This window comes from Diplotaxodon limnothrissa, linkage group LG23, assembly GCF_057381915.1.
Source record: "Diplotaxodon limnothrissa isolate DT_005_m linkage group LG23, D_limnothrissa_male_GT1.1, whole genome shotgun sequence".
NCBI classification, from domain to species: Eukaryota; Metazoa; Chordata; class Actinopteri; order Cichliformes; family Cichlidae; genus Diplotaxodon; species Diplotaxodon limnothrissa.
This window is the reverse complement of record NC_140617.1, coordinates 34581643-34847558: the sequence shown is the minus strand read 5'-3', so window position 1 is coordinate 34847558 and position 265916 is coordinate 34581643. Positions and strand designations below refer to the sequence as shown.

Sequence of the window (265916 nt, the reverse complement as noted above, 5' to 3'; positions counted from 1 at the left end):
TGAGAATACCCTTAACGAGAGTAAGCGAGACCTTTCGTGTACTGCGAGGGAGCAGATGTCTCTCATGAAGCGTGTTAAGCTAAAGGTTTATTAAAAGAAAAGCAGCACAAGGACTTAAGGACCTCTTTTCAGGACAAACAGTCAGTGAGGTAGTTGTCATTTGAGAAATGTTTTTATTTGTGTTTGGACTTAATATGTGTACTGTGAAGTTGCTAAATGGTTTGTACTGTTCACTCGTGACCAGTTCTCATGGCGTATTGGCGTACTGGTGTACTGGTGATGGTGAAGCTGAGGAGGAGAGAAAGCCCAAGTAATAAACGCCTGTTTCAAAGAACCGACCAGTGTCTGTGTCGTGAAGAGAGCTACAACATGCAGCTTCAGGAGCATGGAGTATCTGGCTTGTTGCTACTAGCCATTCAGCCCCCGCTCAACCGCAGTGATAGTTTGGTCCACATTGCCAACAATAAGTCAGAGTCATTGTAGTAAAGCTATTTATTTTGCTATAATTAAAGCCTCATAGAGGATTTTGAGATTGTATTGATATTATATCTCAATCCTGAGCTTTCAGTTAGAGTCCAGTCAGAACACTCCCTCTTTTTAGATTCACTGAGACGTCAATCAGAGAATTACACACCAGATGACCTGGTTTTATCCCTGACTTTTATGTTTTATCCCCAGGCACTGTGCCAGACTGTGGGGCTGTAAATGCTTGTTTTCTTTGCATTATGCATGCCCCAGTAAAATGGATCCACATCTTTACTTTGGTCCAAACACCCATAATGTAAAGTGCTACAAGAACACACTTGTTTTACTTCCAACACAAAGACATGATTATAAGTCATAAGACCTGAAACTAAAATAATTTCATTAAAAGGAAGCTTAGTAACTGATTGACCACATACATTTTCAGGCTAAAATGTTAATTTTCAATGAGTCCAGGTTCTCAAATGTGAAAATGAATGCCACAGTGTCTAAGTGGTAGTTAATATTCAGGATTAAAATAATTAAAACCTCCTCTCTAGATTTGCATGTCTTTTCAGCATGTGAGAAACTAATAAACACACGAAAACACAAAAAGGTCTGTAAATCAGGCTTAATAACAGGATTAATCTAAAGCCTTCACAGCGGTCTCCTAGTCGTCAGAGAGGTCTCCTCCTATTGCATTCATCAGTGCTACTGTATAGCTCTTAATCATACGCTGTATGCTGAAAGAAAAACTTGAGATTAGGTCCCAAACTTTGAGCTGTCTGAAGGATCCCTGGCTTTGCCTGCAGTAAAATCTGTTTTTAGGTCTGAGAGGAGAAGGCAGGAGTGCAGGGATTATATACAAAGGCTCCCTGTTATAACTGGGGGGATGGAGAGGTTTCAATCAGCACCAACCAACTCCTTCGGGTCCCGGTTAAAAGGCTGTAGAAGGCTAAAAGAATCTGAAGGAGAGTCCGTCAAGACAACAGGGGATGAAGTTCAGAGATAGTGTAAACTGTAGATTGTTACCTGCTTAGTTACACATCTGGATGCATCCACACATTACAAAAAAACTAATGTGATGCAGATATATGGGCTAAATTGAAAGAAATGGCTCGGAGTTTAAGATGAATCTTATGAATATATATTACTTGACATGCACTAATGAAAAAAGCGACAGACCTAAACTGTCTTATGGACATCATGAAGTTCATAATTAGAATTATTTGCACTTCATTTTTGGCATAAAAGAAAGTAATGTGCAGAAACATGTGCAACTTGTTACATCTTAGAAGAGAAGATGTGGAGGCAAATATAATGAAAGACTAATTAGTGACAGAACACAACTGGAAACTACAATATGTCACATAAAAAAGTTCAAAACAAAAAAGAGCAAAACATTAATTGATCTAATAATAATGGCGGCTCCAGTGGTTCCAAACCATTTCAGTTAACTATACCTCCACAGCCACAGCTATGTCAAATAAACTCAAATATCACCTCACTGATGATGAGATCATTTCAGTGTAATTTAACCTGATTTTTTTTTTTAAATTGAACAATGTTTAATTTTGCTGTGATATTTACAATACAATTGAACTTGAATGCAGGGTTAGTTAAATTATGTACTTTTGTAGTACAACCATTTCAACATCATCATAATTTATCTGTGTGGTCACTGTATTAGCTTTTTACATATATCATTTGGCCATTATTTTGAACAATTTTATTTAACCACCTGCCCCCTAACGCTATGTAGCTAGCTTAAATGTTAAATGTTAATCCAGTAATGTTAGCTTGATACTAGATATTCATTATACACAGATTTTTTTATTAATATTTTCCACTACTATTTCAACTACTACGTTTAGACATGAACTAATAGTATATAATAGTGTAACCCATATATAAATATAAATTGTTTATTTTAACCATTATCTGTGCTGATGGCTAATTATTAGCCATTATGGCAACCATTATCCAGTGCCAAACTATCATAATGAAATGTATATTAAGTTTTTATTGCAATTTTTAGCAAATAACTACAACCTTCTTTACCAAAATCATAATGTTCTAGTGTTGCACTTGACTCAGAATGTCTTCATTTCCTTTAGTTTACACCCAGGCAAACTCAGTTGTTGAGCTAATAGATCTAATTTAGTAAAATCCACTAACTCACTCTGCAGTCTGACCTGACAAAAATAGCTGGCTTATTGCTCCAAATTGGTCATGTGTTTCAAAAGAATACTTGATCAACATTTAGACCACCAGGGTTGACTTTGAAGATCAGCAGCTCAGCTCTATTGACCAGACACATATGGCAGGGGCTTAACTTCTTTCATTCCACTGATTTTCTCCCTATCTATCACGTCAGAGATAATTGACTGCATTCACAAAATTCTTGTTTCTCTTGTATAATTAGGTGGTTGAAATGTCATAAATATAAAGTCCCCTTCCCAAGCATTGCCATCTGGATTTACTGACACACTACATCACTGCGTGATTTTTGTGAGGTTTTTGCTTAGCTCATAAAGCATCTGACATTTTAACATTGTTTAACATGACCAAAAAGGTCACAGTTGGCCAGACACTCTAAATGAATGTAGTCTCCTTACTGCCTATTTGTATTAGCTGATTCATTATGATACATAAATCAAGATAATATGACAAGCAGACATTCCTTAGAAGTACATGTGACCTGTGCTATATAACATTTATAATTGGATTATTATCTCTTGTTATCTCTAAAGCTGCTCCAACTTTAAACTGTAACCTATTGTGACCAAACTACAAAACTTGGCTTTAAAACCACAAAGCAGTCGTGCTGAGAGGTCAAGTCTAAAGAACTGGACTTTGTGTGTATTTAAAATTTTTATCAACATTTGGGTAGCATAGCTTCCACACTATAAGGAGGGATTTAATTGAGTCCAATACAATATTTTTGCAATGTAGCTGCTCATATTTATATGTAAAATAGGGGTGTGAGACATGTAGGTCAGGACCAGAACTGACCCAAAAACTCCAGGTTTTGTTCATTGGCACATCTACTTTGAAGGACATGCAATGAAACATGTAGTATAAACTGTACTTTTTGAAAAGAAAGGCAGATTAAATATAGCTTTACTGGTTTGGCAACACTTCAGAATAAACTGGGTTATATGCGGCCCATGAACTAAAATGTAATGTTCTTATAGCTGTCAAAATTATTCAATCATTAAGCAGAATATAATGTATGTAGATAATACTTTACGGACTGTAGCACTTCACACAAAGTCTACCACATTAAAAGCACCATGGAAACTTGTGTAATCACAGTAAATTTACAACTTTTAACAAGGTACAAAGATTTACTGGGTTCCCACATAGTTCAGTTTAAGATCATATGCTGTCTCCACAACTATATTTGCTCTTCACTGAAATGGTGAATATGAACTAAATCTCACGATCAAAAACATGACAGCATTTCATGAAATATCATATCTTCAATTCATCTAAACGTAACGCTTCTCAATTGCACTGGTGCGCACGGAATTGATTTAAAATTACATGTGTTAGTACAGCTTGACTCTACGACTTTATCGCAACACTATTTTAATAAGAACTTACCAGCTTTAAATGCTCGATAGGACGCTCTCCATTCGGCGCGGATGAAGCTCAGAAACTAGTGAAGTGCAGCTCGGCGCGGCTGAGGAGGGGAGGGGGAGGCTGCAACGTCACAGACATCGGCACTCCCACAAATAGAAATGGATCATAAAAAAAAACAATGTTTTTTAATTCACCTTTTTTTCATGGCGGGGATTTATATATTATATATAGCAATGCACTGATATACAAAAATTTCCCTTTATGATTTTTTTAAAATATGCATTTTGTTAGTTATCAAAATGTCTTACTTTCATAAACGAATTAATAAGTATATGTACGCTATTTTTCTTTTTTTTCCCTTTTTTTTCTTAATTTGATAAAATACTTTTTACAGTGTTGCTGAAGTTTAAGTGAATGTGTTATTTTTGCCAGTTTTAGCCGCTACATCAGGTGTTTGTGAGTGGGAGGGGCAGCGTCCAGCCTCCTCAGTGGAATTGCCCTCCTGGCCAAGAGGGAACAGAATGCCAGTAGAGGTGCCTCATTCCCACTGATGCCAAAGAGAGAAAGCAGGGGTCCAGGTGGCAGCATCACACTGAGAATCCTGGACAAGGTATGGAAAACCTTTGTCCAGAACTGGTCAAGTTGGGACAAGACCAGTATATATGGATCAGTGAGGCTTCAGCAGTTTTGCATCTATCACAATATGGAGTGATTTCAGAATAGATCTGAGATAATCTGGATTTTGAGAAGTGGGCTCTATGCACCACTTTAAACTGGATTAAACAGTGGCAGGCACATAATGATGTTGTGTTGACATCTTAGCAGGGACATAATTTCCAGGGGGGTTTGGGGGGCTATGACCCCCCCCCCCCCCCCCCCCCCCCAATAAAACTATGAATTACCTTGCATAAATAGGCTGTTGATTTTCTTTACTCATTTCAGTTATTACCAGCAAAATAGTTGCATGTTTAATCATCTGGGAATTTACCCAATTTATTTATTTAGACAGAGATCTTGACCCCCCCCCCCCATTTTCAGCACAAAGTTACACCGATGCATGTTAGCTTATGGAGGCCCATGTTTTGTCATGTCTAAGTCTTCTGCCCATAATGTTCTGAGTTTGGATGAAGGGGTTTGTGTCAAGTTTAATATTTTATCGTAAAGCAGGGAGATCGGCCCTCTATTGGTCGGATTGAGTTGTAGGATAGTTTCTAATAGTGTAGCTCTGGTAGAGGGCTTGAGCCTGAAATCTGGGAATGAATAAAGTGCCTGACTTGCAAGTAACTGAAAAAGTGTGTTGGTGGTAGATTGTATTTATTAGCAAGTTGTTCAAATGATGCTAGTTTGTTGGCTATGAACAGGTCTTTAAAGCAAGTTATTCCACTTCTGTGCCACTCCACAAACCCACTGTCCTGTGTAGAAGGTTTAAAGAAATGGTTAGATGCAGTGGGGCTGAGAGGGGAGAAGTCACAGAGATGAAAGTATTTCTTATACTGGCCCCATATTTTCAGTAAGTGTTCAGAAGGTTCAGTTTATACCCAAAAGCTGACCAAATTGACCAAGCAGATTTAATGTAGATGGTAATGAAGTTGAAGGCTTAGAAATAAAAAGCAGGCGATCATCTGCATAAAGCGAGACCTTGTGTTCGATGGTATTTCTCCAAATGCCGTGTACTTCTTTGCAACTGTGAAACGCAATGACAAGGGGTTCTACGGCCAGATTAAAATCCAGGGGGCTGGGAGGACATCCCTGGCGTGTGCCCCTGTGAAGTTTGAATGGTTTTGACAATTGGACGTTAGTCTGTTTTGTAGCAGATAGCTGAGAGTAGAGCAGTTTATTCCATCCATAATTTTGCTCCAAAACCAAATCTGTGAACGACTGCAAAGAGATTGTCGAAGTCAACTCGATCAAAGGCTTCTTCAGTGTCCAGAGAGACAACATATTCATCAGCATCTGTAGAGCTGAAATAAACTATGCTAAATAGCCTTCTTACATTAAAACGGTGACCTTTAATGAAGCCTGTTTGGGCTTTTGAAATAATTGTTGGGAGAACCAATTGTAGTCTACGGGCAAGAATCTTGGCTAATATTGTAGCATCTGTGTTCAAGAGAAATTTGTCTAAAAGAGTCACATTCCATCGGATCTTTTCCTTTCTTTGCAATAAGTGTGGTACAGGCTTCATAAAATGACTGAGGAAGAGATCCTTGTTTAATGCAGTCGGTGAGGGTTATACTAAGCTGCGCAGACAGTAATGTAGTGCTCTGATTAAAAATTCTGATGGGAAACCATCCGGACCTGGACACTTGCCAGATTGCATTGAGGCTGTAGCTAAGGAAACTTCTGACTGAGAGGTAGAGTCATCCAGCCTTGTTTTAAGTTCTGGTGGAATTTCAGGAATGTTAAGTTTAGGTAGAAAGTCATTAATTGCATTGCAGCCAGTTTGTGACTCTGAGGTGTTAAAGTTCTGAGTAAAAATCCCTGAATACTTCAGTAATGTTTCATGATCTGTAACCATGTTGCCATCTTGTGGTCGAGCTTCAAGAATACTTTGCCTTGCCCTAGAACTGTTGAGAAGGCTTGCCAGTAATTGGTGGGGTCTGTCACCATGCATGTAGAATTTTGATTTGTCAAGCAAGAGCAAACGTTCAGTTGATTAAGTTGTGAGTGGGTCAAGTCTTGTTTTGAGTTCAACATGCTTTTTAAACATTTCGTGACTCTGTTTGAGAGCATACTGGTCATCAGCCGCCTTAATTTGTTGCATTGACTTATTTCGCTCATAAATGGACTGTTTTTCAATTTTTGCTGAATAAGCAATAATCTGGCCTCTGATATAGGCCTTAAAGACATGTGATACAACAAGGCTGCAAGTATTAAGGGAGGAGCTAGTGGCAAAATAAAAGCATATCTCATCTTGGCGAAACTTTACAAAACTGTCATCTGACGGAAGGGTTGAATTGAAATCCTATTGTGCAGTTTTTATAGGAAGATGTGGAAGAGGCAGAGACAGAGTAAGTGGGGCATGATCTGAAATAACTATGCTATGGTAGGCACAGGAGTGGACCTGCTGCAGACAGTTAGTGTCAGTGATAAAGTAATTATTTCTTGAATATGGTGCACATGTGGGAAGTAGTAGTCTCTCTTGTGAAGATTTAAGAAATGCCAGACATGACACATTCTATATTCAGTTGATTTATAGAACAAAGACAAAGTGCACATTCACCTTAAATGATAAGAACAGAATAACTATACAGTAGGTGGAAATTAGTCCAGAACAGGTTAAAAAAAGAGCGAATACATGAGGTTCATAGCAGTGACCCTCACCCTCGACAAACCCTCCCCCAGACAGAAAATAGCTGCCTCATCCATAGAGCTCCGACATAATGTCCTTGTACTGCGCCTGCTGATTAAGGACCTCGGGATTGCAGTCCTCCACAATACCTCTTAAATGTGGACAAGCATCGTTAGTCAAAGTATAATTGTTCTGAAAGATCAATTGTGATAATATAGTCCTGAGTATAGGGGTAAATACATACAGTGTGAGGGGCGACAGAAGGATCTGGGCCTGTGGAGGTTTTTGGGCTGACATGTTAAACATCGCAATTTACAAAACACCAAACAAAGCAATAATTTTGGAGGAATGGTGTTCTGGTAAGTGCTGGTCCAATGCCTTGCATTTCCTTTATTGTTTCATGAGTCTGTACTACCAAAGCATGCATGAATGTGTTTCTTTCAGATTACGTTTCAGAGTCAAAGATGGAAATTTCAGGGCTTGCATTTTTCTTGAGGAAATTACTGAGATACAAGCCGCACTAACTGCTTGTTCATTCGCATTCCTTGACTCAAACACATGGTATGCTGCGACAGATAGATAAGCTCATCACTGACAGGCAGCAGCCCTCTGACCTGACTGGTTATGTGATCCGTTGTAGAAAGAGCACAGAGTGAGATAGCAGCCCTTCAGATCCTTGGCACATAGAGGAATTTATGTAGTAGGCACACAGATATGCTATAATATGCTATAAAGTCTGGACAGATGGCTACTGCTGAAAGAGCACCTCACAAATATGCACACTATTCAAATGACAAAAAGTAAGAGCAGGAGAGACACGCAGAAAATTCCTAAAACTGTGGTTCCTATTGCACCAACTGTGATGAATCTGAATCAGTGAGTATAAAGCATATGTTGGATACGGCTCATATTTCATGAGCCGTATGAGCATTTTAAAAGCAACTGTGCAGACCGGAGGTCAAAACAACATAAGCTTGTCACACCGTAAGGTAGAGATCCTACAATACGACAGCAATGATACGATGATCCACTAGAAGTGAGCACATGGCAACATTGGGGAGGATGAACTCCCTTTTAATAGGAAGAGACCACTTGACTAAACTAGGCTCAGGGTGGGGAAGACACCTGCTGCAAATCGGGGGACATAAAGACTTTAACTTTTTTTTTTTTTTTAAGTCAGTAGGAGTCAGTGTGCTCTAAAATATGGACTGGTACTGACTGATCAATGGAAAATGCATCTGTAGAGATACAGACTTTGAACTGTAGACTCATTCAATGCATTGTGCACATTTACAAGCTACACAGAAGGATCTTACTTAAACCCTACATGGAATAGAATATGAAATGCAACATCCATCCATTTTCTTCCGCTTATCCTCGCGGGGGCAGCAGCCCAAGCAGAGAATCCCAGACCTCCCTCCACCCAGCCACCTGCCCCGGGGCCTCCTCCCGGTGGGACATGCCCAGAAAACCTCGCCCAGGAGGCGCCCAGGGGGCATCCTTGTCAGATGCCCGAACCACCTCAACAGGCTCCTTTTGATGTGGAGGAGCAGCGGCTCTACTCTGAGCCCCTCCCGAATGGCCAAACTTCTCACCCTATCTCTAAGGGAGAGGCCAGCCACCCTTCGGAGGAAGCCCATTTCCGCCGCTTGTATTCGCGATCTCGTTCTTTCGGTCACTACCCACAGCTCGTGACCATAGGTGAGGGTAGGGGCGTAGATCCACCGGTAAATTGAGAGCTTCGCTTTTACACTCAGCTCCCTCTTCACCACAACAGACCGGTACAGCGTCCACATCGCTGCAGCCGCTGCACCAATCCATCTGTCGATCTCCTGCTCCCTTCTCCCATCACTCGTGAACAAGACCCCGAGATACTTAAACTCCTCTACTTGGGGCAGGGTCTCGTCCCTGACCCGGAGTGGGCACTCCACACTTTTTTCCGCAAATCGCTACCTTATCGTGGTGGAGGGGTTTGTGTGTCCCAGGGATCCCAGGAGCTATATTGTCTGGGGGTTTTTGCCCCCTGGTAGGGTCTCCCATGGCAAATTGGTCCTGGGTGTGGGACCAGACAAAGAGGGATTCAGAAGACCCCTATGAAAAGACCATCGAGGGAACAGTTCACCCTGCCAGGGCCTGCCATGGACTAAGGCCCGGCCAGGCACAGCCCGAAAAAGGGACATGAGCCCATCTTTCTGCTAGCCCGCCACCCGCAGGAGGCACCATAGGGGTCAGGTGGCATGTGAGTCGGGCAGCGGCCAGGAGCGGAGGTCCTGGCAGACCGATTCCCAGCTACCAAGACTGGCAATTGAAATGCAACATTTACTTTAGAAATGAGTGGAACTTCACTTCTGTAGCAAAGACCAAACCTTCTTAAATTCAGTATTATTAACAAAATTGGACTAGATGTTTAACAGGAAAAATATTTTCCTGAAACAAACCATTGATTTATCTGATACAAGACAGCAGAGTCCTGGACAGGAAGTGATCAACATTTCCTTTGGAAACCAACTGGGACTAAAGCAGAAAATTCTTCTTGGGATTAAGCGTTTAATCATGACCACTTTTGTACATATTTCAGAACAGCTGCATTAAGAATAGATGAGTCTGAAAAATAACGCATAAAATAATTGTACAAATTTTATACATTTAGTGTGTAAAAACTTTTAATAAAAATGTTTTTATAAAATTGCGCTTTACTATTATTTTTGTTTGTTGTATGAAATTCATGGTCAACAACAATAATTAGATTTTAGCATTAAAAATATCATATTAATTAAAAAGCTCATGGTTAATCCACTTGTTAATTAACCAAAAACATACAAAAAAGATTTTGTTACCAACACTGTGCCAATATGAAGCAGCTGCAGCATAAACCTCACACTGGGTGCTGATTTATATTAAGCCCTGTACAGATTTTCACACTTGTTCTAAATATATCCAATTAGCGCTCATCAGTGATGTACAGTTGCATTTTTTTCCGCGTTAAATGTCGGTGCAGTAGACCCCTTTACTGCCTACGTCATCACTGTTTACAACCTGTCAAATGGTCTATATTCTCTGTGATGGCTGCAGTTACAGTTGCATATATTGGGTAATAGTTATCAAACATCACAGTGCTACAATAGACTTATACATAACACTACAATTACATTTTTCTTTCTTTAAATATGGGGTAATAAAGAATTGGTTTAGGCTTAGAATTCATTTACATATACAATCACATAAAACGGTCTTCTAAAATAAGTGCTCATATTTTAGTTTTCACTGTTATGTGTATGATTTAATCTCAGCAGCAGCTGCTCCCAGTTCTTTGGTTGAGGAATAAAGAAGTGGAAAAGGGGCGGAGAAAGTCCATATGGAGACCTGCAAATTGATCATGGGGGGGCAAATGGAATCTGTTATGTTAGTTTCAGTTAGGTTTTTTTTTGTATGATACCGCTTTTGTGTCTTTGTGGGCTGATCAGCCACTATGTAAGGGTAGGGCAGTTTGTTTGAGTTAGTAGTTTTTTTTGTTGCCAGCTTTTGAGTGGAGTTCTGTTACTTTGACCTCTTTTATGGGCCCAAGATTTAGATTATTTGCATAATTAAACCAAGTTTGTTTTTTGGGTTTCCTTTCCTTTACTGCTCAGTCCATCAGTCTCGCTTCTTAAGCGTCCCTCTTGATCGGTTAGTCTCAGCTGGGTCTGCTGCCTTTTTAGCAGCTCCGATAAAGCCTCCGTTTTTTGCAGCCTCTCCTCATTTTCCAGGATTCTGGCTTCCGCCTCATCCTGCCTTGTGTTGGTTTTCGCTGTTTCTCCTTTAATATCGTCGACTTATGCTTTGACATCTTGCCTGAAGTTGCGTATTTCTGTGAGAATCATGGATAAATCCACCAGATCCTCCCCTCTGCTGGTGCTGCCTAAAACCAAGTTTGCTGTGTGGCGGCTATCATTAGGTTCTTCAGGGGGTTGTATTTCGTTGAGTTTATCGACAGGTAGAACAGATTTCTTACTCTCAGAGGTGGTTGTCATCTTCACCCCTTTCTAAAAGTTAAGGCACTGTGGTTTTTACCTCTGTTTTTATTGGCTTCGGAATGGTTTTTGTTGACTTTCGTCTGGAGGTTGTTTACTATGCTGCCATCTCTCACCTGTCCAATTCTGTTCTTTTAATGATTTCTTTGAACTGTTCTTTTTCCAGGGTACCATACATGTGTAATAACTTAAATCAACAACAACAACAAAAACAAAAACAAGAACAGGATGCACAAATGTTAATTTATTTTTGGATTTTCTCTAATCCACAATGGATCAAAGGTAGGTAGGTAGGTAGGTAGGTAGGTAGGTAGGTAGGTAGGTAGGTAGGTAGATAGATAGATTCAAATATATTTTGTAACAGCAGTTCTATGGTGTCTTTTATAACTTGACAAGGCTAAGGCTTGTTAATGTTTCATTACTACTTATTTTTGATTACAGCTGGTAGTTTCTCTGTGCATTAAAAGGGTTCATTTGACTGGACTCATTGGATTGACCAATACTCAGAACAATGTGGAAAATCCAAAGAACAAAGTGGAAAAAGAAGGATTGTACAACTGTAGATTTAAAGTTAAAACAATTCAAAGTACAAGTTAGTTAGATGAGAGGAAAATGGTTAGGATGTTCAGGAACTATAAATGTTCAAGCCTGTCATGAACTAGAAACTACTGAAACGTCAGCATCACTGTCCACAGTGAAGCTTATTTTACCTCACCATGGACTAAGACGGTGCTGACCAAGAAAGACGCCCCTGTTCCAAAATCGACACCTTCAAACTTGACTGAAATTTGCAGCTGCCCATATTTACAAGCCAAATACCTTCTGAAGAAAGGTTTTGATGAGATGAGAGAAAGATTGAGCTGTTTCGCCACTGTGATAAAAGGTATGTTTGGAGGGGTAAAGGTGAGGCTTTCAAACATGAGAACATGCTGTCAAGCATGGTGGTGGTAGCATCATGCTCTTGGGCTGTGTTGCTGCCAGTGGTATTGGCACATTGCACAAAGTGGATAGAATGATTATGGAGGAATGAATTCTAAAAAATGTTGATGATGTGGTTCTGTTGGCTTCATCGGGTGGGGGCCTCCAGCTCGCACTGGAACGGTTCGCAGCCGAGTGTGAAGCAGCGGGAATGAGGATCAGCACCTCCAAATCTGAGGCCATGGTTCTCAGCCGGAAAAGGGTGGAGTGCCCACTCCGGGTCGGGGATGAGCTCCTGCCCCAAGTGGAGGAGTTCAAGTATCTCGGGGTCTTGTTCGCGAGTGATGGGAGAAGGGAGCCGGAGATCGACAGACGGATTGGGGCTGCAGCTGCAGTAATGCGGACGCTGCACCGGTCCGTCGTGGTGAAGAGGGAGCTGAGTGTAAAAGCGAAGCTCTCAATTTACCGGTCGATCTACGTCCCTACCCTCACCTATGGCCACGAGCTGTGGGTAGTGACCGAAAGAACGAGATCGTGGATACAAGCGGCAGAAATTAGCTTCCTCCAAAGGGTGGCTGGCCTCTCCCTTAGAGATAGGGTGAGAAGTTTGGCCATCCGGGAGGGGCTCAGAGTAGAGCAGCTGCTGCTCCACATCGAAAGGAGCCAGCTGAGGTGGTTCGGGCATCTGACAAGGATGCCCCCTGGGCGCCTCTTGGGTGAGGTGTTCCAGGCATGTCCCACTGGGAGGAGGCCCCGGGGCAGACCCAGGACACGCTGGAGAGATTATATCTCTCGGCTGGCCTGGGAACGCCTTGGTATTCCCCCGGATAAGCTGGAGGAGGTGGCTGGGGAGAGGGAGGTCTGGGCCTCTTTGCTTAGGCTGCTGCCCCCGCGACCCGGCCCTGGACAAAGCGGATGAAGATGGATGGATGGATGGATGGATGAATTCTAAAAAACTGATATAAACCCGTATTGTTTGCCTTCAGTGCATTTATTTAGTATGGAAGTACTGAGAAGCAATGGACTGTTTCTTGTGTAGTACTTTCTACTCCACCTAAGGACTCAAAGGGTGACAATACTTATTTCACCTATTCCTATACTCCGTTCTATATAATGTTAACACTCACAAGCAACTTGGGGTTAGTTTCTTGCCCAAGTATATTTGGATATTTCTCAAGCAACCAGGGATCGAACCACCAACCTTCCAATTAGTAAATGATCTGCTATACCATCTAAGCTACAGCCACCCCGAAGTATTTCTATATGGGACAGATTTAACAGAGTGGCTGAAACATTCCTCAGAGATTTTGGTCCATGGCAGATTTATCAGCTACACATCCCAAAGATGCTCTATTGGATTAAGGTCTGGTGACTGTAGAGGCCAGAGTACAGTGAACATGTTCAAGAAACCATATTGAGATGATTTAAGCTTTTTTACACTTTGTTTTATTCTGCAGTCATCAGAAGACGTATACACTGTGGTCATAAAAGGATGGAAATGGTCGGCAACAATATTCCACCATTAGCACCCTGAAGCATTGATCTAATGCGATCCTATAAGGATGGATTCATGTTTTCATGTTCTTTACACCAAATTCTGACCCTTTGATCTCAATGTTGCAGCTCAAAGCAAGACTCATCAGACCTGGTAACAATTGCCCAACCGTCTGTTGTCCAGATTTTGTGAGCCGGTGTGAATTGTAGACTCAGTTTCCTGTTCTTAGCTGACAAGAGTGATATCTGATGTAGTCTTCTCCTCTATTAAGATGCTCTTCTAGGTGCGTTGGTTGTAACAAGTTATTTTTCCCTTCATGTCGGCTCAAAGCAGTCTGACCATTCTTCTCTGACTTTTGACATTAACAAGGAATTTTCACCCAGAGAACTGCTGCTTTTAGATCATCTTATGTAAACCACAGAGATGGTTGTGTGGGGAAATCCCAACAGATCAGCAGTTTCTGAAATACTCAGACAAGCCCGTCTGACACCAACAAAAAGGAGGCATTCAAAGTCACTTAAATCGCCTTTCCTCCCAATTTTGCTTGACACGTGATTTCTGTTGAAATGATCTGTGGCTCCAAAGTTATGCGCTATCGAGTATATCACTGTCGGTATAATTGGAAAGCCTGTGAAATCAAATATGTTGTGTGACATTTATGTTTATTGGCCAGAAAGTATGCATGCGTCAATATGGATGTATATATGTCTAATACAGGGGTGGGCAATTCCAGGCCCCGAGGGCCGGTGTCCTGCAGGTTTTAGATCTCACCTTGGGTCAACACACCTGAATCACATGATTAGTTCGTTACCAGGCCTCTGGAGAACTTCAGGACATGTTGGGGACCTAATTTAGTCATTTAAATCAGCTGTGTTGGTTCAAGGACACATCTAAAACCTGCAGGGACACCAGCCCTCGAGGCCTGGAGTTGCCCACCCCTGGTCTAATATGTCTTTAACTTACCCCAGCCCAGCAGGTAATACTAAAGGAAATGTTGTTTTTCTGCAAAGAACTACCAGAGTGTGCAGGTAGATGCCCTCACAAAGCATCCAGAAGTAGTTAACTTAACTTCACTAAGGTTGTGAGCACAATAACGGGCACAGTCAAGGTAAGGATGAAGTAGAGAAAGACATTTATGTGGAGAGTTATCCCTTGGCAGCTCAGACTCCTGATGGTTATTAGAAGAGAAGACACATTAGATTTTTACTTTTGAATCACAGACTTGTCCTTAAAGTCCCACGAACTGAAACACCAATCCTATCTCCCCAGTCAAAACAGGTCAAGGCACAAAAATTTATATTTAATATATATGCTGATGACATCACATGCTAGCCTGCTGTTCCGACGAGACACTCCAGGAGAGCAACGATGAACATTACAACACAGCTGGACAATAATCATATAGATGAATGATTTAAGGATGTGAGTGTTATGACTGATTGCATAAAGAGTTTTAAAGTCTTAAAAAATGACTGCAAATGTATAACACTCATCAGCAACTGTGTGATGAATGGAAGCAGGAAGAAAAAAGTGACACAATATATAATAAATCACTGTGCATTTGGTTTTTTTTATTTTTTATTTATTTAACTAATCAGGCTGCAGAAACTGAACCAACGAGCATGAAGAGTTCAAGTTTTTAACAAAGGTGACCTCTGCTGGATATAAATAATAACTAGATAAAGTTGGCACTTCATGGGTCCTGGATTTAAGTCTATGGGATGGAAATTTATTTTTAAACATAACTAATATGTAGGACTGCTTTCTTCCATTTGCGCAACATCTCTAAAATTAGAAATATCCTGTCTCAGAGTGATGCTGAAAAACTAGTGCATGCATTTATTACTTCCAGGCTTGACTACTGTAATTCATTATTATCAGGGTGTCCTAAAAACTCCCTGAAAAGCCTTCAATTAATCCAAAATGCTGCAGCAAGAGTACTGACAGGGACTAGAAAGAGAGAGCTGATTTCTCCTGTATTGGCTTCCCTTCATTGGCTTCCTGTTAAATCCAGAATTGAATTCAAAATCCTTAAATAATCAGGCCCCATCTTGTGTTAATGACCTTGTAGTACCATATCACCCTATTAGAGCACTTCACTCTCACACTGCAGGCCTACTTGTTGTTCCTAGAGTATTTAAAAGTAGAATGGGAGGCCGAGCCTTCAGTTTTCAGGCCCCTCTTCTGTGGAACCAGCTTCCAGTTTGGATTCGGGAGACAGACACTATCTCTACTTTTAAGATTAGGCTTAAAACTTTCCTTATTGCTAAAGCACATAGATAGGGCTGGACCAGGTGACCCTGAATCCTCCCTTAGTTATGCTGCAATAGGTAAAGGCTGCTGGAGGATCCCCATGATGCACTGAGCTTTTCTTCTTCAGTCACCTTTCTCACTCACTATGTATTAATAGACCTCTCTGCACCGAATCATACTTGTTATTAATCTCTGTCTCTCTTCCACAGCATTTCTTTTATCCTGTCTTCCTTCTCTCACCCCATCGCAGCAGATGGCCCCATCCCTCCCTGAGCCTGGTTCTGCCGGAGGTTTCTTCCTGTTAAAAGGGAGTTTTTCCTTCCCACTGTCACCAAGGTGCTTGCTCATAGGGGGTCATATTGTGTCGAGCTGAGGAACCTTAACAACAAAGCACCTACACAGACATTAAGCTTGCTGTTCTACCCCAAAAGGATAGGGAGAGCTCTTTATTGTACACTTCCCTCTACTACACTGTGTTTCAGAGGGTCAATAACTACAAGCCTGAACTCACTCATGGCACTACATTCTTTACATTAACAATAACTGTCTGGGAATTTATACTGCAGCATCAACAAGAACAGTTAAGTTGATTAATTAACCTTCCTTGTTAAAACGTGTTCCATGGTGAATGAAGGTTCTGTTGAATCGTGTCCAATGAAGTTTCGGACGTCATTGGTCACGTGACTCTGTTCAGACGAACCAAGCCTCGTTTCGTAAGTGTGTTGAATGCGCCGGAGCTTCAGCTTCAAACGTGCTGTTACTAGTAACAGGGTCAGTTGCAAAAGTCTCTTCTCACAGTTCTCACTGTTTTCTACAGTAATTGGTAAATACTTCTTTACACTAAAACGAACCATCAAATCTTGTAGTGACTATGGTAACGCTTACCCGATGCGTCTGCCACAAATCTCACGAGAACTGGAAGAAAGTTGCGCACGCAGCCGTCGCCATCTTTAAAATTAGAAGGAGGCGTTTGCAGGCATTGCTGGTGTGCAGCCAGTTAATTAAACTTGGGCAAATTTCTACAAAAGTATTCCAAGCATGGCTAATCGAAATATGCAACAAGTTAACATGCAAAGCAACAATTCTCCTCAACCGGCGAGACGCGGAACCGACTCACCGGCGGCGGAGCAGACATCGGCGAACAAAGACAGCCCGGCCCCGCCGCCGAGGCAGTCCCCCGTTACTGAACAAATGGAAGGAGCTGTGGAAGGAAGCGGCGAAGGCCCGACAGAAATGACCCTAGACATTACTAGTTTCCGAAAGCCCGGTGAAAAGACGTTCACTCAGCGCTCCCGTCTTTTTGTCGGCAGTCTCCCGACGGATATTCCAGAGGAGGAGTTCAAAAACCTGTTTTCTAAATATGGGAACGTCAACGAGGTGTTCATCAACAGAGAGCGGGGCTTCGGCTTCATTCGTTTGGTATGGAAAATAGTTCTACTTGTTGGTTTTAACGTGAAGCCTCAAATATAATAAACACACACACATATAGCAAGCTTTTATGTAGCATTACTAATTAATATATATTGGAAGGTAGCGTCTTATATTTGAGAGTAAATTATTTATTTTTTTGCAATTCTACATCCTATACGTTATGTCAGGCACACTTTAACAATGTTGCGTGAAAGCAATGTTGAGGGAATGCGTCTTTATCCCTTCAGGAAACCCGAACTGTAGCAGAGATCGCTAAAGTCGAGCTGGATGGGACTATTTTGAATAATCGACCAATCAGAGTCCGCTTTGCCACACACGGTTCTGCGCTCACAGTGCGCAATCTGCTGCCTGTGGTGACAAATGAACTGCTGGAACAGGTAGAGTAGACAAGAGAAGAAAACTACTTAGTAAAATCTGCATGTATTGCTACAATGATTTATGCATTTATGGTTACCTAACTTCGCTGTATCCTCAGGCGTTTTCCCAGTTTGGACCAGTGGAACGGGCTATTGCTGTGACAGATGATCGAGGTCGTCCCACTGGGAGAGGCATTGTGGAGTTTGCAAGCAAAGTAGCAGCGCGTAAAGCTCTGGAGCGCTGCACCGAGGGAGCACTGTTGCTGACCACGTAAGGAGCAGAGGGATGAGGCTATTTAATGAGCTGAAAACATTTGAATATGTTCATTCTGGTGTTGAGTTTGTAATTACATTCGGTTCTTTAAAGTAACTTGTTTTTATTTTAAAAATGCAGCAACACCACATTAGGTCCTTGCCATTATAGAAGTGAAAAAGATGGTTTTAGGATTAATTTTGTCACCCTTCATCGGTATCCCCAGTACTTCCTGTGGCGATGTTTCATAGGATTAATACAGTAAGTCTGAGTGTACAGATACATGAGTCTGCACAAATTGGACATGCTTTCAGAACTTATTTCCATAATCACTTTGTCACAAATATGTGAGCAATATAATCAAATCATTCTCCGGTGAGAGTTGTCACACAAATGAAATCCTAACTAAATCTCCTGGGACTTCAGCTGGTGACAGTAGTAGTAGCTTAGCATCACATGAAGCAGTTTTCCTCCTACTGAACATTCTAACAGACCCTACAGCATGGAGGAGATGTCAAGAAGCTGCAGTCCAAGATAATGGAGCTGGAGTCCATCTGGAGAAGCAGCTGAAGGGTACTGAGAAATGCTCGAATAGCAGCATGGACAGTGAGCCAGCAGTTGTGCAAAAAATGCAGGCCAGGAAGGGCTGGGGATAGCTGGTGAGAAGTGACTGAATTTTTAAAATAAGAGGAGATTGTCCAGTGGAAAATTAACTGTCCTCATGGCATTTGGCAAAACAGGTTGCCAAATGCATATATGCGGATCTCCCAAATTTTATTAACCAATAGAATAGAATAGAATAGAATTCAACTTTATTGTCAATGCACATGCACAGGTACAGGGCAACGAAATGCAGTTTGCATCCATCCAGAAGTGCTTTAGTGATATAGATATATTACAATATATATTAGCAATAATATAGATATGTAAGTATATTACAGAAATGGGTCTATTATGGTATGTTACAATGTACACGGTATGAAGTATGTTGTGAATATTCTATAACTATAAGTATGTACAGGCTGTAGTGAGTACAAGCTATGTACAGGCTATGAACAGGATATAAATATGAAATAAAAAAAACTATACAGAAATATGAGATATACAGTTATACAGAAATGTGAACTATGCAAGTTATAAACGGTTGTAGGATTAAAAAATTTTCGTATGTACAGAATGATTATTTACACAGAACTATAGTTCTGTGTAAATAATCATTCTGTACATACGATAATATCTGCTAATGTTAGAATTAACAGTTTCTTCACTTTTTTCAGAACACCCTGTCCTGCCATTGTGGAACCTGCAGAACACTTTGATGATGAGGATGGTCTTTCTGAAAAACTGCTCCAAAAGACTCCGAAGTACTATAAGTAAGCAATGAGTCATTTTGCAGTCACATCGTAATTCAGTGGATTTGTTTCCTTCCTTTGATACTGTTGTAGACAACTGAAGGTCCGTATCAGAGGAATGCTATAATTCGGATTTATTGACAGTACTTGCATTTTCTCCTCAGGGAACGAGAACAGAAGCCACGTTTTGCTCAGCCCGGGACGTTTGAGTTTGAGTTCTCATCTCGTTGGAAAGCTCTTGATGAGATGGAGAAACAGCAGAGGGACCAGGTGGACAGGAACATTAAAGAGGCTAAAGAGAAACTGGAGGCCGAGCTGGAGTCAGCCAAGCATGAACATCAGCTCATGTTAATGAGACAAGGTGTGATCTGTGACCTTTATTGCTCATTTTTACATATGGAGTTTAATACCAGCCTGCTAATGTGGATAATATCTAGTAATGTTTTGGAGATGCTAATCAGCTTTTCGCATATATTTAGATGGAAGAAAAGTATATGGACCTTTCCGAAATGAACTGGTTAATAATACTGTTAGTGTTTTCTCTGATTTAAAAAATTAAAGAAAGAAAAATTGTTATTTCACAGAACTTGGTGAAAATAAATATCATGCAATATAATGTAGCCTTACAATCAGTTGCCTTTCCAGTGAGTCTCTCATTTCTTGGATGAACTTTTTTACGTTTACTGTCATTGATCTAGACCTAATGAGACGTCAGGAGGAGCTGAGGAGACTTGAGGAGCTTCGCAACCAAGAGCTACAGAGACGAAAGCAGATAGAGATGAGGTGTGCTTCTTTATTTAAGCGGTTAATGTGATTAGTATTTACTGTAAAGGGCCAAATGATATTGTTTTGCTTCTCTCGAGGCACAGATCTGTTAGGTTAAAAGTCGTGGTTCATTTTTACCCCACTTGTCCCATTTATTTTGGTTGTTTACATATTAAAAATAAATGAAAATTACTGGACTAGAATCAATCTGACGATAAGATGCTTTCTTTTAAAGCTCATTGAGGTTTGTGTTAATCGATCTGCAATTGTTCACACATTGTTCACTCTTTGCTTTGTAGGCACGAGGAGGAGAGGAGGAGGAGGGAGGAGGAGCTGATGAGGCACAGAGAGCAGGAGGACCTGAGACGCCAACCAGATGGCTTCAAACCAAACTACATGGAAAACGTGAGTACAGATGGAGCACATACATCCACCTGCCTGGTTACTTTCTATACTGATGTGAGGGTACACAGCCACCTAAAATTAATAGCATCTGCCAGTAATGTAACCTAAAGGCTGGTGTTTTTTTAATACTTTCTTACTTAATACTTACATACACAACCTGTATATTTATGCATGTCACATCGCACCATAGATTTTGTTTTGTTTTATAGTTCATTTTCAAAGGTCTAAATGTAGGAATATAAAGAGATTGACTTATTGACTTTGATGAAACTACCTAAGTAGTGTGATACACCCTGTATAGCCATCAATACAGAGCTGTACCTTTACATCTTACTTCATAACCTTCAGTTGTTGGACTTTGTTACTAGTAGTGTGTCTTATCTGTTGCAATCACTTTTATTCCTTTCTTGAGGAAGTAGTTTTAATATGACGATGTATCCTGTACTTCATACATCAGTTCCAAAATAACCCATAATTTTAACACGCTGGGTTGGTTGAAGTTATCATTTTTGGCTTCTAAGAGCAGAAGTAGTGTGAGTATGTCAGACCACATGCACAAATGTTGGGTTTAGTTTGTGCTTCAGGTCGCTATCCTTATAGAAACATCCCCAGAACTGACATTTCTTTTATAGTCAGACTTGTGTAGAAATCTAGTTTGACAGCAAATTTGATTAGTAGGAAAAGTGCTGCATGCTCTTTTGTCAAACTAGTGAAAGAAATATTATTTTTTGGAAACTGCGAGCTTGGCATGTGGCTGTTACCGAAGTGGTTATTTGGAACAAGAAGTTACACCACTTAAAGGTCAGGTATCACAGGCTAGCTTGCTAACTTTAATAAGTGATATTATTAGGAATGATAACTGTTTCCCTTTCTCTGGTCACAGCACTTGGTCATACCAACACTATTGTGTGCATTGTAGATATATAAATAGCATTCAAATTCTTCTATTTGCCAAAACTGTAAGTTGGAATCTTTCGTTCTGTAACTGTAAAATAAGCCAACTTATGCAAAAATAAGCAGAAAACACAAATTTTCTAACAAATGACGACACTGATGAAATTTCATGATTCAAAACATTTCTGTGACTGGAGTTCACTGGTATATTAACTTTGTACCCAGTTTATACGACTAACAAGTTAATACAAATAGCTAACATGTAGCAGCCCTCAGTGATAGTGAGGGAACGTCAAGATTAGCTTCACTTCCCTGACCCGGTGGCTGTGTTTATATTTTATATACAGCCTGTGGTCTTTGCTGAGCAGAACATGTTTTTCCTGTTTGGATTCATTTTGCGTCACTTCAACTGACAAGAATCTGACTCACTATATTTTTTTTTGTAGTTTTTCTACAAGCTTTATTTGACTTCAAGCTAGAGCTGGGCGATATAAGATTTTTTCATATCACGAAATGTTTTTTTCATTTCAGGCGATAACGATATATATCACGATATAAGCCAAATGACTATATTTGTAAGATTTAAATGTGCAGTTGCTCACAAGTAAAATGTGAAATAATCAGCAGCTTGTTTTGATTTAAATATTTATTTCCCATAAGTCAACAGGGTAGATGTACTTAAGGAACATGAGGCTTTTTCAGATAAATAAAGGCAAATATTGCAAACTACACAAAAGGCAGCCGCTAAAGCGTTTAAGTTTCAAAATAGAACAAACGAAACAGACTAAATTGTCAATTCCACTTAGAAACAAAATATTAATTCTAAAAATAAATCTTAGTTTGTTTTACAGAAGAACAGACAAAATTGACTAACTTTTGTCAATATCAAATAAACTGAGAACTAAAAGGAAATTCTCAATCTCTCCTTGTTGTATAGCTTAGCTTTTCAAACAGTTTTAACAGTTACTTTAGTCTGACAAAAGCCGAATGACGAATTAGCGCTTCCAGTCAGAGACTGAGGCTACGTCCACACGTACACGGGTATTTTTGAAAACTGAGATTTTCCGTTTTCGTTTTAAAAAATAATCCCGTCCACACATAAAGGCAGAAATGAAGGGAAACGCTGCTATGAACATGCCAAAGCAGCAGGTGGCGCTAGATTCCTAACCGTGCAGAAATGTTGGCCAATCAGAAGTCTAGAAGCCTCAGTGGGAAAAAGTAAACAAAGCTGGGGCATAGAAGCAGAACCGAGTCGTATGTGTGGACGGACAGTAACTGTGTGTATATGTAAGCATTTAAACACTGCAGAGAGTAGAATTAACAGTAACAGTATTGTAGAAATTCATTTCACCGAAACAATAACGTGGCGCACAGTGTGACGTCAAAAAATGCGCACACCTTTGACGCTGCGTTTTCTCCGTTTTTCTAGTCCACACGTAAATGCAAAAACGGAGTTTTGAAAAATATCCACCCTGGCCGGAGTTTTTAAAAATCTTCGTTTTCAGTGACCAAAAACGCCGTTTACGTGTGGACGAAAGGCGCAAACGGATAGAAAAATCTGCGTTTTCAAAAATACCCGGGTGCGTGTGGACGTAGCGCATGCACCAGTTTATTGTATTTCCAGACTTGCTTTTGGCACAATTTACAGTGCACGCTACTCTGTTTTTTGTCAGACTTGAAATAGCCGAAATACCTTCACACTACGGAACTTCTATGGCTCTTCCGTTCGACAATCTCTCCGGCATTGGAACCATCATCTGTTTTCTCTTCGGTCACGCTCGGTTGATTTTTCTAGTCAGCACACTCATTTCCTCCATTACCCGGGCGGTACGGTGGCTGGCTGCTTCCCAAACAAATACACATGTGCGGCTTGGCACTTGTGCTGTACGTAACAAGTCACGTGACGTGATGCTGCGGCTGTGATTGGTTCGGCTCTGCGCTACTTAATTTGGATTGGCTGTTCTTTTTTTCTTTTTTTTTAAGAGGACAAGAGCGGCGAGGTCTATCGCAATAGTTTAATTTTTCTATCGAGAAAAAGTTATATCGCAATACATATCGTTATCGTTCTATCGCCCAGCTCTACTTCAAGCTTTATTTGACTTCATCTCCTGTTTATGAAAGCTTGTAATGCTTTATTAGTTGCAGTCAGAGCCATTGAATACTCAGAGTTGTCAGTGGGGGTTCAAAATGCATGATTATTGTGATTGATGTAGAATTCACATAGTTCCTGAAATGCTTATTAGGCATTTCAACGATGTAAATATGTATAGAGAAAACTGTTTGTTCGTAGTTAGTACTCAATAAATGGTGACCTACAATATTTTTTTTAATACCATATTAATGTATATGTAGTTTATGTATATTTATTCCTAAGTTAAATAATAAAGGATTTACAGTAAGCCTTATTTGTTGTCGTAACATAGTCAGTGATACATGTTCAGCATGTTGGTGTTAATTTGTTTCTTTCTTTCTTTTTTTCTTTTTCCTCATAAAGCAAAAATTAATTGGCTGTGCCACATTTATGTGTCTGCTAACAGTATGGAATAACATAGCCTAATCTGTCCAATGCATCATTAAATCTCTAATCACACATTACGCTGTAAACCACCAGCATGGTTTAAGAAACTGGGTTTAGATGTGTTGTTATTTAAACGTGTTATCTTTAACAAACACATCCCAAATGTATATGCAGCTATAACTGCTCCACTATTGTGAGGATTGTTAATCGACTCTTGGCGTTTTTTGATTGTTCTTATTTAGTTATTTATTTAAATAAATAAAATTGTAATGAAGGAAGAAAATATGACTGCAAGACTGGTCGTAGTTAGGACCCTCATAGAAACTACATCCGTCTCAGACTTTGTGTAGTTCAGATGCTGAGCTCAGAAGATCATGACAATGTTTTCAAAACTTTAAGCTGATTTATTTTTATCTTTTAAAAGGGGTCTATTTAATTTTTTATTTTCTTAAAGAACTACAAAAAGCTTTTATACAAAATAAAAATTAAGTATTAGCAGTATTTTTGCAGAAGTGTTGTTTTAGGTAATTAAGCTATTAATGTCTTAGTGCTCAACAGTCTTATGTGGCAATCCACCTTTTTGTAAGGATGTGCCTTAGTTTCGTTTCAGTTAGCAGGATGCACATGCACTAAACAAAATCTGAAGTCAAATAGTGTAGCTCTGTTGCACTGCCAGTTTCTAAATTAAGTTCTCATGATCTCAATACAGGTTGTGTGAATAGAGTTTTTGCTACATAGACATTTTTGCTACGATTTAAAAAGAAAATATTAGTTATGTAATAAAACATGTGACATCCACCCCAACCTGTTCTATCTTATTAAAGTGTAACATGTAGGGCTTAACTTTGAAAATATCTTTACAGAGTCTATAAATATCTCGTTTTTAAACATGCTGAGGGCTCTGTATATGATCAGCTGGTAAAAAGCAACATTTAGTGTTAACAGCAGTGACTATTTGTAATGATCTGACTATGCTGTCATGTAGGTGTGTAGCTGTTCGTATGATACTGCATTTTATTGATTTCTGTTATAACTTTTCTCTTCGTGTCCTTTGCTGTGTTTAAAGGTCCTGTTGGCGTCTCTTTACTTTCACATAGCAAATGGATGCTGAACAAATGTACTTAGACCTACCAATGTCTGCCATCTGTCTCTTATGACTTTTAGTCAGAGTAGTAATCAAAAAATACAGTACAAAAAATGGAAGTGTCAATGAACATGAATATTTTTGTAGTAGAATACCTGAGAAAGAGCAATTAGAAACCACTTTGTATTAACCAGACAACTAAGAGGGTTTCATGTTTTGTTTGTCAGGACATTTGCCACTTAATGTGGATATAGTATATATCCACATAATAGTAATATCTTGCAATGATGAGTAAAATATTTTTTTAAACTTGCTCATGTCCTTGTAATTTGTAGTACTTAGGTGTAGGTTGTAGTACAATGTTGTAGGTTTTATTGTCTCCCAAGAATCTAAATCTTGCATTTGTTGCTCTCTAGAGTTTAAAGTAGCAGTAAAATAATCACTGTTTGATAGATACTTTAGTGCAATTTTAGTCAGTTTTCTAGTGTCAGTCAGTTTTTCATAGTGACCATTTAAAAGGTAAGTACAGTAAATGGTACAGAAGTTTAGAATCACAGTATTTCCAGTAACTTGTTTCCTCTCCCACCTTCTCCAATGATATCTTTGATGTAGGCCACATTCATGATTGTTGTTGAACTGTATTATGAAAGTCTGTTGTATAGATTGTGATTTAATTGTGGAAATGTGCATATCGACCTACTCATACAAGTTTTACTTTATATTAAAATAGAACATTATTTTTTTTTTATGTTTTCTCATACTAGATTTGGTCTGTTTTGAATCTTAATTACTTTTTGTGTCTGCAGGATTATGTGTGTGTGTGTGTGTGTGTGTGTGTGTGTGTGTGTGTGTGTGAATGAAATGTCTTAGTAGGGGTGTTGTGTGTGTGTGTGTGTGTGTGTGTGTGTGTGTGTGTGTGTGTGTGTGTAAATGAAATGTCTTAGTAGGGGTGTTGTGTGTGTGTGTGTGTGTGTGTGTGTGTGTGTGTGTGTGTGTAAATGAAATGTCTTAGTAGGGGTGTTGTGTGCGTGTGGAAAAGCGAGCGTGACCATGGGGTCGGACACACCAAAATGACCTTTTAAGCGGGTATCACCAAATCCTCGCCTGTCTGCTACCATTAATGTACATGTACATAGATTTTTGACTTTGGGTAAATATGGTGACTGTGTGCGTTTTGTGCTTAGCTTCCAATGCAAACCAAAAATTACAACACTAGTTGTTATATGATATGTTTATGTAAAAAAAACAAAAAAAAAAAAACAAGGAAAGAACTTCAGAACAACATTTTTGGATTTACAAAAATTACAAACCAGTTATATTGTATTTATATATAATATTTTTAATTATTTAAAGGAGAAATGCACTTGTACATGCTGTACTCAGATATGTCCAAGTGCTTTCATTTTTATACTGACGCGGGTCTGTATTGCAAAAACTGTTGTTATTGGTCGAGAGAGAGGCAAAATGGACTCTATTTACTTTGTTCTCCATCCTTGACATTCTGTAACTTGATAAATTACTACAAATGAAGGCTCCCTTACAGTATTGTTGCAGTCACCATGCCGTCCTTGGATTCACATATGAAGAACGTGCTTTATGAAATTTGCCAACTTGGTGTGTCAGATATTAACAGTTTTATTTGATACATATTTTTACAAAAGTAATTTGTCCTTGTTTGAATAGAGTCAAAGAAGCACTAAAGCTAACACTAAATTCTAGCTTTACTACAACTGCTATTCATCCAAGTGTGAGATTGCTTGTCTGCCATTGTGTGGAAATGTAATGATTTGTGAGTGTGAGTGTTCTGCAGTTGGCTCTCCGCTGAGCGTTTGTATTTTAGCAGTGTTATTCTGAAGGCTTCTCTTCACTTCTTCCAGAGAGAACAGGAAATGAGAGTGGGTGAGCTGGGCCCTCGTGGAGCCATTAATATGGGAGGTATGGGCATCATTGTGTAAGGACTGGTTAATACAAAAACCAGATCAAGTGATTTGTTTTCATGTTTCAGGTTTATTCTTCTTGCATTCCTAGTGGCTTATTTCCAACACTGCAATTAACATATATTGGAGTGTTTTTAATGCTTTTTCAGTTGGAAATGGAGTCAGTTGGGATGCAGTACACAGCAGTAAAAATAAACTATGTTCCTCACAATAACATGGACTTGATACTAACAAGAATTTACAGTGTGCTGAATGGGTACTGTCTCTTAGGGTGGTGGGGTTGATAGTTTGAGAACTACTGGGTCTCTGAGCCTTCATCCTCAGCTCTGTGTGGGTCTGACATAATAGATAATAAATGTTAAAAACATATTCATTTATGTGATATTTTAAGTTGTACAAGTCTTGGCCTTTAGCCTTGCAGTACATGCAGACTTAATTCTTTTTCTTTCATGTTGGGAATACAAATCATGTCTTCAACAATTTGTGATCTTCTGAGTGCAGGATGAGGGGCTGGGGACTGTGGATTCTCATTATATAGACTCGACACATTAATCTTAATGTTAGCTGTTTAGCATAAAGACTATAACCTAGGATTGCACATCACCTTATAAACCATTCTGCAGTAACTCATTTAAATGTCTCATAGCAACTCAATAACTCATAGCAAAATGTCTAGCTAACTTCATTTAAAGAGAGTACTGTATCTGGTTCGTAATGTGTGCTTTTCAGTGTAACTATCTACAGTGCTTTAAAAAAATGATTTGCAGGTGTCATACATTTGACATGATTTTTTTTTCTCTATTATTTTTAAAAAGTCAAAGTATTCCTCAGTTTTTTTTTAAAGAAGCTTAATATTACAAAGCTTTTGGTACACTGTAGATTTAGGGCAAGCGTCTTGTGGTACTTTAACTCTGCCAATATAGAAGCATCTGAATACATGAATAATTCTGCAATCTGTGAACAGACTATAATGGAGCTTAACAGAAGCTTAATGGAGCTTGCAATTTTTCTGCAAAAATAAAAGCCGTTTTGTCTGTGCTTGCTCCATAACGGCCTTCTTTAGTGCCTCGAAAAAGCAAGAGTAATTAGTGTTGTAATGTATTAGATAAAACGGGCGACCCAAGCAGGGGCTTCAGTTTATAGTTGGCCTTGTATTGGGTAATGTTGGTGAGTGATTTCTGTTACAGGATGAATTTCACTTCTGGAGCTCATCAGCTGCTAAATTCATGTTCTTTGTAAAAGTAATGTCAGGTCATCAGGCATTGTTGGCACCATCAAATTCATGTAGTTTAGCTAAGTTATAGCACCATCAATTCTTGCTAACGTTATTGCTGTGTGAGTGGAAATGCTAGTTGAGTAGCTTTACAAATTACTTTATCAGCTAATGTGATCCATGATATTAACTTTAATAATAAACAGTATTGATTTTAATTAACAATCAATTATGTAACTGTACATAGCAATGGTTAATATATTTTTTTTACTTTAATAACTAAAAATTATCCAAGACACAAGTGACGATTCGTTAGCTAGCTAGTTGTAACTTGCCTGCCCTACCTTAATCTGTCTTTGGTAACTTTGTGGATTGCTGTAAGAGATCCATGACATCCAGTGCAGTGTTATAATGTATGACTAGGGATGGGTATCGTTTAGGTTTTATCCGATACCGGTGCCAAACCGGTACTTTTGAAACGGTGCCGGTGCTCAAACCGGTGCTTAAAGAATGGAGAACACAAAATTGGTCCAAAAACCTCTCATGTTCAGCTGGTTTTTTGTAAAAAGATAACAATGTTAGCCTTTTCTGCAGCTATGGGGCATATATGGTATCACTCTTGGCTGGAAGCAGTGCTTAAACAATGGAAAAAAACACAAACTTTATCCAAAAACCTCTCATGTTTAACTGTTTTCCACTTTTTCTTTGGTCATTTTAGCCTTTTTGGCCAGGGTGAAGGGAGTATCTGCCATCAAACAAGAAGACAGCCGCATGTAGCTATGATGATGTTTGCTAGTTCACCTTACATGCATTAATGTAATAACGTGGTTAGCCTACTCAACGTAAATTACACACGAACAACATTAAGCTACTCACGCAGAGAAGAACGGCTGCTGCTGCCATCATCCTTATCATTTCTGCTACACTGACAGGGCTAGGGGCCAGGACTCTCCTCTTCGTGTTTTTGGGGGATGTTGCATAACAGGCAACCCACCCGCAGTAGATGCGCTCGGTGTGAGGTCTCGCAGCAAGCTATCAAATACGGCGCATTTCTGGGCTTTTAAAAAGAAACGCTATGCGTCGCCAGGTGTTTAATCAGATTCTTGGTGTTACCTCCTTTGACAGTATCACAGTATCAGCTTAAAGCACTTGTTGCAGGCTGCTGAGTTTGCATATTTTGCTGTGAAGTACAGCCAGGCTTTTGACCGCTTCGCCTTGGGCATTTTTAATCTGTAGCTCTGCTCTAAAAAAAACATACGTACCTGGACCCGCCTACTATCCTCGGAAACGTAAAATGATTGGCTAGAAGTGTATCACAGCTCAGGGAAAAAAAGCACCGAAATAAAGCACCGAAATGTGCGCTGCTTTTCGGTCTGGTTACTACCGTTTATGTCAGAACCGGTGCCATCATGGCACCGGACACCGGTACCCATCCCTATGTATGACAGTCTTTTATGTTCCATCAAGGTTTAGCTAATGCTAAAACAGTGTGCAAGCTGTCACAGAAAACATTTTAATGCAACAAGATGGAAAAATTGGGGAACTGTTAAGGTAGATGTGTAGCATCTCCAAAATCTCACAATTAAAGTTACTACTATGTAAGTAAGAGGAAATTGAATAGTATCCTTAATCGTGTTTTCATTAGTGTAGAAACCCATGTAATTTCGTATATTTTTGTTAGCTTAGAAGAAACGCTTCTTTTGTACATGGAAACAACAGATCCACTTTCACTAGGCCTGTCATAGTGTCATTTTTCTGCAGTGTCCAATAATACCCAAACACTGAGCTCTATGTTTCTAATATATATGTACAGTCTGCTACCTGATCTCTACCAAGTCCTGCACACTGCTTCTTTAACACATGTCATTTGTTTTAATATATAAATGGTGTTAGATACACATGTCATTTGTTTTAATATATAAATGGTGTTAGATACACTTTGAACAACTTTCTTTAATTTGTTTTCTTTGATATCACTTTCGCCTGTCCCAGTGACAACTCCATAAAGTTCTTTTCTGAGTATGCTACTTTAACCAGTAAATGAAATAATATATGAATACACTGAATGTATGGCATTGTTTGTAAATAAGAGTCTGGCAGAATTATGATGTTGCTCTGAAACTATTGATGGGGGATATGTAGATGTTTGTGTTAGTTAAACTGCCTTCGCTGATCTAGTCATGTTGATTATACCTGAATGCAAAGTAAAATATGTAGTATGCGTTTTATTTGTTTATTTATTTGTATTCTGATAATAGTCAGTTTTCAAATGGTGATTAATCCTCATTCAAAATGCTTGAAAACTTGTGTACAATGCTCTTTCTATCTCCTATAATTTAGAAGTATGATTGATTTTCTTAAAGAATGATTTTCTTTATTTTTTGCTCACATCTTTTATCATGTAAAAGAAATATTGGCCTAATTCAGTAAATAGGATTATGTTGATCATTGATTCTGAATTGAGAGTAATTTTCAAGTCAAGTTGATTATTAGCTCCAGAAATGTACAGTCTTTTGAGGTGGGGGTTAAATAATGAATCATATGTTTGTAGAAGTCTTTTTTTTTGGGGGGGGGGGGGGTAGTTGACTATTACTATCTAGCTTCTCCAGCTCTGTATTTATTGTGATTATGGTGATGTGCAATCCAAGGGTTATTAGAAATCTATGGACTTTAGGAGTTGGTGTTATTTTTATTTATTTATTTTCTGTCTTTTACTTACCATGAGGCAGCCTTTATAATTCTGTCGGAACATAGTCCTTGTCCACTATTTTAACTTAACGTTGGTTTTTGGTTGTAAAATATATTTATTTATTTTATCTCAAGTATTATGGTCTTGTCGGTCATTTAGTTGGTTCATTGTTGAATTGCCATGAAATTCTGCAAAAACATTTGGGTGATGTATCCTCATTATTCTGGTGACTTTGGCTTTATCTTGTTTATGTCACTCTGAGGTTGACATCCTGGTTTTAACTGTGATGCTGATGAAGATTTGGATGGATTCCTATGAAATTTCTCAAAATAGTAATTCCCTTTTTGTTGCTCGAGTACATCTCGTAGACTCCAGGATCTTTTACCTTTTGACCAAAAACCAATGTTAACTTTTAAAATATTAACAATAGCTCTGTCTTTAAGCTACCGTTGATTTACATTAATTACACTAAACTACCAAAAGACCAACCAATGCTCCGTTGTTTTGCGTGTAGATGGCTATAACCAGGCCTCTGCGGGGCCCAGTGGTAACCAAGGTCAAATGATGGGCATGAGTGGAAGGGGAGGACCCACTGGCCCAGAGGGAACAGCAAAAATGGGGACACCATTGATGTCAGAGAATGGAGCCATGGTAATGTATATAGAGAAATAAAGAAATGTTTTTCCAGAAGAAAAGTTTCATTTGGCTTCCAAGAAATTTCTAAAAATGATTTAAAAAAGTAATTGAACATCAGCCAAGCCTTAAAAACATTATACTGGGAAAAATTAAGATTTTACGAGCTTTGTTAAAACTGGAAACCTAACTAACAGTTTCATTCCTCTCTCTCCCTTTGTCTACGTGGTTTATTTCTCTCCCGTTTACTGTTGGATGATGACACTTGGATCAAACTAAACACTGACTGAACCCATTCTTGAAAATCCTGCTCCTTGCATCATTGCTCTTCTGGCCTCTGTTCATGTCTTTGTGGGGGGAAAATTCTCTCATACTTGCAACACAACTTTTATATCAATCCTTCAATGTTCCCACCATTTCTACAACACCAACGTCATGATAACACAGCGAAATGATAGATACCCACAAGGCGGACCCATGGTGGGGCGACCCGATGCTGGCTCTCCAAAGCAGCAGCAGCCGCAGCAGCCAGCACCACTGGGCCCCCAGGCTGGACCAGCTCCAGGATTTGGGAGGGGCAGTCCTGTGGGGGGAGTCTTTGATGGACCAAATAACAAGCGTCGTAGATACTAACCTCTCTTGGTATTCATGGATCTGTGTTAATGAGCCCTAATTATTGTTTTTACAGTTTACAAGCCCGCTACCTTTCCTGGGCATTTATTTTGTAATTGATAAAATTACAGAACATGCTTTTTATTTAAACTTGTCCTCAGTGTTTACTTTTTTGTAGAATATGATTCTTCCCTCTGTGGTCCGAATGAAGCGGGGGGTTTTCATTGTGGATCCATAGTTCCATAGCATTTTAAGGGATGCTTTTAAGGGTAGGCAGGTTTGCAGTCGTAATGACTTCTATTGTGTGAGATAAACTTTTAAGTTGGTTTAAGGGAATTTTAAAATAAGGTTACAAAAACACAAAGTCAAAGTTCTCAAAAAAAATAGTGGTGTTATTCCTGCAATTTGACAGTCAGTACCAACAAATGTTACATCTCCAAAAAGTTGATTCTGTTCATCTGGACGTAGCGTTTTGTGGGAGAAACACTACGAGAAACAGCACATCTGCATCCACTGAAGGAACAGTGGTCTGTTCCTGACCTCCCAACCCATTGTTCCTTCAGTGGGCTGGTTTCAGTCATTATGCAGATGTACTGTTTATAAGATTGGGGAAACCTGCAGTCAGCTGAGACTGAGTCACTTGGATGAGTGATGAAACGTTTCTCCCACAAAACGCTACGTCCAGATAAACAGAATCAACGTTTTGGAGATTTACTTCCCTGGATGATTGAGAATGCATCAAGATGTTTTAAAACAAATGTTACAGTTTTAAATAACAAATATTAAGTGAACACAAGAATGTATGATAACATGTTGCCGTCCTCAGTGTGTGCTGACCTGTATGCAGGCACAATGAGTAAACGATGATAACTATGGGTAGGAACTGTACAGTATGTACTATAGTATGCTATGGTGATGTTTCACCTACAAAAACAGTTGAATGATGCAGTGATTCAGCAGTGATTATTATTTTTGGTTTGTTTTTATTCATTACAAGACAGTTATGATGCATCACATTTCTGTTTCTTCACTACACATTTACCTTACAGCACCAAATCAAGACATCGGTATGGGAAGCGATATATTATTATATTGATATATTGTTGGGTCCCCCACCGCACCCTTCCAGTTATGTCAGACACCCGGTAAAAATGTTTGTCTCGAGATGTTAGGAACTGCTTTCAGCTCCTGTTACGTGTTCTGCTATGTTCATTGTAACAAGCTGACGAGCTTTACCAGCATGGGATTTTGAATATCTCTCCAAGACTGGGTTATCAAGATTAACAAGTGGTAACCTTTTGAAATATTTATAATTTGGCATAGCAAACTGAAACTTAGACTTGTTACTTTAGATTTGAGTCAAATATTGAAGTACAGTATTTAGACAAAAGTACTGGGTAGATTACATCTACAGGAGCTGCTCAGCCATGGGACTACATGCCATGAAACTCCTGGCTTACAGTTTTTGTGCTGATGTTAATGGTAGAGGAGGTCTGGAACTTGGTTGTCAGCAAATATTCCACACTTTGTATCCATGCAGCCAGTGACCCCGCTCCAAAAAGAAACTGTTGCTAAGTTACAGTTTTTGCTAAATCAGTGGTCCCCAAACCCCGGGCCACAGACCGGGTGTGAAATTTATGGTCTTCAGGGTTTTTATTGGTTTTTAGTGCTATTTTCTTTTTTATCGTTAACTCTGTTTCCCTGGATCTTTTCCCGTGTGTTATGAACAAATCTTTTTTTGGTACCGGTACTGGTTTTATTTTGTTGTATTTTTCCATGACACCTTAAAGGCCGGTCCGTGAAAATATTGTCGGACATAAACCGGTCCGTGGCCCAATAAAGGTTGGGGACCTGCTAAACGCTTCCTCTTTGCAATAATACCACGTATCATTGTGGTGATATATCAGAGGCAAGATCTTTCACAGGCTGCCTTGTTGCCAGCGTTTAACCCTGTACTTCTGTCCGTGCAGTGTATCTCCATGTGACTGTCGGTTGTACTTGCTTTTTCTGACATTTTCCAACCTACAAACCATTAAAGAACACGTGCTAGCATGTTCTCTGAATTTTCACATTGACCTATAGTCAGTATTGGTTTTTGTGGCTACCTGTCAGTGCTATAATGATAAATATCCAGCAAAGGTAAATTGCTAGGAAGGTAAATTTTTATGTCCTTATAATACTTTTTTTTTCCTTTGTGTTTTGATCGTGGTGTTTCCTTTGTACATTCTTACAATTTTTGAGGAGCTGTTCAGACTAATGGAGAGTGAATGTTTCAGCAGCTTAAATCATCCTGTATTTGATGGTGAAGAGAAATAAAACATTTGTAGGAACTTGTTTCCTTTTAATCAAAAAGTTTCTTTTTTTTAAGCACTCCTTTCACTTACTGTGTAGTTAAGACTCTATCATGAGTAATGTGTACTGCTTTTAATAAAATTACAGTGGATCTACTTATCCATGAGCACAAATTATGTTGAACAGTGCTGTTGCTTCTTTTCCAGATAGTTTTTGCATAGTGAAGGTCATCTTCCTGTTGAAGGGAAGTGTGCCTCATCAAGCAGTATCCACACGGTGTGGCAATAAAACACCCAAATCTCTCTTTCCATTAGCAGAGCCCCCTCCAAACCTCTTCCACTATACCTGAAAGGGTGTCAAGCCTCTTGTCCAGCATCTTTTTGTTTCGTCATTAATTGTCATCCAATTCCCCCCCCCCCCGTTTTTGCCCAGTGTCTTTGTTTCTTTACTTTTCTTGTTCTTTTAACATTTTGGCTCAGAAGTTGTTGTTTTTTTTTTCTTTCCAATATATGTTACCACCCATCATTGTGGAGTTGCCTGTTCACTCTTTATTTCGAAAGTATTGTATTGTGGGAACCGTTTAATGAAGCCACCACTTGAAGACATGTTAAGTGCAGATCGAGCTATAGACTTCAATTCATCCTGCTGTGTCTTTGTATTCTTGTAAAGCCCAATTTAATGCAGGTCAAGTTTATAATGCAGCACTTTGCTCTATAAATACAATAGTGAAAAAATGATTTTTCTAAAGTAAAGTGTGTACTGGCTCCAATATCGGTTTCCTCATAATGCTAATTTGGCAGTATATCATTTGCAGTCATTTCCTTTATAACAGCTTTTTATTTTATTTTATTTTTTTATGTTTTTAATTTGTTTCAAGTTCCAAAATGATCTCAGCTCCATCAACATTGTTTGAAATACACAAAGAAGCAGAAGAGAGCGTAGTAACGCTCTGCTATTTAGCTGACTGCAGTTCATTTTCACTTGGACAAAAAAAAAAAGAGAGAGAGATTCAGGAATCTGGAGTACTTTGTGAACTGGTATAGCTCAGAAAAACGTAGATTCATAAATTGGCTTTTATTGTAGATTATGGACAAAAATTGAAATTTTCTTTAAAGAAAGATTGCAGTTGGTGATTCGTGTCATTGGACCAAAGGAATTAAGCCTACTAGAAAAGGACTTTTGTAAATATTAAAGACTGGGTAATCATTTATTGTTGAAATATTTCTAATTCTACATTTGCAAGAGAAAAGAGTTTTCTTTCAAAAACAAGGATATTCTAAGTGACTCAGTGTTTGAGCTGTGTTTTATACATTTATACAAATCACAACAACAGCCGCCTCAAGGCGCTTTATATTGTAAGGTAGACCCTACAATAATACATACAGAGAAAAACCCAACAATCATATGACCCCCTATGAGCAGCACTCTGGCGACAGTGGGAAGGAAAAACTCTTTTAACAGGAAGAAACCTCCAGCAGAAATAAGCTCAGGGAGGGGCGGGGCCATCTGCTGCGGCTGGTTGGGGCGAGAGAAGGAAGACCGGATAAAAGATGCTGTGGAAGAGAAATAGAGATTAATTCAAACATGGAATTAAATACATGACTGAATGTCAAAGTTCAGCTTTAGTGAAAATTGTTTCAAGTTACTATAAACAATATCAATTAAATTGTAATAATTTAAATTAAAATTTGAAAATTAGTTAAACAGATTCTTTTAACTTTTTTAAATTAGAGATTAAATATTAATATGCAGTGAACAATGACGTTCAAATTTTTGTAAATGATGCACAAACAATAATTGGTATGCTGCATTAACATTTTAAGCCCCACCCTGTGTGTGTGTGTGTGTGTGTGTGTGTGTGTGTGTGTGTGTGTGTGTACTGTTGTCACCTGTTTGCTGTTTTGGTGTGGGTGAGACCCTTCTCTTTAGATTGCTTTTTTGCGTCTTTGTGTGCCCTGTCAATTTTAAAGGGGTATGTGTTGCAATTCTGTACATAATCACGTGCTTCACTTTGTTTAAAAAAACAAAAGATGTTCCTGGTTCTGTGTCAGTGGATCTGGGAAATGTGACCGGTGCTAAAGAATAGATTACAGCAGGTAAATAACTTTTTCCTCTCTTCATGTTTGTATTCTAAATCATACATAAATGACTTGTGTGCTTTTCATAGTTTACTCTCTGTATGTATAAGTTTGCCTTTCCTTGCTCACTGGTGCAGGCTATGTGAATATATTTAACAGTGTGCATATTATTATGAAGTCACTTTGGGGTGTAAAACTGTGGACTTGATCCATTTATGTGTGTGCCGTTACCATTCTCGGTTTGCAATCATAATTGAAAGCATGATTGTCAAGTCTTTTTTTCTTTTCTTTTTTATGGGAAGCAACAGAATCAATTTGATGTTGGAGATTTGACAACCTTTTAATGTAATAAAGCTAAACCTGAGATTAGTTAATCGTAAACCTTTAGCATTACCATATGCTATGACTTCATGTCCACAATGCATTTCTACTGTGCTGACAGATATCCACTGAAGTTAGGATGGTGTTACATGAGCGTTTACACTCATGTAACACCACTTGTGAGTACAAGATGGTGCAAGTCATTAACACTTGATTCTTAAAGGGGAAAAGGAAAGACTCACAAATGGGGTAAGACTACAACATAATTAAGCACTTGGATTTTCTAATGGGCAATTTAAAAAGGACCTTTACGAAAAATACGTTTAACAAGATCACCACTGAACAGTCTTAATTTTTCTCCACTTTTAATCTGTCTTTTCATAAGAGGCTGTTGTAGATCAACGATGCATCTCAGCTCACCTCCTTTACCTAACCATCTTGGGTGTGATATAAGCCACGAATGAGGTTTCTGTCAGCAAGAAGGATTTAAGTCTCTCAGTGATTCTGTCTCACCACACTTCAGGAGCTTTGTCATTTGCATCACATGTTAACATGAGGTGGAACAAACTTATGTACGCACGGTCACGGAGCGAAAAGAAACAAAATAATGAACAAAAAACTAATTTTTTTTAAAGTAATAAATAAATAGTTGGGTTTTTTTGGTTTGGTTTGTTTTGTTTTTTTACAAACAGAATAAGTAATAAAGCAATAAAATAAATAATACGATAAGTAGAGTGCAACCATCAACAGATTACGACGTGATTGAAGCTTTATCACTTTCAGTGGCTTCCAAAAGTATTCGCCCCCTTGAACTTTTCCACATTTTGTCACATTACAGCCACAAACATGAATCAATGTTATTGGAATTCCACGTGAAAGACCAATACAAAGTGGTGTACACATGAGAAGTGGAACGAAAATCATACATGATTCCAAACATTTTTCACAAATAAATAACTGCAAAGTGGAGTGTGCGTAATTATTCAGCCCCCTGAGTCAATACTTTGTAGAACCACCTTTGCTGCAATGACAGCTGCCAGTCTTTCAGGGTATGTCTCTACCAGCTTTGCACATCTAGAGACTGAAATCTTTGCCCATTCTTCTTTGCAAAACAGCTCCAGCTCAGTCAGATTAGATGGACAGCGTTTGTGAACAGCAGTTTTCAGATCTTGCCACAGATTCTCGATTGGATTTAGATCTGGACTTTGACTGGGCCATTCTAACACATGGATATGTTTTGTTTTAAACCATTCCATTGTTGGCCTGGCTTTATGTTTAGGGTCGTTGTCCTGCTGGAAGGTGAACCTCGGCCCCAGTCTCAAGTCTTTTGCAGACTTGAGGTTTTCTTCCAAGATTGCCCTGTATTTGGCTCCATCCATCTTCCCATCAACTCTGACCAGCTTCCCTGTCCCTGCTGAAGAGAAGCAGAGCATGATGCTGTCACCACTATATTACGCACATCCCACTTTTCAGTTATTTATTTGTAAAAAATGTTTGGAATCATGTATGATTTTCGTTCCACTTCTCACGTGTACACCGCTTCGTATTGGTCTTTCACGTGGAATTCCAATAAAACTGATTCATGTTTTTGGCTGTAATGTGACAAAATGTGGGAAAGTTCAAGGGGGCCGAATACTTTTGCAAACCACTGTATATAATGAATATAATGCTATTGGATACAGTTTGCAAAGTGTGGTGGAGGTATGGTCTTTGGCTCTGCTGCAGGGAGGGGTGGTGCCGGGGAGGCTGATGGGGCAGCTGCTGCTTCCAATCTGCTCTCAGTACCCACGCGGTAACGGGCACGCTCCTGGACAGCATGGACTCCCATATCGCCACAACATGTCAGCTTCCGGCTGATGTACAGGATCAGGTGGTCGACCCCCTGTCCTGTACATAACCACCGCTCGCTCCCCTGTAGCAGAACCAAAGACCACACCTCCGCCACACAAGGCTGCTCTGTTAGTTGGTTTTGGACCCTATAATGGACCAGTTAAGGGCAGCCCAGTGGGCCCTGTGTTGTGGACACCTGCTCAAATGCAGGTCACATGACTGATCCATCAGCATGTGTGTTGTTGTTTTTTTTGTTTTTTTTCTTTGTTTTTTTTTTTGTATAACTTGTATAGTTGATTGCCCTTACCTAAATTGTATGATTTGAGATGTGTAGGATTTGGTCCAACTGATGTCTCAGAGCATCAAGAGTGAGTCTTTGCTCAGTATATCTTATCATAGTAAGATGATGATTTCACAACTTATTTGACATTTTTGTTCTATTTGCTACCAGATAAGAGATCTTCCCATAGTCTAGTAATGGTTTATTTTGTATTTTTCTTTTAAAAGACAATGTTCAAGTTGAGAAGACAAATTTTCAGTGCCAGTTGACGTGACAACCAAATTTGCTACCGAGCACTGGCTTTTTGACCCGTTTGGTTCTCTGTATTTCAAACGGAGCTTGTGTGTGAATGAGAACCAATTGTCCTGTAGTAACTGGGCGGCAGCACCAACTCTTACTTCTTACTTGCTAAAGACAGTTTGCTTTTCTAAGTAAACCTTTGAGCTGAAATTGACCACACCTCGATTCTTAACAAAGATGAGTTGGACCTTCTTAACAACCAACCCATTCATCCTCTTCATAACTGCTAGTTTAGCACGTGTCCACGTATATTGATGCACACATTCCTGTTTGATTCCAGTGCAAGTTTTGTTGAAAACAAAAATCAGTCGACTTCTCAGTTGGTCCAAAACCATCAGTTTTGAGGTAGCTTTGGCTCATTTACTTTCTGGCTTCACATCTACATTACTCCAGACTGAGTGAAAATACATTGTTTCTGCCCACTATCGTTTGCATTACACTTCGCACTTATGTTTTACAACTTTAAAGTTTCAGAGTTGTCCTTAGTCATGCTTTCAGTCTTGGAAAACATTTGCTTTATTTCCTGTATTTGTCATGTCTTACAGATCCTGCACTGATTCCAGTGATCCAGCCAAGCAACAGGTAAACTGTCTGTGTATGCTTAGTTTAAAGATTTCTATTTGATAAATAAATAAAACTTTTGAGTTACATCCACAAAGATCTTGGACGTCGACTTCATGATTTATTGGTCAAAAATGACCAAAAAAATTATAGCTTAGAAACTGTGATTATTGTCAACATATAGAACTGGAGGAAAAATATTTAAAATATCATGTCACATTCGACCTCTGACCTCTCTTTGAATGTCAATAGATTGATCTGAAGGACAAAGTGATACTAATGTTACATACAGCCTTTTAAAATGATAGTAGGTTTCCAGACTGGCAAAAACATGTTGGCCTGGGAGACTTTGAGTATCATTGATAATTACATTATGCCTTTAAGTATATTACAGTTACAGGTTATAACTGTTTTAATACATAAGAATTTGAAAACATGTAAAATGTTCCAGATTTTTGTTTTAAATAAACATGTTATCACAAATGTTTTTCCACTGATATTTATTACTAAATGAATTTTGCTTAAAACAAAAAATAAATATGCAAAAAATGATGGGAAGTATATATAAATGGGTTTCAACAGAGAAAATAGCAAAAGGCTGCACTTTGTTGTGCAGTCTTCTTAAAGTATGTTTAAAAAGAACAAGGAAAACACAGCAATTACAATTATATTCCCTTAAAAGTAAACGCTGCCTTAGCTGAGGTTTGTGCTTTGAGTACTTCTTGTTTCCGAACCCCTTATTTTTAGTCTTGTTAGTCTTAGTCATATGTCATTAATAATTTTTCCATTGAATTATGATTTAGGTGAAGCCAGCATTGTGTAGTTATAAAAGATTTTAGATATGAAAGGTGGTTCATATCAGTTGGTCGACTTGTTACAGTAAAACAAATGCATTTAAATTTCTACTCCCACTAAATGATTTACTGTAAATAAAAAGATTTGTAAAACCACAGTGCTGTTGATGACTCTGATTTCTCACTTTCTGGTTTTACTAGGGGTGGGGGGGAATCGATACTGTGTAGTATCGTGATATTTTGTTTGCTAATAATGTATTGATACAGGGACAGCAGAAATCGATACTTTGTTACAAAAAAAGTTTTTGTGGACTGGAACTCTGACTTCAGAGCATGTTGATCCTTTTTCTGAGCAAGAATCCTGACATTCCTTCACTGTCCAAATGTGTTTAACTTGTTTTTTGGCAGCAATAAACATGACAGTTTACTTATTTTAATTTAAGACATGTTTTATTTTAATTAAGTTTAAAACTTTTTTATTTAATGTAAAATTATATTTTGTTTTAATTTAATGGTAAATAATTTACTTTCAAATTCTTCAGTTGCTGAATGGGCTGCATAGTTTTCATAAATTTCATAGTTCAGAATAGCTATAATTGTACCAGATGGTTGCATTCAGTTAAGTTGGACTAGACTGTAATACAAACCGTTCAGTTTGTCAACAATAAAACTGACTGAAATGAGAGAAAGACTGAGTGTGAGACTTTGATATTAGATAAAATGAATATTGATAAAGTTTACCTTTATGTACAGAATCTGAATATCGCAAAATATTTTTAAAAATTGCAATAATATCGTATCGTGCGTTAAGTATTGTGATAATATCGTATCATGGGATGTATGGTGATTCCCACCTCTAGGTTCTACACAGTCATCCTTTAGTACTCTTTATTTTTTCTGTGTCACAGTAGCAATATGGCCTCAGCTGTATAAAATCTGAGTTTTTAATAATAGTCTTTTTGTTTTATTCTTGATACAGCATGAAGGATTACCCTGGGGTTTAAAGCCACTTTTTGTCATTAAATGTCTAACTACAAGGGAGTATTTTATCTGAATGTCTGGGCCCTGGGTCTCCTCCATCCTGTGGCTCCATGTACCTACTATTAAATACTTAAACGCTCCCACACACAGGTGTTCACATTGTCTGGATTGGCTGCTGCCTCTAAACATGTTATGTATCATCAGTACTTTATGGTGTTCTTTAACATTTAATATTTATCATTTACTGCTACTTATGCATATATTGGTTGTTGCTGTGGTTTCCCTACTGTGTTGTTTTCTTTGCTTTTTTCAACTGGTAGTCAAACAGATTTTCAGTGTGTGTGTGTGTGTGTGTTTTCTCTTTCTCTTCCTCGTCTTCTGTTAACTTTCTCCCCAACTTCTCCTTTCTTCTTTCCCATCCCCCAGTCCTGTCTGTTATGATTGTAATAACTCAAAATAAAAATGAAAAAATTCTAATAAACTACGACTATCAAGTGGACCATTTGTAGCAAAAGACGTAATGGTCCACTTGTGAAAATAAATCTGTTGGGCTTTTTGTTTGGCCTTCAGACAACAATTCTCACTGCTACACTGCCAGACAAGACAGGCAAACAAATAAATAAAAAAATAAGAGGTACGTTGACCCACTGCCCAGCCGGAGTTCAATTCTAAGTACTATCTCTTCAACAGAGGACATTTTGGTTACAGAATTGTAATCGCTATTTTTCATATTTTGTCTATACTTTTAGTCAATTTCTTTTTAAGACAGGAAGGCTTAAAAACTAACGAATTATTTAGAAAAATTTCTTTTGAACAAGAATACATATATATAGTTAAATTAGGTGGCGGCAACATGTGTCTTTGTTGGGCAAGAAAAAGCTGATAAAGTAAATGATACTGAAAAGAAAACTCTTCTGGAACATATGTGCAACTAATTAATTACGATGGGCAGGAGTTTAGCAATCTGCAAAAAAAGAGGGAAAAAAAGCCCCTACAAATTCAATAGTACTGAGAATAATATTTGTCAGTGTAAAATTGTGAAGACGTTGAATATTTCATCATCTACAGTGTCACTGAAAAATTCAGAGAAATCTCGGTGCACAGCAGAAGGCCAAAAGCTAATGTGGAATGTCTATGATCTGCAGGTCCTCGAGCAGCGTTGCGTTTAAAACGAGTATGTTTTCATTGAATATACAGCATGGGCTCAGGAACACTTCTAGAAGAAGAGAGTTTGCTGTATCATCCATAAATGCAGATCAAGCAAAGAAGCCATATTTGAACATGATCCAGAAATTCTGCTGACCTTCTTTGGGCCAAAACTCATTTAAAACAGACTGCGGCAAAGTGAAAAACTGTCCTGTGCTCATAGGAATCAAAATTTGGAATTTTGTTATGGAATACATGGTTGCTGCATCTTCTGGACAGGAGAGATGCAACGTGGCTTGTCATAAACACCAAGTTCATTCATTCATCATTTTTACTGGAAGTCGCATATACCACATCTGGAAAGACGCCATCAGTGCTGAAACGTATATACAGGTTTTAGAGCAACAAATGCTTATGATGGTTTTGTTTTTTAGAGGTTTTGATTATGTTAGTAAGACGATGCCAAACCAGATCCTGCACCTATTGCTACAGAATGGATTTGTCGTAGTAGCAACCTGCAGCCAAACCTTCCCACACATTTGCAGTCTGGATGCTACACAGTGGTAACTAAAACTCTATCCCAACTTTACTGAGATGTGTTGCTGCCACCAAATTCAAAATACATTTTCACCCCTCAACTGTTAAAAGGCTGATGGGAGGTGGTGTCATCACCCCACTGGACAGCATGGACACCTCAATTTGTGAATGCGATAACTCAAGAATGATGCGACGTAGGAGCTTCATTGGTAGCTCAATTGATACCATAGGTGCATCTGCTAAAATCTCGGATGAGTTCGAATGTCAGTCACCTCGGCCTGGAGTTCAGAAGTTATGTTTTCTGAAAACCTCGTGAATGCTATTATTTGAGAACAAAACGGCGTAGGATTTTGAAATTGACACCATATATGTGTGTAAGTAAGTAAAATTTATTTATATAGTGCTTTTCACAGATAAAAAAATCACAAAGTGCTTTACAACACAGAAAATGGGCATATAAAAACAATATAACAGTAAATAAAACAATGTAAAACAATAAACCTATAAAAACAGCATAAGAAGAAATTAATCAAATGCTTTTCTAAATAAAAATGTCTTCAGCTGTTTCTTAAAAGAATCAATGGCGTCCGTGCAGCGAAGAGACAGTGGGAGAGAATTCCACAACCGTGGTGCCACAGTCTGAAAGGCCCGATCACCACAGGTTTTAAAACGAGAGCGCGGTACCACCAGCAGTCTCTGATCTAATGACCTTAAAGCCCGAGAAGATGTATGTGGTTTCAGCAGGTCAGATAAATATCGAGGAGCCTGACCACTAAAGGTTAGAACTAAAATTTTAAAATGAAACCTAAAATTTACAGGCAACCAGTGAGGGGAGGCCAAGACTGGAGTGATATGCGATCTTCTCTTGGTGCCTGTTAAGAGACGTGCTGCAGCATTCTGCACAGTCTGAAGACGATTTAAGGCTGATTTGTTAAAGCAAGTAAAAAGGCCATTACAATAGTCTAAACGAGAAGAAATAAAAGCATGAATAATCATCTCAAGTTCAAGCTTTGATACCATTAGTCTGAGTTTAGAAATATTCCGTAAATGATAAAAACAGTTTCGGACCAGCTGCTTAGAATGCTGCTCGAGCGACATCCTAGATGTGTACTAGGATGATGAGTGGTTGGACTGGTGGTTTATGGTCTATTGTGGATTTAAAAATAGGTTTATAATATTTGCAAGTCATTGCATTCTGATTTTATTCACATTTTACACAGTGTCCCAACTTTTTCAAAATGATGTTTGTAGTGGATCAACATGAAAGTTCAAACGTGGTAAAAAAAAAAAAAAAAAGTTCTTTAAATAAAACAAAAATGAAAGATGTCCAGACGAGGGATCATTGATTATTGGGTATCATATATGTAATGATTTTGAATATGGAGCTGGCAGGTAGGAGGAAAAGAGTTTGGTGTGTCAGAGGATCCCAGGGACAGGAAATATCTTTAGCTGTCACACAAGCACGAGTCCTGGCATGTAATAGTAGCTTGTTTGTTAGTTCAACATGTATTACACAATGCCTATTCAGAACGTATTAGTTATCACATTTGACAAATGGTTCCTAAAATGATACAGTTTATTACTGATCGTCATTTTTCAGTTTACCAAAAGGCTTTTTCCCCAGTCTTGCTCAGGTCTGGCAGACTTGCAGTAAAATGTGAGTACATCTTTGACACAGTCAGAGCTGGTTGATGCTTTGAGGGTGGAAAAAGTGTGTTTGTAGCAGAAAGGTTGGGAACCGCCAAGGAGGGGCATGTTGCTTTTCTTTGTCATGCCCAAGGCTGTTCATTATCAACATGAAGGAAGGTAATCATTGAAGTGATCCAGTTTTAACGGGGCTGATCGTGGCCAATTTGGGGAATGAATACTCCTAGTCTCTGTTCGTCTTCTTCTGTGGCCTAGTTCTTCTTTAGCCCAGTTTGTGGCCCACTTCTGGTTCTAGAAGTACAACCAATTTTTGGGCTAATAGTAATTTTTCCTTTTGACTACGTGCTGCGTTGAATTAACTTAACTCCCTGCTCTGTTTCCAACAAGCACTCTGAGATTAAATCAACTTTAGCCACAATAACCTTTATTATGGTCTTATACACTGCATTATGAATGCAAGATTACATATTTATGTGAAATTCAATTGAAGGCAAATCATAATCTTTAAGCCCTGAATATACTACATTACAACCTTGTGGCCTAGATTACAGTCGGTACTATTCGTGACTGTTTCACTGTTACACGCAGGAATCTAATAATGTCTTCAGCCGAATGTGAGTGTCACACTCGCACTGTTCTGATAACTCATGTCTGTTGGATTTAAATAACATCTGTTAATGTGGCAAAAGTTCATTTTGTTTGAAACTGGAGTTACTTTCAAATACTTTGTGATACACTGCTTTCCAAAGCCTTAACAATTACTGTGAAACATGCAGCACGAATGTTCTGAAGCGGCCCCCGTTGTTCTTGCATGCAAATTTCTTAACATACTTAAATGACCCTGAAGCAATGGTTCCTGACCTGCAGGAAACGGTCCAAAAACAATACGGAGAGGTCGCCAAAGGATTAAAAGGATAAAGAGGGAAAGAAAAACACCTGTTGAGCAGAATTAAGTGTATTGTTTCGTACTCTTATCCAAGTTTGCTTTTGTTTCTTGTGAAATTCTACTTGTCGTTGTATTTTCCACTCTGTACCAAGCCCAACACGTATCAACAATCTGATGAACACTTCTTTCAGTTTAAGTGGGATTTAAAATAAATGAAAATGAAGTGTTGTATGCTATATTTCCTACTATGAAAGACTCGATAACAGGAACATAAATAGACTAATCTGGGGTTTTAAAATAAATTTCTACCTGCTGGCCTGTCAACGCTCTCACAGGAAAATTCAATTTCATGTTTTTCTACTTAAATTGTAATATGACATTACTTAAATTCTCATTTTCCCCCAGTGTGGACAAAATTAAAAAAAATGTAACCATTGACAAATTGTAAAATGTGAAAACAAAGTAGTAGTACTTGGATAGAACGTTTAAACCCATTTGCAAAAAAAACAAAAAAAACCCTATTTTAAATTAAAAAAAAAACAATAGCGTTATTGACTCAGTGTTAACCTCTAATTTTCAGTTTTGATTGGAAGTTAGGATAAAGATATATTTTTAAGAATGTTATTTTAGCCAGCTTTCTTATGTTTGTTAAAGGAGACATTATAAAATTGCCTCTTATCCAGTTGAGAGCAGAGCTATTACTGTAAGAAATGGAAGCAAATAAGTTAATCTAAAGTCCTAAACCCTTTTTAGTTTACTTTCCCCCCTTAAATCTTCTATCTATAGATGTACATTGATATTCAAAAACAATGAAAACTGTTAAATTATGATTTACTTGTATTTAGATTCATGTGGAAAAAGACTGTAGTCTTGTGAAAAACTTAGTACACCCTTAATTAATTCATCATCAAGTGTGTGCACCTCGAAACATGCAGAGGTTTTGGCAGTTTGTAGGTCTGCAGCATTCAGATGCCTCTTAACACAAAAGCAAGGATGAAAAACATCAGAAATGATGAACTGTTGCTGCCCATTAATCTGGGAAGGTTTATGAGGCCATATCCAAACTTTCCGCAGTAAGATTATTCATAAGTGGAAAACATTTAACACAGTTGGCAATCTTTCCATGAGTGGATTTCCTGGGTGCTGAGTTTGGTCAGAACAGGCACAAAGTGAAAAAAGAAAAAAAAAACTTCATGGGCTTCATTTGGCATGTTAAAGTTCAATTTTCACAATACAACCAGGAAAAGACTGAACACTTATGGCTTGTTTGGAAGGGTTCCTAGGAGAAAGCCTCTTCTTTCTAAAAAGAACATGACAGCAAAGTCTGAACAAACTTTAACAATTCTACAACAATGTCTTTTTGACCGACTGCACTAAAGTGGAGATGTTTGGTAATGATGCACAGCACCATGTTTGGTGAAGACCATACACAGCATATCAGCAAAAATGGCTCATACCAATCAAGCAAGGCGGGGTGAGGATTTGGGGTTGTTTTGCAGCCACAGGTCTTGGGCACCTTGTGGTCATTGAGTCAATCATGAACTCTGTAAACCAGAGTATTTTAGAGTCAAATATGAAATTGGGTCATGAAATAGAAGAAATCTATAACACAATGGCTGAAAAATAAAAGAATCGAGGTGTTAAAATGATGCAAAGTTCTGACCTCAACCCTATCCGGTTGTTCAGTGATGATGCAACGAATCCTACTTCCAGGCCTAAAGTAGTCTGTGTTTAATATGGCTTTTGTGTTGTTAACATGTTCAATGTTATGTATTTTCTTATATTTGATCTGAAAAAGCTCCTAAAACAGACAGTGATCACTGTTGACCTCCCTCGGCTTTTATTACCGCTAATCATTTATTTAAGCTCAGTTTTTAAAACCTTAGGATGTAACTACAGCCCAGCCCATGCAGCAGTATATGAATGACTAACCTCGTATTGTGGATGGATTATCTCAGTTGTTCTCCTGGCTGAAGTTTGGTCCTTTTACAGCATCTTGCCATGCGATTACATTTGTTCCTGACCACCAAGAACACTCACGGTAACTTTTATTGAGTGGAAAAAAAGTTAGCTTGTTTATATTATGCTAACATAGCTGACTGTTTTCTTACCCCTGACTGTCTTCACTACTAGAGCAGTGCGATATGGCCAAAAATATTTATCACGATATATATTTGAAAATTTGCGATAACGATATAACTGACGATATAATTGATGCCAGACAAAATACAACTCCACAACATTACTAGCACAAAAAGACAACCTTCCATTTATTTTCACTTAAACAAGAAGCTGGTTTTTATGTACATTAAAGCTTTATAAAAATGTAACAGTGCAAATGCAAATTCCTTGCTGAAAGTTTAACCAAAAGGCATTTCCAGTAGAAATGGGCTGACATATCCTGAGCATAACCATGTATAATATCCACTGAAGTTAAAAAGAGGTGCTTTGCAACATTAAACTGCAGTGTGCAGTACCTATTTTTCGGACCATAAGGTGCACAGGATTATAAGGCACATTAAGCGAAACAAAGCAGTCAGATAAATCAAACTTTATTAAACTCATTCTTCTTGCTTCCTCCACTTCTGTACCATTGATTCGTTAATGCTGTATTCTATCACAGCTGCTCTATTCCCATGTTGTTGCAGTATATTAATGACTAACCTCGTATTGTGGATGGATTATCTCAGTTGTTCTCCTGACTGAAGTTTGGTCCGTTTACAGCATCCTGCCATGCGATTGCATTTGTCTCTAACTATCAGGAACCTTAACGTTAACTTTTATAAGTGGAAAAGTGTTAGTGTTCGTCCTCCAGCTTCACTGTTTATGTTATGCTAACATAGCTGTGTCACTAGCGATCACGTAGCACATCATTATATACCAGCTAGCCCAACTTCAGTAACCCTACAAACGTCACTGCTGTTTAGTTTTCTGTCTTCATTTATGCTGGAAGTGATAGCAGAGCTGTATGTTTTAATTTGTTTCCAAAACCCCGCAGTCAGGACATGCTATATTGTATTTAGATAGAAGCTAGCGAGCTAACTCCCTGCTAACTTCTAACTCCGTTAAATGTTATAAATTCCGTTTTCATGGATGCCTGGATGTTAAACTCAATTGTTACACCTGGTAGAGCAGAACGCTGATCATTTTATTAAAGATGAAAGACTGTTTTTCAACTCTCAGTAATGCCATACTTTGTTTGATATATGGACCTGCAGCGGAGTTTAGGTCCAGACACGGTTAGTGACGTCAGACTGAACAATCGGATTGAAATCCTGCAGCAAGACCTTAAGAGAATTATGTATAAACAGATGTCCACAAACCTCAGTGAACTGAAGCAATGTTGTACACAACAGTGGACCAAAATTAGCTAACTAGATATAGTCATGTGACCTTTGATGTGACCCGATAATGAAGTGAGAGACTGATAAAGTCATACTGAAAATTATTATTTTAAGTCATTAAAGGGTTCTGTGAAAACTTTCTTTTCCATATGACTGACAAAAAGTGGGATAATTCATACCAACATACCTAGTCAACATAGAAAAGCTCCCAAATGTGCCTGAGTAGCCTCCTGTTTTCATGTTTTTATATCAGTTTAGTTCTCGGGACATTGCAACAAAAGAAACTTATCTCATATTCATAACATGAGGTGATGACTGATAACCAATGTTTTTAACAGCTAGCATTATAAAAATGGCATCTCAAGATTGGGATATGCGTAAAAGTTTAACATTTTGGCCTTACAAAGGTGTCACTGACTGGGTTTTGGATGTTTTTGAAAAGATGCACGTTAGGTCTTCAGACTGTTACACTCTGATTTAACTTCAGATTAGATAATGAGGTAATTGTGTCACTTGATTTAACAAGAGACCAATCTAACACATAAACTCATTTACAGAGATCTCATTCAGCACACAGTAATGAGCTGACAGTAAAAATAACGGGACTTTTTTCTAATGTTGTTTGCTTGAGTAATGAAACTTCATTGGCCCACTTGCTGAATCCCCTAAGCAAACAGCTTATCATACCTTTAGCATTGTTTGTTTTCGGGTAAATCTGATTGTTCGCTGAGTGAATGAAACAGTTTGGTTAAAAATAGGTGGACCTATTTTTTGCAGCGTTATGGCGCCGCCTCCGTTCTATGCGTAAAGACGCCTTAAGAAGTGGCAAAGCAACTGATAATCTAGACAGGAGACGCATGAGCACGGCTATTCGTTGATGGCAAAGAGATAGACGAAACCTGAGCTAGTTTTCCTCCCGACCTTTTTTCCTTCTTTATTTCTTTTTTTAATATTAAATTTCCTTCGTGTAGTTTTTCCTTCACGCGATCTAATCGCAAACAAGTTTTTAGCTTGTGGTGAAATGGTTCGTATCTCCGGGAGTCGGAGTTTATTAATGGGATTTCTTTCACTCCTGCATCACCCGAGGACAGCTGGACAGTGAGCCGGAGGGCGTCTGGAGGCTGGATGGACAACATGTCTCCACAGCAGCAACAGGACAGCCTCAGTCGAGGCGGCGCGCAGCAGGAACACAAACGGGTACGTTTGCGCGTAAGAGTCTCTGTTTTCACTCACCTTAGCAGACAGTTCTGCTCTTTTGAAAGTAAAGACAGACTTCCTTCTAATTCATTTCTGTCTAATTACATCGCGTGAAAAGGGACAGCCTACTCACTTTATGAATGAGTGTGTCGGTTGGGAGGTTAGATCAGTGTGACAGGTGTTCAAACAGCCGAAGCAGCTTTTGGGAAATTTTGTCAGTGATAGTTTTGCAGTTCTACAGGAGGTCAACTTATAAGATTAAAAAATAAATCAAGGTTGTAAACTAATGAGTGTCTTCAAGCTCCAGTAAAACACTGATCTAAACAAAGTGTGTCATCAGACTGTTTTAATAACCTACTGATTATTAACGTTGGTAGCCTGTGATGTCATTATTACATCATCTCAAGATATTCTGCCCCTTTTCTGATTTTAATTTTCTTTTTAACTCATGGGTCATAAGAAGAGTAAAATAACTTTTTAAGTTATTTTAATCAATTTATTTTACTTATTAAGAAATAAAAACTTCTTAATGCAGACATTAATACATGAACTTATAGAATGAATAGATTTATAGACGTAAATTTTAGTCATGGCCTTGTCGACAAAATAAACACTTAAAATGTCATAAATTCCTGTATTTGTTTAGATAATTGTGGCATTTAAACGGTACGTGTGAGTTAAAGAGGTGTTCAAATGTGGTGTGTCTTGTATACACTTCACATTTACTCTTTCTGCAGGCTAACTACTTCATACATGTGTTCAAATGCTAATCAGATTTAAAGGGTTTTATTGTTATCGATTATCATCCCCAGGCTGTTTAGTCAAAGCATGCGTTTCAGTTTTACTGGTATTAACTATTCTCTGTGTACCGAAACCATTTCTATGATAAATGCAGTGTCTTCTGTATTGGAAACAGTAGCTGTCAGTCCACAGCTAATCTATTCTGATCATCAGGTAGTCATTCAAGTTTATTTTGGAGTAAAAAGCATCAAATGTTTGTTTGTTTCAGTTTGTAAAGATAGAAACTGTGAAGAATTGTAGCTTTATGTGGTGCAGACAGAATTTGACTCTGTTTGTTATGCCAGTGTCGCAAATCAATTGTTTTTGTGTTTGTTTGTATTTCATGATGGTCTAAAACTATCCCGCTGACAATTAGACTCAGAAGTGTCACTACTTTGTGACTCTTTGTGGTGGTAATTATCCGATAAATGAGTGGAGGTTTACTTGCAGAAAATAAGACAAAAGGCAGATGGCGAGAGAATTCATATCACAGATTAACACGTTTTTAAAAGTTAATAATGATGATATTATACACACACCAAATATAGTGTTCTGCTTTTTTCAGAGCTATTTCCTTAGGCACACTGTCCTGTACAGGTTGCCCTGTAATACATCAAACATCACTTCATTTATTTAAAGCTTTTTTAATCCTTTACTGAAGTGAGGAGGAGACAGAAAAGTGGAAATAATTAAACTGTTACCCATCAAATATCAGACTGTTGTGTTCAATGGACCACGCAGTATTACTGCCACCACTAAAAATAACCTATCAATTAATTAGATCAGTAATAAAAATAGCTTTTAATTATTATAGGTATACATATTGTTCCATTCATTGAAAGTATTTTTTCCCAGTGATTCTTCTCTGCAGTTACTGTAAAAAGTTGTGGTACAAAGTCTTCCTTCACTGCACAGCCAGCGCTCTGTCCTTGGTTTAGTGATAACTGTTACACATCAGCTGTGCTTGATGAATGTGCTGAGTCAAAAATGCAAAAATGCAGAAACACGGTGTCAGTGTAAGGAAAACGGTTTGTGTAAATACTATAAACTCTGGTGGAAAGGGCAGAAAGCTGCATGAGCAATTGTCCTGTTACATTAGTGAGTTCATCATCACTACAGTTATTTTTTAAACTATTTTTAGGTTATGTTTATGTTAGACAAATTGGGGGTTTTTATAGTCGCTGTTTCCCACAGTAAACCCACTTTTTCACGGAAGCTAACATTGGTGTATTTTTAGGACTGAAAGGTAACATTGTAATATTGTAACTGGAGTACAAGGAATGTTTCAGCAGCCTGTGACCTAGCTAAATCAATGTTATTACATTGTGAAAAATGTGTGGACGTGCATGGTGGATGTAGGATGAAGACGGACTGAGGTTTTCCCACATTTAGAATTCTAAGGTTAGTGTTTGGACAGAGTGACATCACGAATTAACACGAAATGATACAGGCTTTCGTGGTCCCCAGAGGATGAATCCTGTCAAGCTTTGCAAGGGATTGCTACAACCCTGCCAGGAAAGGTCACATGACCAAGCTGGCACTATAGCTAGTAAGCTAATCTGCTTGATTGTCAGGGAAACAAACCATTATAAATTAACTGCTAAACTAATAATTACACTTTCTTCAAACATCCAGAAACACATTAATGCATCACAACAGAAGAACTTGCCACTGCTACTGATAGATGTCTTCTTATTTGAAATAAGCCAATGGCTCAAAAAGCCAATATCATTGATATTAGGCTAATTTAGCGGCGTTATCCCCAAAAGTTATTGCAGTTAACACAGTTGCACCATTCTTTAAAAATTTTCACAGTCACCAAAATGCAACCTGACTGCACTTTTAGCTAAATATGCTGCTCACATTTGTTCCTGAGACACATTTATATGTGAAACTGTTTATATGAAACATGATAAATACCACTAATGACAAGCTAATTATGGTCAGTGGAACCACTGTAACCTCTTTTAGCCTGCTGACATTAGCAGTAGACTTATGAAATCACAGAATGATGGAGCTGCTAGCACGATTAAGAGCTTGTTATCTTTAAAATGTGTTTTCACACTTTTCACATATCTATGACTTACATGTAATAACTACACAAAACAAAAGACTACCTTAACCCACTTAACCTGTCCAAAAACCACTGATCAATGTATTAGCTGATTGTGTTAGTCAGTGTGGTATTCTGACATCCAGTGAAAGAACTGTAGTTATGTAATGTTTGTTTGCAGCCCTGTTTCATGCTGACAAATCCTTCTACAATTAGATTCAATGAAACTTTAATTATCCTTATGTGGGAAACCTGGGTAATCAGATCCTGTAAAGAAAAACAGGATATCAACATGGTCCCAAGCAAGTGAAAGTAGGAAGGTAGCATGAAAAATGTTGTTTTTACACACACTGGACTTTTACTAACATGTGAGAAAGGTCAGAACTGTCATGGCAAAAACAAACAGAGGCTGCTGTGAAATGCTCTGGCATTCCTTTGTGTTTTAAGCTCAGTTCTGCTGTCCCTGTCCTTTTGGAGGCCATAGTCAGCCCTGATGCTGTGATGAATGTGTTGAACATTAGGACACTTGCATAACAAATGAGGAGAGTGTAAACATCACATAAGCATCGAGTCCAACTCTCAGTAAGCACTCACTAAGCAGTGTGGTCAGATATTGTGTGAGTTGCAGTACTAAACCAAAACTTTAAATGACATTATTTAGGTAGATTATCGAGGCTGACAAGCATGTCTCTTTTTTGTGGCAGACAACTTCGCAATTGTTCTTACGATACTTTTTCCACCATTGCTATTTTTTTTTTACCATTCTCATTTCTTGTGAGGTGTTATTCTCTTACCAGCCAATCAGAAACAACAAAGCTCCATATACCATACACAGTCGTAATTTTTAATTGCAAAATAGTTTCTTTGATGGATGCCATGTGGTATGAATGTCACAGTAAAAATGTGAAAAAATATTGCGTATCGAGCTTTGTAGCTTTGCATTAATAATGCAATTTTAATATTAGAAATGTTTCCCTCCCCCTTCATCAGCCATCTTTCTCTTTTGCTTTTTTAGCGCACAAAGTCTCAGAGTTACCGGCGTCAGTCCGCCCCATCTCTGGTCATCACCAAGGCTCTGACCAGGTCCAAGACTCTCTCCAGGTACTGTAAAAGACATGGTCAGGCTGACTCTGGTATCTATGTTTCATTTACTTTTCACTGTAAAGCTAGTTACTGGAGCCATCATATGATCTTAATATGCGGCACCTGTATGTCACAGTGTTTGTGATTTAAAGCAACAACCATCTGCATTGATAGTTAACAGCTTTAATTGTAAATTAAATATAAGTCTAAAATTATACTAATACAATTTAATTGTTAGCCTTGTTTTTTAAACCTTTGTAGACACCTTTTGACAAAGAACAGTAAAGACACTGGTCATCGGAAACACTTGAGGTTGAAAGTCTTTGAGCAGAGATAGATTTAGTGTCTCCAAAGTAGGGTGAATGAGTCACATACAACCCTCTCAGAAACCCTCTTGCAGCCCAGGCCACTGATGAAACCCTGAAGCCACACTCTCACACACGTGCACACACACACGCCCTAAGCGAGGTGTTGGATCTGTTAGGATAGATAATCCTCCTGTTGCCATACTTATCAGAGGATCAGGTAGCTATTAATAGCCTCTGTCTTTGAACATATGCACTGGGAAAGTGAAGAAGAAAACCTTGTTAAAACCTAATAGTAGCTGGTTCACACCTTCTTAGCATGTTTCCAAGCTTCACTGTGATTTTGTCCAACAAATTCACCACTTGTGGATGGTTTACATACACTTATCAAAGGCATAAATGTCATGGTAATTTTGGGCTTTTAATGTTTTCTTTGAACTGTTCTTTGTCCAAAATTATTTAGTTTTTTCTCTAATCCACAAATACACTGCACAAAAAAATAAAAGAACACATCAGAGTTCTGTGGGGGGAAAAATCACGCTGGACATGTGGACTGAGTAATGTGTTAGGAACGAAAGGATGGCAGATCGTTTGATGGCAATTCAAAGAAAACTCTGATAATCAAAATGAAAAAAGAAGTGGCAGGCTGTCACTGCTCATTGCAGCAACTCAAAATGATACTCAGTAGTTTGTGTGTCTCATGTGCTTGTGTGCACGCCTGACATCTGAGTTAATGAGACGACAGATGTTCCTGGGGGATCTCCTCCCAGATCGGGACCAGGACATCACTGAACTCCTGGACAGCCTGAGGTGCAATCTAGCAGCTCCAGGTGGACCAAAACATCATGTCCCAGAGTTGTTCTATTGGATTTAGCCCAAGCACGGCGACCAGTCAATGGTATGAATTCCTTCATCCTGCAGGAACTCCCTGCATACTCTTATTATATGAGGCCAGGCATTGTCATACACTAGGAGGAACCCAGCATCACTGGCCCAAAGATTTCATTCTAATACCTAATGGTAGTGAGGGTGTCGTTACCCAGCCTGCAGAGGTCCATGCATCCTTCCATGGATACACCTCTCCAGACCATCACTGACCACCACCAAACTGGTCATGCTGAACAATGTTACAGGCAGCATATCATTCTCCACAGCTTCTCCAGGACCTTTCACATCTGTCACATGTGATTTGAGTGAAACTGATTAATGGGTCTAACTGTGCAACCTCTGTAGGGTCCAGGTATTACCTCATGGTAGCAGTAGCGACACTGAATCTAGCTAAATGCAGAACTGGTTAAAAAAAAAACAGTCACATAAGATGAGGAGGAGAAAAAAGGTCAGTGGTCTCCAGCCGTAAAACCATTCCTGTTTTTGGGGTTGTGTCATTGCTCCCCCTCTGGTCCCCCTGTGGTTCATTTATTAACACCGAAACACCTGAAACTGATTAACAACCCCTCTGCTATTTAACTGACCAGAAGTTTATCCCAAAGTTTAATTGACTTGATGTTATACTCTGATTAAGAAAATATTCACTTTTTACCATTCTGCCAAGAAAATTGAAATTAATTTTAATTGGTTGGTTTCCTGGCATGGACCCAGCCCTGGCGGACTGACCCCCGGCTGCCAAGACTGGCAATAGGGACATGGAATGTCACCTCTCTGGTGGGGAAGGAGCCTGAGTTAGTGCGTGAGGTTGAGAGGTACAGGCTAGATATAGTCGGGCTCACCTCTACACATGGCTTGGGCTCTGGAACCAGTCTCCTGGAGAGGGGCTGGACTCTGTCTCAGTCTGGAGTTGCCCCTGGTGAGAGGCGGCGGGCTGGGGTGGGTATTCTAATATCCCCTCGGCTTGCTGCCGGTACGTTGGGGTTTTTCCCGGTGGACGAGAGGGTTTGTTCCCTGCGCCTTAGGGTCGGGGAACGGGTCCTGGCTGTCATCTGCGCTTATGCGCCGAGTGGCAGTTCAGAGTACCCAGCCTTCTTAGAGTCCCTGGGGGGGGGGGGGTGCTGGAGGGTGCTCCACCTGGAGACTCTGTTGTCCTCACGTGGGTAACGACAGCGAGACCTGGAGGGGCGTGATTGGGAGGAACGGCCTCCCTGATCTGAACCCGAGCGGTGCTTTGTTATTGGACTTCTGTGCTAATCACAGTTTGGCCATAACGAACACCCTGTTCGAACATAAGAGTGTCCATAAGTGCACGTGGCACCAGGACGCTCTAGGCCGTAGGTCGATGATCGATTTTGTAATCGTATCAGCAGACCTGCGACCATATGTTCTGGACACTCGGATAAAGAGAGGGGCTGAGCTGTCAACTGATCACCACCTGGTGGTGAGTTGGATCAGGTGGCGGGGGAGGACGCTGGACAGACCTGGTGCACCTAAACGCGTAGTGAGGGTGTGCTGGGAACGTCTAGCAGAGGCCCCAGTCCGCGAGATCTTCAACGCACACCTCCGGCAGAGCTTCAACAGCATTCCAAGGGAGACTGGGGACATTGAGTCCGAATGGACCATGTTCAGCGTCTCCATTGCCGAAGCTGCTGCATTGAGCTGCGGCCGCAAGGTGGTTGGTGCCTGCCGTGGTGGTAATCCCCGAACCAAATGGTGGACACCAGAGGTGAAGGGAGCCACCAGGCTGAAGAAGGAGTCCTATCAGGCTTGGTTAGCCTGTGGGACTCCAGAGGCAGCCGACAGGTATTGACAGGCCAAGCGGAATGCGGCTCGGGCAGTGGCTGAAGCAAAAACTCGGGTGTGGGAGGAGTTCGGAGAGGCCATGGAAAAAGACTTTCGGACTGCCTCGAAGAGATTCTGGCAAACCGTCAGACGTCTCAGGAGGGGAAAGCGGTGCTCTACCTGCACTGTGTATAGTGCTGGCGGAGCGCTGCTGACGTCGACTGAGAAAATTGTCAGGCGGTGGAAGGAATAATTCGAGGACCTCCTTAATCCCACTGACACGTCTTCCGAGGAGGAAGCAGAGTCTGGGGATGAGGGGAATGACCCGCCAATTTCTGGGGGCGAGGTCACTGAGGCAGTTAAACAACTCCTTGGTGGCAGAGCCCCTGGTGTTGATGAGGTCCGCCCCGAGTTCCTGAAGGCTCTGGACGTTGTAGGGCTGTCCTGGTTGACACGCCTCTGCAATGTTGCGTGGAGATCAGGGGCAGTACCTGTGGACTGGCAGACCGGGGTGGTGGTCCCCATCTTTAAGAAGGGGGACCGGAGGGTGTGTTCCAACTACAGGGGGATTACACTCCTCAGCCTCCCTGGGAAAGTCTATGCCAGGGTGCTGGAAAGGAGAGTTCGTCCGTTAGTCGAACCTCGGATACAGGAGGAACAATGCGGTTTTCGTCCTGGTCGCGGAACACTGGACCAGCTCTTTATCCTCTCCAGGATACTTGAGGGTGCATGGGAGTTTGCCCAACCAGTCTACATGTGTTTTGTGGACTTGGAGAAGGCATTCGACCGTGTCCCTCGGGGTGTCCTGTGGGAGGTGTTGCGGGAATATGGGGTGTCTGGCCCATTGCTACGGGCCATTCGATCCCTATATAACCGTTGCAAGAGCTTGGTTCGCATTGCCGGCAATAAGTCGGACTCGTTCCCGGTGGGTGATGGGCTCCGCCAGGGCTGCTCTTTGTCTCCGGTTCTGTTCATAATTTTTATGGACAGGATTTCTAGGCGCAGCCAAGTGGCGGAGGGCTTTCGCTTTGGTGGCCTCAGAATCTCATCTCTGATTTTTGCAGATGATGTGGTTCTGTTGGCTTCATCGGGTGAGGGCCTCCAGCTCGCACTGGAACGGTTCGCAGCAGAGTGTGAAGCAGCGGGAATGAGGATCAGCACCTCCAAATCTGAGGCCATGGTTCTCAGCCGGAAAAGGGTGGAGTGCCCACTCCGGGTCGGGGATGAGTTCCTGCCCCAAGTGGAGGAGTTCAAGTATCTCGGGGTCTTGTTCTCGAGTGATGGGAGAAGGGAGCCGGAGATCGACAGACGGATTGGGGCTGCAGCTGCAGTAATGCGGACGCTTCACCGGTCCGTCGTGGTGAAGAGGGAGCTGAGTGTAAAAGCGAAGCTCTCAATTTACCGGTCGATCTACGTCCCTACCCTCACCTATGGCCACGAGCTGTGGGTAGTGACCGAAAGAACGAGATCGCGGATACAAGCGGCAGAAATGAGCTTCCTCCGAAGGGTGGCTGGCCTCTCCCTTAGAGATAGGGTGAGAAGTTTGGCCATCTGGGAGGGGCTCAGAGTAGAGCAGCTGCTGCTCCACATCGAAAGGAGCCAGCTGAGGTGGTTCGGGCATCTGACAAGGATGCCCCCTGGGCGCCTCCTGGGTGAGGTGTTCCAGGCATGTCCCACCGGGAGGAGGCCCCGGGGCAGACCCAGGACACGCTGGAGAGATTATATCTCTCGGCTGGCCTGGGAACGCCTTGGTATTCCCCCGGATAAGCTGGAGGAGGTGGCTGGGGAGAGGGAGGTCTGGGCCTCTTTGCTTAGGCTGCTGCCCCCGCGACCCGGCCCCGGATAAAGCGGATGAAGATGGATGGATGGTTTCCTGGCATGGACCCAGCATTTAAGCATACTTATACATCAACAGGGTTGGGATCAGGGATTTGATAAGGCCAATTGAAATGTATGATTGCTTTATCTATTCCAAAACCAGTTTCTTTGTGTATTCAGGATGCCTTATTGTAAAACCCAGTTGTCTCCAAGTTTCAACTGTTTAGCTTCTTGGTTTGAAGTGAAGTTGAAGAAATTTTAGGTGGACTCATCCTTTTACACTATTTGATTTACTTTGTGCAATGTACCAGTACCATTTGCCGAAAAACAGCCCCAGAGCATGATGCCACTACCAACATGCTTGGCAGCTGGCACAACGCTCTTATGTTTGAAAGCATTACGTCTGTTCATCTGACCATAAAACCTTTCATCAGAGACGTTTTTCTTGCCCTAATTGGAAGCTGAAATTTTACTCAAGCTTGGAGGTGTCAACTTTGGACCAGGGGCTCCTGTCTTTGTAGGCACCCTTTCAGTCCATGGTGTTATAGAAGTCGCTTCACTGTGGACAAGGACACTGGTGTTCCAGCAGTTTCCAGTTCATGGCAGGCTTAAGCCTTGAAGTTCATGGGTTGTTGCTGAACATCTTAACCAGTGGTCCCCAACTCCAGGCCTCGAGGGCTGGTGTCCTGCAGTTTTTAGATGTGTCCTTGATCCATCACAGCTGATTTAAATGGCTAAATGACCTCTCCAGTTCTCCAGAGGCCTGGTAATGGACTAATCATTTGATTCAGGTGTGTAGACCCAGGGTGAGATCTAAAACCTGCAGGACACCGGCCCTCGAGGCCTGGAGTTGGGGACCCCTGATCTTAACCAATCTTAACCAATTTCCTCCCTTCTTCTCTCTGAGGATGACAGTTTGGGACTTGTCCCAGACTTTTGCAAAGTTTTGACAAATCATTAAATAGGTTTGCTGTGCAATCAGTGCACTCTACCGTTTAAAGAAATGATTAAAAGGCCAAAATTGTCATGACATTCATGCCCTTGGTGAGTGTATGCAAACTATAAAGCAACTGTAGCTCTACATTTTGGCACATACATTTATAGGGACTGGCACTTGTATAGCACATTTCCAGTGACCACTCAAAGCACCTTTAGACAAACCACATTTAAACATTTATTCATACAGTTTTTTATACACTTTATCCATCTCACATCAATATCCAATTTAGATTCATCAGCTACAGAGTAGGTGGGTCAATTCAGATATCAATGTATGAGCTCATATTGTATGTTGTGTGATAATAAATAAAGATAAAAAGAGAAGATGACGGGGTTATTTATTTGATTTTCAACAAAGAATTTTATAAAACTAGTCAGCAAGTTACAATGAAGACACCACCTGACTGCACTCTGTCAGAGTAGCTGTGATACTACTATGCTAAATGTGCTGCAGATAGTGCTGAACGTGTAAATCATGTACACAGTAGGTGTGGAGCTGCTCTGCTGGTGATGACACCATTTCTAAGTTACTCATAGGGTTGCTTGGCATGAAAAAAAGACTGGAAAAAGGGTAAAGCGTTTGCCTGGTCCTGTCCAAAGGTAACCAAATAGGCTCAAAGCAGTCCTGAAACCCACTAATTAACACATTATTTTTTGCTTGTTTGGTCCTTACAAAAACTCAAGAATTTAAGGTTTATCAGGACTTAAGGTACAGGACTGATTTTTGGCGGGGTGCCTTTACTACGTAGACTCTTGTTCCCATTGGAACAATAGGATTAATTAGTGGACTTCTGAGATGCTGGCACAGGTTTATGAAGAGAGATAGCAGCACCACTCGGCCTTTTTCCCAAATTGTTTGAATAACAATTTGCGGTAGGAAAGTTAGAGAAAATAAAATCCTTCTTGTCTTCTTGAGCTTTAACGTGCATTTGTGGTGTAACAACAAACCCAGTTACAGTGGGGTTCAGAACTTCAAGTGTAGATTAAATGATTTGCACATAATTGTATTCAGTGTGGGTATATAAAACCTTTCCAAGGTCTGAAAAAATTTATTTAGTTTTAAGAAGCGAATGGAAGTGCATACTAGAAACACTGTACATGTGCAGTGAGCCACACAGTTGTAAAGCAGTTTAATGGGCTCTTTAAATCTGGTATCCACTTCCTTTATACAGCAGCATCTTAAGTACATGACTGTTTATGACTTGTCTCATCATGTAATTCTGTTTTTACTCAAATACATTTTAGGAATATTAAATACTTTTCAAGTGCGTTACAAGTGTGGTTGTTAACAGGAATCCCATTTTCACTAATTAGGGTTCATGTTCCTAACTTATATTACCTACGTACTTTTGTCTCCATCCTATTTCTTTTTTTAGTTAATATTAACTGAGTAATGCTTCATATAAAATGTGAAACAATTAACAGTATAAGTGAGATGCCTGAGAATTAATTAGTAGTTAATACGAATTGGAATTTATATTGTAAAAATAGCAGAAGAAAAAGGGCTAGACCAGTGAGGGAAAAACAAAAATTTCATCAATAAAACTTTTAAAAGTTCTTCTCTGGCTTCCAGAGTACTTCACTCGCACCCTACTCACCAGTGACTCCCGTGAACTTTACATAAGGGAGAGTGCTTTGATGTACTTGCAGGCTATCTTGTGTTGGGTGATTAAGGATGCCAGAAAGAGACAGAGATCTGAAGTGAATAATCTAATAACAGAGACACTAACCTCTCGGCCTAAGAGGCAGAGGCTGACTCTTTTTTATTACCTACAGGGACGTCCAAAGATGCTTTGAGATAAACTAATGTTGTAAACCTCCAAATATCTTCTTACAAGACAGAAAAGTTTCGACCAATGAGTTAGCTGCTGCTTAGCATTATAAGTGAGTCACGCTGCTTCAAAAACAAGTTACTCTATTAAATAAGAAGTGGTAGCACAGGTCATATCAAAGTAATTATTGTAGTAGAACATTCCTGAGGCATGAAGCATTCAGGTGAAGGCTGTTTGCTCTTTTGTCTCAGGTACAATATTTATATTCAATTCAATTTTATTTATACAGCGCCAAATTACAACAGCAGTCGCCTCAAGGCCAAACCCAACAGTCATATGACCTCCTCTAGCGACTCCAGCAACAGTGGGAAGGAAAAACTCCTTTTTAACAGGAAGAAACCTCCAGCAGAGCCAGGCTCAGGGAGGTGCGGCCATCTGCTGCAACCGGTTGGGGTGAGATAATGAGGACAGGATAAGAGAACCGCTGTGGAAGAGAGCCAGAGGTTAATAACAAGTACAATTCATGGTTCCTACTCCCCTTTCCCATCAGATGACATACAGTTTATCTTAAAAATTAACATTTAATTTCAAAAGGGAAAAAAAGCAAACATTAATTACTTTTGGATTCTGTATGGGGTCGCAGTGATAGACTGTATATAAAAGAAGGATGTAGCGTCCTACAGTGTGACACTATTGTGAGAGTGCCTCGAAAGATTAACAGGTGACTTAGATCATCATGTAAATTAATGCTGTGTTTTTCATCTGATAGTATAACTCACTGATATGCTGAGATCATTTCAACTTTCAAAAATGTTATAAACCAACATATGAACTCTGAATGTTATCGTTTAAAAGTATTACAGTACAGTGCTACATAAGTTTGTTAGCATTTTGTGAAAGTGCTTAAATATGCTCTGTTTGTAAAGATCTTTAGTCATATTAAATTACTAAATGTGAGAAGAAATGAGTGGAGAGAATTTCACTGTTGTAACTGGTGTTCTTTACTTTTCTTTGAAATTCCACCCTTGATAAATGGATTGATACTTATACAATGCTTTTCTACTTCAGCTAAGCACTTCTGTTTTGCCTATAGAACCTTCACGCACCCTCACACTGTGATGCATTCAAGGCAGCTTGAGGTTTAGTGTCTTCCCCAAGTAAAACTTTCAGAGTAAAGTGATTTGGGGAGGGCCTGCCATGTAACTGAGCAGCTTCTCCTTGAAGGACATCACTTGCTTGTCATCTTTGATGTACTGCTGATGGTCTTCGACCTTGGTGCAATTACCCAAACTGCACGCTTTTGAACCACAGCAGACAATTAACACATAATATTTGATATTATTGGCTGGAATAGCAGCAGAGCAGGAAGAAGCTGCTGTTCTTCTAGTTTAAACAGAGCCAAAGCTTTTAATGTGAAGGGCTGCTGGAAAAACCACCAAACTCATAGAGAACCCCACTGATTAAGTGAAAGAGATGTATCATAAGTTGTCGCAGTGTATTGAGGTTAATCTGTTCCATTTATTCATGTTCCAGAGAAAGCTTCCTGGTTCCCATGTGTCCAGAGACGTGTCCGCTGATCCAGTCCTTCCTGACTAGTTCTGATAGGTCGTTTCTTCTCCAAGGACATGCTCAGTTAAAGACGGGGATGCAGACTCAGGACAGACACCTCTTCCTTTTTACTGACATTCTGGTGGTTGCCAAAGCTAAGTAAGCACAAGTGTGTGTGCTTGCGTGCGTGTTTGTGTGTGAGCATGTATTCATATCTTTGTGGGGACCAGAAATTAGAAGTTCACTATACTTGTGGATCAACAGCCCAAAATCCTGGTCCCCACAAGTTTGAAGGCATTTTTGAGACTCAAAGTGTTAGGCTTAGGCTAAGGGGCTAGGGAAAGCATTATGTTAATTAGATGTCCCACAAGATATGAATACCCGACGTGTGTGTGTGTGTGTATTCTTTTCTTTCTGTGAAGCAGATTAGGAACATTTTGGCTGTTCTTCCTGTCCTTCACACGGTAATTAGGTTAATGCCTGGGTGTAAGGTTTAAGTGTAAGGTGTGTGTGTGTGTGTTCTGTTCCTAGGTCAGCCAACCACTTCAAGCAGAAAGCCCAGGTGCGTGTGTGTGAGATGTGGACGGCAGGCTGCATGGACGAGGTGTGTGAGGGTAGCACAAACCCAGAGAGGAGCTTTGTAATGGGGTGGCCCACCTGCAACTGTGTCGCTACCTTTAGGTATCACACACAAAGATGCACAGCAGTACTACACACATGCTGCACTCATACGGACACAAATATTCACACACACACATACACGGTGGTGAATTGTACTTATTTTAACACATTTTCTTTTATACCAAGGTGTTTAGAAGTCCTTAACATGGGCTCATTGTGATGTGGTTGACCCAGAAACGACATTTGTACAAACTTTGTTCACGCTGACGCTGCCTCACGTCAACAGCTGTGAAGGTGTTTATGTTTCCACAGAAAATATGCTGCTGATGCTGTAAACTTGACCTTAAATGCCAAAGGAACAGAAAACAGACAGGATGAGGCAAAAGAGCTCAGTCACATCCTACCGTGCAACCATTAACACATCAGGCCTTGTTCTTATCCATTATTTTCAAAAGGAAGTTCTGATTCCTGCTTTTATGATGAGGAGTAAAAGTATTTCATCGTGAACTGAGGTTCACGATATATATATATATATATATATATATATATATATATATATATATATATATATATATATATATATATATAAGTGACAATTTAAACATTTGAATAGTGGAAGAAGAGACTTTTTTGCCTTTAGCATTCTGTTTGTTTCGAGCTTCCACGTGTCTTGGAAGAGAGAGACATGCTGATCTTTGCCACAGTTGCCAGGTGATGTTATCTATATGTCCAGGGAGCTGATGAAGTTTGAGCAGCAGAGTAAGAATAAAGGCCAAGAGGCGCTGATTGAGCTACAAAGCAGGATTTGATGCACCCTGAATCATGTCAGCTTGGTTAGGACAGAAACAAAGGGCAAGTAAATTTTCTGTTAGATATGTGACACTTTTTCTTTGTTCTTCTGTTTGTTAGCAGGGTTAGTCAAAATGTCTTGGACTTATTTGAATCTGTAGAATTTGGGGTGTGGGGTTTAAATGAGTATGTTTTGGAGTGTTGCTTTGCTCCAGGAAATCTTGGAAGAACCCATTAGCAAAGAGAAAAAGGGTAACGCCTTTATGTTTTGCATCAAATCTTCACTAAAGAAAAAGAAAATTGGGAGACATCAACTTGATGTTGTCAAGAGAAGTAACACCACATTGCCTGAAGTCATTGCAGGAATCCTACTCTGAAGGAAGACTAAGGCTGTTTTTTATGCTCACCGCTGACCCCTTGTCACCTGGAGCTGTGCGACAAATTTGACGTCACAACTGCTGGGACATGCCGCAGTTTAGGTCTTATTTCTGCACTCTGCAATGTCTTGGCTTTCAGTTTGGATTTCCTCTTTTCCTATATCGGCGGTTATGTGTTGGTATTGTCTGTGTGGTGACACCTATCGTTCAGGTGAATACTGCAGCAGCTACCTGAGCCTTAACAGCAGGCTTAGAAGTGGTTGCTGAGAACGTTAGCAACAGACTGTGAAGCAGCGGGTGTACTGTGGCTGTAAAAGTTTTATAGTCATGGATTAAGCAGTAACACCGTCTGCAGTAGTTTGCATATTTTGCGTGTGGCATGAGCACCAGCAAGACCCACAGAACAGACACATAGATCAGTGGGTTGCAAAGTGGTTTGCAGATCTGCGGCAACTGTGTGCAGACCAAAGCAACTAAATATCACACCCTACCTGCGTGAAGTGGATGTGCGAAAGGGCTGGGACTGAGATCAGCTGATCTGGTAGGCTGAGATTCTAGCTAAGCTTGACTTTGTGACCTGCAACCTGAAATTCTGCAGAATGCTGCAAGTTGCTGTACTTAAAAAAAGCAAAACAGTTAGTATTATGACCCACTCACTGACGCACATGAACGCACACACACAGTCTGCAGTGATACATGATGCTCTTTTGATGTTTGTGCTTCCCTTCAGCTCAGCAGAACAGAAGGAGAAATGGCTCGCCCTCCTTAAGAGGTACACTTCCTTCATGTGTCAACAAAGTATCGTATTTACTGTGTGTGTTAGAGAAAGAGTTATTCTTACAGGCACTATTTCCTTTCCAGTCGTATAAAAGAAGAAAAAGAGATAGAAAAACCAAAAACCATACCTGTGAGGGTGTACGGGAAAGGAATCAATACATTTGCTCTTGTAAGTTTTAAACTGTAGGGCCTACAGCTGATTTATTTGTGTATACTAGTACAACTGTAGGGTGTTGTTACAACTCGCAGTGCAGTGCGATGCTCTGTTCATCCTCCTCATCAGTATCTCCTGTGTTTCTGTGCTGCTTTTCCTGTAATTAGGCCAAAACGATCCCAGTCAGCAACTCAGATTCAACCAATGAGGTGATCCGCCTGGCCCTGCAGCAGTTTGGCATCATCGTAAGTAATAATCCAAAAACACTTTATTCATAAAGTCAATCCAACGTTTAGCCATGTGCTTGTTTGTAGTTGAGTATGAGCGGTGTTCTTTTACCTTAATACACAGCACCGCACCTCTGATTATTATTAAGTTGTCATGTTTCAATTCAAATGTCCAGTGTTTGGCTCTTTACCTATTTTATAATACTCACTTTGGCCATCTGATGAAAGAAACAGTGCCCGACCTTGCAAAAAGCCAGTGAAGCTCAGTACTGTGTTTTCTTACTTACCCCACGGTTGTGTGAACACAAACAGCATGTGAAAAGTCAAAAAGAATACGCATCTCTGCTCTGCCTGCTGTGGTTTTCTCTCAGGACTCCTTTGTGTATTTTGTTTTCCTGACTCCTTGACTCTTCATCTTTCTTTTTCTTTTCTATTTTTAGGGAAATATCAAAGACTTCCAGCTGTGGGTCCTCTCCAAAAGGGACAACGCCCCTTATCCTCTAATTGGTAGGTGAGCTTGGGGCACACTAGTTGAACAGACTGTCAGTTGTTTTTCTGTATTTAGTTTGTTTCCTGAACCAGCTGTGTGATTCTCTTCCTTTTGATCTTCATGTGCATGACACAGGGGTGAGATGGTTTTTTTTAGGCACACTAGTACCTTTCATCCCTGGAGACGAGTGTGATGTAGCTCCAGAGAGAGTGTGTGCTCACTCATAATGTGATCTTGTTTTATAGCAACAACACTGAGCCTTCAGGGAGCACTATTGTCTCTTCTTCTCTCTCTCTTAGGTCATGAGTTTCCCTTCAGCATCCACATGAGTCATGTGAGATACTCTCAGGGAGGAGGCAGGGATGCTGCTGCTCCACCTGCAGACAGACTGAAGGCAGAGCAGCTGCAGGTGTACAAGCAGTTTCAGTTCATCCTCAAGCCTCGACCTGTTGAGCCGCCACAACAGCACACAGGTAAAATCATCCATTCTGTGTTAAAGAAATTCAAAATAAAAATTAGAGCATTACAATTTCATGCTTTCTGGGCTGCTGTCATCTCTTCAGATTTCTCTGGGAAGCCATTCAAAAGGAGGCGCTCGCTCATCGCCTGGGCCTTCTGGCGAGGCTCTTCCTCGAACCTGAATGAGCTGTCCCTCAGCACTGCACGAGGCTGTTTGTTCGGCCAGCCACTCAGCTCCGTTTGTGCAGGGGACACTCTGCCAAAGCCAGTCATGGTGAGCGTGTGCACTGAGTGACAGAAAGCACACATTTCATTTGGTTCATGGACGTTTTTATTGACATCTTACAGATCAGCATGAATGTAAATATTAACCTGAAATTTTAACCTGTTGATACAATCTTTGACACTTATTTTTGGGCAGTTTTCCCATTTTTCTTTGCAGAACCTCTCAAGCTCCATCAGGTTGGATGGGTAGTGTCAGTACACAGCTATTTTCAGAGCTCTCCAGAGTTGTTCAGTTGGATTCAAGTCTGAGCTCTGGGCGCTCAAGGACATTCACAGAGTGGTCCCAAAGCCACTCCTTTGTTATGGCTGTGTGCTTAGGTTGTTGTCCTGTTGCAAGATGAAGCTTTTCCCCAGTCTAAGGTCCAGAGTGCTCTGGTTTTCTGAAGCAGGTTATCATCAAGAATGTCTCTGTGCATTGCTGCATTCATCTTTCCCTCGACCCTGCTGCTATAAACATATTCCCACAGCATGTTACTGAAACCACCGTGCTTCACTTTAGGGATGGTATTGACCTGGTGATGGGCAGTGCCTGGTTTCTTCCAGACATGACACTTGGCATTCAGGTTAAAGAGTTCATCAGACCAGAAAACTTTGTTTCTCATAGTTTGAGTGTCTCTCAGGTGCCTTTTGGCAAACTCCAGGCCAGCTATCACGTGCTTCCATCTCGCTAATCTACACTGATGGATGCAAAGGTGGTTGTTCTCCTGGATGGCTCTCCTCTCTCCACAGAGCTGGAGCTTTGTCATAGTTACCATCGAGTTCTTGGTCACCTGTCTGACTAAGGCTTTTCTACCCTTATCTCTCAGAGTGGCCAGATTTAAGAAGAGTCTTCCTGGTTCCAAACTTCTTCCATTTATGGATCATGGAGGCCTCTGTGCTTATTGGGAACTTCCCCAGATCTCGGAGGTCTAAAGACAATTCTTTGGACTTGGTTTGTGCAATAAAAGAGCTTATTTTTAAGCATTGGCTGCATATTTTCACTGGCTTTGAGTTTGGGCCTTTTTCCTCATCTTGGCAAAGTAGGTATACAGCTCAATAACTCAATAACCTCAAATTTAAAAACTTTTTTAAAAAGTGTCCTAAAAAATTATGGTTTTGCTCAGATAAACAGTTTGATTCTCACATCCTGTGAGTTTATTTGCTTTGTGTCAAAGAAATGAGCTTCACTAGCTCATCAACTTGTATTGAACTCCTTTTATGAAATTCTGCACGTTCCTTCAGAGTGAATAGAAATGAACACCAGCATATTGCTAGCTGGGGCAAACAATGGACTTATACCCTACACTCAGTACAGAACCATGGCCTGACTTGTTTGTCCCACAACAACCAGGCTGGCTGGATTATGCACTTGAATTCGGAAGGGAGAAATAACAGCTGACAGCAATCTGCAATTTACTGACATCTAGTGGTGAGATTTTACACACTGTACCTTTAAAAAAATAAACAAGGATGCCCTCTCTAATTTTTATCTCTTCTCTCTCACAGGACATGTTGACGTTTCTGTACCACGAGGGTTCGTGGACACGTGGGATTTTCCGTCGGCCGGCAGGCGCCCGAGCTGTCAGGGAGCTGCGGGATGCTCTGGATGCTGGAGAATCTCAGCTTCCTCTGACGCGAGACCACATCTTCATCATAGCTGGAGTCTTTAAGGTGGGAGATTGGTTTACAGCACCATGGTGTGCTCTTTGTGTATGTGAATCTCTGACGCTTACTGACCCACATCTGTTAAGACGGCATTAATCAGCTTCTTCTGCATCTTTGTAGTGTACGCAGCTGCAGGACAGCCTGTTCATAGCAGAGGAGCATAGTACGCTTGTTAATATAATCTAGACTATAATCTTGTTTAATCTGGAGGGATAACAGAGCCTCTGTGCATGAGTGCTTAAACTCGACAACGTCTTCACACAGCGCATTCAGTGTTAATTCGAAATAATTCTGTGTTATTCAGTGTTAATTGTTACTTCCAATTAACACTGAATAATTTCTTGTAATAATTTCTCTACTTTATGTAAGAGGACTTTTTTACTCCGACTTAAACAGACCAACCAGAACCTACTGGATTCAGGAACAAAAGTTCTTCATACATGCACTCCCATCAATTAATCTGAATGTCTTTTTCACTGTTGTGCTGTTGTACAATTTCAGACTTGGGAATATGTATCTGTTGCAACAACAACATAGCACAGGACTGAATACATTGTCACATGAGCCAACGGGCACACTCAAGATTACAATGTGGATTTGTTTCCTAAGGCGCTCAACTCACTAAAGGATGATTAATTTGCAGAATGCCCTAAACCACCTATAGGTTCTTATCTACATCTATACAATCGGTGCTCCTGTAGCCTGCGTCATCTCCACAGCACCTACAAGCTAACTGGCTAGCTTACACAGCTTGACAACAAAGCAGTCGATAGTGATTTCAATTCAAGTACATTTAGCACAAAAGAAAAACTCTCAACTACAGCTACGTTTCTATTACCCCATCACATCTTCACATCTCAACTGATAGAGACAAGTTTAATTTGAATGTGCAGTTAGATTCATCAACAGGGACACATGGGCTGTATATTCAGGGTCTGCAGCCTTAAAGTACGCAGCCTCAACGGTCCTCAAGGGCCGCGTACTCAAAGACGGAAGTGTGAGGCTTGTGAAATGGGACGGTCTAGCCTCCGTCGCGCTGCCCAGGTTGCCTAGCAACCATGATAGCTGGAAACGTGTGGTTGACAGAAATGAAGGAGAACATATTTTGTTCATTTGTTTGTTTGTTTCTACAAGAGCTTTGTGTGATTTAATAAGTATCTGAGGCTGAGACCACAGGACTGTAAAACATGATTGTTGGGCTTCATATCTGTACTGAACAATCATATAAGATTAGCTAGTAAATAACAAATAGTTAATGTTGTTCATGAGACTAAAGTCAGTGTAAATATGATATGGCCAATATTATAGTTATTATATTAATCATTATTAGTTATTGCAGCAGTGAGTTTGAACTCTCAAATCAAATCACTTCTATTGTCACATCACATGTGGAGGTACACTGGTACAGCACATGTGAGTGAAATTCATGTGAGTGAACTCTGTGTCAAATACTGAGCTTCAGTAAAGATTCAAGTTGCAGCTATTCATAAGTCCTAACACCTTAAATCTTCACTCAAAGACACTCAAGTATCTTTGACAGTGTATATATAGATGTATTATACATAAGAGACAAATGTTGTTCCTTCAGTATGTATCAGGGGTGCAAAGCCTCACAGATGATGTGCAGCAGTGGGTCCCTCAGTCTGTCCTCACTCTGGACACTTGCAGTTGTCACACATGGAAATCAAATGTGTGATAAGCTGCAGGATTCAAACACAAGTGTGACTTATAAATACATGTTCATACTTTTATTCCACAATCAGAGAGAAAGAAAAAGAGAGAGAGTGCAGGACAGACAGACAGGTGACAGTCTCAGGTGTACACACTGCTACAAACAGGAGGATTTAGTGTTTGTGTTATTACGAGTGCTAAACAAGAAGAGTTCCCAGATGGTACAGTGGACACATGTGTGACTCCTCTGATTAAAGCATCTTTCTTTCAGCTTGACGAATGAACCGTCAGCTCGTTCAAACACACATTTAAGTCCGTTTGGCTCGACACCACCGAACAGAGGCAGCAATATAACATAGCTAACATTAACAGTGCAGTGAATCGTACTTGTGCCGTGATATTCAGGACTGCAAACCGAGCAGCATCACTGACTTTCAGCTTGTTGTGTTTGTGGATATATCACTGACTTTAATTATCCACAAAATCATCACATTCTCTGTAAGATTAAGGTCAGCTATTGTATTATTATATTTTAAAGGCTTTAAAAGCAAGTAAAAGCTGAACGTACAAACATCGCTAATGGCAAATAAGTTTGCCGACATGTGGCCAACAGTAATGTTTTAATGTTCTTCATTATTAAACATTTGCACATAAATAAGTGACATAATATTCAGTACTTGGGGCGACCGTGGCTCAGGGGGTTGGGAATCGCATCTGTAACCGGAAGGTCGTCGGTTCGATCCCTGGGCTCTCTGTCCAGGTCGTTGTGTCCTTGGGCAAGACACTTTACCCTACTTGCCTACTGGTGTTGGCCAGAGGGGCCGATGGCGCGATATGGCAGCCTCGCTTCTGTCAGTCTGCCCCAGGGCAGCTGTGGCTACAACCATAGCTTGCCTCCACCAGTGTATGAATGTGAGAGTGAATGAATAGTGGCATTGTAAAGCGCTTTGGGTGCCTTGAAAAGCGCTATATAAATCCAATCCATTATTATTATTAGTACTTACTTTTCACAGTTTACTCTTCGGCCGCTCCACAAAATTATCCACACCGACTGCCGCGCTATGAATTGTGGAATATGTTGGGCCACGAAGTCTACACTGCCACAGCCTTAAAATTCAGGGAAATGAAGGACGCATTTGAGGGCCGCATTTCGAGCAGCCTTTGAACTGGGACAGCCTTCGGCGCGCCACTGTGACGTAATCGGCCTTAAAATGAGGCCTTTAAGGCTGCAGACCCTGAATTGGGATACAGCCATGGAAAAGTTGCAGGACACCAACCCTCGAGGGTTTAGGGTGATACAGGTAGATATGTATCCACAAGATCAGAATAAAATGTCATTATGGTTTTTTGCATCAGGGTGTATTGCAATTTTCTTAAATTGCCCTTCTTTTATTGATTTTTTTTTTTTAAAGGGTTTTGAAACTGTTTGCTGTGAGTTTGTTGTGTGGTAAGCTCCTTCTAAGTATATTCAGAGTGCATGGTTTTGGCCCTTGGAGATCCAAGTTTGACACTTCAGATCACTCCTCTTTTTGATCTAAAATGACCCAATTATTCGGTTGAGAAACAGGTTGTCGTGGATTGGATGTATGATCTGTATGAACTCTTCAGAACTGTAATCAGAATGTGTGATTATGTAATGTTATAAAGGCTTGAGCTCGTTAGTGCCAAATAACAACAGTCAACTTAAGAGGCTTTATGTTATAAAGACCCCACAATAATAAAGAGAAAACCCCAACAATCACAGGACCCATATGAGCAAGCACTTGGCGACAGTGGGAAGGAAGATCTCCATCTTAACAGGAAGAAACTCCGGCACAACCAGGCTCAGGGAGGAGCAAAAGGGTTTCTTATGTGGAACAAAAAATTGTTCCTTTCACGATTGATATGTTCTTTCTTCTTTTACTGTTGGTGCATGCTTGTCTTTAGGATTTCCTGCGCAGCATCCCGGGCAGCTTGTTGAGCTGTGAGCTCCATGAAGACTGGATGGAGGTGCTGGAAGAAGAGGAGGAGGAGGAGGAGCAGGTGCAAGATGTACAGAGGTAACATACAACACGCTCTGTACTGCTTGAACATTAATCACAGGAGCTAAAACACATTTTACACAATCACTGTTTTGTCTCCCTGAAGGATGATTTGCCGGCTGCCCAAAGAGAACGCACTCCTGCTACGCTACCTGCTGGCTGTTCTTCACGGTATCCAAGGCAATGCCCAGGAGAACCAAATGACTACTTTTAATCTGTCAGTGTGCATTGCTCCCAGCATGCTCTGGCCACCTGGAGTGCCGTGTAGCCCTGAGGTGGAGGGAGAAGGAACCAAGAAGGTGAGTGTGGAAGATCAACAGCATCACATCAGAATTTTTGTTAGCAAAGTTTTGCTAAATGAATGCAATTGTGCCATACTGAGTCTCTCCTCAAGGCCCTGTTCAAAAAAATTTCTCTAAGGTGAAATATCAATTTAACATCTTTGCAAATTGACCCAAACCTCAGACAGAGTTTGTCACTCCTATGATGACTTTGACTCGTAGGATCAGTGCAACATAATTAAATACATCAGTCTGGGCAGCTTCACAGTTCACTCACAAGGAAAACATTATTTTTACCTGCAGACAACAAAAACAGTGACAAAGAGCAGAGAAGTTGCCACTTCAGATCTGCTGGTCTGGGGGAAAATATCTTCCTAATGGAGACTAGGATAAATGAACCCACGTTCAAGTCTTTACTATGTTAGTTACAGAACGTATTAAGTTGATTAAACAGTCAACTGAAAGTTGTTTTTGTGTTAGTCAGAGCAGCATAACACTAAACACCTTCAAGGTTTTCTTACTGGAATGTCTGCTTCATAGAGGCTGAAAGCTCTCATTTCCAACCAGTTTGACTTCTTGTTTTTGGGACGGGAACGGAGCAAAGTCTGAGAAATGTTCCACATAGTATGAAGTTTTGTAACATCAAGTAGCTGCTCAGATAATTGGCTTACTGTAAATGCTTAAAGTGCTTTCACGCAGCCTTGAAGACTGGCATTCCGACCTATGTTACTACACTGGCTTAGTATCCACTTTTCTCTGCCTGTAGGTTTGTAAGTTGGTGAAGTTCATGATTGAACACTGTCAGGAGATTCTCAGAGAGGATCCCTCCTCCCTGTTCGGAGGGCCTCCACAGAGACTCAACAGTGAGGAGATGGGAACAGGTACCCAAACAAATGAGACAAATGTTTGCTCAAGGCTAAACTCTCACAAGTTGGAGAGCCTTTAATGAACTTTCTGTTATCTTTATGTCTAATTCATCACCCTGAATAATTGTGTTGCCACTGAATGCTTGAATGCTTGTTTAAAATGTCTACAGTCTTAATTGGTAAGAGTGCTATTATTTGACGGATAAAGTGTGTCTAATGGCATTTGAATTGATACATTTATGCATTGTATACTCATACAAGTTCCTCATGACATAGACATGGTATAAATATTTAAAGAAGGAGTGCCGAGCCCATTTGAGGGAGTGTAAACCAGGTTATTTTGATGTAGCTACAATTTACAGATGTCCACTAAATGAATCAGCTACAGACAATCATCAAGTTACTGCTAAGAGGGATGTGCTATGTTCAAAAGATTATAACCAATTGTGGCCACAAGATGACAGTATTTCAAAGGATAGATGCAAACATCCTGAGAACCGAGCAGAGTTCTGTTTGAGAAGAAAGGAGATAAACTGCTTTCACTTAGTACTTTTTAATTGAGGTCTATCTTTAGATTTCACTGGACAAGCACTAATTGCCTTGCTTGCCCAAAATAAATGCTACTTGATCAGGTAGACCAATACATTTATTCAAAGAAGAGTTACTTCATTACAAATGAGTCTGCTAATATAAACCTGAAATCTGTGTTTAAGAGCATACCTGTCAGCACACAGTGCTCTTGTGTTGGTTTTACTGCATGCCATGTGAGTCTACAGGTATTTATTAAAGTCAAAGAAAAGAAACAGACCCTAAAACCCTAAACAATGTATTGTAGCATTATCTAGCACTTTTAATCCGAATTCCATTAACAGCTGTATTTTAAAAGCTGTTTCGGTGTGTAATGTTATTTATTTTATGATCAAATACTAAAGATTTTTGTACAAAGTACATGGAAGTGCTTTGTGATGTTGCTAACCGTTGTGTGCACAGTGTTGAATAACAACATGAAGATGCTTTTGTGAGAGGCTCACAAAGGTTTTAAGTTAGGCTAGTAACGTTGTATCTTTGTGTCTTATATTCAGCAAATATTACTCTCCTCCCTCTGTAGCTCTCACGAACTTTTGTTCTGTTTCGAGAAGTATATTCCAGTTTCACTGAGGAGTGCAAGTACAGATTTGGTAAATTAAGGTGAATTAAGATAAAGGTGAACAAATGTCTTCACAGACAGTCAAGAACAAAGGACTTTGTGGTTTCTATAAAGGTCTCAGAAAACAAAAACATCACTGCATAGAGTATTTAACAATATTGTTTATGCTTCTTGTTTTCCACCCACCTACATACATCTCTTATAGTGTGTCCTCCTTCTCTTTTCTTCTTCTTATCCAATTATCCATAATTTTCCTGGGGATTATCAGAATCCTGGATTTACCCTCTGACCGATTCATCCTATGACAGTCTCGAGAATGAGTTAGACAACAGCAGTGGTGGCTCACCAGGCCTTTGCAACAGAAGGTGCCTCCAGCCTAAACCCCTACAAGGCAGCTTGGACTCCATCCTCACATTCAGTGATTACGACCAGGATACTGCACCAGAACCAGGTCTCAATCCACTGGGAAGACACAGAAGACAGGAACTAGACCTCTCCAGCCCCAGGCAGGATGCAGCAACTGTGGACACCTCTTCCACCCTGGAGTCGCTGTCCCTAGAGGGTCAGAACATGCAGCGGCGGCGTTCAGAACCAGCTATAGCATATGTGGCCAAGTTTCGGCCATGCGCATCAGCCAGCACAGATGGTGTCACTGGTGAGGATGAAGACGGTGAGGAAGAGCTTTCCAAGGAGCCTAGCAACCACACAGTCACCAGAATGTACTCCAGAGTTCAAAATAGGAGGTATGGAGGTGAGTCTGGGTTGGAAGCCAGCTCCTCCAGCCTCTCATCCACCCCCACCTCCCCTGCACCAACCCGCTCCTCCCCTGATTCTCTAGACTCCCTAAGTGGTGACCAGACCTGGGCAACCAGAAGGGGCCTTTACCCAAAAAAGACGTATCTGCCATCCAACTCCTCCTCTGGATCTCTTTCCACCTCTGTCCCTTCTACACCCCTCACCATCAGCTCTGTACTGGCCTCCACTGAACATGCAGAGCAGGAGATTTGCCCCAAAAATTCCCCACCCAAAGAACCCGTCAGCTGGGGGACATTAATGGGCTGTAGGGGTCTCCACCCAAATTCATGGCTGAAGAAAGACCGGAGACTTTCACTCACCCAACAAGACAACTTGGAGAAGCAAGAAGAGGACAAGACTGCAGTAAGTGAAGCAGTGGTATGTGATGTTTTTATGTAAAACCGCAGTTTGGGTGTAAAATCATTCAAATCCACATTTTCATCCCATATCATATTCAAAACAAAACATTTAAATGCAGTCCCATTTAAATGTTGTGTTCAATCATATGCCTTTGTTTTGAATTGCTTTTGGTCAGTGACATTTGACCTCTTCCAGTGGATTACAGTTCCTTATCCTCTTCCAGTAGTTGACCAGGGAACCTTTGTGTTCAAGTCACACACCCTTCCTTTCCTACCAGAATTTCAAAATGAATTTATGCAATCAAAAAATGTGAAGAATCAACCCGTGTGATTTAATGTCCTAAAAATCCTTCTGGACATTAAACATAGTTTAACATAAGTGGGTTTTTTTTTTTTAAACATAGTTTGTTAAAGAGGTAGTGAATGAAGTTCCGGCTGTACTTTGTACCTTTAAATGTATCCAGGCAAATCATTAAGATCTCGCTCTCTCATTTGAAATGTGGCCTCTAATTAGGAATGTTTCTTGAGGGAAAAAGATCTAAAAACATCTACGCCCACTGTTTAACTGCTACCCCAGAAGGTATTGTGTAATGCACTGCAACAACACACCACCAGAGGGCAGTATCAACCAGATGCTGTTAGTGAGCTGTGAAACATGGCAATAGCAAGTATTTTGACTTTAGTTCTGCTGTGTGGACTGCTTGCCTGTAAAAAGTTGTGATTAAGGAAGGTAACACTTTAAAAAATGGATCCTCATTTCAAGTTTCATGTCTTTATCCTGTTTTCCTTCTCTTACCCCAACCGGTCACAGCGGATGGCCCCGCCCTTCCCTGAGCCTGGTTCTGCCGGAGGTTTCTTCCTGTTAAAAGGGAGTTTTTCCTTCCCACTGTCGCCAAAGTGCTTGCTCATAGGGGGTCATATGATTGTTGGGTTTTCTCTGTTGCATTATTATAGGGTCTACCTTACAATACAAAGCACCTTGAACCAACTGTTGTTGTGATTTGGTGCTGTATAAATAAAATTTAATTGAATGGAATTGAAGTTTCGATCCAGAGAACCAAAGCCAAGTATATGCTTACCATTAGCAGCACTAGCACTAGCAGTTTAGTTATTTGTTCTGACAACCCTACAGTAGGAGTGTCAAACAATTAGGCACTTTTCCATTGTGGAGGACAAAAGGTTTAAACTTGTCCAGGCCTTAAACCTCACGTGTGTTCTCCCTAATAAATGCATAAAAATAAGGCTTTTATGAAAACACTGAATACAAAATTGCTTTCTTGAAAATGTAGAGTTCTGTACTGAATGTTATATAAAATAAACTATATGCAAAGTGTCTTTGAATGGCAGAGATGCAGAAATGTCTGCATGTAGCACAGAGCCATGGCACATCACAAGCAAGCACAAGCAGAAATCTTGGACTTATAATTTATGAACATTCATACTACACAAAGTCATTAAGCAATAAACAATTAAATGACAGAAAAGTTTCTGTTTTTCACCTTCTACTATAGAAACGTCTGGGTTTTTTTTATGACTACAGTTAAAAAAATAACAAGACAAAAAAAACTGGACAGTCTGGGCGATCAGCTAAGAGAACCTTTTCTGTAATTTTACACATTTAATTCTTACAATTTAAGTCCAAATAGTTATGCTGACAGGTCTTCCTTTCTGACAGCAGCTTTCTCTTTATGATGCAGAAAAACAGTTAAATATGTGACTTCTTTACACTGACAGAAAGCAGCGTTTCAGTTGTCCGGCCCACTTAAGATCAAAGCGGGCTGTATGTGGCCCACCATGTAAACGTCTCACACCACTGACCTACAGGCAACCATTCACTTTGTCCAAAACCTTTTTGGGGGAGCTGTTTTGTGTGACAGGTGGCAGCTTAATACAAAAATGAAGTGCTGTATTACACTGGTGACATGAATGAGACAAACTAGTGTTTCTGGTGCCAGATAGCTGGAACATTTATTTGGATAACACCTCACCTAGCCTAGACTTTATCCTCTGCTGAACTTTATCCGAACACCACTGACACCCCTGATGTGTGGACCACTTTTGAATTGTGGTTAAAGGCTATAAAACTCCACACAGCTTGATGTTCCTGTGACTAAAGTTTAACGTGCACCCTTCAAACCTGAGACCGCTGGAGCGGTTAATTTTCAGTAAACCAATATGAATTATTACTCTGGATGAATGGATACTGCTTGTGTCCTTTTCAAGTTATTGCAGTGACTGTTGTGGGTTTTTCTTTCTATAATGGAAAGTTACCAACAGTTTTGTCCACGTCAAGGTTTGCCATAATTCAGTTCAATTTTATTTATATCCCTGTTGTATTGCATTATTACGAGTATTGATAATATTAGAAACTTTTTTGGACTGTTTGACCTAAAGCTGACCAAGTAACAGATGGAAGCAATATTCCCTCAGAAACTTGCCTGAACCAGCTCCCCTTACTGTATAAAGACTGTAAGATGGAGTTAGAAGAGCCTGAATGATGAATAGATGAACCTTAGAGGTTAGATTCTCTGGACTACATTAGCTCTCAAAGCTCAAGAACTAAAACTTCCAACAGTTGTTTATGTGATCTACCTTTGTCTCCACCCAGGGAGGGCCTTCTGATAAGTCGCTCACACCTGGGAAACCAGAAAAAGGAAAAGCAGGTGAGAAAGGAGCTGCAAACCTGATCTCAGGCAGCCAAACCAAGCCATTGCCGTCTGTGTTTTACAAGCACGGGGGGCCATCACTGTCCCTATTCAAGCGACCCAAGTCTCAATCCACAGAGCAGGACCACAACGCCCAGCTATATCAGCGCCGCGGCTCCGAACCGGGACGTCAAGTTGTGGACCGAGCCGCCACCTTCACCCGGGCAAGGTTGCCCAGTGACCCGGGGTTGAAAGTGTCCGGGGTGGATTCACAAGGAGGCACATCAGAGGCCCGTTACTGCCTCTCCCCCTGTGCCACCAAAGCAGTGCGGGACTGCTTCTCCTCTCACCCCCAAAGCAATCCCCAGAGCAGCCACCAGGTGGCGCTTGCCCTGGTGGAGAGCCGCAGGGAGTGGGTGAAGAGATGCAGCGATCCCACAGCAGAGCCAGACTTTGACCAGCTCCTGTTTGCTGAAGAATCCTACGTTTGATGAGTTGGTGAAAACAAACTGAAGTACAGCATCGCTCCAACAAGTGGAACAAACAGAGCATTTCAGTTTCAGCACAGTGGTCGTATCATAACCTTAAAATGAACTCCGTCATCACACACTAAGGCTTTGGTGTCACTGGGAGCATTTTGCTATCTGGAACACCACATGAAATGTAATCTGTTGGCTAAGGTGGACATGGAGCAAAAAGTAAAAGTGTGTTTGAGTTTTTGCTTAGTGCTTAATGCCAATAAAGTAAAGTGAATCTCCCCCTAACCCTTTGCTTAAATGTCCTAAAGGCTGGGTTTACACATGCAAAAAGTGTTCTAATGTATAACCAATAAGCTCAAATAACATTCATTCTGATCAAAGCAGAAAAATTTGTCTTGATTTTTTTTTATTTTTTCCAATGTACATCAGGCCAAAGTTAAAACCTGCCAATCTAAAACACACCTGGCATTGCCTTCTTCATAATGAACAAAGACTCACTCAGAGAAATGCCTTCTGGTTAACTGCAGCTCAGAAAAACTGTGTTGTTTTGGTTCAAGTCCCACCCAAGCAGCCTAAACAGATTATGGGCAACATGCAGTATTTGGTATCACATGTTACTTCAACCACAGTTTTGCAGAAAGCAGGTGGTACAATCATGTTTATTGAAATTAATAGTCATATTATAAATAGTGTAAATGCAGCCTGGGTACACACTGTGACTTTGCCTCTACGTTTTAATAGTCTGGTTCTGAACTACAGCTCAGTCTGTGTGTTGATCGGTAGTTTGGCTTCAGCTCAGTTGTTTACAATACTCAGAAGTATCGTAAATGTGTAGGTAGACTAGTTTGTGACATGTTGGAAAGGTATAAAAGCATGACATCATTCAGTATATTTAAACAAACCGTACGTGTATATCCTGTATATGTGAAGAATGCTCCCCAGAAATCAAGCATTGCTCGGGATCATGTCGACTGTTAGCAGCTTAACTATTTTCCAGCGTTAATGCTTTTTAGTGAACAGATGTAGTGTTTGGATAAATATTAACATGGAGACGTTTCTGATTACAGTCAGCTGAGCAGTTCATTTCTAATGCTTCTTGGCATTAACACTCACATCAGCCTGCTGTGATACTGACGACTGCAGCAGCAACATTTAGAGCTTCTTGTTTTGTTTTTGTTGCCAACAATGCTGTTCACATAAGCCTGTACTGATTGAAATTAATCATGTTTTATGAGCTTTACATCTTATGCAGCTTAAAACACCGAAACAGGCCACAGGACTGTTGCTTCCTAATATTGTCTACTGCCTCCTTGTTATATATGTACATGTATTTATACGCTGTCACTATACTTTTGCATATGCAAATAAAATGAGCTGAAATTAATTGTGTGCTTACTGCTTTAATTTGGGGAGATTTCATGGGAATGGATCCCTTTGTCCTTTTTTCTTTGTACAAACAGCACATTTAACGTGACATTAAAGAACCAACAGTTCAGCACGCTGTTAGAAAGAGGAAGTTTTATTATTTTTCTTTCATTGTTTAACGCAGATGGTTGTGTGTACACAAACAAGATGAAATTGTTAAGGTTACATGAAGAATCTGATCAAAAATAAACATTTTTCAGGGGACAGCAGAAGAAATCTGTAAGGTGTTGAACTTCTTGTTGTTCAATACATGAACATTTCAGTGAGGCGTACCACCTTTTCCTTCAGCCTTGTTGAGTCGACATTTATGGAAGTCCAAAAATACCAAAATCAAAAAGTTCCGAAAAAAAAAAAAAAAGAATTCCAGTAAATGCAACAAAACTATTAAAGTGTTTAGAAAAACTGACAAAATTGGCATAATTTTTTTTTTTTTTAAATACCTGACACTTTGAACTGAAATCAGTCAAAGTGTGATATGGGAGGTTTATGATTCTACATGATTTTACATACCAAGTCACATTTCTTTTGGCAGTTTGGGTCCTCCGCCAACATGACTAACTGTTCATGTGAGGAAGTGTGTACATTTCCAGAAGGTCCAGCTCTGTGCTGAGATATAAACGTGAGCTCACATTGTAAATTTAGTCACAATTAGGAAGTTGGGCAGGAAGAAAAGGTACAACAAGTAAGTAACGTTTTTATTTTTTATTTTCCCCAGGCAGTGATTCAAATAAACAGAACAGACAGCAGTTTATATCTCATAAATATTTTGATTCCACACTAAGGGCTGCAGGTTTCTCCTGTAAGCCGAGCATTACAGCCTTGTTAGTCTAAAAAATCTTGCGTACTGCAGGTTTACATTCTATAAAAAAATTAATTTGAAAGTCAAAGTTGCATACTTGAGCTTCCTGGTTTTTGAGAGCTCACTTTAGTAGGCTATGACTTTATTATTAAAAGAAAGTGGGAAAGAGTTCTATGGCAGCCCACAGCAGTACTGACAGATTCCACCTACCATCGTCTCTGTGCGCATGTGTTGTACCCTCACTTTCTACACTCATGTTCTCAGCCACATGTTTCCTGTTAAGATGATCCATCTTTGGTCTGTCGGATGTCGGCTACACTCTCTGGAACCCTGGCTACCATTCCCTCCAGAGACTTCGTCAAGCAGATCTGGCAACCCAGACGAGATCTGCAAAGGGGAGGGGAGATGAGAAGCATGTTAAATTCAAGTCTGATGAAGGATGCTTCTCATTTTTAGACAGCCATGAATGTGCCATTTGCTTTGAAACTGAAAGCTGCTTTAACAACAGTGTCCAACATTGTTTGCAAATAAAGCTGATATCCCAAGTGAAAGAAAGCTCTCATGTTTAGTCCTTTGTCTCTCAATGATTAACTGATCAGCCCTGACAAATCCACCAGAACTGATTCTTCTGCATCAGCCAGGCTGTAGGACTACTGTGATAAAAGCTTCAGCCTCTAATCATTTATCCAATCACTTGCCTTCAATTAACACAAAAAGAAAGAATGAATCACACAAAAGCTGACATAGCCAAGATCCACGTTCTCCAAACACTATTTAAAACATGGCCTTGCAGTTATATAAGCAGAGTGTCGATAAACTATCACATCAATTAAAATCAGTGTAATGACAGTTTAGCACAGTGGCCTTGTGAGTGTTCACGTGTGCTTCCTTACGTGTCAGTCAGGCCGTAGGCTAAGTCTAGCATGTCCATTTCCTCGTCTGTGATGGGCCCCAGCTTCTTATACATCTCCTCATCAAAGATCAGATGGCATGTGGAGCACGCCAGTGTTCCCTCGCACGCTCCTACAACACACACACACCTTTAGAACTCCACACAATGGATGAGAAGTAGCTCACGCACATACATGCAGCTCTCTGATAAGTCCAGGCCTGTGAAACTCGCTCTGTGCGTACCAAAACCATCAAAGTCGAGGTCTTCATTGATGACAACGTCTAGCAGAGAATCTCCAGGCAATCCCTTCACTGTGATCTTCTCCCCGTCTCGGTTGATGAAGTTGATCGTCACCTTGTTGTCCGATCTGAGACAAAAAAAACCATGACCTTAGTTTGATTGACAGGAACACTGGAACCCAACTGTTGGACTGATAAACTTACAGGTTTTACGTATTTTACGTACGTTATCCAGTTTCCCCTACATAGCACTGCACAGTCCAACTGCCAGAGGTCACTGCCCTCTGGTGGCCACTACTGATAGTTACATTCAAGTCAAAAGATGCCTCAGTGCCCTAAAGAGAACATCTACTGTTCCTTATTTTCTGTCATATACTGTTACTGTGGTGGAGACTCATATTATGACCAACAGCTACAGATAATGAGATCCCTAAAATTTCATCTCATGTAAACTGCATCATACAAGCTCCGCCCACCTGCATCCTAAAGAATAAGAGTAAAGAAACACACAAAGAGATCATGAACTTGTTTAACCATCCATCCTTCTCTGGTTATCATTTTCAGGGTTGCGGGGTCTATCCCATGATATCCAATATTTAACTACATTTACAGCATAAGGCCACAATGAAGGAACAGCAGGGACCTAAAAATAACACGTACAAATGAATTTTCCTGTCTATCACTCTAAGAGAAAACTACAGCACAAACTTTGCCAAGTCCCAAGTTTTAGTCTAAAAACTGATACCGGATGCCAACACTGAGGTCAACCTATTATGCTAATTTCTAAACTTATAATTTCATTATTCGATAATGAGTAAATACTCATCATTTACATTATACTGGTCCATAGTGAAGCTCATTAAGTCATCCTGAAATAAGCTTGTCTAGCTCTCTTTAACCACCTTTCTTCTGCATGGTGGGGGGTATATGTGTGCTGTGCACTGAAGACTTGTGTGCATGAAATCAGCACTTTTATTCTCTGCTATTTACAATCAATTCCATTTTATTTATATATCACCAAAACACAGTAACAGTTTCCTCAAGGTTATATAGTAAAGACCCTAAAATAATACAGAAAACCCCAACAATCAGACGACCCCCTATGAGCAAGCAGTTGGTGACAGTAGGAAGTAGGAGGCTGAGGGAGGGCGGCCATCTGCTGCAACCAATCTAATTACAGTTCTGTGTAAAAGTCTTAAGCTACCCTCCATGTTTATTTTATTTTGCTTCCAAGGAGCCAGACTTGTCATTTTCACAGCAGTTCTTCAGATTTTCTGAAGGTCTTTCAAAGTTTGCTTTGGCTGCTCTCTCACTCATTTTCAGTCCAGACCTTGTAACTGACACAGGACCTGATAGATGGACCTTCATCCATCTACTGTCCAATGAAGCCTCATCACAAAAGCTCTCAGTGTAAATGTGGCTGTCACAAAGAAGCCGTTCTTAAGGAAGAGACAGGGAGAAAAGACTGGGGTACTTCAAGTTACACAAGAACCTGAGTGAAAAATCAATAAATCAGTACACCCATTTCTCATATTCCTACAATTTTTTTAAATGACAGATAGCTTAATGCTTTTATTTTGTTGCAATTAAATTCCCAACATCATACCAATTTCTCCCTTCATGCTTCTCTTCGGGAGGTGAAGTGTGGGTTAATTTAGGTTAAGATCTGGTTAAAGTCCTCTCTTAATAAAGGACTTCTCCAGATTAGCTCTCTGTAAACTGGCAAGGATGCTAAAGACATGTGCTGCTGAACTTGGGGAGCCGCTACAACGAGTCTTCAACCTCAGTCTGCGACTGGGGAGAGTGCCCGCCCTATGGAAGACATCCTGCATCGTCCCGGTCCCCAAAAAGAACCGGCCCAATGAGCTGAATGACTTCCGACCGGTGGCACTGACATCACATCTTATGAAGACTCTAGAGCGGCTCTTCCTCAACTTCCTCCGACCACAGGTACAACATGCCCAGGACCCACTACAGTTTGCATACAAGGCGGGTGTCGGAGTGGAGGATGCCATCCTGTACCTCCTACACAGAGCCCACTCACACCTGGATGGGGGAAAAGGCACGGTCAGGATACTGTTTCTTGACTTTTCCAGTGCCTTTAATACCATCCGGCCCTGTATGCTTCAGGAAAAACTGAACAGGATGGAGGTGGACCCCTGCCTGGTGGCTTGGATCTCCGACTACCTCACCGACAGACCACAGTACGTCAGGCTGAAGGACATCACGTCTGACACAGTGGTCAGCAGCACAGGAGCACCACAGGGAACTGTGCTGTCCCCTCTTCTCTTCACCCTGTACACCTCTGACTTCTGCTACAACTCTGAATTATGCCATATTCAGAAGTTTGCAGATGACACGGCCATCATGGGGTGTATCTGGGATGATCAGGAAGAGGAGTACAGAAGTCTGGTGAGGAACTTTGTCGCATGGAGTCACACAAACCACCTGCAACTCAACACCTCAAAGACTAAGGAACTGGTTGTGGACTTCGGGAGGTCCAGAGAAGGTCCACTGCCGGTTCAGATAGAGGGGGAGGAGGTGGAGGTGGTCAACAAGTACAAGTACCTCGGGCTGTGGGTGGACAATAAACTGGACTGGTCATGCAACACAGAGCACCTGTATAAAAAAGCCCAAAGCCGACTGTACTTCCTCAGGAGGCTGAGGTCTTTTAACATCTGCAGGAAGCTCCTGAGGATGTTTTACCAGTCGGTGGTTGCTGGAGTACTTTTCTATGCTGTGGTGTGCTGGGGGAGCAGCACAGCAAAGAAGGACTCATCCAGGCTGGAGAAACTGATCAGGAGGGCTAGCTCTGTGGTCGGCATGAAGCTGGACACTCTGGTGACAGTGGCAGAGAAAAGGACACTAAAGAAACTGCTGGACATTATGGACAATGCTGGGCATCCTCTGCACACGGCCATAAACAATCAGAAGAGTCTGTTCAGTGACAGGTTGCTTCTCCCCAAGACAAGAACTAACAGACTTAAAAACTCCTTTGTCCCACACGCCATCAAACTGTTTAACTCCTCTCTGGAGGGGAGAGGGAGGGGAGACAGGAGGACAAAGGAGGGGGGAACAACTAAGCTGTAGTGCCTCTGCACCTCACTGTACAATACCTTGTGCAATACTTTTTGTAAATAGTCAACAGTGCAATAGACTCAATACTTGAAATGTGCAATTCACTTGTATTTTTTATTCCTATTTATTCTATTTATCCCCTTTGTATATTTTATTTATATTTGTCTCTGTATTTATATATATGTGTGTGTGTGTGTGTGTGTGTATATATATATATACCGTAAATGTCGGGCTATAAGCCGCTACTTTTTGCACAAGCTTTGAACCCTGCGGCTTTTAGTCAGGTGCGGCTTTTCTATGGATTGTCCGTGATTTTTGTCATATCGTAAGACGATTTGTTTTGTGTGTTCCGCTGTTGTACGGCACTACGTTGCCTGGCGGAAGGATCGGGGTTCAAGAGTGGTATGTTAGTCACATGTCCGTCCGCCAGGCAACGTAGTGCCGTACGAAGTAGCGCGAAAAACAAACTTCAAAGTAGCGCTACGCATTCAGCGGGAGGCGTGGATGATGAGCGGCGATAAACTTGCAAGTTATGCCCAAAAAGCAAGTTATGCCCAACTCCACCGGTGGATTCTGACAGCGTGGAAAAGTGTGAAAACATCCACGATCACCAACGGATTTTGAAGGGCTGGACTGCTGCATGATGAAGAGGAGGACACCGCCACGGCCCTTCTGAGGGTGTTCGACTCTGACACTGACAATGAGGATTTCTTTGGTTTTGAAAGTGACAACGAAGGAGAGAAGAAGAGTGGATGACGAAGCCATCCTGAGCCTGTTTGTATCCGACACTGGAGAAGAGGACTTTGGTGGTTTTAGTGCGCAGGAAGAAGAGAAAGATGGTGGTGAATGACTGACTTTTCTTCTTGTTAAAGCTGTGTCACTGCACCTGAGCCTAAAAGGTAGGCCGAATCTATTTTTCTGGTGTGCTGTAGGCTACTGTTATGTACTACATGTGCAAATATGTACCCATAACTTGTTTTTCAAAATATTAATAAAAGTGATGTCTCCAAACAGCCATCTCTTTCCTGACAATTCCCTTTGTGCATATTCTCTTACATATGATAAGTCAACATTGAAACACCTGCGGCTTTTGGTCAGGTGCGGCTAATGTATGTACAAAACAGGATTTTCCCCTGATTTTAGCTTGTGCGGCTAATATTCAGGTGCGCTTTGTAGTCCGGGAAATACGGTAACAATTCTGTAACTGTAACTTCGGTCGTTGCTGTGCTTTTTGGAAGTCGAATTTCCCAGAGGAACCCACCCGAGGGATTAATAAAGTTCTATCTTATCTTATCTTATCTTATCTTAAACAATAACTTTTTGTAGACTTCTGCTCGTTCTGCAAATTCCATTCAGGCTTTCAGATTTTTACAGCTGATGAGTGCAAATTGCAGTATGACCTCTCGCTGTTCTCCAAGCCTTATTGTTGCCATCCTTGGACAAGCCAATCCATGTAATACATGTAGCTCAGTGCAAGAGGTTTCATTCCTTTTCAGGATGTTCTGTACTGACATAGTGGCTGTGCCCAGTGTGTCTGAAAATCCTGTGATGGACTTTCCTGCTTTTAAATGGCCCTGCTGTTTTGACACTTTTGAGGATGGATGGATGGATGGATAGATGGATATGGCACAAATATATAAAATGCAATCGATCGCTTTACTTTCTAAAATTTCCCATTTATAAGTCCTTTATGGTCTGAGATTTCAAGGAAAGTGCATGTCAGGTTACGATGTAGTTTCAGAGGGGTTTGGGGTAATGACGTACCTACGACATAGATTTAACGCACAAGCCCCCTATAATCCGCTTTAAAAACAAAACCTTGTTCATGCTCTTTCCTGAAAGGGCCCTGCACTGCACGACCTCTCAGGACAAACACACTCGCACTTGGCATCAATCACGTTAAACTGGTTAGTTAAGGGAGGGCGACGTGAGGACACAAGGACAGTGTCAGTCAGTTTAAGGCAAGCCTGGAGAAAAAAAAAAAAAACCTTCAACCTAAGCACAAGGTCAACAGTCATGGTGCGCTCCAACAGGGTGGCTGGCACTGGGAAGCCCAGCTGTGGTAAGAGCCTTGTACCTGAGTGGGAAGATGGCTCACTTTCACCTTGGGGACACGTGAGGCTTCAGCCTGCTCCTAAAAACATCAGCTGCACACGTGTGGTGTTCTTAATCACTTTGACTTCAAGCACCACTTTTTCTAGGAACTAATATTAAGACTCATCTTGCCTCATCAACCCAATTACACACTCACATATATTTTACTACACATTTCGCCCCTCAGTATTTCAACACATATTGGAATATTGGCACATTTAAGTTGCAAATTAGTTCTCCTGAGACCTAAAAGCACGTAGACTTTCCTCTCCTTTGCTTTCTCCCCGCTTGTCCATTTAAACTGACTTAAAGTAAATGGCCCACCGCTAGGCTGGAATTTAAGTGTTTCTGCTTTGTCGTTTTGAAAAACAACATGAGCCTAGTTTCAAATGTTTTGAAACAGCACGACACAAAACACCCTGCTCTGTGAAAGGGACATTCTTTTCTACATGATTTTGCATGCCAGGAATGCGCTGGAAAGAAGAGCCCCAATAAATTGCACATTTTTTGACTGGAGTTTGGCGTGCGGCTCAATCCATCACCAGGTTAGGGAGTCCTGTTAATAGTAGGTGTTTTAGTAAAATAACCTACCTGAGAGGCTGAGTGCCGATGGAAAAACTCCTTTGTTTCGTAGGCCAGGTTACTGCCGACGCCTTCCTCGAATATTCACGTAGACTATTCTGAACCAGCCGTCTTAACGTTGTTACCAAAGCCATTTGAAGCACAAAAATTAAGCTGGAAAACTAGCGGAGAGGATTTACGAGCTGCGAATGGCAGACACCTGTCGAGCGCGTAACTTCTCAGCAGAGACCTAAAGAAGTTTGACTGAACCGATCGAGCAGGCTAGTGGGGCTAGCTTGTTTTAGCTGCAAAAAGTCACTCTGTCACTGTCATTGCATAACGTGAAACATATGGCAACTGCTTGTTGTCTAAGACCCCAAATCAATCACCTGACAACGCAGTGGAGCACCAATGATACTCCACAACAAAACACAAAGTTGACAGATAACTATCAACACCGCCCAGGGTTATGCAGTCAAATCGCAAACATGACTCTCTGTGTGTAGTTCCTGACAAACAAAGATCAATCAGGCACAGTACAACTTCCTGCCATGTCGTCAAAATAAAAGTTTTAGCTACTAACATATTGTGTCCATCTATGGATAATAATTTGATACCCACAGTTTAAAATAAAATAAGACCGTTATCCTAGTGGGAGTTAATAAAAAACAAACGTCTTGGCTTCCCTTCATGATTAGAAATGTATTATTTTGCTTTTAGTTTGAAAGTCATTGGCGCTAACTTGATTCCGGTAAGAACAAACGTCCCCGTGCCCGCTTACGTGAGTGTGTAAACTAGCCAATCAAACTGTACTAACGCTCGTTTTAAATTACCGCGTCAGCCGGTAGTGCGGAGTTAGCACGTCTCCGAGTGGAGGGCTGCTTACGGAGTCACCGCCCCGCCGTGTGTGTGAGTATAGACATCTAGAAAGTTCAGTGTGTTTCCTAATAAAGGTCAAATCCTTCACGCGTTACTCTGACCAGCGAAGAAGCGCAGTGATGTCAAAAATGACCTTGAACTTTTGAACTGTTTTTTAAATCATCTTTGAAGCACCACGAGTTCACGAGAGATATTAAATCTGAGGCATTTCAGAAGAATCAAGTTAGAAGTTACTCGCTTTTTAATCATTGCTAATAAAAAGTGAATATTAACCACCATCTACACCCCATGTCCTGATGGCTACAGGGTTACAAAGTTGAACAAGCGCTCTACACCAACATCAAAGGTCTGTGAAATACCTCAGTCACCCCCAAAACAACCTTTAGTGGCCTCCAGCGTCACGTTTACCATCTGTTGTAACGTCTCTCTCTGTCCACATTCACAAATATTGATTGAGCTCCCTTGATTAAACCAAGTGCTATTCACCCTTCACATGCTTGCATGCCCTAGAAAACAGAATGCATACAGTATCATAGGATGTCAAGGAAAACTAGGTGTTTGATAACTTTGGGTCAGAGGCCAGTGGCTGACAGTGACAGCCAACATTTAGTGCTGAGTTCAAATCTTTATCAGTTTAGAGTGAAGGCAAAGGTCATCAAATATCAGTCAATAAAGAGCTACAGGAGATTTAGATTAGATTAATCAGTAATCTCTTTAAAAAGGTTTATGACCAAGAAAGACACATATTAATAGGTGGCCTTTTCTTTCTGAACTGCTGCAGCATTCCTCATTACAGCCTCAGGTAAGCAGGATACAAACGAGGTTAAAAACAACTCCGTTAAGGAGAGCCTGGATACATTTGTAGGTTGTATAGGCTTATGAAGAAGAAGTAAAACATTTTCTTCCAATTTCCTTACAGGATGTTCAAGTTAGTGCTACTGCTCCTGGCACTGTCAGGTAAGATCTCACTGCCTTCACCTTTCACTGGTGCAGTAAAACTTGCCTATTTATTTGTGGCTAGATATTTGTTTCATATCATTACTGCTCACCTAATTTTCAGATGATGTGTTTCTGAGGCAAATGTTGTTGCCAAGTCGCAACAACAGTTGCCTCAGGTGCTTTATATTGTAATGTTAAGACCCTGCAATAATAGAGAGAAACCCCAACAATTAAACAACCCCCTTTGAGTAAGCACTTCGTTATGGTGGGAAGGAAAAGCTCCCTTTTAACAGGGAGAAACCCCCTGCAGAACGAGGCTCATGTGGCGGCAGCAATTTTACGCAACCGCTTGGGGGTAATGGGAGAAAGACAGGACAAAAGATGCACTGTGGAAGAGAGGCCGAGATTAATAATGACTAATGTTTAAATGCAGAACGCTTTCTTAAGCCTAATCTTCAACATAAAGAAGGTTACAGTCTCCCGAATCCTTGGGGAAGAGGGGCCTATTTCTCTACATATCAGTTTATGATGAGTTCATGAAATAAGTGCAAAATACAGAACAGATTTTATCTTAGAATCATGCAATTCCGACACAGCAGATCTAGATATAAAAACATTTTGATATCCAAACTTCCATCCCTATATTTCAATTATCTTTAAAAACTAATACAATTATGTGAAACATCAGTAGGGTTCAGTCAATATATTAACTTTCCTGGCTGGTCAGTGTCAAATGTTTTATTTATTTTGAGGTGTCCTTGACATAATTAATGTTGGCTCTGTTGTTTCTTGCCTTGGCAGCAAAACAACTGACAGTAAACATTCTGTAGTTCCCTAATGGAAGTACAGAACGTAGACTTTGACCGTTATCATTGATTTATCACACTGTTAAAGAAAGGTCGTGGCCTATATATCAGCATTGCACAATAGTTAATAATTGACCTAAAAGGCCACACATTTATGTATCCATCAACTGGCAAGCTTAGTGCTATAATGTTAATCAAGTCGAACACCAGTGTCGAAGGCAGGGTGTGCAAATGCAGCTTCATGTATATTATAGTTATATAGTGTAACTGTAATCCTTTGCAGGCCTCCAAGCTGTCCCAATCAAAACCCCTAGAGGTTTGAAGAAGTCATCAAGTGATGTCCATCAATTCCTTCCTGATGGCTTTAGACAAGGTACAGAGCTTACTTTTACCTCCTACCTACATGATCCTACTGACACAGGCCAATTTGGCCAAGACTGAAATATCTCAACAACTTTTGGTTGGATTCAAATTACATTTTTCACATTTATTCACGTTCCCCAGTGAATGAATCCAAATGGTTAATGGTTAATGGTCATCCTCTATTAGGGAAGCCAGTAGCTGACATCTCAAGAACTAACATATTATCCTCTCAAATTTGGTAGAGCTATTGAGCCCCCTCAGGATGATTTTTTTTATTGTAATGACTCTTTGCCTTTCTATTCAGTCCCAGGACATTATTGAGGTTTAACTAAAAATAAATTGTTAGGTATTTTTTCATCATGAACAAAGAAATGAACATGATAACCTGTTTAACATGATTTTGATCACATTTAGCTTAGCGAATGTACCCTCTAAGTCACCTCTAGAGTATCGTTATGATTTTAGAAGCTTGTTTACTTCCAATGTCTTTTGTCTTTCAGCCGATGCTGATGTTCCGGTCCAAAGGAGTGGTGGTAGTTGGGTCCGTGTGGAAAATCCTTCTCATCTCCCAGATGGTTTCAGGCAGGGAACCGAACCCTCTATGAAAGTCAGAGATGGCTTCAGGCAGGGAACCGAACCCTTTATGAAACTCAGAGATGGCTTCAGGCAGGGAACCGAACCCTTTTTGAAACTCAGAGATGGCTTCAGGCAGGGAACCGAACCCTTTATGAAACTCAGAGATGGCTTCAGGCAGGGAACCGAACCCTTTATGAAACTCCAAGATGGCTTCAGGCAGGGAACCGAACCCTTTATGAAACTCAGAGATGGTTTCAGACAGGGAACCGAACCATTTCTGCCTCTCCAAAGAGGCTTCAGGCAGGGAACCGAACCCTTTATGAAACTCAGAGATGGCTTCAGGCAGGGAACCGAACCCTTTATGAAACTCAGAGATGGTTTCAGACAGGGAACCGAACCATTTCTGCCTCTCCAAAGAGGCTTCAGACAGGGAACCGAGCCCTTTTACAGCTTCATCCAAAGAGCAAAAGTGGCATGTCAGGGGGAGATTATCAACAACAAGTGCTATGAGTTCAACCCTACACCGCTGTCCTTCAAGGATGCTCAGGTTAGACTATGTACCATTCCAAAAACATATAAAAAGCTAATCCCCTGTTCATTTAAAGGATGTAAATTAAATGTTTCTCAATCTACAGGCCAAATGCAGAACTCTTGCCCCACATGCCGAGCTTGCTTCTGTAACCAGTGGTGATCTGCATTCCCATCTGATTTCCCTGGTGACCAAGGGTGGTAAGAAGAGCCCTGTGCTAACCTGGCTGGGAGCCACAGTCACGGCAAGTTTATCATGTTAATTGGCGACCTATATAGGTATATAAGGTTTTCTCAAAACATGTGGTGCTAAAACAACAGTGTGTTTTTCAGGGTGTTCTCTACTTACTTATACCACAATTTTACTCCAGTTCTTAGTGGCTGTAATGCCAGCAGTCTGGTCATGAGCTGTGTCAATGAATGGAGGCCAAGGAGAGTGTCATCAGATATCTTATCAGCAGGACTGATAGTGTTATTCTTACCTTGATGAGACATTGACCTTCAAACTTTTATCTTAAAGTATTGCAATTGTTGTGTCCTGTGACTAAGTGATGTTTTAAAACAAGTGAAGTGGTAATATGGTCATATTAGCCATACTTTTCTTCATAGAAAGGGTCTCATATGCTAACATTTTATTTTTATTGACAGTTTACAAACAATTGGGTTATTTAAGACTACATTTTGTTTTAACCTTTCATATGTATTCTGCACTCCACAGAACCAAGAGGCGTCATGGGTGGACGGGTCAGAGTGGGGTTTTAGCGACTGGATGCCAGGCCACCCCAACATTCACACTGACAAACCTGTCTGTGTGGAGATGTTTGAGCTAGGTAAGAACCACGCTACTCTCACACTAATTACTAATTTATTCCAGCATTTTCCAGAGAGTAACTTTGAAACACCTCTGCTTTAAATTCAATTCAGTTTTATTTTTATAGTGCCAGCTTGCAGCAACAGTTGCCTTGAAGGCTCTTTATGTTGTAAGATAAAGACCCCACCATAATACAGCACTTTTGTGTTGTAGCTACAGCCTCACTTAATTTGGTGTGAGTTGTTAGGTAATGGCATTGAACTTTAGACCCCGATATTGCCGTTTTATGCTTTAATAGCCTGCTTGCAAAAGTACAGTACTGTTTTATACACTGCTCAAAAAAATTAAAGCAACACTTTGGTAACACATCAGATAAGATTAGATCTATACTGATATGGACTGGTTAATGTGTTAGGAATGAAGGGATGCATGTCGTTTCATGGAATTGAAAATTACCAACCTACAGGGGGCTAAATTCAAAGCCACACCAAAATATCAAAGTAATTAATTGCAGTACCTCAGAACGGCAATCTGTAGTATGTATTGGCTTGTAAGCATACCTGACAATGCTAGGGAAATGCTCTTAATGAGATGACATTTGGGGGCTGGGTATGACTGAGCTCCTGGACAGCCTTAGGTACAACCTGGCAGCATCTAATGGATGAAAACATAAAGTCCCCACGGTGTTCTGTCGGATTTAGGTCAGGCAAGTGAGAGTATGCAGAACTGCCTGCATACTCTCATCACAGGCCAGGAGGAATCCAGGACCCAATGCACCAGTATAGATCTGACAGTGGACCCAAGTATTTCATCCTAATCTGTAATGGCAGTCAGGGTGCCTTTGCCAAGTCTGTAGAGGTCTGTGTGCCTCTCTCGACCCACCACCAAACTTGTCATTCAGAATGATGTTACAGCAACGTTCTCCAGGCGCTTTCACATATGTCACATGTGCTCAGGGTTTCATCTGTGAAAAACACAGGGCACCAGTGGCGGATCTGCCAATTCTGGCATTTTGTGGCAAATATCAATCAGGCTCCATGGTGCTGAGGAGTGACCGGGGTCCACTAAAGGACGTCAGGCCATTAGACCACCCTCATGAAGTCCGTTTGTGATTGTTTGGACAGAGACATTTACACCAGTGACCTGCTGGAGGTCATTTTGTAGCTCTAACAGTGCTCATGCCATTCCTCCTTCACAAAAGAGCAGATATCAGTCTTTCTTAAGGGGTAATGGCCTTCCCCTGCCCTGTCCAGCCCTCCTAGAGTAACTGTCTGTCTCCTGAAATCTCGTCCATGCTTCAGACTGTGCTGGGAGACACACCAAGCCTTCCGGCAATGGCGTGATTGATGGGCCATCCTGGAGGAATTGGACTGCCTGTTCAACCTCCGTAGGGTCCAAGTCTCACCTAATTCTAGCTGTAGTGACACTGAGCCTAGCTAAATGCAAAACTAGTGAAAAATAGTAAAAAAAAACATCAGTGGTCTCCAGCTGTGAAAACATTCCTTTTTTTAGCAGTTGTTTCATTGTTGCCCCTGTTGTTAAACACCAAGCAGTTGAAGCTGATTAACAAGCCCCTCTGCTACCGAACTGACCAGACCAAAAGTTTAGCTGACTTGATTAAGGAGTGTTCATTTCATTTTTTTGAGCAGCGTTTGAATTATGGATTCTACCACTGAAAGGCAGTGGTTCTATATTATAACTTTTCCCGCCTCAAATTGTAAGAGACTTAAAAATAATAATAGTTTGCCAACTAAAATGCCTGATCTTCTTATTCATCTCAGTCATGAGTGCTATATTAGACAAGGGTTCCTTTTGTGAGGCATGTGTCATAAAAGCACCTTTTAAACAAAGCTTTATAGAGTACTGTCTGTGTCACATAAAATTGATAAGACACCTAATAAAAAACTGGGATTATCTTTATCCTGCTGGACTAATCTACTATGATCCTTTTCCTATCCACACTGCAGACAACAGCCGGTGGACTACTGCCAACTGTGATCTGAAGAGAGCATCCATCTGTACGTACATGATTCCTACGTAAGAGAAATCGCAAAGAAGCAACGTGAGACGGGCTCGCGGGTATCATTTCCTACGATACCTTTGTGTTCCCTGCCACAAGCTGATTGTGCATTCTTGAATAAAAACACAGCATATTACTCATCTGTGCGTTTCTTCTTCCTATAAGTTTATTCCCTAAGAAATGAGTAAAAAGTCCTTTGAATTTAGACAAGACTTTAATGATTATTTTCCACTTGTTTATACAAAGCAGTTTTTACAGATTAGGGAGCAAAGTTAAAACAATCTGTTACAATTTAGTACCTGGAAAGTGCAAAAGTACATTTTAACGACGCCAAAATAAAAATCATGCTGTACATTATATACTGTATTCATAAATAATCACAGATATACACACATCCATTTTGGTGACAGTTACAGAGAATGTAGCTAAGACACAAAATAGTACTTTGATTTTTCTTGGAAGTCCCATATTCTTGGTTCCCGGTGCAACTGCGACGGACTAATGTGTGGAATGCTGCTTTCAAAGTTTGGGACGAAGGAGAAGGAGAAATCTACCTCTATGTGGACACCACGCTGGGATAAAAGGCACTCTGTTGCAGTCGTGGAATAACTCAAACAGTGGTCTTTGAATGAAAAATGTGAATAAACAAAAGAAAAATAAACTGCATTAATAGAACATTTTGTGCACCTTTCACAGAAATCTCTTAAAGGAGGACACAGATTGGTCTTTGCAATCCACCAAACTGACATTTAAATAAAACAAAATACAAAAATCAGAAAAAAACAAACAAAAAAAAAACGAGAGAAAACCGTTAGAGCGACTCTGTGCCCAGTGCCAAACCCACAGGGCTGCAAAAGTTCACAGAATCAGACAGGAATAAAAAAAACATTTGGCAACGGAAAATAAACTCTCACTCGCACACTCACTCGCTCAGGTATGGTGCAAAATTATGAATCACACAGCAGTTTCATACTGCGGTATATTACAGAGTAATGCAATCACATTCACATGCATGTTTGTCCCAGTTGACCCAAACATTCTTGAGGCCCCACACAAGGAAAACTCTGAAATCAGTCACTTTAAAATAAACAGGAAAACGAGCGAGAAGCACAAATAATAAAATAGAGATGGGGTTTGAGGCAATGATGAGAGCTAAAGGCATTCAGAAGGGGAAGAGAGGGAGTCCATTTACAGTCCCAGTTTAGCCATAGGAAGACTGGAAAATAGAGGATCTGACTGAGCGAGGCATGCTGGACAGAAATAGAGGAAAGGAAGCACCGACAGGCATGCGATGAAGGAGCTGTATTGCTGATAACACTGACATCTCGTAAAGCCCTTAAGGATTTCTACTTTCTCCTTCATTTCTAAACAGTTAGAATAGTTTTTAAATATGTCACTCATGAGACAATGTGTGAAAAAAACTGCTACTTTCACTTATGGATAGAAACAGATTCAAGTAACTTAAAAACATTCAATGAAGTACAGAGAAACGTGACGTTATAGTCGTTTTTCGTTGCACTGCTGTGATAAGTCTTCATGTCAAAGCTTGTTGTGATTGAGAATGTAGTGTTTTTTATTTTTATTTACAAAACTAGATCTTAAATGATATGCTAATGACAAAACATTAAAAGTACTTTTTGTAAAATCCCGTCAACAAAAATTAACTGAAGCATCCAACAGAATGTGAATGGATTTGTTTACACGAGATATCAACCAATTTTCCCACGAGGTGATGAAGCGAGTCATTATTTTATCGTTTAACCAGGCAATGCCTCTTGAGGAAACGGTGCATCATGTTAATATCAATGTTAAAATTATAATGTTTGGTAAAAACACTGCCACCTAGTGGTGAAACTGTTAGTTACACTTTGGAAAGGGGAGGGGGGACTACAAAAAGTACCTTTAAACACCTTTTCTGATGTTTCTCAACAAAAAACGTCAGCTACACCCCAAATGTAAAAACGAAAAAACAAACAAACAAAAAACTGACTTCTGCATCACTATTTCTTGTCTAATCTCAAAACCAAAATGCCATGCATATGAACAGATGCCAAGCTGCTGGGCATGCGCACGCACACAGACATACACACACATAAACCAAACTCCCAATAAAACATCACTAAAAGATCACACACACACACGGGTATATAAAAACGATAGAAAAATGCAGACAGTTTGGTCTTGTGAGTGGTGGAGCCGTCTTACTGCATAAGGCTGCGTGGTGGCAGCTTTGAGGCAACCATGAATCGTCCTGGCCTGCAGATCACAGGCCGAGTGTCTGCACCTAAGGCTAACTGAGGGGGTGGGGGAGCAAAAAGGCCACTTGAAACAATATTTTTAAATAGCACACAGCAAAACTGTGTGCAAACACACATCCATCCATCCCTGCATACATACAAGAGAACAGTTAGTTAACCGTTAAATGAGGCTGACTGTAGTAAAGATTCTGATGACGAGGGCAGCTGTGGCGTGTGCGAGAAGTGGGCAGTGGTGTGGTTTTGCTGAGGCTGGCGCTACTTCTGCATTGGAACCACGGCGCCAGCGCCATGCGATCACAATCTAAAGCAAGAGCACTCAAATGCACATGTGGGCATGCAGGCTTTGTGGTGCTCCTGCACCCCAAAACCTACCCCCTGATAAAACCGTGGGAGGTGATGGGAGAAAGAATCTGCTCGGATATGAAATGACAATGTGCGACGTGCTTGAAGGGGATGGTTTAAAGGCTCGGGGGACAGGCGGGGAACGGGTCAGTTGTGGTCTTGCTGGGTGTTGTACACCGTCTCCCCCGAGGAGATCTGAGTCAGTCTCTTGCTGGAACCCCACAGCTTCCGTGTGATCTGGCCCGAACGCATCTGGGAAGAGTGGAGGAGGAGGTGGAAGAAGTGAGGCGGAGGAAGGGGGGGGAGAGTGGGGAAAGAAAAGCGTGAAGTCAAAGGAAACAGGGGGAGGGGGGTGAGGGGGTAACATGATTCATGAGTGATCGATTAGTTCATTGGAGCTTAAATGACTAGTGAGGCAAACAAAGAAAAACAAATCAAAGCTCGAGTCACTTTGGTGCGAGTCAATTTGAATGGAAAAGATAAAAAACTGGAAGGCGCAGTGATTCCAAGGGGGACTGTCTGGATCAACCTCCTACATGTGTGCTAACACACTATTTACATGATCATATTAAGCCAGTGTGGCACAGGATTAGTGATTATTCGATTGTAGCTACACTGTAAATATGGCTTGAGTTTGCAGAATCGTTAATTAGTCTGTTTCACAGCATTTTTTGTTATAGTCCGTAGAGCACACTCAAAACAGAGAATGTAATGACACTTCAGGTAGACAGCATCGGATGGAGTTTTGCACAGATGTCGAGTATTCGAAAATACAAAACAGAAACAAAAACACAGAATGAGGTGCACACAAGAAGTCGCTTCGATTTCACAGTTGTGGTTCTAGTGGCTGAAGGAATGTGGCTCAGATGTGTTTGTGTGCCTGTGTAGTTGTTTTGTGAGGAAGCCATATGACTGTGTGAGACAGCCATCCCTGAGAAGAACAGGTGACTGTGGGTTAAAAGGTCAACGTGGGGTATATGTGCAGCAGGTCTTGTGTGTGTGTGTGTGTGTGTGTGTGTGTGTGTGTGTGTGTGTGTGTGTGTGTGTGTGTGTGTTAAATCTATAGCAATAAAAGTGTTATAGGGGATGAACAGCACTAGAGCTTGCTAAGGTTTGTGGGAGGTGGAGGTGGGGCTGAACACCAGTTGGTCACGTTGGTGGAGCAGGCGTGTTGGTGAACGAGCGCGGAGCGGGGCCAGTAGGGGGGACGCCATGAGCGGCGATCCCTCAAGGCTCTGAGCGATGTAGTTCCGCAGCGAGTTCTTTACCTCCGCCGGCTTGCCCACGGCCACGATGATCAGCTTGCCGTCCTCCAGTCCCACCAGCACATGGCTCTGCTCCTTGGTGGCTGAGACGCAGCACACTGGCACCCTCATGGCCATGGGCTCTCCGCACAGAGACAGGCTGCGGAGGAGAAACAAGCTCGAGGTTAATATCTGTAACCTTTCCATGCATGTAGGACGCGCAGCTGCCAGCGAGCAATTTTTATTTGGGACGGTGTCGCTCGTTATGCTCCGAAACAGTTAAAACGTTAAAGCACAAAGGCCTCTACTCTTCAAAGCTTTCGATGAAAGGCTTTATAAAACAGAACAACTGGTGGAAGAGCCAAATACCAACAGCTAATGTTGATTCAAAATCACCAATATTGTTTCTATAAGTTTACCTGTAGAGGTCACGGATGGACAGGTATCCCTGCTCGCTGCCGATGACTACATACTCCCCAGAAACACACATGTCTGTCACCTGCTCCATCAGAGGCTCGCTGCAGAGGTGCTTCCCATTTACAGAGTACAGGTGGAGGGCGTTTTTATCCTGGCAAGAGGGGGGAACAGAAGAACATTTAAAACTTTAACTGCAGATCAAAGGAGTTTATATATCTGAATTCAGATTTAATCTAAAAGAAGTCTGACTATAAACCAACATATAAGCACATATGCCCTTGAAACGCTGCATTTCTCACGCTCCCTTCTGCTCACCTGTGCGCATACTTACTAGTCTAGGCCCAGTTATCAATGTGATCTTTAAGTGTCTGCTGGTCAGATTAGGTCTGTTCCATGGTGGCTTGTTCTGCGTTTCACGTGCACTGTGTTGTAATTATTAGTTTATATTTATTTAAATGTAGAGGTCTGAGTCAGCTTATAGCTTTTTGGCCTGCTCTGACTGTCAAAAAAAAACAGACACGTAGAGATGTGCAGAGAGTCCTACCCACCTTTTAGATTGTGTGTTAGCCTAAAAACTTAAAATGTGCACACACCTTGAGTGTTGCTTTGCCCTCCAGACAGGTATGAACCAGCATGTGACCCTCCCAGGACACAGCCAGGTGGAGGATAGAGAGCGGCAGCGAGCTGTCGCACGGTGGATGCAAGCAGCGCATGTACTGACCCCGGCGCACAGTGTGGATGATCACCGTCCCGTCCTGTTGAACGGAGAACAAAGCTCAAAGTAATGCATGTGTTTAGTTTAGGGGGGGGGGGCTTCAAACCTTTCAGGTCTGCCCGTCTTCAAAGACTCACAATTCCAGCACTAAACCCTTTTCCAGCTCATTGACTCAGCATGTGATTAGAATAGCTTTTCACACATTCTCACGGTGGTATTAGAATTTAAATGAGCAGACAGGATGAGATGAAAAGCAGCTGCAGGCCCTCAGCAGCAGTCAGGCGTGTAGACTTACCCGTGCTCCAGATACAGCCATGTCCAGCTCTGTGCTGATGCTGACGCTCACCACCTCGTCCGTGTGTCCATACAGCACCTGAATAGGTTTGGGATGGAGACCAACAGGAGCTCCACCCTGGCATAAAGACAAGTCCACAATCAAACCAAAAGATTTTTAATCAGCATTTTCTGTTAAAAAGTGAAATCATGGAATTGTTTTCATTCTTAGGTTCAAACTGGAATTAAAACTAAATCCAACTTAGACAAGAAGTCACAAACAGTTTCTAGTTAATAGCTCCTTATTAGGATTTATTTTTGCACTTTTATTTTCTTATTTCTGCACATACTGTGTACATTTTATTCTGTACATATGGTAATTATTCACTGTGCTTGACTTGCTTTTTCCACCCATGTGGGAAAGTACTCGATTTCTGTTGTAGGATTATAAAACGTATGACTGTGCAATGACAATTCAGAGTAATAACGTGTTGTAAGTGTGTTTCTGTGCGAACCTGCTGCAGAACCTGCCACACCATGCAGGTTGTGTCTCTGGAGCCAGAGATCAGATGGATGCCACAGTGGTCTGTTGACAAGCAGGTCACGATGTCTGAAGGAGAGATGAAAAAAAAAAAGCACAGGTTAAAACAAAAAAATAAAAAAATAAAAAATCACATACAGCAATACACCTGACCAGTGGTTGTTTCTTTTTGGGTTGATAATCACTTTTTCAGGTTTTTTACCATCTTGCTATCTAGAACAACTTAGAAGCTCTCAATTTAGAAGCTATCCAATCACATGCCTGCTCCTCGACCTTACAAACCTAACCTAGTGAGGGCAGGACTGTCATATCATAGTTTTCAATGCGGTGCGAGTGAAGACTTTTCCTTCTTTACCCATGTGCCGGATGTGCTGTCCTACAGTCTTTCCCTTAACCAGTGAAGTGACCCGCAGGCTGTTGTCCCAGTGCCCACCACTGAAGAGCAACTTTCCATCATGGGAGACCACAAACAATCCAGCGGTTACCTCCACACCGGGGGCGAAGGGTCCTGAAAGGAAGCGCTGGGTTCTGTGAGGAGATAATGACAAGAAGACAGAGATCACGCTACAGGCAGAATATCCATCCATCTAGATATAAAGGGCGTTACTTGATTTGCTCACTGCTTGCTGTTGCATGGTGTTTCACCAATTACAGGTAAAGAAAAATGCAGATGTTACATTCTATTAAAATATGTATTTCATGTTATATTACCAACATTTAGTTGTTTGTTATTATACTTAAGAGTCCTGTACAAGCTGATGAAACTGGGCTAAAAGTATTAGATTATAAAATATATACAATAATTTATATTACATAAAATAAAAGTATACACAAATAAACTCCATTATTATTATCATCATCATCATCATCATCATTATTAGTGTTATACACCCTGCTGATCCATGGATAACTGCACAGTGCCCACCATGCCCACTGCCTTGCAGGACATGCAAATCTATTCTAAATGAATTGAGCACCAGAGTCAAACCCAGTAAAAGTGCTTTATAGTATAAACAGACATGCTGACTTTTGATGATATGATATGCATATGATGATGGTGCAGTGTCCTTACTTGGTGTTAGAAACTGTGGGGTCCTTAATGAAGGTGAAGTAGTTGGAGATGTTCTTGTTATAAGGCAGCCACCCATGGGTCCCCACCAAGCAGTTCTGACTCACCGTTACCTGCAGACAGCATGAACACCACAAAGGCATCACTGCCACTGATCAGTCATTCCTCTTCACCTTTCCTTGATTCTTTTCTAAAACCAGAAAAGCCAAGTACAAAATCATGGCTCACCATGGTGTCTGGGCTCCCCTGGGTGATGAAGGAATGTGACTGATTCTTTGGGACCACAACCTTAACCAGCGGCACATTGTCACTGATGCCCTTCATAAAAACACGGTAATACGTTTGGTCAAATTTTAGCTCACAGCATCTGACATGTTAGGAAAGAAACTGCAGTATTTTATTTTATTTGAGCTAATACCTCAACAAAGAAGGACTTGAGGTCACTGAGGTGCTCAAACATGCTGGTAGGACACGAGTCCAACTGAGCTTTCCTTTTCTCCACTTCCTCCTGAGACAGGCGCACTGGATGGGGCTCCTAAACACACACGCACACAAACTCAAATATCAGACTGAGAGCAGCAGATATTCACTAACAGATGCCAGAGTGAGTCTGCACCTTGAGTAACTGGCAGGGTGTCTGACCAAAGTTGCTGATCATGCCTTCCAGAGCCTTACGCTCCTTTTCATCAGTGATGGCGTCCAAGTCCACCGCCCCTGCAAACCCAGACCATTCTCTTAATACTAATAAATTACTGCACTTATAAACGCAACAGTCACGGTGAGATGTGACAGCCTGACGGCTGCTGTGGATTCGTTACCCTCATATGTGCAGTAGTAGAAGACGTTGAGGGCTTCCACCGCTGCAGGGCCCCTCTGTTTGTAACCAAAGATCAGATCAATCCACTCGTGGAGGTGGGCTGACACATACTCTGATTCCTGTAACAGAAAAAATGCGATTACAACCCAAACACTCCAAAGCAGATAGTGTCCATCTGCAGTTACAGGTTTTAGTCACAGGTAATCGAGTACTGCATCATTTCTTTCTTATACAAGAAACATATGTTTGATTTTTACCTGGAACTATTTGACTATTACTGCCTTCCTTCTGCATGCTTTCAAATGACTGATAGTTGTGTTAGATTTAAAATGTTGTGCTTCTAGGTGCATTATCACCATCTGTTTAATCTATATGATCTATTTAAAGCAGCTTTAAGAAGCATCCCGATATGTCAGCTAACTCAACTATTGTCTGGAAACAGTCAGTCTGCGATGCATCCAGACTTGCACTGTGAGAGTCTCTGCTGTGGGAATGATCCCTACGGAGTGACATCACACAGCAGTGGCAGTAAAACTGCATCTCACCAGAGCTTTGCGGTGCTTGTAGATGAAGTCTTCAGGGGACTTGGCCCATTTGGGCAGAACAACATCATTTACTCTTTCCTTGGAGATCTGCAGGCGACCCAGATCAAATCCTGCAACGAGACAACGAGAACAAAGCATGAGGATCTAATCGTATTTGTCTATGACAGCCACACAGAGCACAAAAAGGACTACATTTAAACTGGTGGTAGCTGTAATATCTGAAAAGATTTCTGCATACATACACCAAAAAGTGAAATCTCACCATTTTGGTTTTCTAAGAACTCTGGGAAGTAGAAGAACTCAGGGATGAGCTCCTTCACGTCGTTGGGGTTGTCCATGAGGGTCTGCCATGTGGCTGGGATGGAGTGGAACTGACGGTCTGCACAGTCGAACCTGGTACAGTCAGGGTGGTACAGATTAAGCTCTGCAGGCTTTCATGCTATGATTAGAGTCTACAGCCATACAGATAGATGCACATAAACAAGAGGAAAGAGGATGGGAAAATAAATCATGTATAATGAGACATTTACCGTCCACTCTGTAGCTGGATGTGCAGCGACGTGAAGGGCTCCACCCTGATCATGTAGTGCATCACGCCGGCAGCGTTAGAGTAGTGGGTGCCATAATGGAACCTGTCTATGGTTCCTGTTGGGTCTTCAAAACTTTCATACCTGACGGACACATTTAATGTGTTAGTTAATGCTCTCAATGATCAAGATGCTCGTCAGAACATTTGGATGTTAATTCAGTACGAGAGTGAAACGTACTTTTCTCTAACCGCCTTTGCGTTGCGTTCATTAAGCACAGCGACTGGTTTTGACAGGTCCCTGAATACCCGAGGATCAGAAAGGTCCAGCTCCTCTGAGGTGTAGTCCGCTAGAATCCAGGGAAACTGAACAAACGGCCACAAATGATTCAGTCAGAATGGAAATGAAATGAACCAAGAAAGCAGGCTTATGGGTTTCACAGCTGTACAGTATTGTACTGAGTGATGAACGTACCACCGGGTACTGAGCCAGGTTATTGTACGTTCTGCCGGCAATCGTGTTGAGCTGCATCAAGTAGTCAAAGTTGGAAATCTCTCGGTTCACCCATTTCTGTGACCAAACCAAGACACAAATCCTGTGAGCTCATTCTACTCAATGTTGCCCAAGAACCCTTTGTTCTCTGCAGACAGAGCTTAATATTTCAATGATTTTTTCCTCAGTGGTAAAAGACACTGTTGGTCTTTGGTCTTTTAGAAGCTGCAGAGTTTGTGTAAGAAGGCTGATACTGTTACTGAGTCCTGACCTGTGTGAGTCCGGAGGCTTTGAGGAGCTCCTGAGGAGAGCGGGTTTCATATAGGTTGAGGGATCGCAGCAGTAACATGCGGCTGTAGACTTTGTTTCTGGCCTGTAATAAAAACACAGTGTTAGTATCCTACTTTTTTCTTTCACTAATTTACTTGCTGTTCATAGAAAATAACACTTGTGTGCCAGCACCTCTTTTTTAAAGTTGAGGAAATAGTTGGTTTGGTCAATTAGGAAGATTTCCAGAGCTGAGCGCCGCAGGTTATAACGTCTAAGGTGGACCTCTCGGATTTGCGACAGAGGCCATTTGAAGTCATGACCCACTCCTTTGGGGGGGAAAAATGACACATCGAGCATTAAGTCTGTTCTGTCTTTCTCTCTTTTTGGCCTCCACCTCTCTCTCTCTCTGTGCTTCCTCACCTTCCTCCTTCTCCTGGCTGCTATCATAGAAGTAGATGTGCTGTGTGGTGAGTTCCAGGCGGCCGGGAACCACGTCCACTATCGTCACCAGCTCACAATCCTCCCACAACACCAGCTTCTCCTTCTGGCCCGCCTCATCTGCTTCAACCCTGCAGGAACCAGAGTGGGATGTTGCTTAGAAAGCCTTTCAATAACTCAGCACATCTACACGTGAATATGTTCTGTTGATCGACAGTCATTATTTGGTGACTGACTGGTTGTTGGCAGCAACAGGGTCGTCCTCTGGCAGCTCCAGGATGTCATCTTCCAGGTCGCTAACTTTGACTTGCTTCACTGCCTCCAGCAGCAGAGACTCTGGGTTTAAACGCTGCTGATGGACACCTGAGTAAAGCAAGTGAGACGGGTGGAAATTAAAAATTGAGGCGGCAAATTAATATTACGCAGCACTGCTAAAAATCAGCTTCTGTGCTCTCCTGTCAAGGGCCATCAAATGACAAAACCATACTGGGTTAGCTCAGCTCTACAGGTTTATGTACGCAATTTGTTTTTGGGGTTCCCATATAACCGTTCATATACTTTGTCTGGGCAAAATGCAAATTGGAAGGATTTATTATAAGATTAAGCCCTAGAATAACAACATCAGTGTTTTTTACTCTTAGTTCCACAAATCTGTCAAAACACGTGGTGCTTAAACTAATCCATCATCTCTGAAGAGGAACTACTCAAAGGCAGACAAAGACCAAGATGATATCTGACATTATTCAGAGACACTGTTTAAGAAGACAACATGGGCCCAGAGGAGGCTGAATAGGAATCTGCTGCCCTGCTCGTGTCCCCAAAAACAGCTGAGAAGCAAACCTCTGATGCTGCAGTGATGTATGTGCACAGCAAAGCTGCAGCTGTGTTGCTCTGGTGGGACTGAGCTGTTAATCCTATGCAAGCATGTATTCATGCACTACACTGGGACAAAGCTAAGGTTCAAAATATCTTTAAAACACATGGATTTAAAAGATGGCTGCATAAGAGACCTGCTTCTAGAAGGACTCTGACTTGTTTCTCATATCTGTTTCTGTTAATCTGTTTATCGCAAGTAGGTTGGATGAGTGTGTTCATGATATACTGTACACACACACACACACACACACACACACACTTCCCCTATCGTTACATCCACCCACTGATGCCTCTGTTAAAGCAGCGCCTGCTGCCAAACAGAGACTCTAAAGTCAAAAATATTCAAGCCTACATTTCTCTACAGAGACGACTCAAGTGGCAGGAGCTCGTCTAAACAGAGAGAGATATTTCAGAGAGAAAAAGAAATGCTATCTCACCCAGGTTGTCTCTCAGAGCACTGGCCTCTCTGTGAGCATCAAAGTTGTAGTTACGGACCAGCTTCAGTCTCATGCGGGAGTAGTTTTCAGCACTCGATACCCTCCAGTGCATCTCATCCTGGCGCCTGTTAAAAATGTTACATAGGAGACTTTAAATACCTCCAAATCACACTTAAACTTAAACCCATCTAATTCTATTCTATTTATGCACTTATATTTTTCCCTCCTCATACCAGTGTCATTCTTTCCATTTCGTCTTTCTGAGCCTGAAGCTCATATTGAGAGCATTTGTTTTTAGAAAGTGTACTTTATTTTTTTAGAAAGTGTACTTTATTGGTCCCCGTGGGGAAAATCCCTCTCTGCATTTAACCCATTCACTCAGTGAAGCAGTGGGCAGCCACTGGGCGCCCGGGGAGCAGTGTGTAGGGACGGTACCTTGCTCAGGGGTACCTCAGGGTAGCTGTTCAGGGGAATCGAACCCCCGACCTTCCGATCATGGGGCCACCACTCTACCTACTGAGCTATCCCTGCCCTTTTACAGCAACAGGAACCATACTATGGAAGAACAAGAGTTGAAATCAGTACCTGTCAGCCCAGGGCCCTCTCTCACACACCAGACCCCGCCGCGCTGCCTTCCACTGCCTCAGGGTGGCGTTATTCTGGCTGTGCTGCTGCTTCAACATGCTGTTGTAGCGGAGGTTCTCCTGGCGGCCACGGCGTGAGAAAGGCTCCACAAATTGCTCCTGAGAGACAGCAGAATTTTGATTTATTTTTATTTTTACAAAGAGGAGCTCTCTGAAGTCATCACCAATTCACGAACATGCCAGCTAACCTGGAAGCGGATCTTGCTCTCTCCTCTCTCCCGCTCTCTCTTATGCAGGCTGACCATGAAGGCCTCGTAGCACTCTTTCCAGTACAGAGCCATGGTCTCGTGGCCCTGACTGAACATCTCGATTTCATACTGCTTCATGTACGGAATAATCTGAAGACAGACAAAAGACGGGCAAAATGAGTAACTCTTTCATTTTTGTCCTGAAGCAACAGCAGCACTATATTCTAATCTCCTACATATTTATCGAGGTAGACACGCCATTCGGGTGAGTTGCAGTAAAGCTTGAAGTCGTCGAAGAAGGAGGGGCTCCCGTTGGTGTCGGGCAGCTGAGGCAGGTGCAGCTCCATGTAAAGGAGGCGGTGGACTTTGGAGAGCAGCGTTCGCAGCAGTGGAACCAGGAAAGAGTACATCTCCTCGGTCTGCTCCTGGATGGAGCGCCGCAGAATTCCCTCCACCTTCCCTAGCAGGTAGCATGCCTCGTCCTGGCTGGAAATCTCCTTGGTCTGCAGGATGCCGTTAAGCTTGGCGGTGGCCATGGCACACACCTGGGACAAAGGTTATTTATTACTGTGTGTGCATGCGATGCAGTATGACGATGGAGCACTGAACAAAAAAGGTTCACCTCTGGGTCTTCCTGAGCCATGAAGCCCAGGAGCAGTCTCAGTCCAACCTGGGAGAGCTGGAACCACTGGGAGCCAGAGGAGTACCACACCATGAGGCTGTCCATCAATGTCACCGCCTCTTCCAGCACCTTCTCTGTCCACAGTGCTGGGTTGATGAGACCCTCTGCCTGCAGGAAGTCTTGCACCATGTGAAGCAGGCGAACTGCATTCTCGGTGTGCTGCGGTAGCGTAGCAGCTGAAGCCTCTCGGTTGTCGCTCACCGCCCACTCCAACATACGCTCCATCAGACTAGAGGAGAAAGAGAGCGCACGGAGATCATTCAACACTTTTTAAGCTTCGACTTTGCCCAGCACTGTTAAAACTCAAATAGAAGGCTGACCTGAGCTTGATTTGGTCAACAGGAAGGAGCAGCTCATTGGCAGTTCCCAGTTTGGTGAGAGCAGAGAAGACCTGACCACGCTCCAACCACGCTGAATCATCGGAGCCCTCGACGCCTCGCCACATCACACACAGGATGATCTCCAGCAACATGCTGCACAGCTCCTCTTCTGCACGCTAGGGGGCGACATTAGACCAAAGAAAGAGAGAGCTGTCATTAGATCAGTAGGGTCAAACACAGGTTTACTAAAGGCCACAGCGGAAATGACAATCACAACATGAGCCAGAGATATATGTGTAGTTTACTGACACGCTAATTGTCTTTAAAGATGAATATCCCCACATAAGCTTCCAGAATTCGCCTTCAGCAAAATGTATTAAGAACACAAAATTACAGTAGATTAGATTAAATAAAGTGCCTTTTATTCATCTAATGGAGAGTGTAACAGAACGTAATGTGAACAGGAATTAAGCAGCCTTAACGTTGTGCTTCGTACGTAAAAGAGTACTTTTTATTTTACCATTTAATGTTTTCAAGCTTTACTCCAACCTTCCTACAGCTTCACTATGACCCTCCTTTGATGGCAGATTAATTAGATAGTTTCCAAATTTTATGCTGTTCAGAATAGACTGGACTTCACATAGATATATAAAGTATTTCAGCCATTAATTATATGTAAAGACTACTGGGCACTGAATTCTGGGTAAACTGAGTAGCGGTTTGTGAAACAGGCTTAAGATTAAGCAGCGACTCCTTTTCCATAAACCACTTTGAAAATGTCAAATTAGAGGTTCTAACTGACAGCATCCTGCCGTGGGAAGAGACAGGTTGTCTCTCTCTGCTCTTCCCTGCAGTGAGACACTGAAGTGATGGAAAAAAGCTTACTAGATAAAAGTCAGCGGTGGGCACCCTGAGGTGACAGTGACATTTCCCTCAGTGAGTCGGAAGCTCATGCTGTTTACTAGCATTAACATCAGAATACTGACTACCATATACCATCGGACTGCAGGTTGAGATCAGTTGTTTTGAAAACTTGCAAGTGATAATTGGATTCAATCGAATAATCAGATCCATGACTGATGGAAGGTTTTCATTTACAGTTTGCACTCAGATTCCACCGACTGACATCACTACTGCATGTTTACCTTAGAGACCATCTGTTGGCATTTACGTCATTACTATTCCTCTGCAGGAACAGACGCTTCCTGCACCGTGACTCCAGTTCTTTAATTCTGTTTTAGAGAGTTTTAGGAGGAGATGCAAGCAGCCACAGTTTGTGCTGTCACTCTGTACAAAGATGTAGATGTAAAAAGGGATACAGGGGACATGTCCCCCCAAAAATGTGCGCATTTGTGATTTTTGTGTTTTCTTCACCAGAATGAAGAAAATGCAACAAACAAAATGTACTGGACCAGACTGTGTGGCAAGACCCCCGGTTTAACATCTTCTCTTCCCGTACCTCAATATTTGAATGAATCCTAAAGCCAAGCCAACACTTTTAAAAAAAAGACAGAATAGACATAACAACAAATTAAATCTGGGCATTAAAACTGTTACTCAGGCTGACCATTAGCTCCTTACAATGAATACACACACACACACACACACACACGCGCGCACACACACACGCACACACACACACACACACACACACAGTGCTGGTTAACAGTCACTAAAGCCGCTGAACATTAGCCCCTAAAAAGGGAACCATTTTCTCCTGATTGAGTAATGTTTGCTTAAGATTTTGGAGCCTTAAAATTAAAACACAACATCTCTGAGCCAGTTTAAAAGTCTCTTATGTAATAGAGGCCAATAGGCTTGATGCTGAATGCAGAGACTGTAGGAATATCAATAAATAGTGAAAGATGGACTAATTGAGGACTTGTTGAAAATAACTATTTTTTTTATTCCTGGGCTCTGATATAGCAGCTTAACAGGATCCCCAGTTTAATATTCCTTATTGATTTTTTTTCTGGGGCTTGTTTTTTTTTATTTTATTTGAAAAATAAGCAAAAGCATAACATGTTCAATTTAAATCAAGTGCAAAGCTGTGTAGAAGATTCGAAGGATCACCTCAACATTGTTGAAAGACTCCCCCAGCGAGATGTTGTCACTAAACAGGAAGCTGTCTTCAGTGAGGGAGGAAGTTGCGTCTCGATCCCCGGAGTTCCCTGGGAAAGGCTTCGAGGTTTCCAGTGGTGAGGGTGTGCTGGGCATGCTCCCAGGTGTCTGGCTGCCGCTCTCTCCACCCTCATATGCCTGCAGATGGGACAAATCCAGCATCAAGCCCCCTGATTTTCCCACCACCCAGGGCTTGACGTGGGGCTGCGGCTCGGTGGAGGCAGAGGAAGACGGCGTATCCAACAGCGAGATGACGTCGCCATTCTCCAGGCTGTCCACAGAGCGGGTATCACTTATGCTGATCCGGTCATCCTCCACCCGGTCCAAGCGCCCGGCACTGCCCGCCTGTGCCCTCCTCTCCAACGGCAGCTCCAGACGGTTGCTACCGCCGCTGGTCCGGCTCAGCTCCAGGCTGCAGGTGCTGACAGTATCTGAGCTACGCAGCGCCAAGGACCCTTCGCCCCTTAGGTACAGCCGCATGAGGGTGTCCTGCCAACACTGCTGCTTTGAGATCTGAGCAGCAGCATCCTGTTGGGACTGAAGCAGCTGGTACACCTAAAGAGGAGGTAGTAGATTCAACTTTGAAGATGACAAAAAACAAAACAAAAATCTTCAAAGGCAAGCTGTAAGTTACAGATGGAAAGAACTTGAATTAAGGCTTTTAAACATCACCTCACTGGTATTACCTCACTAAACACTTACCTGACTGCAACATTATGATTACTATCAGTAGAGTCCAGAGCTATTGAGGAATTATGTTCCTTTGTGAATTATGACCCAATCACTGTTAAAAAAGGAGGATAAGGCAGCGAGCGAGCAAGCGCTTGGGGACAGGGGGAAGGAAAAAACTCCCTTTGAATAGGAAGAAACTTGAGCAGAACCAGTCTCGGGGTCAAGCCAGAATTAACTCCCCTAAGTGACAAGGGTGTCTGCATTTTGGCCCATCTAGACGGTTACGCTCCTGCTTGGTGCTCCAGAGAACCCAGGTTCTCTAGGGAACATTCAAAAAGCTTTCCTCTGACTGGAAACACACTCACTTTCCAGTTTGAACGCAGTTTGAACAACTGTAAAGTTTTTGGCCATGCCATGGTATCTATGATTAATGCAGTGCCACTCTGACTGTTAAGGCTAAGAGCATTATGTCTATAACTTCCTTCTGTTCCCTGAAAGAGAGGAATGAGAGACATCACCAGGTTCCCCTGCAGCACATGTGGGCTCGGTGAATGGTTAGGGGTAACCATGATGACAGGCTGTGCAGGCAGGCCCATGCATATGTCAGCACAGATCACACAGACCGTGATATTGCATACAATATATATTGTATGTCGTTCCTTTCCTTCAGGGAACAGAACATATAGACATAACAGTGTTTTTATTAATGTATTGTCAGTTAAGAAGGTGAGTTGTCTCAAAGCGCTTAAATTTTCAGGTAAAGACCCAACAGTATAACAGAGCGCCCCAACAATCAGATGATTCCCAGAATACAAGCACTTGGTGGCAGTGGGGAGGAAGAGAGCACGAACTGGAAACAAACGAGACAAAACACAAAACTACAAGAGAGAGTAGACAAACGTTAATAGTGGCATATAGATGCACACTGAAGGCTTTTCAGGGAACTTAAGACAACCTGATAATAAAATGTTTCAATAGTCCAGGCTGGAAGTCACAAATGCATGCACTTAGATTTTGCAGATGAAAGAAGGCAACGCTCGAGATTTGTTTAATGTGTGTAGTTGCTATACAGAGATCATATACCATGTTTTATCACTGCCTGTAACAGCAGGGCAACTAAAGTTATAACTGTTTCCTCTCAGCTGTTCATATGTTATTGATCTACTAATGTTCAATAATTATTTTAGACTAAATCATTCATCACTGTATTCTCTCTGCTGCTGATGTTTTCACATGGATGTGAGTATAATGCACTGATCTAAATGTGTGGAGGCGGCGAAAATAGTGGCAGTGAGTGCTGGAATTTTCCAGGCTTAAGCTGAGGACGCATTATTATTATCACTTCAATAAATAAAAAGGAAATAACGTATGAAGAGAAACAGAAAAAGGAAACAGAAAATATTGTGCAAAGGATTAGATACTGTGCACTGATTGCAGGAGTCATTTCCTGTGTGCTAATTTGCTAATAAATATGATGAATGGTGTGAGTGCAGCAGGTTTAAGTGCAGGTGTTCCCTCACCCTCTTGCAGACGATGAGTCGCACGCTGGGTCCGGCCCGGTGAGTGAGCTGGACCAAAGCCATCAGGTCCTTGTAGTTTACCACTTGATCTGCAGATTGTAGACACATATGCTTTTACATTGATCCAAGTATATTCAGTATTGGTTGGTTCATTGAAGTGCTAATGCATTATTTCCCCTCAGTGACCGAAATGTACAGCCTGTACCCCACCAATCTGTCCAAAGTATCTTTACCTGTCTCCATATAAATGCTTTTTGCCTTTAGCACCAGTGTGTTATCAGCGTGAAAGTATAATCCACAGTGCTTTTGTTTTTAAAGAATAACCAAGTTATGCATTATGCCAATCCTTTATGTTCCTATATGTGTACTTGTTTTCCTACTAAAGAAAAAAAAAAAAAAAGCACAAATTTTTAAAATGCACTGAAGCAAGCTCTGACCTGTATGGAGGACTTGGTTAAGGAGACAGCGGATCAGGGTGGGAGTGATGTGAAGTTCAGAGAAGAGCAGCGATAGACCGGAGTAACCCGCCTCCCTCAGCCGCAGTCGCTGCTTATTTTTCTCATAGAGCCGGTCGCAGCGCAACATTCGCTCAAACAACTGCACGAAGCGGAAGAGAATCACACAAATCAATGATTCTGAACATTTTTTAAAGTAACTGTGCTGAAACGGATGTAGGATATTCCTCTTCGGTAGTACTGGTGAATTCTCAGAATGTCATATTAACAAGCAGGCGGCTACATGCACAAACAGCATGTACACGCAAAAATGTGCATGAGTGTTTTCCAAGACAAAACAGAGCACAGGATCAGATCAGGAAGGCCAAGGCTAAAGTAAACCTCACAAACTCACTGATGTCAGTGCTAGCATGCATCAGCTGATGTCTGACACTGATATTAGTTTATCTTTATATATAAGATCCATTTCTCACCTTATTATTTAATATAAAACAGCAAATTTCAAAGTTTGCCTTTCTTATCACCATGGTGCATTATTTCTATTTAGAAACACCTAACTATATTAAGTTACAATCAACACTGATGACTGTGGATCTATGCTAAGACACTGAGATGGCTTTAATGACGCTTCTGTCACCTACCTTAAAGACAAGTTCTCGGAGTCGATCTGAGTGTTTGTTATTGAGGAGGAGAGCATAGCAGGAGTCAGCCGCCGCGGGTTCAAAGAGAAGCAGGAAGAGCTGGTCTTTGGCTGGGCTGCTCTGCAGAAGGCTCAGCAACAGCTCCAGCAGAGCACACAGCTGCAAAACAAACGACCACAGTTCACCCATCACATCTTCCAGTAAAGACTGTACTATACTTTCAATTTTCATATCATCTGCTGGTTTAGACACGTTTCATTTCTGCTTTAAGTGAACCTTTGCTGTTTCACATTGGTAGCAAAGCTATCTGCTATAAACTATACTACAAACCGTACATACCCAACAACACTTTTTAAGCCTGCTTTTAGCTGAGTTTTGATTTCACTGAGGACTATCTTTAGATATACTCTTTAAAAAAATCTAAATGTTCACAGAAAAAATTAATTAAGTGCGACATAAATAAGAAAGTGAGGGAGCAGATGCCTGGATCATCTGATTATGTTGACCATATGCTCACAGGAGGTGATGTAACCTTCCACATACAACTTTTTAAGTTTTCTTAAATGAAGTGGGACTCAAAAATTGGGGGAGAGGAGGAGGTTTGACGAGAACGGTAAATGGAAATCACCAAACTGTTGACAGTAAACAAGTCCAGTGAAAGGGTTATCTGCCGAGAGTCATAAAGGAAAACGGTTAATGTCAGTGTCAGCTAACAGCTGCTGATGGGTAATGCTGACTGAGAGGAAAATGTTTAAAAATAATGCAGAGAGAAAGAGAGAGGCCAGCAGAACAGCTGCCAGGTGGGAAACGAGCGTAAAGCTTCCTGTGCAGGCATCCCTGCACTTTGGTCTCATTGGGAAACACCATATCCTGCAGTGGAAGCTCCTCTCATTTCACACTGAAATCCTCTAAATGGCACATTGTTGGGATTATCCAGTTTCACAATTTATAGGTCACCTGGCAAGCAGGCGCTAATAATAACATGACCTACTCCAAATTTATTAAGATGCTGACCTGACATATTTCAGTCTTTATGATCCAACAAAACTACTGACTGGCTCACTGTAAGGCTGAGAAAGGATTAACCTTCTGTTCTTGGTGGATGCAGTACTCCCACAGTGAGGTTTCCATATTTTTGGGGGTGGGGTGGGGTATTGGTTTTTCCTGAGGACAATCCTATTAAGCTGAACGATTTAGCAAAACAACCAGGCAGAGGAAAAGAAGCAATTTCCTTAAAAAAAAAATAAAAATAATAATAATAATAATATTTTGAGATTTCAGGGAAGCAGTTCCTCTCTGCTTCCTCTGATGTTTCTCAGGTTTATGCTAAAACTGGACCTCAACTATAAAATCCTAAATCTAACCTGATCTTCGTCTCCAATGGCAGCGATGTATCCCAGAATGCTCTGCATCTCCTCCTGTGACATGCCCTTACTAATATAGTACTTGATGAGGCTGCACAGAGATGCGCGGATGGTCCGAACGTCATCCTCGCTCAAGTCACTGTCTTTGTTAGTGTTCTTCCTAAAATATGGAAGAAATGACAATCAGTTCAAAGCCTGGCAAACAGATCCCCACCCACCCCCCACTGGAGTCTTACCCATAATAGAGGCGTATGGTGTCCACCAGAAACTGAACTCCATATTTCTTCCGGAACTGCTTCCTGTTGTCTTTGATGACAGTGGACATGTACTGGATATGACCTGCATTACAAATAAAGGGCACAAGATCTGTCTCATTAAGGAGCATAAACTCTGAAGACCCGCTGTTTTACATCTTTAATGCATTTTCATCGGTATTTAACTTTCACATAAGATCTTATTTCACTGGACACTGCTGATATCATCTGTTGCTATGAGTATCAAATCTCAAACATTTTATGAGACTCAAAATATGAGTTCTGCAGAAGACAAAAAACAACCAAACAAAAATAAACAAACATACACTTTACAATTTCAACTCTAATCTGAAAGGAATATGACTGACAATTCTGTCAGAGCTTCTTTAGTCAAAACAGCCAGACCAATGAAGGCTAAACTACTGAAGATAAAGTGTGAAGCTTGTGTTCCCGATGCAAATATGGAAAGCCAAAAGGCAGACAGCAGCAGTAAGGCTACCTGACAATAATGAAGCAATATATACAGTGGGGCAAAAAAGTATTTAGTCAGCCACCGATTGTGCAAGTTCCCCCACCTAAAATGATGACAGAGGTCAGTAATTTGCACCAGAGGTACACTTCAACTGTGAGAGACAGAATGTGAAAAAAAAATCCATGAATCCACATGGTAGGATTTGTAAAGAATTTATTCGTAAATCAGGGTGGAAAATAAGTATTTGGTCAATAACAAAAATACAACTCAATACTTTGTAACATAACCTTTGTTGGCAATGACAGAGGTCAAACGTTTACTATAGGTCTTTACCAGGTTTGCACACACAGTAGCTGGTATTTTGGCCCATTCCTCCATGCAGATCTTCTCGAGAGCAGTGATGTTTTGGGGCTGTCGCCGAGCAACACGGACTTTCAACTCCCGCCACAGATTTTCTATGGGGTTGAGGTCTGGAGACTGGCTAGGCCACTCCAGGACTTTCAAATGCTTCTTACGGAGCCACTCCTTTGTTGCCCGGGCGGTGTGTTTTGGATCATTGTCATGTTGGAAGACCCAGCCTCGTTTCATCTTCAAAGTTCTCACTGATGGAAGGAGGTTTTGGCTCAAAATCTCACGATACATGGCCCCATTCATTCTGTCCTTAACACGGATCAGTCGTCCTGTCCCCTTGGCAGAAAAACAGCCCCATAGCATGATGTTTCCACCCCCATGCTTCACAGTAGGTATGGTGTTCTTGGGATGCAACTCAGTATTCTTCTTCCTCCAAACACGACGAGTTGAGTTTATACCAAAAAGTTCTACTTTGGTTTCATCTGACCACATGACATTCTCCCAATCCTCTGCTGTATCATCCATGTGCTCTCTGGCAAACTTCAGACGGGCCTGGACATGCACTGGCTTCAGCAGCGGAACACGTCTGGCACTGCGGGATTTGATTCCCTGCCGTTGTAGTGTGTTACTGATGGTGACCTTTGTTACTTTGGTCCCAGCTCTCTGCAGGTCATTCACCAGGTCCCCCCGTGTGGTTCTGGGATCTTTGCTCACCGTTCTCATGATCATTTTGACCCCACGGGATGAGATCTTGCGTGGAGCCCCAGATCGAGGGAGATTATCAGTGGTCTTGTATGTCTTCCATTTTCTGATGATTGCTCCCACAGTTGATTTTTTCACACCAAGCTGCTTGCCTATTGTAGATTCACTCTTCCCAGTCTGGTGCAGGTCTACAATACTTTTCCTGGTGTCCTTCGAAAGCTCTTTGGTCTTGGCCATGGCGGAGTTTGGAGTCTGACTGTTTGAGGCTGTGGACAGGTGTCTTTTATACAGATGATGAGTTCAAACAGGTGCCATTCATACAGGTAACGAGTGGGGGACAGAAAAGCTTCTTACAGAAGACGTTACAGGTCTGTGAGAGCCAGAGATTTTCCTTGTTTGAGGTGACCAAATACTTATTTTCCACCCTGATTTACGAATAAATTCTTTACAAATCCTACCATGTGGATTCATGGATTTTTTTTTTTCACATTCTGTCTCTCACAGTTGAAGTGTACCTCTGGTGCAAATTACTGACCTCTGTCATCATTTTAAGTGGGGGAACTTGCACAATCGGTGGCTGACTAAATACTTTTTTGCCCCACTGTATATTTGTGTCTGCCAATACAAGTAAAGTCTGTGCATGGAAAAATGTATTGATTAAGCCAGAAATGGTATGAAATGGAAAGTCTAGGGTTGAGGTGTGTTGCAAAGTAGCTTGCAGAGGCAGCAGAAACTGCATGCAAGTTAAAGTTCCTTAAATAGGAAGAATATGACAAGCAATAGCTGAATGTGCACCTAGATCAGCTCATGTGCCTGGATTGTTAGCTGAGCTTGGCTCTGCTTCCTTGGTCTGGCTCAGAGTTACAGGACATGAACAGAGCATGAATCAAATGTAGAGTAGCTGCGTTTGTGACCCTGGTATTAAATACCTTGTTGTGTAGATGAGAAACTGTAAAATCATGTGTATTGAAACAATTATCAAAGGCACACAAATACAAATGTATAGATCTAACCTATGCGTAGCGGGAAGTCCCCTTTGTTCCAGATGTTGAAATTGAACAGCAGATGAGTGTGAAGCTGCTGCAGCAGAGCTTGATTCTTCTCATATGTCACTTGTTCTATCAGGAGCTGCACAGCAACCAGCACGCTGACGCCAACATGCCCAGCTGGCAGCTAAACACACACAAACATAACTATTAACTCAAACACTAACATGTTCAGACACCCATGAAAAATGATGACACGCAGAGGAAACACAGTACAGTTGACTACACGTATGATATGAAAATGCACCTTTTAAGAAACAAAGAAAAGCTTGTTATCAGGTCACCATAAAGCCATGTGACACCCATAACTCAGTACCCATAAACAGATAAGGGAAGAAGTAAGCATATTAGTGGATTATTTGGATACCATTTAAAGGGTGTGGTTACATCGCCTAGAGCAACTGTTACCACATCTAAGACACTTTCATTTAATCTCGGTCTCTGTGGAGGCTTTTATTTTCCATTGGTGTAAATGCTGACTCAGTCTCCTCGCTAAGTAAATAAATAGAGAGGGACTTGCACATGACAAAAGACTGAGGAGGAAAAGGAGGGTTTGGATTGGAGAGCTGAAGATTAAAGAACCCGCACACGAAGGGTCAAACAAAAGGACAAAAACACAGACAAGGAACAAACACAGACGAAGCGACAGACAGGGACAAAAAGGATCGGAGGTGAAATAATTATAAAGAATACGTGGTCCTTTGTATCAGAAATCAAATGATGTCAGCCAGACAGTCTGAATTCCTCAGCTGTAAGCTCTTAGAGTCAAACTAATCCATACTGAATAGGATGAAAAACAAAAGAGGCTCATGGTCACTGGGCACAGCCTGGTTTAATTAATGTACTGCCTGAAATAAAATCTAATGGATGCTTTGCACCAAAAATACTATTAAAACATCCCTCTATACTAAAGGAAATGCTGACAGGATATGCTCAAACCTAACATAAGATGAAATGCATTTACTTTCACCAAAATCGGAAAATTTGACATTCTTTAAAGCGAGGCTATTCTGCTCATTTCAAGCTCCATATGTTTGTTTGTTTTTTTTATCTTTGGATGTTTTCTTGGACAAGAGATTCTAAATATTTCTTATTTATCTGGACCTTGGTCCAGCCCACCTGATTGGCTGCCCCTCATGAACAGGACGCTTAAACTGCAGGTGGGTGGAGCTTCTGTGCTCACTGACAGACATGCGTGCTTGAGATGACCATATTAGGCATGTCCTCTCTCTGACATCACACAGAGCCAAGTGTAGAAAAAACAAAACAAAACTGTAAATATAGAAAGTAACAATTTGCAGAATGAACTTGGTTTTATATTTAATTGTAAATATGTATCCACCCAAATTAGCCATATGCAAAATCATGCTTAAACCAAGACCTTCTGTAGCAGGGCTCCCAGTGTCCCGACGCCATGTAAGTACAGCAGATTCTCCTGGTTGATTGGGTGTCTCTGCAGAAAATGCTTCAGCACCAACAGGAATGTGGCTACCAGATTCTTCTCCAGGCGGGCCTCTGAGGTAGAAAATGTATCTCAGTTTATTTCCTTATTCTGCCCATTAACACAATTGTTTGTTTCATGACAAGGATTTGACAGTTGTATCAGAACAGACCTGAAGACCTGTTAGATGGGAGAATGACCCAATCGCCATCGGCTGGTGTGGTCACATCTGGGGTGATGAAATCAGATCCAGCTGTGGGATCATTCATCTGCTGATCAGGAGTCACGAAAGCCAACTGCTCCAGGATTGGGAAGAGAATTGGCAGGCCACCCACACAGTTGATCATGTCCTGCCAAAGATCAATATCATAGAGCTTAGTAGGGGGACGTGTGGTGCTCAGAATTGAAAAAGAAAGCTGAAAATTCAGCACCACTAAAGATGGTGGTCGTCCAACCCCTGCCTTCCCCCTAGTGGTCAAAATAAAAACTACAGATTTAAGGCACTTTACTTTTCATACCCAAAAGCTTTTTTTGTTCTCTAGATCAGCGGTCCCCAACCCCCGGGCCTCGAACCGGTACCGGTCCGTGAGTCGTTTAATACCGGGCCACGAGAGTTGAGGCTCAGGTGTGAAATGTATGGTTTTCAGGGTTTTTATTGGTTTTCAGCGTTATTTTGTTACTGTTTTTATCGTTAATTCGGTTTTCCTGGGTCTTTTCACGTGTGTTATGAATAAATCTTATTTTTTTCGGTACCGGTACTAGTTTTATTTTGTTGTATTTATCCGCGACACCTTAAAGGCCGGTCCGTGAAAATATTGTCAGGCATAAACCGGTCCGTGGCGCAAAAAGGTTGGGGACCGCTGCTCTAGAACACAGATTTGGAAGATTAATTTATTCAAGTGCTCTGTTGGGATATGTCAGAAACTGATGTCAGCATTGTGGACTGAGCCAAAGTCATAATATCCTCAGGAACGTCTGTGGACTAAAGCTTTTAAAACATTATTTTGGGACAAACTTACCAAACATTCTATATGATTTGACCAGTTTTCACACAAACTCCAGAACGTGTAAGGAGAATCATTTCAGGCACTGTCCAAAGTTACCCTCCCACAGGCAGCACATCAAACACAGCCAACCAACAAATCACAGCACTTTAAAGACCAAGCCACATTTTACATTGATTCAATTCTTCTTCCTTTTTTTTAAAAATAAACTTTAAGCATCAATGGCCTTGATTTCATTCTAAAAATAGCTGCTGAGAGGGAAGATGTGCTTCTAGAAGGACCTTCAGTTCATTTTAAAATAGTGTGTATATTACATCCATGCAGTACAAGCACAAATACTCCACTGGCCATAAAACTTTTCCATGACAGCACGAGTTTCAGTTTCCGCCCACCTTGATATCCCAGTTAACGACTTTGTTCCCTGTCAGGCGTCCGTGGAGCATGTTTGGAGACAGGTCCAGGCAGATGGGGTTTCTGCAGGCCTGTTAACAAAAGGACTTTGTTTAGTTAGCAGGTAAAGTTTCAGCTAAACACAAACAAAAGGAAGTGATGTAACCCCAGAGAATCCCATCTGCTGCTACACACAGCTGATTCTAAGAAGGCGTGGCTGAGACAGTAATCACAGTAAGCACCTTGGGTGAGTAGTGCAGCAACAATTTGGCTGAAAGGTCCCCAAGCTCTGATTCTTGGGCTTTAAATGGAGAGATGCAGTTTGGACCTGTGCAGAAAAAAACCTTAAGTTATAAAACTGATTCAAACCACATTCTTGTTCAATTTTTTCTTCTTTACATTTATTTTTAATTTTGCACCTCTTCCATAATTTCGCATCACTTACCAGCACTACAGATGGCTTTTATGTGGTTCTGCTGCAGTGGTTCATGAAACACCATGACACTTCCTAGCTGGCCCTGCAGGGACGTGGGGCTTCCCCACTCGCTATCCTGAGTGCCCGCTGAGATTAGCTTAGTCACAGACTCAGGCTTCCCTCCCAGGAGGCCTCCCCAGGTGTGAGGGGACAGGATGCCGCCCAGTGACGAGCGAGTGGTAGGGGTGGTGGCCGAGGAGAAGGGAGGGTCTGGGATCTGGGAGGGTGGAGGAGTGGTGGTGCGCTGGCCTGCTGAGCCGATGCAACAGGAGGTGAACGGCTGCAGGAAGAGTAAAGCAGAAGAATGTGGGAAACAAAGAAAGAATATAAGACAGCAAAAATATTTTAGAAACTGTAAAATTTAGGTGTTGTGACAGATAAGCTGATTGGTCCATAATAATAATAATAATAATAATAACGGAGGTTCAGGTCTCACCTCTGTCATGGTCGGGTACTTGAGGGGGGCAGAAAGTTTCTGCTGTCCGTCCACATAAATGTAGACTAGACTCTGTCCAAATGGCCTCTTTCCAGGCACATGCACCACACCGATGCTGTGCTGTGGACAGAAATTCAAACACCTCCATTAGACGTCAACTTCCTAAACTACAACTCCACAAGAGGTCCAAATGAAGTATTCATCTAAATAAATACTCTACACATATAATCTTTGTGTAGCTGGATTTATTAACTCAAGGAACAGTCAAGGGTGTTACACATCTTTCTGATTCATCTCTGATAAATACTGATGTATTCATGTGCTCTGGAGACGCATTTTTCAGTGGTACTACCCTTTCAGCAAAGAAATGACATCATTAAATCTGACTCACCCAGAGAGAGTCACAGAAGCAGTAATCAGGCAGCATGACTGTGACATACTCCTTCTTTGTGCATACGGCAACAACCAGCACACCTGCTGAGCTGATAAAGGCCTCAAAACCTGTTCCTCCTGGAGTAAAAAAGCTGTAGAGAATCAAAGAAAACCATTTGAAATATTTTGAGTGTTTAACATGCATAGCTTTTTACTGAAATTGTTGCTATAAGGTTACACTGGTTACACTGAGGTTACTACTTCAGGTACGAAGGGACTGGATTCCCTTTTTTCCTGGTAAAAACAGCGTTTCCCTTCTCAATGCAGCTTTGTTTATTTTAACTATTTAATGCAGAATAATCCAATATGCTTTGAAAGATTGAGTGCTAATTATAGAATTACAGATTACAGATGGGTTTTTACCAGATTACTGCCTACCATTGTCAAAAGCCTTTGATTTACAAAGGTTAACATTATATGTAAAATTTAAGATGATAAACATCCTTCAACACTGATTTAAATATGAAATGTGTTCCCAGTTATTCCTGCCTATATTTATGTCTTTTCTTCTGACCTGTACAGCTGTTTTCTCTTGTCTTTGCTGGATGGGCCCAGCTGGTCCTGGTCCAGTGACAACCAGGCGAGGAAGCTAAAGGCAGACCCTGGCCAGCGGTGCACTGTTGGAACTACGATGCCAGCCATGCTGGGCGACAAGTCAAAGTACTGCATGGCACTTTCCAAGCCTTGCTTGCGCACCATGGCGAGGAGGGCTTTCAGAGCAGGACCTACGTATGGATGTGCTTGGCTGGACTCTGGAAGCCGAAGGAGACGCAAGAACTCCAACAGTTCCCTGGCACTCAAAGACTGGCACCCAAGTGAGCCTACTAGCCCCAAAAGGCTTTCAGCACAAGCTCTGTGTAGTCGCTCGTGGCGCTCCAAGGCAGCTAGTGCGCGCATGACCATGGCGGCGTTGACACAGGTAGCACGGGTCTGGCGGTTGAGGCAACTAAGGCGGCGGAGCCAATCGGCTGTGAAGAGCTGCAGTTCTGAGGAGTCCAGCTCTGGGAGCCACTGGACCAGCAGCAGCAAAGGCTCCACATTACTGATGCCCAGGAGGCCCACTGAGGTGTGCTCACCCTCCACTGCCTGGATACACACACACACACACACACACACACACACACACACACACACACACACACAGAGAGAGAACTCTAGTCACCATCCATTAACGATTTAGGAAATACAGCCATTAAACACTTTGGATTATTCAGACAATTATAGAAATTTGAAAGTCAGACAATAAAAGTCTTCAGTGTTTGTCTCACCATATTCATCAGCTCTTTGAGGAGGTGTCGAGATGGCTGCCCGAGGGAGATAAGTACTTCGTACAAGTGATTGTACCCGATCCTCTCCTTAAAAACCTCCTGTACAAATCAAGAGAGCCACAAGGAATTTTGTAACAATTTGACTCCAACTAAACGTCTTTGTAATGTTTCAGAAATGTTTCAGGACGTTACAAGTTTTATTCACTTAGCATTAAATGAAAGTCTCTTTAATGAAACAATATCAATTGTTCTATCATCTGTGTGGCATAGAACAGCACACCGACAAAGATATAAGTGTCTCCAGTCACTCAGTCTTCCCAGGATATATTAGGAGGCCACCAAGTCAAACCCTGCTGACTCCGCTGATAGCCAAATGGTTGTTTAGCAGGCTCTCATATACAAGGTGTGCTATTTAAGCTCTTTTAGCCCACAGTCGCTAGCAATCTCTAAAAATCTAAAATTGCAAAATTAAAAGTAACAGACTACCAATAGTTTTACCTTTGCAGCTGGCGATTTGTGCATCACTGTTGTTAGGGCTTTGATGGTTGCTACGGCAAGGGAGTCCAACCGCCCTTGAAACACCTGAAAGAAAAAAAACTAGTCTGTCCCCGTTGCTAAAAAGTTGTTCTTTTAGTAGGAAAAGTTGGTACTGACAGATTATTGCAACACTGAAGACCAACTTCTTTCAGGGCCTAAAAACAACATGCATCACTATAAAAAAAAGATAAGAAGTAAACTTTAGTTGATGCCTTGGAGTCTGATTCATTTTGTTTGTGTAAAAAGTGAGTAAAAATCACTGATGATGGTTAGAACCCTGCAGTAGGAGCTGGCATCAAGGCTTGTACTGCAGATGTTATAGTGAAGGTAAGACTTGTTCTTCTGCTCCAGGTAAAAAGCAATCCTTTTAATAGCATCGGGACATCAAGGTTTAGTTTAAAACAAAAAGAAACACCCACTTCCACACAGACAGTCAACCACAAAGAAGTACCTCACTGTTTTTCTTTCCACAGTGGCACACACATTTAAAACAAAGCATGCAACCCAGAAAACACAAGCCATGACACATTTAACACAGATCCATCTCCATCCAGCTTTGTCCTGCTCATGCCCGACACATTCTGGGTCACTAAACCCATTATTTGATTGACATGAGAATGCTCTGCAGAGTCTCGGAGCAGCTGGAGAGGGACTGTGGCAAAAACAAAACACTTAGATCATCGTCACAGAGTCCAGATTACCTCAAACCACTGAACTCTGTGAGAACACACACCAGGCCATTGTGATAGCATTCCAGTGGAGCCCTTAGTATACCAAAGAAAACCAGGACAATGCATGAGAAGGTGGGTATAGGAGTGAAGAGGTGCTCAGGGGAGGGAGGAAATTGCTTTAACACACGAGGCATCGAAGTCACTCCACAGCAAGGCCACAAAAATCACATTGTTGAGTGGTTGTTTATCACCTTAGCTCAGTTGAAGTTTTAAAACATCAGTTTTTGTCTCCCCACTTCATCGCATTTATATTTGTGCTCTAAATTGAGCGAACGTCTGCTTTTTTCCCCTTTCCATTCTGTGTGAAGAGCGCTGACTGACAGCTGAAGTAAAAGAAGGAGCAGGAAATATTAAAACTTAGTGAACTTAGTAAAGTTTTACTTTTCACTGTTCAGCTGGTATTTGTTGACTCACTAAAGTAGACCAAATCTTTCATCTCTGTAGGTGAGATAGGTTAACTTACCTGCTGCTACATGTTACTTTCTGTTCATGCTGGAAGCTGTTTTTCTTTATTGTTTGGCGAGACATCTTTTTGGTGCATTATCGGCACAAATTACGGATCCTGATCGAGCCTAACATTTATGAACCTTTCAAATTAATTATGGGAATGATTAATGGGAATGTACCTTTATATCTGTGTAAAAAGATTCTGTAGGCAAGAGAAAAGATTTTAGGTACCAGAAGCATTTTGGTTTGGGTTTGTAGTCTGCTTGTGGTTTTAGTTCTATTGACCAATCCCATCTGAGCAGGATCTGGTTTGCTGGTGAACAGTCCCTGTGCAGAGCAAAGGTAGGAAAACATTTTCTGAATCTATGAGCTATCGCCTGATGATGCATTAGCTGCATTTGCAGTCACAAAGAATGATCAGCACCCTGACAGCAAGAGGATTCTCTGTTAATCATCTTTTGGTTGCTCCCTTTAGGGTTCGCCACAGTGAATCATCTGCCTCCATCTCACACTGTCCCCAGCATCCTCTCATCATACTCTGGCACCAAATAATATCTTTTCTCTAGATCCACAAATACACAGTGGACCTCTTTTTTGACTTCCTGTATCAACCCTCTAAAACATTGTATATGTAGTGCTCTCTCGGCATGAAGCCACACTGCTGCTTGCTGATCGTCACTTCTGCTCTTAACCTAATATCAACAACTGTTTCCCATTGTTTGACTTATCAGCTTTATCCCTCTGTGGTTACTACATCACCCGTCATCACCCTTGTTCTTAAAAACTGCTGCCGGTACACGTTTTCTCCATTCCTCAAATCTTGTCTGACTGAAAGTGTTAAAAAAAATCTCCTGGACATCTCTATACCAGCGGTCCCCAACCCCCGGGCCTCGGACCGGTACCGGTCCGTGAGTCGTTTGGTACCGGGCCATGAGAGTTGAGGCTGTGTGAAGTGTATAGTTTTCAGGGTTTTTATTGGTTTTCAGCGTTATTTTGTTATTGTTTTTATCGTTAACTCTGTTTTCCTTGGTCTTTTCACTTGTGTTATGAATAAATTTTCTTTTTTTCGGTACCAGTACTGGTTTTATTTTGTTGTATTTATCCGCGACACCTTAAAGGCCGGTCCATGAAAATATTGTCGGGCATAAACCGGTCCGTGGCGCAAAAAAGGTTGGGGACCACTGCTCTATACCTCCACAGGTATGTCATCTGGACCAGCTTCATCCTTGTCACAGCTGTCCTCACTTCCTCTTTACCAATCCTCTGTACCTTTTGATTCACTAACTTACCTCCATCAGTCCTCCTCATTCTCATTTTCTTTATTCATCTGCCTGTTAAAGTACTCCTTCCATCTTCTCAACATACTCTCCATCTCTATCTTAAATCACCCTAACCTGCTGCACATCCTTTCTAGTTCAATCTCTCTGCCCAGCCAATTGATACAAGTCTTTTTCTCCTTCCTAAGTGTCCCGCCTCAGTACTACTTACTTCATCTCCCTTACTTTCCCACTTTTTCTGTGCTAACATCTACCTTTCTTAAACTTTGCACCACAAAGTCTCCTTGTCCTCTTTCCTCTGTCATGTTGGCTTCAGCCAACAATAGCAAAGTTTCCAATGGCACTTTATTGGCAACCAGACCATGACCAGTCTGGTATGGAAATTTCATTCCTGATGATCTGCATGTTTGATTTGGCAAAGACTTTATGGCAGATGTCATTCCTGACACAACCCTCCCCTTTTATTCAGGCTTGGGACCAGCAGTAGGAAAACATCGACGTGTTCTCTATTGTGCTATTAATTCACAATCTAAGTAAAATCGTAATAATAATAATAATAATAATAATAATAATAATAATAAAGAAAGGTAAGGCAGTATGAGGGTCTTGCTGTGGAGCGGCCTCATGATTCTGGTGAGATGAAAGTGGAGGGATTTGGCAGCAGTAGCAGATGAGAATAAGGGCAGGGCAGATGAATGATGTGGAGGGGGTGAGATAATGTGGGGCTTTTCTCGGCGGTACCTGAGTGTCCCTCTCGCCTGTCAGTAACCTGTTGTTGGTTATATCTTTCTGGTCCTTGTCTGCCGCCGTGAACCTAGCATTAACCAGCTGATAGACACAACAGGCAACATGTCAACATAGCATGTGGGGAGGCTGATAGAAAGAGACAAGGGAGAGACAGAGGACAGTGCAGGGGAGGAGGAAAGATGTTATAAGTGGAGGAGAGGGTGCTAGGTTAATAGCAATGCCACCGTGTGGACGCGTTGTTTGGTGATCCAGCTGCGCTGTGCAGAGGTAAACATGCAAGGAGGGCAAAATGCTCGTTCTCACACTGAAAGTGAAATATTAAACATGACAAACAGGATTGACGAGACCTGGACAAAACTGTATTCAACTTCAAATGTGTCACCTGCAGCAGACTGACCGGAGATGTAATAATAAAACCGATTTCTAAGATGTGAACTTCAACTCCATATTAAAAAAAAAAAATACAATTTTTTCCATCAACTCATATGCTACTCAAGTGAATCAATCTGAAAAATAATTACACATTAATGTGATTCCATATGATACCATCTAGTGCAACTGTGGGCCCAGGTATGGGTGTAGTATTCAGAGGAAAAAGTCACATATTTACAAGTAAAATCCTGAATAATATCTGAGATGCAGGACAGTTTGCTGATGCTCGTCATGCACTTGAATTGTAGAACCTAATCAAGTAACTTTGGAACAAATTTAGCAATAAGGAAACACCCAACTCCAGCCTGGAAACCCCAAATTATCAGAAACCTCCAGACTTTAAAGAGACACGGCTGTGTGATGAGCCCATTTAGAGGGCAACAACATTCTTATTTGGTGGGGATGATAGCTGCTCTGCATCACGTACTACAGCAAGTGCAAGCATATTGCTGTTTACATCATATATACTGTGTTTAAATATTCATCCATCTTCTTCTGCTTATCGAATTCAGGTTCGGGGGTTAACATTATTAATCTAATCCCATGCACATCTATGGACTGTGGGAGGAAGGCGGAGGACCTGGAGAGAACATGCAAACTCCGCATAAAAAGGCTCCATCCGAGGCCTCATGCATATTCATGCAAGGTGTGCATGATTATGCATGAGCTTGCACGTCCCTGTTTAGCAACAGTATCTGGGGTATGATGAGGTAGATTCAGTCTTAGAAGCTGAAGATTTAATTCCTTAACATAAAAAAAAAAGTCTTAGTATTTTTTTGACTTTCAAATTTGCAAATGATCGTTTTTCTCTGAATATCACCCCACTTCTCACAGCTCCATGTGTTTGGCTTCCTGCTCTCTCTCTCTCTCTCTTTTTTTAATAACAAATACAATGAAAAACGACAAGATACAATACAAGCATTGCATCACAGTGCGGCCTCCTTATCAGTGTGTAAACACAAACAGCCTTAGGAGGCTGGGGTATCAGATACAAGATACTAACAAGAACAACAAAGATCCTGCACAGTTCTCGATGCCAGCTGAATCTACGGGTTATAAATAGACAAAAAAAAAAAAAGAAACAGAAAAAAAAGGAGCTGTGCTTTTACCTTGCTGTTCTGGAGCAGTCGTGTGAGATGCTCAAAACAGTTACTGTTGAGGAAGATGGCTTGTAGTACTGGCCTGTCTGAACACAGGAACATGTCCCTGATAGTGTCTGAAAGGCAGGAGAAATCAACACAGAGGGGCAAAGACGAAGAGAAGCACAGTGAGACAAATAAAAAAGGAGTAGAGAGATGAATGACAACAGAATGTAAACACTGTTAGATTAGCTCGGCTTCCATCTTTGAAAATTATCTTTAAACAAAATGTAGCAGCTGGTAACTAATTTAAAATGTCTTCAAAATGATGAAAGACACACTTTTGTGGATTAAGATCATACCTAGCATGTTTACTTGCAGGGCCACAAATCTGCTCTCCCAGTGTCGACCCAGTGTTGGCACTCGGCCCTTGGCTTGCTGCTGCTGCTGCTGGGCAGCCACGACAGCTGCTGGGTCCGAGTTGAGCAGCTTAAAGTAGTTTTCCAGCACTGAGGCAATTTCCACCTGCCGCTGGTCTGAGCTGGAGGCCAGGAGCCGCTGGACCACCTCCCGCAGGCAGCCCAACGTCAGCAGTGCTTTACGGTCCGGGGCCTCACTATCCCAGTCCTCGCCTTCCTCTGAGGAGCAGCTACCCATGGAGCAGTCAGCCAGGACCCGCATCAACACTTCCATGGTGGCTGGAGAAATTGCAAGGAGAGCGTTCCTCTGCCGGGGTTGCAGTGGTGGAGGGAGGGAAACAATGTGAGTTAGTCAAAGCAAGTCACTTGAGATCAGAGAGAATTGAAAGCGCCGTCCTAGAGTGTGGGAAAGCGGCAAGATAAACAACAATACCACTGAAAAATAAAGAATACAATAGCAACTCATGCACTGCATTCAAGATGAAGAGTGCTCATTTAAACATCAATGCTGTATTCCTTTGCTGGTGATCAACCAATCAGATAAAGCAGAGAAATAAAAGAAACCATAAACCAAAAGTCACTCCTTCATATCCACAACATAGTCTGAGACAGTTAACAAGAAGCAGTTCTACTTAGTACTACTACTACTAATAATAATGATGAATGGCATCTCAAAGCACTCTATCACCACATCTATGGCCAGCAAGCCCAGCTCATTTAAGCTGAAGCTTACCTGATCTCCAGCAACTACTGCTCCAAACAGGTGTAGCAGGCAACATTTCAGACTCTCCTTTAGATGCTCGCTCTCCTGGAAGCACTCTGTAAGGAGGGCAAACATGTAAATACACAAGTGTGGCTTTCCTCAACTTCCACCTCTCAAGTAAACACTGCATGAATTCAGATGCAGAAACAGCAAATTCTCATATTTTTTATGAAAGGAGGGTCGACGAAATCGGCAAAGCAAATAAGATAGGACCTTAACTATCACACACACACACACACACACACACACACACACACACACACACACACACACACACACGTTGTAGTAATTTTAGTTTTACAGCGGTCCCAGTCACCCATTAACTCATCTGTCAACACATCCAGCTGGGGAAAAGAAATCCGACATTTTGGCTCCGTGATGTCTACTTCCTTCATCCCATACATTTCAAAACAATTCAATTTAGTTCCCTGAATAACACTAATTACAATCCTACAAATTTAGACATAATATACAAACATGCTTAATGAAAGGAACAGTACTCTCACAGACTTGCTGCTTGCCCACAACCCAAAGCACACAAGCGGGAAAAGAAGTCTGGTTGAGCCTTGGGTGTTATCTTTTGTGATAAACCACAGCAGCCACACATTTGACACAGGACAGAAAGGAGTATTTGTTTAAAATGGCCCCCAGCAGCGCTGAAGTGGCTTGACAGATACTATTCACTATCTGCTCATCTCCACAAATGGTAAACAGAAAAAAATGCACAAAGAACGGATTCACCAGGACCCAGAGAGGAAAGAGGGGGAGGCGGTGGGAGAGAGTGATGGCGTGGGAGCTCTTAGACGAGATGATAGGGGAGGACAGAGGAGAGCAGAGCTTATGGTCTGTAATCAGAACAGTAGTGGGATGTACTGAGAACTGCTTCTACATCCTTACTTGAAGAGGACTCTGAAGAAGGACCATATACACATTTAAAAATAAGTGCACATAGTGGCACACTGTAAAGTTCAGAGCAGCTGAAAGTTCTGCACATTTGATTCATATACCTCTAAAAAACACTCTGGTACATTGAAGGGAGTGGGAGTGAGGGCTCGAGTGAAAAGCAAGACACTTACGGTAAAAGAAAGGAACAAATTCAACAGTGAGGGGAGCTGCTTTGTACTTCTGCCTGCTCCTCTCTACCGTACCCATCTGCTGCTCCCTGGAAGGAACAAACACAGCACACTGAGGAACAGCTCCTGTTCATTTTCAGTACAACTCAATTTTATTTATATAGTGCCAAAAAACACAACAGCAGTCTCGTCAGGGTGCTTTACATTGTAGGGTAAAGACTAGGGGTGGGTTTTAATTATCGATTAAAATCGATTCTGAACATGATATCGATTCCTTAAAATCCTGAATCGATTTTTAAATATAAATTTATTTTGCCCGAAACACCAGAATTTCTACAACCACAAAACAGTAAATGAGAGCAGGTACAAGGCTTCTGCACAAAAACGTGGACCCAACACATCCGAATCAGTGAGATGTCGCCTTTCTCACCCGACGGCACGTACGTGGACACGGACACGCTGTCGGGGCTGAAAGCCGACAGATCACTGATTCTGAAGTGTCGGCCAGCGCTTTGTGTTTACGTGTTTACTTATGTGTTTACTTTTTGTGCTAGATTCTGAAGCTGCAGGTTTTATCTCTCTCCAAACAATATTGACTGAACCAGCAGCCAAAGACGATCCAAACTACGCTTCACATTTCGCTTCACATAAACATCATCACAAATTTCCTCTGACTTTTGCTGTTTTGCTTCCACCACGATAAAAATCACACTTCATGTAGAGCTCTCTCTCTCTCTCTCTCTCTCTCTCTCTAAATCGATAATCAAAACCCACCCCTACTTATTACCCACCAGTCTACGGTGTCGGCCGCTGTTTTTTTTTTTGGGGGGGGGGGGGTTTTGTTACTTCCGACAAGAAAGCCTCATTTTTGCTGTTCAATACTGAACAAATTTAAACTTTTTAAAATTGTGCAAAATTGCAAAATGCTTAGCTGTGTCTCTAATCAAACCTCTGTAACTTTGCTCTGCTTCACTTCGTTTTTGATCTACTGCACAACATTTTTAAGGTCATCTGCTATAAAAACCCAGACCAGGAAAACCGCCTTCATGTTTTTCTGTGTTTTATCCTTATTTACTTTGACACAAAGGTATCTGCTGTGATGTTTACACCTTTGATAAAGTCTCACAAATGTCAGCTTTCTTTTTATAGATATAAAAATATAGATATGGACTGATAAATGATCAGAATTATAATATTTCTGACTATCTGAGGCAAAATTCCCCGATTTAAATCGAATCGAATCGATTCTAGAAATCAGTGACGATATCCAGCCCTAGTAAAGACCCGACTATAACACAGAGAAAACCCCAACAATCAAACCACCTGCTTTGAGCAAGCATTCGGCAAAAGTGGGAAGAAAAAACTCCCTTTTGACAGAAGAAACCTCCAGCAGAACCAGACTCAGCGGCAGGGCAGCCATCTGTCTTGCCTGGTTGGGGGATGATGGACCCGAACTGAGCAGATTACCTAATCAAGGCAAAGTTAACCTTCCTTGCTGCGTTACCATGCCAACTACAGAGCCACAGTTTTATATAAATTATTATCTGAATGACACACCTAGGAGGAAACAGACCAATGAGGAGTAAGCTTCTTCATAAGCTATCAAGAGAGCACCTTCAGTAGGTTTGTATGTATTATCAGATATTAAAAGGTAAATTTTAAAATAAAATCCCATCATTGCATATTTTGTAAATAAGGCCTTCAGGAAATGACTTCTTTGCCATTTCTGCTGTTGGTGTTGCAGGACAAACTAACCCTCATCCCCTTTGCAGTTCTAGGAGTGAAAACTAAATCAAACTGCAATCTGACTTTTGAAAATAAGAAAAATAATCTAAAGCAGTTTTATGTAAAGCAAAATAGTTTGTTTCAACATAAAGTTTAGTCTTTAGCTTTAAAAAGTTTCCAGTCCTAGCTTTGCAAACCCAGAAAATAAATTATATTTATGGTTCTAGCAATGTTCACTTGTGCAAGGAACACAAATCTGATGAAAAAAAATTAAATAAAAGACAAACAATGTGTGTTAGGATGTTTTACCAACAGTCTGATGACTGATAATGGAAAAAAATGACTACCAGTAATAAGATATGAGGTGTTATCAGCCACAAGAATGGGGAAACAGACTGTGAGACTAGGCACACCTACATGTGCAGTGAGCATTTGCCACCAAGTCAAAAATCCAAAGTGCAGCAGCTTGCTAGCACATAGCTGCTAAACACGGGGTGTTAAATTTCACTGTCAAGAATTATTTTAACTCCTTTTAGCCAAATAAAAACAGTCTGTTACTCTGAAGCGGACCGCGTTCCCCTCAGGTGTGATTGTCAGTAAAGCTAGATGTTGTTACCCGCACGTTCGATGCCTCCAGTTGTGGTATGGATCGTAGAGGCTCTCGCAGAATGCCAGTGCATGACGGACAAACTCCTCCGCCTGACTCTGGTCCGCCATCTCCTTCTCTTTGGTCTTACTCTTCAGCTGTAATAGAAACAGCCACATTACATACTGCACATACTATTCAGTCTCAGTGAGACTTTCTCTGTTTAATCAATACAGTCAGCTGTGTGTAATAGTTAACCCAAATTTCTGTTACTGGGAGTAGGTAGCCAAGTAAAAGCTATTAGTTATTTCTACTCAGTTATTTCTGTTTTAAGAATTTTTTTTCATCTTTTACAAATTCAAACAGGGAAAAAGAAGGAAAAAAATGCTTTTTTAAAGTAACAAGGAGAGAATCTCATTGCATGGTTGGAGGATTGTGACCCACTCTTGCAGAATGTTTGTGCGTTTTTTTGTTTGGGTTTTTTGGTAAAGGTCTTTGAGGATGTTCAGTTTGCATAAATGGGAAGACCAAAAGGTCAGGCTTCTTTTTGAACAGTGAATCATACACAGCTGCTCTTTTTAGTCGAAGAATGAAAGTACAGAGGTGGATATTACAGCAGTTGGTCACCTTTAACTGAATCCATTCTTTCATCCAATACTGAAATCTTTTACACCTACCCCAGTTACAACATAAACCAAAACCATAATCCATCCTCCTCTGTGCTCAAGCATTTGAGAGTTGTTCTTTTCATTGAAATAAAGGTCTCCTCCCCTACCCCCAACATACCAAAGCAGTTTTTTTCCATCAGTCTAAAAGATTTGCTGGTGAGATGCATCAGGCTATGTTGACGGTGATTTTTTGGGGGGGTAAGAATTAGAGATGGATCGATCCGATATTACGTATCCGTGGTTCAGGGGGTTGGGAAGCTCATCTTGTAAACGGAAAGTTGCCAGTTCGATCCCCAGCTCTGTCTGTCTTGGTCGTTGTGTCCTTCGGCAAGACACTTCACCTGCCGCCTACTGGTGATGGCCAGAGGTGCGATATGGCAGCCTCGCTTCTGTCAGTCTGCCCCAGGGCAGCTGTGGCTACAACTGTAGCTTGCCTCCACCAGTGTGTGAATGTGAGGGTCTCGAAAAGCTCGAGCAATCCATCATTATTATTATTATTACTGACCTAAATTACTGGATCGGATATCGGAGAGAAATAAAAAATGTAATCCGATCCATTAAATAGCACAAAAGCACCTCAGTAAACTTGCGACATGGCGTAACTCAGCTCATAACCTTAGTACATCGGAGCAGTATACGTCACGTGATAGAGCGGCTGTGGCGTGCGAGACCTGTTGGCGGTCTGGTTGAGCATTTGTAGCCTCGCCACCAACCCGGCATTTCATCTCCGAGAAAGTTATCCCAGACAGGAGTAAAGCAAGTGTGTAAGTTCATCTCCGAATGTTTGTCCCAAATTAAGCTTAACAACCGATATATGGAGCGACTGCCTCTTCTCTATCCCTCCCTCTCCTGTCACTACTTCAATCATGAAACTGATTAATGATCAGCTGATCGGCTTTTCTGTCGCGACTCCCGTCTCTCTTGTTCATTTATCGCCCACTTTGCACCAGAAAGAGGAAACCAGCGGCTAAACAACAGCAGCACGTTTAAGCTTGATAAGCTGTTGTTAGAATTTATTTAATATTATTATTCTACACCAGGATCCTTTTCTACGCACGGCTGGTAACTGTGCAGCAAAGTTTTACCAGGTGGGCCGATAGGGCATTAACAGGGAAAAGGGGGGTACAAAGAAATACTTTTCTTTCTTATTCTCATTTAAAATGTTTAGCTTTTAATAAATAATTATCTGAATCTTAAATCCAAAGTTTTAATCTGATGTAAAATGTATAGAAGTCCATTATTGTATATAGTAACTATTAAGTCTAATATACCCTAGTAAGCTATAGTACTTTTGGGAAGATACAATCAGTGCAGTCTGCAATTCTGTTGAAGAAAGATGTTGAATCTATTTAATTATTGTAGAAAAATAATTGATTTCTGTGCATTTTTTTTTTTTTTTAAACACGTGCATTAACCTCCTAGGACCTGGCGTCCACATATGTGGACATCACATTTTGGGTTATTTAGACCAAAATACTCAATTTTGCTCTGCAAGAGCCTGATATCCACTTACGAGGACATTATACTGCTACTGTTCTATCAAAATTTTAAATGAATATCCTCATATGTGGCTCTTATTTTTCTTAGAAACAAAAATTAGGTAAAAAAAAAATAAATAAAATTTTTTCTAATTCTTTGTTTTTACATTCATCAGATCCCAATCAGATCAAATATCAAAGAGAAATTAAAAATGCATGCCGTGGAAGAGTTCGGGTCTTAGGGGGTTAAATTAAAGTTGATTACGTCGATTAAGCATCACGAGGCGGAGGGTGGGGGGTGGTTCCCTTGTTTTTTTGTTTTTTTTTGCTGGGAGTTGGCAACCCTATTAGTTAGGTTGTTTAATATTTCTGCTAAGTACTCTTTAAAATACCAGAATAGGGAGGATGGTGCAGGTGTAAGGTTATTAGCTTGATGAGTGTTGCTGAACTATGAAACATCTTGGGTACAGTGTACTTTTTGAATATAGGTATAACAGAATAGCTTTAGTGGGTTTTTTTGTTTTTTTTAAACTTGGCTATGAACTTATACACAATGCAGCAAGATATTAAAAAAAAAAACAGTTTTATTAATTAAAAAATACACTATATCGGATTCATATCGGTAGATATCCAAATTTATGATATCGTATCGGACATGAAAAAGTGGTATCGTGCCATCTCTAGTGAGAATGCAGGGAAACGTTTCCATAAAGGTCATATTTGCAAACTTGTCACTGCACAGTAGAGCAGAGCACCGATCCCCTAATTTGCTAAATCATCTTTAAAGGTTTTCCATTAATTCTACAAGTAGTTCTCCAAGTTAGAAAGTAATTTTCTTGATGTTTTAAATCTCACTTAATTGAAACTACAAAGTGATGAAAATGACTGCAGCCTTGCTGTGATAAAATGTTCAACTTCAGAGATCAAGCAGACATGCTGTCTTAACAATCATTATCTATATAATAAATAATAAGACAAGGAGAAGATTGTGCAGTGTATCTTTCTCTAGAACTACTAGAACAATGACTGCAAAGACAAAAAAATAAAGCAAATTAAATAAAAAAAATGTCCACCATTTGAAAAAAATAGAATTGGTGCAATTTTTATGGAATTGTCTGTCAAACAGCATCAGTGGGTGACATTACAATGGCTACATTCAAGTTTTCCATATGCTGTATGTTTATAACTGACATTCTCTGGACTTTTAAAACCATCACATCAGCTCACCAATGTCTCAAACGTTGGTCAAACAAAACAGAGCTCACATTTTTTGCATTGTCCTTCCTTTCCTTTCCTTTTTCAGTATAAAACAGTTTAAAGGTAAATAAATGAAATAATCTTAAATTGTGTTAAGGAAGGTTTCATCTTTAAGTCTATGACATTTTGGAGATGGGTTCATCTTCTGCTAAATTAATATCAAAAAGCATGCATATTAGATTTGAACTTCTAAACATTGAGCTTCTTTTTCCACTCTAAATTAATACATTCTTCAAGACCACAGGACACAGAAATATGTGCAAAAGAAAAAGGGAGGAGTCAGACCTGCTGAATATAAAGTGTTGTCATGGTGATGATGTGATTGATGTAGGAGCAAGTACCAATCTCCTCCACATTGGATAGGTTCCTTTCGTAAACATCGAATCATGGACACACAAACACACAAGACAAGTCAACTGTTAACTTCTCCATCACTTACTTTTGAACACCTACTTCATTAGAGTGAAATTTCATCTCAGCAACTTTACAGCATGTGTATGTTTAACATCCTGACCTGCAGATGATGATGAGGAATTTGAGCAGCAGCAGTGCTAGGTTTTGCTGCTCGGGCTCCAGGCCGTCAGAGGCTTTTTGGACACACTGCAGTAACTGGTGGCGCAAAACCTGCAGGATGTTGTCTGGGAGGAGCGTCAACACCGGGGGAACCTCTTCTGGTCTGTAGACACAGAAGCATCGCAAGCACATAGCTGGATGAAAAGGAATGTCGACTCCATGTTTGTGTACCAGGATCAGCAGATTATCAAAGCACCATCTGCTCTCACCGCGTCGTACACATGCCTGGTGCATTCAGGCATTCATTACTAGAGAAAAAAATTGCATGACTGCTGCACTCTGTTCATATATGTGAGAGAGAATCCCATGGTAGGGAAGCAGATGTGACAGCTGCAGAGGAAGGGAATGAGATGAAGAGGATGGGGGAGAAGACAAATGGAGGGAAGAGAGGACAAAGATGCAAGGAGGAAGAAGAACATGACATCATTCAAAGGACGAAAAAAGCAAATAACAGGCTGGCAGATAAAAACCTTAGCCAATTAGACTGAAACACCCATATTCTGCCATCCTACTCCACCCAATCCTGTGGCTCTGCCTTGCTCATAAAATGTGACTGACTTCATAAGGCTTCATCTGAGGTTCATGCGATCACAAGTGGCAGAACAGTGTTAACCAAGCTGCTCTAAAATCCTAGATACACGCTCTCCAATGATGAGTGGGTGTCTCTCACTTAACTGATTTGTGTTGGCATGGTGCTTTTGATGCAGAGCATCACCTGCAACAAAATTAAACCACTCTGCACAAAAGCATCTGTTGTGGCCATGCTATTTCAGGCTGCACTGTGGAAAGCTCCACGGTGTGTGGTCATGATGTGGATGACATACAAGAGGAGGTAGCTCTGAACCCGCTCCTTACAACTGATTAGATGGCACTGGTGTATTATTAAGTATATTAGCATATTAACATCTCGTTTGAATACAATTTAAATAAAACCCAAACCAAAACATAGCAGCAACCAAAATACCAAACTTGAGGCTTCGTTAGTAGTGCACGTACCAAAAGGGAACAACACAAATTGTGTTGGCAATCTACTTTGAAATAATTTGCTGATAAATGAAAACATTGTTAGCTAATAATGGTGCACATGCTAGAAATAAGAGCGTAAATTACCATCCTATTAAAATATTCCTCATCAAGAAGACAAGTCATTGTCAGTGTTTTCTCCTGCCAAACCAGTGTGGTTTGGTTAAAGAATAAGAATGGGTTATTCAGTGTAAATGCTAATTCCGGTTTATGACCATTATATATGTTATACTGAAAGAAAGCTTCAGGCACTCAGCATTGCAATTTGCCACAGTTTACCTTGAAGGTGTCTTTTCAAAGTCTACATCGAGACATCGCTCGTAGGAGCTGATGAAAATCTCCAGCCATAGCTTCAAGTAGTCTGGATCCCTCTGAGAAAAGAACAGAAGGGTGCAGAGAGGAAACAGTATTTTTAGTTACCTTTGTAGACAAATGTGTCATACTTAGAATAAATAAATGGCTGACAGCGGACAGACTGTAATTTGATTGAATTTATTGTTGTGTGGTGTATGTGTGAGACATTAATGACTTTTCTGTGTGGAACTTCAGGAAGCAGTTGCTGGTAAATGTGAGGTCGACATCAGATTTCTGACTTTTGGAATACCATTGAATCCTGGCACCTCATGCATCCCTTCGTAGTTCTTTCAATGTTCCCCAACACTGCCCCATGACCTCCTAACTGTACCTCAAAATTGTTTCGCAGTTCCACTCTTCCTCACTGTCCAGTGAATGGTCCTCACAGGGATAGGAAACAGCAAACATGTGTATGCTTATATTGGGGGGGTCACCATTCTAGTCTGACATTTCATTCTATACTCAGCTGATGTACAAATCTATACAATTGTGGAATTCCTATTAAATATTTGTATATGAAATTTAGATATTTAATTTTACTTCTGCAAAGTTACATCAAGATTGGTTTTCTCATGTAGGAGGAACTACGGAAGACAGATACATAAAATCTTTACAATGATAATGGATTGGATTTATATAGCGCTTTTCAAGGCACCCAAAGCGCTTTACAATGCCATTATTCATTCACTCTCACATTCACACACTGGTGGAGGCAAGCTACGGTTGTAGCCACAGCTGCCCTGGGGCAGACTGACAGAAGCGAGGCTGCCATATCGCGCCATCAGCCCCTCTGGCCAACACCAGTAGGCGGTAGGGTAAAGTAATGGCCTGCATTTGTATAGCGCTTTTCTAGTCCCTAAGGACCCCAAAGCGCTTCGCACTACATTCAGTCATTCACCCATTCACACACACACACACACATTCACACACTGGCGATGGCAAGCTACATTGTAGCCACAGCTGCCCTGGGGCGCACTGACAGAGGCGACGCTGCCGGACACTGGCGCCACCGGGCCCTCTGACCACCACCAGTAGGCAAACATGGGGTTAGTATCTTGCCCAAGGATATTTGGCATGCAGGCAGGGGGCAGCCTGGGATTGAACCACCGACCTTCTGATTAGGGGTTGATCTGCTCTGCCACCTGAGCTACAGCCACCCCGTGTCTTGCCCAAGGACACAACGACCAGGACAGAGAGCCTGGGGATCGAACTGGTGACCTTCCGGTTACATATACGCTTCCCAACCCCTTGAGCACGGTCACCCCATTATAAGATGACAATTGCCCTTAGAAAAATAGTCCAAAGACATAATGTAGCATGATGATATTTCAATTGAAACATGGATAAAAAAAGGATATTAATCTCACGCAGATTTGGTTGTTGAACTAGAGCACTGATGCTGGAGAGGACTAGCTGTTAGCCTCTGTGTTTACCTATGCTGTTAGACAAGCAGAAGGAGAATGATCTCAAGAATAAAACTAAGCTGATTTCAGTTTAAGCACACTACCTCTATGCTTATGTGCACATCAGATTTAGCTAATCACCCCACATCATTTAGGATTGAGTAAATATTTCCCAGTGCCTTTTCTACATTTGGCTCTGGTTATATTAGAAGCAAGAAAAACACATACATACACTTCTGGTCAAAATGTTTTAGAACACCCGAGTTTTTCCATATTTTACGTGAAAACATCTAGTTTAAAATCTCATTGCACTCTGAAATGAAAGCATAGTACAAATAAGCAATTGGAGTTAAAAAATAAATCAAGGAATCAATTTATAGACCAAAATGTATTTTAAACTTTTGACTAATCAAAGTAGCGACCTTTGGCAGATATAATAGCTGAACACACCAGTGGCATTCACTCTACAACAGAGATCAAATATTCTTCAGAAAGTTCTTCCCATATCTGTTGCAGAGGTTCCCAGTCAAAGAAAAATTTTAAATTATGAAACTGACAATTATGAAACTTTTTGCTTGTTTATTTATTTGTTTTTTCTTTTGCATACTGTGTCAAGCTTTCCTGTATATAATCATGTCCTAGATTTTGGAGAAAACAAGAAATTGATTAAAATTTTATTTAAAAAAAAAAAAATCAATAGATTCATATTTATACAAGCAGTGTGTTTATGTGTGTGTGTGTGTGTGTGTGTGTGTGTGTGTGTGTGTGTGTGTGTGTGTGTGTGTGTGTGTGTGTGTGTAAATTATGTGGTTCACACAACAAGCTGCAATGTTTGACCAGACTTTTGTGAACCTCTTTTCACAGCATTGCTTCATATTCAGAAGCAACAGAATTTGAATTTAAGGTTTAGTGTATACAAGCAAAATAAGAATGAGAGGCCGTGGTTCCTGTAACTGATGGTGACACACGTGCGTTTTTCTTAGGGTGTGAAAGCTAAAACTTGCACCTGACTGAATGGAAAACAGGCCCGGCAGTGTTCCTAACAGTCACATTTCTAGCAGCCGGCTGACCGGCATTTCCTAAATTCCATGGAACAATGCCCAGAGAAAGATGGGATACCAGCATCAGCTGGAGATGAGGACTGGCCAGACAGGAACAAACAAGACAACACACACAAGTGACAGTGCTACAATAAATTACTCCGGAAATTTTTTTATTACTGTGACATGCAGTATTACATGTAATATGTTGCATTAGTAAATGTAACATATTTAGAACAATGCATTTTTTTGTCACTGCTACATCCTTTGCACTATAACATTACATTTTCCTTACCTAATGCCTGACTTTGTTTGTTTTGCTTTATATAAAGAAAGACCTATGTATCATAATCAGAATGTAATAATCCGGAATTCAGGAAATAAAGTCTGATGTTCAAAATTTCTGGCGGAGGACATCCAAAGCCTTCACTGTGTCCCTCCCCATTGCTCACACAAAATCGATGCCAACTGGTCTGACCTGAGGACACTCAAAATGAATGGCTGCAAGCAACGCGTACAGAAACATATTTTTCACATTGTTCATATAATCTCCGAACATTGAGCATAATTGATGGGTGTGTGTGGCAGTAACAGCATTTGCAAGTAGTATTGTTACAGCAGACACTGCAACAGGACTTCAACTAAGGATGATTTACTGTCTCTAATTAATCTACTGCTCATGTTTGGTTAAGTGCTTTGTTTAGAAAATGTCAAGTTAGTGTTTTGTTTGCTTAAAAACCAGAGCTGTAACAACTAAATACTTGCCAATGTCTCTTAAGAAAATTACTAAAATGAAAAAAACAAACAAAAAACCCCAAACAACAACATAAAACCCCCACACAAATCTGATCGTTTCAGCTCTGTATCACAGACGTAACTCTGAAAGCATCATTGATTCATCATACACAAGTTATCTCTTGTTCAAGCACTCTTAACAGATGCTGTCATAAGGACTTTGGGCCATCTGGAGGGTGTGAGTGAGCAATCTAGGTCAAGGAAAACTGAAGAGTTAAACATGGCAGATTATAGCAACACTCGGTTTATTGAGCATTTGGTAGAGTAGTCTGACCCCTACTCATTCAGAGGTCTTTAAATATTTAGATCATGATTTGGTGGTAACCCCTCTGACCCCCTTTATAGAGTTAACTAAAAAGCCCGGAGCTTTTTAAAGGCCTTAGCATTCACTCTCTAGGGAACTGCCTACTGATATTATGACAATCAATCCAGTGAAAACTGTGTGAGAGGTAAAAGTTTGAGTCCGTTCAAGCCATGAGGAAGTACAAGAATTTTGAAGCGATGTAATGCTACTCCTCTTCTCGTTCTGTTGCTTCTGCCTAACGAAATTTGTACAAAGGGAGCTATAACAAGAACTCACATCATACAATGCCCGTATGCAATATATGTAAAATTAGGGCTGCTCAATTAATCGAATTTTAATCACGATTACGATCTGGGCTTTCAACAATCATTAAAAATGACTGAGCCGATTATTATCCCCTCCCTCATTTATCCGCGACACCTTAAAGGCCGGTCCATGAAAATATTGTCGGGCATAAACCGGTCCGTGGCGCAAAAAAGGTTGGAGACCGCTGATTAAGAGGACCCGAGGGAAGCTCGGAAAGCTAAGCAGAAGTTATTTGGAGAGGAGAGTGACTGCCGTTGGTTGAAAAGAGAGGTAAAAAAAACTTCAGTGGTGGTGCACACTATTTTATATTATTTTTTAAAGTCATTATTCAATACATTGTTATTGTTAACCCTTTAAAGCCGGTCAGAGCAGCACGCTCTGTTTTGTGTAACTATTTTTAAATCCCTGTAGAACCTGAACCGTGTAAGCTAGCGCAATAAACCGGAGGAGTTGTACTTACATCTTATGCCATCAGCTTGTCCTCAGTCACGGTTTCCTTCCACATATAGCTTTGCAAAAATGGCATAAAAAGCGCTTGCAGGAACAAAAACATAATATTCCAGAAACACGCTTTGCCGATCCGATCAGCTGCTCGTAACACTTCGCACATTGAAACAAACGTCACCGCTAACTATCACATGTCCGCCATTTCCTGCCCGAAACCGGAAGTGACGTCATTTTCGCGGAAAATGTAGTTTCTTTTACTTGTAGGCCTTAAAAGCCTATACTGGTCATGTTTGACTTTTCTGAATAGTTGCTGGGATGCTTAGAACTCGAATTGCACTGCTGGAAATAGTTTATTTTGATGCACCTGCTGTTTTCATTGCAAATTTGCATCATAGGATTGTTTTTGTTTTTCCTGCAGTATATAAAAATTGCTGTATCTCCAAAATAAAACTATGAAGACACTCAAAATAAATTTCCTGTTGTTATAAACTATTTTTTGCAACTTTTTTGTATTTAAAGTTTTGAGGGATAAACCTCTTAAATTTCTCCAAGTAGAAATATATGTTAAAAAACAAAAACAAAAACGATTTTCAATTTTTTTGTAGTTTATTGCACTTTTTTGCAATTAATGTAGTTACTATGGACTTAATGTATACATATTATTAAAATATGGGCTATAACAATTGTATAGCAACTTGAAATGCTCCCACAAATGGCACTACAACATGTAAAAAAATAATATAAGCTCTGGCGGACTTAGATAAGATAAGATAAGATAAGATAAGATAACCTTTATTAGTCCCACACGTGGGAAATTTGTTTTGTCACAGCAGGAAGTGGACAGTGCAAAAGTTATGAGGCAAAAATTAGAATACAATAAGAATAAATACAGTACACAACTGTACAGAATAGAATAAAATAAAATACTATATACAGTAGAATAAAATAAAATAAATATACAATAAGATAAAAATAGAATACAAATACAAATACTATATACAACTGAGTAAAAATACAACGATGGCAGAAAGGATTATTGCACTTAGTATTATTGCATATGTATGGATGTGTGTGCTTGATCAGTTAAAGTCTTTATTATGGAGTCTGACAGCAGTGGGGAGGAAAGACCTGCGAAATCTCTCCGTCCCACACCGTGGGTGCCGCAGTCTCCCACTGAAGGAGCTGCTCAGTGCTGTCACAGTCTGCTGCATGGGGTGGGAGATGTTGTCCATCAGGGATGACAGCTTAGCCGCCATTCTCCTGTCACTCACCACCTCCACTGGGTCCAGAGGGCATCCTAGAACAGAGCTGGCCCTTCGGATCACCCTGTTCAGTCTCTTCCTGTCCCCAGCAGAGATGCTGCCGCCCCAGCAGACCACGCCATAAAAGATAGCAGAAGCCACAACAGAGTCATAGAATTTCTTCAGGAGTGGGCCCTCCACTCCAAACGACCTGAGTCTCCGCAGCAGGTACAGCCTGCTCTGCCCTTTCCTGTAGAGGGCGTCTGAGTTATGAGTCCAGTCCAGTCTATTGTTCAGATGAACACCAAGGTACCTGTAGCTGTCCACAGCCTCAATGTCCATACCTTGGATGTTCAGTGGTTGCAGTGGAGAATGCTTGTGCCTGCGGAAGTCTACCACCAGTTCCTTGGTTTTACTGGCGTTGATCTGGAGGTAGTTCAGCTGGCACCAGTCCACAAAGTCTTGGGTCAGACCTCTGTACTCACTTGGTTCTATGGTAGGTCTTAAAGGGTTAAATAAATATCGTCAAATAATCGAGATCTCAATTTCAGTGAAAATAATCGTGATTATCATTTTTGCCATAATCGAGCAGCCCTATGTAAAATAAAACTGATTTTGATTGGATGTTAAGTAACTCTGTATTTGGCACTTTCTCATTGCTGTGACTTCACTTATATGGGAGCTCAGAAAACATCCCATCATTCCAAAGGCCGACAAACAGGAAGACCGACTTGACAAATAAATAATGGAATAATTCACTCCAGTGACTTTTATCCAGAGTGTATATTAAAGACTGATGCCGTTACCATGACGCCACCCATTGGTTTTGGACTCTACATTCTGAAGCCTCAAATTAGCATTTCGGCTGCCACCCTTTTAGCTTTTTGGAGCCAGAAGTTGTCATTGCCAGCTGTAGTCCAAGCTACCACAAGACCTAGAGAAGCAGTTGAATATTATGATTTGTAACCTAGCCAAACCAGCTGCAGCTGGAAAGTAAAACTTGACACATAAATCGTGAGGCTGGTTATGAGTGACAGAAAGATGGGACATTAAAATTATATTATACTGAGGATGGGGTTAAAATAAGTCACAAAATATACTCATACAGGCAGCCAGCCCATATAAAACCTATGTTCGTGAAACGGTGAAGGAGAAGGCAATTCATAAACCAATTTACAAAACTCCTTATCAAATCCCTGCATAAACAAAAAGAGTTTGCAGACTACTAATTCAGAACTAAGGAAAAAATATTAGCTGGAAAAAATAGAATCAGTGTTTCTTAGCCAGCACAGCCCCTGGCTACAGAGGGGGAGACTGCTTCTGTCTGCGTGTCAGAGTGGGAATCAGCCAGCGCTGTGCTATTCCAAGTGAAGTCATCAGAATAATCCTGTGACGCTGACCTCCGTCTGCGCGCGTGTGTGTGTGTGTGTGCGCGTGTGCGTGTGTGTGTGTGTGTGTGTGCGTGTGTGCGTGTGTGGAAGAGACAAAAAAAGAAGAAAAGAGAGAGAGATGTCGGACTGGAACTCAGCAGGAACCACGTGTGTAATATGTTCTGCTAGGAGGCCACGGTCTGTCTTCTGTGTGTGCTTCTTTCCCCGTGTTACCCCGTCACTTACAATGACAGAGAAAAACATTTATTATTGGATGGTAGAGCAGGGCGATATGGTCAAAAATATTTATCACGATATATATTTGAAAATTTGCGATAACGATATAACTGACGATATAATTGATGCGAGACAAAATACAACTCCACAACATTACTAGCGCAAAAACACAACCTTCCATTTATTTTCACTTAAACAAGAAGCTGGTTTTTATGTACATTAAAGCTTTATAAAAATGTAACAGTGCAAATGCAAATTCCTTGCTGAAAGTTTAACCAAAAGGCATTTCCAGTAGAAATGTGCTGACATATCCTGAGCATAACCATGTATAATATCCACTGAAGTTAAAAAGAGGTGCTTTGCTACATTAAACTGCAGTGTGCAGTACGTATTTTTCGGACCATAAGGTGCACGGGATTATAAGGCACATTAAGCGAAACAAAGCAGTCAGATAAATCAAACTTTATTAAACTCATTCTTCTTGCTTCCTCCACTTCTGTACCATTGATTCATTAATGTTGAATTCTCTGGCAGCTGCTCTATTCCCATGTTGTTGCAGTATATTAATGACTAACCTTGTATTGTGGATGGATTATCTCAGTTGTTCTCCTGACTGAAGTTTGGTCCGTTTACAGCATCCTGCCATGCGATTGCATTTGTCTCTAACCATCAGGAACCTTAACGTTAACTTTTATAAGTGGAAAAGTGTTAGTGTTCGTCCTCCAGCTTCACTGTTTATGTTATGCTAACATAGCTGTGTCGCTAGCGATCACGTAGCACATCATTATATACCAGCTAGCCCAACTTCAGTAACCCTACAAACGTCACTGCTGTTTAGTTTCCTGTCTTCATTTATGTTGGAAGTGATAGCAGAGCTGTACGTTCGAGTTTTTTCAGAAATCTCTCAGTCAGAACATGCAATATCATGCTTAGGTAACTAGCGAAACTAGCGAGCTAACTTCCGCTAGTTTCCTGCTAACTTCTAACTCCGTTAAATGTAATAAATTTTGTTTTCATGGATGCCTGGAAGTTAAACTTCATAGTTACACTTGGTAAAGCAGCAATGCTGATCGTTTTATTAAAGATGAAAGAATTTAGACAGTTTTTAACTCTCAGTGATGCTGCAGTGTTCTTTTGACCTGAAGCATACGGAGTTTAGGACCCAGATTACTTCCAGATTTACGAGCATCTTAGGCTACGTTCACACTGCAGGCGAAAGCGCATCAAATCCGATTTTTTTGACCCTATGCGACCCATATCCGATCATGCTATGACAGTGTGAACGGCGCAAATCCGATATTTTCAAATCCGATCTGGGTCACTTTCGTATGTGGTACTGAATCCGATACATATCCGATGTTTTAGAAAGCGACTGCTGTTTGAACGGTCAAGTCGCATTAAATCCGCCTTTTACGTCACCGACACAAGACTGAAGCTAATTATCAGCACCCGAGAAGACATCGCGAACGCTTCCTGGCCATCCAGTGTAGATGTCAGTGAAACTGTTGGGAAGACAACGTAAACATTTTATTTGTACTGTATAATCTACAGATTCTGACAGAAATCTGCAGCTATCCTTTGAAGCACCGCTCCTCTCTTAAACAGCAATAAGGATCATTATTAGGTTATTTACATTATTATGTAAATAACAAAATAACTTAAAGCAAAAATTGGGAAACGTGAACTCCGAAGTCTTTTTATTAAGGGCCATCAGTCAAACAATACTGTTGCTCTGGGTCTAAACAGAGCGCTTTGTGTGTGACATCTTCTTTTGCGCATGCGGGCCGCTTTGAGCGTTCACACTAGAGCGTGTTTGCTGTCGCATTTTATTTGTAGTGTGAACGAGCAGACAAAAAAAATCGGATTTGATCAAAAAATCGGAATTGAGCATTAAGACCTGCAGTGTGAACGTAGCCTAAGTCCGACAAATACGACAATAACGACAGCCGCTTGCATGTTCTGCAAAAAAATGTGCTTTGTCGTGTGTCTGACGGACAAACACCAAACCAGTTCCACATCACTGAAGTTGCACCATTTTTACAAACCAATTCTGGTTCATCTGTTTCACTCAACAATCGGCCATGTGCGTATGAAAACAAAGGCACTGCGCATGCGCGTTTTACTCATATTCTATCGCGATATTTCATTTTCCTATTGTTGCCTAACATTATACCGGTATTACCGTGAACGGTATAATATGGCCCAGCCCTATTGGATGGTGCCCACACTGCTCTTTAACCAGAGCAATAAACAGTCTATTGTCTTAATGTACATATGAATGCTGCTGCCAGGAAATTAGAAGATGATGATTTAAGCCAGTAGTTTCCCTCTCAAGTGAGTTTGTGGCTGAATGACTGTGTGTATGTCTCTTAAAGAATGTCCTCTTTTAGGCAGCAGCTTGGGAGCACAGATGCCCATTGAGGGTTTGTACTGTGGCAGGCAGGGGACACACCCTGCTCTACATTGCCCTGTTTATCCTCAGCCTTCATCACAGCCCCCCCCCCACACACACACAATCACACACCTTGTCCAGCCAGACTCCCACAATATTCTTGTGTCCCAATGTGTATACAGACAGTTCCCATGAGAGAATCACATGCCTCTATGATTTAGTTCATTATCATATTAAATTCTATGCCCAGCTACATCACAATCCCAAATATCTGTTTAAACTGACCTCTGTAAACCTTCCAAGGTCAACAGCAACACAGACCAATGCACGTCCTTCTTAACAGAGAAATCCCCACTGACCCAGACTGGATTTATCAATAGCTCTCAGTCATTTCGAATGTCAGAGACATGCATGAACGAAAAGAAAAAGCTGAAGGGCTAAAGAGAGACCAATGCTGGATTTTCTAATTGTTACTCATTTTTTAAAAACAAAACAAAACAAAACAAAAAAAAAACAACAACAACAACAACAAAACGATTCCTTCTGGAGTCTATTCTCATTCTTGACCATCCATTTATTTTCTACCACTTATCTGGGTCCAGGTACAGTCTAAGCAGCCATGCTCAGACGCCACTCAACCAATCACCACCTCCAGCTCCACTGTGGGGAATCCAAGGCGTTCCCAGGGAAGCTGTTTCATTCCTAGGGCATTAAATACTGCTTTTCTGTCAATGCTCTATAACTCTAAAACTGTATGTCGTCATTTTGCCAGGATCTTTAGTTGCATCGTTTTGACTTGATCTGTTATGAGATGCTAGACAGGTCAGCCAGCTGGTCGGGTGGCAGTTCAGGGGAACCTGGTTAGGTGGAAGTGGCATAGAGTCGCTGAAACCACAATGTTTAAAGGCCTCCTCCCTTTAGATTTAATAGACGGCTGTGGTTTTTCTGTTTCTGCTGCCATACAGGCTTACAGCACTACCCGTCACTCTGTGACAACTCCTCTGGCCATGACATAAGTGCCAGAGGTGGGTGGGTGTGTGCGTGTGTGCGTGCGTGTGCATAGGGGTCCACACTGCACGAGGCACGTCTGATACACCCTGTTAGTGACATCAGTGTTATGCCAGAGATATTCATAGCATGGAGGGAAAATGAGAAGCAAGAACTGCACCAGGGAAGAAAGTTAGCCTGAGGGAGCAAACTTCACGGAGCAGTTCATTCAGTAAACCGAAGCCTGAGTGCATGAGCTTGTCAGACTGCATGAGGTATGGCGTATGCACATGATTGTTTGTGTGTGTGTGTGTGTGTGTGTCAGCAGAAATTAGACTGGGTAATCTACTTGACCAAATATGTGAAAATCTGAAACCTTGCACCATTTCCAGCTTGACTCTTTTGCTTCCGATTTCCACCAATGCTTTCACTGCATGCTGATTCCCATAAGAGCAAGGGTTTATGCAAATTACTGGCATTTGCTCCAATCCAGTGAAAAAGCAGGGTGGTGTGGGGTGACATCACACAGGATGATGGTTCTGTGAATCCCCTGTGTTGTGGACAGTTGAAAAAGAGAGTGAGGACTGTTCCTCTTAAGTTACCAGAGTCAACTTTAAAGCCACAGGAGGGTAAAATGTTCCCTGTGCTTGGTTAAATCAAAAAGGCTTTTCTGCAGCACATAATGGCCTTAAGAGCGGAACTGGCACGATTCAGGAATCTGCTAAACCCTCCACTGTCTGACAAGCCCTTCTGGATAAAACACTGGCGAGAGAGCAGAGCTACTGCGCCACTGTATGCCGGCAGCCACCAGCCGCTGCTGGGGGACAACACTATGGCACGAACCAATGACAGTCAGCGAAGAGGATCGCTCGTTACATAAGCATCTTGGCTGTTGTCTGTGACCTCTCTGCTTCACTATAACTCAGAGAAGCAAACTGGAGTTAGTCTGCAGTAGAGCTGGGCGATATATCGAGTTTTTAAAACATATCGATATATTTTTATACGAGATATAAGATGTGACAATATCCTTTATATCGATATAGTCTATGTTACGTTATAATTATAGTTGTGGAGCCGCAAGTTTGCCTCTCTTTCGTCCACTTTTGTCTCTACGCAACGTTACTCCGCCTCGCCTTCACTGAAGACAACTCCCCCTTCTCCCCCATCGCTTCACGTGCAGGCAGCGACAAGATGGACACGGCAAATCTCCGTTAACGAGTTACTGTGCATCGCCCCATGCGTGGGGCTGGACAGCGTCAACGTGTTAACGAGCTAACCATGCTAACGAGCTAACCGCGCTAACCCTAAAATCCTTTCATTCTCTCAAAAGTTGACAGTGCGCCTTATGTATGAATTCTGGTTGTGCTTGATGGCCGCGAACCGATTTTATGTGGTACACGGCGCTCAGCAATCTGTCAAAAATGTTTGAGTACGACTTTGGTAAGCTACGGAGCTGCACCGCTTGATAGATTGTCGGCGCATTACGGCTACCGAGGAGCTTCGCGGAGTGATACGTACTGTGCTTCAACGTAATATTACCGTATTGTGTGTGTGTATAAGGACCATAAATGGCACCTGTAAGAGACGTGGTTATGAAGCGGATTTCAAACTCCAGGCTATCAGTCACACAGTAAAACTTGGGAACCGAGCAGCTGTGAAATCTGTCTGTCTTTGTTATTACGCTCAGCGTCTTTTAGTTTACATTTTGACGGCACAATTGTGAGCTCTTTGTTTAGCACAAAAACAACATTGTTTTCTTTTATTTATGGAGCATTATTATTTAATGAATGCTCATAATTTAATTTTGAGTAATTTTTCATGTACATCTGTGCTGTATGTTAATAAAAGTGCCTGTGTGACATCTGGGACACAGCTTTGACTAAGAACTCTCTTTTTGTTCTTACTTTATGGCTTAAAAAAAAAAATCGAGATATACATCTTATATCGCCATCCAGCTAAAAAATATCGAGATATGAATTTTGGGTCATATCGCCCAGCCCTAGTCTGCAGATTCTCATTGAAATGCATACAACATAATAACTGACATCTACCAATACATTAATTTAGAAGCTTTAGAAGCTTTAAATAATGAATACCAACAGTACTTTTCAAACAATGTAAATGTAATCATACAGACTAAGCTTTTACTATGTTTCCCAACTATTCCCTACTAGCAATATATAATGAAAGGTCAAAGATACAGTAAGCATTCCTTTGACCTTCTGACTTTAATGTAGGGCTGCCACAAACGATTATTTTGATAGTCGACTAGTCACCGATTATTTTTGCGATTAGTCGACTAATCAGATCATCATCCATTGGACGTACAGCTTATTGCACCAGCAGCATCTGGTCTTATATAACTATCATTAGCTTACAGCTTGAAGTGTTTGTGCTAACTAAAAATAAAGACAAGATGGTAGTTTATTAATTTTTAATGAAATTTGCAGATTGTTTCGGTGAAGTTTAATAAACTCCTTGCTTTCTAAAATATAACAGGACACCGGAGTATATTCTCCAGCGTCTCACACTTCTGATAATCAGCTGTCTGCTTGACAGTTTTAGCTGTGCAAAAACTATAACTTTAATCTCAGCCAAACCGATTTACTCAGGAACAAATAAAATACTAAAGAAAGCCAAACAATAACATTTTTAAGTTATCTAAGTGACTTATATATATGTTTAACCTGACTAGCGAAAGACGGCGGTGGGTTTGAAAACAATTTGCCGGGAGTCCGGTGTTCTCACGGCTCTAGTTAGCCTTGCCCCCGCCTAGCTAACGAGCTAGTGGGTAACAGACGTCTCCGAAAACGTCGGAGCGCTTTTGAAAATATGTGGTGTCTTGATAAACTGAGCAGATATTTGAGGTTTACACAGCTACATTCTCGCCTGAAAATATGTTAAACGTTTATTTTGTGCCCAAGAAAGAATAATAAGAGTAAAGTTAAAACTAACTAGCTGCCGCCATTGTTGACAACTGCGCTGGGCTGCGCTATGAATTCTGGGATTCTTCTTCGGGGTTTAACGGCAGCTGGCATCCTTGTACATGCAGTGCTGCCATCTTCTGTTTCAGTCCGTTATTACACTCTTAAATCCTACTACTCATTCCTGCGTCCTTTGTGATCTTACAAAGCTTCAAACGATGCGTCGACTATTAAATTAGTCGTCGACGATTTTAATAGTCGACATAATCGTGACTAGTCGACTAATCGTGGCAGCCCTACTTTAATGTAAATATTATTTTACATAATAGTGTTCAAAACTTTAGAGTGCACAGCCTGAAACTACACTGGAGGACAAAATACTACATTCTGCCCACCTATACTTCCCTAAATACTGAAAACAGCACCAAATGTGCATCAATCTGTGGTAGCAAATAGTCCTAACAATTGTTATAAACTACAGTCGACAACCGTTTCAGGAAATGAATGAAACAAAACAAAAACACTATAAACACACATTTGTCATTCAACAAGGGAAAACAAAGGCCAGTATACCAGCAACATATGGTGCTGAGTGTAATCTGAAGGCACCTAATTTATTATTTGTTTTTTCATAAATTACCCTACCCAAAGAATAAACATGATGTATAAAGCTGTGATGTTGTGCCTGTGTTCAGATATGGCTAATATGACCTGGTACATACACAAACACCAACTCCTGCACACTTCTCCACACTGGAACTGATGCTACAGCTGTTCAACCAACAATTTCTGACTTCATCAGTATGCCAAAAGGCCAGCTGCCACTTCTGGCTTAAAGTGTATTCAAAAGCAGTTTTCTAATGCCATAAGTCAAACTTCTAGGAGAGACACACGTCTGTCTAAACACAAAATTGCCTCTTCCTCTTTCAGTACCAGGAACCAAGTGGTCAGGTGAATGATAATGATTCAGAGAGAGATAATCAGAAAGCAGACATCTGACTGACAGAACAGGACGAGCTGGTTCTCCCAATGGAGCCGAGGGCTGGTTGTGTTGTAAAAGTTTCTACTGTCAACACCACTCACCTGAATGACTCTTTCTTAGACAACAGTGCCAGTATTAACCTCTGACACTAAAGGCTGCCATGACTCTACTGTTGTCAGTGATTAACCAGGCAAGGCACATGAAAGAGGTGTGTATCAGGATGAGTACACAAATATGACAGATGCCTCCAAAGTCATCTAACTGAGTCACATAGTCAAGTTTCAGGAGTAAATACAGCATTCAGGATAATCATTAAGTCTTAAAAGTGTTATAATATTGCAAATTACTAACTCTATGATAAATTGCATTATCATTGAAAGTTGAATTAGAGGTTATTATAAAGTTTAAACTATAGCTTAAATGCAGTACTGTGTGTTTTACTAGCATTTCATTGCAAATTAGGCAGTTGTTTCATGTATTAATTGTTTTTTACTGCTAATGTTTAAAAGGACTCCAACCAAATTCGAACAGTAGATTTTCCCTGACGCTCTTTGTTGCCTCTAACAGCATGTGGTCTGATTTCAATGTCAAGGACTTGAGTCAAATTTTCCATGAAAATCCAAAGAATGTGACGTTTATGCTTATTCCCATTGCCTTACTCTGGCTCCCAGCACAACAATTCAACACAAGCTCCACATACAGACAACAAAACAAACACAAAGGCTGTGGCATCAGATAGAACTTAGCTAGTGACACCGTTAGTGAGAAAGCAAACTAGGTTTAGCCAACTAGCTGCTAGTTAGGCATTATGTAATTTGTGTGAATTTGCAGATAAGTTAGGTGAAATTGGCTATAAAATAGCTATATCTATGTAATAAAGCCCATCCTGGAATTTGGCCATCAGGGGAAAGCTGGTTAGCGTCAGCAGAGTGTTCGAGTCAAACTGTTTGGTTTTCAGGACCAAAACCTGATGCCCGAGTCATCTTTCTGGCTAACGGACAGTTGTAGCTTAAGGGTCAGAAAAAGGAAGTTAATGTGGAAGAGATTTAAAAACAAAACAAAACTAAAACTGAAATAAATAAATGAAAAATTTATCCTGAAGACCACCAAATGACATAAGCTGTTGTTGGACAAAACTATTTAGAGTTAGAGACCTATAGTTCTCTGTAGTGACCTCACTCCTGAGTTTATAATCATTTTGTAAATCTTGCTTAAATTGTTTTTCAGAATGGATCCGGAATGGATGTTCTTTGGGTAATCACTTGTCAATTATAAGATGTTAGCCAAAAGAGGAGCACTTTCACAGTCAGAGCTGCACTTCTTCATCCTGTTTTTTTTTTTTTGTTTGTTTGTTTTTGTGTAAATAAAGATGAGGAAAGAGGAAACACTCATATCAAGGCTTCATAACTGGACATTGGGTGACATCACAGTAGCTACGTTTTTGAATCTTTTATACTGTCTCTGGGCTAATGTGTGGCTCGTTCTCATACCTCAGCTGGTCATCTTCAACAAGCTGTTGCCATGCTATCACTGTGACTAGCAAAGTCATATATGAGTTGAAATGGCAGTTGGGGATGTAAATGATGTAAAGTCATAAAGCTAAATAGTATCGACTTTTCACATTGAAAGCCAACATGGGGGCAGTCAGTCAGCCAGCTAGATGTAACTTAGCTACATAGCAAGTGCCTACCTGGTTGCTTCATCCAAGTCAACCTTGTTCTTTTACTGATACTTAATATACACACAGCTGGTCTCCTAGCTTTTGGAAAAATACATGAATAATAATCAAAGGCAGACTTGAGTGTGTCCACCGTTTTGGCCAATAAAGGTTTGAACGAACTGCCCGCAAAGACCACTTCACTTAGCAGCCATGGGTGTTATTAATAAATTAATAAGAGCTCCTTTAAGATCAGGCTTCCTACACCATTTCATAAAGGAGCGCAAAGCTTTTGCAGAGCTCACTGAATAAAAACAAGGGCAGAGCACCGTCTGCCCTTCAAACCGTTTAAGATTTTCTAATGACCTGCAGAAGCCCTGAAAACAAGGAAACTGTTTCGCTACTTTGCAATGAGAAAGAGTTGGGAAGAGAAAATTGTGATAAGAGGCCGGTCGTAGTTGACCACTTGGTGGGACACAGTGTGGCTGGTCTCAGAGCTCAGACAAGAGTCAAGCCTCAGAAAGAGACATTCCTTGACCAATTTAGACCATGTGACTAAAGGCTAGACAACCCACACACCCACACACAGACCATATCATTAAAATGGTCTGCCCCATACTGTGTAGATCTCCCTAGTGTTGATTTAACAGGCTCTGGGCTTCAGAGGTGTCCTTGTCAAATAGCATTAGTATGAATGCAAAGCTCCAGTGTATCCCAGCATTGTAACAAGATCAACAATGATTCAATTCACCTGTACGTGCACATGTATATCATATATATTAGAATGCATCTCTCGCCACATCTCTTTTGCTTCATGCAGACATAAAGATTAGCTCAGTGGACTCTGGCTGAAAGCCAGGCTCGAATGAAATGATCCTTCCCTGCAATATAATGCTCAGTCAATGCAAAGAAAAAGTCCTGCTAGAGCAAATGTAATGTATATGCTCACTTTTTCACAGGTGACTGCAACAATCTCAGAGACCCCAGGCACCCAGCTCGCTGGTATTAAACACTCTGTGTGTGTCAGCATTCAAATGCTTTACTTCTCAGGATGAGGATTATTGGATGTCGTAATCTAAAAATAAGTGTAACAGCTTCACAGCCCTCCACACTTCTCAGAGGGCTATGCACGGTGCGTTATTGTGAGGGATTACTGTGGGAGGTAGGTAGTGTGACTGCAGCCAGGCTCACGTGAGGAGCGGCTCAGGCAGCCCGTTTTGATTGGATGGCAGGATGCGCGCATGCTTTATCACAGGGTGAATTAAATCTTGCCAAGAGCTGACTCAAAGGGTGCTGTCTCTACTCTGGCGTGCCTTCATTCATCTCTACTGGTAAAGTAAGGGAGCATTAACAACATATCACGATCATGATACATTTAAGAATGCATCCTCGCTGGGGTTGAATTTAACATTCATTAGAAACCACATCCACCTGACGTTATGACAAAATTTGTCCTCAGTGAATTAATTATTCATTTATAAACATAATGTGTCTCGCTGCAATAATTCCTTCAGGATCTACAAGCAATTTCATTAGTCTGCCTTTTACCGCAATGCACTAATTGTCTTTGCCTTCAACCTGTCTGTCAGCACAGGCTGTACTTTCTCATAACCACAGCCTGTCAGAGCAAATGGGCTTAATCTGTTGCTAGACTTCAAAAAACATAAATAGCATGAGTGAATAACCCCCCTCCCCCCTCACTCGGTCCATTACTTCACACGAATGACATTTCCACAGGGGAAGTGTGTGTGGAAAAGGAGAAACCTTACCTTGGTGCAGTAGAGCATCCAGACTTCATACAGTCTCTCGTTGGATGCCATGGTGCCAGTGAGGGGCACCCTCGGGCTGCGGTGTCCACAGAGGTCACTTCCCTGGTTGCTTCATGGTTCCCCGTCATGAGCTAAACGGCTTCATTGCTCATGACTTACCAACTCTGACAAAGGTGTGATAGTCCTTTTAAAAAGAGTGGGGAAAGCTGTGCAACGTGTTGAGGCAACAGCCTTATAGAGGGAGACTTTTAAAAAATATATTCCATGGCAAAGGAGAAATGTGAAGCCCCCGGAGTGCAATAGCTGGAATTTCTGGAGCAGCTGGGCCTCGACTCCCACTTTTTTTCCCCTCCCGGTTCTTCTTCTTGGAGGTATTCCCAGCAGCGTTTGCGCTATGAAGGATAACAACACAGACAATTGCATATGATGGAGGCGGATGTTTGGTCACTGTAAGCCAAATGGCAAGGCTATCGACCGCAAGCAACAAAATACTTTCAGTAACGTTACTCCCTGTGTACTTTGAGCAGCCCAGCTGGCTCCGAGCTCAGATGTACTGTGGCGGTCAACTACGCGACAAAACACATACATATACACATGCCTATTTTCTACTGTGTGCTCTTCTGATAAGCTGAATAACTAGCGTATTCCGTACAGTCTCTTCGGCCACCCTGGGCAAACACTGCTGTGTAGTTAACCTTACCTGACCAAGCTCGCTATAAGCTAGCTGTCTGTCAAAAAAAAGAAGCCTTTTTCTATTTTTTAAGCCACCATTTCTCCTCCTCCTCATGTGACACAAACGCTTCATCCGCCAATGCCTGCCCGGCTACAGAGGGTTCACATGAAAGTAATAAACCGATAAAAACACCAGAAATAAAAATAGACCTATCGATAACTTGCAGACCGCTCACCTGTGCAAAGAAAAGACCAACTGTCACTGACACCGTTTCCAGGGTAGTTGGTTTTACGTCCAGCGTCCGACAACAAGGACGCACAGCGACTTCCTGTGGACTAACGCTTTGACTTATTTCAAAAATAAGAGTCGACTGATTTCTATAAAATAAACATATTTTATTTAGCTCCAAAATTTGGAAAACACCGGTGTTACAGCTGCCAAAACTGTAAACACCTTCATAATCAAAATGTCATAAATAAAGTAGAATACTTTAATGAAACTAAAATAATTACACATAAAAAGCTAAATATAACACTATAAGGAGCTTATTAAGTTTATATGATGTTTATTTCAAGGGAGCCACAATTTTACTCTCCCTAAATGGAGGGTTGTGGTCTATCTTGCTGTCATAGTAGGCATATAGTACCATTTAGGAAAGTGTAATGGTTCGAAATAACAACATGTTCCTATAGTTATAAGAACTAAAGACATGCCTAATATGTAGTCCAAAGCAAAAGCAAGTGTAAAAAGGAATATTGTAATATTGTACTTTTATTAAACTAGACTTTACTTCTCAGTACTTCATATACTGTGTACAGTATAACAAGCGTAAAAGGGGATTTTAATTTGGTGGGGGAACCGGATAAACAAGAGACTGCAGCGTCTAGCACGAAAATACAAAAACGAGCCACTCGAAGGCGTTCATGAAGGCAAGGGTGTGTTTTTTTTACTTATCGTTTAAAAATGAAGCTGTTAAACAGTGACGAAATATGCTTCTGATGTATATGACACTATTCAGAGTATTTGCGACAGTTTTCACTCACTTACGTTGTCGATGTGGACCTACGTGGTTGCTAGGGATTGGGTTACGGTCTGTTTGTTTTGATATTCTATTGCCGCCCAGTGGAGCAGAGAAAAACTACAATTTTCAGACCTCTAGAAATGGTCATATGCAGAAAGAATTAATATTGCCGCTACTACTACTACTACTACTACTACTACTAATAATAATAATAATAATAATAATAATAATAATAATAATAATAATAGTAATAGTAGTAATAGCAATAATAATTGATGTTCCTTCTGTCACTTAAATGCGTCGTGGGGGGTTAATGAGTGAAATAAGTATTGGCTACCCAAGCAAAAATGAGTTATTATTGGAGGAGAAATCCTTGTTAGCAAGCACAACTCTAAGACGTTTCTTGTAGTTGGTCGCCATGTTTGGACACATCTCATGAGGGATTTTGGCCCACTCCTCTTTCCAGAAACTCTCTAAATCCTTTAGGTTTCCTGGCTGTCATAAACTTAAAGCTTTGGCTCTCTCCACAGAAAATTCTGCATGACTGAGGTCAGGCCTGAGGCCACTCCATGACCCTAATGTGCTTCTTTAGCCACTCCTTTGTGGCCTTGGAGGTATGTTTTAGGTCATTGTCATGCTGGCTGAGGGAAGGAGGTATTCATCCAAGATTAAAGAGTACATGGCTCCGTCCATTTTTCCCTCAATGGATTGAAGCTGTACTGTACCCTTAGAAGAAAAACAGCCACAAAGCATAATATTTCCATTTCCGTGCTTGACTGTGGGAATGGTGTTTCTTGAATCATAGTCACCATTTTGCTTCCTCCAAGCATTTTGGTTTTGTCTGACCACTGATCATCTTCCCACCAAGCTTCTTGCTGATGGTCTTGTAGCCCATTCCAGCCTTGTGGAGAACTACAATCTCGGCCTTGACATCCTTTGACAGCCCTTTGTGCTTGCCCGTGGTGGTGGAGAGGTTGGAATGGAAAAATGGATCCTGTGGACAGATTTGCTTAATACAGTGGTTCCCAAACTTTTTTTGCTAGGCCCCCCTTTGTTTTACAATAAAAATGTTCGCGCCCCCCCCCCCCCCCTCCCGCGCGCGCGCGCACGCACACGCACAAACACATCCTCCAACCACACACACCCATATTTTGCTCCATTGCGGTTTATTTCACAACTTAAACATTTAGCAAACAATTAAGCAAATACAAGTAATCTGCAATAAATTACAGGTAGTAAGAAAGTAAACTACTAACTCTTTTACGCTACGTCCACACCTACACGGGTATTTTTGAAAACGCAGCTGTTTCGTCCACACGTAAACGGCGTTTCCAATCACCGAAAACGGAGATTTTTTTTAAAACTCCACGTGGACGAGGAATACAGAGTTGGTCACCAAAGGTATGTGCCTTTTTTCACGTCACGCTGTGCGCCACGTTATTGTTTACATGAGATGAATTGCAGAATGGCAGATAGAGACAAAATACTGTTACTGTTAATCTGACTATCTGCAGGTTTTACACACTTACATATACACACGCAGTTACTGTCCCTCCATTTAGAAAGGCAGAGGCGTCACGGTGTAATTATTTTAAGCGTAGTTGTTTTTTTTCCTGTGTAATAATATTCAACATTGCTATAATACATTTTTCAAAAAATGCCTCTCTGTGCAAGATGGGTTTAAAAACAAACAACTGTGGGATAATGTTTGTCCCTGATTTGAAGCGAGGGAACAAATCGTGGCAGGATCAGCCTGATATGTCAGGAGTAGTTAGTCATTACAACAAGTGTTTGTGAACTAAAAATCAAGAATGTGGGATACTGTTTGTCCGTGATTTGAACAGCCCAGTGCTTCTCCCGATGAAGGGAAAACCAATTCTGCAGGGGAGACCTACCTTGGCACTTGTGTGCAGGTGAAGCCAAAGGGAAGATATGCTTCACCATATTTTCTAGTCTTTGGCTTAGAATGAAGTTGGTTTGGAAACATATTCAGCCATGCTTCATCTCCTGCTTTGCGTTTGCTTCTTACTTCTGTAGCAGGGGGGATACTCCCACTAGTTTTATATCTGGGACTCTCCACCATTTGACCTTAGAACTGAAGAAGCTTCTCGGATGAGAGGTGAAACGTCTTCAAGTAACTTAAAGAAGTCCAGACGCTTTTCTTTGCAAGCTCCTTTGACTACGATGACCTGGATGACTGAGAACCTTCACAGACTTCTGTAGCTTGTGCATTGCTGGGAGTCTCTTCCTGTTAAAAGGGAGTCCTTTCTCCTCACACTTGCCAAGCGTCCCTCCAAGATGATCAGCAGAACATCTATGAGACCTGTTGGAGTTCCCTCTAGTACCTACCTAACTTTGAGAGAGCATTGCATATAATAACAGACCACTTTGCTACTCAATTTTCTTGAAGTTTGAAAAATAACCATCTAAATTTATTTGTTAGTATTAAATATGTCTCTCACAACGTAATGCAGCGTACTCACATTCAGAGTGTCGCATTCACCATACATTCATACAGTGCTTTATTCTATGACTTAAAGCACTTTATCTACCTAACATACACATAACATATTTTATAATCACCACTTAACCTAAGATGCATGTCTTTGGACTGTGGAAAGAAGCTGGAGTACTAAAAGAAAGCCATGCAGGCACAGGGAGAACATGCAGACTCCACACAGAAAGGCCGCAGCTGGTAGGTTTGACCCACCTGGGACCTTGTTGCTGTGAGGCAACAGTGCCAACCATCACACCACCAAAAGACAAAAACTGCAAAAAGATTTATGACCACAAGTTGGCAAAACATTCGGTATCATTTTATAACACATGTATATATAAGGCTCATACAGCTACCATATTTGATATGTACTGTAAGTCACAGTTTTCATACACAGTACACTTAATCACAGTTACAGAGAGATCACTGTATTCTAAATGCACGGTTCAGTAAAACAGAAAGGCATTATTGGAGAAGTGGTCATAGAGCACAGTAGAAATCTTCTTTCCATGATTGGGACAGGAAACTTTGTTTTTCTATTTCTACCTGTGGTTTCTAACTACTACATGGAACACTAGATATATTCTATTGCTCATGTATTCTATTGTTCATAGCACAGTCCCCCCCCCCCCCTTCCCCTCCCGATTTATGACAGGTTTTAAGGATACTATACAGGAACTCTATGTGCATATATGTTCAAGCCTACAGCAGGAATGTATTTACACAGCTGATTGTGGATGTGTTGTTTTGTTGTTCTGCTCTTTAAACAATGTAACCTGTGGTAAAACCAAAGAGTTTAATTTTTGAATATAAAAAAATATATATATATATATATATATATATATATATATATATACACACACATATACATACATACATACATACATAGGGAATAACCAAGGCCTCAATTTAAGAACTTTTCTTAAAATTTGGTGTCAACAAAACATTTAATAAAGAGTTGCCATGAAACAAACTAGCTCGCTGCAGGCAAGCTAACTGGTATGCAGACTAATCTTTTTTTGGCTGTACAGTATTTTTTACGCTTTGGCAAAACAACCGTTAAAAGCTTGCCGGATTAGATATCAGCAGTTTCTGTTTGCATGAGTATAAAGGCAACTTCTACTGCCTTACTTTGTCACTGAAGAAAACTTGAACATTTCTAACACAGATGAATATATATGCACATATGTTTAAATCTCACGTAGTGTACCTTTCACTATTCACAGTCTAAAAACACAGTGCCTTAAAGTGGACCTATTTTGTTTTTTTCTATTCTTGGATTTGTATCATGTTAAAGTAATACCGTCATCCCAGGTTGTGAACACAGAGGAGTTAACGAAGGGCAGCCAGTCAGAACAAAATAGGCTTAAGTAGAATGGAAATGGTCAATTGTAGACACAACATGAACAGAGGAGTAGCACAAAAGCCCAGGATGAGACAAATAAGGGAGACTTTGAACTGTGAATCATGCAGTGGAACTCTATGGAGCTGTAAAAGAGCATAATAGGTCCACTTTAAAGAAAATTCAACACAAACATGATATCTTACAAAAAGTGGTTACTATTAAGAAATAACTTCTTGGTTGTACCAGAGTCACCCACCTGAAAGAAAAAATGCAAACATGGATATAACATTTTAAAAACAACAAAATGCTCACAAACATATGCACAACTGTTAACAGGGGGGGCTTTTATCTCAGAGGAAGTGCGTGATTATTAGCAAGCAACTTGTTTTTTTCTTATTCCTTTCGCTCGCTGACGGCCCATTATTATCGTTACTATAAAATCAGAGCAGCTTCTTTGTTCCAGCACTTTCACAATTGCCTCACCACTCTGTGACCCAAAAAGTCGCCTTCAAAAAGCATAAAAAAAGCTACAAAAACAATTTAAAAAGGCTCAGAGAGTTGGGTTAATAATAAAAATTAAAAGCACAGTAGAATTTGGCCTCATTGCTTTTCTTTGATTGTCTTGTGTTTGGCTTGCTAGTCAATGGAAGTGTAGATGCTGCAGTTAGGAGAAATCCCAAACGGCCTCAGTGGAGTCGGCGGTGGCTGACGCTGGAGTGTGACAGGAAGGGGTGGGGGGGCTGGATACTGGAGGGTCCTCAGGACTGGCGAGGGGCACTGCTGGGTACATGAGACTGAGGAAGGAGTCACTGGTGTGCCTCTTCACCTGTAACAGAACAGAAAGTCCCTGCTCAAACATAAAGTTTTCAAAATAAAAGCCTACTCTTTTAAATTTATTGCCTTTGTCTGTTTTTGGAGTTTTGCCTTCAAAGAAGACGTCCGACTGAAGGAACCCACCTGCTTGAAGAAGGCGTGGGTCAGCAGCTCAGATGCTGATGGCCTTTGGAAGACAAACAGAACCAACACCAGCATTAAAGTCTGTGTGTCTGTGCTGTAGGTGAATGTGGTTGTATTTCTTTTTAATTCCATCTGACTGCTGATTCACTGAAATCACCTGCGCTCAGGCTGCTGCTGCAGACACAGCTGGACCAGGTTGTGGAGGGTGGCAGAGTGGTTTTTGGGTCCAGGGCTTTGAGGTCGGTCCGTGGGAGGAGCAGTGGTGCTGTGCGTCAGGCTCCCCGTGGCCACACTCTCCCCAATGCCGGAGTCCACCCCAGAGCGCGACACCTTCAAACCCCCCAGCTCTCCAAGCGGGAAGGGAGCCACGTCCAGCAGGCAGCAGTGGGAACCGCGCAGCTTCTGAAGCAGCATCTGAGTGGCAAGATTCACACACTGACACAAACTATAGACAACGATGTGTAGCTACACATTCTTCTAGAGCAGTTTGGGTATAGCTGATTACCTGAGTGGGTGGCATGTCCTGGAAAGGCACCCTGCCGCTGACTAGCTCACAGGCCACAATGCCCAAACTGTAGATGTCTGACTTGACTCCATAACCGTGCAGGTCCTACTGAGGACAACACCAAAGAGGAGACGTATAACAGGCTAAATTTTAGTTAAAAAAACAAACAAAACAAAAGCGAAAGAAAAAACAAACAAACATAATTTTTGATGATGTTTTTGATCCAGTATTTGGTCCTCTAAATACTGTCATCTAGCACAGAACCTTCAACCATCCTACTGATCAGCCAATAGAACAAAACTCGGCTTAAATGGAGATGGAATTAAAAAAAAGAGCATGTGTGTAGGGTGAGGAGCCCTCTTACACACACATACACGTTTGGTTGGCTATTGTTGTGGGGACTTTATATGTAGCCACTTTGACTTTGACCACTGGACTATCTTGGTGTTTAGAAAACAAGCGAGGAACTCACTGATGAAGTGGCATGCTCACCTGTCCTAGGGAACATCTGCAAATTTTAGCTAATAAAACATATGTTTACAGTCTTCCCAAAGTGCTGCACTAGTAAGATCTGATATCCTTGTGTTGGTGTTGTTTCTGCATCATCATTGGTCATTTTAACTGACCAATCATGTTGTCTGACTATTCAGTTAGGATTAGCCAAGAAGTTAGCTAATGCTATTAAAAACCCAACCGCTCGTGGCAGATGGCCCCGCCCCTCCCTGAGCCTGGTTCTGCTGGAGGTTTCTTCCTGTTAAAAGTTTTTCCTTCCCACTGTCGCCAAAGTGCTTGCTCATAGGGGGTCATATGATCGGTTTTTCTCTCTATGTATTATTGTAGGGTCTACCTTACAATATAAAGCGCCCTGAGGTGACTGTTGTTGTAAGTTGGCACTGTATAAATAAAATTGAACCGAATTGAAAAGCCATCATTAGCAAACCTACATGAATAACCTAAATTTGGCTAACAGGAACCTAACTTGATAATATTTGTATCATATTGTATAAACTAATAAAGAAAACACCAGAAATCATTTGTTCCAGAAGAGAATTTTCTATAAACAAAGGCTCCATACAATCGTATTGGTCAGATGCAACGTTTAACAACACCAACATAGAGACATGAGATAGTCTCACTGACTATTGAATTATTTTAAAGTATGAATCATGCAAGGTATGGCAGAGCAAAAATCTGGGGAGCTGGGGATGTGCAGAATTCACTTTGAAGGGGAAGCATGACACCGACCTGTCGCAGTAGTTCAGGGCTGAGCCAGGGCAGCAGTGCCGGGCTGTGGTGGGGCATGTCGAACACGGTCCTCATCCTCTTGCCCTCACGCATCATACTGTAAACACTGTGGAGCCCTGAGAGGTAAACACGCCCCTCCCCTGACAGCAAGATATGACTGGCCTTCACCCCTCTGAGAGGACAGATACAGGTGTAAAAAATACACATTACAAAAGATACAAATACTCTTCCCCTTCTAACACATATGTTGTCTTATAGTTTAGCTTTATAGTGTCTTGTACATTCCACTGACCGGTGAATGTAGCCCATCCGGTGCAGGTATTCCAATGCTTTGAGCACACCGTACAGCAGGTACGCTATCAAGGATTCACTCATTCCATCTGGGAAATATGTCCTCAGTAAAGTATCTGCAGAACCTGCACAGCAAAGCAGAGGGAAGAGACCAGTCGAACAGCTAATTATGGAGCTAGTGCTAGAATTATAAAAATCACAGCACAGGAAAAATAAAAAAAGCCATGAAAGCTTCTACATTAGGATAAAAAGCTGTGGATGTGTGGTTGTGGCTGACCGTAGGCCATGAGCGGTGTCAGGACCCACAGCTGGCAGCAGGAGCTGAAAACCAGGCGAGAAGTCAGCAGGTTGGGGTGACGGAAGAGACGGGACAGCAGTACCTCATTCTGGGATTTAATATAGAAATATCCAGTGGATAAAGACACGTGTACAACCGCGTATATCTCAAATACATGACAGCATGTAGGGCTGCAATCACCATGAGCTGCAGAAGCTCCTCCTCGGTGCACTCGTCCAGGTTGGTCTGTTTGACGGCCACCAGCTGGCCAGTAGGGATGTGGCGAGCCATGTTCACCTGGCTCAGATTATTGAAGCCCCGTCCTGTGACACGGTGAGTTGGCATGAAGTGAATTGCACTGCAATTTTTTTAAAGATCTTTAACTCATTTTTATGCTTGGATGTGTGTCCTTACCCAGCTCTGACAGTAGCTGGTAGTGGGCCGGCTCGGCCGACAACCCTGTGATGTCATCGCCACCCGCTGGGCCCTGCAGAGTGTACTCAGAACCGTCACAGCTCTGCAGAGACGTACACACAAACAAGGCCAGCAGAACAGAAAACAAACATGATTCAGGAGAGAGCATACACAGATTAAAATGTACAGGAAATCATCTGCGACCTTCATCAGTCCTGACTGTCTTCATATTTGGCTCCTCACTCTCAACACTATATGCTGTTTCTGTCATAACTCGTGCAAAGTCTAAGGTTTTTTTTGGCAAATGGCTTTTCAAATAGTGCAGAGGTGCCACTATGTATTTAAGAGGTTAAGAAAAGTCATGCAATACACAAATTCCCCAAATAAATCATTAGTGTTTATAAGCACAAATGTGTATATGTTGCTAACAAAATTAGTTTGTTGAAGATTTTATAAACTTGCGAGTCTTATTAACCTTACGGACATGTAATCGACACAGACTGTATCCTGTTCTCTGGTGCTTATGAAGCAGTGTTGGTGCTGAAATGTGGAACAAGCCTGATGGAAAGACTAAAAAGCTTTTTGACCGAACCATTTTATCCTGAAGAGTCTGACTTTGAGTGTCTCTTCATATCTAAGGTATTTAAATCACTGTGATAGTCCATCAATATACAAAAAACAGCAGACTAAAATACTAAAGAGAGGAATCCCTGGAAGTATGTCTGTTCTGTTTCAGATGACATCAGAGTTTAAGCACTGAATAAAATCTACCTTTGTTGATACTAGCATGCCTAAACAGCTATGCGAGAGAAGATAAATAAGGCCCGAGGGTGTAAAGTCTCTGAATAACAACAGAAGTGTATGAGGTCAGCAGGGACGGAACAATGGTTTATCCTGGAACACCACAGCTAAAGACATCAAGTACATGTTGTGTAGTAAAAAATGCAACAATTGCTTTGAAAAAATAGAGCAAATCAAAGTCAGTCTTCACAATTTACAACATTCATTACTTTGTAATATTTGAAAGCATCTCTTCTGCAAAAAAGAATCATCATTATTCTGTTATTTTCACTTTTTCCTAATTATTTCATTTAAATGTAAATTAAATGCAACGATTGCCTGATTCAAGCAATCCCATCTTTGCATACAACTAAATATCTGTAAGGTTTTAAAAGGAATGCAGTCGAGCCCAGAGCAGAAGGAAACATTCATTTACATATTTGACGAGTCTCAAATATGTTTACCGTGAACACAGCACCGATGTGTTCACTGAACATTTTCCCACTAATTTCTGTACTGACTGCACTGAAATTGTTCCAGTTGTGTTCACAAACTGGAAGCAAGCAGCTAATGTAAAATAATACCAATGGGCAGGATTTCCTCCTGTCCTCCTCCATTTGTTGAGCCACCAGCTGCCACTTAACCCTACAATCTTCTCCAGCTACAACCTCAAAGGAGATGAAGTGTCACAGTGACATTGGGTTTCTATTTTGCTCCACACTGTGTGAGGTGGCTGCCAGCAGGTGGCGCTGTAACACAGAGAGGAACAAAGGGGAGGGAGTGAGGGGAGGATGCTTGGGAGTATTAGTGATGCAGAGGCTTTCTGGGGATGTCTGTTTCACAGAGACACTTGTGTATGTCTTGGACGGATTTCAGGGATACACACTCCACCCCAGGATTTACTCTGCATCAGCAAGAGGAAGTGATATCACACATTAGCTGTACATTCATAATTATTATTAAGTTGCTAATAATGTATATATTAAATATAAAGTACTCAATATAGAAGAAAGCATCTAGACTGGAAAATTTTAATGTTTTTGGTGAAGGGGTGGGGGAAGGAGCTTTGGAGTAAAGTCTGATGATGTCATAGTAACGCCCCAAAACCTGAGGGTATAATATAGCAGAGCATTCAAAATGTAAGAAAAAAAAAGTTGCATCATGGGAATCGTAGGATGCTAATTTATTGGAGCCTCAGGTATTATTATTAGAATTAAAGGGAACCTATTAAGCTACATATTGATTCACCAATGAATGACCACATTAAACTCTAATGAAGTTTCTAATAATGTGGTGAGTGCATGTACACTTATCAGTGTATTTTTGGCCGTCTAGGAGGCACAAATCTTCAGACTGCTGTAAATGCTGAATAAAAATTTAAGTCAATCATATGTAAATTTAGGCTGTTATAATTGGCATAATTACTAGCTTGGTATACAAATATTTGAAGTGTTGTATAATGTGGTGTAGGGACTTGTACTGCACACTTGTACCGTTCTGCAGGTCTAGTCAGTCTAAACATATTAATGTAGTCCTAAAGCAACCTGTTTTTATATATATATATATATATATATATATATACATACATATATATATATATATATATATATACGTTCTACAACGATAATTACATTGAGACCTAATTTTTCTAATCTAATCTTTCATTTTAATTTCAAACTTCAAAGAGAAAAAAATGATAGGTCATACTAATAGGTCATCTTTAAAATGATTTCATTCTCTTTTAAAACTGTCTTTAACAAGACTGAGTAAGTAATAAGCAGCTCCAGACAGGTGACAAATGATAATACGATGAAAGAGCATCAGTGCGACGCCTGTCTCCATGCTGACAGAGTCTTGGCTACTGACCAGGAACTGGTGGCTGATGTCCTCATAGCGCTCCTCTATGTCCATGGGCTGGACCTGAGCGTGGGAGATGCAGGAACAGTCCTAGTGAAGGAGGGGGAGGAGGAGCACATGTGAGACATGCTCTAAAGGAAGAGGAGGAGGAGGAGGGGGGTGGAAAGTGTAGGGTGATGTGCTGCCAGGCAGCACGGGGGATTGGATAGGGTCAGAGTGAAATGAGGCAGAGAAGCAAGCACAGGGGAAGTAGAGGCCATGGAGGCACTCTCACTGGGGCTTTTATCGTAAATGGTGAATGGAGAAAGAGAGTTAGAGTGATGGTAACAGGCAGCAAAGAGGCAGCTTATGTGTCCCAAAAGAGTGAGAGAAGAGCTGCATACATAATCAGATGCACCATTTAGATGTGAGGGATGTGCACAGGTAGCCAGTATTAATATCGAACCTTCTCAGATTTACATGTATAATAACAGGCTGACTGCTCGTGTTACTCACAAACTAACAAAAAACTGATTTGAAATCGGCTGATGCCAAATGCATTTCTGAATGTCTATACATTAGACTGATTGAACTCAGAATGTCCCAGCACCGGCTTGAGACAACTGATTCGTGACTATACAAGTAACAAGGTACCCATTCAGCTACACCAGAGGGCATCAACCAAGCAAAACCACATGCGGAGCGATATTCTTACCAAGAAAGACATGGAGTCCTTTTGGCGATGGCAAAACCACAGACTCGGGCATTCATCCGCTCGCAGGCTGCAGGAGACCGATCGCGATGGAGAGAGAGCAGCAATGTAATGTGAGACACACCGAGAATCTCCCCCCCACCACCCCACACCTCCACTAGACTAGAAAGCAGCCAGCAGCAGCATTACATCCAGCCTCGGCCATTCATCCATCCAGGCTGCAGCTTACCTGGCTGCATCAGCTGATGGAAATGGAAAGAGTGTCCCCGTTCAGGAGAGTCGCTGTTTTAGCTTTGGGGAAAACTGAGGGCTGGGGGTGATCCTGGAAAACAGAGTGCTCTGTTATTAACGTCTTTGTTTATAGTTCGTTCTTTCTTTCTTTTTTAAAGGTCGTCCTCATGTCATATTTCGCAATCAAACTCATCCCCACTTCAAGGTTACATTCACTGCAGCCATTTCAGTAAAAGCAGTGGATGATTATTATTCTATTGTCGTCCATTAATTAATATGCATGTTAAGCTAACTGTCACATTTTAGCTAGATAATTAGTTGTTGCACGGATTAAATATTAAATTATTAAATATCAGGACATTTATGGGAGCTTTTGTTTTGGTAGCGAAGAACATTCATACAATATATATATTTGGCTGGTTGAGCATTAAAGTAAAACCTGGCAGTTATATGAGAAAAGAAACGGAGCAGCTTACCTTCACCCCACAGCAGCTCCGCGCTTTCACATAAACAAAGCAAAAACACCAAGGACACCCCGCTATGCTGAAAGACTTAGCGTTTACAGCTCACACCGCTCCTTCATTTTGTATAACTTTATGGGAAAAGTAACGAGTTTTACTGTCAATGACAAACCGCAAAATAAGCCACAGCGAAAATGTTTTGAGAGGACTTTTAATTTGACACAGACTGCTGACGCTGAATAAAGACGTCATTAGGCTTTCTGTCGCCACTTGATGACCGCTTGTTGCCCTCCCTCCCCTCGCTTCCCCTCCATTGTTTGAGGCTTTGGTGAAGGGATTGACAGACACCGCATGTATTGCTGGAACTGCCCATGATTTGGAATAATACTGATATAGGGTAAGCCTCATTGTAACTAATAAAATGTGTTTTAAGCTGTATAATGTATAACGGTCAACGCGGAAGGGATGCTGATTGTTTAAGCTCGCGGTTGTTGGCTAACGCGATATGAGCAACAGTGAAGCTGTCAGCCAGCCACAGGATGGTTAAGCTAGCTAACGTATTTACAGTTTTTTTGGTTGTTAGTTTTCTTGTTAGCCGATATGCAAAACATTTTGTTAACTTTAGTTCGCATTTATTTATATAAATCTCTTATAACCTTCTTACTAGCCTTTATTACAAAAGTATAACTAAAGAACGGAGTGAGTAAATTTTAGCTAATGGTCAGCTCAACAAACAGACAGGTGTGCAATCCGATTGTTCAGTCTGACGTCACTAGCCGTGTCTGGGTCTAAACTCCGCTGCAGGTCCATATATCAAACGATCACTATGGCATTACTGAGAGTTGAAAAACTGTCTAAAGTCTTTCATCTTTAATAAAATGATCAGCGTTCTGCTCTACCAGGTGTAACAATTGAGTTTAACATCCAGGCATCCATGAAAACGGAATTTATGACATTTAACGGAGTTAGAAGTTAGCAGGGAGTTAGCTCGCTAGCTTCTATCTAAATACAATATAGCATGTCCTGACTGCGGGGTTTTGGAAACAAATTAAAACGTACAGCTCTGTTATCACTTCCAGCATAAATGAAGACAGAAAACTAAACAGCAGTGACGTTTGTAGGGTTACTGAAGTTGGGCTAGCTGGTATATAATGATGTGCTACGTGACCGCTAGCGACACAGCTATGTTAGCTTAATATAAACAAGCTAACTTTTTTTTCCACTCAATAAAAGTTAATGTGAGTGTTGTCGGTGGTCAGGAACAAATGTAATCGCATGGCAGGATGCTGTAAAAGGACCAAACTTCAGCCAGGAGAACAACTGAGATCCATCCACATATGAGGTTAGTCATTCATATACTGCTGCATGGGCTGGGCTGTAGTTTCATCCTAAGGTTTTAAAAACTGAGCTTAAATAAATGATTAGTGGTAATAAAAGCCGAGGGAGGTCAACAGTGATCACTGACTGTTTTAGGAGCTTTTTGAGATCAAATAGAAGAAAATACATAACATTAAACATGTTAACAACACAAAAGCCATATTAAACGCAGACTACTTTAGACCCGGAAGTAGGATTCGTCGCGTCATCACTGAACAATCTTACGGTTCATTCGCTAGCTTAACATTTTTTTTCATGTGTCTGGATCCTCTGGAGAGTTCAGCCGATAAAGGTTCCAAGAAAAAGTACTTGATATCAGGAAAGCTTGGGCTAGCAAGAGAGTTTCATGTCTGCAGTGGCTGAACTAACTATCCCAGCAACTCCCTGTTAAATGCTATCAGCTGAATGAATGATGCCAAATTGAAGAATACCGTAGCTTTTTCATATTTATTTATGTGGTTAAACATTTTAATACTACTAATATTGTTATTATTATTATTTTTATTAATAATAATAATTTGAATTTGAATTATTATTATTAATAATAATAATAATAATAATAATAATAATAATAATAATAATTCAAATTCATGTAGCACCTTGTGTAACACATAATCCGTGGGGTTGTAGGGGAGGCAGTCTGTGCTGTTACTAAACAGCAAAACATTTCAAATTAAAGGTTATTTTCAAACTAAGTTCTGCTTAGTTAACGTGTTCATGGTGAATCATTAGATACTGAGTTTGTTTGGGGTCATAGTGAACTGGATTTATATGAGTTTATCGATGTTTTATGGTATTAAAAGAATCTGAACCTGATATAAGCAAAAAAAAAGTTTACATATATATCCATAACCTTTGTTCGAGAATGCACTGACAAGGCTATTTGTGGGGTCGTTGTTAAAAATTTTCTGCATTATTTTACACTGCTTGACTGCTTGCTGTGATTGTGGTGAGGTTTTTATGATCTTGCTCTGCTCCGTGTGGTGCAGACAGTGCTGATAACATCGCATCGTAAACAACGGATGTGGAGCCACTCAGTGAGATTTTTTTTTATAATACTCTCTAGATAATCCCAAGCATCTTTTAATGCATGTTGTTGTGGTTAAGATAATATTATCTTTTAACTGCGTATTGGATGACATACGTTTTGCCAGTATCAGCCAATGAGTATATCTGTCCAGATCTAGATTATAGTTGACAGTCAGATCAGATCAGATTAGTATTTCATGATGCTGTATGTGACTTGGTTTAATTCCTTTTGGCCAGTCATGACAAGGAATGCTGATGTTCCTGTGAGGGATTTCTGGTTATGCATCTAAAGCCCCTGGTGCAGTCAATCAAATGCGCTGCCTCCCCTGTGCACATGCCCTCCCTAGTTTGTCCGCTCTATCACGGGCTCAGTGCAGATGCTGTGATTAAAAAGCAAGGCCAATAACCGGTAAGGGAAAATGTCAAAAGAGATATCATTCTAAGCTAACTTCAACAAAGTCAGGTTGAGCATTGAGCTGAAGGTGTAGATCAGACATGAAGGGAGGTGACGCCTGCGAAAGGCTGATGTAAGCAGACAGTCCCTGTGGAAGAGCTCGGACAGACTCGTGCTATGTGTAGTGATGCGGTGATGAGTCTGTTTAAGTGTTACTTTCAGGGCTGCTTCCTTACTGCTGTGGATTTTACATCTTTATACCGTCGCCTCTCTTAAGTAGCAGTGGTCACAGTGAAGCCAGAGAGTGTTGTGTTTGTGTGTATGAGCCTAGCCAATGAACCACACATTTCCATTTAATTTCTGAGTGCTTAGTCAGGAAGCTGTCTGCCTGTGACAGTCATGAAGTGACTCAGAGGCACTTGGACACCATCAGTCCTGGCATTTTAAATGGGAGAGAAAATAAGAAGCATTTGTTTGATAGAGATTCATATTAATGATTGACACATGCAATATTCTGTGCTTAAAATTGCTTCACGGCCTAATGTGATCATTTGAACCCTAGGATGAGTCAACTGGTCATTAATGGGTAGGTCCAGTATATCTACCAGGTGTTTAGTGGTAAGCAGCAAGTTTAGGCTTGCATGCATCTCATCTCCTTTAATCTCCTCTATTATGGAGATGATTGTTTAAGCGTCACTGTTATGTAAGGAGTGTATGAATGTTGCCCAAGGATTCTGTCCTTCCACAGGCATGCTCTCTGATAAACACCCACATAGAGTTTGTGTGCATCTGCATGCACAGGCTGCTGATGCAAAAGGTACTCAGCCTATTCCTAGCATGTCTCTTTCACAGACTGTATATGAAAGATAGAAGAAACCCCTGGATCTGAAAAGTTAGGCAATGTGCAATTTCTTTAAACCTAGATTCTTTCTAATTGCTTGTCATGTTGAAAACTACTAAGATGTACTAACACCGATGTACTTTTACACATGATGATCACTTGACTGGACAGAAGTACTGCTCAGTTCGTGGAAAGAGTTGTATAACATCTCCTTTGTCCACTGTAGAGGGCTAGAGTCCACAGAAATAACCCTGATGACGTCATAGTCATATTGTTAACAGAGATCCTGTGTTCACATTTTAGAGCTTGAATTTGTGTTCACCTTTTATATAACGTCTATATAAATCAAGCAAACTGGATCATGGGAAATGTAGTCTGGCAAACTGAAAAACTTTTGACTTTTTTATGTTTTTCATGACTCCAACAGCAGCCAGTTAATTGAGATTAAAGATGTGTGTAAGGAAATAAGAATATATCTAGAGGCACATGTCCCATCCCTTTAAGACATCACATCCTGTCTCATTCCTTCGGTTAGGGCTGTGCGATATGACCAAAATCTCATATCCCGATATAAGACATCTATCGTCCCAATTAGAGCTGGGCGATAGAACGATAATGATATGTATTGCGAAACAACTTTTTCTCGATAGAAAAATTAAACTATTGCGATAGGCCTCGCCGCTCTTGTCCTCTTAAAAAAAAACAGAACAGCCAATCCAAATTAAGTAGCGCAGAGCCAAACCAATCACAGCCGCAGCGTCACGTCACGTGACTTGTTACGTACAGCACAAGGAAATCCAATAAAGTGGTGCATGCTCAATCTCTGACTGGAAGCGCTAATTCGTCATTCGGCTTTTGTCAGACTAAAGTAACTGTTAAAACTGTTTGAAAAGCTAAGCTACACAACAAGGAGAGATTGAGAATTTCCTTTTAGTTCTCAGTTTATTTGATATTGACAAAAGTTAGTCAATTTTGTCTGTTCTTCTGTAAAACAAACTAAGATTTATTTTTAGAATTAAAATTTTGTTTCTAAGTGGAATTGACAATTTAGTAGCCTGTTTTGTTTGTTCTATTTTGAAACTTAAACGCTTTAGCGGCTGCCTTTTGTGTAGTTTGCAATATTTGCCTTTATTTATCTGAAAAAGTCTCATGTTCCTTAAGTACATCTACCCTGTTGAACTTATTATGGGAAATAAATATTTAAATCAAAACAAGCTGCTGATTATTTCACATTTTACTTGTGAGCAACGGCACATTTAAATCTTACAAATATATTTGGCTTATATCGTGATAGATATCGTTATTGCCTGAAATGAAAAAAACATATCGTGATATGAAAAAATCTCATATCGCCTGGCTCTAGTCCCGATAATGATATAAATCACAAAAATTTAACATTTTCTGTAAATTCTGTGAATCTCGGGCAGCTCGACTTGCGGGAAGTGTTTCCAGTTGCGCGTCATGTACCTGGAGTTGAGTGTTTTAACCGATACATGAAACGACACATTTTTAGACATAAGTTGTAACGGCTGCCGTTTTCTTTGTGGGTATTTATTACACGGCGTGCTGCGGGGAAAAGCCTGTTCTAACGTTTGAGTCTGAGGTTTATTTTTTAGCACCTGGCGGCTCTTTTTTAATTCTCATCCGTAAATACTCTGCATACTCTTTCACGTGATTCAGTTTATTTTGAAAGGTCTCAACAGGATCTTGAGCTTTATTGTGAAAGGTTTATGTAGAAAATAAACAAGCGGACACGCGATGGTTTTACCCTCGTTGTTGCTAACGACAACGCATAAAAACAGGCTCTTGTCGTCGGTAGTGTGGTTATATTAAATATAAGAGAAAGAGAGAACTTTAAGAAATTTATATAGCCACTACAGTGACCATCAAAACGGTGAAAAAATATTGCCGTAAACAGTTTATTTTGCGACATCACGAAAGCAACGATAGCGTAAAATGAAACGATAGACGTTTTTATATCGTCGTCCGATATATATCGTTATATGGAACAGCCCTACCTTCGGTCATCCCTTTAAGCATTGGAAGAGTTCATACAGAGACAGGCAACAGGATGTGGGCTGGCTCAATGTCACCCCTCCCTAAAAACTGTATGTGGAGTTATTGTCACAACATTTCTTCAATCAAAATCTCAGAGCCTCACCTTTAGTTTGTTTAGTAGAAGTAGAAGAAATCTTTTAGCGTTAGCATTTTAGCATTTATTTTAGATTTGTCCTTGCCTGAAAACGATATCTGTGGTTCAAAAATCAAACACTGTGGGTGGCTCTAAATGTTATAAAACAGGTGTGATGGAGAGCATAAGAAGGAAATGAGTCAGTCTGCTTTATTACCAGCTGCACACGTTACCTGGACATGAATATTGCCCCTCATTCAGCCTCTGTGGAGGTCACGTCTTTATCTGTGAGACCACTAACACTTCTCTCTTCTGTTTCAGGTAGCGGTGTGTATGGGCACACCGCCCTGTCAGCACAGGAACAGGATGTGATGTCATGCCAGTAGCAGCTCCTGTGTTCTGTCCAGCTTCTTCTTTTCACGAGTGGGAGAGCCTCCCCTCCTCACTCCCCCTTTCCAAAGACGGGATATGTTTGAAGTCAAACCCCGGGCGGTGGAGAAGAAAGAGTCGAGCACGGAGACAGGTGAGATGGTCTTCTGTATAAATATCATATATCAAAAGCTGCAGTACAGCCACCGATTTGCTTTGTGCACATTTTTAAATGCTGCTTTGTGAGTATCAGGTCTCCCTGAGGTACAGTATGTGGTGCCTTTAAGCCTGATGCTATAGTTAGCTCTGTTTGTCCTAGTAAACCACATATTTGTTCGAGTGGAAGGACATCGGCTTGTACAGTGCCTGAGCCAAGACAATATACACACACACACTGTTCATCAGCCCACACGCAAATCTCACTGGAGCTGCACAGCTTTGCCAAAATAAAAGCTTCCCTCTTCATTTATCAACTTAATGGAATGCCATTGTGCCATGATAATACCTCAGCCCACACACTTTTTGTCTGTTTTTGTGGCAAATAATTGATTTTTCAAGTGCTTTGTGGGGAATAAATAACTAAACAGCATAATCAGTATATCTGCACCATCTTAGAGAGCGGTTAGTGACATTGAACATCTCTCTAGTTCAAATCGGAGATCTATCTAGGGTTAAAGGGGAGCTGCAGTCCCAGTTGGTACAGTTGGAGTACATCCAACTCACTGGAAATCCACTGGAGAAGCAGTTAGTTGGTATCGAGAACTGCTACAAGGGCAGGCTGGCCAGTGAGCCAGGTGTTAGGGAAAACACAAGATGGGAAGGGCTGCTTGACTCCACACTGCCATCTGCTATTTGTTCTGCATGCACTGCCAGGAGTGCTGTGAACTTCTGCTGGCCCACCAATGGACTCATACTATTTCTAAATCAGCCTAAGCACCTTGTTGTGATAGAGCAGCTCTTTTGTTTGACTTTTTTATTGTTTAATTCTCAAAAAGTAAGGAATTCATCATATGCCTGCCATTATGGACAATTTTAGACTAGAAGATTTTCCATCCATCCACCTTCCATTTATCCAATTCAAGGGCCTGTGCTGCAGCCTGTCCCAGTTGTCATAGGAGACACAGAGACTTAGTCAACTATTATTGACTAGAAGATTAATAAAAAAACAAAAAACAAACAAACAACAACATTAAAAAACCCCCAACAATAATGACAGTAATGGTTGCTCCACCAGCTGTTGGTGATGAGTTTTTTTGTCTGTCTTCCTCCAGACGAGGGGCTGGGCAGCAGCGGGAGGAATTATGGCTCCGGCTCACTGGGCTCCGGTTCGGTCGGCTCTGGCTCCGTGTACCTGTCAGACAGTCAGGACTGGGTGGTTTCCCCGAGCTGCTCCCCAGACGAAGGTCCCCGGAACAGCGCCATCTCCCCCATGCTGGCTGAGGAGACTTTCCGCTACATGAGTAAGTGTGTACATTTTGGTATATTTTTGCAAAGCTGCTTCCTTTTGCAGACGTCCTTTTGATTGGTTAAGCCTTGTACAACAGAACCGAGCAGATGGTGTGTGTGTGTGTATGTGTGAGTGCATTAGGCATGTGAGGGATTCTTTTTATGTGGCGCCGTTCAATTAAAGTCGCAGGGATTTAGTGTGGACATTATTTCGCACAGCGTTCGTCATTGTGTCTGTTTGTCTTTGCTTGTGTGACTGTGGCACTGTGTGTGTGGGTGTGTGTGTGTGTGTGAGAGAGAGAGAGAGAGAGAAAGATCCAGCACAGTTAAGTGCAGCGGAGTTCAAAACCAAAGCCAGAGTGAGTCACGGGACAGTAACAAGAGAGGCGGTGTGGATAGATAGAGAATGAAGACAAGAGAGCACAGAGAGGAGACACAACATGCCAGTGTTAAACATCCACAATGAGGAGGCGTACGATAAGTTTCCTGTGGAAGGTGAGCATGGGCTCAGTCCTCAGTACATGTCTGAAAGACAGAAAGAGAGAGAGAGACAGGCATCCAGCTTCAGTAAGCATGTCAGCAAGGTCAGGCAAAACGTGACAGCGTAGAGGGCAAAGTGTCTGTGTGTGTTACTAGAAAGGAAGTGGGCAAATCTGATGGTGTGTTTACATTTAAACAGGTTGCAGTATGCTGGAACGAGACAGGATAAACTTCCTGTTTTTCTCATAATTGCCAACGCTTTGTTTCCTGCGTTTGAAGATTATTTGATTTAACGTGAGCAGATCTTGATTGTTTCAGTTCACTGAATGTTTCGTCATTTCCTTTTATTAATGTTTGATCAAACCAACAATTTGAGCATTTCTCAAATAAATAGTAACTTTAAAAAAAACAAGTAATGAATGAAGTGTTTTAGTTGCACATGTGAGGAAATTGGACATTGGAGGAGTCTCAGTTTCATGGTGCTGTTTGCTCCACTTCTGCAAAGTTAAACACAGCCTATTAATAACATGTGCTGGGGCATGGCATGTTAAGATGTGTGAAAACACTTAGAGAGGTCTGATTTTGACATTCATATTTAGACTTTGCAGTTGACGCTGAAATATTTCAGTACTCCACTATGGTTATACGAGTATCAAGTATCCTGGTTTTAGTGTCATGTTGTGAAATTTGAAGAGTTTATACTGTAATTTAATGGCTGTTGAGGATCTTGTCATTTGGCTCGACGAGATGATGTCCCATCTCTTTTTCAAAGCCTGACAACAAGAGCTGGGAGTGTTTTTACGCTCCAGGATTTGAGTCGTAAAACTTTCTTGTCTGGGAAAAGACAAAGTTGTGAATAAAGGGTACTTATGCTCAATTCCAGTAGCTTTGCATGAGTTATTAACTCGAGTTATTAACCTGTGCATTTCTGCTGGCTCATGACGGAGCAAACATAGAGCGACCTAGAGTTGATTTGAAAGAGATAAGCTTTTTGAGTTTGATCCAGGTGTCATATTGGTGCGTCCATATGATTCTACCATTTATTCCTCACACTGCATTTTGAAGTTGAGTTTGTTGTATAATCACATGTTGAGTTTATTGATGCCAAAGGTTCAAGCAGCCATGACTCTGGAGATTCATGTTACTTAACAAGTAACACATTGACCACCCATTGGCCTGTTGTGTGTCTGTAGTTCATGAATTTATGTCAAAATGAAACAGAGGTTGGACTTTGCTGTTATGAAATTTATTGCGGCCAGAGTTCAGTTACTGCCTTGTATAAGTCAATACAACCTGCACTGCTTTCCCACCCTGCGATCAGCATGTGGTGTAAACAGTTTCATTTATTTATGCAGCATCTGATCATGATCAAGCCAGACTATGGACATACATAACCCATACAATGATGGCATGCTTTCAGCAGCAGGTAAAGGTATTAGTGTATGTTTTTGTCTGTGATTTTGTGTGTGTGGAACAGTAACTTGAGACATTATATGCATTATGTATGCACTGTAACTGTAACAAGGATAGCCGTGCTGGGCAGAGGTTATTTTTACCCGCTGGTTGTTGGAGTGCAGTGTCCAGATTCAGAGGTCATTGTAGGCTTCAGATTACTGGATGAATGCTCTCATCCATTTGAGCAGCTGCCTAGCTCAGCTTGTTACTTTTAATCCCTGCTGAAACTGTTTTATTACACTACATTTATTCAGAAAAAAAGATAGTGAGTCCGATGTGAATCTGTGCAACGCTGTGTCATAGTAAGCGATCGCTCTTTAGGTTAGATTATCGTTAACAGTACTTGGATTACACTTTGTTATTGTAGTTGTAGGTGTTTGTACAGTAAGCAGTAAACTGGGATTGCACAAAGAAGTTGTAATAAGGTTGTAAGTTTTTGATCAAACCAAATATTCTAAATGAGTGTTGGGGACACGCATCACTCTGTTAAAGGGCTTCTAGCTGAAACCAGATGGCTCATTGATTAGGGTTGCCACTTTTCTTTGAACAGGTGGAACGCTGAACTGTGCAGCGCTGGTGACACCCACTCAGGTGCTAAAAGCAGACCAGACTAATCGATGTGTAGATTCTCTGACTCTCAACAAACTAATGTCTCTACATGATGTTGGTTTATTGAAACTTTCATTTTTCTGCCAGTGTTTGTCTCTTTCCTTTTCCTTTCTTTTTCCATCTGTCTTAAAACTGGCTGGTTTACTTCTACACCATCTGAACTTTCCCCTCTTTTTCTCTCTCTGCATCTCTCTCACTAGCATATCTTGCTTTGGAACCTCCTTCTTATTCCCACCCAGGCTCTCAGAGCCTCTCCAAAGGTATCCTACTTTTCCTACTTGCCTGTTCTTCTCTGGAACTTCATTTAACTCAAGTGTGAGAGAGGGGCTTCTGTCAAAAGTGTGGCCACACACTTCTAGGATGTGATCTAGGATCCGTTCCTAGGCCACTGATTGGGAGCCCCTCTCCACTTTTTGCATGTAAACAATAAGACAAGAGACTTGCATAGTAAAGGTCTTCTGCTTCCAACTGTAGTACTGTACTGTGTACTGTAGTCAGCTTGTAGTACAGTTATTAATTTGTAAAGCTAGTGTTCTTTTTAAATTCAGACCACTAGCACGTGTTGCATAATTATTGCTCCAGCAATAATCATTTAGCAATTTAGTGGACATAATTTGGACCACGCGTCCATAATCAGATGCTAAAAAGTGTAAAGAATGGTGATGTTATGTGGCTATAATAGCCAAGTAGCTCCTAACGTTGCTTGTGGTCAGAATTCTTTATTATGTAGTAGACCATGCATGTTAAAGACGTGTCCAGTAATTGATTTTATTTTCATGTTTGTGTGGAGTTGCTTGGATGCACAGTGTGCATGCCAGAGTGTGGATTCTAGATTTTTTTTAGATGTGTGTAGGGATGGGTATCGTTTAGGTTTTATCCGATACCGGTGCCAAATCGGTACTTTTGAAACGGTGCCGGTGCTTAAACGGTGCTCGAACCGGTGCTTAAAGAATGGAGAACACAAAATTGGTCCAAAAACCTCTCATGTTCAGCTGGTTCACCAGGCCATCAGACTGCTGAACACGTCATAGACACCTCAGCTTCACTACTGGAACTTTAACATTATGCACTCCATACTGTACAGTAATGCCACTGTTTTGCACATGTCTCAACTCTGTATATTTTATATATTTTATTTATTGTTTACTCTATTTAATTTGTAAAATATGTGTACACACACACACACACACACACACACACACACACACACACGTAGGAAAATATTTACTATACACATCCAGAAATGCATATACTATTATATATTGTACATATATTTATTAGTTTCAGATGTAGCCATTCTTGTATTTTGCTTGTTTACATTATTGTATTTTGCACAACTCTGTTGCTTGTGAAGCTCGCACACAAGAATTTCACTCACATGTGCTGTACCAATGTACCTGCACATGTGATGTGACAATAAAAGTGATTTGATTTGATTTGATTTGGTTTTTGTAAAAAGATAACAATGTTAGCCTTTTCTGCAGCTATGGGGCATATATGGTATCACTCTTGGCTGGAAGCAGTGCTTAATCAATGGAAAAAACACAAACTTTGTCCAAAAACCGCTCATGTTTAGCTGTTTCCCTCTTTTTCTTTGGTCATTTTAGCCTTTTTGGCCAGGGTGAAGGGAGTATCTGCCATCAAACAAGAAGACAGCCGCATGTAGATATGATGATGTTTGCTAGTTCACCTTACATGCATTAATTTAATAACGTGGTTAGCCTACTCAACGTAAATTACTCACGCAGAGAAGAACGGCTGCTGCTGCCATCATCATCCGTCATCATTTCTGCTACACTGGCAGGGCTAGGGGCCAGGACTCTCCTCTTCGTGTTTTTGGGTATGTTGCTAACTCTGGGTCCGATAACAGGCACCACACCCGCAGTAGATGCGCTCGGTGTGAGGTCTCGCAGCAAGCTATCAAATACAGCGCATTTCTTGGTTTTTGGAGAAAAAAAAAACGCTATGCGTCGCCAGGTGTTTCATCGGATTTGAGGAGTTACCTCCTTTGTCAGTATCACAGTATCAGCTTAAAGCACTTGTTGCAGGCTGCTGAGTTTGCATCTTTTGCTGTGAAGTACAGCCAGACTTTTGACCGCTTCGCCTTGGACATTTTTAATCTGTAGCTCTGCATAAAAGAACGTACGTACCTGGCCCCGCCTACTATCCTCGGAAACGTAAAATGATTGGCTAGAAGTGTATCACAGCTCAGGAAAAAAAAGCACCGAAATAAAGCACCGAAATGTGCACTGCTTTTTGGTCTGGTTACTACCGTTTATGTCAGAACCGGTGCCATCATGGCACCGGACACCGGTACCCATCCCTAGATGTGTGTGTGTGTGTGTGTTTTTGCTTGTTTGCTGCCTAAAAGTTAACGTTTTCCCTCTGGCCAGTCCTCAGTGCTGATCGAGTGGAACAGATGACCAAGACGTACAATGACATTGAAGTGGTCACACACCTTTTGGCTGAGGTAGGGCGTTGACCTCATTTGTGATAATTTTTTTCAGCTAAGAAAACAACAGCCAGTTAACTGATTAACCCTGGGTGCCTTGTGTTCTATTTGAACAGCGGGACAGAGATTTGGAGTTGGCAGCTCGGATTGGTCAGTCACTTCTACAGAGGAACCACCTGCTACAGGAGCGAAATGAGGCCTTAGAGGAGCAGATAGCACAGTCTGTAGATCAGGTAACTGTTTTTATTCACTTTAAAATGTGTAAATAATGTTTTGTGCTACATAAAGAGAGGGTGATAGTATGATCAATTTAAATTAGGGGTGAGGGAACTCCAGGCCTCAAGAGCATGGTGTCCTGCAGGTTTCAGATGTGTCCTTGATCCAGCACAGCTGATTTAAAGGCTAAATTACCTCCTCAACATGTCTGCATGATCTAGTGATATTGTTGTAATAGGTTTTTAAAAGAGAAATAGAATAAAGCATTTAGACATTTGAATAATAAAAAGGGGCTCTAAAATAGATCCCTGTGGTACACCTTTTCCTAATAGTTAGTTAGCTAGTTAATAGTTGCGGTAGATGCCTGCCCCTCCCTGAGCGTGGTTCTGACAGAGGTTTCTTCCTCTTAAAACGGAGTTTTTCCTTTCCACTTTTGCCAAGTGCTTTCTTATAGGGGTCTTCTGATTGTTGCGGTTTCTCTGTATTGCTGTAGGGTGTTTACCGAACTATATAAAGCGGCTCGAGGTGACTGTTGCTGTGATTTAGAACTATATAAATAAAATTGAATTGAATTGAATATCTCATGGACCAAACAATGCTTGATATACATTAATAATGTACTATTTTTTAAATGCATCTGCAGCCAAAATAACATACCATTTTATTTCAATAAAATGGTATTTCTGCCACAAGTCATGCATGTTTGCTGTATACATACAAATATTCCATTCACTTTCCAGCTTTAAACTAAACTTCAACCAAAAAAATTGAAAGTTAGATTTTTGTATCTCTAGAAAAAGAGAGCTTTAAAATGTTAAAATCCTGTAAACACCAATCACTTTTCCTAAACTGTCCACATTGGTCAGGTTCATCAGCTGCAACATGAGCTCAGTAAGAAGGATGAATTGCTGCGGATGGTGGCCAGCGCCTCTGAGGAGAGCGAGACCGATTCCAGCGTGTCGACCCCACTGCGGCAACCTCACCTGCCGGGGGGAACCGCCGCTGCTGCACTTAGTCAGCTGGAGTCCCTGCAGAGCAAGCTGCAGGACCTAGAGGAAGAAAATCTGGCACTGAGAACCGAGGTATGTCGTTCTTTGGGAAGCAAATTGATCAGAAGCAGATGTTGAAGTATAATCTCTGCTGCAAACTGAGCTTTTTTGACTTATCCAGGCTTGTCAACTCAAAAGAGACACCATCACCTATGAGGAGAAGGAGCAGCAGCTAGTGAGCGACTGTGTCAAAGAGCTCCGTGAGTTTTTCTTGAAGTTTGCAAACTTATGTTCAAAAGGAACTTTTACAGATCAGGCATCTGAATTTAATCTTTGGTGTGTTTGTGTATATCACACGTGGGGTCAGGCGAGTCCAACAGCCAGATGGTTTCGTTGACTGAAGATCTATCTCAGAAGAACGAGGAGCTGCTCAGACACCAGGAGGAAATCGCTCAGCTGCTTTCCCAAATAGTCGAGCTGCAACACAGAGTGAAGGAGGTGGGCAAGCTTAACTGCTAGCACTGATTACCTACTGTAGATGCTGGCACAGTGTGTGAACGCTCTTGGTGTGATGCTGTTTATCTCCAGCTGGCTCTGGAGAAAGAGGAGCTCAGGATCCACCTGCAGGCCTCCAAAGATGCTCAGAGACAGCTCACAGCAGAGGTACAGTCTCATACGAGTGTTCAAGTTCCTTTTTAGAGCAAGACCAGTTTAATTATTCTACAAAGATGCAAATGTGATCATATAATGTAGGTTTGTAGCTTTTATGTCAAGCCTTTGTAAGAAACCACACTTATGGTTTGTGTTGGAGCTGGTTTACAGCAATTTAGAGCTTTAACGTTGTCAAATCTGTCAGTCTGATCTGATTTTCATTCCTAACATCATTCCTAATACAAGGGAAAATGATGTGTTTCCCTAAAAACTGTGTCCTAAAAGCATAAACAGTAAATTTAGGTCAGAGTATTGAGAAATATCACAAACTAACCACCTCCTATTCCCAGTTTTATTTTACTTTTTAAAATAAATTCATATAAATATACAAACTTGTGAGTAATTTTGCCCGATTATTTGCACGTGTCTGCTGCAGCTCAACGAGCTGGCCGAGAGGAATGCTGAGTGTGTAGAGATGCTCCATGAGTCGCAGGAGGAGATCAAAGAGCTGCGCAGTAAAAACAGCCCCTCAGCTGGGATGCGCCGGCACCTTCCCTACGGCCTCTACCCCATGGTGAGAGAAACGCACCCTTGAACTTTTATTTGGAGCACACAGAGGAAGATACAGTCCCTGGCACATGTGTTCACAAGGAATCATACAGCTGCTATTAACCCTTTAACACCCAGTGTGTTGTATTTGCTAAATAAAGTTTTTTGTGACTTTTTGAGTTCTACAACATCGGTGAGATTTTTATTTTACCCTTGAAAAACCTAAATAAACTGCACAACACATTTCATATTTCAGGCTTTAAGGGTTTAAGGAGGTAACCGTATCTGGCTTTAGACATATTCTTTAAAGTTTTTGTTGAGTATAATGTGGGAGTCTGTAGGATATTGGTAAATGTAAATGGTAAATGGCCTGTGTTTGTAAAGCGCTTTACTTAGTCCCTATGGACCCCAAAGCGCTTTACACTACATTCAGTCATCCACACATTCACACACACATTCACACACTGGTGATGGCAAGCTACACTGTAGCCACAGCTGCCCTGGGGCGTGCTGATATTGGCTTGCTTTTGGGAGCCAGCCTGAAGTGGCCACTTGAGGAGCTGCAGTTTTTGGCCTGTGTGCATTTATTTTTTAGGCTTGGATGAATTAAACTGAACAGTGACTGTAAATATTACTTTTGTTGAATCCACAGCATACTTTTAATCCTCCGTATGTGTCCTGTTTTTACAGGAATCCTTGGCAGCAGAGATTGAGGGAACTATGAGGAAGGAGCTGAGTATAGAGGAGGAGACCGCCTTTCAGGACCAAAGGTTAAAAGCTGCAGAATGTGTTTGCTGCTGAGGATGACAGTTGGTGTTGGAGAACTCGTACTTTTTTCCAGACTTTTCATGGGTTTGAAAAGTTTAAGTGTCTGCATTATATTTTAGGTCTAGTCTCTGACCTTTCACCTCATTTTCCTATAGAATTTCCCAGAAGCGAGTCTTCCAAACAGTCCGCTCCGTTAATGCCTCAGTACTACGATCAGCTTCAGCAAACCCACCAATCCCTGGCTCCGGACAGAGCTCTCTGGTGATGACAGCGCAGCCGTTTCAGTCCACACAGGGGTAAGTTTCAAAGAGCATTTTCTGTTTTGGAAGAGATTTATGCTCGATTTCAGGTCATAACATGCATGTTTTGCAGGGAGGAGGGCCGAGTGGGCCAGCCTGGTTGTCCGGGAGGAAACGACCTCACTAGAGCACTCCACCGCCTGTCATTGCGCCGTCAGAACTTCCTGTCCGAGCGACAGTTCTTCCAGGCGGAGCGGGATAAGAAGGTGCAGGCCCTGGCGGAGGTGGAAGGAGAAGGCAGTTGCTGCAGCTCACCAATGGGCAGTGCAGTCTCGTCTTTCTCCAACCTGTCGGATCTCTCCATCGCCTCCATTGTTTTTAAGACTTTCCTGCCTGAGAAGCTCCAGATTGTCAAACCCATGGAAGGTAATGTTTGCTTTGTTGACACCTCGAAGGTTATCGTTTACTACAAGGTGATGTAATCCAATTAAAGAAACCTCCAGCAGAACCAGGCTCAGGGAGAGGTGGCCATCTGCTGGGGTTGGTTGGGGTGAGGGGAGGAAGACAGGACAAGGACATGCAGTGGAAGAGAGCCAGAGATTATTAATAACTAATAATTAAATGCAGAGTATGCAGTAACACATGCTGACATTTCTTTCTCAGGCTCGCTGACACTGCACCACTGGCAGCAGCTGGCCAAACCTCACCTGGGAACCATCCTGGACCCACACCCTGGAGTAGTGACTAAAGGTTTTCGTCCATTGGCTCAGGACGCTGTGTACCACCTGTCTGACATGGAGGAGGATGAAGAAGATGAAGAAAACAGAAGGAATGGTATCCTGGAGAAAGGAGCAGCAGAGCGGAGTAAGGAGGAGGAAGATGAGGAGGAGGAAGGCGGAATCACCTTTAACGTGCGCTGCTCATCTACACCCGAGGAGAAAAAGGACAGAAAGCATGCGGTATCATCTGTCCCAGTGCCACCTCTCTCCACTGGGAGTCCAGCTGCTTCCTCCTCCATCAGGTTAGACATCTGCCCTACACCCCTTCATGCCACAGAGAAACCCGGCCAATCGCCTCAGCCCATTCCAGGAGCCTCTGGAGCAGGACTCCAATCACAAAGCCAAACCTTGACATCGACAGCAGTATCTTCCTCTGGTAAAAATCACTTTTTGTAGCTTGTTATTGCTCATCATTTCCAAGGTGCGCGTGTTTGGTTTTCTGAAGTTTTCTTGTTTGTTCAGTCCAAAACCCAGGGAAGTGTCAGAGCTCCACCTTTTCCACCTACACCTTCACTACCTGCCGCATTCTGCACCCGTGTGACATCACACAGGTCACCCCAAGGTGAGTCCTCTTCAAGAAAATAAGCATCCCATAAACACTGTTATTGTTCTAACACAGACTCTCCTTTTCTTGCTTTCAGTTCTCAGTCATCCCACATGGCGAACACGCCTAGCTCCATGAGGACGGGTCCCAGCACCCCTGTGACTCCCTGCAGACTCAGTCTGGGTGACTCTTTCCCCCCTCGACGTCTGCCTGCACCCCCCAGTGGCCTGACCAAGCTGGTCCTAGAGAGGGGTATTTCTGCACAAGTCTCCAACCCTCCTCCAACCCCGAGACCCGCCCCCTGGCAGCCCCTTTTCCAGCTTCTGCCAAGCACGCCCCCCAACTCCCCCTCCCACTCTCCTGCCCCTTCCCCAGTGCCTACAGAGCCCCGCCAACACCCAGCTGACAATTTCCTGGCCTCGCGGCCCGCAGAGCTTTTTCTCCAAGACGTTTATGGGTTAAACCTGGGCCGCGCTCCGCATCCTGACCTACCAAGCCCATCCCAAGAAACCCCAGCCCTCATCTCATCCGCCAAATCAGGCAGATCCAGGCCCGACCCGGCCAGTGTTGGTTTGGTGGAGAAGCTCCGGCAGCTGGGATTCACTAAGGTGTTGCATGGTTCTGAGTCTGATGCTTCAATGCCACGCCAGGATTCTGCCACATTTGTGTCAGCAGGTGGAGGGAGCCTTTTAGATGGCCTGAGGCGCAACCAGAGCCTCCCGGCTATGATTGGTGCCCGAGCTGGAAAGTCAGCCGGTCACTCAGCTCCTCCTCCTCACCCCAGGACCCTGGCTATCCCCCCACCTCCATGGGGGAACCTAAAAGAAAGACGGCGGCATCTTGCCTCTATCTCCTACCCAAGTTCGGCCAACCGTTGAACTTAACAGAACATCAGTCCCCTCCTTTATTCCTCCACCACATCTCTCCTCCTTTCTGCCTTTGGAGAGAGAAGTCAGGGCAGCGGTGGGCAGAACAATCCGTCCTTTTTTGGAACTTAATTTTAAAGCACAATTTAATGATACTGACTGTTTTAGCCACCCTGCATTTTCTGTGTATGTGGATGTCTGCCATGCTGATAGTTAAAAAGGCCTTAGATTGCCTCTGAGTGGGTCATCCTCTTCTCAGTCTTATATTAAATAGACTCAGTAGTTCTCCAGTGAGGCTCTAGATGTTAGGCATGGGTAGAGGAGGGCAAGAAAGGAAAATGTAAGTGTACGAAGGTTTGTGGAAGTTGATTAGAGAAAAGTAAAGGAAGAAGTGAAAGAAGGGCGAAAAGGGTGTCAGTATGTTTATGTCAGAAGACGGGGTTTCCGCCATATCAGTTAACATAGGGGGTTCAAGTAGCCCAGGCTGGAAAGCAGGCATTTTTCTCTCACAATTGTCATTAAAAAAATGTTCAGAAAATCTATATTGTTGTAATAAATGTATAACTGTACAAACTTGGTAATTGATAAGTTTTGGTTAACGACCCATTAGCATACACTAGAAGAATGCTATGGGCAAAATTAGCTTTACTGTAAAAAAACAAAACAAAAAGTCATAAATTTGTTCAGTTCGATTCAGTTTGTACATATTAACAATATTGTGTGCAAAAGTTTAAACATACATGTGTAGGGCTGCCACGATTAGTCGACTAGTCACGATTACGTCGACTATTAAAATCGTCGACTACTAATTTATTAGTCGACGCATCGTTTGAAGCTTTGTAAGATCACAAAAGACGCAGGAATGAGTAGTAGGATTTAAGAGTGTAATAACGGACTGAAACAGAAGATGGCAGCACTGCATGTACAAGGATGCCAGCTGCCGTTAAACCCCGAAGAAGAAACTGTGTCCCATAATTCATAGTGCGGCCCAGCGCACTTGTCAACAATGGCGACAGCTAGTTAGTTTTAATATTACTCTTATTATTTCTGGGTCACAAAATAAAGTTTAACATATTTTGAGGCGAGAATGTAGCTGTGTAAACCTCAAATATCTGCTCAGTTTATTAAGACACCACATACTTTCAAAAGTGCTCCGACGTTTTTGGAGACGTCTGTTACCCACCAGCTCGATAGCTAGCCGGGGGCAAGGCTAACTAGAGCCCGTGAGAACACCGGACTCCCGGCAAATCGTTTTCAAACCCACCGCTGTCTTTCACTACTCAGGTTAAACATATACAAGTCACTTAGATAACTTAAAAATGTTATTGTTTGGCTTTTTTTAGTATTTTATTTGTTCCTGAGTAAATCGGTTTGGCTGAGATTAAAGTTTTTACACAGCTGAATAAACATCAGGCAGACAGCTGATTATCAGAAGTGTGAGATGCTCGAGAATATTCTCCGGTGTCCTGTTATATTTTAGATAGCAAGGAGTTTATTAAACTCCACCGAAACAATCTGCAAATTTCATTAAAATTTAATAAACTATCATCTTGTCTTTATTTTTAGTTAGCACGTACTTTAAACACTCCAAGCTATAAGCTAATGATAGTTATATAAGAGCAGATGCATGCTGGTGCAATAAGCTGTACGTTTTACGTCCAATGGATGACGATCTGATTAGTCGACTAATCGCAAAAATAATCGGTGACTAGTCGACTATCAAAATAATCGTTTGTGGCAGCCCTATACATGTGCATAATTTTGACTACAAACAATTATTTTGGCATTACCTGCATTCATTCCTATTCATTAAGGACTGTGCCATGAGCGCCCCCTGCTGCAGCCGTAGTTGAATTGCAAGCACTTTGTGTACAGTAGGATTAAAAGGAAACACACCGTTTCCCATTGACCAGCTGTGACACACCTGTGCACACAACAGGTAACGAGAGACTGTAGAGTTTATTTTTGGCTTTCCAGCTTTTAAAAGCGAGAGCACCAATCATGCTAAACATCATTTGCATACAGTAAAAAAGCCTAGCAGTTCTGTTATTAGTGGACATAAGTGGATGGATACCAACTAGAAAGCAAAACTATTCAATTTGAACAACTTTTTTCGGGCTGGTCTTATGTGTGTAAAGTGGTTAACAGTAACAGTAGGCTAATGACGTATTAGCTAAATTAATATATGGAGCTGTTGTGTAAAAACAAAAATATCTGGTGTTTAAGGAGCTTGTAATACACTGGCAGAAACCCTAAAACATGAAAGAAGAAGAAAATAAGGGAGAGGGGGTAGGGGGGCTTCTGGGGTCTTGCTGTTTTAAGGGCTTCTCAGTTATAGAACAACATCCTGCTAGCTCATAGCGTAGCAGTTGCTTTCTTCATACATACAGGTAGGAGGACAAGCTTGGAGACTTCAACCACTCGCTGGTTTAGCAGCTGAACATGCCAGTATTATTGTAACAGTTTTACAGTGTTGCACGGATGTCCAGTGACCGTCCATGCACCATGCCCAACGCCTGCATGAACACCACCTTGTCTGCTGGTCCCAGCATGCACCTGTTGGCAGACAGTTAGGATGAAGGCAAAGACAAAACCAAATGGGACATCAGGCAAAAAAACAAATAGGGTGAAAGTTTTCCTTCAGGTCTTTGTGTTTTGCGTGTGCGTGCGTGTTTATGTTTGTGTGTTTTTAATGGTATGAGGCCGTATGTGGAAACTAGCACTGCTCTAGTTTGAGTTCCTTTTTTAAGCTGTATTTGGACATGAGTTGCACTTAGTGGGATTAAGAGGTTTAAGGGTCACTGCTTGCTTTGACAATAGATGTTCAGGTTTGGGCTGTAAAGAGGGAATAAAAACACTCACTTATTATTTTAGCTGTTAACCTAATTCAGATTTGATCAAGATTTGATCAAAATATGTTTCTCCTTTATCTCATGGATGTATACAGTTTGTGTATCGGCCAGCAGGTGGTAGTGTTCTGTAGGAAAACATCTGACATCATTCTGTACATGTGACAGGCTATAGCATTAAAAATAAGGAAACTTAGAGCTTTGTGCTTTATCCCTGTGACCCTTCAGTGCTATTGTTCCCAACCAGACCTTGCCCCGCCCCCCCATCTCCAGTAACTGCACTTTTAGTTTTTTGTGTTTAACCTTTATTTTATTGATGAAAGAGTTTGATCTACATAAATAAGAGACATTTAGCATAATTGTGAATGTTGTAACAATATCAGCTAACATCTTTCCATAAAAATTTGGATAAGTAGCATTTTGTTGTGCTTTTCACATGAAGGGAATCCAAACTCAGTATTATTTTTAATTTTGAATATTCTGGCTTATACATGTGTTTGTGATGCATTTAGCAGCTAATTAACAATAATGCTTTAAAGGGCAACAAGAGCTTCAGCTGAATGTTTAATAGGAGAGCAGGACTGCAGAGGGGAAGGAAGGTACATTCATAAAGTTGGATAACTTCCATCCCCTTGAAGCAGGAGGTTCTCTGGCTATAAGAGAAAATGTCCTGCGATTCCTTCATGTCTCATGCCTATTATTCATGTCTATCTTTTTAAATAAATAAAAAAATATATATATTGCCCGTCTCACTGTTTTGTTATGATTTGATGGAAGTTGACTTAAATTCCAGACAAATGGTTTGCAGTTGGGTGTAAATTCAGTCCACTGTATGCAATACACTAATTCTATTGCAAATTTCGTGACAATCTCTCTGTTAGTTATGGGATATTAAAAGTTTGGGACTAAAATGTTTGATTTTTTTTTTTTTAAGACTGCCATCTAACTTCAGTGGATTCCATAGACTGTACATAAAAGATAGTTGGGTTAATGACCGTATTTGGAAGAGAGACTAAAGTGCTAAGCTAATGCTAACTTGCTTAGTTAACACCTCACCATCTGACACAACTGGCAGATGGTGAGGTGAGGGAGACGGGCTGTGGAAGGGAGCCAGAGTAATAATACATATTGAGTAAATGCAGAGCTAAATGAGGATTCATGGTGACCTTATCCAGTGCCAACTTTATGCTTTATTAAAACAAAGTTTTTAAAAAGTCTTATAAGTAAAGAAAGCATCTGTCTCCCAAATCCAAACTGGGAGCTGGCTACACAGAAGAAAGGCCTGAAAGCTGAAGGCTCTGCCGCTCATCCTAGTTTTAAATACTCTGCAAAGTTAGCTAGCTGTCTGAGAACAAAGTGCTGATATGGTAGAACAAGGTTTTTAATATAAGATGGGACCTGATTATACAAGACAAGACTATGTGAGGAGAAGGATTTAAAATTTGATTGTGGATAAACAGGAAGCCAATGAAGAAAAGCCAATATGGGATAAATATGGCACCTGATTCTCTTTCACCTGTAATTCAAAGCAACCACGTCCCTAACTCCAAGCCTTAGTAGTTCCCAAATGGAAGAGTTATATTTAAAAAACAAACAAACAATCAAATTGGGACATTTTAACATGAATGTACATGTGGACTGACTTACTTTTGAAACCAGTCTTAAGTGGCCATTAGAAGAACTGCAATAGTAGTAACCAACATGCCTTATAAAACAAACAAACAAACAAACAACCCAAAACACAAAAGGTCATACACCAGGAGGAGATGGCTGACTACATTAGATAAACGACTTTTTGCATGCTTGAAGTGCAGTTGGTACTTTGTTAACAGGCAGCACCGTGTCCTGTGCCAGATATCCACATATGCACATATCAGTGGCATTCGTTCATCACACTTCAGTCAAGCATTATTATTACTTTCTTTATTAGGCACAACATCGAAATACCATCTTTTAAAAAATATTTTAGCCCTTATACACTTTGCTGATGCTTTTTACATTCTGATAATGACATTTACTCATTTGATATCTCAGTCATAACCACCACCTGCACCCACCTGGTTACCCAAACATCTTGATCCCCCCAAAAAACAAAACAAAACTAAATACAAAAGTGGAATAAATAAAGTTAAAGATTATTTTCTCTTTCTATAGAAGACATGGCATCAGCGCCATGATAACTATGCAGTCTGATATTGTGACAGCCTCAACCCAAAATCTGTGGCATTGAAATCTCCTGTTTGCTAAAAACAGTGCACTCTTTGTTTTTTGTGAATAGTAGAAGCTAACTAAGTGCATTTAAGCTATGTACACATATACACACATACATATATTTATAGATGACTTTGCAAATAATTTCAGTCAGTGTGTCATTCTAACAATCAGCAGGAACACTTGTGTTTTTCCTGTGTTCAGCTCTGAAGTCAGTCAGTGAATTACCAACTCTCTGGTCTTCACAGGGGGCAGATCTTGATGCTCTCAGAACTTGAACTGAAGTCTAGCCCAACCCCGATTCCGCTCCCCACCCAGAAGGTGGCATAAAGCGGCTGCGTAAAGTTGGCTCGGAAGGTGTGGAGGTGGGTCATGCTCTCTGCGACGCTGTAGAACGACAGCGTTCCCGCGGACAGGTCCAGGTAAATGCCCACACGGGGGCAGTACACGACCGGAATGTCCGTTTTCTGATTGTCATGCATGGCTGTGCAGCAGGTGTCCGACAGCTCCAGGGTCCAGGACTGGGCATTGTATCCGAGGCCTGACCTGGCGTCCGAGCCCTTCCTGGCCATCGCCCCGTAAGCTATGCCGGTTGAGGAGCCCCGGCCTCTCCACTCCACCTCCCAGTAGCAGCGTTGGGCATACAGCGGACTGTCACACATCACCTGGGTCCAGCCATCAAAACGCTGGGGGCTGTCGGGGTAAAGCTGGGCTGTCCCCTGCAGGGCGGCTTTAGTGTTGTTCTCAGAGAGCGTCAGCTGCCTGTGGGCCGTGTTGGAGTCGAGGGTCAAGCTCACCGAGTCTAGGAAAGACATTTCAAGGACAAAATATTTTGACAACTTATCATGACATCACGGCCAATTCTGTACGTCAACATCTATGTTCTGATACACTACAGTGGAACAAGATGCCCTCCGAGAGCACAAACCTCCTCCAAGCTGGCTCACTCTCTGGGCAGTGTTAATTTTAAGGTAGCATGACAGATGTTTAATAAAATAATGGTAATGGATACTAAATAACTATACATGAATACCTTGAGTTTATTATATAATATGATACTACAGTATATTTCTCACTAACAGCACCCTGAGCAGCTCATTGTCTTTAAAAATGCTTCAATGTTGTGACTGATCACAAATTCACCTGGTAACATGCTCATTATATTAAAGGAAAAACATCACAGTCATTAGTTCTTCATCTATGTGACTACAGTTCACTTATATACAAAACAAAAGATTTTTATATGAGAACAAAAATGTGTAACTGAGTTTTGGCCTTCAATGAATGCTCGAGAAATATGTTTTTGAAGGTTTCATTTAAGAATATTGTTTATCTGCTTGTTGTTGTCATTACTTTTTTCCCCCCCTCTTCTTGGAACATATGGTACTTTTAATGATATGAACCCAGGCCAGACCTATATATGAGCATCTGATCCTATATTATTTGTATGGTCTGTGTAGTATGTTGTGACTGAATGAATAAACTGACTGAATGGTTAAAAAGTGACAGTTTGTGGTCCCAGTTTGTGCTTAGATCTGTCATTTTGTACAGACTTACACTGCAGGAACTCCTCTCTAGTCCTCGGCTCCGGGGCTTGAATACTGTCAAGGCTGATTTCTCTCACTGTAAAAAAAACAACAACAACAACAAAAAAAATTAAATGCATCTTTTTTTTTTTTACTGTACATCAAATAGTTTGATTTCCATTTATGTTTCTTCTCTCAATACCAAAATGACTAAAGCTTGAATGACTCACAGGCGGGGAAAGCCGGAGCGTGATTCATGGAGTCCGGAGTGGGCGTATCCAAAAAGAGACCGGGGTTAACTGACCAATGAGAAAACAGCATTAGTGACGTCACTGAAACGCATATTGCTTAACTTATTCAACCGGTTGAACAGTTGATGGGACAATACATTCATGTTATATATAGAAGGGCAATCTTCTTACTTTCTGTGGGAGTTTCAGACAGCTCAGCCATGCCCCCTGTTGAATGCAGAGACAGAGTGATTGCTTCTGTTAATGTCACTAATTGCTCTTGAGTGCTTCAGTCAGTAAACACTTCAACTAGAAGTCAAAGCTGTCTATTTAAATGTAAAACCATCTAATAACTTATAAATATCTACCACTTAGCCAACTTCTCATTCATCATCATCATCATCTTGTTTCCCACAAAAGCAAAGGCAGAAAAATAACCATAAAACAGCAAGATTCTCCCCCCCCCCCCCTTATTACTGGTACTGAGTTTCGGATCTTTCAACATCAACTGATGTTTCAATGCTTTCACTGCTTACATGCTAAACGATATTCATGCCGTCATTCCAACTCCTCACACCTCGACTTCAAAACATTTCAGGCTTCCTCCTTTGAACAACACTTGCTCCAACTTTCAGTTTTTACACATCAGCTGACACTTCCACTCACTGTCCTGTAAAGTACACAGCGATCTGTAACTCCTTTTCTTCCTCTCATCCAGCTTGCTTTATTCTCTACACTTCAATGTCACTGCAACTAAACTATTTAAATGATCGACTTTTTCAGCACTTTTACTTCAGCTGATTCCCAGCTTCACTTGTTTCTTGCACTTTTTTCTAACTCAAACTGACACTTCAGCTTTATTCAGCACTGACATTTATGTCTTCCTTCATTTTCATGATCAACACCAAAACCTATCAAAGCCTAAACTGAAACGAAGCGTCATTTAAACTGACACTTGAACTACTTTTACTTTAATTTGAACCTCTTTTATAAAAAGTGAACTTTTTAATGTAACCATGTTAACCACTTTTTCATCTTTTCTTCAGAAACACCCCATCTACTAGTCACTTAATGGTTTGGTTACTGAGATTGCAAAGAGAGTATGAGTGTTGTTGGAGTCAGGTCCTACATGGATTTCCTCCTGCGGACGGTGTGTTGCTGGCCTGTGCGGCTGGAGTAGCCTGGCTGGTGCCACGGCGATTGGAGCGGAAGATGCTGCTGATCGACGCCATTCGACTAAAATCTGAGAATACCAAGAATCAGATGTCAAATCCACGTCATAGTGTTTGTCAAAGCTGTATTAATATTATTATTAATTTTTGAAAACTTATTTTTCAGAAATGGAAATGGAAACAGAAATGGAAACAATCCAAACATACGTCCAGTAGATGCCCGTGCTGGAGCAGGAGCAGGCGTAGGAGCAGGAGTGAGGCTGGCTGGGACTGGAGTAGGAGTTGTGGCCTGGCTCTGGCTAGACCTACTCCAGAGTGACTGAGATTCTCTGCGGCTGGGGGTGGGGCTAGCTCTGGGGCTCAGTCTGTGGCTGATGCTGGACCCGATGCTGATGTTGGATCTGGTGCTGGCTCTGGGGTTAGGCTCCCTCACTTTTTGGAAGACACATGGAATAAAATTGAGTTTAATTTATCGAAGCCATACGAAAATTAAGTGTTTACATAAACTTTAAATCAAAATTTAAAGTGTCTATGGCAAATATAAGTGATTGGTGACAACATCAGTATGGTATCAGAACATCATCTGCTTTTATCGGTTATCTATGGTACTTCATGCACAACTGATTTAACGTCACTTCAAATATGTTCACAGTGGTCACAGAGTCCAGAGTTTACACTGAGATTTAATATTAGTCACTAGTGCTTCTTTGTTATAAAAAACGTCTCATCTTAGAATGTCACTTAAAGGTGACCATTATATCTTTCCCTGTTTTCTGTTTGTTACGATGGGGTATGGTCATATTAAACATGGACAAAGTTTCAAAGTTTTGTATGAGCAAAGAGACTATGAGAGCTGATATCGCTGACATCGCTGACATGGCCATTTAAGGCCCCCAATTTAAAAAAGGGGATAGGAATGAAAGCTAAAATAGTGTCATTAGGCAGTGGATACAATGAATGTCAACACAAAGGACAAAAAAAGACTTTTAGGAATCTAAAAATCACGCAAATGATTATAGTTCAAGAATTAAAACTGACATTGAAAATGAAAAAAGAAAAGACTGAAGTAAAGGTACGTAGTGAGGCCTGAGTAATCAGACATCCTTAAATATAACTACTGTTATATATATTTCTTAAATGCAATTGAATACAAACTGTTTAAGTTCTGTTTGAGTTTCAACAATAGTTTTGTGTCTTTCAACAGCAGAAGGCCCACCTCACAATTACTAACGCGTTCATGGTGCAACATGAAATAGATTTACATGTGTTACAATGAGAATATCAACACACTGATGTTTAGCCGATGTACTCTGTTCACCAGATTTACACCAGGTTTACTGTATTAGCGTATGAATGTCTTCCTGTTAGCAACAAAGCAGCTACAAAGTCATACCTGACATCCAAGTCACTGTGGATGAGGCTTAATGGAAATGGACTGGCATTTAGTATAATGCTTTTCCAGTCTAATAAGAAAGTGCTCCCTGTGTAATAAGTATGTATAATTGAGTGTCATCTGCATAGCTCTGTGTGTGGCAATCGCAATGCGTACACGCTATCTGCCTTTAGCATAGAACAGGTGCAGATGACGGTGTGCTGCTAGCAAGATTAAGCAGCAGAAGAACCACCACCCAGGACTGACCTGTAGACAGCCACCCTCTGCCTAAGTGAGAATACTGTTAGCCCAGTGACTCTAATAAAGAGAAACTGAGCCACAGAAAATGCAAATGTCGAGTAACTCAAGACAATGTGCCTTGACTAAAAATAAGGAAGAACTGTCATTTAAGCAGAAAAAACACCTTGCAGTAGGAAGTAAAAACCAGATTACTGTCATGAAGGGTGATGATATTAATGCCAGTGTCAACTCACATGCATCTCTGTCTTCTCTCCTCTGTTTGTCCTGCAGTCTGGGTGAGCTTGTGTTAGCTCTGTCTAAAAACCAAGGAAGAAACTGACTTTTGAAACAAACTTTTCTCTACTTTATCCCTGCTGTGAGCGAAATTTAAATTAATGCTTAAACAGCGGCACAAATACAAACTCTCACCCCGTGCTGTGTCTCTGCTCCTCACATCTTGAGTCCTGAGTCCTATACCTGAATAAAAAAAAGTGACAATGTCAGGGAAATCCTTTGTACGTTGTCAAATGAAGCTTAACAATCATCAGAGTACAGTACCAAGTCCTCGTTTGTCTGTACTTCGCCCTCCAATTGAGATAGTGGGTGTAGAAGCTGTAGAAAAAGAATGAAATTACAAATTATTTAAAATATTTAAACAAGATTGGACGACAAGATGTAAATATGCAGTCATGGTAGACAAAATGTGGTCAGAAAAAAAAACACCAAACATACCCTGTGGACGGGCGTTTGTGTTGCGGGCACTGAGACCAGAAAACACTAGAGAAAAAGGAAAATCGGTATCTTTCTGCCAACATCATGCAAAATGTGAAAACGTTTATTTGGATTTAATAAGAAAATTCAAACCTTACATTTTAAAATCCCTCCTTTCTGTCCGCTTCGGTTGGCTAAGATTAGAAGAAGTTCAATTAAAAAAACAAACAAAAAAAAAACACACTAAACTTGAATGCATTAATAATTACGCTGGAAAAAAACAAAAACGAACTATAAACAATGCCTGGAACTTACAGTCTCCCAGAGCGAACAGTGTTGTGTCATTCACTTTAAAAGAACACAGATAATTACATTAAATGAGGTACAAAATAAGACAGAATAAGAACAAAAGGCCTCTTTGGACAGACCTTGTTTAGTGATCTTGCCCAGCTCCTGGTTGCATAGATCTTCCACTCGCTCCCTGAGACACAGGATGGCATCTCGTACAGGCTCAAAGGAAGCCTCGTGATTGACTTTCACAGCTGGCAGATCCCCAGACTCAAGAGGACTGCACATAGACTCGTACGTCTGAGGAAACATGGCAGTTAGTTAAAAAACACAACAAAAATTATTTAATCAGGATATCAGGAGTCTTGAGATTCAGAAAAAAATGACTGTATATCCTGCTCTGTGGTCTTCCTCTTTTCCACCTGCCTCAAACTCTCCATTTAACATCCTTCAAAATATCCACTGTCACCTTTGAACCTTAACCATGTCGCTTTAATTTTGTCTCCAAAATGCTCAATGTGATGTCACTCCCAACAAAAACCTTAGCGTTTCCACAGTGCCATTGTCTCCAAAGGTTTCATTACCATCTAGTAAACTTTCCCTAACACTCTTGCTGTTATCCTTCTGTCATAAGACGTGTAAAGAATAAGCAATCACTGCTGTGTCCATGATCAATATTTCCACTCAGTGAGCTTCACAGTCCGGCCTACCTGCAGATAGTAGATGTTGTCTTCGCAGCTTGCCAGGTCCTTCATCTCAGTGTCCCTTTTCTTCAGCTCCTTGATCTCAGCCTCCAGACTATCTGTAACTTCTTGTGCATGGCCCATCTTCTCCTGGTTGGCCTGATCCATCACCTCCTCCAGCAGCTCCTGAAGACGTTCCATGGAGCGCAGCAGCTCCGACAGCACCTGCTCCGCTTCATTGTGCACCACATCAGCAGAACGCTGCGCACACAAGGAAAACACAAAACTAATTAAGGCCCCTCAACCACCATCATATTATTTAAACCCTGTAGAAAACCTGTTTTCCATTTAAAAGAAAAAAAAATAAATTGTCTACCGCTGACCAACCTTCATCTGCTCCATCATCTTCTTCATGTCTTTCAGCTCCTGCTCTCTCTCTTTCAGCTTCTGTTGGTTCGCTGACTGCAGGTCGGACAGCAATTTCTGCAGAGACGCACGCCGTGACACGAGATCAGAGAAACAATCCCACAGACAAGGAAGCAGGTGTGTAGGTGGCACAGAAGACAACGTGAGAGGGTGGAGCATTATGAATGACTAGGCTAGGAATGTTGTTAGGAATGTCTTCAGCCTGGCTGCACCCGGCGTCGCACACAAAAGGAAATAACTGACTTCTTTCAAATAAACCTTTTATACACAATAATGGACAGCACAGAGAAGGGCGGATATGCTTTATTTATAGAATATTGACTGTAAACTTCCATTTACAAAATTATGGAGATTTTTCCCAACACCCAAACCAGTCATTTTAATTTTACTTTAGATCACCCTGGTAACTGTCTGACTGGCCCCAGTCATTATGTAGCACCCATCCTCTGCTTACCTGCTTCTCCAGCCTTTCGACCTTGGTGGACACGCTCTCGTGGCCTTTGTGCTGGTTGCTGGTGCACAGCCAGCAGATGAACATCTTGCACTGTCGGCAGAAGAACTCCTGCAGGTATTTGTGCTGGGTGCAGATCTTTTCGGCCAGGTTGCCTGTCGGTGGGATGAGCTCATGCTGCTTTAGGGATTTCTTTGTCTGGTGAGGCTTCAGATGGGCCTCGCAGTAGGAGCTCATACACACCAGGCAGCTCTTGACTGCAGCTCGTTTTTCATTTTTGCACATGTCACATGGTACGACCGAGGAGGAAAGCTTCTCTTTGGCGAGTCGCATGGATTGACGCACTTCAGATTTGAGGGCTCCTTTGCGGAGCTGCTCCACAGCCTCTGCCAGCATGGTGTTCCTGGACAGGGAGGGCTTGGGGCAGAAGGTCTGACGGCACTGAGGGCAGCTGTAGATCCCTTTGGGGTCATCTTTAGTCCAGTAGTCCTTAATGCAGGCCATGCAGTAGCTGTGACCGCAAGGGATGGTGACAGGATCATTTGGCAGATCCAGACACACGGGGCAGTTAAACTGCTCCTCTGTCCACAGCTTTGCACTCATAATGCTGTTAATGAAAAAAAAAAAAAAAAAAAAAAAAAAAAAAGAGTCAAAATGGTTAGCAAGTCAGAGACTTTTAAACACGCAAAGAATCGAAGAACAAGCTCCAGAGATTCAGAAGGTAGTGTGAAGCCTGGGTTCACAGGAGGAAAGTGTCTGTCACTCTCAGGTGAGCTGGGCGGGACCAGAGCCACCAGGCAGGTCTAGCGGGGAGAACGGGTGTCGGTGGACAACTGTGGAATGCCAGGAAACCAAAGGTGTGAGTGGACAAATCCGCACATCACAAAGTATGGCACAGATATTCTTTATGAAAGTAAATATTACTACATGTAGTAGCAAAATCTACTTGAGTAGATTATTCCTTTATTATGAGGACAATTTAACATTATTAGATTGTAACGCTGAGGTATTAAACTCTAAGCAGCATATTACTCTTATTTAATTCTAGTCTTTTCAGTCTAGTAGTACATGACCTTGCGCTTAAGTCCCCCTATATGGCCACAAGATAAATGAGATTATTATTGGTATAGAAGAATTGAAAAATTCAGTCCTTGCTTTGTGGTAAACATTAGAATAGATGTGGTTACAATATAGAAAAAACTGACCTATCATCAGACAAATCAACAAAACCTCTGCCACAGAAATACAGAGAAATGCAGCAACTGTGTGATGCTATCATGTCAGCAGGGACCAAAATATCTGGAGGATTTCCAGAGTTGATGAGCCGTACCATGTATTACCAGACTTTCCAGCCCCTGGATGGATCTATGTCATGGTCTATTAAGGCAATTCTGAAGACAAATGGAGGGCCCAACCTGGTACTAGCAAGGTGCAACCAATAAAGTTGCCAGTGAGTGTACATACAGTTAGAATGTTAGATGTAGAAGTTTGTTTTAAAAGAAAATGAATTAAAACATCTTATAAAATGAACTACATCTATAAATAAAAACAAGACATTTAAATTTTGTTTCCAAGACATTCGTGTGTTGCTGAGATATCAACTGATGCTGAATTAAGGCCAGGGCTTTGCATTTCAACGGTGCTAGTCCTGTCTTCCCCGAGTCCACCTGAGACTCAACATTTTTACAGTGTTCACGTTGCTATCACTTATTCAAGTTATTTGTATTGCTAAATGTTTACAGGATATTTATTAAAAAAATAAATATAGAAATGTCAGAATAGCTGAAAGTTGTCTGGGGACAGAATATATTGTTTGTTAGTAAAACAGTGTGGTAAAAGTTTTCATTAACCAATGAGTAGCTTTGAACACAGAAAGTGTCTACAATGAGTTATGTTCAATTAATCCCTGCAAAATTCATGCTGACTGTTCAGTTTCAGTATTTTTTCCCCCATAGTTACCTCTGGGGTACGTCAGTGAGATGGATAGCTCTAATATTTACATCAGTGTTGGGGAACTCCAGGTCTCAAGGGCCGGTGTCCTGCAGGTTTTAGGTGTGTCCTTGATCCAACACATCTGATTTAAATGGCTAAATGACCTCCTCTTGAAGTTCTCCAGAGCCCTGGTAATGAACTAATCATCTGATTCAGGTGTGCTGACCCAGGATTATATCTAAAACCCACAGGACACCAGCCCTTGAGGCCTGGAGTTCCCCCACCCCTGATCTTAGGAAGCCCCGCCCACCTGCTGTTGAAATATTTTGTTTGTGAAAGGCAACACGTCAGTTTAGCTTTAAGGAAAGGTCAAGGGAGTAAAAAAAAAAAAAAAAAGATACTTGTAGAAGTCTCAAAAACACATAAAATCTCTATGTATCAAAAATGATACAGGGGGTAACCCACTGAAGCACTGTGGCATGACCTAATAAGGCATGTTCAATTAAGACATCTGAGAAATACTGACAACCTAAAATAGTTTTGTAGGACTGTCCAAAATATATCAGCATCTTTCTGCAAGTTTCATGAGCAGCTATAGAACACATCTAATGGAGGGTGTTGCAATTAAACAATGAAAAATAGTCAACTTTCAGGTGTCTGTCCAAAAGACTGGGCACAGTTACTTTCCCAAAATGTCTCACTACCAGCATCAGCCTCCTTGAAAATAGGCACAAATAGTGCAAATCCAAATCCAGCTAATTTGTGTATTTTAACCAGCTTCCTTTCTGCCCATTATGCACTGTTTATTTTGGCCTCATTTATTTGGGAGGTTGCTCTGACTCCTTTTAATCTGCAGTTTCACAAAAGCTTTTACTGGATAATGACAGACTTCCTTTTGATCAGACAGTAAATGTGACACTACAAATAATACTCACCAACAAATTTTCACCGGGAACAGACTGGAAAGTAAAAAAAAAAAAAAAAACCCGACACGTTTGCACGGTCATCTTTGAATAAGACTTAACTTTGGGTGAGGAACATGTCAGCTAAAGCAGCAGTAGGCAGGAGAGAGGATGTGGTGGGTATCTTTGGGCAGTAAAAATTTTTTTTCTTTAATATAAATGTTTTGTGCTCAGAGTCTGATGACTTTTCACACCATGATTGATGTCTACATGCTGGAAAAACAGTGGTAATTACAACGCTAACACAGTGTGAGCCTGTACCATAATCGGAAAACCCATTAAATATATTTGTTTTCCTCTCCACATGAGGATTTAAACTGCTGTTGCACATATCCAACTATTATCTTCCTGACCTTTTCTCTGCATTGTGTTTGCCTTCAAATAACTGAACTATTTGTCAGTTGAAATCTTTTAAATAAATAAAGACTGCTGAACTGTAACTTTATCATGAATAAAGTAGTTTCTGAGCCCCTAATCTCCACTATTGTACACTTTTATACCTGAACTCAGGTCTTTTATTAGTGTAACTACAACCACTCACTAGATGGCAGTGCTGCACTCATGTTAAAGCAATAGCCTGTAAATAACCCGTTCCACTTGCCGAATGTTGACAAAAGTGAACAATGTGCGAGTCATTTCTATTTAACTAAATTAAAAAGAAGCGGATAAATAGAACTAATAATATAAGGTAGTATATCGGCTTATCGCTGTTGCTACCCAGATTGACGGAATAAAAACGACTTAACGCTAACTCAAGAACAGACACGGCTTGCTTTAAGCGAACACGGAAGTACAAGGTGGAGACGCTTCTTGTGTCATCCAAAGAGCTTCTCTACTGTGTAGCATAGCGGTGTTGCGTGATTTGAACTAACTTGTTTTCATTTCGGAGCCATTTTTCAGTTTCGTTCAGATGCCAAATAATGTCGTTAAACGTCCTGGAGTCGGGGTCGGGGTGCTGGTAACGGACTCTGCTCACCCAGGCTGTGTACTCTTGGGCAAACGGAAGAGTGCGGTGGGAAAAGGGACATACCAGCTCCCAGGAGGTCACCTGGAGTTCGGGTATACATTGACGTTGTAGACTCCATTCATAAATCTGACATAGTTTTCTTCTTCTTCTTTCTCTTTAATTAAAGTGGTTGGCGTGCGACAACCAGGTGTAGTTCCGTCCCCTAACCGGCTGAAATATGGGGACGAGAGGTCCCACACCATCTTTATCCCATTACCTGTGATATATGCTAATGGGGCATTCTTCTCTGCTTGATCAGCTCAGATTTGCCTTAAAACTTTATGGTGAAAAGTTTTGATATATGTAATGATTGCTGCTAAATTTTTAGCTTCATTTATCAAATAGTTTTTACGTTATATTTAATTAAAAATGGTTTCTGGACCCATTTCCAATATGTTTTGTTGCACTTTAACGTCTGACGCAATGTTTGAGCATAAATGCGTCTACTGTCATACCAACCTTCTGCATATCCTCCTTCACAACAGCCACCGGTCATATTTGTGGTTTTCCTCTTTGCCTCCTGCCTGGGAGCACAATCTCTACCACTTCATCCAGCTTGCTCTGCAATTCCTCTCTCTTCCATATACATCCAAACTTTGGACCAAAACATTTTTTTTGGCAAATTGGAAATTGTGAACAGATTACATTTTCTCAGTATAAAAATGAAAACAAAACAACTCAGGAGTGCTGCTAATTTTTTTTTTGCACTCCCATGCATGCAGACAATGGAGGCAGAAAGAGCTGAAATAGCCTTAGAAGCCCGTTAATGTACTTTAGCTAATGTTAAATAAGATGTAATTTTTTTATTTCATTCAAAGGGAGACTTGGGAGGAATGTGCCCACAGAGAGGTGCTGGAAGAAGCTGGGGTGGGTTTGGTGAACACCCACTTTGCATCAGTAGTTAACGCCATCAAGCTGGAGGAACAGTACCATTATGTTACCATATTCATGCAAGGAGAGTTGGACAGGCAGTCAGGAGAGCCACAAAACCTGGAACCAGACAAAAATGAAGGTATGTGAAGTGGGACTGCTGTTTTTCAGTGGGGGGAAAGCACCTCCACTAAGCACCCAGTGAGCAGCTGATGAAACAAAATGTGTTGCTTTCTCATTTTGCAGGCTGGACGTGGACACGCTGGGATGATTTTCCTCCAGAGCAGCAGCTCTTCATGCCACTGGCCCGCTTGAGGCAACAAGGCTTTCAACCATTCAGGAACAAAGACAGTTGACCCTGAAACTTCCAGTTATATTATGAAAAACTGTTAATCCACAAGGATAATACAGGAACACTGTTTAAAAACTGCTGTTGTCTCACATGTCTTTTTTTTTTTTTTTTTACATTACATACTGTATTTTCTGAAATAATGCAATAAATCTCAGTGACCCTGACCTCAAGGTCAGAGTGAAGTTTTGTGAAAATCTCGTGAATGCAATAACTTGAGAAAAAGGCAAGGCAGGATTTTGAAATTCATACCAGAGGTGCAGCTACTGGAGGCTGAGGGGTTGCATTCGCCACTGCCAGTATTTTTATTTAAGGCATTCAAGTTTCTCAGTTTGTTAGCCTTGACAAACAAACAATGCAAGAAAAAAGTGCATTTTACACAATGTTTATGTCCTAATATTATTGGGGAGAATCACTTTCTTTAAACCTTGTGAAAAAGGACATTTGCTGAGGAGATGCTCTGTAAGTACTATTCTATTTATTATAAAAGAAAATTTGAGTACAAGAATTCTACATTAACTGTTCTTTTTCTTTCCAGCAAATACTGAACCTTTAAAGCTTATCCTGTTTCTAAATCTGACTTTGAGGTGAAGAACTAAATATGAGTGCCTTATACAGCAGGATGGCTGAAATCAAACAGCTCTCCACCTCACATGAAGGTGGCTCCAGTGACACCCACTGCTAACAGTATGGACCAAAGGGTCACAGCAGCGTTGGCTACAGCACCGCTAAAGGTCTTGTTGTGGGCATAGGTGATGATGTGCAGAGCCCCGCTGTAGGCCTCCTCACAGGTAGGCTGGATCTGGTCTTCAGGAAGCTCGAAGCTGTATGTCCCGTTATCTCTGAGCTCAAAGGTGAAGGTTAAGGGGATCCCCTGCATTCGAGCCCAGTCTCTGGATGAACCAGAGTTGGCGTCTGGAGAAAGAGTTTAGCAGTTACATTTCTGAACCACCTAAAAATCCTTCAAACATAATATTTAAAGATATGGGCAGTTTATTTTATTATAATTAGCAGCTGATTTGTAAACTCACATAGTACATCAGGCGAGGCTCCTACAGTGTAGTTCATCCCGTGAACCTTCCAAATTGCTTCTGCTGCACCCTTTCCGACCATCATCTGAGGAATTAGAAAGGAATTTTTGCATACAGTCACTTAAACATGAGTCCACAGAATCTGGAGGTGTATGTTTTCATTAATAAAAGTTCAGAGGAAAGATATGAGATGCCACTAACTGTATAAGGCAATCAATACTGTTTTAAAAGTTATGGTGCTCCATGAGTATTTGTGACCTACTGTTCCCTTATCCTATTCTATATGTTTATCCTTTGATTCTGCTGGAGTAGCTTTGCATGATTTATGGTTCATGTTAATCCTTTTTGTACAGAAGTTAATGCTGGGTTTGGAAAGTGAAGATACCCAAGTATAGATATACTGAAATCAGACTAGTGTTAATAAAACTTCCAAATTAATTTGTACTGTAAGCTGTAGATTTATTGGACAGGCTGTGATCAGTTCAGCTGTGTTGTTACTCCTCTTAAAATTTACTGTTCTTTGTGGACTTTGAGTTTTCATGCATCTATAATGGCTGCTTTCCAGCCTCTACTCAGTTAAAAGCAATTAAAAGTACTGAATCATCAACGCAAGTTAGAGAGCATTATTTTTCTTTATATTTTCTTTTGGTAACTAAGACTCAGTCGTGTAATTTTAATATCAGCTAGCTAAATAAAATCTAGCAAAGCCAGACATATAAAAATGTCTTTACATTATCTGGTATGGGATGGCTGAAATAACAAGTGTGCATGGGACATGGTGTCACATGGTTTATATTGTGATTGATTATTTTTCACCTGCAAATGTTCCACATCAAAATGGTCCTACTAGATTCATCTTAATCACAACAAACGATCTGCATCAGGAGTTTAAAAATTATATGTAATCTCAGAAAATACACTCTCCAAAACCAAAGTAAGTTTTGTACCTTTTAAGAGGTAATGCAGAATTTCACTGCTGTACTTATTTGTATTTTACAGAGATCTTTCCTAAAGCTCTGTTGACAATTTTGTACCACAAAGTAAAGGTAAAACAATGAACTCTATCTTTTTTCTTCTTTTTTTTTAAAGTAGAAAATTGGTTACATGACAATGCATTAATTTATTTTGATACAGTTAAAAAAAAATATTATACATCATACTGTTGGAAACAGATTAGTGTTTATATTAGCTCATTCACAATATTACTGACCGCTAAAAGCTTTATCTAACCCATATCTAAAGTCAGCTTGACCTACATGTCTTTGGAGGGTGGGAGGAAGCTGGAACCAGTCACCAGGCACCGGGATGAGTGTGACAACACTAATGTCTGCCCCACTAGGCTGCCATTATACAAGACTGATATGAAATGAAACTTGTCAGAATGCTATATATATGTCTTTTATTTAACAGCAAAAACTTAAAACCTTGTAGCTGTTCTATATATCTGCGATTCACTGATGGGTGAAGTGAATAGCAGTGATTATCTCTTCATCATGGCACCTGTTTGTGGGTACAATGTATTAGGGATCAAGTAAACAATTTGTTCTCAGAATTGAAGTGTTAGAAGCAGAAAAGTGGGCAAGCTTAAGTGAGTAATTGAGTAACTGGCCACACAACTGGGTAATCTTAAAACTACAGCTCTTGTGAGGTGTTCCTGGTCTGCGGTGGTCAGTATCTATCAAAAGTTGTCCAAGAAGAAAACATTGGTGAAACAGCAACAGGGTCATCGGTGGCCAAGTCTCACTGAAGCATGTGGCTTCAGGCTGGCCTGTTTGGTCTGCTCCCACAGACAAGCTACTGTAGCTCAAATTGTTAGACAAATGTAACGCTGATTCTGATAGAAAGGTGTCAGAATACCCGGTTCATCACAGTTTCTTTTGTATGGGGCGACATAACTGTAGACCAGTCATGTTGCACCAGGATGCAGAGGCAGACAGAGGCAGTGTGATGCAATTTCCTGCTGGGAAACCTTGGGTTCTACCACATGGATGGAAGGACTGACAGTACTATCTACCTACCTACCTAAGTATTGTTGCAGGCCGTGTACACCCTTTCATTTTATGGTTACAGTATTCCGTGGTGGCTCTGGCCTCTTTCAGGAAGAACAATGGAAAACTGGTTCAGGAATTACTTGAGGAACACAACAATGAGTTTGAGGTTTGGGCTCTGCCTCCAAATTCCCAAGATCTCAATCCAATCAAGCATCTGTGGGATGAGCTTGACAAACAAGTCCAATTCTTGAAGGCCCCACTTTGGAACTTACAGGACTTAAAAGATCTCATGCATCTTGTTGTCAATCTGGGAACTACTTTGGGAAAGATGAGAGTCTTTATCAGTGATTTATTTTGAGTGTTTTGGATTCCTAACAAGATTAGAAGAATTGAATCCCTAAACGACCAACCAAAGTTTGGTATTTTGGCTCCAGATTTTTGACCCAATACCTCATCTGCACTGTTCTTTCTTGGCACATGAGGATGAATTTAATGTCCTAGTGCATTTACCCATTTCCTTACTTGCTATCCTCTTTATTAATGTAAATGCACACAGATATAACCATTGTCAAGCTATAAAGAGTGTCTCAGAAAAGTGTAAAAAAATGCATCACTATATTTGTTGATATAAATACCAGCTCATTATAATTGGGGGCAGTGTAGTTGGGGTGTCCATAGGGAACCAGGATCAGCTGGCCGTAGGAGTGGATGGTGAGGAAACACAGGAAGATGTCCTTTTGGCTTCCTACAAAGTCAGTTACAGCCTTGGCCTCAGGCTCAGATGTTGGTTTGGTTCCAGGGTAGGTGTTTGAGCAACAGTCAAATGATACCCCAACGGCTGTGCAGGCAAAGAAGGAGAATATGAATTGCATATAATATTAACATGATTATTTTCACATTCTATTAACACAAGTTTACCTTTTGAAGTAGTAGTAACCCCTGGACTGAAGAATTAGGATACAAATTACAGTTCCTCTTTAGGCTGCTTCCCAAAGTGAGTCAAACCTCATAGACTCCTGTTTTAATTGTTTTTTTTTATAGACAAGTAGTTAAACAGTGTCTCACCGTTGCTAATTCAAGTCACTGAACTGCATATCGCTATTGTTTTTGCTGTTTGTTGCTGTTGCGATATTTGCAATGGAATTATCTAACAGGTAATGTAGCCTGGTACGTGGATGAGCGGTGATTAAAGTTCTGGTATTTTATCAGTTTTGTTGCTTAGTAATAATTGACAGATATGTGTGTCTATACTTAATGGAGCTTGCTAACAAAGCCAATAGCTTTAGCAGATAACTTTGTACTCTACCCTCATCTTCAAATACTTGTGACTCTAAAAAAAACAAAATGGAAGTGACCAAATGCTGAGGCTTCAAAATGGAGTCCAAAGTCTCTAGGTGATGTCATGATATACACTTTGACCTTTGGAGCATATATCTATAACTTATAAACGTTTTTTGGCTACTTGGTTCAAACATCAAACAAAATATGAGTCTGTTAACATTGTTTCCTATTCACGGATGAGGTTTAATGGTTTTTGTATAGCGTGATAAGCTAAAGCTACATTAGCATTAGCATCTTGATTTTGGCAAATTGGAGGAAGCAAAGTTTAGTGTTTTCTTTGCTTTCATCTTTACTTTTAGCATGTCTTTCTCCACTAAGCAACACTGAACTTCAATACTAGCATGTATGTAGATACAGTCACTGTAAAAAGGAAGTTGTCATGATCCTGGGTTTTGTACCCTCTTCAACAAGATGGCGCCGAGTATGGCAGCCTCGTCGCGAGCTCCCCCAAGCAACAGCTTTTTTCTGTGTTTAATTTTACTTTTCCTTCATTTTTTCGTGAGTAGCACATGTCTCCTTGTGTACGACCGACAAACCTTACTGGACATAAAATACGGTCTTTCTTATAACTTTCCGGAGTTCAAGTTTTGCAACACGGACGCTCCGTTTGCAGACCCCCCATTCATCTCACCTCAGACGCCTTTGTTCTCTGGCCCTGGAGGCCGCAAACGCCGACGCAGAGGGAGAAGATCTGGCGTTCTGGTTCGACTGAGACGGCGCACTAACAGACCACCGTTACCCAGTTTATTACTGGCTAATGTGCAGTCTCTGGAGAACAAGCTGTGCGAGCTTCGGGCACGGATCTCATTCCAGCGAGAGATGCGGGACTGCTGCGTGATCTGCCTCACAGAAACCTGGCTATCGGACAAGGTACCGGACTCCGCAATACAACTACGTGCATCGCGCGGACAGGTCACAGGATCTTACTGGGAAAAGCAGAGGCGGTGGTGTATGTTTCATGATCAACAACAGCTGGTGTGATTATGCGAACGTGCACCCGGTCAAATCCTTCTGCTCACCGGACCTGGAGTACCTGATGGTTAAGTGCCGGCCATTCTGGCTACCGAGGGAATTTACAGCAGTGATTATTATGGCTGTTTACATTCCCCCACAAGCCGACACTGACCGAGCACTCAGGGAACTGTATAGTGCGATCAGCAGCGAGGAAACCGCACACCCAGAGGCAGTGTTTATCACGACCGGGGACTTTAATAAGGGAAACCTGAAGAAAGTCTCACCCAAACTCCACCAACACATCCACTTCAACACTCGTGGAGACTGGCTACTTGACCACTGCTACACCTCTTTCCGGGATGCGTACAAAGCCCTCCCCCGCGCCCCATTCGGCCAATCAGATCTCCGCTCCATCCTGCTCCTGCCCGCCTACAGGCAGAAGCTGAAACAGGAAGCTCCAACCCGGAGGGCGGTGCACTGTTGGACGGACCAATCGGAGTCTGCGCTGCGGGACTGTTTTGATCACGCGGACTGGGAAATGTTTCACGTGGCTGCTAGGGACATTGATGAGTACACAGACTCAGTCTGCGGATTTATCAGGAAATGCGTGGAAGATGTCGTCCCATCCAGAACAGTCAAATCCTTCCCAAATCAAAAACCCTGGATTAACGGAGATGTTCGCGCGGCACGGAGCACCGCCTTTGCCTCCGCGAACACATCGGACTACAAACACGCACATTACCAACTCCGGAAGACGATCAAAGCAGCCAAACGTGAGTACAGGGACAGGGTGGAGCAACAGTTTGACAACCCTCGGAGTATGTGGCAGGGACTAAACACGATCGCAGACTTTAGAGGGAAAACCAGCACACCGCAGACCACGGCCTCTCTGTGTGAGGATCTAAATGTATTCTACGCTAGATTCGACACAGCGAACACCATGAGACCGGACAGTGTGCGCACCGCGGATGACGTCAGTGCGCACACTGTGTCTGAGGAGGATGTGCGGAAGTGCTTTCAGGAAGGTGAACGCACGCAAAGCTACTGGTCCGGACGGGATTCCCGGCCGCGTCCTCAAGTCATGCGCGGCTCAGCTGGCTGGAGTGTTCACGCACATCTTCAACCTTTCCCTCTCTCTGTCTGTAGTCCCAGCCTGCTTCAAAATGGCCACCATCGTCCCTGTACCCAAATCCTCCACCATCTCCTCATTGAACGACTGGCGACCTGTAGCCCTGACCCCCATCGTGAGCAAATGCTTCGAGAAGCTGGTCAGGGACTTCATCCGCTCTGCACTACCCGACTCACTGGACCCTCTACAGTTCGCATACCGCCACAACAGGTCCACTGATGATGCCATAGCCCTGACACTACATACTGCCCTGTCACACCTGGAGAAGAGAGACACGTATGTGAGAATGCTGTTTGTAGATTACAGCTCAGCATTCAATACCATCGTTCCCTCGAAGCTGGACAGGAAACTGCAGGATCTAGGACTGAGCAGCTCCCTCTGCAGCTGGATCCTTAGCTTCCTGTCTGACAGACGCCAAGTGGTCAGACTGGGCAGCATCATCCCCCATCACACTGAACACTGGTGCTCCACAGGGGTGTGTACTGAGCCCTCTCCTGTACTCACTCGTATACGACTGCACAGCCACTAACAACTCCAACATCATTGTGAAGTTTGCGGACGACACTACAGTGGTGGGTCTTATCACCAACGGTGATGAGACGGCCTACAGGGAGGAGGTCAGCGCCCTGACCCACTGGTGTCAAGACAACCATCTCACCCTCAACGTCGCAAAGACAAAGGAGTTGATAGTGGACTTCCGGAGGTGCAGAGAAGTACACACCCCCATCACCATCAACGGCGCTGCTGTGGAGAGAGTGAGCAGCTTCCGGTTCCTTGGTGTACATCTGGCTGAGGATCTTACGTGGTCAGTACACACAAACAAAACAGTGAAGAAGGCGCAGCAGCGCCTCTTCTTTCTCAGGAGACTGAAAAGATTCGGCATGAGCCCCCGCATCCTCAGGACCTTCTATCACTGTGCCATTGAGAGCATCCTCACTGGATGCATCACCACCTGGTATGGCAACAGCACCGCCTACAACTGCAAAGCTCTCCAGCGAGTAGTGCGGTGCTCTGAACGGATAATTGGAGGTGAGCTTCCCTCCCTCCAAGACATCTACAGGAAGCGGTGCCTGAGGAAAGCGGGGAGGATCATCAAGGACTCCAGTCACCCCAGCCATAAACTGTTCAGACTACTTCCATTAGGAAGGAGGTTCTGCAGCATCCGGTCCCGAACCAGCAGACTGACAGACAGCTTCTTCCACCAGGCCATCAGACTGCTGAACACTTCATAGACACCTCAGCTTCACTACTGGAACTTTAACATTATGCACTCCATACTGTACAGTAATGCCACTGTTTTGCACATGTCTCAACTCTGTATATTTTTATATATTTTATTTATTGTTTACTCTATTTAACTTGTAAAATATGTGTACGTACACACACACACACACACACACACACACACACACACACACACACACACACACAGAAAAATATTTAGTATACACATCCAGGAATGCATATACTATTATATATTGTACATATATTTATTCGTTTCAGATGTAGCCATTCTTGTATTTTGCTTGTTTACATTCTTGTATTTTGCACAACTCTGTTGCTTGTGAAGCTCGCACACAAGAATTTCACTCACATGTGCTGTACCAATGTACCTGCACATGTGATGTGACAATAAAAGTGATTTGATTTGATTTGATTTGATTTGATACCCAGCGTTTTCTGTTTGGGACTCCGTTTTCTGTTTGATTTTTCCCATTTGACTTTGTTGTAGTGTTCAGTTCAAATATTACCTTAGGCTTAGGTTTTCATTACCTTAGGTTTTCATTCCTGCTCTGCCACCTGAGCTACAGCCACCTTTAAGTTGAAGCTGTTGAAGACGTTTCACCTCTCATCCGAGAAGCTTCTTCAGTTCTAAGAGCAACTGGTGGAGCGTCCAAGATTTTAAGCCCTCCAAGAGGGACATGGATCCTCTATTGATCCTCTACCTAATCACACGAGCCAAGGTGTGAAGACGGGTGTAGGTCAAAATCAGCCAAGGTTTTGGGTGGAACCGCTGTGAAACCTAGCCCCACCTTATCATAAATTCCTGAGGTCAAAAGGCCCAGGATGTGAGTGGGCATTAACATTGGCGTCCTCAAACAAGAGGACCTTTCGAGGAAGCCGATGTTCAGATTTTGGACAGAGAAGACAGACGGTTTGAAAGAGGAGTAAAAGAAGCCATTTATATGCACTGTGAACGACCATCTTTGAACAGAGGAGGTGGTTTATGACACCAACTGTCTGCCATCTATAATCCAGTTTTGTGATCCCTTCCCAGATGGTTTAACGCCCACTGACACCCTGGGCCTTTTCACCTCAGGAAATCACATGATAGGACACCTGAAACCTTGGCTGATTGTGACCTACACCCGTTTTCACACCCTTGGGGACACTCCCATAGGGCTTAAATCTGGGACTCTCCACCAGTTGCTCTTAGAACTGAAGAAGCTTCTCGGATGAGAGGTGAAATGTCTTCAAGCAGCTTAAAGAAGTCCAGACGCTTTTCTTTCTAAGCTCCTTAGACTACGATGTGTATTTAAGTTATCTCAGGCAGTCTGTCTTTCATTTTTGATGTTTATGTAGTGTCTGAGTTTAGCTAGGAACCAGTTCTTTTGAGAAGACACTGATGAATCTTAGAATTGTACATAAAACTGTGATGCATATGGTTTAAGCACAGATTGGTGGAAAAGAGTTTCATTAATAAAACCAGTGAGTCACAGAAATAAGGTAAAAGATGCCAAAAGTTCTCCAAAGACCTGAGGAGAGTTTCATGCTTGGCCATAATTTCAAAAACAGCAATAAAAAAATAAATAAAAAGGAAAGACTGCAACGATCAGCTTTCACTGAAGAACAGCTACATCACTCACTTCCCCAGTTGGCATCAAAGTTGCGGTTGAGATCGGTGCCATAGCAGCTGCAGTCCTCAGGACCTGGTGACCTGTTCTTCCTCCACAGTCGAGTCTGAGTGGAGCAAAATGTTCAGTCAGTCATAAATAGAATGGCAGCACAACATTTTTGTAGATATTAAATGCTTCCTGTGATTGATGCTGTTCATTATTATTCCATGTGTCTTACTGTAAAACATTCAATTATTTTGTACTTGAAGGTTTTTGAGCACAAGAAATAAATTTCTTCAAAGATTGAATTATGGCTCATTTAATCAGTTACATCTTCAGTTACTCAGATAATCATCCTATTATATCCTGTTCATCTGTGGTTTGAGATCCTGAGTGCATAACCCTAGAAATGTAATTGGATAAATATCTATCAAATACGAGGACTGACTGTCTTATTTTCCCACGTGTAGATGTAGCCGTCTATATTGAGCACTGGAGTGACGTAGAAGTCCACGTTCTTCATCATCTCTTCCATTTTGGCATCTGTTTTGTATGTCTGCAGAATCTGTTTGGAACAGACGAACACACATCAGGGGCAGGCTGACACACTGGAGGACATTTAGTTATTAAATTAGATTCATTTTGTCAGACAGGATGTTTTCTCCTCACAACAGAAAACAATCAGGACAACAAATTAGAAGATTTGCTGTAAATCTTAATTTTATTTATATATTTATTGCCTTTTAACATCAATCACACTCAGGTCAGGTCACTGGCAATCAAACTAGGGGTAGGGTTAGGTTAATCTCCACCCTTTTTAATAGAATTTATGCGTGTTCTGGAAAATTCAAACTTAAAATAGTTAAAAAGAAATACTACAATACCAAATACGTTATTTAAAATGAAATGTTCTTGTTTCTAGAATAAAAGTGGCTAACAAAATCCCCTAGCATTAACTTTACCCCTAGAAGGGTCCCACGAGTCCTGGTGGAGGTATATTGACAGCAGCTCTCTTACCTCTCTAACAAAGTACTGGCAGAAGGCTGGAGCGATCCATTCTCTGGCATGTATTCCACAGTCCATCCAGATAGCTTTCTTTTCCTTTCCAGTATTCAGGCCAATCTGGAGAACAAATATCAAACATCCGTGTGCATCAGTATCCGTTTGGCATATGACAGCTTGTGATCTGAAACTTTGTTTACCTTGAGCAAGCTAATATCCCTGCTTTCATAGGTCTTTCCATATTTCACCACGGTTACAACATCAGGGTGATCCTTTACCATCTGTTCCATCCAGCTAGTGATCTGTAAAATGGAGTACCAACATATACTGCAGTCTTACAAACGTTTGACTGGTTAGCTGTCTTTCTCTAATATCCACACACGCACAAACATATATCAAACCCCTCATTTCTTGATAATTTGCTTCCAGACTTAGGGTCTTTAGCAATAGTTCTGCAGATTTTCTGGATATCCTTCAAAGTTTTTCTTCGGTAACTTGCTTCTTTTTCACCCATTTTCAGTCCAGTTCTTGTATCTGGCCATTTCAAGAAGAGTATTGTTTTTTTTTGTGTGTGTGTGCATTAAACAACTGTTAAATCACCATGAACTTATGGAAATATGAAGTTAAAAAAGTCACATATCTAAAGGGATAAACCGGTGTTGCATCGCTATAATAGACAACTTAGCAAAGAAAGCGCCTTTGGCCAACTGTTGTGATTTGGTGCTATAGAAATAAAACTGAATTGAACCAAAATTGGTCTTATGGAGTGATGAGGTTTGGTTCAAATCGGGATCAATCTGTACGGAGGAGTCAGGGGCGAGGTGCAAAATTATCACATTTCCATAAATGTTGCATATTCCAGTAAATTATTGCATCTGTTTCCTGTTTTTCTTGGAAAACATTAACAAAATGAGGGCTAGCTCAAGACTTTTGTACAGTGCTGTATAAACAGCATATTTTAGAAAATGTGTGTGTGTGTGCATGTGTGTGAGAGAGATGTGACATCTGAGTTATGTGTGTCTCACCTCTGACATGGGGTGGTATTTATAGTAGTCATACTGGGCTCTGTTGCACAAAAAATACACGAAAATCTTGAGAAGCAGTTGACGTTAATCATACCTCAATAATAGTATGCTCTTTTATCTGGGTTGTAGTTAATAGTTTTTAAAATTACAAGCCTGCAATAATCAATTTTTAACTGCTTCAAAGGCAGTCTATCCAGCTGTTGGTCAGTACAAGCTAAAAAGCCAGCATCGGTGATGGTACAAGGGTCCATTGTCAAATTTTTCACAAAACCACATTCTGCACAAATTACAGCAACATAGGTGTTTAGTAAAGGAATCTGTTCAACCATGTTTGACACATTATGAAATAAAAAATTAGAGAAAAGGTGCCATGAACTACTGAGCAGCTGAAGTGCTATAATAGGAAAATGCTTTGCTCTAGAGCCTGGGTCTCAAACTTAAATGAGCTGTGGGCCACTGCCGGCGCTGACGTCTCATGTGAGGGCGACTTAAGTGTTCAAGTAGTACAAAAAAGAAAAAACTTATTTTAACATTGCACTCAACAACAAACAAATCCTCCCTAACAAAAAAAGTAACTTCAAGGGCCAAACTGAATTATATTTCTTCATGTCAATATACGGGCCGCAAGTAGGGGTGACGTGGGCTGCAAGTTGCTCCCGGGACCCCTGCTCTATAGACTACAGCAGCTAGCCTCCTCCATATTATTACAGAGAAGAAGGATGAAGATGAGCATGTTTAAACTTAAAAAAAATCTTGCTACCACCAAATGAAAAATTATTATATATTTAAAAGCACAATAAAGTTTCTTTCACTAGGCCATTGGATACTTTACAACCCTCCACGCCCTGCTCTCTGCTCAACTGTCTTACAATAGCCCATATTCAGCCCATAGCCCATATTGACCCCTGTCCCCAATTCAAAACCCTTTTGTATATAGTTAGAATATACAGTGGGGCAAAAAAGTATTTAGTCAGCCACCGATTGTGCAAGTTCCCCCACTTAAAATGATGACAGAGGTCAGTAATTTGCACCAGAGGTACACTTCAACTGTGAGAGACAGAATGTGAAAAAAAAGTCCATGAATTCACATGGTAGGATTTGTAAAGAATTTATTCGTAAATTAGGGTGGAAAATAAGTATTTGGTCACCTCAAACATGGAAAATCTCTGGCTCTCACAGACCTGTAACGTCTTCTGTAAGACGCTTTTCTGTCCCCCACTCGTTACCTGTATGAATGGCACCTGTTTGAACTCATCATCTGTATAAAAGACACCTGTCCACAGCCTCAAACAGTCAGACTCCAAACTCCGCCATGGCCAAGACCAAAGAGCTCTCGAAGGACACCAGGAAAAGTATTGTAGACCTGCACCAGACTGGGAAGAGTGAATCTACAATAGGCAAGCAGCTTGGTGTGAAAAAATCAACTGTGGGAGCAATCATCAGAAAATGGAAGACATACAAGACCACTGATAATCTCCCTCGATCTGGGGCTCCACGCAAGATCTCATCCCGTGGGGTCAAAATGATCATGAGAACGGTGAGCAAAGATCCCAGAACCACACGGGGGGACCTGGTGAATGACCTGCAGAGAGCTGGGACCAAAGTAACAAAGGTCACCATCAGTAACACACTACAACGGCAGGGAATCAAATCCCGCAGTGCCAGACGTGTTCCGCTGCTGAAGCCAGTGCATGTCCAGGCCCGTCTGAAGTTTGCCAGAGAGCACATGGATGATACAGCAGAGGATTGGGAGAATGTCATGTGGTCAGATGAAACCAAAGTAGAACTTTTTGGTATAAACTCAACTCGTCGTGTTTGGAGGACGAAGAATACTGAGTTGCATCCCAAGAACACCATACCTACTGTGAAGCATGGGGCTGGAAACATCATGCTATGGGGCTGTTTTTCTGCCAAGGGGACAGGACGACTGATCCGTGTTAAGGACAGAATGAATGGGGCCATGTATTGTGAGATTTTGAGCCAAAACCTCCTTCCATCAGTGAGAACTTTGAAGATGAAACGAGGCTGGGTCTTCCAACATGACAATGATCCAAAACACACCGCCCGGGCAACAAAGGAGTGGCTCCGTAAGAAGCATTTGAAAGTCCTGGAGTGGCCTAGCCAGTCTCCAGACCTCAACCCCATAGAAAATCTGTGGCGGGAGTTGAAAGTCCGTGTTGCTCGGCGACAGCCCCAAAACATCACTGCTCTCGAGAAGATCTGCATGGAGGAATGGGCCAAAATACCAGCTACTGTGTGTGCAAACCTGGTAAAGACCTATAGTAAACGTTTGACCTCTGTTATTGCCAACAAAGGTTATGTTACAAAGTATTGAGTTGTATTTTTGTTATTGACCAAATACTTATTTTCCACCCTGATTTACGAATAAATTCTTTACAAATCCTACCATGTGGATTCATGGATTTTTTTTTCACATTCTGTCTCTCACAGTTGAAGTGTACCTCTGGTGCAAATTACTGACCTCTGTCATCATTTTAGGTGGGGGAACTTGCACAATCGGTGGCTGACTAAATACTTTTTTGCCCCACTGTATGTGTATTTATAATAATAAAAAAATTACATCAAGACAACTTCCTTGTTTGTGTACACATAAATATACAAAATGATCTCAGTTTTAATATTTATTTGTCTTTAAGCTATTTTTAGTTAAACAGGTTGTAGCTGATGATGTGCAGATGTGTCGATGTGTAGATCATTTTTACTCTTTAAAAATACTTTAAAATTCTCAACACCATCTTAACGTCTTGAACGCTTCCCAGCCGTTAATCTTCAGTGTACCACTTTAAACAATGAAAGTCAGCAAATAGTGAAGAGTAGCAGAAATGAAGGAAGTAACAAAAGTGAAAGCTTTGTCCAACTTATACCAACATCACAAGGATTTGTATGCTAAGAATATTTTGAAGGTAATTATCTATTTAAAAAAACAACAACCCCTGATCAGATCTATTTAATGAACAAAACTCACCTCTCCACTGTTGCTGCTCCCACTGCTGAGAGCAGCAACACAAAACTCATTCCCACACAGTCAAGCATTGTCTCTTTGTGAAAGTAAAGTCCTTGTCTGTACTGGTCTGCTTTACTGATCCCAGGGAAGCCCAGTAAAGAGATACATTCTACTACTTGTTAATATTTGATCTGAAATGACTAAGTGAATTACTTTACAATGGAAAGTAATGTATCCGTCATCTATTTATATCATTAACTGCCCATGATCATGGCCATAAAATTCGGCGATTGTGCTGACATGTAAAGTCGCTCTCTTTTGTAAATGCAAACTTCTTACTTTTCATTCTTGACTGCTGCTATCAGCCTTATTATCTTGGCCAGTGTCATGTTTTGTCTGCATATTTTCTGCAAGAACTGACACATTTGTGGAAGTTATATGGAAAAAATATAACACGATGGAACTGAATGAAATTCACCCCCCTGTAGAAGTAATAATGAGATGTAGAAAGAAATATCTAGGACATATACATGTATATAACTAGATGTCAACTGTCTGTCTTCCAAAGTTTATCTTCCTGCAGAGTCTTTTTAATCCTACAGAAAAAGAAACAGAGTGAGTTATCAGCTAGATTGCCCTCGAGTCCCTTTGTAGAGGCCGAATGAAGAATCAGGTCAGCATTCTTTCAGGTATAAAGTGGGATCACAGTGTTACACACACCTGGCAGACGTCTGTTATAATTCAGAAAACAAGTAAAACTAGTATCTGGTGTTTTATATATTTACCTTGAGTCTGTCTCTTTAAGAACAGGTTATAATGTGTCAGTCTGGCAGAGAGCTGCTTGAATGTCATTGTGTAATCAAGAAGTTTGAGTTAAGGTTTACTATACTGATGATAACAATCTGGAAACTGTAATGGCGCTACAAACTGATAAAAAAACAGAGCAAAGGTCTTCAGAAATAAATAAAACCACTTTTTTTTTACATTAGTAATTCCTTTTGTGCATAATTTTATATTATTGTTAATAATAAATTAATTAAGCAACAAAACAACCTGAAGAGCCGGTTCGGAGCCGAAAGAGCCGGCTCTTTTTAGTGAGCCGAGCCGAAAGAGCCGGTTCTGTAAAAAGAGCTGGAAATCCACCGCATCGAGTTCACAGTTAGCAGCGCACTGGAAATGGCTTCTGTTCAACATTTCCAGTTTGAACCAGAGCAATCTGAGAAAAAGGATGAAAATAGTCAATCAGTACTTAGTTTAGATGAAGATGAAAACAATCCGTCACACGATGACGCGAGAGTGAGGGAAAACTACTGGTGTCTATGCCGCTACTGCTTGTCAATGGCGACAGGTGTCGTGCCAAATTTTGAATCCCCGACAGAATTTGTTTCCCCTGCGTTGGGACTTTGGCACAACATCGGACGGGATTATTTAAATAAACCAATGACATTTTGACTGATCATTATTTATATCTTTCTGTAACTGTACAACACTGTACTGAGCCAAAACCTCCCAAATTTCAGGAGCGTTAAGTCTTTGAACAGGGGAACAAATTTGTGGCATGATCAGCCTGATATTATTTGTATCCCACTGTAACTTTACTGTATAAAGAGCTAACATCTCCCAAATTTCTGGAGTAGTTAGTCATTATAAGAAGTGTTTAAGAACTAAAAATCACGAACGTGGGATACTGATAGTCCATGATTTCGAAAGGCCAGTGTATGCTCCCGATGCAGGGGAAACAAATTCTGGCGGGGATACCTAGTTTGGCACGACGGCTTCAAAGTTTTGGTGCACTATGTTGCATGGAGAATCTGTAAAAATAACGATATCGTAATTTCACTGTATAATAAAACTTAGAATTCTAGTAATGTTTTTATCATGCAGTTATGTGATACCATGGATAGCTGCTGCCATAAAATTGAGCTCTTTACAACAAACGCTCTCAGTCGCCGTTGCCATTGGCAAGCAGCCGCATAGACACCAGTAGCTAAAGCATATAGTTAGGGCTGGACCAGGTGACCCTGAATCCTCCCTTAGTTATGCTGCAATAGACATAGGCTGCCGGGGGATTCCCATGATGCATTGAGTTTTTCCTTTCCAGTCACCTTTCTCGCTCACTATGTATTAACAGACCTCTCTGCATTGAATCATATCTGTTATTAACCTCTGTCTCTCTTCCACAGCATGTCTTTTATCCTGTCTTCCTTCTCTCACCCCAACCGCCCCTCCCTGAGCCTGGTTCTGCCGGAGGTTTCTTCCTGTTAAAAGGGAGTTTTTCCTTCCCACTCTTGCCAAAGTGCTTGCTCATAGGGGGTCATATGATTGTTGGGTTTTTCTCTGTATCTATGAAGCGCCTTGAGGCGACTTATGTTGTGATTTATATAAATAAAATTGAATTGAATTGAATAGTTTTCCCTCACTCTTGCGTCCTCGTGTGACGGATTGTTTTCATCTTCATCTAAACTAAGTACTGATTGACTATTTTCATTCTCTCTCTCGGTTTGCTCTGGTTCAAACTGGAAAGGTTGAACAGACCCATATGGAAAAGAAATAGAAAAGAAAATAATAGGTTTGGAGTCTTCTCTCACCCCCATTCTCTGCGGCCTGCTGGAGCGGGGGTCTAGGAGGAGGAGTTGGCCGTTCGACTGCGGTCTGTAGTGTGGGGCCTCCCTGCTGCTACGGAGTCGGGGCGGTCTGCCTCTCCCCACCGCAGGGAAAAGGGTAACACCACGTGGGTCTGGGTGCAGTTCCCCCCTCCAGGGGCAAGGGTACCTAGACCCGGTTTGTAGAGTACGCTTGGGGAGTGTGATCGTGTGTACAGAGTCTCTTCATGTCTGTCTCCACGTTGGTTGAGTGTGGAGTAAGTGCATATGAGAGCATGAGGGTGGGAATGGATGTTTGTGTCTGTGTGTGCCTGTATGTGTCTATATGTCAGGTTGGGTATCAGACGCCACCTCTCTGGGGACATCTCAGGCCCTCCAAGGTTTGGGGGCCTATCTCCATCCACCACCACTTCCCCTGCCAGTGGCGGACTCCCTCAGGTATCGGTGCGTTGGTGGTTCTTTGTGTCTGGGGGTGGGCGTCCGGGTACACACCGGCTCACTCCTTGGCGGCCGCTTATCGGGGCCTGGAGCCTGGGGCTCGCTCGGGCCACTTCGGAGGTGGGGTGCCCCCGGCCTCTCGGCCTGGGGCTCGGTCACTCAGGCACGGCTGGCTGCCGGCGGAGCTCACGGGCGCGTCACTGCAACTCCCCCTGGCTTCTGCTCCGCGGCTGCTGAGTGAGCCCTCATCTGGGACTCTCCTCAGCTCTTACTGGGACAGTGGCGCGGCTGCCCCTCTGTTGGTCTTCCTTGGTCTCTTGTGTTCTGGGGGCCTCTGGATGTCTGGAGTTTTGATCTCCTCCATACCTGCTTCATACCCTGGAGGAAGGGGCTGTGGCCCCCCCACACTCCCTAGCAGATCGTTACATGGTGAAACCTTTGGAATGCAAGCATGCTGATCCACACAGGTGTGCACACAGGTGTACACACGGGTATTCACAGACGCAGACTACAGCTTTCTTGGCTGCTGCCTCAAAGCACATTGTGCACTGTCTATCTTGCGTGCTGCACAATATCGTTTATTATTTAGTATCTACTGATATCTACTGCTAGCTAGTTTATTGTGATGGTGCTGTTTTTTTTTTATTATGTTGCTCTTTGTTGTTTGCTTTTGTTGAGGTTGGTTCGCGAATGGACCGTCCCGCATCCTTATATTACCATGATGACGTCACAGTTAGATCTTTACTGGAAATGATAACAGTTCCCCACACTCAAAAAGTTCTCCTTATATGGACATCAACTGCTACTTTTAGAGAAAAACAAGTGTGTATTATATTGTGCATTTTGTGAAAGTATATCTATTAGAAAAACTGTCCTCAGACGACCCTCCTATTCTTACTAAGTGTGTGTGTGAACGTGCGTGTTTTACATAAGTGTGTGCATGTTGTTACAGGCCTGAGTACGTGCAGAACTGAATGTAGACAGCCCAGGGCCCAACAGGACCCACAAGTCCGAGCGGTTAACAGCCTAAGCAACTAGAAAGAATAATACAGAACAACAATAGACTGACTAAAGTACTGATAATCCGTGTGCATTAGTATTTGCTCAGAGTAACATAGATGTGATTCAAAGATTATTCTGTCAACTGATTCAACAATGGTAAATGATTAATCAATGATAATTCTGATTATAACTGTGATCATAAGAATACAAAATAAAATATCTCTTGCCCACACTTTCTCTTCTGTTTTTTTTCTCCATACAGGTGACCCAGGTGTTTTGTTTGTTTTTTTTTCTTTCTTCCCCCCCTTCTCACCGTCTCTTCTCCCCTCTGGTTTTCTTTCTCTCCCTCTCTTTCTTTCATTCTTTCTCCCTGTCCTATCCCCCAGTCATGTCTGTCTCGTTTGTAGCAACTGAAAATAAAATAAATTCATAATTATAATAAAGGTCAATCAAATGGACCAATATGGCAAGGCCATGATGATCCACTTGGTAAAATAAATCCGCTTGGCATCTTTCTTGGCCTTAAGACAACAATTCTGATGGCTAAAGATCCAAACGGGACACAAAAAAAAAAAAAAAAAGAAAAAAAAAAAGGAAAAGAAATAGTAAAAACTTATATGTGATTACTCATGAAAGTGGCCACTTTCTCATTACTTTCATACATTGTTTTAGTAAGTATCCAAAACATACAAGTTTCATTATATAATTTTTCACGGGATCTTATATCTGTTTTCACTCTTATATGCTTTTCATACAAGTTTCACACAAGACAGATACAAACTTTATAAGATTTATATATATATTTTCCATATGGGGAAGCCATTTCCAGTGTGCTGCTAACTGTGAACTCTATGCGGTGCAAAGATGTGACGTCACTGCACAGAGTGCATTGAGAAGTAAATAACAATGGCGGTCTAATGGTATATAAAATGTGCTTAAAAGGAAAACATTTGGTGTATTTTAATACCACATATATGTTATTGAAGGCACAGTACATATTTTAGCGCAAATATGTGTTAATAGCCAGGGTTCCCTTTAAGTTCAACCTGCTGTTTCTGAGTCCTTACAAGAGTCCTTATGAGTCCTTCATATGGGCCCTCCCTCCTGCCTGCTGCGTAACCCAAAAACAGTAAATATAAAAATGTTAGCATCATCGGTGAAAGGCACAGTGGATAGGTAGGACTTCCACAGATATATGAACCTGTGTAACAGAGTCATAAATAACATTGTTATAATTACACAAAATGTGTTCTAAACCGCCAAACTTCTCCTTTTATACCTGACTTTTAGGACCTCCAAGCCTGTAGTTGTGTTCATTATCAGTTAGAGCCCCTCCTCATTCTTTTCTTCTTCTTTGGTGCAATACTATAAATACAGTGTACCCCTTTTGCCTCTCCCCTTTTTCTACAATTCCCCTGTGGGAGAGGTGGGTGTCATTTCTTTCCAGCACCTTAGAGCACACATAATTCGTATTTAACCACCCTGATGTTTATGATTGCGATTTTAATTCAGTTATTGTCATTATTGAGCCTGTTTTTGTAAGATGTTATAAGTGTGTAGTATGTGTGTGTCATAAATGTGTTTTAGGCGCCATAAATGATAGCATGAATATGTATTCCTTGCTAGCTTGGGAGCTGTGGTGGGTTGAGCTAATCCTCTTCCCCACTGTCTGTATTTGGTCGTAGGAGCTGGAGTGGGCAAATTATTTACTTGGAGGTCTTTCTTTCTTTTACCTTTTTTATCAGGTATGTCAGATTTCATGTTGTTTTTGTTTTATCTTATGTCAAATATGTTACGTGTAAATGCATATTTTATGTTTAATGTAAAAATAAATGCCAGCCCCTTTTTCTACAATTCCCCTGTGGGAGAGGAGCTGGAGTGGGCAAATTATTTACTTGGAGGTCTTTCTTTCTTTTACCTTTTTTATCAGACACAACGCAGAATCACACCGGTTACACTTGGTGCCGCTGACCCGTCACATCGCCAATCCGCGATCCACCCCCCCTCCTTCTGCTGCCGCTGTTTTCCCGCCTCCTCTCTGCAGGTGTGTGCCAGAATCCTGTGCCCTGCGCTTTGACTCACAGGTTTTTATATCGCGTGTGTGATCGATGCCCCGTAATTTGGCTTGCAGGCATCTCTGTCACGTGTGAACTTAAAGGGCAAATACGTAGGTGATTTTTTCTGTCACTGTTTCATATTGTTGCCTCAAATTATACAGGCACGGATTGTAATTTTTTTTTTTTTTTTCTCTATTGATATTGGCTTTTACAGCCTGTTTTGATTGAGAGGAGAAAACAACATTTTATTTTCTATGGTGTTTTGATTCTTTGATGTTTTTTTTCTTCTCCCCACATTTCATTGTTTTGTGAAGTTTTGCATAATTGTGTGTGGGGGTTAGGCTCGTTTTTTTTTGCTGTTGAACAGTGATATCCCACTTGGGCCAACATGTTAAGTGAGGAAACTGTGGATAGCGCTTTGCCTGATCTGTTCTCTGCGGGGAGTAATATGACCTTTGGTTTGGGGAGGGGTCATCAGATTGCTCCAAAGTTTTTTGGGAGGGGTAGGCCAGTAGTCCCGGGTATTGGTGCCCACACTGTAGACCAGCCAGTGATGCACTCACCATTAATGCCAGCAGCTAGCTCCACACCAGCTGCTTGCGAACGCCAAACACACACCCAGGCTGTCACTAGTGACATGTTGAGCAGCTTGATCACTGACTTAGCAAAGCAAATTGGGGAAAATATCACATCCTCTCTTAACTCTATGCACCAGCCAGCCCCCACCCAGCCACAGTCTTCCCAGAATGTGCCCTCGAGCTGCAATGACCAGTCCCAGCTGAAGGTTGTTGTTCAGTCAGACACCAAAGCTCCACCATACTTCAAGGGTGACAACACAGATCTATTTCCCATCGGTGAATGGGAGGACATGATGAGATGTTATCTGCACAGAATCAGCTGTGACACAGATGAAGAAATGTTTGCCATATTAATGTCTAGACTAACTGGCAAAGCCAGAGATGTGGTCAAGGTGTCACTTCGTTGCCGCCCTGAGTTGAATCGGAATGATCCTATTACTGCTGTGTTTGACATACTGAGGTCTAACTTCAGCGACTTGACATATTCCAGCCTGCCCATGAAAGATTTCTACAGTACTGTGCCACGTCCAGGTGAGAACGCCATGGATTACTGGATCCGGTTGAACAAGTCTATTGATGCTGCTGATGAGTGTCTCCGCAGGCGCGGCAAGATGGTAGAGGACCCCAGTAGTGAGGTTGTTTCGATGTTCATTAATCACTGTCCTGACCACAGTCTTACGTTGTCTTTTCAACTGAAGGCCCCTGAGGAGTGGACTGCAGCTGAGGTTCAGAGCCGTCTGGACAACTATGTGAGGAAAATGAGACAGTCTAGTGTTTTGTCTCATAATACAGCAAGTCTGTCCATCCCGCATCAGAGCCCTGTCGCTGTTAACAGCCAGCCCCACTCCAGCGGTGCTCAAGCAGTCCCAGTAACACATGAGCCAGCCTCGTATCCTATGCCCTCTGTTCCCTCTGCAGCCACATGTCAGCCTCTCTCTTCTGATGGCATGGTATGTGTGCAGCAGCCCTCTGCTTGTCCTCCTTTGACTCTACATGTCATGCCCCCATCTTTGCCAGTTTCTGGCCCTCCTCCAGCTGAGCCAGGTGTTCAACAGCTGGTAGCACTGTTTGACAAGGTTCTGTCCATGTGCACTGCATCACTAGCCACTGGTCCTAGGTGCCCACAACCCACAGGTCATTCCCATGGGCACCGCAATGCTCATCGTGCTTCGTGCAGAGTGTGTGGCTCACATGAACACACAACCCATGTGCATTGTAGGCTGTACAAGCTATGCCACAGCTGCTTTGACCCTGGACACATGAGGCGTGAATGCCCACAGTTGCACCAGAAACCAAGCGTTTCAGTCCCTCCTCCCACCGATGCTGCTTTAAACTAGCCAGCCCATGTAACGAGAGGGGTAGCATGGGCAGTGTTGATGAAACCCTCAGAAATGCAACAGACCCAGAAGCCATATATGTTAACTGCTGTAGTAGCCTCTCTGATGAGAAGACTGTTATTATGGGTTCACAAAGAGTTGGCAGGGCTAGTGAGTTGTTTTACACTCCAGTGTCGGTCAGTGGCCGGTGTTCCCTGACAAGCATGCTTGATTCAGGAAGTATGTCATGCACACTAAGTGAAGAGGCTGATAGCAAGCTAAGAGCCGCTGGTGTTGCTCTGATTCCGCAGCATATCCCTGAAAATGTGGTGCTGGTTGGTTGCGGTGGCCTTCTCACACAACCGAAATGCATCTATGATTTGGACATTGAAGTATATGGGACTAGGTTTCTTGTACCAACATTTGTGGTTCCTGGGCAAAAAGATGAGCTCATCGTGGGGAGCAATGTGATCCGGCCCATCATTCAGAAGATGAAGGCTGATACAAAGTACTGGGAGCTTATTAACTCCAATTACACTGGCACTGATTGTGAAGACTTCCTGCAGTTGCTGAGCTGTATCTCACGGTGGTCTGCTCCTGTGTTGCCAGATAAAGTAGGTACAGTCAGGTTGCGGAAGAGTGTCACTCTCCTGCCACAAAAAGAATATGTAGTTTGGGGAAAGCTGCCACCTTCTGCCCTCGTGTCTCCAGGAAGTACTGTCGTTGTGGAACCCACGTCAGCCCGTTCCACTCCAAAGAACATAATGGTGGGGCGCATTATAACACCCATGTGGGGAGATCGTTGGGTCCCTATGAAAGTCCTTAACCCAACAGAGAGCCCTGTGACACTTCGTCGCAATGCTAAGATTGCGGATGTCTTTCCTTGTATTGCTGTGGAGGACCTGCCCATCACTCAAGGTCTCTGCGAGACTCTGACTGACCAGCATACCAGTTTTCCCCCCTCATCAGACTCTGTGCCTGACTCTGCACAGCTACTCAAAGATGCTGGGTTGGCTGACATTGATATTGAGGGCTGTGAAGTGTCAGATGGGTGGAAGAGGAAATTGGTGGAGCTTGTGTTGACTTACCAAGATGTGTTCTCTAGAGACAAACTGGACTGTGGTGAGGTGAAAGACTTTGTCCATCGTATCCACCTCACTGACGACCGCCCTTTCAGGCTTCCCTATCGCAGAGTACCCCCGGCTCACTATCACAAGTTGCGAGAGGTGCTGTCAGACATGGAGATGAAAGGCATCATCAGTAAGTCCACCAGCGAATACGCCTCGCCACTGGTAATGGTTTGGAAGAAGTCAGGTGACTTGAGGATATGCACTGACTTCCGCTGGCTCAATGCCAAAACCATTAAGGATGCTCACCCACTGCCCCATCAGGCTGACTGTCTTGCTGCCCTTGGTGGGAATGCTTTCTTCAGCACCATGGACCTCACATCTGGGTTCTACAACGTTCCCCTCCATGAGTCTGACAGACGGTACACTGCTTTCACTACACCTCTTGGCCTGTATGAGTACAACAGACTTCCCCAGGGTCTATGCAACAGCCCAGCATCTTTCATGCGGATGATGCTCAGCATCTTTGGTGATTTGAACTTTTCCAGCCTCCTGTGTTATCTTGATGACCTGCTGGTGTTTGCGCCTTCAGAAGAGGAGGCCCTAAGACGTCTTGAGATTGTTTTCTCTCGCCTGAGGACCAGCAATCTGAAGCTGGCGCAGAAAAAATGTCACTTTCTCAGACGCTCTGTGAGGTTTTTGGGTCATGTCGTGGATGCTGGTGGTGTCTCGGTTGATCAGGATAAAGTGAGGGTTATCGCCAATTTTCAGAAGACTGACCTTATGGATGGTGACGGTTGCACCCCTTCTCAGAGGAAAGTGAGATCCTTCCTTGGCATGGTGATGTTTTACCAGCATTTTATTCCAGGGTGCTCTCGTATTGCGAAGCCACTCTTTGCTCTAACTGCCGGTCAGAAGAGGACTAAAGGCTGCCATGGGAGTCGGAAACCTGGAACTTTTCGCAAGCTCACCCCTCAAGATTGGACTCCTGCTTGTGAGAAAGCATTTGAGGGACTCAAAGGTGCACTCCTCAGCTGTGCGGTGCTGGCACATCCTGATTTTGAGAGGCCATTCATCCTTTCAACTGACGCTTCCATGGATGGGCTGGGTGCTGTCTTATCCCAGGTGCCAGCTGGTGAGGAGAGAGCAAGACCTATAGCCTTTGCTAGTAAGTCTCTCAGCCGCAGTCAGGCCAAATACCCAGCACACCGGCTCGAATTTTTGGCTCTGAAGTGGGCTGTGTGCGATAAGTTCAGCCACTGGCTCAAGGGTCATCGGTTCACTGTCTGGACTGATAACAATCCTCTCACATACATTCTGACTAAGCCAAAGCTGGATGCCTGTGAACAGCGTTGGGTCTCTAAGCTTGCACCATACTGCTTTGAGATCAAATATGTTCCTGGAAAGCTGAACATTGTGGCAGACACCCTGAGCAGGGAACCGTTTGTGAGGCCGTTGGCCCAGCGGCTCCTGTCGGAGCCCTACTTTGAGCTGCTAGAGCAAGTCAGTGGTGTGAAAGATGCCAGTGTCCAAGATGCCTTCCGTTTGACCTGTCAACCTCAATCGATACGCAGTGCTCCACCCTCTGCTGTGCTTGATGTGTCTCTGTCAACTGATGACGTGTCTTCTCTCATGTCTTCGCTCTGTGAGTGGGAGTCTGCTTCTCGCCAGCGTGCAACATCCCTCGCTGGTCACCTAACCTCCATCAGTCCACCTGACTGTGATGTTACTCATGCGCTGTCCCGTGCTGATCTCCTGTCTCATCAAACAGGGGATCCTGTGATCTCCAGAGTAGCCCGCTATGTTGAGCGTAAGCGCAGACCCTCCAGACGTGAGCGCTGTCATGAGAACCAACATACGTTGCGGCTCCTGAAACAATGGGATAAGCTCACATTCCTCAATGGTGTCCTCTACAGAGTCGTGAGGGACCCACTGACCAAACACAAGAGATTCCAGTTTGTGGTACCTGACTCCCTAAAACAAGTGGTGCTGTCTGGCATACACGACAATGCTGGTCATCAAGGTCAACCTCGCACACTCTCCTTGGCTCGTCAGCGTTTTTTCTGGTATGATATGGAGAAGGATGTGCGCGGTCATGTGAGAAATTGCCGCAGGTGTGTTCTCAGCAAGACCCCAGAGCCAGCAGCTAGGGCCCCGTTGGAAAGCATTAAGACCTGTGCTCCACTGGAACTTGTGTGCATTGACTTCTGGTCAGCTGAGGACAGCAACAACAAGTCTGTGGATGTCCTTGTGATTACTGACCACTTCACAAAATTAGCACATGCATTCCAATGCCAGGATCAGACAGCTAAGAGAGTCGCTAAAAAGCTCTGGGATGGATTCTTCTGTGTGTATGGCTTCCCTCAGCGCATTCACTCTGACCAGGGAGCTAGTTTTGAGAGTGAGCTGCTTGCAGAGCTTCTGGTTTTGGGTGGCGTTGCCAAATCCCACACTTCACCATACCACCCCATGGGTAATGGTACCACAGAGAGATTTAATCGCACCCTTGGAAACATGTTACGGTCCCTCCCCCCCAGATGTAAGCAGAAATGGCCGCAGATGATACAGTCCATGACGTTTGTGTATAACTGTACGGCACACGAGACCACCGGCTTTGCGCCATTCTACCTGATGTTTGGGAGGGTGCCAAGGTTGCCAGTTGACCTCATGTTTCGGGATGTCCTTCATGATGACACCATTTGTGACTATGATACCTATGTCAAGTCACTGATGGATGACCTGCGCTCTGCCATGCTCCGAGCCCAGGAACACAGCACAATGGAGCAGAGACACCAGTCTGACCAGTACAACAGAAAAGTGAAGGGTCTGCCTCTTTCACTAGGGGACCAGGTGTTGTTGGCAAACAAGGGAGTCAGAGGAAAAAGGAAGCTCTCTGACAAATGGGAACCTGTTGTGTACACGGTAGTTGACTTGGATCCTGCTCTTCACATCTGCCGTATCAGAGACAAAGAAGGTCATGAGCGTGTGGTGCATCGCAACCTGCTCCTTCAAGTTAACTTTTTGCCCTTGGACACAACACTGAATGACGATGCTGCACATCCTGCTGTGAGCGTTGTCAGTGGCCCCGCTGAGTCTGACCTGGATGGGTCTGTGACATCTTTTGGGGGCACAGGAGCTGTACCTCCTGCCACCTGGACTGTGGATTCCGTCTCCAGCATTGGCGAGTGTGATGACCGCACACTATCATGGATCCATCAGCAATCTGCCGCTGACCCGGTCGAAGATGGCGTTCATGGGACCCCTCCCATAATGGGTGTTTCTGATCTTGGTGGGCTGGCTGGTGATGGAGCCTCCCCAGGCTCCCCTGCTGCTTTCCCGTCCCACACTTTTCATTCTCTTGAACCCAAAAATGTGGACGTGGATCAAGGACTTACCACACGTTTTGGTAGAATCATTAAACCAGTTCGTCGCTTGATTGAATCAATGGCTCAACTTGAAACACTCCTTGGTGTTGAACCTGTTCAAGCAGCGGTTATTGATGTGTGAATTTGCTTATTTCTGTATGTTTTTCATTGCTATTGTTTTTGGAAAAGAATAATACAGGCACAGAGTTCATTGTATTTTGTCAGTCTGTGCAGTCTGATAGTGACGCCCATAGATATTATGGCCTGTTTTGTGTGGTGTAAATGGCACCTCATTTTGTCTATAGAAAGTCCTGGGATCTTGCTAGGCGCCGAGCAGGTCTCAGGTCTCTTATCCTCCTTGGAGGAAGCTATGTTGCTGATCTAATTCATTGTATATGCGATGTGAATTTGTTTGAGGCCACTGTATCTGTTATTGTGGGTTTATATATTTTTTTTTGGTGTACCCTTTAGGATTTTGTGTAATTCTTGGGGGGGTGAATGTAACAGAGTCATAAATAACATTGTTATAATTACACAAAATGTGTTCTAAACCGCCAAACTTCTCCTTTTATACCTGACTTTTAGGACCTCCAAGCCTGTAGTTGTGTTCATTATCAGTTAGAGCCCCTCCTCATTCTTTTCTTCTTCTTTGGTGCAATACTATAAATACAGTGTACCCCTTTTGCCTCTCCCCTTTTTCTACAATTCCCCTGTGGGAGAGGTGGGTGTCATTTCTTTCCAGCACCTTAGAGCACACATAATTCGTATTTAACCACCCTGATGTTTATGATTGCGATTTTAATTCAGTTATTGTCATTATTGAGCCTGTTTTTGTAAGATGTTATAAGTGTGTAGTATGTGTGTGTCATAAATGTGTTTTAGGCGCCATAAATGATAGCATGAATATGTATTCCTTGCTAGCTTGGGAGCTGTGGTGGGTTGAGCTAATCCTCTTCCCCACTGTCTGTATTTGGTCGTAGGAGCTGGAGTGGGCAAATTATTTACTTGGAGGTCTTTCTTTCTTTTACCTTTTTTATCAGGTATGTCAGATTTCATGTTGTTTTTGTTTTATCTTATGTCAAATATGTTACGTGTAAATGCATATTTTATGTTTAATGTAAAAATAAATGCCAGCCCCTTTTTCTACAATTCCCCTGTGGGAGAGGAGCTGGAGTGGGCAAATTATTTACTTGGAGGTCTTTCTTTCTTTTACCTTTTTTATCAGACACAACGCAGAATCACACCGGTTACACCTGCATGTTCTTGACAGACTGACCGCTGTCCAGTCCTGTTTGTGACTGGAAGAAAATCCCTGTTAACAGGGTAATGTGGTGTGATACTTACAGTTGTGTTTTTTAAAAGTTCATTATGACATTTCTGAAAAGACCTTTGCTCTTTTTTTTATCAGCTTGCAGCGTCTTTGCTGATTCCAGCTTTTCCAACAGACAGACTCAACTTAAAATATAAACCAATCATTGTTCATTCGTGAGTAAAGGACAAACTAGTTAATCAGTCACTCTGTGTCCTTTTCTGGAGGATCAGGAAGACTCTCTGCATCTCATTATTGCTTCTGTAAGAGGGTGAAGTCCATTTTATTCCATAATGTTTTGTGCACATATTTCACTCCATGTTTAATATTTTTTCCATGTTACTTCTGGAAAATATGTGCATAAAGTATAAAACTGAGAAAGAACGTGACAGCGGCTGATGGCAGCAAAACGTTTACACTGGAGTTAACAGTTTTTTTCGACTATGGTTTCATGCAGTTGATGATTTAAATGGATTACACATCCATAAAGGACTGTTAGTTCAGATCAATTATTAACAAGTGATAGTATGCTTACAGTGGTCTGTGTTGAAGGCAAATGTGCGTCTTTTTATAGGGCTTTCCTGCGACCAGTATAGCCGACTGTTACAAGGACTTTTTACTTTCACAAAGATGCTTATCTCTGTAAGGCTGAGCTTTGTGGTGCTGCTCTCAGCAGTGGGCACAGCAACAAAAGAGAGGTGAGTTTTCTTCATTAGATAAGTTTGATCATTTCTGTAAATAGATGAACTACCTTCAAAATATCAGTTACTGTACTTTCAGGTTTTTAGCAAAAAAAAAAAAAAATCCCTACTCGCCCCTGTGGACGGTCGATCCTTCAAGCTCAGGTCCTCTACCAGAGGCCTGGGAGCTTGAGGGTCCTGCGCAGTATCTTAGCATGCATATATATATATATATATATATATATATATATATATATATATATATATATATATATATATATATATATATATATATATATATACATACACAAAGGGTATACAAAGGGAACACAAAGGGCTTGCAAAAGGCCTAAAACATCAAAATGGGAAAGGTCACTAACGACCACAAGATAGTCTCATTGGTGCAACCTGCCAGCAATGCAGCTATCACCTGAGGGCTTGCTCTACCCCGGTCGTCCCAGATGCTCGTTGCTTTAAAAGAAACAAATCCACCCCAAATAAATATGAGCCCAACAGAACACTTATCGCATATAATTATTTTGAATTATGTTTGGTTTCGTAATGTCTCAAATGTGGGTGACGTAGTCCTGTTCTCTTGCCAAGCTTTATCAATCCATGAAGTCCAATGACACTCAAACTGCAGAGATGTCTTAAAGACAAACACCTGAATGAACTCTTTCCTGAATTTTCTGCTTCTGAAATCAGATAAAACTGAGGTTATTGTACTCGACCCCAAAAATCTTAGAAACATTGTCTAACCACACTGAATGGAATTACCATGAACTCCAGTAACACTGTGAGGAATCTTCTAGTGATCATTTATCGAGGATATATCATTCAATGCGCATAAACTGTATATAAAAATATGTAGGACCTGTTTTCTAGTGTTTATTTAAGGAGCTTGGAAAGAAAAGCTACGACTTCTTAAAATTTCTTGAAGACGTCAGATTCGAGGAGTTACCTCCTTTGCACAGTATCACCTTAAAGCACTTGTTGCAGGCTGGTGAGTTTGCATCTTTTGCTGTGAAGTACAGCCAGACTTTTGACCACTTCGCCTTGGGCATTTTTAATCTGTAGATCTGCTCTAAAAGAACGTCCGTACCTGGGCCCGCCTACTATCCTTGCAACGGTAAAATGATTGGCTAGAATCCAAACTGTATGACTTCTCAGGGAAAAAAAAAGCACCGAAATAAAGCACCGAAATGTGCGCTGCTTTTCGGTCTGGTTACTACCGTTTATGTCAGAGCCGGTACCATAATGGCACCGGATACCGGTACCTATCCCTAGGTATGATCCACTTCCACTGCTTCTCATGTTTCTCTTGTTTTTTATGTGCAACAGAGTGCAGTACGACCACTATAAATACCACCCTTTGACAGAGGTGAGGTGGCTGTTACACACACACACACACACACACACACACACACACACACACACACACACACTTATATATATATATATAATATCATTTTATTTCTATATACGTATATATTGCAATAAAAGTCTGAATATATTGAATGAAACCCGAATGAATGAAAGCTAACTACAGAGGCTCTGGTGCCACGCTGTGTTTTAGATGTGTATTATAGCATGTTATGTGCCCCCCCATATGTAAACAGGTAAGGCGCGTTCAAATAACAATAATAATAATAAGAAGAATAGTAATAACAACGATCACTGTTGTACTACTGGTGATGAAACTTAGTCAATAAATCAGTATATTCTTCATCAGACCAGATGTACAGATTTATTCCCAGTACTTATAACTAACTAAAGGTACTGAAAATATTGACTGCAATACACAACTTTGGCCAGACCTAGCCGTTGAGCAGGCTAGGGAGGGTCCAGCTTTACATTCTTATTTTTTAGTTCTTATTTTTGCATGTTTAGCACTTCCCTCAGTAAGGTAAACAAAAGGTTCAGTACATTCGGTCTTCCATGATTAAACAGCACCTAAATTTTGTTGTCTGCAGTACCATACTGTACCCTGTTACTGATATTAGTTTGTACATTACAAGCATTTCTATAGATTTATGTCTTCTTTACATAGGAATACTGATTCCCTGCTAACTTATTCACAGAGCTACTTCTTGCAGCAACATCGCATGCTATAACATTACACATCTAAAACACAAGATGGCGCCAGAGCTGCTGGAACATCAGTTTTCATTCAATATATTCAGACTTTCATTCAATATATTCAAGATTATAATAACTTCCTAAATGGCATATACAAACACAAACAGGCTTCTGTGTGTTCTCCAGGCTTCACCAAAGACATTTAAAGCTCTTCTTTGGATGTTGGTTGTCTTTTATTCCATCAAGATGATTCCACACTGCTTATATAAGTTTCAATTTCAGGGTCTGCGGACTAGTCCATGACTGATAGTGTTCTATTGTGTATTTGTCTATCCAGGTATGCTTGACTGCATTGGCACTGTGTTCGGGATTATTTGGGGGTTGAAAAATATCACCAATAACACTGGCTGAAATACAACTCCAAACCACAACAGAGGCTCCTTCACATTTTTCAGACAGTCCAGGACTGTTGTATCTCTCTCTTGACCTACTCTGTATAGATTGATGACTATTTGGCTTCAGCATTCCATAAGTTTAGTTTAAAACTGGTTCTTTGCTAATTTGTTTATTCTAGAGATGCAACACTGGTTTACCCTTTGAGTTAGGTGTCTTGTTATACTTGAATAATTTATAGTGGCTTAGACTGAAAATGAGTAAAAAAAAGAAACCATCATCCAAATGAAACTTTGAAAGACCTTTGGAAAGTCTGCAGAACTATTAGTCAAGATCACTCCAAAAGTTTCAAATAAACTCTTGAATCAAAATGTATGTATGATGGATGTGCAAATTCATGGATAAATAACCAGTGAAAATTTAGTAGAGTTTTGATATGCTGCCAATGTTGGTACTACACTTTGCAGATCACTAGCTGGATGGAACAGATGGTAAAGGATCACCCTGATGTTGTAACCGTGGTGAAATATGGAAAGACCTATGAAAGCAGGGATATTAGCTTGCTCAAGGTAAACAAAGTTTCAGATCACAAGCTGGCATATGCCAAACGGATACTGATGCACACGGATGTTTGATATTTGTTCTCCAGATTGGCCTGAATACTGGAAAGGAAAAGAAAGCTATCTGGATGGACTGTGGAATACATGCCAGAGAATGGATCGCTCCAGCCTTCTGCCAGTACTTTGTTAGAGAGGTAAGAGAGCTGCTGTCAATATACCTCCACCAGGACTCGTGGGACCCTTCTAGGGGTAAAGTTAATGCTAGGGGGTGTTGTTAGCCACATTTATTCTAGAAACAAGAACATTTCATTTTAAATAATGTCTTATACATTTTGGTATTACAGGTTTTCCAAACAGGCCAAGCTTCTTTCTACTTTTAAATGTTCTTTGAAATATTTGAAAAAAAATTAACAGATGAACATATGAACTTATAGTTTGGTCGCCAATGTGGATGTGGTGGACGTTATAGAGTGAAACAAAATAAAACACACACACACAAAAAGAGAGATGGAAAAGAAAGAGGAAAAAAGAGATTTACAACAAATCTCGTTATTCCATTTGTTGTCCTGATTGTTTTTTCTGTTGTGAGGAGAAAACATCCTGTCTGACAAAATGAATCTAATTTAATAACTAAATGTCCTCCAGTGTGTCAGCCTGCCCCTGATGTGTGTTCGTCTGTTCCAAACAGATTCTGCAGACATACAAAACAGATGCCAAAATGGAAGAGATGATGAAGAACGTGGACTTCTACGTCACTCCAGTGCTCAATATAGACGGCTACATCTACACGTGGGAAAATAAGACAGTCAGTCCTCGTATTTGATAGATATTTATCCAATTACATTTCTAGGGTTGTGCACTCAGGATCTCAAACCACAGATGAACAGGATATAATAGGATGATTATTGCTCAAAAACCTTCAAGTACAAAATAATTAAATCTTTTACAGTAAGACACATGGAATAATAATGAACAGCATCAATCACAGGAAGCATTTAATATCTACAAAAATGTTGTGCTGCCATTCTATTTATGACTGACTGAACATTTTGCTCCACTCAGACTCGACTGTGGAGGAAGAACAGGTCACCAGGTCCTGAGGACTGCAGCTGCTATGGCACCGATCTCAACCGCAACTTTGATGCCAACTGGGGAAGTGAGTGATGCAGCTGTTCTTACTTTGACTGGACCATTGAAACATCTTGATTCTTTTCTTTTTCAGCTATTTTTACTAATTTGCCGATATGTTTGGAATCACTGTCCTGTTGCATGACCCAATCTCATTCAAACTTTAGCTTTCAGATAGAGGTCTCATTTTCACTGTAGAATACTTTGGTATACAGGCGTGTATGGCTGACTCAACTCAAACCATCACCTCCCTGACCATGTAGTGAATTAGCTAAGATGACTACTTCTGGGAATATGGCAACACTTATGAATGTTTTCCACTTGAATAACCTTTCTCATTGTGTAATGGTGGATTTTAAATTATGTGGAAATGGCATTAAAGACCTGAGTAACACTCTGGGCAACTTTGGGCTGACTCAGCATGTAACAGAGGCCACACATAATAGAGGACACACTCTTGACCTACTGATCTCCAAAGGCCTGAGCATTTCAAAGGTTACTGTGTCTGATGTGGGCCTGTCTGATCATTACTGTGTTTTCTTTGAAAGTAAAATCTCAGCCCACACAAATATATCAACAACAGTGATCACAAAACGGTGTATAACTGAACACAGTAGTGAAATTTTTAACCAGGTCTTCCCATTAACACCTGACCTGTCCAGAGGGTCAGTCAATGAGCTCGTCAATAGCTTCAATGCTAACATGTTAAATGTAATGGACACTATTGCTCCCATTAAGGTGAAGGTTATCTCTGGAAGGAAAAAGTCTCCATGGAGAAACTCCACACTGGTGAAAAACGAAAAAAGAGAGTGTAGGAAAGCTGAGCGCAGATGGAGAAAAACAAACCTCCAGGTTCATTATGACATTTATAAAGAGAAACTTCACAATTATAATTTACAACTGAGGAGTGCAAGGAGGTCCTACTTCTCTGACATCATCACTAAAAACAGCCATAATGCTCGGGTCTTATTTTCTACAGTTGACAGGCTAACAAACCCTCCTGTGCCAGTGGCAGCTGAACTTCATTCAACCATGGCCTGCAATGACTTTGCCAAATTCTTCACAGACAAAATCCAAAAGATTAGACAAGCAATTGGTACATCAACAGCAGATTCAGGATATGTACTGTGTCCACCGAAAAACTGTTTAAACACCATGAAACAGTTTCACCCTATTAACAGCAAAGACCTGGAGGACATCTTAGGTAAACTGAACTCCTCCTCCTGCTGTTTAGATGTCCTGCCAACAAGTTTTTTCAAAAAGGTCTCAAAGACTTTAGAGTCAGACCTGTTACAGATCGTCAACTTTTCTTTATTATCAGTAATCAAACCTATACTGAAAAAGGACAATCTTGACAAGACACAAATGAACAACTACAGGCCGATCTCAAATCTCCCATTTTTAAGTAAGATCATTGAAAAAGCAGTTTCTCAACAGCTCAATTACTTCTTAAAACAGAATAATTACTACGATGCCTTCCAGTCAGGTTTTAGACAGAACCACAGCACTGAAACCGCTCTGACCAAAGTGTTTAATGACATTTGTCTGAATACAGACAGTGGAAAAATGTCAGTCTTAGTTTTACTGGATCTCAGTGCAGCATTTGATACAGTTGACCACAACATATTACTCAAACGACTGGAGAACTGGACAGGTCTTTCAGGAACTGTACTAAACTGGTTCAAAACATACTTAGAAAACAGGAAATACTTTGTATCAATAGGTAACTTCACATCTGAGCAGACAAGTATCACATGTGGAGTTCCCCAAGGTTCCATCTTGGGACCCCTTCTGTTTAACATTTACATGCTCCCACTGGCACAGATTATAAAGAACAACAAAATAAACTATCACAGCTATGCAGATGACACACAAATATATATCACAATGTCACCAGGAGACCAAGGCCCTGTACAGGCTCTTGGTAAATGCATTGAGGAAATCAATGACTGGTTGTGCCACAATTTTCTCCAGCTAAACAAAAACAAAACTGAGGTAATAGTCTTTGGCGCCAAAGAAAAACGATTACAGGTCACCAGAGAACTTCAATCTATACATCTAAAAACCACAAACCAGGCGAGAAATTTGGGTGTTGTGATGGATGCAGACCTAAACTTAGAAAAACACATTAAGACAATAACAAAATCAGCTTACTATCACCTCAAGAATATTTCAAGGATAAAAGATCTGATGTCTCAACAGGACCTGGAAAAACTAGTCCATGCATTCATCTTTAGTAGGCTTGATTACTGTAACAGCATCTTTACAGGTCTACCTAAAAAATTAGTCAGACAACTACAGCTCATTCAGAACTCTGCTGCTCGAGTCCTCACTAAGACCAAAAAAGTGGACCACATCAGTCCAGCTCTGAGGTCTTTACACTGGCTGCCTGTCCGTCAGAGGATAGACTTTAAAGTTCTGATGCTGGTCTATAAAGCTCTGAATGGTTTAGGACCAAAATACATCAATGACCTCCTAACCCAGTATGAACCTTCCAGATCCCTCAGGTCATCTGGATCCGGTCTTTTATCAGTTCCCAGAGTCAGAACCAGACACGGAGAAGCTGCATTCAGCTTTTATGCTCCTTATATCTGGAACAAACTCCCAGAAAGCCTCAGATCAGCTGAAACACTCAGTTTATTTAAATCCAGGTTGAAGACTCACCTGTTCTCAGCTGCATTTGAATAAAGCACCAAATCCACACTTTTAAGCTTAAATTTCAAAACTCACATTTAACTACTGATTTTATCTACTGTTCTGATTTTATCTGTTTTGATTTTATATACTGTTTTGTTTGTTTGTTTGTTTGTTAATTAGTTAGTTAGTTTATTTGCTTGTTTTAATCAATTTTAAATCATGCTTTTTATTTGTTTTTTGTTTCTAATGTCTCTGTAAAGCACTTTGAATCACCTTGTTGTTGAATTGTGCTATACAAATAAACTTGCCTTGCCTTGCCTTGCCTTATAACTTTTCTCAATAGATAGGAACAATTACTTCTCTAAGCTTATATCTTAGCATTTTGTTAACACACACATGAATGCTCCAGAAAACTTCCAAAACCTCTGCTTCTTTAGAGGTGCTTGCACTTGCTGATGATCAGTGTGAATTTGAATAGCAGGACCTTGGTGCTAGTTACCCTTCTAATTCCACAGAAGCAGTAAGGCATGCTTCTTTTTTTACACACTGCTTCTGCATTTTGGCTTATTTCTCATAAAATAAATAAAACGAATGTGTTGTGTATTGCTGTTCATCTGAGGTAGGTGAGACACTGTTTAACTACTTGTCTCTTTAAAAAAAAATGAGGTGGAAAAAGCCAATATGGTTTTTAATGTTCTGGACATTTTAATACAGGAGTCACACATGAAGCAGCCTTTAGTGGCTATTAGAGGAACTGCAGCTTTTGGCCAAATTTTACAACCTAACAGGTCACACTATGTAAAAAGGTTAACCTTTGTTAAAAGAATTTGAAAACAGAGGTATTATTGTTATATGTCTTTCATATCATCCTCCTTGGCCTCTATTCACAGCTATTGGGGTTTCATTTAACTGCTGCTCAAAATTCTACCCTGGAAGCAAAGCTATGTCTGAGCTCGAGACCAGGGCTGTAACTGACTTTGTAAGAAGCCGAAAGGACAGCTTCCTGTGTTTCCTCAACATCCACTCCTATGGCCAGATGCTCCTGATTCCCTATGGACACCCCAACTACACCGCTCCCAACTATGATGAACTGGTATTTATGCCAACAAATGCAATAATGCTTTTTTTTAAAAAAATTAACATACACACACATATGTATCTTTATAGCCTGACAATGACTAATCGTGCATGCATTTATATTAAAAAGGCAAACAGCCAGCAGAATGAGTAATTATTGTTAATTCATCTAGTAAAAGAGTAATAGATAAAAGTGGAATGGCAAACAGGTAAATGGACGTTCAATAATGACGATAACAAGATTCCACACAAACTATAGAGTTTAAAATATACATAAGGCCTAGTGCAATCATGTTTGAGTGTGCATGTGGACCAAAACACAGCAGGCAGGATGAAAACATAACCAGTGCCTTTAATAAGTATGTACAGAGCAGTCCAGAAATTCCAAAAAGCTAATCAGCTTTTTGGAATTTTTTGGAAGATGGAAAACTACTAAGACAACGGGATACTCAAGGAACTGATAACATTTAAATCTGTATTTATTGCCTACTGAAATCTCCATATCACCACTAAATTTTTCATACAGAACAAGAACAAGGTTGTCTGGATCCATATTTTATTGACTGTATGACAAGTTCTTTGTGATTCCTCAGATGATGGTTGGTCAGGGAGCAACAGAAGCAATGTGGAAGGTTCACCGAACAAACTACACTGTAGGAACCCCGCCCGATGTATTATGTGGGTTTATATATCAATTGCTAGCCAGTTAAATTTATTGCCAGTATCTCTGTGTTTTTAAAAAAATATAACTGCTGCTTTTCTTTCTCCAGACCCCATAACTGGTTCAGCCACTGACTGGGCTCGGATGCAGGGGATCCCTTTAACTTACATCTTTGAGCTGAGAGACAATGGGACATACAGGTTTGAGCTTCCTGAGGATCAGATCCAGCCTACATGCGAGGAGGCCTACAGAGGAGTTTTGTACATCATCACCTACGCCCACGACAAGACGTTTAACGGTGCTGTAGCCAACACTGCTGTGACCCTTTCCGGCATACTGTTGGCAGCAGGTGTCACTGGAGCCACCCTGAGATGAGAGCTGTTTGATTTCAGTCATTCTGCAATTTGTGGCACTTATATTTAGTTCTTCAAGTAATTTTTCAGAAATAGAGTTTTAAAGTTTCATTGCTTTCTAAAAAAGTGCAGTTGATGTACAACTCTTTGTACTCAAAAATTCTAATCCATGAAGTGTACTTGCAGAGCATCTCCTCAGCCACTGTACTTTTTCACATAGTTTAAAGAAAATGATTAGAAGTTATAGCAGTTTTAATTAGTTGCCAATACTTGGTGTGTTGAAATATTCCCAAGACTATCAGGACTTTTTTTTGTGTCCATCTAAGTCTTTTGAATGCCTTATATAAAAAGAATGTAAAACAAAATAAAACTACATAAAACTTATTTAACAACATTGATATTTACATGATATTTTCAGACAAAGGAGGGACATTTGAGACAACAACAGTTTTAAAACAGTGTGCCTGTAATTATTCTTGATGATGGATATTGTTTTATAAAATGACATATAGAAGATATACAATTAATCGACGTATATTAAGAGGCTCCAAGCTCTTTCTGTCTCCTTCATGCATGTATCATATGTTCTGTTCATTGAGGGACTAAGTCTAAAGGAATGCACAAATGATTAAAATAGACATTCTGTACTGAAAACAGATTTCAGGAGTGATGCAAGGGACAGATAACATAACCGTCAGCACAGTGACTGCAGATTTTTGTGTTTTCTTTTACATAAATACATTTTCTAACACGAAGTAAACAAAAGATAAATGAAGCATTCAAGTGAGTCAAAACTCTGCATAAAGTTTCCAGGGTGAGCATCCCTCTGGTCCCCACTTAATGCCCAACCTCCTAATGTGCAAACAAAACCTTCACCCATGGCTGAAGACAGTTACTAATTAATACGAATCTACAGCTACACTGTAAAAGCTAATTTGGCTTTATTTGAAATGTTCTCCCATTTTTGAGTTGATGAAACTGATTGTTGCTAAATAACTGAAGCTACTTTGTAGAGTAAACAAGGCCCACTTTAATGTGTGACTTCAGAGAATGTATTTGTACTGTGTGCATCGACTGCACTGTAGCGTTTCAGCTTTTTAAATGCATTTCCCTTCAACTTCCTATAGTGTGGAATTAAAGATTAAATATCATAGTTTATTCACTGAACAACAGAGTTTTTGCTCAAAATGTGTCATGTTTGATGTAAGCTGGTGGACTCAAAATGCACGACGATCATTCTGCTTGGAGCTTCAGTCACTGCTATCTCCATTAGCGATCATCCTCTTTTTGACTAAACCCTTTTTGACTAAACCCTTAGCTGGGCCTTTGTTTCTGATCAAAGACAAGACAACTCTCTCACGAGGTCTGGTTTCCTGCGCAGAAAGGAACAGAAGGTAAGTTAGAATCAGAGCCAAAGCATACAAACATGCAAACACCAAGCACCAATCAGCACCAAACCCACTAACAGTTTCCAGTTTAACAATCAGTCATCAACTGGCTGTCTGGCTGTAAGTGTCTGATCGCACATTTAGTCACAGGTGGGTTAATTATACAGACAGAGAGAGAGAAAAAAATGGAAAACTGAGTGAGAAGCTGGGTGATTAATTAAACACATGAGGACATTTAAAAAAAAAAAAAACCCTCCTGATTGCAAATGGCTTTGTGGTAAAAACACAAATCTGACACAGTGTGGGGATAATGATCCGTAGGTAAAAGTGCATTATTTAGTGTTCTGCATCATCTAAGTTAGGAGATGAAATTACATTACATTACATTAGGTCTACTGATTGCATTTTTTAACCAGGGAATTAGTCACTAATCAGTTTGTAAACTGAAGGGAAACAACACGATTAACAAGAAATGAAAGCTGCTTTTTAAAAATAATCACTCATATTTAGTTTTTATGAAAAGATCAATATTGAACAATATTGAAGAGGAACAAAGTTAATAATAATAATAATAACAACATTAGGGTTTAACACCTTATCTGTTTATACCGGGTCTGGGGCCAGGTGTTGGTGCCATCTGTAGCAGTTTAACACCTCAGCCTGGATGATTCAGATGTGGAAAACTGTGTGCTCTTACCTCTGGCTCTTACCTCTGGCTCCTTCATAACAGCCGGAGAAGGGGCATTTAGGAAACTTGGAGGCGGCCCAGAGTTCTGTTTGCTTTTCTTTTCCTTCTTCTTCTTCTCTTTTTATCAGATTTTTATAAATCTCGAGCACGATGGAATAAATGGAGACCAGGCGGAGTGTGACAGGGTTAACTGATGGGGAGCCGTGAGGGAAGCAGTGAGGGAAGCCGTGAGGGAAGCCCTGTGAAGCGCGCAGTACAGCGGACTGAAGCCCGACTGTGGAGGAATGAGGCTGCGCTGCTAAGGCAACTGAGGAGCTCTCACAGTCTCTTCCCCTCTGTCTCTGTTCACATTACACAATCTGCGATGGCCTCCTATATGCTAAAACAAACAATAGAATTTGAATAAAAAGAGTAGAATTAGAATGAACAGAAGAGAATTTGAATCAAAACAATGGAATTTGAATGAAAACAAAAGAATTTGAATGAAAACAACGAAATTTGAATCAAAACAATGGAATTTGAAGGAAAACAAAAGCATTTGAATGAAAACAATGGAATTTCAATGAAAAGAAGGGAATTTGAATGAACAGAACAGAATTTGAATCAAAACAATGGAAGTTTAAAACAAACAACGGAATTAGAATGCACAGAACAGAGTTTGATGGAAAACAACGGAATTAGAATGCACAGATTAGAATTTGAATCAAAACAATGGAATTTGAATCAAAACAATGGAATTTGAATGAAAACAAAAGCATTTGAATGAAAACAACGAATTTCAATGAAAAGAAAAGAATTAGAATGAAAACAACGGAATTTGAATATACAGAACAGATTTTGAATCAGAACAATGGAATTTGAATGAAAACAAAAGAATTTGAATCAAAACAATGGAATTTGAAAGAAAACAAAAGCATTTGAATGAAAACAACGAATTTCAATGAAAAGAACGGAATTTGAATGAACAGAACAGAATTTGAATCAAAACAATGGAATTTGAATGAAAACATAAGCATTTGAATGAAAACAACGAATTTCAATGAAAAGAAAAGAATTAGAATGAAAACAACGGAATTTGAATATACAGAACAGATTTTGAATCAGAACAATGGAATTTGAATGAAAACAAAAGAATTTGAATCAAAACAATGGAATTTGAAAGAAAACAAAAGCATTTGAATGAAAACAACGAATTTCAATGAAAAGAACGGAATTAGAATGAAATGAATAGAATTTGAATGAAAAAAAAAAACGGAATTAGAATGTATAGAACAGAGTTTGAATGAAAACAAAGGAATTAGAATGAACAGAACAGAATTTGAATCAAAACAATGGAATTTGAATGAAAACAAAAAAAATTTGAATGAAAACAACGGAATTAGAATGAACAGAACAGAATTTGAATCAACAGAACAGAATTTGAATCAACAGAACAGAATTTGAAACAACAGAACAGAATTTAAATCAAAACAATGGAATTTGAATGAACAGAACAGAATTTGAATCAAAACAATGGAATTTGAATGAAAACAAAAGAATTTGAATGAAAACAACGGAATTAGAATGAACAGAACAGAATTGAATCAACAGAACAGAATTTGAAACAACAGAACAGAATTTAAATCAAAACAATGGAATTTGAATGAAAACAAAAGCATTTGAATGAAAACAATGGAATTTCTATGAAAAGAACAGAATTTGAATCAAAACAATGGAATTTGAATGAACAGAACAGAATTTGAATGAAAACAACAGAATTAGAATGAAATTTTTTTTTGAATGAAAACAACGAATTTCAATGAAAAGAACAGAATTAGAATGAAATGAATAGAATTTGAATGAAAACAATGGAATTTGAATGAAAATAATGGAATTAGAATGTACAGAACAGAATTTGAATCAAGACAACAGAATGTGAATCAACGGAACAGAATTTGAATCAACAGAACAGAATTTGAATGAAAACAAATGCATCTGGAAGAAAACAATGGTATTTCAATGAAAAGAATGTCATTAGAATGAACAGAACAGAATTTGAATCAACACAATGGAATTTGAATGAAAACAACGAATTTCAATGAAAAGAATTGAACTAGAATGAAATGAATAGAATTTGAATGAAAAAAACGGAATTTGAATGACCAGAACAGAATTTGAATCAACAGAACAGAATTTGAAGGAACAGAACAGAATTTGGATCAAAACAATGGAATTTGAATGAAAAAGAAAGCATTTGAATGAAAACAATGAATTTCAATGAAAAGAACGGAAGTAGAATGAAATGAATAGAATTTGAATGAAAACAACGGAATTTGAATGAACAGAACAGAATCTGAATCAAGACAATGGAATTTAAATGAAAACAAAAGAATTTGATCAAAACAATGGAATTTGAATGAAAACAACGGAATTAGAATGCACAGAACAGAATTTGAATCAACAGAACAGAATTTGAATCAAAACAAATGCATCTGAATGAAAAAGAAAGCATTTGAATGAAAACAACGAATTTCAATGAAAAGAACAGAATTAGAATGAAATGAATAGAATTTGAATGAAAAAAACGGAATTAGAATGTACAGAACAGAGTTTGAATGAAAATAAAGGAATTAGAATGAACAGAACAGAATTTGAATCAAAACAATGGAATTTGAATGAAAACAAAAGTATTTGAATGAAAACAATGGAACTTCAATGAAAAGAACGGAATTCGAATGTACAGAACAGAGTTTGAATGAAAACAACGGAATTAGAATGAACAGAACAGAATTTGAATCAAAACAATAGAATTTGAATGAAAACAAAAGAATTTGAATGAAAATAATGGAATTTGAATCAAAACAATGGAATTTGAATCAAAACAATGGAATTTGAATGAACAGAACAGAATTACAATTAAAACAACGGAATTTGAATGAAAACAACAGAATTGTAAAACAAACAATAGAATTTGAATAAAAAGAGTAGAATTAGAATGAACAGAACAGAATTTGAATCAAAACAATGGAATTTGAATGAAAACAAAAGAATTTGAATGAAAACAACGAAATTTGAATCAAAACAATGGAATTTGAAGGAAAACAAAAGCATTTGAATGAAAACAATGGAATTTCAATGAAAAGAAGGGAATTTGAATGAACAGAACAGAATTTGAATCAAAACAATGGAAGTTTAAAACAAACAACAGAATTAGAATGAAAACAACGGAATTAGAATGCACAGATTAGAATTTGAATCAAAACAATGGAATTTGAATCAAAACAATGGAATTTGAATGAAAACAAAAGCACTTGAATGAAAACAATGAATTTCAATGAAAAGAACAGAATTAGAATGAAAACAATGGAATTAGAATGAAAAGAACAGAATTAGAATTTACAGAACAGAGTTTGAATGAAAACAACGGAATTAGAATGAACAGAACAGAATTTGAATCAAAACAATAGAATTTGAATGAAAACAAAAGAATTTGAATGAAAATAATGGAATTTGAATCAAAACAATGGAATTTGAATCAAAACAATGGAATTTGAATGAACAGAACAGAATTACAATTAAAACAACGGAATTTGAATGAAAACAACAGAATTGTAAAACAAACAATAGAATTTGAATAAAAAGAGTAGAATTAGAATGAACAGAACAGAATTTGAATCAAAACAATGGAATTTGAATGAAAACAAAAGAATTTGAATGAAAACAACGAAATTTGAATCAAAACAATGGAATTTGAAGGAAAACAAAAGCATTTGAATGAAAACAATGGAATTTCAATGAAAAGAAGGGAATTTGAATGAACAGAACAGAATTTGAATCAAAACAATGGAAGTTTAAAACAAACAACAGAATTAGAATGAAAACAACGGAATTAGAATGCACAGATTAGAATTTGAATCAAAACAATGGAATTTGAATCAAAACAATGGAATTTGAATGAAAACAATGGAATTAGAATGAAAAGAACAGAATTAGAATTTACAGAACAGAGTTTGAATGAAAACAACGGAATTTGAATGAACAGAACAGAATTTGAATCAAAACAAATGCATCTGAATGAAAAAGAAAGCATTTGAATGAAAACAACGAATTTCAATGAAAAGAACAGAATTAGAATGAAATGAATAGAATTTGAATGAAAAAAACGGAATTAGAATGTACAGAACAGAGTTTGAATGAAAATAAAGGAATTAGAATGAACAGAACAGAATTTGAATCAAAACAATGGAATTTGAATGAAAACAAAAGAATTTGAATGAAAACAACGGAATTAGAATGCACAGATTAGAATTTGAATCAAAACAATGGAATTTGAATCAAAACAATGGAATTTGAATGAAAACAAAAGCACTTGAATGAAAACAATGAATTTCAATGAAAAGAACAGAATTAGAATGAAAACAATGGAATTAGAATGAAAAGAACAGAATTAGAATTTACAGAACAGAGTTTGAATGAAAACAACGGAATTTGAATGAACAGAACAGAATTTGAATCAAAACAAATGCATCTGAATGAAAAAGAAAGCATTTGAATGAAAACAACGAATTTCAATGAAAAGAACAGAATTAGAATGAAATGAATAGAATTTGAATGAAAAAAACGGAATTAGAATGTACAGAACAGAGTTTGAATGAAAATAAAGGAATTAGAATGAACAGAACAGAATTTGAATCAAAACAATGGAATTTGAATGAAAACAACGAATTTCAATGAAAAGAATGGAAGAAGAATGAAAAGAACGGAATTAGAATGACATGAATAGAATTTGAATGAAAACAACAGAATTATAATGAAAACAACGGAATTTGAATGAAAACAACGGAATTAGAATGTACAGAACAGAGTTTGAATGAAAACAACGGAATTAGAATGAACAGAACAGAATTTGAATCAAAACAATGGAATTTGAATGAACAGAACAGAATTAGAATGAAAACAATGGAATTTGAATGAAAACAAAAGAATTTGAATGAAAACAATGGAATTTCAATGAAAAGAACGGAATTAGAATGAAAAGAATAGAATTTGAATGAAAACAATGGAATTTTAATGAAAACAACGGAATTAGAATGAACAGAACGGAATTTGAATGAACAGAACAGAATTTGAATGAAAACAATGGAATTTGAATGAAAACAAAAGAATTTGAATTAAAACAATGGAATTTCAATGAAAAAAGATGGAATTAGAATGAACAGAATAGAATTTGAATCAACAGAACAGAATTTCAATCAACAGAACAGAATTTGAATCAAAACAATGGAATTTCAATGAAAAGAACGGAATTAGAATGAAATGAATAGAATTTGAATGAAAACAATGGAATTTGAATGAAAACAAAAGCATTTAAATGAAAACAATGGAATTTCAATGAAAACAACGGAATTAGAATGCACAGAACAGAGTTTGAATGAAAAAAATGGAATTAGAATGAACAGATTAGAATTTGAATCAAAACAATGGAATTTAAATCAAAACAATGGAATTTGAATGAAAACAAAAGCACTTGAATGAAAACAATGAATTTCAATGAAAAGAACAGAATTAGAATTTACAGAACAGAGTTTGAATGAAAACAACGGAATTTGAATGAACAGAACAGAATTTGAATCAAAACTATGGAATTTGAATGAACAGAACAGAATTCTAAAACAAACAATAGAATTTGAATAAAAAGAGTAGAATTACAATGAACAGAACAGAATTTTAATCAAAACAATGGAATTTGAAAGAAAACAATGGAATTTGAATGAAAACAGAAGCATTTGAATGAAAACAACGAATTTCAATGAAAAGAACGGAATTCTAATGAACAGAACAGAATTTGAATCAACAGAACAGAATTTGAATCAAGAGAACACAATTTGAATCAACAGAACAGAAACAATGGAATTTGAATGAAAAAGTAAGAATTTGAATGAAAACAACGAATTTCAATGAAAAGAATGGAATAAGAATGAAAAGAACGGAATTAGAATGACATGAATAGAATTTGAATGAAAACAAAAGAATTAGAATGAAAACAACGGAATTTGAATGAAAACAACGGAATTAGAATGTACAGAACAGAGTTTGAATGAAAACAACGGAATTAGAATGAACAGAACAGAATTTGAATCAAAACAATGGAATTTGAATGAACAGAACAGAATCTGAATCAAGACAATGGAATTTAAATGAAAACAAAAGAATTTGATCAAAACAATGGAATTTGAATGAAAACAACGGAATTAGAATGAAATGAATAGAATTTGAATGAAAACAACGGAATTAGAATGCACAGAACAGAATTTGAATGAACAGAACAGAATTTGAATCAAAACAAATGCATCTGAATGAAAAAGAAAGCATTTGAATGAAAACAACGAATTTCAATGAAAAGAACAGAATTAGAATGAAATGAATAGAATTTGAATGAAAAAAACGGAATTAGAATGTACAGAACAGAGGTTGAATGAAAATAAAGGAATTAGAATGAACAGAACAGAATTTGAATCAAAACAATGGAATTTGAATGAAAACAAAAGAATTTGAATGAAAACAACGGAATTAGAATGAACAGTACAGAATTTGAATCAACAGAACAGAATTACAATTAAAACAACGGAATTTGAATGAAAACAACAGAATTGTAAAACAAACAATAGAATTTGAATAAAAAGAGTAGAATTAGAATGAACAGAAGAGAATTTGAATCAAAACAATGGAATTTGAATGAAAACAAAAGAATTTGAATGAAAACAACGAAATTTGAATCAAAACAATGGAATTTGAAGGAAAACAAAAGCATTTGAATGAAAACAATGGAATTTCAATGAAAAGAAGGGAATTTGAATGAACAGAACAGAATTTGAATCAAAACAATGGAAGTTTAAAACAAACAACAGAATTAGAATGAAAACAACGGAATTAGAATGCACAGAACAGAGTTTGATGGAAAACAACGGAATTAGAATGAACAGATTAGAATTTGAATCAAAACAATGGAATTTGAATCAAAACAATAGAATTTGAATGAAAACAAAAGCACTTGAATGAAAACAACGAATTTCAATGAAAAGAACAGAATTAGAATGAAAACAATGGAATTAGAATGAAAAGAACAGAATTAGAATTTACAGAACAGAGTTTGAATGAAAACAACGGAATTTGAATGAACAGAACAGAATTTGAATCGAAACTATGGAATTTGAATGAACAGAACAGAATTCTAAAACAAACAATAGAATTTGAATAAAAAGAGTAGAATTACAATGAACAGAACAGAATTTGAATCAAAACAATGTAATTTGAAAGAAAACAATGGAATTTCAATGAAAACAGAAGCATTTGAATGAAAACAACGAATTTCAATGAAAAGAACGGAATAAGAATGAACAGAACAGAATTTGAATCAACAGAACAGAATTTGAATCAAGAGAACACAATTTGAATCAACAGAACAGAATTTGAATCAAAACAATGGAATTTGAATGAAAAAGAAAGAATTTGAATGAAAACAACGAATTTCAATGAAAAGAATGGAAGAAGAATGAAAAGAACGGAATTAGAATGACATGAATAGAATTTGAATGAAAACAACAGAATTAGAATGAAAACAACGGAATTTGAATGAAAACAACGGAATTAGAATGTACAGAACAGAGTTTGAATGAAAATAAAGGAATTAGAATGAACAGAACAGAATTTGAATCAAAACAAAAGAATTTGAATGAAAACAACGAAATTTGAATCAAAACAATGGAATTTGAAGGAAAACAAAAGCATTTGAATGAAAACAATGGAATTTCAATGAAAAGAAGGGAATTTGAATGAACAGAACAGAATTTGAATCAAAACAATGGAAGTTTAAAACAAACAACAGAATTAGAATGAAAACAACGGAATTAGAATGCACAGATTAGAATTTGAATCAAAACAATGGAATTTGAATCAAAACAATGGAATTTGAATGAAAACAAAAGCACTTGAATGAAAACAATGAATTTCAATGAAAAGAACAGAATTAGAATGAAAACAATGGAATTAGAATGAAAAGAACAGAATTAGAATTTACAGAACAGAGTTTGAATGAAAACAACGGAATTTGAATGAACAGAACAGAATTTGAATCAAAACAAATGCATCTGAATGAAAAAGAAAGCATTTGAATGAAAACAACGAATTTCAATGAAAAGAACAGAATTAGAATGAAATGAATAGAATTTGAATGAAAAAAACGGAATTAGAATGTACAGAACAGAGTTTGAATGAAAATAAAGGAATTAGAATGAACAGAACAGAATTTGAATCAAAACAATGGAATTTGAATGAAAACAAAAGAATTTGAATGAAAACAACGGAATTAGAATGAACAGTACAGAATTTGAATCAACAGAACAGAATTACAATTAAAACAACGGAATTTGAATGAAAACAACAGAATTGTAAAACAAACAATAGAATTTGAATAAAAAGAGTAGAATTAGAATGAACAGAAGAGAATTTGAATCAAAACAATGGAATTTGAATGAAAACAAAAGAATTTGAATGAAAACAACGAAATTTGAATCAAAACAATGGAATTTGAAGGAAAACAAAAGCATTTGAATGAAAACAATGGAATTTCAATGAAAAGAAGGGAATTTGAATGAACAGAACAGAATTTGAATCAAAACAATGGAAGTTTAAAACAAACAACAGAATTAGAATGAAAACAACGGAATTAGAATGCACAGAACAGAGTTTGATGGAAAACAACGGAATTAGAATGAACAGATTAGAATTTGAATCAAAACAATGGAATTTGAATCAAAACAATAGAATTTGAATGAAAACAAAAGCACTTGAATGAAAACAACGAATTTCAATGAAAAGAACAGAATTAGAATGAAAACAATGGAATTAGAATGAAAAGAACAGAATTAGAATTTACAGAACAGAGTTTGAATGAAAACAACGGAATTTGAATGAACAGAACAGAATTTGAATCGAAACTATGGAATTTGAATGAACAGAACAGAATTCTAAAACAAACAATAGAATTTGAATAAAAAGAGTAGAATTACAATGAACAGAACAGAATTTGAATCAAAACAATGTAATTTGAAAGAAAACAATGGAATTTCAATGAAAACAGAAGCATTTGAATGAAAACAACGAATTTCAATGAAAAGAACGGAATAAGAATGAACAGAACAGAATTTGAATCAACAGAACAGAATTTGAATCAAGAGAACACAATTTGAATCAACAGAACAGAATTTGAATCAAAACAATGGAATTTGAATGAAAAAGAAAGAATTTGAATGAAAACAACGAATTTCAATGAAAAGAATGGAAGAAGAATGAAAAGAACGGAATTAGAATGACATGAATAGAATTTGAATGAAAACAACAGAATTAGAATGAAAACAACGGAATTTGAATGAAAACAACGGAATTAGAATGTACAGAACAGAGTTTGAATGAAAACAACGGAATTAGAATGAACAGAACAGAATTTGAATCAAAACAATGGAATTTGAATGAACAGAACAGAATTAGAATGAAAACAATGGAATTTGAATGAAAACAAAAGAATTTGAATGAAAACAATGGAATTTCAATGAAAACAATGGAATTTGAATGAAAACAAAATAATTTGAATCAAAACAATGGAATTTCAATGAAAAAAGACTAAATTAGAATGAAATGAATAGAATTTGAATGAAAACAATGGAATTAGAATGAACAGAATAGAATTTGAATCAACAGAACAGAATTTCAATCAACAGAACAGAATTTGAATCAAAACAATGGAATTTCAATGAAAAGAACGGAATTAGAATGAAATGAATAGAATTTGAATGAAAACAATGGAATTTGAATGAAAACAAAAGCATTTAAATGAAAACAATGGAATTTCAATGAAAAGAACAGAATTAGAATGAAATGAGTAGAATTTGAATGAAAACAATGGAATTTGAATGAAAATAATGGAATTAGAATGTACAGAATAGGGTTTGAATGGAAACAACGGAATTAGACTAAATAGAACAGAATTTGAATCAAAACAATGCAATTTGAATGAACAGAACATAATTAGAATGAAAACAATGGAATTTGAATGAAAACAAAAGAATTTGAATGACAACAACAGAATTCTAAAACAAACAATAGAATTTGAATACAAAGAGTAGAATTAGAATGAACAGAACAGAATTTGAATCAAAACAATGGAATTTGAACTAAAACAAAAGCATTTGAATGAAAACAATGGAATTTCAATGAAAAGAACGGAATTTGAATGAACAGAACAGAATTTGAATCAAAACAATGGAATTTGAATGAAAACATAAGCATTTGAATGAAAACAACGAATTTCAATGAAAAGAAAAGAATTAGAATGAAAACAACGGAATTTGAATATACAGAACAGATTTTGAATCAGAACAATGGAATTTGAATGAAAACAAAAGAATTTGAATCAAAACAATGGAATTTGAAAGAAAACAAAAGCATTTGAATGAAAACAACGAATTTCAATGAAAAGAACGGAATTAGAATGAAATGAATAGAATTTGAATGAAAAAAAAAGGAATTAGAATGTATAGAACAGAGTTTGAATGAAAACAAAGGAATTAGAATGAACAGAACAGAATTTGAATCAAAACAATGGAATTTGAATGAAAACAAAAGAATTTGAATGAAAACAACGGAATTAGAATGAACAGAACAGAATTTGAATCAACAGAACAGAATTTGAATCAACAGAACAGAATTTGAAACAACAGAACAGAATTTAAATCAAAACAATGGAATTTGAATGAACAGAACAGAATTTGAATCAAAACAATGGAATTTGAATGAAAACAAAAGAATTTGAATGAAAACAACGGAATTAGAATGAACAGAACAGAATTGAATCAACAGAACAGAATTTGAAACAACAGAACAGAATTTAAATCAAAACAATGTAATTTGAATGAAAACAAAAGCATTTGAATGAAAACAATGGAATTTCTATGAAAAGAACAGAATTTGAATCAAAACAATGGAATTTGAATGAACAGAACAGAATTTGAATGAAAACAACAGAATTAGAATGAATTTTTTTTTTGAATGAAAACAACGAATTTCAATGAAAAGAACAGAATTAGAATGAAATGAATAGAATTTGAATGAAAACAATGGAATTTGAATGAAAATAATGGAATTAGAATGTACAGAACAGAATTTGAATCAAGACAACAGAATGTGAATCAACGGAACAGAATTTGAATCAACAGAACAGAATTTGAATGAAAACAAATGCATCTGAAAGAAAACAATGGTATTTCAATGAAAAGAATGTCATTAGAATGAACAGAACAGAATTTGAATCAACACAATGGAATTTGAATGAAAACAACGAATTTCAATGAAAAGAATTGAACTAGAATGAAATGAATAGAATTTGAATGAAAAAAACGGAATTTGAATGACCAGAACAGAATTTGAATCAACAGAACAGAATTTGAAGGAACAGAACAGAATTTGGATCAAAACAATGGAATTTGAATGAAAAAGAAAGCATTTGAATGAAAACAATGAATTTCAATGAAAAGAACGGAAGTAGAATGAAATGAATAGAATTTGAATGAAAACAACGGAATTTGAATGAACAGAACAGAATCTGAATCAAGACAATGGAATTTAAATGAAAACAAAAGAATTTGATCAAAACAATGGAATTTGAATGAAAACAACGGAATTAGAATGCACAGAACAGAATTTGAATCAACAGAACAGAATTTGAATCAAAACAAATGCATCTGAATGAAAAAGAAAGCATTTGAATGAAAACAACGAATTTCAATGAAAAGAACAGAATTAGAATGAAATGAATAGAATTTGAATGAAAAAAACGGAATTAGAATGTACAGAACAGAGTTTGAATGAAAATAAAGGAATTAGAATGAACAGAACAGAATTTGAATCAAAACAATGGAATTTGAATGAAAACAAAAGTATTTGAATGAAAACAATGGAACTTCAATGAAAAGAACGGAATTCGAATGTACAGAACAGAGTTTGAATGAAAACAACGGAATTAGAATGAACAGAACAGAATTTGAATCAAAACAATAGAATTTGAATGAAAACAAAAGAATTTGAATGAAAATAATGGAATTTGAATCAAAACAATGGAATTTGAATCAAAACAATGGAATTTGAATGAACAGAACAGAATTACAATTAAAACAACGGAATTTGAATGAAAACAACAGAATTGTAAAACAAACAATAGAATTTGAATAAAAAGAGTAGAATTAGAATGAACAGAACAGAATTTGAATCAAAACAATGGAATTTGAATGAACAGAACAGAATCTGAATCAAGACAATGGAATTTAAATGAAAACAAAAGAATTTGATCAAAACAATGGAATTTGAATGAAAACAACGGAATTAGAATGAAATGAATAGAATTTGAATGAAAACAACGGAATTAGAATGCACAGAACAGAATTTGAATCAACAGAACAGAATTTGAATCAAAACAAATGCATCTGAATGAAAAAGAAAGCATTTGAATGAAAACAACGAATTTCAATGAAAAGAACAGAATTAGAATGAAATGAATAGAATTTGAATGAAAAAAACGGAATTAGAATGTACAGAACAGAGTTTGAATGAAAATAAAGGAATTAGAATGAACAGAACAGAATTTGAATCAAAACAATGGAATTTGAATGAAAACAAAAGTATTTGAATGAAAACAATGGAACTTCAATGAAAAGAACGGAATTCGAATGTACAGAACAGAGTTTGAATGAAAACAACGGAATTAGAATGAACAGAACAGAATTTGAATCAAAACAATAGAATTTGAATGAAAACAAAAGAATTTGAATGAAAATAATGGAATTTGAATCAAAACAATGGAATTTGAATCAAAACAATGGAATTTGAATGAACAGAACAGAATTACAATTAAAACAACGGAATTTGAATGAAAACAACAGAATTGTAAAACAAACAATAGAATTTGAATAAAAAGAGTAGAATTAGAATGAACAGAAGAGAATTTGAATCAAAACAATGGAATTTGAATGAAAACAAAAGAATTTGAATGAAAACAACGAAATTTGAATCAAAACAATGGAATTTGAAGGAAAACAAAAGCATTTGAATGAAAACAATGGAATTTCAATGAAAAGAAGGGAATTTGAATGAACAGAACAGAATTTGAATCAAAACAATGGAAGTTTAAAACAAACAACAGAATTAGAATGAAAACAACGGAATTAGAATGCACAGATTAGAATTTGAATCAAAACAATGGAATTTGAATCAAAACAATGGAATTTGAATGAAAACAAAAGCACTTGAATGAAAACAATGAATTTCAATGAAAAGAACAGAATTAGAATGAAAACAATGGAATTAGAATGAAAAGAACAGAATTAGAATTTACAGAACAGAGTTTGAATGAAAACAACGGAATTAGAATGAACAGAACAGAATTTGAATCAAAACAATAGAATTTGAATGAAAACAAAAGAATTTGAATGAAAATAATGGAATTTGAATCAAAACAATGGAATTTGAATCAAAACAATGGAATTTGAATGAACAGAACAGAATTACAATTAAAACAACGGAATTTGAATGAACAGAACAGAATTGTAAAACAAACAATAGAATTTGAATAAAAAGAGTAGAATTAGAATGAACAGAACAGAATTTGAATCAAAACAATGGAATTTGAATGAAAACAAAAGAATTTGAATGAAAACAACGAAATTTGAATCAAAACAATGGAATTTGAAGGAAAACAAAAGCATTTGAATGAAAACAATGGAATTTCAATGAAAAGAAGGGAATTTGAATGAACAGAACAGAATTTGAATCAAAACAATGGAAGTTTAAAACAAACAACAGAATTAGAATGAAAAAAACGGAATTAGAATGCACAGATTAGAATTTGAATCAAAACAATGGAATTTGAATCAAAACAATGGAATTTGAATGAAAACAAAAGCACTTGAATGAAAACAATGAATTTCAATGAAAAGAACAGAATTAGAATGAAAACAATGGAATTAGAATGAAAAGAACAGAATTAGAATTTACAGAACAGAGTTTGAATGAAAACAACGGAATTTGAATGAACAGAACAGAATTTGAATCAAAACAAATGCATCTGAATGAAAAAGAAAGCATTTGAATGAAAACAACGAATTTCAATGAAAAGAACAGAATTAGAATGAAATGAATAGAATTTGAATGAAAAAAACGGAATTAGAATGTACAGAACAGAGTTTGAATGAAAATAAAGGAATTAGAATGAACAGAACAGAATTTGAATCAAAACAATGGAATTTGAATGAACAGAACAGAATTACAATTATAACAACGGAATTTGAATGAAAACAACAGAATTGTAAAACAAACAATAGAATTTGAATAAAAAGAGTAGAATTAGAATGAACAGAACAGAATTTGAATCAAAACAATGGAATTTGAATGAAAACAAAAGAATTTGAATGAAAACAACAAAATTTGAATCAAAACAATGGAATTTGAAGGAAAACAAAAGCATTTGAATGAAAACAATGGAATTTCAATGAAAAGAAGGGAATTTGAATGAACAGAACAGAATTTGAATCAAAACAATGGAAGTTTAAAACAAACAACAGAATTAGAATGAAAACAACGGAATTAGAATGCACAGATTAGAATTTGAATCAAAACAATGGAATTTGAATCAAAACAATGGAATTTGAATGAAAACAAAAGCACTTGAATGAAAACAATGAATTTCAATGAAAAGAACAGAATTAGAATGAAAACAATGGAATTAGAATGAAAAGAACAGAATTAGAATTTACAGAACAGAGTTTGAATGAAAACAACGGAATTTGAATGAACAGAACAGAATTTGAATCAAAACAAATGCATCTGAATGAAAAAGAAAGCATTTGAATGAAAACAACGAATTTCAATGAAAGGAACAGAATTAGAATGAAATGAATAGAATTTGAATGAAAAAAACGGAATTAGAATGTACAGAACAGAGTTTGAATGAAAATAAAGGAATTAGAATGAACAGAACAGAATTTGAATCAAAACAATGGAATTTGAATGAAAACAAAAGAATTTGAATGAAAACAACGGAATTAGAATGCACAGATTAGAATTTGAATCAAAACAATGGAATTTGAATGAAAACAATGGAATTTGAATGAAAACAAAAGCACTTGAATGAAAACAATGAATTTCAATGAAAAGAACAGAATTAGAATGAAAACAATGGAATTAGAATGAAAAGAACAGAATTAGAATTTACAGAACAGAGTTTGAATGAAAACAACGGAATTAGAATGAACAGAACAGAATTTGAATCAAAACAATAGAATTTGAATGAAAACAAAAGAATTTGAATGAAAATAATGGAATTTGAATCAAAACAATGGAATTTGAATCAAAACAATGGAATTTGAATGAACAGAACAGAATTACAATTAAAACAACGGAATTTGAATGAAAACAACAGAATTGTAAAACAAACAATAGAATTTGAATAAAAAGAGTAGAATTAGAATGAACAGAACAGAATTTGAATCAAAACAATGGAATTTGAATGAAAACAAAAGAATTTGAATGAAAACAACGAAATTTGAATCAAAACAATGGAATTTGAAGGAAAACAAAAGCATTTGAATGAAAACAATGGAATTTCAATGAAAAGAAGGGAATTTGAATGAACAGAACAGAATTTGAATCAAAACAATGGAAGTTTAAAACAAACAACAGAATTAGAATGAAAACAACGGAATTAGAATGCACAGATTAGAATTTGAATCAAAACAATGGAATTTGAATCAAAACAATGGAATTTGAATGAAAACAAAAGCACTTGAATGAAAACAATGAATTTCAATGAAAAGAACAGAATTAGAATGAAAACAATGGAATTAGAATGAAAAGAACAGAATTAGAATTTACAGAACAGAGTTTGAATGAAAACAACGGAATTTGAATGAACAGAACAGAATTTGAATCAAAACAAATGCATCTGAATGAAAAAGAAAGCATTTGAATGAAAACAACGAATTTGAATGAAAACAACGAAATTTGAATCAAAACAATGGAATTTGAAGGAAAACAAAAGCATTTGAATGAAAACAATGGAATTTCAATGAAAAGAAGGGAATTTGAATGAACAGAACAGAATTTGAATCAAAACAATGGAAGTTTAAAACAAACAACAGAATTAGAATGAAAACAACGGAATTAGAATGCACAGAACAGAGTTTGATGGAAAACAACGGAATTAGAATGAACAGATTAGAATTTGAATCAAAACAATGGAATTTGAATCAAAACAATAGAATTTGAATGAAAACAAAAGCACTTGAATGAAAACAACAAATTTCAATGAAAAGAACAGAATTAGAATGAAAACAATGGAATTAGAATGAAAAGAACAGAATTAGAATTTACAGAACAGAGTTTGAATGAAAACAACGGAATTTGAATGAACAGAACAGAATTTGAATCGAAACTATGGAATTTGAATGAACAGAACAGAATTCTAAAACAAACAATAGAATTTGAATAAAAAGAGTAGAATTACAATGAACAGAACAGAATTTGAATCAAAACAATGTAATTTGAAAGAAAACAATGGAATTTCAATGAAAACAGAAGCATTTGAATGAAAACAACGAATTTCAATGAAAAGAACGGAATAAGAATGAACAGAACAGAATTTGAATCAACAGAACAGAATTTGAATCAAAACAATGGAATTTGAATGAAAAAGAAAGAATTTGAATGAAAACAACGAATTTCAATGAAAAGAATGGAAGAAGAATGAAAAGAACGGAATTAGAATGACATGAATAGAATTTGAATGAAAACAACAGAATTAGAATGAAAACAACGGAATTTGAATGAAAACAACGGAATTAGAATGTACAGAACAGAGTTTGAATGAAAACAACGGAATTAGAATGAACAGAACAGAATTTGAATCAAAACAATGGAATTTGAATGAACAGAACAGAATTAGAATGAAAACAATGGAATTTGAATGAAAACAAAAGAATTTGAATGAAAACAATGGAATTTCAATGAAAAGAACGGAATTAGAATGAAAAGAATAGAATTTGAATGAAAACAATGGAATTTTAATGAAAACAACGGAATTAGAATGAACAGAACGGAATTTGAATGAACAGAACAGAATTTGAATCAAAACAAATGCATCTGAATGAAAAAGAAAGCATTTGAATGAAAACAATGAATTTCAATGAAAAGAACGGAAGTAGAATGAAATGAATAGAATTTGAATGAAAACAACGGAATTTGAATGAACAGAACAGAATCTGAATCAAGACAATGGAATTTAAATGAAAACAAAAGAATTTGATCAAAACAATGGAATTTGAATGAAAACAACGGAATTAGAATGCACAGAACAGAATTTGAATGAACAGAACAGAATTTGAATCAAAACAAATGCATCTGAATGAAAAAGAAAGCATTTGAATGAAAACAACGAATTTCAATGAAAAGAACAGAATTAGAATGAAATGAATAGAATTTGAATGAAAAAAACGGAATTAGAATGTACAGAACAGAGTTTGAATGAAAATAAAGGAATTAGAATGAACAGAACAGAATTTGAATCAAAACAATGGAATTTGAATGAAAACAAAAGTATTTGAATGAAAACAATGGAACTTCAATGAAAAGAACGGAATTCGAATGTACAGAACAGAGTTTGAATGAAAACAACGGAATTAGAATGAACAGAACAGAATTTGAATCAAAACAATAGAATTTGAATGAAAACAAAAGAATTTGAATGAAAATAATGGAATTTGAATCAAAACAATGGAATTTGAATCAAAACAATGGAATTTGAATGAACAGAACAGAATTACAATTAAAACAACGGAATTTGAATGAAAACAACAGAATTGTAAAACAAACAATAGAATTTGAATAAAAAGAGTAGAATTAGAATGAACAGAACAGAATTTGAATCAAAACAATGGAATTTGAATGAACAGAACAGAATCTGAATCAAGACAATGGAATTTAAATGAAAACAAAAGAATTTGATCAAAACAATGGAATTTGAATGAAAACAACGGAATTAGAATGAAATGAATAGAATTTGAATGAAAACAACGGAATTAGAATGCACAGAACAGAATTTGAATCAACAGAACAGAATTTGAATCAAAACAAATGCATCTGAATGAAAAAGAAAGCATTTGAATGAAAACAACGAATTTCAATGAAAAGAACAGAATTAGAATGAAATGAATAGAATTTGAATGAAAAAAACGGAATTAGAATGTACAGAACAGAGTTTGAATGAAAATAAAGGAATTAGAATGAACAGAACAGAATTTGAATCAAAACAATGGAATTTGAATGAAAACAAAAGTATTTGAATGAAAACAATGGAACTTCAATGAAAAGAACGGAATTCGAATGTACAGAACAGAGTTTGAATGAAAACAACGGAATTAGAATGAACAGAACAGAATTTGAATCAAAACAATAGAATTTGAATGAAAACAAAAGAATTTGAATGAAAATAATGGAATTTGAATCAAAACAATGGAATTTGAATCAAAACAATGGAATTTGAATGAACAGAACAGAATTACAATTAAAACAACGGAATTTGAATGAAAACAACAGAATTGTAAAACAAACAATAGAATTTGAATAAAAAGAGTAGAATTAGAATGAACAGAACAGAATTTGAATCAAAACAATGGAATTTGAATGAAAACAAAAGAATTTGAATGAAAACAACGAAATTTGAATCAAAACAATGGAATTTGAAGGAAAACAAAAGCATTTGAATGAAAACAATGGAATTTCAATGAAAAGAAGGGAATTTGAATGAACAGAACAGAATTTGAATCAAAACAATGGAAGTTTAAAACAAACAACAGAATTAGAATGAAAACAACGGAATTAGAATGCACAGATTAGAATTTGAATCAAAACAATGGAATTTGAATCAAAACAATGGAATTTGAATGAAAACAAAAGCACTTGAATGAAAACAATGAATTTCAATGAAAAGAACAGAATTAGAATGAAAACAATGGAATTAGAATGAAAAGAACAGAATTAGAATTTACAGAACAGAGTTTGAATGAAAACAACGGAATTAGAATGAACAGAACAGAATTTGAATCAAAACAATAGAATTTGAATGAAAACAAAAGAATTTGAATGAAAATAATGGAATTTGAATCAAAACAATGGAATTTGAATCAAAACAATGGAATTTGAATGAACAGAACAGAATTACAATTAAAACAACGGAATTTGAATGAAAACAACAGAATTGTAAAACAAACAATAGAATTTGAATAAAAAGAGTAGAATTAGAATGAACAGAACAGAATTTGAATCAAAACAATGGAATTTGAATGAAAACAAAAGAATTTGAATGAAAACAACGAAATTTGAATCAAAACAATGGAATTTGAAGGAAAACAAAAGCATTTGAATGAAAACAATGGAATTTCAATGAAAAGAAGGGAATTTGAATGAACAGAACAGAATTTGAATCAAAACAATGGAAGTTTAAAACAAACAACAGAATTAGAATGAAAACAACGGAATTAGAATGCACAGATTAGAATTTGAATCAAAACAATGGAATTTGAATCAAAACAATGGAATTTGAATGAAAACAAAAGCACTTGAATGAAAACAATGAATTTCAATGAAAAGAACAGAATTAGAATGAAAACAATGGAATTAGAATGAAAAGAACAGAATTAGAATTTACAGAACAGAGTTTGAATGAAAACAACGGAATTTGAATGAACAGAACAGAATTTGAATCAAAACAAATGCATCTGAATGAAAAAGAAAGCATTTGAATGAAAACAACGAATTTCAATGAAAAGAACAGAATTAGAATGAAATGAATAGAATTTGAATGAAAAAAACGGAATTAGAATGTACAGAACAGAGTTTGAATGAAAATAAAGGAATTAGAATGAACAGAACAGAATTTGAATCAAAACAATGGAATTTGAATGAAAACAAAAGAATTTGAATGAAAACAACGGAATTAGAATGAACAGTACAGAATTTGAATCAACAGAACAGAATTACAATTAAAACAACGGAATTTGAATGAAAACAACAGAATTGTAAAACAAACAATAGAATTTGAATAAAAAGAGTAGAATTAGAATGAACAGAAGAGAATTTGAATCAAAACAATGGAATTTGAATGAAAACAAAAGAATTTGAATGAAAACAACGAAATTTGAATCAAAACAATGGAATTTGAAGGAAAACAAAAGCATTTGAATGAAAACAATGGAATTTCAATGAAAAGAAGGGAATTTGAATGAACAGAACAGAATTTGAATCAAAACAATGGAAGTTTAAAACAAACAACAGAATTAGAATGAAAACAACGGAATTAGAATGCACAGAACAGAGTTTGATGGAAAACAACGGAATTAGAATGAACAGATTAGAATTTGAATCAAAACAATGGAATTTGAATCAAAACAATAGAATTTGAATGAAAACAAAAGCACTTGAATGAAAACAACGAATTTCAATGAAAAGAACAGAATTAGAATGAAAACAATGGAATTAGAATGAAAAGAACAGAATTAGAATTTACAGAACAGAGTTTGAATGAAAACAACGGAATTTGAATGAACAGAACAGAATTTGAATCGAAACTATGGAATTTGAATGAACAGAACAGAATTCTAAAACAAACAATAGAATTTGAATAAAAAGAGTAGAATTACAATGAACAGAACAGAATTTGAATCAAAACAATGTAATTTGAAAGAAAACAATGGAATTTCAATGAAAACAGAAGCATTTGAATGAAAACAACGAATTTCAATGAAAAGAACGGAATAAGAATGAACAGAACAGAATTTGAATC

The 265916-nt window shown here is 40.2% G+C and overlaps 11 protein-coding genes across 13 annotated transcripts; 6 read left to right on the top strand and 5 right to left on the bottom strand.

The window, feature by feature from the left end:
- The first annotated feature begins 16983 nt into the window (after nt 1-16983).
- Nucleotides 16984-34295, top strand: pspc1 (paraspeckle component 1). The gene is made up of 10 exons (XM_085347261.1): nt 16984-17434; nt 17674-17823; nt 17922-18073; nt 19333-19428; nt 19572-19768; nt 20106-20190; nt 20472-20577; nt 26951-27008; nt 31427-31563; nt 31993-34295. Exons 1-10 carry the CDS (start codon nt 17054-17056, stop codon nt 32176-32178), a joined length of 1548 nt encoding a protein of 515 aa, XP_085203387.1. The 5' UTR covers nt 16984-17053; the 3' UTR covers nt 32179-34295.
- A 15984-nt stretch (nt 34296-50279) lies between these two features.
- Nucleotides 50280-79478, top strand: LOC146608593 (rho GTPase-activating protein 20-like). Its single transcript, XM_085348278.1, has 16 exons — nt 50280-50351; nt 54200-54285; nt 63365-63538; nt 63911-64060; nt 65897-65938; nt 66028-66112; nt 66265-66342; nt 66765-66831; nt 67114-67287; nt 67378-67547; nt 69044-69208; nt 72800-72912; nt 73001-73193; nt 73942-74056; nt 75457-76361; nt 78951-79478. The coding sequence occupies exons 1-16, from the start codon at nt 50280-50282 to the stop codon at nt 79476-79478; spliced, it is 3117 nt and encodes a 1038-aa protein (XP_085204404.1).
- A 1550-nt stretch (nt 79479-81028) lies between these two features.
- On the bottom strand, nt 81029-89039 carry LOC146608592 (adrenodoxin-like). Its single transcript, XM_085348008.1, has 4 exons — nt 88585-89039; nt 82825-82949; nt 82584-82713; nt 81029-82077 (listed from the first exon to the last, which is right to left on the bottom strand). Exons 1-4 carry the CDS (start codon nt 88707-88709, stop codon nt 81969-81971), a joined length of 489 nt encoding a protein of 162 aa, XP_085204134.1. The 5' UTR covers nt 88710-89039; the 3' UTR covers nt 81029-81968.
- A 1180-nt stretch (nt 89040-90219) lies between these two features.
- Nucleotides 90220-95599, top strand: LOC146608591 (uncharacterized). Its single transcript, XM_085348436.1, has 7 exons — nt 90220-90235; nt 90353-90390; nt 91462-91551; nt 92042-92664; nt 92753-92890; nt 93364-93475; nt 95424-95599. The coding sequence occupies exons 2-7, from the start codon at nt 90354-90356 to the stop codon at nt 95495-95497; spliced, it is 1074 nt and encodes a 357-aa protein (XP_085204562.1). The 5' UTR covers nt 90220-90235; nt 90353; the 3' UTR covers nt 95498-95599.
- Nucleotides 95600-97129: 1530 nt separating this feature from the next.
- Nucleotides 97130-157608, bottom strand: nbeal1 (neurobeachin-like 1). The gene is made up of 55 exons (XM_085348764.1): nt 157547-157608; nt 156639-157030; nt 138710-138801; nt 137349-137510; nt 137120-137201; nt 133462-133589; nt 131124-131209; nt 130018-130103; nt 129228-129591; nt 128896-129002; nt 127349-127435; nt 124114-124197; nt 123616-123714; nt 122862-123433; nt 122307-122439; nt 121916-122035; nt 121450-121759; nt 121247-121332; nt 121007-121096; nt 119783-119960; nt 119551-119684; nt 118137-118296; nt 115581-115683; nt 115345-115504; nt 113981-114139; nt 113322-113481; nt 112885-112973; nt 110645-111247; nt 108572-108747; nt 108192-108480; nt 107806-108114; nt 107570-107719; nt 107323-107480; nt 106738-106862; nt 105661-105787; nt 105407-105555; nt 105179-105312; nt 104988-105089; nt 104699-104794; nt 104465-104589; nt 104228-104368; nt 103960-104090; nt 103698-103807; nt 103154-103271; nt 102952-103049; nt 102754-102870; nt 102564-102653; nt 102339-102448; nt 101622-101794; nt 101241-101335; nt 100748-100864; nt 100331-100492; nt 99740-99888; nt 99345-99480; nt 97130-98328 (listed from the first exon to the last, which is right to left on the bottom strand). Exons 2-55 carry the CDS (start codon nt 156687-156689, stop codon nt 98224-98226), a joined length of 8277 nt encoding a protein of 2758 aa, XP_085204890.1. The 5' UTR covers nt 156690-157030; nt 157547-157608; the 3' UTR covers nt 97130-98223.
- A 5230-nt stretch (nt 157609-162838) lies between these two features.
- Nucleotides 162839-169206, bottom strand: stradb (STE20 related adaptor beta). The gene is made up of 11 exons (XM_085348012.1): nt 169195-169206; nt 168510-168590; nt 165864-165966; nt 165651-165772; nt 165450-165558; nt 165174-165297; nt 164882-165053; nt 163637-163741; nt 163289-163545; nt 163132-163174; nt 162839-163000 (listed from the first exon to the last, which is right to left on the bottom strand). Exons 1-11 carry the CDS (start codon nt 169204-169206, stop codon nt 162839-162841), a joined length of 1290 nt encoding a protein of 429 aa, XP_085204138.1.
- A 995-nt stretch (nt 169207-170201) lies between these two features.
- On the top strand, nt 170202-191654 carry trak2 (trafficking protein, kinesin binding 2). Its single transcript, XM_085347407.1, has 17 exons — nt 170202-170280; nt 175977-176178; nt 177296-177484; nt 180215-180274; nt 182408-182484; nt 182583-182699; nt 183549-183764; nt 183853-183931; nt 184039-184169; nt 184260-184334; nt 184759-184896; nt 185562-185641; nt 185795-185935; nt 186012-186304; nt 186542-187033; nt 187120-187219; nt 187299-191654. Exons 2-17 carry the CDS (start codon nt 176124-176126, stop codon nt 188077-188079), a joined length of 3024 nt encoding a protein of 1007 aa, XP_085203533.1. The 5' UTR covers nt 170202-170280; nt 175977-176123; the 3' UTR covers nt 188080-191654.
- A 1715-nt stretch (nt 191655-193369) lies between these two features.
- trim25l (tripartite motif containing 25, like) lies at nt 193370-202300 on the bottom strand. 3 transcript variants are annotated; one of them, XM_085348402.1, is made up of 17 exons: nt 202227-202300; nt 200230-200833; nt 199737-199832; nt 199377-199610; nt 198807-198966; nt 198694-198726; nt 198537-198572; nt 198400-198444; nt 198226-198279; nt 198097-198144; nt 197922-197984; nt 196263-196487; nt 196013-196126; nt 195076-195111; nt 194884-194952; nt 194685-194750; nt 193370-193929 (listed from the first exon to the last, which is right to left on the bottom strand). In XM_085348402.1, the coding sequence occupies exons 1-17, from the start codon at nt 202298-202300 to the stop codon at nt 193370-193372; spliced, it is 2517 nt and encodes an 838-aa protein (XP_085204528.1). The 3 variants fall into 3 exon arrangements, with proteins under 3 accessions (XP_085204528.1, XP_085204529.1, XP_085204530.1); XM_085348403.1 differs by lacking the exon at nt 202227-202300 and having other exon boundaries at nt 198091-198144; nt 200230-200829; XM_085348404.1 differs by lacking the exon at nt 202227-202300 and having other exon boundaries at nt 196263-196420; nt 197918-197984; nt 200230-200829.
- A 1730-nt stretch (nt 202301-204030) lies between these two features.
- On the top strand, nt 204031-205352 carry nudt15 (nudix (nucleoside diphosphate linked moiety X)-type motif 15). The gene is made up of 3 exons (XM_085348621.1): nt 204031-204179; nt 204945-205138; nt 205243-205352. Exons 1-3 carry the CDS (start codon nt 204031-204033, stop codon nt 205350-205352), a joined length of 453 nt encoding a protein of 150 aa, XP_085204747.1.
- A 642-nt stretch (nt 205353-205994) lies between these two features.
- LOC146608585 (carboxypeptidase O-like) lies at nt 205995-219709 on the bottom strand. The gene is made up of 9 exons (XM_085348410.1): nt 219642-219709; nt 216656-216695; nt 215831-215932; nt 215646-215750; nt 215077-215193; nt 214659-214752; nt 209003-209205; nt 206377-206461; nt 205995-206260 (listed from the first exon to the last, which is right to left on the bottom strand). The coding sequence occupies exons 1-9, from the start codon at nt 219707-219709 to the stop codon at nt 205995-205997; spliced, it is 1080 nt and encodes a 359-aa protein (XP_085204536.1).
- A 14210-nt stretch (nt 219710-233919) lies between these two features.
- Nucleotides 233920-242945, top strand: LOC146608584 (carboxypeptidase O-like). Its single transcript, XM_085348415.1, has 9 exons — nt 233920-234053; nt 235377-235416; nt 236975-237076; nt 237157-237261; nt 237756-237872; nt 238130-238223; nt 241723-241925; nt 242503-242587; nt 242680-242945. The coding sequence occupies exons 1-9, from the start codon at nt 233986-233988 to the stop codon at nt 242943-242945; spliced, it is 1080 nt and encodes a 359-aa protein (XP_085204541.1). The 5' UTR covers nt 233920-233985.
- Nucleotides 242946-265916: the final 22971 nt, after the last annotated feature.

Coding starts and splice junctions, on each gene's coding strand:
- pspc1 (XM_085347261.1), top strand. CDS start 17,054: ATGGCTAATCGAAATATGCAACAAGTTAACATGCAAAGCAACAATTCT. Junction 20,191..20,471: donor CGAAAGCAGATAGAGATGAG/GTGTGCTTCTTT, acceptor TTTGCTTTGTAG/GCACGAGGAGGAGAGGAGGA. Junction 20,578..26,950: donor AACCAAACTACATGGAAAAC/GTGAGTACAGAT, acceptor CACTTCTTCCAG/AGAGAACAGGAAATGAGAGT.
- trim25l (XM_085348402.1), bottom strand. CDS start 202,300: ATGTGTTGGATCAAGGACACACCTAAAACCTGCAGGACACCGGCCCTT. Junction 198,280..198,399: donor CACAAACGCCCGTCCACAGG/GTATGTTTGGTG, acceptor CTTTTTCTACAG/CTTCTACACCCACTATCTCA. Junction 198,145..198,225: donor TACAGACAAACGAGGACTTG/GTACTGTACTCT, acceptor TTTTTTATTCAG/GTATAGGACTCAGGACTCAA.
- nudt15 (XM_085348621.1), top strand. CDS start 204,031: ATGCCAAATAATGTCGTTAAACGTCCTGGAGTCGGGGTCGGGGTGCTG. Junction 204,180..204,944: donor GGAGGTCACCTGGAGTTCGG/GTATACATTGAC, acceptor TTTCATTCAAAG/GGAGACTTGGGAGGAATGTG. Junction 205,139..205,242: donor GGAACCAGACAAAAATGAAG/GTATGTGAAGTG, acceptor CTCATTTTGCAG/GCTGGACGTGGACACGCTGG.
- LOC146608592 (XM_085348008.1), bottom strand. CDS start 88,709: ATGGCTTTGGTAACAACGTTAAGACGGCTGGTTCAGAATAGTCTACGT. Junction 82,950..88,584: donor ATCGGCACTCAGCCTCTCAG/GTAGGTTATTTT, acceptor TTTTTGTCTCAG/ATCGGACAACAAGGTGACGA. Junction 82,714..82,824: donor CCTCGACTTTGATGGTTTTG/GTACGCACAGAG, acceptor TGTGTGTTGTAG/GAGCGTGCGAGGGAACACTG.
- LOC146608584 (XM_085348415.1), top strand. CDS start 233,986: ATGCTTATCTCTGTAAGGCTGAGCTTTGTGGTGCTGCTCTCAGCAGTG. Junction 234,054..235,376: donor GGCACAGCAACAAAAGAGAG/GTGAGTTTTCTT, acceptor TATGTGCAACAG/AGTGCAGTACGACCACTATA. Junction 237,262..237,755: donor GCCAGTACTTTGTTAGAGAG/GTAAGAGAGCTG, acceptor TGTTCCAAACAG/ATTCTGCAGACATACAAAAC.
- LOC146608593 (XM_085348278.1), top strand. CDS start 50,280: ATGGACAACATGTCTCCACAGCAGCAACAGGACAGCCTCAGTCGAGGC. Junction 66,832..67,113: donor CGCCCCTTATCCTCTAATTG/GTAGGTGAGCTT, acceptor TCTCTCTCTTAG/GTCATGAGTTTCCCTTCAGC. Junction 67,548..69,043: donor CTCTGCCAAAGCCAGTCATG/GTGAGCGTGTGC, acceptor TCTCTCTCACAG/GACATGTTGACGTTTCTGTA.
- LOC146608591 (XM_085348436.1), top strand. CDS start 90,354: ATGTTCAAGTTAGTGCTACTGCTCCTGGCACTGTCAG. Junction 92,665..92,752: donor TGTCCTTCAAGGATGCTCAG/GTTAGACTATGT, acceptor CTCAATCTACAG/GCCAAATGCAGAACTCTTGC. Junction 92,891..93,363: donor GGCTGGGAGCCACAGTCACG/GCAAGTTTATCA, acceptor TGCACTCCACAG/AACCAAGAGGCGTCATGGGT.
- trak2 (XM_085347407.1), top strand. CDS start 176,124: ATGTTTGAAGTCAAACCCCGGGCGGTGGAGAAGAAAGAGTCGAGCACG. Junction 182,485..182,582: donor TCACACACCTTTTGGCTGAG/GTAGGGCGTTGA, acceptor CTATTTGAACAG/CGGGACAGAGATTTGGAGTT. Junction 184,335..184,758: donor AGAGACAGCTCACAGCAGAG/GTACAGTCTCAT, acceptor TGTCTGCTGCAG/CTCAACGAGCTGGCCGAGAG.
- nbeal1 (XM_085348764.1), bottom strand. CDS start 156,689: ATGGCATCCAACGAGAGACTGTATGAAGTCTGGATGCTCTACTGCACC. Junction 112,974..113,321: donor TAACCAAGTCCTCCATACAG/GTCAGAGCTTGC, acceptor TACAATCTGCAG/ATCAAGTGGTAAACTACAAG. Junction 107,720..107,805: donor GTGTCTACCTCGATAAATAT/GTAGGAGATTAG, acceptor GTCTGTCTTCAG/ATTATTCCGTACATGAAGCA.
- LOC146608585 (XM_085348410.1), bottom strand. CDS start 219,709: ATGCTTGACTGTGTGGGAATGAGTTTTGTGTTGCTGCTCTCAGCAGTG. Junction 216,696..219,641: donor GGAGCAGCAACAGTGGAGAG/GTGAGTTTTGTT, acceptor TTTGTGCAACAG/AGCCCAGTATGACTACTATA. Junction 214,753..215,076: donor ACACGTGGGAAAATAAGACA/GTCAGTCCTCGT, acceptor TGCTCCACTCAG/ACTCGACTGTGGAGGAAGAA.
- stradb (XM_085348012.1), bottom strand. Junction 165,298..165,449: donor GACACCGCTCATGGCCTACG/GTCAGCCACAAC, acceptor TTTGCTGTGCAG/GTTCTGCAGATACTTTACTG. Junction 163,001..163,131: donor CCCACGCCTTCTTCAAGCAG/GTGGGTTCCTTC, acceptor GTTCTGTTACAG/GTGAAGAGGCACACCAGTGA.